This window comes from Equus asinus, chromosome 21 (genome assembly GCF_041296235.1).
Source record: "Equus asinus isolate D_3611 breed Donkey chromosome 21, EquAss-T2T_v2, whole genome shotgun sequence".
NCBI lineage: Eukaryota > Metazoa > Chordata > Mammalia > Perissodactyla > Equidae > Equus > Equus asinus.
The window spans coordinates 93,523,341-93,811,698 of NC_091810.1; the positions used below are offsets into that span (position 1 = coordinate 93,523,341).

General features: G+C 42.2%; 5 protein-coding genes and 3 long non-coding RNA genes across 20 annotated transcripts; 1 reads left to right on the top strand and 7 right to left on the bottom strand.

Annotated features, from left to right (window-relative positions):
* The first annotated feature begins 23,735 nt into the window (after positions 1 to 23,735).
* On the top strand, positions 23,736 to 62,377 carry HPS3 (HPS3 biogenesis of lysosomal organelles complex 2 subunit 1). 6 transcript variants are annotated; one of them, XR_011496669.1, is made up of 17 exons: positions 23,736 to 24,096; positions 30,380 to 30,871; positions 31,418 to 31,589; positions 31,698 to 31,783; positions 35,160 to 35,352; positions 39,088 to 39,169; positions 42,107 to 42,261; positions 44,013 to 44,121; positions 46,394 to 46,575; positions 47,792 to 47,972; positions 48,849 to 49,082; positions 50,575 to 50,760; positions 51,105 to 51,293; positions 52,763 to 52,870; positions 57,341 to 57,547; positions 58,213 to 58,307; positions 61,551 to 62,377. XR_011496669.1 is itself a non-coding variant. In XM_070493632.1 (17 exons), exons 1-17 carry the CDS (start codon positions 23,880 to 23,882, stop codon positions 61,676 to 61,678), a joined length of 3,012 nt encoding a protein of 1,003 aa, XP_070349733.1. In that variant the 5' UTR covers positions 23,737 to 23,879; the 3' UTR covers positions 61,679 to 62,377. The 6 variants fall into 6 exon arrangements, 2 of the variants coding, with proteins under 2 accessions (XP_070349733.1, XP_070349734.1); XR_011496671.1 differs by having other exon boundaries at positions 57,372 to 57,547; XR_011496670.1 differs by having other exon boundaries at positions 57,372 to 57,547; positions 58,217 to 58,307.
* On the bottom strand, positions 51,102 to 110,876 carry CP (ceruloplasmin). Of its 2 annotated transcripts, XM_044755317.2 has the most exons (20): positions 110,384 to 110,876; positions 102,095 to 102,342; positions 100,105 to 100,317; positions 98,396 to 98,569; positions 96,551 to 96,805; positions 95,066 to 95,237; positions 92,250 to 92,389; positions 90,423 to 90,575; positions 88,941 to 89,152; positions 77,817 to 77,967; positions 76,289 to 76,501; positions 74,987 to 75,197; positions 73,545 to 73,684; positions 72,337 to 72,465; positions 69,849 to 69,955; positions 68,208 to 68,424; positions 67,660 to 67,799; positions 66,428 to 66,590; positions 56,204 to 56,308; positions 51,102 to 51,290 (listed from the first exon to the last, which is right to left on the bottom strand). In XM_044755317.2, the coding sequence occupies exons 1-19, from the start codon at positions 110,524 to 110,526 to the stop codon at positions 56,205 to 56,207; spliced, it is 3,285 nt and encodes a 1,094-aa protein (XP_044611252.2). In that variant the 5' UTR covers positions 110,527 to 110,876; the 3' UTR covers positions 51,102 to 51,290; position 56,204. The 2 variants fall into 2 exon arrangements, with proteins under 2 accessions (XP_044611252.2, XP_070349730.1); XM_070493629.1 differs by lacking the exons at positions 51,102 to 51,290; positions 56,204 to 56,308 and adding an exon at positions 63,054 to 63,194.
* A 152-nt stretch (positions 110,877 to 111,028) lies between these two features.
* LOC106829443 (ceruloplasmin-like) lies at positions 111,029 to 154,936 on the bottom strand. Of its 2 annotated transcripts, XM_044754771.2 has the most exons (21): positions 154,334 to 154,924; positions 153,237 to 153,487; positions 151,871 to 152,083; positions 151,217 to 151,387; positions 150,321 to 150,563; positions 147,554 to 147,719; positions 145,782 to 145,912; positions 145,270 to 145,410; positions 144,827 to 145,038; positions 143,042 to 143,192; positions 142,256 to 142,468; positions 139,757 to 139,964; positions 138,871 to 139,010; positions 137,154 to 137,282; positions 135,805 to 135,911; positions 134,664 to 134,865; positions 132,452 to 132,591; positions 128,522 to 128,684; positions 121,484 to 126,699; positions 121,321 to 121,408; positions 111,029 to 119,426 (listed from the first exon to the last, which is right to left on the bottom strand). In XM_044754771.2, the coding sequence occupies exons 1-18, from the start codon at positions 154,486 to 154,488 to the stop codon at positions 128,526 to 128,528; spliced, it is 3,132 nt and encodes a 1,043-aa protein (XP_044610706.2). In that variant the 5' UTR covers positions 154,489 to 154,924; the 3' UTR covers positions 111,029 to 119,426; positions 121,321 to 121,408; positions 121,484 to 126,699; positions 128,522 to 128,525. The 2 variants fall into 2 exon arrangements, with proteins under 2 accessions (XP_044610706.2, XP_070349732.1); XM_070493631.1 differs by lacking the exons at positions 111,029 to 119,426; positions 121,321 to 121,408; positions 121,484 to 126,699; positions 128,522 to 128,684 and having other exon boundaries at positions 132,453 to 132,591; positions 134,664 to 134,821; positions 154,334 to 154,936.
* Positions 154,937 to 172,434: 17,498 nt separating this feature from the next.
* TM4SF18 (transmembrane 4 L six family member 18) lies at positions 172,435 to 187,762 on the bottom strand. 2 transcript variants are annotated; one of them, XM_014838554.3, is made up of 6 exons: positions 187,382 to 187,762; positions 187,103 to 187,296; positions 183,260 to 183,349; positions 177,899 to 178,041; positions 173,952 to 174,132; positions 172,435 to 173,187 (listed from the first exon to the last, which is right to left on the bottom strand). In XM_014838554.3, exons 2-6 carry the CDS (start codon positions 187,277 to 187,279, stop codon positions 173,173 to 173,175), a joined length of 606 nt encoding a protein of 201 aa, XP_014694040.2. In that variant the 5' UTR covers positions 187,280 to 187,296; positions 187,382 to 187,762; the 3' UTR covers positions 172,435 to 173,172. The 2 variants fall into 2 exon arrangements, with proteins under 2 accessions (XP_014694040.2, XP_044610832.1); XM_044754897.2 differs by lacking the exon at positions 183,260 to 183,349 and having other exon boundaries at positions 187,382 to 187,590.
* A 19,345-nt stretch (positions 187,763 to 207,107) lies between these two features.
* Positions 207,108 to 215,781, bottom strand: LOC139041382 (uncharacterized). Its single transcript, XR_011496416.1, has 3 exons — positions 213,770 to 215,781; positions 211,561 to 211,649; positions 207,108 to 209,884 (listed from the first exon to the last, which is right to left on the bottom strand). It is a non-coding gene; the product is annotated as an uncharacterized lncRNA (long non-coding RNA).
* A 2,634-nt stretch (positions 215,782 to 218,415) lies between these two features.
* TM4SF1 (transmembrane 4 L six family member 1) lies at positions 218,416 to 226,192 on the bottom strand. Its single transcript, XM_070493634.1, has 5 exons — positions 225,473 to 226,192; positions 223,950 to 224,039; positions 223,714 to 223,859; positions 221,123 to 221,303; positions 218,416 to 219,269 (listed from the first exon to the last, which is right to left on the bottom strand). Exons 1-5 carry the CDS (start codon positions 225,647 to 225,649, stop codon positions 219,255 to 219,257), a joined length of 609 nt encoding a protein of 202 aa, XP_070349735.1. The 5' UTR covers positions 225,650 to 226,192; the 3' UTR covers positions 218,416 to 219,254.
* Positions 226,193 to 232,469: 6,277 nt separating this feature from the next.
* Positions 232,470 to 251,122, bottom strand: LOC106829466 (uncharacterized). 5 transcript variants are annotated; one of them, XR_011496674.1, is made up of 4 exons: positions 250,454 to 251,122; positions 249,359 to 249,620; positions 248,569 to 248,736; positions 232,470 to 241,642 (listed from the first exon to the last, which is right to left on the bottom strand). It is a non-coding gene; the product is annotated as an uncharacterized lncRNA (long non-coding RNA). The 5 variants fall into 5 exon arrangements; XR_011496677.1 differs by lacking the exon at positions 250,454 to 251,122 and having other exon boundaries at positions 232,470 to 233,135; positions 233,312 to 241,642; positions 249,359 to 249,998; XR_011496676.1 differs by lacking the exon at positions 250,454 to 251,122 and having other exon boundaries at positions 248,569 to 248,707; positions 249,359 to 249,994.
* A 12,630-nt stretch (positions 251,123 to 263,752) lies between these two features.
* On the bottom strand, positions 263,753 to 268,941 carry LOC139041476 (uncharacterized). The gene is made up of 3 exons (XR_011496678.1): positions 268,692 to 268,941; positions 264,429 to 264,600; positions 263,753 to 263,906 (listed from the first exon to the last, which is right to left on the bottom strand). It is a non-coding gene; the product is annotated as an uncharacterized lncRNA (long non-coding RNA).
* Positions 268,942 to 288,358: the final 19,417 nt, after the last annotated feature.

A 288,358-nucleotide genomic window follows, 5' to 3' on the forward strand; every position in this document is an offset into this window, starting at 1 on the left:
AGCCCTCAGCCAGCAGCGAGTTGGTGGCCCTCATTGCCCGTGGTGAAGCCCGGGAAGATGGCGTCAAAAGACTCATTTCGCTAGCGGATCCCTGAGCCACGCCGAGTTCAGAAGAGCTGACTTGGCGTTTAGACTGATGGACTCCCCGCTCCCTCTCTTTTTTTGAAGGAAATTTTTCATTTCTAGTAAAGCTATAAAGTAAAAGCAAAGCCGGACTGCGCCCAGGGCTCGGGAAACCGTCCAGAGAGAATGGCGGGATGGAGGACAGGCGGCTGCGGCTACTCGCGACGGTGACGCTGGCCGCAGAGAGGCGGCCGTGAAGGGTTTCCAGGAGACATTTATTCATTGTCTTCGACCGTCACGATCTGTGCACGTGAACCCGCAGTGGAATGAGAAGCCGAATTTGCAGCCATTTATTACTTCATGGCGCTAAGCAGCGGGAAAACGATGAGGAAGATGAAGATAGTGGCATTTCAAATTATTTTAATTATTTGACTTACGGAAGTATTATGAGGCAAATGGCAATGTAGTTCAATTTTTGGTGTGCCAGATTCTAAATAAGTTCTCGGAAAATATGCCAGAAAATGCCCAGATTGAAAATGTTTCGTGTAAAAAATTAATGAGCAAGCTATGCTCCTTGCACTGAAAGATAAAATTCCAAATGTGAAATTACAGATACACCTGACTCTTTCAAGACTTAACACCTATGACTAATGACTGTCCCTTGGTTAAAAATTGCAGATTGAATGAAGTAAAAATTTGCTATTTAGGGGCGGGCCTGGTGGCGCAGCGGTTAGGTGCTCCGCTGGCCTGGGGTTCACCGGATCCCGGGTGCCTACACGGCACCGCTTGGCAAGCCATGCTGTGGGAGGCGTCCCACATATAAAGTAGAGGAAGATGGGCACGATGTTAGCTCAGGGCCAGTCTTCCACAGCAAAAAGAGGAGGATTGGCAGTAGTTAGCTCAGGGCTAATCTTCCTCAAAAAAAAAAAAACTTGCTATTTCAAGTCAACATTTTTGTCCATGTTGTCACTATTTTACATCTCAGAACCAGCAGTTGACTTTGAAAGCATTCACTTAATCATTATTTTTATTTTAAAAAATGAACTGCAACTTGCACTACTGTGATTCAAATGTTACAAGTTACAAATTCATAACTATCACACTAGATAATGTTTTCTGAGAAATGAACATTTTTAACTGAAAAAGAGAATGGGAACTGTACAGTGGCTTGTGTCTTGGACCCAAGTATAAGGAGGACAGTGGCGCAAAGAGGACAGTGAGGAAGATAAGGGCCAGATTACATAGAAATTTATGGTCTATGGTAGAGTTTGTATTTCATTTTAAATGCACTAGAAAGCTATTAAATGTTTCAAGCAGGAGAACGACAATCCAAATTAGGCTTTGAAAAATTCACTCTGGCAGCACTGTGGAGGATGGATTATAGAGAAGAACAGAAGCAGAGAGACTGATTAGCTGATAGTTAGGATGACCGTGTCCAGCTAAGAGGTGATAGTCACTTAAAATGGGGAGGTGATGAAGCCTAGAGGACCAACAGGGTGTACTGATGGATGTGGATGTGGGTGCTGACGGAGAGTAGGGAATAAAAAATTCCTCAGCCACCCACTTCCCAGTTACAAATACACTTTCTCATCCCCCCTTTATGCAAATTAATCAAGCGGATCCCCTGTTTGATGCTTTGAACAAGAAATCAAAGGATGGCAATTGTGGCTCTATAATCTGTCCCCTACCTCCCACTCTTGTCACCTCCCAACCCACCTTGCCTATAATGGCCTTCACTAACTTCCCCAAAAGTTATGAATATTTTTATACATAACTATAAAGCCATTCTAACACCCAACAAAATTAATAATAAATCAATCCTGGGTGTCTTCTAATAACTAGTTCATAATAGAATTTTCACAATTGTCTCAAAAAATGATCTTTTATTTGTTAACAAAATAGAATTTTGAAGCCCTTGGTAAAGAAAATAACTTTAAGAATCTAAATTTCCAAAAGTCTGGCTTCAACACAAAAAACTTCCAAGTTTGTGCCATGACTAGTAGATTCTGGAAGACTATTTGATGTTGTAAAAGCTTGTTTGTGTGCTTCATTCCTCCAAAATGAGGTAGAGACAAAGTTTAGTGGAAGAGGAGAATTTTCAGGAATGACACAGGATAGTTCACAGAGTAAATCTCTAAGTGGATCTTAGGGAAAGGGCCCGGAATGCCATCACCCTAGGCCAAGCACCACAGGGGGAGGGATGATACATAGCCTAGCAAAGTTTCTGGAGATCTCATAAGAAAGCTATGCCTCATTTTCCAGAGAGAAGCCTGAAGATTCTGCAGATCTTAGAGCCTCAGAGACCAGAAACGTTCCAGGGGAGTACGAGTTAAGGCTAGCAAAGTGGCTCTGTTATGGGGCCCGAGGGCAAACTTTTGATATCCTACGAGAGTACCCAGCAAGTCTCCAGCACTCTGAAGACTGGAGGCCTTTGCAAGATGATGGTTCTAGCAAGCATAAGTAGGAGGCTGGTGCCGAAAGAAGAGGTGGGACGAGTTATGTCAGCAGTGGGCGCCTGCAGAAGAGGGAGTCCAAACATAAGCCTCCTAAAGGGTAAGAGAAAGGGGACTGAATTTGAAACATGCGTTTAATTGACTTCAAATCTATTTCAACCTTTTTTTTTTTAAGATTGGCACCTGAGCTAACATCTGTTGCCAATCCTTTTTTTTCTTCTTCTTCTCCCCAAAGCCCCCCAGTAAATAGTTGTATATTCTAGTTGTGCTACGTGGGACCGCCTGAGCATGGCTTGATGAGCAGTGCTGGGTCTACACGCAGGATCCAAACCGGTGAAACCCTGGGCTGGCAAAGCAGAGCGTGTAAACTTCACCACCCGGCCACAGGGCCAGCCCTGACTTTAAATATTAAAATAACTGGGGGCTGGCCCTGTGGCCAAGTGGTTAAGTTTGTGTGCTCCACTTCGGCAGCCCAGGGTTTCACTGGTTCAAATCCTGGGCACGGACATGGCAGTGCTCATCCAGCCATGCTGAGGCATCATCCCACATGCCACAACTATAAGGACCCACAACTAAAAATACACAACTATGTACTGGGTGGTTTGGGAAAGAAAAAGGAAAAAGTAAAATCTTAAAAAAATAATAAATAAATAAAATGACTGAACTACCTGGAAGTGACTAAATTACTTCCCATTAGGCAAACTGAAGGCTTAAGACAAATTAAGTTCAATAAAAAAAAAATAAAGATTTATCTTTGCAAATGGAGTTAGTGATTGAAATTAATACCCCCTATACATCCATATACACACACCTGTCAATGAATTTACGCCTAGATTTTTATAACAGATATCTCTAGCTGGTTGAATTAGGGGATTTTCATTTTCTTCTTTTTGTTTATATGCATGTAAAATGTTCCTGTATTGAACATATATTGCTTTTCCATTATAAGAAAATAACAAAAGCTATAAACTAAATTGTAGTAAAGAAATTTTGAAGTTTTTCAACTTTCTGGGTTTTTTGGGGTTTTTAAAGATTTTATTTTTCCTTTTTCTCTCCAAAACCCCCCAATTCATAGTTGTATATTTTTAGTTGTGGGCCTTTCTAGTTGTGGCATGTGGGATGCCACCCCAGCATGGCCTGATGAGTGGTGAGGATGCGAACCGGAGAAACCCCTGGCCGCCGACACGGAGCACACGAACCCAACCACTCAGCCATGATGCCGGCCCCCAACTTTCTGTTTTTAATTAATTTTAGACTTACCCAAAAGTTGCAAAATTATTACAAAAAGTTCCCTCATATCTCTTACCCCATTTACTTTAACAACATATATAATCATGGTACAATTATCAAAATCAGGAAATTGACATTGATCCAATGCTACTTTTGAACCATTTTTTAAAATAAAGACAAGGCAGAGGAAATGATAGAAAATAAAATCTTTTGTGACTTAGTTATTTACAACTGAATTTTCTTACACTTAATCAGGGCCCCTACAGATTCCGGGGCAGATTGCTGGGTACAACAACAGCTGATAGGGCAGAGGAAGTTTTATGTAAAATGAACATCAAGTAAAATTCTTAAGTAATATAATGAAATCAAGAGCTTGCCTTGAAGTAAGCACTCAATAAACAGTCTTATTCTCAAGACTATTATTGTTGTAATAGGGTGATCATCTAATGAGTCCTCTAGCACTTAACAAGGATTACAGTTGATTAAGGCTGTTTTCCTGGTGCTCATCAGCAAGGTTAGTCCCAAATACCAGAGTAAAACTGTTTCCAGAAGCCAGTCGTTTTCCCAGTTGCATGTCCTTGAAACAGACTGAATTGTTTTATCAAGAGCCAGGAGACACTCCCATCCTAACTCCCACTCTGAGAAATCCGTGGTGTTCTGGATTACAGAGGCCTTTCCCAGGAGATAACTGTTTCCTCCTCCTTTAGGCCTCAGCTCACTAAGTGCTCCTACGTGGCAGAACACCAGAGTTGCTGAAGCATCAGGCCTGCCGGGGATCTGTCCCCTCCTTCACTGCCTGCCCAGGATCCTGTTCCCAGCTTCAGGAAAACTCCACTCTGGGCTATGGAATTATTTAAGGTTCTTGTCATGGCCATGGCCAAAGTTCTTCTTATTTTAATGAATACTGCAAAGATTGGTGAATATTTTTCTGCCTCCTTTATGGCTAGGAAATTAAAATACCAAAACTTCAACTCTAAATGCAATTTTGATGTTATCAAAAACGTCATTTCTTTTAATGTGGGAAAGTATATTGTATTAGCAAATCAGTTTCCAGTCATCACAATTCACCAAACTATTGCATCTTACATCTAGACCTATTTAACCATAAAATTAATATTTAACTTGTCATTTCAAATAGTCCTTTAGAAAGTCTAAAAGAACTCTGCAAAAAATCAAACACGTTTCTCAAATTGAAAAAAAAAAGAAAGCATTCGAAGAGATTTTTAGAGGAATTTAATCTTCTAATCTAATAGAATTAGAAATTCCAAGAAACTCAAGTTCATAAACAGATGAGGATTCAGGGTCAGAAGATAATAATATTCTGCTTGAATTGCTAATTTTGTACTATTTACAAATAAAATTTTCATTTTTCAAATATTTTTAAGCAAGGTGTAGGGTCAAAGAGAAATAAGGTAAGATGAACATTAAAGTATTGATGACCTAGGTTATACTAAAGTCAACACAGCTGCCTCCAAATATTCAGAAAGTTGAGCACATCAGGAAACATCAATAGTTGGCTACATTATAAATTTGTGAAAAAGAAAGACAAAGTCAAGACATACATTTTTACCCATAAAATTAATATAGATTTTTTTAAAAGAATGAGAAACACAGCTAGCCTAGTATTTTAAGAGGGACTCTTTCAGATATTTCTGGTAAGAGATAAATCACTATACACTTGTTTAAAAATGACTATTTATTTGAAAGAAAACTTGAATTTAGGAAAGAAGTGGCAATAACTGGTACTTTTTTGAAGAAGAAGAAGAAGATTAGTCCTGATCTAACTACTGCAATTCTCCTCTTTTTTTGCTGAGGAAGATTGGCCCTGAGCTAACATCCATGCCCATCTTCCTCTACTTTATACATGGGATGCCTACCACAGTATGGCGTGCCAAGTGGTGCCATGTCTGCACCCAGGATCCGAACTGGCGAACCCCAGGCCAACGAGAAGCGGAACGTGCAAACTTAACCGATGTGCCACTGGGCCGGCCCCTGGTACATATATTTAAACATTTTTTTTACAAAATACCAAAGAGAATAGTTCTCAATCTTTTCCTAAGAATCCCTTTATTTTTGAAAGATTGTTTAAAACCTAATTAGCTTATTCAAGTTTTTTTTTTTTAAGATTTTATTTTTTTCCTTTTTCTCCCCAAAGCCCCCCAGTACACAGTTGTATATTCTTCATTGTGGGTCCTTCTAGTTGTGGCATGTGGGACGCTGCCTCAGCGTGGTTTGATGAGCAGTGCCATGTCCGCGCCCAGGATTCGAACTAACGAAACACTGGGCCGCCTGCAGCGGAGCGCGCGAACTTAACCACTCGGCCACGGGGCCAGCCCCCTTATTCAAGTTTTTAATCAAGACTTTCTAATTACCTTTAACAAACTTGAAGTTATATATTTTGAGTCAATATAATTTTTAAAGGCTTTGTCAAACCTATATATTTTGATTAAGGGGATATGTTTAATTTTTTTTTTATGCTGAAAATATGTATATAAATATTTTTACCTTTGCCAGGAGTTCCTGGCCTCAGGCTGGGAATTACAGAGGTTTATGTGCCAGGCACTGTATCTACACATACAAACAAAAAACAAATAGTACATGGCCACTAAGTATGTATAAAAGATAAGTAATAGACAATCTCTAAATATACAAAAGAAAATAATGCATGTCTTACATGGGCTTATAAATCAGCAAGGTACACAAAAAGAGATACAAGTCACTAAACTGCAAGAGAGATTAACAAAATTGGGTAACAGATAAAATATTGTGCTCTGGGCTAGGGAAATGGTGTTCAGAGGCTTGATGGACTAGTTAGCAGCTAAGCCAAAGGGGAATGATGAGTGGATTTCAAGGGGTATATTGTAAGGGGATCTTCAAAGCCGGAGAAAAAGGCACCAAGTCACAGAGAAGCAGCCCATTCAAAAGATGATGGAGTGTTTGAGTAAAAGAATGTCTAATATGAGACTGTATAAAACAGAGAAATGAAAATCTCATCCAACTAACGCTAGAAAAAATGCAGTTATGGGGCGGCCCCGTGGCCAAGTGGTTAAGTTTGCGCGCTCTGCTTCGGCAGCCCAGGGTTTTGCCAGTTCGGATCCCGGGCGTGGACATGACAGTGCTGATCAAGCCATGTTGAGGCGACGTCCCACATGCCACAACTAGAAGGACTCACAACTAAAAATACACAACTATGTACTGGGGGGCTTTGGGGAGAAAAAGGAAAAAAAATAAAATCTTTAAGTTATGTATTTCTCAATATCAATTCAGTATAGAATCTGAAGTGGCCTATGAAAATAACAAGAGGGTAAATATTTTCCTAAACACTGAGGCTTGACATGCTTTTTGTTGAGGTTAATAAGCCAAGGGGTTGCCCTGCTATCTTCCACTCACCCCAGGAGTCCTTTGCAATCAATGCCACACTTAGCAAGTGCAATATTATGATTTATAAGAAATATATATGACAAGTATATATTTGGTCTTCCTTCACAATTCCTGGCTCAGAGCTCCCAAAACCCATGGAATTTCCTAAGTATTGAGGGTGATAAATGTGTTTTTTGTTATGTTAGTGAAGGTGACTTTAGGACCACACTGAAGGGTGGGGGCTGGTTGCTAAGAAAACCAGCAAATATGTTCAGAGGATTGGAACTTTCAGTCCCACCCCCTGATTTCTTGGGGTGGGGGGGGTGGCGGGGGTGGCACTTGAGGTTGAATTAATTGCCAATAGCCAATGACTTAGTCAATCATGAGTATGTAATGAACCCTCCGTAAAACCCCAAAAGGACAGCTTGGATTGCCCTTTTTTTCCCAGAGGGCTTCCACGAGCCACCGTTCCTGGCCCCAAGCTCCACAAGGACAGAAGCTCCTTTGTTCAGGACCTTGCCCTATGTATCTCTTCATCTGGCTGTTGATCCTTTAATATCCTTTGTAATAAACTAGTAATCTAATGAGTAAACAGGTTTTCTTGAGTTCTGTGAGCCATTCTAGTAAATCAATCAAACCCAAGAAGGGGGTCATGGGAACCTCTGATTTATAGCCAGTCAGTCAGAAGTACAGATAACAATCTGGACTTGCGACTGGCATCGTGGCGGTCCTGCAACCTCCAGTTTGTAGCTGGTTGGTCAGAAGTACAGACAACAACCTGGGTTTTTGACTGGCATCTGAAGTGGGTGACAGTGTTGTGGGATGGAGCCCTTTACCTGTGGAATCTGATTCATCTCTGAGTAGACAGAGTCAGAATTGAGTTGAATTCTCAGATACCCTGCTGGCATCTGAGAATGCTTGTTGGTGGAGGGGGTGGGGGGGAAGCCTTCATATGCACATTAGGATTAGGTACAAGAACCCTTTGCAGCAAGAATCTTCCTTAATGGATGTTGTCTCTGCCCAAAACAAACTAAAACTAAAACAATAGAAAACAAAACAAACAAAAAACCCAAAACAGAACTAAAAGAGACCATCATAGCAAGCTGTAACCCCTCATAACTGACCTGGGCCCCAACATATTTCCTCTCCTATCCCCCAGCCCGCACATTAAACACCACACAAACAATAAAATAAAAGTCCACACTAACCTAAAAATCCTACTGTAATAATGCTGAGGATCAAGGCTGCCCCAGGGAGAGAAGCTCAAGATGTCTTGCCCTACATCCTGATCTATATCGTCCTGGGGGTGGGGGGGGGGTGTAGGTAAAGCATACATGGCCTGACTTAATCCAATCTGATTTCTATCTAAAGTTATATGCCCACCCAATAACCAGACCCCACCTGCACTGATACCATTTTAACAATTTTTTTCATGAGCTTTCCTCTGTCTTGTAAAGAAATAACTCACATACCTCTGCTTTATAAATTTAGCTCTAACCCTCAACCCATTGCAGCTCTCCCTGCCCACATGGATCCTGTCCCCATGCCTGAAGCTCTTTACTGCCCATGGGTCCTGTCCCCATGCTACTCCATGCTATCCTCTGAATAAAAGAGCACTATTGCCAGACCTTGAGAGTCCAAGAAATCTTTCTTTCGACTCCTAGACTAACCAAGCCCGCATCAATACTACCGCATAACTAGAGTGTTGTTATCCTCCTCTATCTACTTACAAGCTATCCTTATTCAGAGAGCCAGGGAAGCATTACAAATACCACTGCTCTAGATTTCTATCCTGAGGTAGTTGAAAGTCCCAAAACAAACACAACAAAATTACATGTTTTTCTTCATCATCACTGAGGATTAATTATTCCAAAAGGTCTACAGTGTAAATCCTCATTTCCTGATTCTCAGAGTAATGTTCTCCCTCAGATCATACAATTTAATCTAACTGAAAATATACACCAAGATTAAAAGACACAAAAATCAAAAGAAAGAAATGCAAAAAGAAAAGGAATTTATAAGTGGTGTCACACTAAGGGACTAAGCTAAAAACACAAAAATTTACTTGTTTTACTAAAACTATAGGCATTTTATTTATTTATTTAATTTTTTTTTTTTTTTTTTTGGTGAGGAAGATTGGCCCTGAGCTAACATATGTGCCAATCTTCCTCTATTTTGTATGTGGGATGCTGCCCACATACTTGATGAGCATGGCTTGATGAGCAATGCGTAGGTCCACACCAGAGATCTGAACCCACGAACCCTGGACCACCAAAGCAGAGCACACAAACTTAACCACTACACCACTGGGCCAGCCCCATAAAACTATAGGCATTTTAGAAAATACCTGAGAAATTAACAGCTTATAAAAATAGGGCAGAAATTTTAGGCAGGAGTAGAAAACTAAAATCATGTCATATTTTGCCAATATCTTACAAAATGTCACGTCCTCAAAAATAATCTCTCATGCAACTGCTCTTACACTGAATCATACACAACATAATTTTCAAGCCAACTCACTTTGCTTTTTTCCTCATGCTTGCTTCAAAGTTGTCCCTGGAGGACAAAATCATTCTCAGTTAAGAACCATCACCAGGCTGGCCCGGTGGCACAGCGGTTAAGTTTGGACGTTCTGCTTCTCGGCGGCCTGGGGTTCACCAGTTCGGATCCCAGGTGCGGACATGGCACCGCTTGGCAAGCCATGCTGCGGTAGGCGTCCCACATATAAAGTAAAGGAAGATGGCATGGATGTTAGCTCAGGGCCAGTCTTCCTCAGCGAAAAGAGGAGGATTGGCAACAGTTAGCTCAGGGCTAATCTTCCACAGGAAAAAAAAAAAGAACCATCACCTAACAGTTGCACCTACACATGACTTTAAGTACTGTACATATGCTGATCGCTTCCAGGTACGTATCTCTAATCCTGACTGCTTCTGCGGGCTCCAGACTCAGGTAATAGATATCTTAACCTTACAAATCTAAAACAGGACTCTTAATTCCCACCTCTCCCCTTCCTCAATGTACGTATTCTTCTGGTTTCCCCCATTTCAGTAAGCAGCATGCCAAAAAACTTGTAGTCATCCTTGAGTCTCTCTCACATCACACATCTTATCCCTCCTACTAGCTCTACCTCCAAAAGATACCACAAATACCTAATTCTCTCCATCTTTACTGTTATCACCCTGTCCAGCCACCACCATTTCTTTTTTTTTTTTGAGGAAGATTAGCCCTGAGCTAACATCTGCTGCCAATCCTCCTCTTTTTGCTGAGGAAGACTGGCCCTGAGGTAACATCCATGCCCATCTTCCTCTACCTTATGTGTGGGATGCCTACCACAGCATGGCATGCCAAGCGGTGCCATGTCCGCACCCAGGATCCGAACCAGCAAACCCCAGGCCACTGAGACGCGGAACATGCGAACTTAACCACTGTGCCATCGGGCCAGCCCCACCACCACCATTTCTCACCTGAACTTTAATATTGCAATAGTCTGACTGTACTGCTTCCTTCTGTTTTCCTCATCCAACCCTACTCCTAGTTCCACTCTTCAGCAGCTAGAAGAGATCTTTTCACTTATGTATTTATTTACTTATTTATGTATTTATTTGTGAGGAAGATTGGCCCTGAGCTAACATCTGTGCCAATCTTCCTCTATTTTGTATGTGGGATGCCGCCACAGCATGGCTTGACAAGCAGTGCTAGGTCCATGCCTGGGATCCGAACCTGTGAACCACAAGACACCAAAGCAGAGTGCAGGAACTTAACCACTACACCACTGAGCCAGCCCTGTATTTTTTCTTCTGAAGATGGAGGCAGGAAAACCTGAGAATACCAGGCTAAAAGAAGAAGTAAGAAGAACACTTAGCCTATCCAAAAAATATTAAATCAGAGGCATAGTGGATGGTTAATGTGTAACTCTTCTAGGATTTATCAAAATTAAGGAGGTCTTTTCTCTCCAGGCAAGACCATACTTTAATTTCCCCCTCAGGCCTCTTTATTTTACTGCATTTGCTAAGATAGCACTGAATACTGTTTGTATTCAATTTTTCATTCAGTTTTTTGAAAATTATTTATTGGTTACCTATGTGACAGAGCCTTCTACTAGACACTGAAGGTGTCAAGTAGCTGACAATCAAGCTTATACGTGTAGGTCACAGTACTGTCAGACTGATTCAACTCCCGTCTGCTTGTTAAAGGAATATACATTGGGCTGCCCTATTGATCAGTCACTAGGAAGAAGGCCACTTCAGAAGAATAAGCTGCTAGGGCTATAAGGGCCTCTCAAGCGTTAGCTATATAGGAGGTTCTGCTGAATGATAGCCCCCCTCTCTCCACTGCCCAATACAGACTCTGTCTGTCCTGATTCTCATAAGGAAGCAGCTTGGACCCCTAGGATAGGTCTGAGAAATTAACAGTAACAAACACTTTGTCTATTTGGGAAGATTTTCTCCAGGTGTGGAAGTCCCTCAGGCTACTTAAACCCTCATACAATCCCCAGGGAAAGACCATCCATCTACCAGCCTCTCCTCCAAGCCCTGCTGCAGGCCCCCTTCTGTTACCCCACACATGGGAGCCAGTCCAGAGGGAGTATGTTACTGGAGACTTAGGGCTTCTTCTGAAATGGACGTCTCCTCTTCTCTGCTCAACTTGAGGTCTCCTCTGTACTTTTCTCTAATTTTGATTGGAATACAACCATTAGTCTAGTTCTCAGTTCTCTCTCCCTATGGGCAAACTAGCTCCCATTTATCTTCATCCTGCCAAGGACACGTGCTACAAGCCCTGTGGAGCCTCTCCTCAGCCTGGCCAAGAATCCACCTAACAGGGAAGGCCCTTACCTGCAGGCTCAGCCTGGCACTGGCTGTGGCCCCATCCTGCCTCTGGCAGAGCCCCAGAAGAAGAGTTTTTTTGTTTCCCTGCCACTTCTCAGTCTGCTCCTCAACAACACAGTATGTATGCTGACAGTTCAGTGGTTAGATGGGGGCCCTGAATGTTTGTTAATTTCTCCACCATAATCTCCATCTGATTAAATCAACACAAGTGAACCCTGATTATAGCCCCACCCAATTCCATATTTGCATTTTCAAAGCCTGAAAGATGTTATTTCAACCATTCTCTCTACTGTTTAACCTGTCATGCTGGGTTCCTCTCTTCTAGGAAGGAATCTCTTATCTCCAGGTGCTATCATCCATGGACAGATACACTAGAAATCCTTCATTATTTCAGGGTCATGCTTAAAGTGTCACAACCTCATTACAAGATCCCTCCGTAGGCAGCTGCCTTTTGGAAACTAAACCAAAAGAGGTTAAATTACTTATTCAAGCGCATAGAGTGAAAAGGAACAGACCTAGCGGTGTGTAAGGAGAAGGGTAAGGAGCTTAGATCCCAGGTCAGGGACCTAGCTAATTCTGTGCCCACACATGAGCAGTTGTGTCGATGTTTGTGTCTGTTTATCAGTACATTGCAAATTATGAGTCCACATGCACATGTTGTATAAATGGCTAGGAAATCTTCGGTTTATTTTTAGAGTGAGATAATTCACAAATAGGGCCATCATTGTTTAAGAGTGTTCGAGTACACGTCTGAATTTCCCTATGTGCGAATGGCGGCCCAAAGTAATCCATCATCCCCCATAAAACCAATAACCACTCTTTTTCTAGCCTAGCTCCGAAATATATCTCATTGCCATAATATCATCTCCTATCCGTCTCCACTGATTCTAGTCCAGACCACCATCATTTCTTACCCCGAATTCCTGACTCCAACTTCAACCCCTCCTCCAATCGGCTTCACAATGGAGTCGAGTTTTGGCAAAATCCGCTTCAGAGCAGGTAAGGCCTCTCCTTAGAGCTCTAAAGTCTCCACATTCCCCTAGCGACAACGTCCGCGTTCTAAGCTTGCTTTGTGATCCTTCTCCCCATCCCCACCTTGCTCCCCCTCCCCACAAAATGGCGAAGTCCTACTGATTAATTCCGCTCTGCTCTTTGGCCCTGCGTGCGAGCCCTCCGCCAGCGACCTCCTGCCCATGGATCCCCCAGGTTTCCCCTCAAAACTCAGTCGCTCTGGGAAACCTTCCCACTCGCGCGCTTTCGCCCAACGCAGCAATTAAAACACGTGCCGTTCCACCCATGCTCTTCTGTCAGTTTGCTTGTTAGCCCCTTCCAGACGGTGAGCTCTGGAAGGAAGAAACCCTATCCTGCAGGAAAGTCACATAGAGCCTCGACTAAGAGGCAGACGGAAAAGCAACAGCCGCGCCCGCCCGCGCGCCCTCAGGCTGCACCGACCCAAGCCTCCGGGGCCGGCCGAGACCACTTCGCGCCAGATCAGGCACCGGCTTCCGAGGGCCGGCGCGCGCGCAGGGTTGGGCGTCCGTATCCGGGGCCCGAAAACTACTCTTCCCGGAATCCTCTGGGAACACGTCCTCCCCGTTCGGGACTGCATTTCCCCGAAAGCCCCGCAGGGCTTCTCTCAGGATTTGGGAGGTTTTCTTTCACCGGGAACGCAGAAGGCGGGGTTATCCCGCACGTCCCTGTGCCGCGGGAACCGAGGCAGTCCCTAGCTTCCGCGGGATGGCGTCTGCGAAGCCTCGTTTAGACTGGTCACAGGTTACGGTGTCAGAAGTTCGGAGAAATGGAGATTTTGGAGGGAGTGGAAGGCGCGGGGATCCCACAGCTGCACCCGACCCCGCCCTGTGCCGAGCAGAGGCAGGTGACCAGGTGGCCTGGGGCTCCTCAGCCCCCAGGTCTTCTCCAACTCACGTTGGCCGGGCAGGTTCCTTGGTCCCGAGAGGTCCCAGTGTCCTGGGAGTCACGCCGTGGTGGCCACCGGGCATCTGCTGCGGAAGGCGAGGTAGCGGCCCTGGAGCCGCTGGCCGTTCTCCGTCTTGGTCTCCAGGAAGGCTGCCTAAATGGGGCCCCAGACTCCCCTTCTCCCTTGTTCCTGATCTTTAGTCCTCAAATTTCGCTCCATCTCTGCTTCAGGGACTCAACTCCGCCAGTCTGTGTTCAAGGATCCACCCCACCCCCTAATCCCCAAATCTTCAGCCTCTACCGTCCAACACTGATATCCTAGCTGCTTCTTTCAGACCCTACAATCCCATACTTCTCCCTTGTAGGCCGGCATCATCCATTGTTACGTCATATTGAGAGTCACACTTCTAGTGCCCCGTTACTGCTGAGGCTACAGGGTAGCCGGGGGCTTTCAGAAGCCTGCGTGGAGAGGACAGTTCTGTACTTGGGCCCCAGTTTCCTCTCTTGATATGAAGCACCTTGGATTCAGGACAGAGAGAAGAGGTGTGTCTAGATGAATGGTCTAGGCAACACCTTTCATTGGACCTTATTCTCTTCATTTGCAAAATGGAGACAGTTGTCTTTAACCAGAAGGCCCAGTCAGTCAGATTTCTGTAGCCAGCAGAGTAACTCTTGCCTTCTACCCCACAGGAGAAATCAAAACTGAAGGGCATAGAGGAGAGAGACCACCACTCCTCTCTAGATCCTTCTGGCTAGGGTCAGTTACCATGACTGTGTTTGGCAGTTGCAGGAATTAAGGTCATGTTTAAGAGGCAGAAATAGAACCCAGAAACTATGGATGCACACTGGTGTTGCTCATAATGGGAAGTGAAGATACGGCCACTCTGGGGGAGGAAGCCCTTGCAAAGAAGGGGAGCTTGGGGGACTAGGCAAGTTTCAGTTCCACTGCTATCAGGGATTCCTATGTGATCCTGGTCGACTTAGTCTCCAGGCCTTAGTTTCCCTTTCTAGATAATATGTGTGTATGGTGGAGGGGCATAGGGCTGGGCCAGAGTCGTCATTGACATCTTTTCCTGTGTTAAGAGCACTCCTGCACCAAGAAAATTAGACCATTTTAGGTTCTAATAACACCACCAGAGGTCACTATTGACTAACTATTTGTCTTAAGAGCAATTTAGGTAGCGTACAACTTGAGAACAACCCTGTTACTCTCATGGTTTTTATACACATTACTTAGAAAAGTCAAACAATGTCCCAGGTAAAGGCTCTGATTTATTCAGCACCCTAAACACAGAAGGAGGAGTCTGTTAAGCCAGTGGTTCCCAAACTTTGTTGCATATGGGAAACTTTGAAAGGTACTGATGCCTGGCCCGTCTCCAGACATTCTGAGTAAGGGGTGCAATGTGGGCATCGGTACTTTTAAGTGCTCCCCAGTGATTCTAATGTGCTGCAAAATTTGGGAACCGCAGTCTTAAGCCCTCCTTTCAGTTTTAAGACAGGATTGTGCACTTGATCTAAACTTTATGTGTATCAACTTCATGGGAGAAAAGCAGGAGTCCTCAGGGAAGCATTTCTAGGAACGAGCTTGATGCAGCTCCGACTGGAGACAATAATGCCCCTCTGTGCCATTTAAAGATTTTATTTTTTTCTCCCAAAGCCCCCCAGTACATAGTTGTGTATTTCTAGTTGTGGGTCCTTCTAGTTGTAGGCATGTGGGATGCCGCCTCAGCACGGCTTGATGAGTGGCACCATGTCTGCACCCAGGACTTGAACCGGTGAAACCCCGGGCCACCGAAGCAGAGCATTTCCATCTGTCTTACCAGGGTCCCAGTAAGTATTTATCAAAAAGGAAAAGAAAGGAAGAAAGAAGGAAAGAAGGAAAAGGGGGAAAAGGTTTCTTCTGTTAAATGTATTATTTTATTTTTTGTGAGGAAGATTAGCCCTGAGCTAACATCTGCTGCCAATCCTCCTCTTTTTGCTGAGGAAGATTGGCCCTGAGCTAATATCCCTGCCTATCATCCTCTATTTTTTATATGCGGGACCCCTGCCACAGCATGGCTTGATAAGCCGTGCGTAGGTCTGCACCCAGGATCTGAACCGGCAAACCCGGGGCTGCTGAACCGGACCGCACCAACTTAACCGCTACACCACAGGGCAGGCCCCTAAAGATATTATTACTATTGTGGAACAGGTCCAAATTTCCTTAGTCTGGGACTGAGTGAAGAGGTGCTTTTCTGAACATCATACCTCCAGGGTGGAATTCTGAAGCACTATGATTTGGGCTTTCCCTTTGGCTTGGGCTGGTATCCTTTTCTAAGGGGCAAGCTCTCCATTTCACACCCGTTGCTTCACTAGCACACTGGCTTGTATGTAGTAGTATCAAAGATTCATCAGGTGCTTTTAGAGATGGATGACACCTTCGAGGTCATCTTGCTCACTCCCTTCAGCCTGCAGAAGTGGAAGATCACAGTGAGTTGTGAAGCTGGGATGAGAATGCGGGTCACCTTGGCTATCAGCTCAGTGCTCTTGGCACTCTTCCAAATTCAATGAATGTTTGTTAATTTGTGCACTGATTTAATGTCAAAATGACCCATATTGTCGTTGGTATATTATACATATGGAAGCTTAAAACTATTTCATGAGATAGTTACCATTGTAAATAATTTTTGGCTTTAATAAGGTTTCAGATTCATCCAGCCAAAGAGTTTAGTGAATGGGTCTCAAAGTTTCGTTTGCAGATCAGCAGCATTAACAAAACCTAGGAATTTGTTATAAATACAGTTTCTCTGACTCCACCCTAGAATTATTGTATCGGAAACTATGGGGGTGAGGCACAGCAAAATGTGTTTTAATAAGCCCTCCAGGAGATTCTGATGCTCACTCAGGTTTTTGAAGTGTGGTTTAGTGTGAAGTGTCTGTTTATTTCTTTGGTTTAAGAAATATATAACTACAGGGGGCCGGCCCCGTGGCTGAGTGGTTAAGTTTGTGTGCTCCGCTTCGGTGGCCCAGGGTTTGGATCCTGGGTGCGGACATGGCACCAATCATTAGGCCATGTTGACGCAGCGTCCCACATGCCACAACTAGAAGGACCTACAACTGAAATATACAACTATGTACTGGGGGGGTTTGGGGAGAAAAAAAGCAGGAAAAAAAAAGAAGATTGGCAACAGTTGTTAGCTCAGGTGCCAATCTTTAAAAAAAAAAGAAATATATAACTATAGTCATGCATCACTTAACGATGGGGACATGTTCTGAGAAATATGTCATTAGGCGATTCTGTCACTGTGCGAACATGATAGAGCGTACTTACACAAATCTAGATGGTATCAGCTACTACACACCTAGGCTACATGGTACTAATCTTGTGGGACCACTGTCATATATGCAGTACGTCGTTGACCAAAATGTCATTATGTGGCACATAGCTGTATAATAAAAAGATTCATTTGAAAGATTTTCTATAACAGGATTTAAAAAAAATCAGATATCCTATTTATATATTATCTTGACTAGGACTTGTCTGGCCTGGAAACAAGGAAGTGTCACTTAAATTACTTAAAATGCTTAAAGTATTTTGTCAACAATCCAGTTTTTACCATACAATTATTCTCTAGAATAAATCCTTTCTTAAAAGATTTAAGATTAAGGGGCCAGCCGGGTGGCGCAGCAGTTAAGTGCGAACGTTCTGCTTCTTGCCAGCCCGGGGTTCACCAGTTCCGATTCCAGGTGCGGACATGGCACCACTTGGCACACCATGCTGTGGTAGGTGTCCCACATATAAACTAGAGGAAGATGGGCATAACACAGATATTAGCTCAGGGCCAGGCTTCCTCAGCAAAAACAGGAGGACTGGCAGTAGTTAGCTCAGGGCTAATCTTCCTCAAAAGAAAAAAAAATTTAGGATTAGACGTCATGACAAAAGCAGTACAAAGCCAGTAATTCCAAGTATGTGTGTTTAACAGGCACATTCTTATTTCTAAAAAATTAATATAGGTAGTTCACATCTCATAGAAAAATAATGTTAATTCATGAAATAGATATATTTATACTAGGTATAGTTAATTTATATATGGTTGCCTTTGTGAGAAAAGAAGCAGTATGTGCTTAGAATGTTTGAATCTGAGAGCTCTGTGTTAGGCACAGTTATACAGTTTCAGCAATAACTTAGCCCAGTAGAGGATGCTACCAGCTCTTTGAAGGTAGCAGTCATTCTATATAAGGAAATTCCAGAAGGAGCTATTCTTGAATAAGACAGAAACTGAGTGAACTAGGCATAACCCGGTCTGAAGTTCACCAGAAATGTAAATTGTCCCTTTGCACAAAGGAGGCATCTATTCCATTAGCTCTGCTTTACTGGGTCAAAACGTAGGGATAGAAATAACGTGTGTGTGTGTGTGTGTGTGTGTGCATGTGTGTGTGTGTGTGTGTGTGTGTGTGTGTGTGGCATTTGGGGTAGGGAGAAATTTACTTTCTCAAAGAAAATGGGAATTAGCCCAGGGGATTACTCTGAGAACTTTGTGAGGATCTGGAACCTTTGGAGTCTACCCATATTTGTTATTTCCTGTTACTCCCTGTTTATTTTGTTTTCCTATTAGTAATTAGGAACAAATACATTCAAAACTAGAGTGCCAGAAGATTGGTTTTAGGAGTAGTCTTGTGCGGGAAGGAATCCCAAGGCAAAGAGTGGGTAGAGATGGGAGCTGCCGAAGGGAAGAAAAGGCAAACAACACTCTCCAGACTGGGCTCAGGGAGGCCCTGGGGGGAGAAATAGAAGGGCCCGTATGGATGGCCTCTGGTGACCATGGATGGGAGTCAGGGCTAGAGGGCAGCTTTGGTGGCAACTCGGGCATAGGTGCAGTTGCTACCTGGCTCTAAACTAAGTATCATTCACCCCTTCTTTAAAGCCCAGGACACGTTCTGGACGCCAAGATACTTTTGGTTGCTGTAGTAATCCACAAGGTCCACCTTAATAACATTTGGTATTTGAAACTTCTAGAGTGGTTTGTCCACCTTGCCTTTTGCCGTAATGAGCTGGTCTCCTTAAGTAGAAAACTGTGAAAAGACGTGGGCGATGTATTGGTAAGAAATTCTGAGCTGGGATATTTCCTTCCTTTAGACAAGCGTTTCCTGAGTGGAGATTCCCAAAGGTAGTCTGGACAATTGTGTTTTTAAAACACAAACCGTATGTTTTGATTTCTATATTTTTAAATTAATAAAATAACTATTGAAATAAAATGTCCCATTAAAGCAAACTGATGGGACATCCCCTAAAAGTTTTTTCAGTGAGGAATTGGAAGCTAGAGGAGATCAGATGAGCATTTGCCATGGTTATCCAGGGATGCATTGCACACTCAACCCTGTGGTCAGTGGGTGTGGGAATGTTACCAGAAAAAGGAGGAAAGACATGGACAGCAAAGATGGAGACAAACTCTCTGCTATAGCAGAGAATTCAGAGGATTGGACATTATGTGGAAGGCGCCCTGCTCCGTACCCCTCCTGATCTCTGGATGATGTGCTGCTGTCTGTGTCCGGGCTTGTTAGATTCACTGATCAATGTTGCAAATGCAGCTACCAACCCCAAACTTTCCTGTGGGCTGAAGGACAGCCACTCCAACTTCCCTGCCCCTTCTCAGTCTGTTAACAAGTGATGGGGTACAGGCAATGGAGGGGCACTCATAGCACAAGTGTGGGTTCATCATGAATCAAGAGCATGTGCGATTTTGAGAGCAACGCTCCATTTCTATAGAAGCCACCAAACTGATCCAAACACTAAAAGTAGTAAGATTCGCTTGAGTAAGAGATTATGATCTTTGTGTCACTTTATTGTCAGAGTGCCAGCCTCTGAGTGCCCTAGCTTAGCACGTTCTGGGCTCTATGTGCCAGACCATCGGTGGAGATGAGGGGTGCTCACCAAGGCCCTGGCTGTCTTCTGAGACCTCCACAGCTGGAACCCACTTCTGCTTGAGGCCTCTAAAATTCCTATTAATAACAAGGGTTCTATTAAAGTAATATGTCTTCTAGAGTTTCAATTATGATTATTACTCTTGCTTTCAGCAGACCCACAGAGAAGAAAAGTGAGTCCACATGGTCTGCCGTCTCTCCAGGCTGGCATCTGCTGGGCTGTTTGTATTCTCCACTGATTTTCCATAGTCAGTCCCTACAGACTGCTGCTGCATTCTCCTGGTGACTGCAAAGCTTTTCCCTCCCTTCTTCCTTCCCCTTCAGTCCAGGAATGAGTATGCCCCCCACCTCCACATTATTCCTGGCTGCCATGCCCTGGGTTACACAGGGAGCCTGTGAGGCTGCTCAGGCGCCACTGTCTATCCTCACCTCAGAGCCACTTCTGCAGGGCCTTTGGCATTGCTGTGGGCCAGCTCTTTGTCTTGTTGTTGTTTTCTAGTCCTTAGCTCTTGGATTCTTTAACTCTAAGGGCGATTTCTGTCACTTCGTCCTCCCAGGGCCTGTTTTGTGTGATCGTGGGGAGCCTGGGTTTGGGTGGAGCCAGGGCCCCTTCTCAGGAACACACACCTGCCTTTAACTCCTTTGCTGTCCTCAGACCTTCCCTCTCTCACCTCAATTTAGCACACTTTGTCTAGTCAGTGATTTGGGAGGCAACCGGTCCCTCTTGATGGCATCATTTTTCAAATCTTTTTGTCCTATGAATCCATCTAAATTTTTAAAACTTAAGAGACAAGAATTAGATTCTCTGGTTCTGCTATGTCATCCTTTCCCTGAGGGCATTGAGTATATAAATCCCCTGGCTCCTGCTGCCTAAATTAGGGGGAAGGGTCACAGGTGACAGAAAAATGGCAGAAATGACAGTTAATATATCAACAACAAAAGAATAAAAGAATGTGTGAGCCACCTGCCATGTGCCAAGCACTGTCTAACTGCTTTAAAGCGTTATTGCATTTAATCCTCTTCACAACCCTTTAGGGTAGGAAATGAGGAAACCAAGGCTGTGAGAGATTGAATAACTTTTTTTTTATGCTTTTTCTCCCCAAATCCCCCATGTATATAGTTGTATATTTTAGTTGTGGGTCCTTCCAGCTGTGGCATGTGGGACACGGCCTCAATGTGGCCTAATGAGCAGTGCCACGTCCGTATCCAGGATCCAAACCCGCGAAACCCTGGGCCGCCGAAGCAGAGCGCGCGAACTTAACCACTCGGCCACCGGGCCAGCCCCAAGATTAAATAACTTTGACCGTATGACTAAAAGGGGCCCATTCGACTGGTTCCAAGCTCGTTCATTCAGCAAATGCTTATCAAGCACCTGCTACATGTCAGGGAAGATTCTGGTATGGGGGATACAATTGAAAAGAAGACAAAGTCTCTACTCTTAATTTGCTTCTTTTCCAGGGGAGGAAAAGGACAAAAAACAAACAATATATAATATGGTATATAATATGGTATATAATATGATGTCAGATAATGATCAAAGCTGAGTAAGAAAGAGAAATTACGGTAGGGTGAGATGATAGAAAATACCCAGAGTCTGGGATGGAGGGTATGTTACATGGATGTCAGGGAAGTAATATTAGAAAAGACCTGAAAACAAGCAAGGCAGTTAGTCATGGGATGATCTGGGAATGAGTTCTAGGCTGAGGGAAAGCAAGTGCTAAGATCCTGAGGAGAGAATGAGCCGGGGATGGTCAGGGACCAGAGAGAGGGCTTCTGTGTCTAGGGTGTAATGAAGAGAGTGGTAGGAAATGAGGGAGATAATGAGGTTGGCCAGATAATGTAGGCCCTTTCAGGCCAAGCTAAAAAATTTTAGTTTTAATCTGAATATCACGGAAAGCCACTGGAATGCTTTGAATTGGGAAGTGACAATAGCTCTTTCTCCCTCTCTCTCTTATTTAAATTTTTGAACAAATATTTATGAAGTATGTAACTGAGGTTCATACAAGGAGCTTTACTGCCCTCTAAGTAGCAATATGATTTGGGGTAAGTTTCTTAGCCATTGTTTGTCTTGTGGTCTTTAAAAAAAATTCCACGTATTTAAAGTATACAACCTATTAAGTTATGACATATGTATATACCCATAAACCCATGACCAAAATCAAGATAATGAGCATACCCACCACTCCCAAAAGTTTACCCATGCTCCTTTGTAATCTCTCCCTCACAGCCCTCCCTCCCTCAGACCTAGGCAACCACTGCTGTCTGTTACTATAGATTAGTTTGTATATTCTAGAATTTTTTATAAATAGAATCATTTATATAAATAATACTACTACTATTTCTGTCTGGCTCTTTCAGTCAGCATAATGATTCTGAGATCTATCCATGTTGCTGTGTGTATCAGTAGTTCTTTCCTTTTTATTGCTGAGTAGTATTTCATTCTATATAATAAAGCAAAATTTGTTTATCCATTCATCTGTTAATGCATATTTGGGCTGTTTACAGTTTTTGACTCTTACACCTAAAGCTGCTATGAAAATGTGTATACAATCTTTTTAGGGATACGTGCCTTCAGTTCTCCTGGGGAATCACCTAGGAGTAGAACAGTTGATCACATTATAGGCATATGTTAACTTTCTAAGAGACTGCCAATCTGTTTCAAAGGTTGTATCATTTGACATCCACATCAGTTGCTCCATATCCTCACCAACACTTGTTATGATCAATCTTTTTAGTCATTAAAATAAATGTGTAATAGTTTCTAATGGTGTGTTGTTGTTTTGGCTTTTGTGTGTGTGTGTGTGTGAGGAAGATTCTCTCTGAGCTAACATCTGTGCCAATCTTCCTCTACTTTGTATGTGGGATGCCTCCACAGCATAGCTGATGAGCGGAGTAGGTCCACATCCGGGATCCGGGCCTGTGAACTCTGGGACACCAAAGCAGAGTGAGTGGAACTTTAACCACTCGGCCAGGAGCCAGCCCCTCTAATGGTGGTTTTGACTTGCATTTCCCTAATGACTTATGATGCTGAGCACATATTGGAATCCTAATGCCCAATGTAATGGTGTTAGAAGGTGGGGCCTTTGGGAGGTGATTAGGTCATAAGGGTGGAGCCCTGGTGATTGGAATTAATACTCTTATAAAAGAGATCTCACAGAGCTCCCTAGCATGCCAAAAATTAGATAGCACCCCTCAATCCATACTTACATAAATATTTTCTGGATGAGTTGGAAAGATTAGCCACAACAACCATTTCATCTAAATCTGCATTAAAAAAATTGGAATTGCAACCACAAACTCCACGTTGAGATGTCAAGAATAGATACAGGGTACAGATTACAGGATCGTTTTGGGACTGAGAGCCAGTGGATTTCACTCCAGAGCCTTCTCTAGGGCTCAGACTAATCTTTGTCAAATACCTAGAGCACTAGATGATGTTCTCAGATTCTTTCATTCAGCACATATGCATATATTTTTTGCCCAGCACGTTCTAGGCGTTGCTCTTTCCAACTAAACCATTCGAGAATTTCCAGTATTTCTGAGCAACCCTTCGATGTGGTTAGCCCCGAGTTGAGCCAAGTGCCCCACACTTCAATTTTCTGCAGCCCTATCCTCCAGAAGCTCACGGGCTATTGGGGAGACAGGAGTAAAGTCCCTGAAGCAAATACGAAATGCTACAAGAGAGCAGACGGGCAGGTGTTAAAACGTCCTCCAGGGCCTAAACATCGCACCTGGCCCAAAGCGGTAACGTGAAAAGACCACGGAAAGGACACAGCGGTCCCTGCGGCCGCCAACCGCTGAGCACAGCGCAATCGCCAGTATTGGGCGGCCTGGTCCCAGGCGTTGGGATCGAGGGGCTCCCGGGCACAGGCGGGGCCGAGCGGGGCGGGGGGCGGGGGCGGGGCGGGGCGGGGCGGGGCCACCGCTTCCCAGCGTCTGTCTCGCCCCGGAGCGGCCTCTTTAAGAAGCCGGGCGGCGGGCTGGCCGGCTGGCGCTCACGTGACCCGCCCGGCGCAGTCGCTCGCGGAAGTGGCCCAGCCTCCGCAGCCGGCGCGGGGGCTCCGGGCGCCCCGCGGGGCGGGCAGGCTGGGGCGGGCAGCGCCGGGCAGGCCCGCAGCCGCTCGCCGAGATGGTGCACCTGTACAACCTGCACCCGTTCGGGTCGCAGCAGGTGGTGCCCTGCAAGCTGGAGCCCGAGCGGTTCTGCGGCGGGGGGCGCGACGCGCTGTTCGTGGCGGCGGGCTGCAAGGTGGAGGCGTTCGCCGTGTCCGGCCAGGAGCTGTGCCAGCCGAGGTGCGCCTTCTCCACCCTGGGCCGGGTGCTGCGCCTGGCCTACAGCGAGGCCGGTGAGTAGCGGCGGGGCCCGGGGCCTCCTTCTAGAGGACCGAGCCCCTTGGGTGGCCGCTCGGGGTGGGAAGGGACCTCGTTCCTCCCAGAACGCCTCGGTTGGTCGCGCGGAGTCGGGCGGCGGATCGCCGCGGGAGCGCTGAGCTCTGCAGTTGTCGTGGCAACGCGGGTGTGCGCCTGCCTCTGGGGGCGGGGGACGCTGCCGGCACCCCCTGGGCTGGCGTCCCCGCCAGAGAGGCCCGGGCTTGGGTGGCTGGATTTCGCTCAACTCAGACACTGAAAGAAACAAACCTTTACTCTAGAAAACTTCAAACACCTACAGAAGTACAGAGAATAGGGCTCTGAACCCCCAGGTACTCCAGGCTTCTACAGTTGTCCCAAATCATGGCCAGGCTTTTTCCATCTATACCTTTATTCACTTCTTGTTGATTTTTGAAAGCTTGCATTATTTGCTGATTTTTAAATCTATGTAAGCAGAACTCAGGTCTTGGACCTCACTCACTCACCCGGCGTAGCAGCATCCACTACTTTTCCCCCAGAAATGCGAAGCAGTACCAAGAGGGTATTGTGTAGGTGTATCCGCATTTTAGAAAAATCCAACATTTAAAAATAGGTACTTAAGAGTACAGAAGGATCCACCATAGGAGTCTTTTAACTGCCTAAGGATACACTTAAAGTTCGATTCCAGCTTTTTAAGACGGGTGTAAAGGTGTAACTTGCGGTATTTACGGTGGAACCGCCGGTGCCTGAGGTACTGATGAAGTGGAGAGCAGGAACCGGGAGGATGGGGGATCACCGGCTAACCCCTCCTCTGTCCGTAGCTGGATGGGTGTGAGTTTATCGAAAGTTTTGGGTCTCAGTTTCTATTAAAAAAAAGTAAGTTAAATTACAAGATCAGTGATTTCCAGACATTGGGATTTTGTGGATCAGTGAATAACTGTGGGGCTGCCATACAGAGTACCTGACTGTATTTTGTCAAGTAAAGAGCTATAGATATATATATGTATATTTTTAAAGATTAGCACCTGAGCTAACATCTGTTGCTAATCTTTGTTTTTCTTCTTCTTCTCCCTGAAGTCCCCCAGTACATAATTGTATATTCTAGTTCTAGGTCCTTCTGGTTGTGCTGTGTGGGACTCCACCTCAGCATGGCTTGATGAGTGGTGCCACATCCGCACCCAGGATCCAAACCAGTGAAACCCCAGGCTGCTGAAGCAGAGCATGTGAACTTAACCAGTCAGCCATGGGCCAGCCCCAAGATATATATTTTTAAAAATGAAAAGCCTGGCTACTTGCTATCACCATTACTTAGAAAAGAAAAAACAGCCCCAAACATTGGATGTCTTGGCTTTATGAGCAGCTTACTATGCTCTTGTTATTTTTTCTTTCTGACTAGTGAAGACATCAACAGGAGCCTGCACTGGTCCACAGACTTGTTTGAAAACCAGTTATTAGATATGTGAATTCTCTTTCAGCAGAAGATTCTGATTTTCTGGTATTTCTTATGAAATCCTTCGCAGTGATTTCACAATATCTGTACTTCCCCTATCCCACCCCCATTTTAGGCACGGGAGTTCTCACCTTCAAGAGCTCTACTGAGTGGCAAACTCACTGGTTTCAGTTTCAGTGTGTGTATGTGTGTGAGAGAGAAACAGACCTTATGTTTACATGATTTGCCCCATTCTTCCAAGTGGGCATTTATTCCAGAATTGGAAGTGGCAGGCATCTGTAAAAACGTCTAGCTTTCTTGCCTGTTGAGTGATGGTTCTGGGGACCCTTGGATGCCCCTGCTTGTGCATAAGAAGCACTTGGAGGAGCTTTAAAGTATATCAACACCTGGACCACATCCGCAGAGAAACTGTCAGTTTCCTGGGGTGTGGCCCAGCGTTGGGGTGAGTCTAAGGTTCACTCAGGGTTGAGAACCGCTGGCCTAGAGCCATACTGGCTGCTGCAGGCGGTGAATAGCATGGTAACCTCATTAACGAGGCCTTGAAAAACAAAGATGTTTTTATAATCCAGCTAGCGATCTTAAAGTTCAGGAGTCATGGGGTATGGCATTAGCATGGGTCGTATAGCTGAAGGGTAACTTTCAGTCCTCGGCTTGAACTTCAGCCCCTGGGTGCAGCTTCTCTTAGTTTGCATGTAGGACTTCTCGCTATTCAATATCCAGATAAGTTGTCTTCACTTCTCAGCTTCTTCGTATTGGTGTCTTTCCTCCCACTCACGGTAACTTGGACCTGGGATTCCAGCTCGAAGCGCCCAGTGTCTTCCTCTGTAGCAAATCTCCCCCTGCCAGAAACAGAATGAGTGTGACAGCCACCATTTATATTTACCGTAAATGTTTTGCAGGTCTCTTACCCAAGCAGAAAACATGGCCCTCATCCCCCGTCCTTTAGCACAAGTGTATTAAACCAGCACTAGTTTGTCTGTCACCTCTCCACCAAGCCCTACCCTCCCTCAGTTTTTCTAAAGTCATAAAACATATTTTAATGTATCATGTGTTTTGTCTGCCTTCTGATGTCAAGTTTGTCATAGGAGTGCAGCCTTTTCCTTTATTTAGTGTTAGTGTTAACCAAGTTTATGGTCTTGCTACATAAAAGGAGTCTCAGCTTCAGAGTAAATATGAGAATGATTTTTTAATTTACTTAATGAAGATAGAGCTGTTGTAAATAAAATAAGTAAAGTAAAGCCCTGGGCACACAGTGCTTTGAAAAGTTTAGTTCCTTTCTCTTATACAGGGCTGTAAGATCCATGCAATCCTCTAGATTCATATCTCCTTTGTAACATTTTGAGAGACAGCGTTATTGGGGAATAGGCATTGGCTTTTGAACTGAGATCCAGGTTTAAGTCCCAGCTCCATTATTTGTTGGCTGTGTTGCGTTAGGCAAGTTACTTAGCTTGTCTGAGCATCAGATTCCTGATCTAGAAAATGGAGAAGGAGATGATATCTTGTAGGTGTGTCCTGAGAATTACGTGAGAGAACTCTAGAGCACTGATCATAAGGCTTGTCAGGTAGACACACTTAGCACGTTCTAGTACATCTTTATAAAATGTTATTAATTTGAAAATGTACAAGACAGTATGGGCACAATCTACAGTTTGCAGATTATATATAAACAGTTGATATATAGACTTTATAAGTGAAATAGGCCTATATTTATAAATTCATGAATAAAAAGCTTTTCTTATAACTAAACAAATGTTCGTAGTTTTAAAATTCATTTACTAACTTGAATGTGACACCGAAGCACAGGCAACAAAAGAAAAAAATAAATAAATTGGACGTCTTCAAAAAAAACTTGTGTGCGTCAAAGGACACTATTGATACATTGAAAAGGCAAGCTGTAGAGTGGGAGAAAATATTTGCAAAGTGTGTATCTGTTAAGGGATTGATGTCCAGAATATATAAAGGACTCCTATAACTGAACAACGAAGAAAACAAGCCCGTTCAAAAATGAGCAGAGGGTTTGAATAGACGTTTCTCCAAATGGTCAAGAAGCATATGAAAAGATGATCAACATCACTGATCATCAGGGAAATGCAAGTCAAAACCAAAATTAGATACCACTTCATACCTGTTAGGATGGCTGTTATAAAAAAAGAAAATAAGCGTTGCTGAGATATGTGGAGAAATTGGAACCCTTGTGCACTGCTGGTGGGAATGTAAAATGGTCAAGCTGCTGTGGAAAACACAATGGCAGTTCCTCAAAAAATTAAAAATAGAATCACCATAAGCAATTTTCGCTTCTGGGTATATACACAAAAGAATGGAAAGCAGGGGCTTGTGCAGATATTCATGACACCAATGTTCGCTGCAGCGTGACTTCCAATAGACGAGACGTGAACACAACCCGAGTGTCCATCGACAGATGAACAGACAAACAAAATGTGGGCTATACATACAGTGGAATATTATTCAGCCTTAAAAGGAAATGAAGTTCTGACACATGCTACAACACAGTGAACCTTGAAGACATTATGCCAGGTGAAAATAAGCTGGACAGAAAAGGACAAATATTGTATGATTCAATTTATGTGAGGTACTGTAGTGATCAAATTCATGGAGACAGCAGAATGGCGGTGGTTAGATTCTCGGGAGAAGGGGTGAGAAGTTATTGTTTAATGGATACAGAGTTTTGGGGAAGATGAAGTTCTGGAGAGGGGTGGTGGTGAGGTTCCACAACAATCTGAATGTCATTAATGCCATTGAATTAATTGCATGCTTAAAAATGGTGAATTTTATGTATATTTTCCATAATAGAAAAACTGAAAAAAAAATTCATTTATCAAGGGAATTCTAGGAAAATAGAGGCCACAAGGCATCTTTTGACCCCAGCTCCATCCAGACTGCTTCTCTGGAACATAGTGAGCAAACGCATGGAGCCTGAGGGTGTATTTAGGCATTCTACCAAGCTCTCAGGGAGAGAACCGGTGCAGGCTCCATCTCTGTGGCATCAGAGGGACCAGCATCACGAGATGCCTTTCTTGAAGTCTGGCTTGTTTTGGAGGAGGAGGGGACCTGGCCAGCCCAGTGAGTGTCTGCAGAAAGGAGCTGCACCTGCCTCCTTGCTCTGTCTGTATGTGGCAAGTCGGTGTGTTGACAGCAGTGTTTTCAATTTCAGTTCACTGGAAAAGGGCTTGTTTATCTAATAATGTTAGTAGGTAGTAGGTTCTATGTTTGGAAGACCTGTGACTTATCTCCCCTCCAGCTCACTCACAAAGTTGTAAAAATTAAAAATTTAAGTAAAAACCCCCACTAAACTAGAATATGTAAGAGTATGTTTATATAATTTGGAGGATGTAGGAAACTGTTTAAGGAAGTTAGGAAACTCAGAAGCCAAGAAGGAAAAGATTCATCTCTGACTGTGTAAAAATTGTATGGTAAAAGATGCCATAAGCAAAGTCAAAACTCAGATAATAGACTACCAAAAACAATTTGCTATTTATGGCCAACAAAAGATTAATAGCACTTTTGCCCAGAGAGCTGCTATTCCTTGATAAGAAAAACAAATCAAACAGCCTAATAAAAAGTGGGTAACTTGCAGAAGAGAAATTATACATAGCTGATAAACATACGAGAAAATATAAGCTCTAATAACTGTGAGAGTCCGTGTTTCCCCCATCACATCGGGTCAGTGCCAGTGAGGATGTGGGGAAGCAGGCGTGTTCAAACAGTGCTGCTGGCAGCATGAGTTTTTCTTACGTAACTGTGATGGTAATCTGGCACTATCAGAATTTTCAAGGTACCTGCCCTTTGGCCCAACGTTCTCACTTTTGGTAATTTGTGCCATTGAAACAAACTCCCAGTAAATAAATACATAGATATAGGTCTATTTATTACAGCATTGAAGTATAGTGGCAAAAAGACCTGGAACTACGTGAACGTATATCAGTAGGGGAATTGTTGAATAAATTTGGCACCTGTATATCCAAGATATTATGCAGATATTGAAAAGGATGTTAGATATCCATATATTGACCTGGAGGGAAAGATTTATTCGTATTCTTAAAAGTTGCAGATTGTGGAATATATTTAGTGTGATTCTATTTTGGTAAAAAAAAAAACAGACAAAATACCACTCTGATCTCTGTTTATGTTTATATGAGAGAAAGGTGTAGAAGGACGCATCAGGCTGTGTGTTAACGTTGGCTCCCAGGGTCGGACTACAGGAGAGAGATCAGTATGCTTTTCATTTTGCAGCTCTTTACCACTTTAACTTCTCATAACAGAAAGTAATTACAAAATTACTTTGTAATTTAAAAAATCTAATAAAAGCAACAATTAAGGGAAAATTAACCTGGATTTAAATTTCATTTACTATGTCCAGCTTTGTCCTATTTCTCAGAGTTTACATGAAGATGTGACTTGTGGGACCGGGAGGGGTCATAGGGTGAGTTGTGCTAACTTCCTCAGTTCCTTAATTTACACCTAATTTTAACCTCACACGAAGACTGCTGATGTCAGGAGAGCTTTGTTGGAGCTGTAGATTCAGAGCTACAGTAAACACTGAGCTAATGTAAGAAGTAAAATGTAAAACTTCTCTATCAGCTAATGAATAATCCTTCTTAAGACATTCAAATAGGCGGAAACTGTATTTCTTGGACCTAAATGCCTAATGTCAGTTAAAAATACACCCGAGATCCTGTTATGTAGGATTTTATTCTAAGCAATCTTTAATTCAGCCATTCACATTAGGATTCATTAATAGTTCCTTTTCATGGCATAAGGTAAGTGATTATTTCTAATTACAAATTCTAAGTATAATCTTATTTCCTTCTCAGGGGACTATTTGGTAGCGATTGAAGAGAAAAACAAAGCTACGTTTCTGCGTGCGTATGTGAACTGGAGGAGTAAGAGGACTGAGAGCTCTCGAGTGTGCATCCGCCTGGTGGGGCACAAGGTGGAGGCGCCCTTCAGCCAGACCCTCAGAGACCAGATGTCTATTGTGGAAATGCCGCTTTCCGAGGCCCCCCTGTGCATTTCCTGTTGCCCTGCGAAAGGAGACCTTCTTGTTGGCTGCACAAATAAGTTAGTCTTGTTTAGTCTGAAGTATCAGATCATTAATGAGGACTTCTCAATAGTGGACTTTGAACGCTCTTTAATCATCCACATAGATAATATCACTCCTATTGAAATTTCTTTTTGTGTTGGATATGTTGCTGTCATGTCAGACTTAGAAGTCTTAATCGTAAAACTGGAGTCAGACCCTAAAAATGGAGAGAGCATTAGTCACTACTCACATGAGACCAACAAGCCAGTGAAACAGGCAGAAGGTAAATAATGAATTTAGCTTGCTTTCTTGTTTTAGGTGTAAAGAAACCCCTTACTTCTGGCAATGTCTGAAGGGCTCTAGCATACATGTTGCCAAACCACATTATTTATAGATTTAGTCATTCCTAATACATGGGATTTGGGTTTATGGTCTGGCTGGCCGAGGCTTATTCTGTAGCATGTAAATGTATTTCAGTGTATATTTATTATAGAAACGATGGAACAGCTGCAGCTAGATGAGGAGTTTTTAGTCCCAGTTTTCGTATTTACTAGTTGAATGACCTTGAGTTGGGAATACCATCTCTGAGCTTCAATTTCCTCATGTGTGGAATGGGAATGATAATAATATTCTGTTGCACTTTATCAGTTGTTTTGAGGAATAAATGAGTAAGTGCTAAGACTTTTCAAAACCATGGTGCCTTCTAAATATATGAGTGGTAAATAAAATTACTGCCTGTTTAATTGGTGGGGGGATGTTATGAAATCTAATTTTCATTCAAGTAGTACTTGGAGTTGTTAGACTCTTTTCTTAAATTTTATTTTTTAAGTCACCAGGAATGAAACTTTGCAGCTTGAGTCAGATGATTTTGTTATCTGCCAAAAGCCCATGGAACTCCTTGGGGAAAAAAGTGAACAGTCTGGAGTATCGGTTACGCTGGAGTCAACAGGATTAGCTGATGAAAAAATAAAATATTTCCACGTTCAGCACCTGCTCTATAGGTATTAGAAAGCTTTTTATTCACCAGCATTTAATATGTATTTACTTGGTTAAAGCGCATGGAAATTAGATCTCTCACTCTCTCTCTCTCTGTCTCTCTAAACTCATAGACGTTTTGCTCCTGATATCTCATCCTACGTCTTGTCTGATGACATCAAGTTGCATTCACTTCAGCTGCTACCCATTTATCAAACTGGTAAGTATGACAGTGCTACAGTGCAGTGAGGTGAACAGGCTCTGGGCTGGGAGGGGAGACCGATATGGGTGATGGGTGAGGTTCCTCCTCTGAGTTTCCCTGTGGCCTTGGACAAGCTCCTTAGCAAATACCTGTGAGCACTAGAAAGGGAAGTCGTGTCTGCTAGGAGAAGCCATGGAGAGGAAGTGACAGACGAAACTCATTGCCCTTCTTGAAACGGTCACTAGGCCCAAAAAGGGAAATTGGAGCCCTGTTGTAGCTAGGGTTTATCTGGGTTCCAGCTGGGTACTGGGCAGAGCTGCTTGTGATGGCCTTGTGAGGAAGGTGGGAACATGTGGACTGAAGGGAAAGTCATTGAGAGCAGTGGTTTTCCACCGTGCCGCACAGTGGGCTTACTTGGATGCTTTAAAAATGCTGATGCCCAGGCTCTGCATGCTGGAGACTCGGACTTAATTGGTCAACTATGGAGCCTGGGCATCAGTATTTTCTGAATGCTCCCCAGGAATCTAATGGGCAGCCAAGATTGAGAATCACCGTTGGGTTCTGTGCCTAGTCCTGGCCTGCTTAACATCTTTAGATGTTGCCTAGAGAAAGATAGAAACATTATTCGGATTAAGTGTGTTTATAACCTTTCTTTATTTTTTCTTTCTTTTAGTAAACATTTGTTGAGTACCTGCTGTGTTGGGTGCTGGGCTGAATACCAGGGAGCCAATAATGAGCAGAAGCAGGCAGAGTTGTTATACTCATGGGGCTTATTGTCTGGTGGGGGAGGCAGACATTAGTCAAATAATCACCAGCGGGAGTATACAGTTACATACTGACATGAGTGCTCTGTGAGAAAAGATCCTGCCTTGAGAGCCTATAAGAAATCTCCTGACCTCATCCGGGGGCAGGGAAGGCTTCCTGAGAAAGAGGATCTGAAGAGTGCATGGGGCTGATTCGAGGATGGGGCTGGTGCAGAGGAAGCAGCAAAGGCGCTGTGGTGGAGGGAGAAGCTTCTGTTTGAGGAACTGAGAGAAGCCAGACTGAGGAGAGTGGAGCAAGGGAGGGGGTGTGAGACGAGGCTGGAGACCAGACAGCCCCACAGCCAGGTGAGGGGTTAACTGTATCCAGTGGCTTCCCCTAGCACTTGGAATAAAATCCCAGAGCCTTCCCGTGGCCTCCATACCCCTAATTCTGAGCTCATCTTGTCCCACTCACTCTGCTTACTGTTCTCCATGCATATGTCCTTTCTCTGTCCCTCGGACATGCCCTGTGCACTCATATCGAAGACCTGCTCAGATGCACTTTCCTCAGATCTTGCGTGACTGGTGTCTTCAAGTCATTCAACTCACAGCTCAGATGTCCCCTCACCACAAAGGAGTTCCCTGACCTCTCAATTTAACTGTCCCTTCTCCACACACTGCAGAGTTTGTTTATTCACCACCCCAGTCCCCAACACAGAATGAATGCAGGTACCTTGTCTTGTGCACTGTTGTGTCCCCAGAACCTAGAACAGTGGCTCTTGGTAGGTACCTGACAAATATTTACTTAGAGATAGATGAATGGGTAGGCAGTGCATTATGTGAGCTAGACCCTAATGGAGGAGTAGAATTTTTAGAAGATGGAGGTTTTGGTAAGATCTTACATAAGGGGAACCAACATGTGCCAGGTGTAAAATCATCATGTGTGTTTGGAGATTAGTGAGCAGTTCTGTCTGACCAGAGCACAGGGGTGTAGGGGAAAGAAGACGGAGAAGAAACTGGGCGGGTTGCTTTGTGCCAGTTGTGGAGAGTGCAGAATTGGACCTTCTGTTATTAATGGGTGTCCTTGAAGGTGTCAATCAGAGCTATACATTTTTTAAAAACTTTGATTATGAGACATTTCAAGCACATAGATGTGGAGAAAATAATAGTACAGCGAACCCCATGTAGCCGTCACACAGCTTCCGCAGTGTTCCTTGTGGCCACTCCCTGCCCCATACCAAATTATTTTGATGCGGATGCCGGAGTTTATACCATTTCATCCATAAATATTTCAGCATGTGTTTCTCAAAGAAAAGGATTCTTTTATTTAAACAAACCCCAAATATCATTTTACATTTTAAAAAATTTCCTTGATATCATCAAACATCCAATCAGTGTTCAAATTTCCCTGATTGTCTAAAAATTTTTTTCTATAATTTGTTAGAATCACATTTCAAGTAAGGTTCATTCATTGCAATTGGTTGCTGTGTCTTTTGAGTCACTTTTAACATGTAGCTCTCCCTTCCTGTCTCTTTCTCTTTTCTTTGCAATTTAGTTAGCAAGAAACTGGACTATTACTATAGAATTTCCCACACTCTAAGACTTGCTGATTGACTCCCTACGGGGTCATTTGTCATGTTCCTGTGCCCTCTGTGTCTCCCTCTGGTTTGGTAGTTAGATCTAAAGCTGCCCTGTTCACCGTGGTAGCTGTTAGCCACGTGTTGCTGTTGAACACTTGAATTGTGACTAGTCTGAATTGAGACAGGCAGTAAGTGCAAAATTCACACGCGATCTGGAAGACTTGGTACAGCAAAAAAGAATATAAATTATCTCAATATTTTTATTGATTGCTTGTTGAAATGGTAATCTTTTGGATATGTTGGGTTAATACAATAAATTATTAAAATTTTGGCTGTTTTTACTTTTTAAAAAGTGGTTACTAGGGAGCCAGCCCTGACGGCCTAGTGGTTAAAGTTTGGTGTGCTCTGCTTCGGCAGCCCAGGTTTGGTTCCCGGGTGTGGAACCACACCGTTTGTCTGTCAGTAGCCATGCTGTGGCAGTGGCTCACATAGAAGAACTAGAAGGACCTACAACTAGAATATACAATTATGTACTTGGGCTTTGGGGAGCAGAAAGGAAAAAAAAAGAGGAATATTGGCAACAGATGTTAGCTCAGGGCAAATCTTTCCCAGCAAAAAACAAATATGTATGCATATATAAAATGTTTAAAAAGTCATTACTAGAAGAACTTTAAATTACATCTGTGGCTCCCATTATATTTCTGTTGACAGTGCTGGTCTAGACAGGCTTGACCAGATGATGGTGGTGATGATGATGATTTTTTTAGTAACACAGCTAGCTTTGAGTTCTCTTGGAAGGTACACAGTATCTGGTTTACTCATTTTGTGATGTTAACAACCATTGATGATTATTATCTAGATCTGTTAATTTATTAGGGCTGCAAAATGGTGATATTCTAATTATATCACTCCTTTTTCATTTCTTACTGGCATTCGTCTATAAAGAGCAGCTTCATCTCAGCAGCTCCTTGGTTATCCACCAATAGACATTTTTTACATAGAAAAGTCAAGATACTGATTCTCTTTATTTACTGGTTTTGTGGTATTTATTTTTTTCACTTTCTCATACAGGTTTTCTTACTTCTGATAGAAAAAATTCATCTCAGGAAAAAGAGTTGCTGAGTCTCTTTTGTTTTTTCTCCTTGCCTCATGTGGGCTATCTCTACATGGTTGTCAAATCTGTTGAATTAATGTCAGTCTACCAGTATCCCGAGAAGTCCCAGCAGGCAGTGCTCACGCCACAGTTCTTGCATGTCATCACAAGGTATGTTGCAGTGTCACCTGCTGGCCTCTGAGTCACTTATTTTTCTGTAAATTCTTGAGCTGCTCCCTAGATCTTTGAATGAGAGTTGTGTGAACCAGTATATAGCACTGTTACTGAATGATATACATCTGTTATTTTGTTTTTATGGTCTGTACCTGCCTTTTCAATGTGGAAGATTTAGATTCTGGTTCTGCCTTTGTTTTATTTTCTTAGACTGGATGGGGATCTTTGTAAGGAAGTGTAAGGTTCTTGAGGGGGGATTTTCATAAGGAATTCTAATAAAAAGTCAGTGGGGCCAACCAGGGCATTTGTTTAGATTTCTTTTTAGATTTCCTAATTTGTTTTCATTGCTGTTGTATCCTTTCTGAATGAGTTGAGATATTTCATAATGGTTTAGAACTGTGATGGGGCCAGAAAGGCTATCTGATTCTACCTTCTGATTAGCATTGATGGGGGAATAATCCAAAGGTTGGGCTTGGTCCAGGTCATGTGGCTAGTTGGTGGCAGATGTCTTCCGAGCTGTCTTCCTCTAGTATGCTGACATGTCAACTGGGTTCCTGAGCAGGACTTTAATCTCATTTCCTTTCATCTCAGTAGTAAGTGATGCTTTTGGTTCTGTTTCCTGTTTTTTGAGCTTAGATTATGTGCAAGGCCCTGCCCTGGGCCCTCTGGCCAAGCAACCGTAAATAAGATAGACCATCCACTTTCTAAAGCAACAACATAAGAGAGGGCCGGAGACACACGCAGGGGACACAGACACGGGGAGATTTGTGAAAAATGTCTTAAGACTTTGTGAAAGTAGAGTAGGCTGTGGTTGGAGGGAAATTACTTCTGGCTGAGTCACACAGGAAAAGTTTTTTGTGTTTGAAATGAGTCCTGAAAGCTGGTTAGCATTGGACAGATGGAGATTGGAAGGGAAGGGCGTTATAGATAGAGGGAAGACTGCCAACAAAGGCTAGGTCCAGTTTTGCAGGAGCGTCCAATAATTAGTTGGATGGGACGGTGATTGGTTTTTTTGGCTGAGTGGTCGTATCAGAATCTCCAGCAGTTGCTGGAATATGTTTGAAACAGCGCAGGACCCACCTGGAGATTCTGAAACCCTCTCCTAATAGGGATGCTCTCTTCTCTTCCTGCTCTCAAATGCTATTGTGTGTTTCTTAAGTGAACAGTATGGAGGTAGCTAGTCTTTTCAATTTCCAAAGTGTTGTGTAGTGATGTTCTTTAAAAATAAAGAAGTTGAAACGTAGAGAAATGGTGCAAATAATGCTTGAGAGATAGCTCAGGGCTTTGGAAATTAAACTAAGGTATTTTTTTAAGGTTTTGACCAAAGAAAGTGAGATGATCAGAGCATTGCTTTGGGAAAGTTAATGATGGCCATTGTGGAGGATGGATTGAACATAGGTGAATAAGCTGTTGACATGGTTCGGGGAAGGATAATGGGGTCTGTATTTGGGCAGAGCAGTTGCAGTGAGAGGAGAAGGAAGAATGCATGGGAGAGGCTTCAAGGAGACCACTACAACACTTGGTATCTGACGGGATAATGGGAATGGAGGAGGCATGAAAAACCCCACCAGAGTTTTGAGCCTGCTTTTATGAAAGAGTGGAGGCTGGTGCAGTGTGGGGCAAAAGAGAAGTTTTGTTTAGACATTTGGGTTTGAGGTGCTTAGAGAATATTGAAAGGAAATCTTAAGTAGGCTTTAGACACATAGGACTGAAGATTAGGGAAGAGAGGGAAGCTTAGACATTTTATTACCGCCAAAAGAGAGCTGATTATCAAAGTAGTGAGCCTGGCCCCAAGAGAATAGAGACAGAGAAGAGTAGATGGGGAACTAACTTGTGGGGAAGGTCATATTTAGGAAGCAGAGGGGGGAAGAGAAGGATCTTCAAGGATGCGGAAGAACCTAGGAAACTACAGCATCTCAGAAACCAAGGAAAAATGAGAGGGAGAAAGGTGTAAAATGTGAATTTCTGTCCCCAAATTTTGATGCAAAAGGCTACCTTTTCTCCCTGTGATTGCGTAGATGTTCAGGACACTGAGAATTCAGTGAGTGGACCCTCTAAACTTATTCCTCCTTCTCTCAAGTATCAGTCATGAACCAGTTTGAAATGTAGAATCCTGAAAACCATAGCATTATGAGGATTTGAAGAGACTTAAAATGTGTGGGTTTTGCCTGCTTCCAGGTAGGACATTATTGAAGCTTTTCTAAATACCAGCACCAAAAGATACTCCGACATCATTAACTTGACTAGGGAAGTGTTAGAAGTTAGAATAGCAGTAGTTATATAACAGAGGTGGGTCGTATGCTGTGCACTGTTCAGCAGCATACTGCTTCCCTAGCAGCATATCCTGGACATCTTTCCATGCCAATGCTTTCGGCTCCCTTCAGTCTTCTCTTACACTGCCGCTATATTCCAACACTAGCCAATGGCTGGATTACTGCTGGTGGAGGTGAGAATGAGTACTTGGGCTTTTTACCTCTAGAACTTGAAGGTCATTTCCCTTTGTGGTCATAGCTACTCTCACTTGTCATTCTGGCCCCACTGCAGGTGCCCTGCTGTCTCCAAGTCCCTTCCGTTCAGTTTTCTTCCTGAGGGCACTCACTCTTTCCTCCAGAGTAGTGGTGCTGCTGCTCTCCCAGCTGTTGCCATGACTCCAGAAGTTGTGTCCTAGAGCACTGTGGAAATGGACAGAGGTGGCAGTGGGCGGGGGCTGAAGTGGAAGCCCCAGCAAACAGACGGCGAGTCCCGACCGATAGCTCTTGCCTCCATTGTGCAGTCTCGCGGCTGTGAAAATGTCAGCATGCCTTTCTTGTTAAAGAAGTATTTCTTCTATTTTAAGGTCATTGTTAGGTTTGCTTTATTTTTTTATTTCAACAGAGTTCATTTTTACTTCTCCCACTTTCTAATTTGTTTTTAAAAATTGTTTCTATGAACCCACTATGAGATGGATTTTGTAGTAATTTCTAAGTTAACTGCTGCTTTTCATGTCAGTATTGGAGTGCTGACTTATCCGCCAGTCACCAGGCTTCTATTGTGTACTTACTGGGGTCCTACGTTGTTTTACTGTATAGAGGCAGCCTAGGGTTGTGGAAAGAGCTGGAGGAATAAGGAGACCCAGATCTGATTTGGCTCCATTCTCCAGGGAGGCCTTGGACCAGTCCTGAACCTTCCATGCCCTAGTCTTTAAAACGAGCTGCTTAGTGCTGAACTAGTTAATGCTGAAGATGCCCTCAGACAGTCTCTGGCTGGATTTGTGTTTGCATAACGCAAGTGTGCTGCCCAGTATAACCCAGGCTCGGTGGATAGAATAACAGTCAGGGAACGCACATGCTCATCTTGGCTTTGATAGTCACCTCTCTCTACTTTGGGCAGATCCTAGGGGTGCCATTTTGTCTATAAATTGAGGGTATTGACCCAGGTCTATGGTTCTTAACTAGGAGTATATGTCAGGGCCACATGTGGAGCTTTGTAGACATAGACCTGTCTAGATTCAGCCCCTAGAGATGACATTCAGCAGAGTGAGGTGTGACCAGTTATTTATTTTAAAAAACAGTCCCTGGGGATTCTGAGGTACTCTTCTTGTTAAGAGGAAGTCTGACTTGTCAGCATTTGACAGATACTTGCGTCTTCTCCCACCCCCCGCCATTGCTCTGCTCACCTGTGAAATCCTTCTAGCTGTGGGCATGTGGGTCATGGGCCTCGGCTCTGCTCAGCGGCCTCTCTCCTCTCCCTCAGTAACAACCTGCAGTGTTTCACCGTGCGGTGCAGCGCGGCGGCAGCCCGGGAGGAGGACCCATACGTGGACACCACCCTGAAGGTTAGAACTGGCTGTGATGACAGCGAAACCTTAAGAGCAAAGGGGAACAAATGAGTGCTTGCAAATTTGCCCTTGGGTCTGAGCTTGGCAAACGTTGACGGTCTTAAGATCTTGTTTATTGAAGTAGAACTTTGGGATGGAAAATAAGCACTTTGCAATTCATGGTTTAGGTGACAGTTTTTAAGATTACTTTGAAAACATTTCACTTAGAATTTAGGTATAGTGAATAGTTTTTAAAGTTTAATAAAGAATACGTATAGTCTACCTTCAGAGAGAGCACTTCACCACTGTAGATAACTACAGTTTTATTCTTTTATTTTTTTAATTTATTTTTTTTATTGGCAGCAATTGTGTAGAGCAGTTAACAAAACAGTACAGAAATCAGTATATTCAGGAGCACAAAACTGAACACAGGGGCTGGCCCCGTGGCTGAGTGGTTGGGTTTGCACGCTCCGCTTCAGCGGCCCAGGCTTTCGCTGGTTTGCATCCTGGGCGCGGACATGGCACCACTCATCAGGCCATGCTGGGGCGGCGTCCCACATGCCGCAACTAGAGAGACCCACAACTAAAACATACAGCTATGTACTGGGGGGATTTGGGGAGAAAAAGCAGAAAAAAAAAGGAAACAAAAAAACTGAATACAGTGCACTAAACTGATTTTTTATACTGTTAATATACTGATTATTTATACTGTTCTCAGATATGCCTATAATTCTTCTGTCATTTTACAAGCCTTCGACCACCTTCTGTATTTCCATAGTCTTAATCTGAGAGTTAATGGATATGCTGGATCAATAGCCTCGTTTTTAGTGAGGAGTCATATGCTTAGTCTCTGGAAAGCTCCTGACCACAAAATGAACATAGACAATTTTATGATGAAATTCTATATTTTCTGACCTTGAATTTCTGTTCTCAGAAATATACTGGTCGTTTTCATAATACGCATCCTATGCTTTTTACCTCTGAAGTGTAAGCTGTTGGGATGGATGTTTGTTGTCAACGTACACCCTGCAGGGCACCCCAGCTTACGATGGCCTCTATTTCACAAATCAGTTTATGTCCATCTGGCACCTGGGACACCTTTTTCTGGAAAAAATAAGTGTTCAGTAATGATGGTTACGTCAACAGGCCGGCTGCCTGTGTGGTGCCTGATGTGTCTGAGGCACTCTGCCACCGTCCCCGTTGCCCCAGTTGCGCTCTGTGAGAGCATTTTACAGGAATTGCAGACTGAGCTCTCGGTGCCTCCTTTGCTTTGGCCTGCCTTCCCAGGCTGCCCGCCCGCCTTCAGCCTCTTGGGAAAGCAGATCGCAGGTTTCCCAGGCCTTTGCTGCCTGCGTTTAAGATGCACACAGAGCTTTTTCCAGAGATTATTTTAAAAAGAAAGTTATGTCCCTTGTAAAAGTAGGAAGCTGACAGAGTCTTTGAACTTCACTTCTCCCCGCACTTTGCTTGTTTTTTGTTTTAAACCTCGGAATGACTTAGGCTTATGTCCGTGGTGATGGTGGAGTGAGGGGTGCATAGTAGATTGAGATGGAATCACCCTACATTTGAAAAAAAAATCATAATTCCAGGTCTTCTCAGAGGGAAGAATCAAGGCAGAGAAGGGGGAGGAAAAAAGAGGCACGGCAGGGGCTGGCCCCGTGGCCGAGTGGTTAAGTTCGCATGCTCCGCTGCAGGCGGCCCAGTGTTTCGTTAGTTCGAATCCTGGGCGCGGACATGGCACTGCTCATCAGACCACGCTGAGGCAGCGTCCCACATGCCACAACTAGAAGAACCCACAACGAAGAATACACAACTATGTACCGGGGGGCTTTGAGGAGAAAAAGGAAAAAATAAAATCTTTAAAAAAAAAAAAAAAAAAGGCACGGCAGCTGGGGGAGGGCCTGCTGCCCTGAGGCCAGTCCTCCCGAGGGTGGCGGGGGAAGGGCAGGGATGGTCACGCCTGTGGCTCCCCCTGTTCTGTGGTTCCCCTATTCTGAAATCCGAGATGCCACCCGGACAAGCATGCAGTCATGGAGCCCGCTTGCTGACTCAGGCTTCAGGAGCTGTGGTGTGTGCAAAAGATTCCCCAACCTTGGAGCCTGGTCGAGGGCGCACGTGGTCTTTTTCTCCCTTTCCTCTGAGATTCCGACTCCTCAGCACTAGCCAAGGCCATCTTAACCATTCTTAGGAATGAAACATAGACGGAGGTGTTTCCCCGAGCACTTTGTGCAAAGGGGTGGTGAAGATGAGCTCAGAATTGCTGGAGAATTACTGGAGGAGAGGGAAGACGCCTGGCAGCATTTTGTGAGCTCCCACAAAGAGCTCTTCCATTATCTTCCTTATCCATTCTACTTGAGTTAATGGTCCTGTATAAGGAAAGGAGCCTGGCTCCTGGTCCAGGGCTTCCTTCAGCTTACCTGACACACCCCAGCCTGTGAGCCATTCCAGGCAGTGTTCCCACCTGAGGAGCCATCTGAGTGTGCAAGCACTTCTCTCGTACACCCACACACTCAGAAACCATTTATGTGCTCAACGTGCAGTAGAATGTCCTCTTACAGTGTCTGGTTTTGCCTAGAACCCACATTTGGGCTTACGCCCGAGCCAGCCCACAAGTGGGGAGTCCCCGGGTGGCAGGTTACAAGCCCATGGCTGCGCTCCAGGAGCCGCTCTGGGCCGCGTCCGGGAGTTCCCGCAGCTGTGAGGGCCTCAGGTGTCCCTGCTTCCTGCCTTCATTAAGTCCCCAAGCACTGAGTAGCCCTTTGGCGGGCAGGTATGAAATAGATATGGGGTACATAAGTTTGGCTAGGATAACCTCCTCGCTCTGATAAGAATGAGAATTTGGATTATTTTGGGGACGGGAGGAGAAGGAGAGATTTTTATCCAGTAGATTGATTTTTGAAGATTAAAGTTCATGTACTTTATTCCTTGGCTAATTTGTGCTTTTTCCTTTGCTAGGCTTGCCCACCTGTCAGTATGGATGTCTGTGCTTTAAGGATACAGCTTTTCATAGGCTTGAAAGCCATCTGTCACTTTAAAAACCACGTGGTACTTTTGACCAAGGCCAGCCCTGAGGCCGCGCCAGAGAGAAGAGAGTCACCCAAGAGGCTTCTGTAAGCACCCCACACTGCCAGATAGTCCTGCCAGTGTTTCTGGAATGAATCGGTCCTGGGATATTGTGTGTGTCTTAGTGTATCTTTTTTTAAATCAAAACTTTGAATGATCAGATGGTTTTCTATGGTGTTCTTTTTCCAGAGTAAGAAAAGAAGGTTCTAATGACCTCTATAATATTCTTCATAACTGACCTTGAACTTTTAGAAGAAAATGAGTGGTAAAATAGTTTCAATAAAAATCTGTGGTATTTCAAAGAAGACGTTGAAGGACATGCTTTTCTGTATAATTAACATGTGAGAAGAGCCTAGATGTTAATCTGAACTAGAAGGCTCTTTACTCTTTTTCTTCTTTTACCTTCCAGTGGTTACATTTTTATCCAAAGATTATTTTCTGGTATTTCAATTCAAAACAAGTTAACGATGCGTTTTTTACCTTAAAGCACATTCATGATGTATAGATATGTGCTGATCTACCTTAAAATAAAATAGCATTTTGATAACACTAACTCTGATTCCAGACTAGTTGTGCTTCTGTTTGAGTTTTCTATACTGTGAACTGTAAGGCATGCAGTCTAATTTGAACATTCCTCTATGTGAAATTTAATCAGAAGAAATCTGGGGGAAGAAACATACAGTGTATTTCAAGTTAACCATCAGTGTATTTCAAGTTAACCATCAGTTTTTATTTTTTTATTTATTTTTATTTATTTATTTATTTGTTTGTTTGTTTATTTATTTTTAAAGTTTTATTTTTCCTTTTTCTCCCCAAAGCCCCCTGGTAAATAGTTGCGTATTTTTAGTTGTAGGTCCTTCTAGTTGTAGCATGTGGGACGCCACCTCAGCGTGGCCTGATGAGTGGTGCCATGTCTGCGCCCAGGATTCGAACTGACGAAACCCTGGGCCACTGAAGCGGAGCGTGAGAACTTAACCACTCGGCCACGGGGCCGGCGCCCCAGTTTCTCTTTTTAACCCGAGTTTTTGCTTTTTCAAATTATTTGAGCCTGTGCTTTGTCCCATCAGCAGGAGTAATCGGTTGGCTTGGGTAACTGGTCGCTTAGTGTAGGCACAGAGTGGCCTGAACTCATTCTAAAAGCTGGTGGCGAGAGGAAAAACAACTTGTAATCTTACACGTTTGACATTTAAAAGGTATCGAATGTTTAAATGATTTTAAAAAATCCTTATTTATTTTAAAATTCATTTGGTCAAAGGTCTACAGTTTAAAAAGATTATATGCTACAGAAAATGCATCACGTAGTGAAAGCAAGAGATAGGTTAGTGCTTTAAGCAGGCCTCCAGTTAAATGTGTCTTCTGCATTTTCCCTCAGCCGTGCATGTTTTGCCTGTTGCTCTGTTGGAGCTTCTGCTCAGACTTGTGGTGTGGGGCGTGCTGGACTCAGGGAGGCCACGTGCAGGAGAGCCTGGACATAGGGAGTCTCACAGCCAGGTCCCTCTTCCTTTTGAGGAGTCTTGCCCATTCTTTGAGCTTATTGCCCATTTAAGAATGCTTCTGGAATGAATTGGAAGTGATTGGTTTATCAGTACGTGAGAGTTGTAGAACATTAAACGTTGCAGGTCTGTGTAGCATTGTGAACTAATAAAAATGTACTGTGCAGTTAATCACTGAAGAAAATGCTAAATGAAAATGATTTCAAAGTTACATTATTTTAGGTATCCACTATTTACCATTTAAAATTGCCATTTATTAATAATATGTCTTGTTTTACAATTCTTGTCCTTTGTTTTGCTTTCAGTTCTAGAACAGGTACCAGTGTTAAGCTCAAAGCACCTCCTGCAGCTGAGGCTGGGTGGAATTTGTACATTGTGAATACCATCTCGCCAGTGCAGCTGTACAAAGAAATGGTACTCCTTTCAGACTTCTGTTGCTTATTTGTAGAAATGTAGAGTGGAATTGATGACCAGAGATTGATTCTGACTGTCAGACATTCGGAATGCCACAGCCAACCAGCTTCCAGGTTCTGTCTGACGGTGGAGTGTGTATCTTCTTTCCCTTTCTCGTTTTCACAGCTCCTGACATTTGAGGAGCCAGTAGAAAGAAATTCCCTTCATGAAATTAGACTCCGTTACTCATACCCACCCTACAAAGATCCATTAGCCAGTCTAAACAGAAACAGCCTTTGGCTTTTACTTTGAACCCTAGCAAAGAGAACCGTGACGTGGAGCTGAAAGAAATCTTCGATCATTGATCCCTGTCTTGCTCTTATTTGAAATATTAGCAGATTGTTCCAGGGCACTGCAGATTGCAGTATTGTCCTGTGGGCAGGGGCCCAGAGTGGGCATCCTTGTTTCCTTTCTTTCTTTCTTTTTTGGTGAGGAAGATTGGCCCTTAGCTAACATCTGTGCCAGTCTGCCTCTGTTTTGTGTGTGGGACACCACCACAGTGTGGCTTGATGAGCAGTGTGTAGGTTCACACCCAGGATCCAAACCCATGAACCCCGGGCTGCTGAAGTGGAGTGTGTGAACTTAACCACTGCGATACGGGGCCGGCCCCCTTATTCCTTTTCTAAGAGTGGCAGCTGCCTACTCATCCCTGACAATTTTTTTAACTCTTTATTTTGAAATAATTTCAAACTTACAGAAAAGTTGGAAGAATAAGAATAGTATAAATGAAACCTGAATATTCTCCACACAGTTCACCCAGAGTCAACACCATACCTCTTTCACTTCTCTGTCTCTTTGTTTATTTGCTCTTCCCCTTTTTTTGGGGCGGGGGTGGCGTGATTAGCCCTGAGCTAACATCTGCTGCCAAGCCTCCTCTTTTTGCTGAGGAAGACTGGCCCAGAGCTAACATCCATGCCCATCTTCCTCTACTTTATATGTGGGACGCCTACCACAGCATGGCATGCCAAGTGGTGCCGTGTCTGCACCTAGGATCTCAACCAGTGAACTCTAGGCCGCCGAAGCGGAAGGTGCACACTTAACCGCTATGGCACTGGGCCGGCCCCATGCTCTTGACCTTTTTAAACACACGTACGTGTGTTTTTTTCTGATCCACTGGAAGGTACATTGCATACGTCATAGCCTAATGCCCCTGCATACTTCAGTGTGCGTGTCCTAAGAATCGGGCTCTTTGACTTCATGACCACAGTGTGGTCATTTGCTTCAGGAACTTTAATGTGGACACAATACTTTATCTAGTCTGTGGTTCACATTCCAGTTTTGTCACTTGACTCAGTAATGGCCTAATAGCATCCTCCCCAGTCCGGGATCCAGACTAGCGTCGGGTAGTGTATTTAATTGTCATGTTTCTTTAGCCTTCTTTAATCTGGAATATGTTCATAGCCTACCTTTGTTTTTTATGACGTAGATATTTTTGAGAAATGTATTTTCTCTCCTCCACCTTTTTTTTTTCATGATTTGATTCAGGTTATATATTCTCTTCGGCCAGGATATCGTGTCAGTGATACGGTGTCTTTCTCAGGTATCACGTTGGGAGGCGCATGATGTCCATTTCCGCCTCACTGGAGATGGTAATTTTATCATCAGGTCAAGATTTTGCCTCATCTGTCCGTGGCATTTTAATGCTGATAATTACATCAGCTTGGCCCTGCCTTTTTAGTCTTGCTGAGTTGAAAGTCTTAGATCTCTTCTCGATAATTTGCCTCCTGGAGCCTAAAAATTCTGATTGACTTACATTAGCTAGTGATAATTTTTGAAAGCCCATTGCGAGTTCCAGAAATGGATGTGGTAGGACCTAAATTCACCAACTGAAACTGAAGTAAAGGAAGGATACTCAGTCTGAATTTGAGAAAGATTCAAATCACAGAACTTAAAAAAAACTTAGCTATTTCAGATATGTTCTTAGCAACTCGTGACCAAGTTATTGCTAAGTTAGCGGTATTATTAGTATGGTAGTACTGTTTGTACCTTCTCTAATGCCTCGTGCTGTTTAACAAGGAGCGTTTACAATCATGTATGTATGAAACTGGCTCGTAGGTTGTAGGGGAGAAAAACACTTCAGCTAGGCCCTGTTAGAATGATAAATAACCGCTTTTTTTTTTTATGATTTGATGTGTCCAAATATTAACTTTACTTACAAAATATGTAGATAGAACCGGGAGACTCTGGGGAGTCTTTGTGCAGTGACACGCGCTGTTTGCTGTCTTTGTTGTAGGTGGACTACAGTAATACCTACAAGACTGCAAAGACCCAGGGCTGCATCCACCTTCTGAGCGAGGCTCATCTGCTAGTGCGAGCTGCCCTGATGGATGCCGGCCAGCTGGAGCCTGGAGAGAAAGCGGAGCTTTTAGAAGCTTTCAAAGACAGCTGTGGGCACCTGGGAGACTGCTACAGCAGGTTGGTGATGCTCCTAGGAAGCTCGTCAGAGAAGCCATCTTGAGCTTCAGACGACTTTTCCTTCTCTGGTAGTTACCTGATAAATGGGGGAATGCGCGAGGGGAGGTGGTTCATTTATTCATTTATTCCATAAGCATTTGTTGAGCACCTACTATGTGCCAGGTACTGTGCTAAGCTCAGAAGTACAAGGATGAACACAACCTGTTCCCTGCCTTCAAGGAGTTACGGTTTGTTAGATGAGCAGTGAATCTCAAGTTCATGAGTCTCCCACCACTTAACTTGGGATTTGAAGTTTCTTTTTAGGCCTTTGTGGGGGCCCATGAGCAGTGAAATTCCCTGAGACAGCCATACGACTTGTTTATTGCCTGTTACCTTGAAGGGAGAGAGATACGAGTTGGACAGTCTGTGATTTTACTCTTAGTAGTCAATGCTTTTGTGATGTCAGAAAAGGACACTAGGATCCTAGAATAGTGATTTATACTTTTGAGAATGATGTTTATAATTTTTTTTTTTTTTTTTTTTTAAATGTGGGATGCCTGCCACAGCATGGCTTGCCAAGTGGTGCCATGTCTGCACCTGGGCTCCGTACTGCTGAACCCCAGGCCGCTGAAGTGGAATGTGTGAACCTAACTGCTGTGCCACCAGGCTGGCCCCTATAAATTTTTTTTTTTTTTTTTGCTGAGGAGGATTGGCCCTGAGCTAACATCTGTGCCAGTCTTCCTCTATTTTGTATGTGGGATGCTGCCACAGCATGGCTTGATGAATAGTGTGTAGGTCTGTGCCTGGGATCTGAACCCCTGAACCCCAGGCTGCCGAAGCAGAGCATGCAAACTGAGCCACTATGCCACTGGGCCAGCCCCTATAAATTTTTTTGTGTATGATTGTTTCAAAGGATTACTTGACCCATGGGAATGATTATAAATTATTCAAACAGACTTTTCCTTCCTATAAACACCATTATTTTAGAGCCACATTATGAATGTTAAAATCCACTTAATGAATTGTTTTTCTATTTTTATTATGAGCAGGCAAAAAGAAACTGCATTAATTAGAGTGAATGCAGAATGAAACTTAGGAGCTTGTTCCAACCACTAAGCGGTAGAAAAGTATTTTGAGATTTCTGTCTTCTGGAAAACATCTGTTTTATTATCAAATGTGATAGACGTCCAGGCTTAAAAATGACCAATTTGAGGGTCTTTTGCTTCCTTCTCTTTAGGCTTGACAGCCAGCATTCGCACCTCGCCCTGCCGTACTATAAGATGTCTGGTTTGTCTATGGCTGAAGTTTTGGCCCGAGTGGACTGGACAGTCGAGGATGCATTGCAGAAATACGAGAGGGGATTAATCTTTTACATTAATCATTCACTTTATGAAAACCTGGATGAAGAATTAAGTGAAGTGAATATAGTTTTCTATTTAGTTATATCTAATATTTTTAACTTTTCATTTTAGCGATTTATTTTATGTAATACCATTTAGAAGTCAAATTCCAAATATTTTTCTTTGATATTCTTCTTTTCCTAAAAAGGTAATTAATGTGCCCTTTTCTTCATTAGTAGTCATAGAATTATAGCTTGGAAACATACTTTCTCATTAGATAGATGGGGGAATGGGGTCCTTGTGGTTGAGCGACCTGCCCAGTGTGGCGGTGGCATGCATGCCTTTGGAAGGACGACACAGAGCATGGGTCTCGCCTTCCTCTTCTTGTCTGCAGGCCTCACCCCAGCCCTAGTCACCCCACCCTCCACGTGGCCACGGCTTGCACTTATGAAATCTTGGCCCAGAGGCCTTAGACATTATTAAAGATTATTTTTAGCCCTGCATGTATTTTTAAAAAGAGTTGAATGCAAATATGCAAAGTTGGATATTGTGACACCAAATGTTTTAAGGTTTTGAGAGAAATTAAATTTTCTTGTGTAAATTACCTCAAATGGATTTTGTACTAAGCTGTAAATTTATATAATGAACTTCTGAGTGTAATTTAATCCAATATTTATTGTATTCTTCTGAACTCTTGTTAAAATTAGAAATGCTGGCCACAACTTGGTATATTTTTCGTTGCTTTTTCTTCATTATAACTCAGCACAGGGATCACTTCAAGTTATCTCGGGTGTTTATGTTATCACCATCAACTCTGTCTTTTTTCATCAAAACCTAATACCATAATTTTATCTTAGGTGGAATGTTTATCTCTTGGCTTTGTATCTTTTTGGGCTGATTTTGTTGCTTTCTCTTGCTGACTGACCTTTTCTTTCTTGTTCCTGCTCACCGAAGGAGTTGGCAGCAAAAGTGGTTCACATGTTTCATGTGGCTGAGCCGAAGCAGCTGCCCCACATTCTCTGTAGTCCTTCTCTGAAGAATATTAATCCTTTAACCGCCGTGAGCTATCTCAGGAAACTGGACACTTCTGGGTCTTCATCCATCTTAGTGACGTTGACCAAGGCAGCAATGGCTCTGAGAATGGGGGACCTGGACACGTACAGAAATGAAATGGAAATCCATTCAGAGGTACGGAGCCCGGCCTGGTGTTAACAGCAGGCTGAAACGGGACGTGGCAGTCCTGAGGTGTGTGGCTTTCTACTGGCTTCTGTCCAGCTCGTTTTCCCATAGTGGTAAAGGAAGACAGACTTAATATTAGAAAGGAGCTGGCCCAAGTGAGAGTGCCTGGGCTTTGCATCCGGCAAATCAAAAGCAATAAGAATGGTGAATGGTAGCAGTGGGTCTCCAAAGCCCTCTTAACTTAGTGCCATGTGTGGTCAGAGTACAGAGCCTGGTACTGAAGAACGTACAGGCTGTGCCCCGAGTCCACAGCCTGATCTGGCATGAGGGATATGCTGTGTCCACTGAAAACAACAGAGTGATCTGTGTTCAAGTACAGCACGTGGGGTATTAACTGTGAGCCTCACCAGTAGTTGCAGAAATAGCTGCGCTTGGGAAATCACAAATGGCTTTATGGAGGGTTGGGCATGTGAATGGTGTGTCAACGCAAAGGGAGCGTTCCCTTTGAAGAGAGGCCATTTAGCGACGTGAGCAAAGATGTAAATCCTTAGGGGAAGAAATGAGGAAGGGACCTTAAGTGAGTACTTATTCCATCCCAGGTCTGTTCTGAGTCCCTTGTATGTGTTATCTTATTTAATTCTTGGAGCAATGCTATGAGGTCGATGCTGTGACTATACCTGTCATACAGGAGAGGGAACTAAGAAAAAGAGAGGTTAGCTCGTCCAGGGTCACACAGCTGTGAGCAGCAGAACCGGGATTTGAAGCCGGCAGTCTGGCTTGACACCCTGCACTCCCATGTCATCCTTTCGTTGCCTGACTGTGGTCAAATGCCCACAGTATGACGTTAGTTTCTTTTTTTTTTAAAGATTTTATTTTTTCTTTTTCTCCCCAAAGCCCCCCGGTACATAGTTGTGTATTTTTAGTTGTGGGTCCCTTTAGTTGTGGCACGCGGAATGCCACCTCAGCACGGCTTGATGAGTGGTGCCATGTCTGCACCCAGGATCCGAACTGGCGAAACCCTGGGCCTCCAAAGTGGAGCGTGCGAACTTAACCACTCGGCCATGGGGCCGGCCCTTGACTTTAGTTTCTAAAGCAAGAAGAGAAGTCCTTTATCACTGTATAAATGACACATTTTTGTCATGACGAGGAAAACAAGTCAACACTGAAGTGGCCTCTGCTTTGAAGAATAGGATTCTAGAAAGATGAATTTTCTTTCCACAATTTTGAAAAAACTTAAAGTATATTATTTTTAAATCGAGTAGATCTAAATATAAAGCTCTCTACAAAAATAGGACATCTCAATGCTTAATTAAATATTAATAACTTTTATAAGGATAGCTAACAATCATGTCCTTCTTAGAGGGAGAACTAGTCTTTGTAGTTACAGAAAAAATTGAGATTAAACTATTACAGTTTAACCACGAATCTGGAATGCACTGGCTTATATTTCCAAGATGAATGCAATGTACATTTTGTTCCTAAATGTCTTTTTTCTCTGAAGATGAAGTTGGTAAGTGGCTTCATTCTGGAGCCTCGGCTGTTGATCCAACAGAGGAAAGGACAGATTGTTCCAGCTGAGCTTGCAGCACACTTGAAGGACACTCAGCCTGCATTGCTTGTGGCTTCAGTCCTGGGCTTACAGAAGAACAACAAAATTGGAATTGAAGAAGCAGATTCCTTCTTTAAGGTTTGTCACTTTGAAAATGTGATTTTCTGAATGGCCTGATAAAATTGCTGGGAGGCAGGGAGCAGAATAAGAGAAGAGAGTTTTCATTTTTTATTGAAAAAACAGACTTACACATAACCAATTTATTAAAAGTACAGGTTAAAAGAATGGATCTATAAAAATTCCTTCCATGCAACCTAGAATCTGTTTCCTGTTAAAATGTCTAAATTTGCTTTGCTATGACACTGATAGTAGTGATAAATTATTAAATGCGTGGCCCACATGATGGAGTGTATTCAGACCAGCTGTAACTCGCCCAATGCTGTATTTATGTGGGACACGGCGCTTGTTTCACTGTTCTCAAGGTGCTCTGTGGTAAGGATGAAGATAAGATTCCTCAGCTCTTGGTAGACTTTTGGGAAGCTCAGCTAGTAGCGTGTCTCCCAGATGTGGTACTTCAGGAACTCTTCTTCAAGCTCACATCACAGTACATCTGGAGATTATCTACAAGGCAGCCCCCTGACACCATACCATTGCGAACATCAAAGGATCTGGTAAGATAATGGAAAAATATATTAAACTTGTATGTTACACTTTACAATAATGTACCTTCTTCTTTTCTTTTTTTTGAGTAAGATTAGCCCTGAACTGACATCTGCCGCCAATCCTTCTCTTTTTGCTGAGGAAGACTGGCCCTGAGCTAACATCCGTGCCCATCTTCCTCTACTTTATGTGTGGAACACCTACCACAGCATGGCTTGCCAGGCGGTGCCATGTCTGCACCTGGGATCCGAACCAGCAAACCCTGGGCCACCAAAGTGGAATGTTTGCACTTAACTGCTGTGCCACCAGGCCAGCCCCTACCTTCTTTTAATGGCTTAGAATCAAACCTAATTTATATTACCAGATATCTTTTTTAAAGCAGGAGTTAAAAATACACTTAAAACTTGTCCTTGGGGCTGGCCTGGTGGTATAGTGCTTAAGTTTGCATGCTCCACTTTGGCGGCCCAGGGTTCATGGGTTCGGATCCTGGGCACAGACCTACACACCACTCATGAAGCCCTGCTGTGGTGGCATCCCACATATAAAAAATAGAGGAAGGTTGGCACAGATGTTAGCTCAGGAGGAATCTTCCTCAAGCTAGCAGAGGAAGATTGACAACAGATGTTAGCTCACAGCCCGTCTTCCTCACCAAAAACCCGCCCCCCAAAAACAAACAAACTTGTCCATGAGTGAAGTTGACCACATTTTCAATAATTTTATGATGTAAAGAATTCCCCTCCTGCTCCTGTATTGTTTACTTGCTGCCTCAGTAGCAAGGCAGTGGGGCGGGGCCTTCCCCAGAACGTGTCTGTGCTCCCTCAGGGCATGATCCCCAGGCAGGACATGAGGGAAGAGACCTCCCTGATGGGAGAGGAACTGCGAAGGCTTGTGGGGGAGACTTCCTTCCTGGGCCCCATTTCCTGACAGCTGCACACACAGCTGCTCTGCCGCCCTCGCGGCAGCCTGACTGCTCTGCTCTTCCCCTTCCTGCTCGCCACCCGCTCCCGGCCCCTGGGCCTCCGTGGACACCATGGCTCATGTGGGGTCGCTGGAAGAGGCACCAACTTCTTGAATAAAGAGACTTTCTGGGACTTGCCCGGAGAATTTATGGAAGAGCTTTTCCTACCAAGAAAAGTAGAAGAAATAAAAATTACTTCCACCATTACTGTTAACTTTTTTTCAGTATAATATATAGCTTAAAAGCAGTATTGCTCTTTTTGCTAGAAAGTGCCTCTTAGGAATATTTTAAAATTTAAAATATAGGGAAATATTTAGTGCAGATTTATTCAGTGAGAAGCAGCAAGGCGGAAACTTTGCCCAGGGGAATGTGTTCTGAAAGACTTCCCTTCCACTCCCGGGAGAGTGTGTTCCTGCCTCTGTGACGTGGCAGATGGTGAGCGATGGCTTGTCTTTGCGGGATGGGTGAAGAGAGTCTTGTTTTGTTGTATTTTGTTGACAATAAATTTCTTTTACGTTTTAGATAAATGCCTGTGGTCATTATGGCTTAATCTATCCATGGGTTAATATCTTACTATCATCTGATTCCTTAGCTGATAAAAATTATACAGAAGACCTTTCAAAATTACAGGTAAATAAAAATGCCTCTTTTTCTTATGAATGTGCATATTATAGTATAAGATTTAAATTGGATAAGACCTCACGTGTCCTGTTAATCTGGAGTGTGTAGTTTGTGGGGACCGTCCGTCGTCAGGCGTATTCAGGAGCTCGGGAGGGAGTTCCTGCTCTGCCTGGAGCTGCCAGCAGGAGGGCTGGAGGCTCCGGGAAGGCTGATTTTGTGGCTGGTAGATGAGTGAGTGTCACCGAGTCCCATGACCGTCTTGCCTCATTTTCAGGATGTGCTTGAAAACATTTTGTGAAATGGAAGTATGGCAAGTGTTTGGCAGTGTTTTTATTGATGTGATTTTTTTTCGTGTTCACTCACATGTTTTAGGCCTCCAGCCCAAGCCAACCACTGCCGTCTGTCTTATAGGAAATAGGTCAAAGCAGCCAGTTATCTGGCTCCTGAAAAGAATTTTTTTAAAAGTAAGTAGTGTGATCAGACAATGTAGATCATTCTACAAGGATCTGACCATGAGCGTGTTCGTCAGGCACATGACCATCTACGGGTGGCCAGGCCAGGGGCGGCTTTCTCCTGGGTGCCAGGGCCTAGGCTTGGCCTCCCATGGAGCTCATGGTGCCCAGTTCCCAATGCCTATGAGCCAACCAACACCACTTCTTATGCTGCCTGGCCTTGTTCGGGGTGCCCCATGGCAGAAGGCCCCTCCAGGCCCAGTTACTGCCAGCCTCTGGAACCGCCTTATTCTGCGCCCGCTTCTACTGCAGGCTCTGCGTGGAGACCCAGCGCCCAGACTTTGGCCCCTGTGGGAGGGAGCCTGCTGCTCGGGGGCTGGCTTCACTGGGCTCTTGAGCTTGCTTGTGTTTAATTTCTGGGTACTTTTTTGAGAGTTGGAGTAGGGAGGGGATTAAAAGAGAAAGGCAAATAAAAAAAAGAATTCTGAGCAGACAGTGTTTGACCGGAAGTGGGAAATGAAGCGCACATTTGACTTGGGGGCTCAGGCTGCGCTAGACGTGGGTGTGAGCTTATTTCATGTAGTCCAGTGGCCCAAGGACCATTGAGTACAACCCCACGTCTGTTTTGTTTGCTTTGCCCAATATGATGCCAACATATAAAAACTGAGATTTCAAATTGAGAATTCTCAGTTACGATTCTTTGGAAAATCCAGCAGAACTGGTCATCCTGGGCCCTCACTACCTCTGAGACCTGACAGTTGGAGCCAGCTGGTGGCCCCCTCCTCAGGCAGTGCTCATGCTGTCCTGCCGGCCACACTTGTCATCTCCGTGCCTTCCTGGTCCAGACAGTGAGTGACTGATGTCCGTTTTCCTCATGCCCAGCCACCTTCCTGCCCTTCCATCATCTGGCCTCTTGGGGCTTTAGGGTTTGCCACCCTGGTTCGCCCGGGGCACTGGAGGAAGCATGGCATTGCTGATAGACGCCAGCGAGTCAGACTGGGGTGCGGTCAGGGAGGGATGCTCAGGAGACCACTGTACTTAGACTCAGCCTCAGACAGCCTGTCTTGTCTCCAGGCATTCTTAAAAAATTGCAAAAGAAGATTCTTCCTGGTTCTTATCTCTGGTGCCCTTACAGAGGCCTTTGAGGGCCTAACCACAGTTTGGTCATCGCACGGACGCTCCGCGAGCGTGTGCTGTGGGCGTGCCGTACAGTCGGACGGGGCAGCAAGGGCCTCGCCCTCCCGGGACGCGTCTGCTAATGACATATCTAAAATCCTGACTGTAGTAAGTGCTACCAGATCTCTCCTGATAAAGCTTCAAAGCATGTTTGTAATCACAGCTTGAAAAAGAGTAATTCAGGGGCCGGCCCAGTGGCACAGTGGTTAAGTGTGCACGTTCTGCTTCAGCGGCCTGGGGTTGGCTGGTTCGGATCCCAGGTGCAGACATGGCACCGCTTGGCAAGCCATCTGTGGTAGGAGTCCCACATATAAAGCAGAGGAAGATGGACACGGATGTTAGCTCAGGGCCAGTCTTCCTCAGCAATAAGAGGAGGATTGGCAGATGTTAGCTCAGGGCTGATCTTCCTCAAAAAAACAAAAAAGAAAGAAAAAGAGTAATTCAGTGATTTTTTAAAAGCTGCTTTAAAGTATTTAAAAAGGGTCCATTCTTTCTGAGAATCTTTGTGTTAAAGGATAGAAATGTAGTTGGCCTAAACTTTTCTGAGTCCTTTTCCTAATTCTGCTGCTTTCTAGATTATTTGTGGGTTGATTAGTCTTAGTCATTAAGAAGAAAGTAAACATCAAGAAACAAAAAGATCTCACTTGTTTGCACCTAGAGGAATGGGGAGGTTCAGAATCACCTGGAGAGCTTTCTCAAAATTGTATGAGTGCTCTCCCCGCACCCCACAGATTTGAGAGGAGTCTCTGTCTCTTGTCCTCAATCTCTGGAATAGTGTATTTGTGCAAAACCTAACAACAATCTATAAATCATCCACACATCAAAAAGTCTCTATTTGGGAGCTGGCCCCGTGGCCGAGTGGTTAAGTGGTTAAGTTCGGCGCTCCACTGCAGGCAGCCCAGTGTTTCGTTGGTTTGAATCCTGGGCACGGACATGGCACTGCTCATCAAACCACGCTGAGGCAGCGTCCCACATGCCACAACTAGAAGGACCCACAACGAAGAATATACAACTATGTACCAGGGGGCTTTGGGGAGAAAAAGGGGAAAAAAAAAAATCTTAAAAAAAAAAAGTCTCTATTTGGAGTGACATGGGAACTAGTAGGTGTGGTGCCCTTTGCCACAATAGTCCTGGTCCCCTCCCCCACCTTGCCAACCAGCTCTCCTTGGAGCAGCAGGTGTGATCGGGTAGGTAGAGAGGTCAGAGGAATCTCTGGATTCCAGGCCTGCAGAGTGGGCTGAGGGTGAGGGATCCAGATCAGAGAAGGGAACCAATAGTGCATGCGTTTGGGGTGGAGAGGAATCTGTTTCCAGTACTGAAAGAAATGCTGTGCTAAGAAGCAGACAACATGAAGAGTGTTTTAAAGAGTACTAGTAACCTTTGGACTATTTTTTTATCCAGCGATATAGCTGTTTCTTATTTTTAAACTTCTTAATGATATGAGGAAAACCAAGTGAAAGTTATGGGTCATCCATTTTGCACTTTGGCTGGCTTCGTTTTAATCATGGTTTGGGTTCCCAGGTCTTGCTCCTTCCTGCCCTGCCCTTTATCCCGATTAATCAAGAGTCGAATACAGAAATAATCTGTGTTTTCTTTCATGTGGGGAGAGCCTCTGAGCGGCAGGTGATCACCTGATCTCATGTTTGCTGTTTGTTGTCAGGAAATTATTCAGATGAAGGTGATTATTAAACCTGCAGGAAGGAAAGGGACCAACCTTATTCTCCTAGCCACTCCTTGGTAGATGCTTGGAGTAAAATAATCACGCTGACTGAAAATGGGTAGTTCACATTCCATATCCTCCTGTGAGTCTGAGAAGACGCTGTAGGAAAAGGGATACAGGAAGAAGAAAATCAGGATGTCACCCTCTCATCTTTATCCAGAGGAAACGGAAAGCAGAGATTATTTTGGTGGTAGAATCAAAAGTAGTAGTTATTTAAATGCTTAGAAGTGAAATATTGGTAAAGTTCTGAATACTGAAATAGTACCTGCTCTGTGTCATTCAGCTTGCAGCAAATAGTATTGGTACAAATTATTAGGGTCTTCACAGTTGCTGTAGTTTTCTTCAATGTTAAAGTTTATTTTGGGTTGCACATGTAGTACATGCTTCTTATAGAAAATTTGAAAAATACAAGAAAGTGTGGAAAAGAAAACAAAAAGTGAGCTTTGTCCTCCCATCCAGTGAGCTGACCTCTGTTTCAAATTTCAGTGCTCTTCCAAAGGCATTTCTACATGTACATGTGTCTATGGAGATTTTGCAAAACGGATCATGATCTGAATATAATTTTGTACTGAGATTTTTTTACTGATCATTTTATCATGAGCATTTTGTCATTAATTTCAAAATAAGCCTTTGAAAACAGTTTTGATGGCTGTATAATATTCCATGATACGAATGTACCATGATTTATTTGCTCATCCATTCTTTTTAATATTTAGGTTACTTCTGTTTTTTTAATATTACAAATACTCTTGTGGTGAATATCATTGGACATAAATCTTTGACCACAATGTTGATTATTTCCTTAGAATGGCGTCCTAAGGCATCCCCATTAGTTTTAATTTGCAGTCTTTCCAAAGCAAATAAAATCATGTTATTTTAAAAATGATTGTTTCTAAATTAAACCAATTTTTATTCTTTAAACTAGAGGTCGTTTTAAGATTATTTAGTAGTCGAGTCCACTTGGACTTATAAAATAAGTGTCATATGCATGTGCTTTAAGATTGCATTCTTCTTTTCCTGTCTTTTTTTTTTTGGCAAGTGAGATTTAGTCTTTTTAAAAAATTGTGTTCTATATGTTGTGCTTAGTTTTTTGATGCCTCCTTCCATAACATTTCACTTTTCTGTTCATAGTCTCTTATGTGTGGTCCTTCATTTGACATAGCTTCCATTGTCCCATTCTTGGAGCCGCTCTCGGAAGACACTTTGTCTGGCCTCAGTGTCCATGTTCTGTGTCGTACGCGTTTGAAAGAGTATGAGCAGTGCATAGACACGCTGTTAGAGAGATGCCCGGAGGCTGTCATTCCATATGCTAATCACGAGCTGAAAGAAGACAACCGGGTATGCTATTCAGATTATGTTTTCTAGGCTTGCTCAGTGATAATCAGATTTGATAATCTTGTTGCCTTATCTGCAAAATGGGGACAAATTATGCCAGACCAACCTTCCAGGGCTGTGCAGGTCCAGTGGGCACTTATGTTTAATGTGTTAGGTGTTTTGAGTACTGTTAGAGGCTATTAAAACGTATGGTTATCTTCTTTAAAAATCTCTTCTTTGGAGGTGAAGTAGGCCTAACCTGAAGATTTGGAAAATGTAATGAATTATGGGAAAATATTTTCTGGGCTATATGGTCTCTACTTTACAAATTAGAAGAGTTTTAGCCTTTAGGACTTTTTCCTTCCTTCCTTCCTTGCTTCCTTCTATCCGTCCGTCCATCCTCCTCCCCGCCCCACCCCACTTCGAGATGATAGTAGGACATGTCTATGTTTCTCCAGGAAAATAGCCATGTACATACGTGCTATAGACATATTATTAGGTTTTCAAGTTATAAACCTGACATGTTACAGTGTAAGCAGAAGACTGGCTGCTGACGTAACTTCTCTTATAACAAAGTTTGGCGCCTTAGCCAAAATGATGTGTTTTGCCCTCTGCACAATCTTCTTAGTCTTATTGGAAATCTGAAAGTAAAATGCATCAAACTAAAAATTTATTCATTTTTTTCTAAGATAGACTTTGTGGTGGAAAAAACTACTGCCTGAACTTTGTCAGAGAATAAAATGTGGTGGAGAGAAAAATCAACTTTACCTGTCGTCCTTAAAAGGTAAAATGACCTTTTTTTGCTTGATTAGAAATTAAGAGTCTTAGTTTTAGTTTCCATAATTATCTGAAGCCTTGCTTTTTCTAGTTTTTTCATGTCATTCTCACCTGAGGTGAAGGGCGCCTTAGTGAATCATCTGGAGAGCTTGTTTTCAGATTCATCTGCTCCCCTACCCTCCACATCTGGTGTTCGTGTATCTCTTCCATCTACAGAGCTGGTGCTTTTTAGTTTAACCTTTTCAAACACTTAAGAAATTATCATAGTCATAGAAACTCAGAACCTCGGTATTTTAAAAATTCGAATAGACATTAAGGGAATTACATATTTTATTAATGATCTTGGTGCTTAATTTACTTCATGTAGGAAATTAAGATTATTTTTGTTAATTATAAGCAAGTATTAGGAATGACAAGGTTCTTAAGGATTTAAAAGTTAAATGTCTCTAAATTATGTAGTATTTTTACAGCATAGGTAGTTATTTGAATTTTCATAATTCATAGTCATTTATAAACTTTGATAGATGGTTATCAGTTTCTCTACTTCTGTGTGTTAACGTTACTAGTTAATTGTTGGTCTGATGACAAAGGGTATGGTTGTATTGATTTCAGTGTGCATAAAATATTAGATTGACAGCATTGGAACTGTATTTTCCAGTTGAGGTCATTGATTTTTCAAGAGTTAGACAGAGCCAGTGGCCATTAGAGGGTGTTTTTCTGAAGCTGCCCATTTAAGTCAAATTGTGTGTTTGTGGTTGGGAAGGCAAGGAGGTGATTTCATGCTACCTTGTCCTGCCCACCTTGCCTCCCTGGGTGATTGGTTTTCAGAAGGTGCACATGTTGGGTTTGAGTGCCCTGCCCTCTCTGTACTGATGATTTGTGTTGGTGGATCACTTTGCAGGACAGAGGTCCGCCATCTTCACACCTCACTAACATCATTATCTTAGTCAAAAGCCTCTTTCTTCATCCTTTTCTGATCCACACGCGCAAACTGTCTGCCCCTAACTTACCCATAATCATTCCTCCAAATGTCCCATTTTTCTGTATCTTCACAATCTGTGTGTGTGCACACATGTGGGTATGTGTGTGTGTGTGGCTCCTGGGACTGTGCTGTGTGTGATTGCCGTTGCTAGACTGTAAAACCTCGAGGGCTGGAGTAGAGTTTTATTCATTTTTCTTCTTGCACCCTCCTCACCGGCAATATGCCTGTCCATAGGAAGCACGTTCCGTAACTGTTTATTGATTTGAAGGGGAGACACCTGAACAACTTCATGTCCATTTTCAAGGGGGTCTTCCTGTCGGCAGCCGTAATGCACCGAGAACAGACCACGATTGGAGTCTGGAGAATCGGAACTGAGTTCTGGGTCTGCTGCTTACCAATTTTTAAATATCCTGGGACTAATAAGAAGTTCAGAGTTGACTCTAGAATAAAGTGTGAGACCAAATTGCAAGATGATAAGGCTGGAGATGGAGTCAGGGACTTGTATGCTTCGGATCTTGGGTTTCTTGTCTCTCTAATGCACTGTTTCTCAACCTTGGCACTAGTGACATTTTAGACTGGGTAATTTAGACTGTGTGTGTAGGTGTCCCCTGTGCATTTCAGGATGTTTAGCAGCATCCCTCGCCTCTACCCACCACATACCAGCAGTACTGCCCTAGTTACGACAAACGAAAGTCTCCAGACTTTACAGACATCCCCTGGGCTTGCAAAATTGTACTGGTTGAGAGTCATTGCACTAATGCAGAGCCGTTGGAACTGGGGTCAGTGGTTGACTTGTTTCCAGGAAATAATTGTTACTGTTTTTGTCATAATGAACTCTGCTGATTCCTATAACTTCTCGTAGTATGATAAATCACAAAAATACAGCTTAAAAAGTCATTTAAAATCTCACCAGCCAGATATAACTATTTTCAACATTTGACACATTTCCTAGACATGCAGGAGGATTTAAAGTACTGTAGAGATTTAAGATATTGACCTTGTTCTTGGAGTTGTGACCTGTCTTCGCCCTTCCCTGGTTGGCAGAAGAGAAGTGGGCAGCGGCAGGATTTCTGTTGGCTCTGTAACCTCGCTACACTGGCCCCTGACTGAGTTTTTTTTATCTAGGAAACTACTCACAGGTTCCACATTTAGGCTAAATAAACTGATTTGATAGAAAAGCATTGATAATTCCTGTTTTTCATGTGAGTTTTCAAACCAGCTAGGAGTTACTGTTTATTAAGTTTCTATTATATGTCAGATGTGCATCATTTCATTTTAATTTAATTCTCAAAGGACTCTGGAAGCTAGCAGATGGCACCACAACATCATAGGTGAGGAAACTGGGACTCAGGAGATTGCAACTTTGTTACAGTCACCCAGAGTGTAGGTAGGCAAGTCCAGTTGCTGCCCAAGTCTGCCTGATTCCAGAGCTGGGCATCTTTCCCATGTTCCACTGCTGCTCCATTCATTAACTTTTTAGCACCAAGGGCACGTCATTCCTTTCTGTAAAGGATGATTTCGGTTCCTGGATATTGGACAGATGACTTTGGATGGATGCACACACACCTGAGCAGGAAATTTTCTATTTGCATCACTGCAAATGGAGTAAGTGGTGGGTGTCCCAGATCACACAGGGAATGGTGCTGAAGTAGGTTTCTTGGGAACATTGTTCTTATGTGTCACCCCCTCTCTTTCCAGCAGAGGGCAGCATGTACATGTCAAGAAGTAATAGAATCATAAAATTTCATAGTTATCTTTACAAAAATGTTCACTAAGTTCCTTAATATTGAAGACATACGCTAGAGCACATTATTTTGCAGTATGGGAAAAAAAGGTAATAGTTACGAAAACAGGTTTGTGTCTATTAATAACATGAAATTCTCAGCAAGGACATTTCCTGTCCTAGGAAACAGTCTTTATAAATGAGCTGCAGTATAGTCCTAATGCTAAAACCAGTATTCTAATGATTGTATTTTTCTTTAGAGGATAATAGAAATATATTGAAAAATAATGTAATAATCCAGCAATGAAATAGTAAATCCAAATTACGAGGAACTGATGTAAAATAAACTTCGAAGCCTTCTAGAAAGAATTAGTAAGAAGTTGTTAAAACCATAAAGTAGTCTATGGATTTAGGAGACTAATTTTTTTTTCTTCTGTATTTATAACATTTTGTTACCTGAACTAGCTAATTGATTGAGTTTGATAAGAAGATCGAATGAAAGACAGACTTTGAGTTCTGACTCAGATATTCTCTCCTGCTAACAGAGACACTGTCTGTTGTTGCCGTGGAACTAGAACTGAGGGATTTTGTGAACGTCCTCCCGGAAGATGGCACCGCAGCGTTTTTCTTGCCGTATCTTCTTTACTGCAGCCAAAAGAAATCATTGACTTGAAGGGATCATTTGAAAAACACTACAGTGGCTATGAGACTGAATTTGAAAAAACTGAATGCCAGGTGAAAATATAAATAAAGGATTTTCATATTGAATATGGACATATATTGCAAATGCTTTCCAGCTGCTTACCTTACCATTTAATGGTATTATTAGTTTCTTAATTTATGACCCAAATCCATTTAATTGTCCGGTATATAAAAAAGCTACAAGACATAATTTCCTCAAAGAAGGCATATATTTTTAAAGAGAGAGTCTGACTTTTATTCCAGGGAACATCAATTCACGGTTTTTGGAGACGTGACAATCTTTTTCATCCAAGAAACATTTTGTAATTATGCTTGAAAGAATATCACCCCAAGTGGTCCAGAATTTAATCTTGATTTTTCCAGATTTCTCTGTGGGGTCACTTTTGAAAAGAAATAATTTGCTTTGAGAAAGACTTTAATGTTTTCCCATGGTAAAGTAGTTCAGACTTTATTTCCTTGTTACTTTTAAAACTCATGCCATGTTTCTCTCTGAAACAAATGAAGTAGACCTTTACAGAGCTAACTTTCTTCCTGTCTGGCTGTTCACACGATCTGTTGAATGCGTGTTCTTCAGCCAGAGCCTTGTTTCCATCTCTGGTTGATGTGTATCTACTCTTGCTCTCCTAACTACAGCATATGTGAAAATAAAGGCATATATCGTGTGTCCACAGCTGTGTCTTCTTTTTTAACCTCTTATTAAACTATTTCAAGTCCGAGTTCAGCGCACTGATAGTGTGCTTTGCCTTAGTTAAGGCTGGGCAGAAGTGCTACTCACCCGGCGTCTGCCACAGCTGTATTTTGAAACTTTTCTCCTGATGGCACTGTTCATCTTTACCAGGATTTAATCTGTAGAATTGTTTGTCAGCTCTGCCTTTCTCCAGGTACAGATTAACATACTTTTGACCATCTCTTCAAGGGTTCACAAAACTCAGATTGGCATCTTTTTATTTTATTATTATATTTTTAAAACTTATTTTTAATTTTATTCATTTTATCTATTTTGTTATTTTTATTTTTAATTTTAATTTAATTTAATTTTTAATTTTACTTCCTCTACATCTGTGCCCCTAGTCCATTGGTTCATTAGGAATGATGTCAGCAGCATGTTAGAGGGAGCGATGGGAATCCAGTGGTTGGGAAACACTTCAATGACTCCTGCTAGCGATCCTTTGAGGACCGTCCAGGACAACTCTGGTCATGGATTTTTCTGTTTTCTTTTCGGAGTACAGTTTTGTAAAGCCCTGGTGGTGGTGACATGAGTGGCCCATGTGAGTTGATTATACAGTCTGCTGACCTTTTCATATGAAACAAGGTAACACAGTTCCCCCCACAAATGCACAGAAGTGTGTGTTTTCAGTCTTGTTTTAATGCTTCTAGCCATTCCAAAGTCAACGTTCTATTCACTTTCACACACACTGTTATGAATCATTGTTTTTTCTTTTTGTTCCACTTATCACCAATTTATTTCTTTCGGCCAGACTTGGTCTCTACAGAAAGAGAAATTTTAAGACCATTACTAAAAATAGTATAAATCATATGGTTAAAAAATTAGTATGTGATGCTTTAAATGTATTCTGATTTTTTAAATGTTAGTTATTTTAATTATTCTTGATTCATTTATACTTTTCTGCTTTTTATATGTTTAAAAACAGATCTCTCATTTCAGTACTGCTTTATTTAAAGAAAAATTACTTTCCTCCCCACAAGATCTTTATTAATTAAAAAGGGAAAAATCGTAACGTTACAGTGGAGAAACCTGGCGGACACCTCCTTAATCAAATGCTCAAAGTTAACCACTGAGGGAACAAATCCACGTCTTGTGTCTTCACATGTGGACTGAGAAAACCACAGTATCATTTCTGTGAGAGTCTTGCCAAAAAATGCATAACCTGAATCTAATCATGAGGAAACATTAGACCAACCCAAATTGAAGGACATTTTACAAAATGACTGCCCTGTATTCTCTAAAAATGTCAAAGTTGTGAAAGACAAAAAAAGACCGAGGAACTGTTCCAGACCAGGGGAGACTGAAGGTGTGCCAGCCGAACACAACGTGTGAGCGGGTCCTTTGTCTGCTATGCAGAACATGATTAGAATAATTGGTGAAATTTGAAAAGGGTTGGTAGTATTGAATCACTTTTAATTTCCTGATTTTGATAGGTGCATTGTGTTTACATATGAAAATATCCTTTTTAAGAAATGTGGGTATCTATATTTACCATAGCGTGTGGAGAGGGAGAGAGCAGGAGTAAGCACGTGTGGCCGTGCAGAATGCTCGCATTTGGGGAATCTGGGTGAAGGGGATACGGGAATTTTTTGTATTGCTCTTGCAACTTTTCTGTAAGTCTGCTGTTATGTCCAAAACATTTAAAAAATTCCTTTTGATTCAATTAATATGTGGTTAGATATTTACCAACAGAGTATTGTACTGGGTTTGGGTACTTACTAGAAATACAGAATGTACAGTCCCTGCCTATTAGGAACTTAAAGCTCAGCAAGCTGTTTTCCTACAGACTGCTCTAGGGGTTATCTGACTGTTGTAGAAATGTCCCAGTCTAAAAAAAGGACATTTTATATTTGTCCTAGGAGCTCTTTATTATGCTTCCGCTGGTAGAGGAAATGAAGCATTACATTAAGTAGGACAGGACGTCCACATTCTTTTCTAATGACTTTTTTTCTTTGCAGAGGAAATTGTCTCCTGCTGCGTGATGTTGAGAGGTTTCTCTAACCTCATGTGCTCTCTTGCTGTGTCATGGTAGGCAGACATTTTCCTAAGATTCGGAATTAATGTCGGCTTGCCCAAAGCTTTATCTGCTTTTTTAAAAAGATAATTCAGACTGATAAACATGGCTCCCCATTTTTCTGTGTACAGTTCAAACCATCCTTTGTGTTCATTACTGCTTCTTTCAATCCCACACGATACTTTTTCTCTTTGTAAAAGCTAAATTTCTCTTCAATCTCTGTTCTAATGTGTGTTTTCCCTTCACGTCTGCTATTTGTTCTACACTTTTCTCTGGGGCTCTTAAGAAAGTGTCCCCTTTTTGGACTAAGCGGTCCTCTCCCTCTTCTCCTTCCAGGCTGATGATCCAGGAGGGACCTGTCAGTGTCTGTGTGTAGGATCAGCCTGTGGCAGTGTCCCCTACACGTCAGGCATTTGCACACATGAATTTCCAGAATGTCTGCCTCTGTGTTCCCTCACTCTTGGTTGTTCTCTGAGCAGGACCATCCTTTCGTGTGGTTTACGTGTGTGCTAATGTTCTCTGCGTGACTCAAAGTTTTCTTTCTCATCTTTGACACTTCATCTTGTTCAGCAGGAACGGTGTTAAACCCGGTGGTCTCTGCCCGTTCGATCCTTGCTGTGCTGGTGCCCTCAGTACTGCCTTTTGTAATTAAGGGTTTTAATGGAAGTCGTTGTTCAGGCTATGAGGTATTGGTTTAAGACCTAGAAGCAGAAATTAAAATTTTTCTTTTGCACTAATGGTTGACCTTTCAGGATTTTTAATTTTTGAAATAATATTTACTTCTGTATTTTCTTCTGTTTATTTTGTCCCCTTTTATGCCAGTTTTGGGGAGAAAACACAAGGAATTGTTTTCTCTACATCGTTTCTGCCTGTTAGATTTGCCATTACCAATTCCAGCTATTCTGAACTCAGCAGACCCAGGAAACACCACAGCCTGCACCCACAGAGCAGGAATTTCACTCTCTATACAACATGGTTCCTTAGTGCTTATCCATAAAAGGGCTGTCTGTTTTCCTGTGTTTTTATTGTGTGTGTGTGTGCATGTGCCTACCTGGGGAGGGAGTGTTGTTGCTGGGGTGGGGGGAGCAGGGAATTTAGATTCTGTTTTTTTCCTAGATTTTTGCTATGGACTTGAATGTTTGTGTCCCCCCAAAGTTCATGTATTGATAACCTAACGCCCAAGGTGATAGTATTAGGTGCTGGGGCCTTTGGGAAGTGATTAGATCGTGAGAGTGGAGCCCTCATGAATGGGAACGCCCTTATAAAGAGGCCCCAGAGGGCCGGCCTGTCCTTTCCACCGTGCTCAGGTACAATAATAAGTCTGCAACCTCAAAAGGGCTCTCACCCGACCGTGCCGGCACCCTGACCCCAGCCTGACAGCCTCCAGAACTGTGAAAATACATCTGTTGTTTATAAGCTACCCGGTCTGGTATCTTATGTCTTATCGTAGCAGCCCGAACAGACTGAGACAGTCTTTGACGAACAGTAATCAGTAATGCCTTCCCTCTCCTGAGAAGCACAGACAGACACTGTTCTGCCAGGTTGACTATTATAGTGATTATTTGGGGGATAGGGGTGGGAAGTCCTTTATGTGTACCAGGTACTCCCTAGAAAAGAAGTTAATGTTTTCTATTAAGAAAGAAATTAAATTCTAGATATGTCTTTTGTAAGTCATGGTTGGTTTCTTTGTAAAGACGACTACTCCCTTATATCAGTTTTGGAAAAAATTACACTGCGTCAAGCGGGTGTCAATTTGTATTCGCTTAGAGGCTATTGGTGCTGTTATCGGTACCAGCTGTCAGAAGAAAAGCAGTATCCCACACCATTTAGCAGTAAGAAAATTCCTGTGTGCAGGCAGAGAAGGAAGAAATCAGGGCAGCAAATTCACAAATGCTTCATATTGGGGAAGTATTCAGGCAAAGCGGTGCATCTTAATTATATCTGTGATGTGTGACTAGACTTACTAATGGGATATTCACCTGCGTTTGGTAGGACGGTGTAAGTAGTTTCCATTCCAGCATGAATGTGGTCGGTCACATGGCAGTGGAGTAACCAGATTCCAGGTGTTGCTGGAAACATTTCCAGGGTTTGGTATGTCCCAGGGAAAATGTCAAAGACGTCAGAACTATAAGCGCCCTTGAGCTTAATTAGAAAAATGACAAATGTTATATCATGTTTATTGCAAGTGAGAATTCATTCAAATAATCTTTCACTGGCCAGCTCAGGGATTTTAGAAAAATGGATAAATCTGTTAAAAAAAAAATGAAACCCTGCATATTTCTGTATTTAATACAAACAGTGAGATATGTGCTTCTTGTATTCCTGCTAACCCCTTGGCCATGAAGCGGGTGTGAAGGAAAGGTGTGGGCGAGCGACTTCCTCAATCAGGACCACCTGTTGCCTTTTTATCAGAGCACTTGAGTCACACAGGGGACTCAACTGTGGCCCCATTTCACCCCTAATCGCGGTTTTGCTGAACCTATCCTAGATTAGTTTGTGAAACTTTGGGACAAGGAGGATAACGAAGGGAGCAGAAGAGGAGGCCAACGGAGGAGCCAGAACCCGAGGCAGTTCGGGTAGAGTCTCGACTGGACAGAGTACGTGGGGGGTGTTTCTGCAGGGGTGTTGAAAGGCCCATAAGAATATATAACATCTATGTAAACCAAAGCAGATAGTAAAATGGCCTTTTCTGCAGTGTGCTTTCTGGTAGCTTCTGAATTTGCTACATTAACTCAAAGGTAAGAAAAAAGCATTTCCAAAAGGGCTGTTGACTCCTGGTGAAATGAGCCCTGGGTGGGAAGTAGAAGCAGCATGGAGACTGAGGACCTGCCGGTTGCTTGACACCAAACGGACGATCATGTTCCCTTCAGGCCATTTAAGACCCAGAACTTAGAACAGGCAAAGGTTAGAAGACACCTTTGATCTATCATTATGGGAACATTCCTACCCTCTCTGCTAACAGTTCCATTCAAATGCCTTGCCCAGGAACGTATGAGCAGAACTCCATGAAAGTCTAGTAAAAACTGTTAATCCAGGGAAGAGTGCAAGGTGTAACACAAGTTGGTAATGGCAACTGAAATTGCTGTGTGCCACACTCTGAAAATAATTCAGTTGTCTCTTGAAACTTAAGTCTCTGTGAGGAAATATTTTCTTCATTTGTATTAAAACATTTTCAAAGAGAGCAAATGTAACGACCGTGGGTGGCTCTTACCTTGTACTGGAAGCTGTGGCCGTGGAAGTGTACCGAGTGCAAGTCTATTTCGTTGCCCATTCCCATCAGATACCAATTGACTTCATCTCCCACGTGCATTGTGAGGCCTTGTAGGTTCCCGAACATTCTTCCATTAATAGCTGGGGAAAGCACATGATCCTTTATTACCTTCCAGGATATTTTAAACCAACAGCTATTTCACCAAAAAAGCTGATTATTAGGTTAATGAATGGGATCTTTCTAAGGGAATAGAACTTATTTCACTACAGATGAGGGAAATGGATACTTTAAGGCCACATTGCTTTTCTCGTCACTTAGCACCAAAAGCCTTAGTCCTAATTGTGGATTTATGTAAAAGGGAATGAGATGTTGGGTTTGGGAGAGGTGATTTTGAATATAGTGCCCTTTTTGCTTTGAACAGAATTCTGCCTCACAAAGTGAGGCAGAAAAGTGGTTTACTATGAAATGAAACATAAGAATAGTCTCCAGAGTAGTTGTATTTGAAAGAAGAAAAGGGAAAAAATACGTTTTAGAATAATGTATCATACCATGCATTTTGTTGCTTTCTATGAATTCCTCGTCATCTTTCTTTACTTTCTCAGGGTGATCAGAGTATGTTTTGATGTTGTCATCTAAGTACCAAGATTCATTCTCATCAAAAACAAAAAACAGGAGGGAAAATTCCGGTTTCTTTATGGGATTGAATACTTGGATGTAATGTTTCCGACAAACAATCAGTGGGCCAATTAATCCACTATAGAGATCCTGAAAACAAGCAAAAACTTCAGTCAGCCTTGTAACATAGGTCAGGATTTCAGAGACCCAGGACCTTATCACCCACGACCTCAGGAATTTTAGAGGGACTGGTGTAGGTAGTAGACATTGCCCCGTGTGGTGCTGTCAAGTCAGTAACTTTCCACTGGAAGTAGTTGAATTGGAACAATGGTGAGTAGTAGGTAGGTCCTGTGGGTGATGCTGAAGTAACAGAAATGTGTGCAGAGGCCGAATATTGGCTCAGCTAATGAGCAGCAATTTAAAAGAACCCCCAAATGAACAGTGCTGGCTTGCCTGTTCCATAAGCCAAGCACCATGCCAGTCGCTAAAGATCCAGAGATGAATCAAACAAAGCCCTTGCCCTCCAGGAACTCAGTGTAGGAGGGAAAATAGAGGAATAGAGGAAATGAACCACTTGCCATGGAGGTATGCGAAGTACTAATGGGCACAGAGGAGGAAGGCCACAATTGACTGAAATCTGCGAGGAGTTTGGTTTAGCTGGGCATGGGGAATGGCGGATTAGGTCTTGAAGGGCCTTTGAGCTGTATCATGCTCAGGAATTTTAGATTGTCTGGTGGGTCACAGGTAACCGTATTTGCATTTTAAACCAACGATCCTGGTGGTCGAGGGGAGGAAGGCTTGGAGGGGCCATTGCAGTAGTGAAGGCAAATGGCAAGGACCTGACCTGTGGAGATGGAGAGAGGGAACGGACTGAGCTCTGTGCAGGTGGGTGAACTGCCAGGGGGAAGAAGATTCTTCATATCCAGGGTTCTAGCTTGAACAGCTGAGTAGATGGGTACTTGTGGTGCTGTGTTACCATAGGAAATACAGATAGAGATGGAGGAGGATCTCAGTGTCCATTTTAGAGGTGCTGGGCTTCCCCTGCCTGTGCAGCATGCTGGTGGAGAGGTTCAGTAGGCAGGTGTATAGACAGGTCTGGAACTCAGGAGGGAGATTTAGACTGGAGATTTAATTCCACGAAAGAATCTTGGTACACATGCTGATTTGTAGTTGTTGAGTGCTTTGCTGGCTTTGAAATATTTAATCAAACAGCAGCTTTAGCTGTGCTGTGACTGCTGAGATCATCATTTTATTATCACGTAATAAGAGAGCTCTGAAATCAGGTACCTCAATTCTTTGAGTGTAATGTCTTTTCACATCAAAAGGGAAATAAAATACTGTATTGGTTAAGATTTAATTCTGTGTTTCCCATAATCAGCAGTCACAGAGTTGATATAGTTATAACTGTATCTTTAAACAAAACAAAAAAGTGAAACAAAAGTGAATTGTAGATCAGCTTACTTTCCTGGGATTTTAACATAGAATTGGACCACAGGAAATCTCTAACCTCATCTTCCTTCAATTGTGTGTCTATTTTGGGACTTTTCACAAAACACAAATGATTTAAAGTTTACCTTAACTTGATCCACAGTGGAATAGTAAGCCCATGGAATACAAGCAGAATCCTCCCTTCCAGCTCCAGATCTTTCTGGGATTTTCCATATGTAAGTGCGAGTTTCACCTAAATTAGTTAAGTGTTAACATATCTGGTTATATTTACTATATATTTGATATACATACCAGGTCTTGATAACCAGTGACCCAGAAACCGAAAATACCAAGGTAATTAGGTTTAAAAAGTAGTGGAACTCAAAATTGTCTTCAGAATTTAGTTTTAAGACAAACTGTAAGACATCCTTTTCTCTCTTCTTGGTCAGTTAGGAATTAACTAGCCTTGACGCACATGCAATACCACGAAACCTGGAGGTGGCAGTTTCAGTATCACGGTTTAAAGAAACTTTGCAACAGATCTTTTCTCAGCTGGAAGTATGTTTCTCTAATACACATTTTTCTTTTCCACTGTCCAGTGATTTCCCCAGTGCTAGCACCTTCCCCATGTCCTCTCTGTGTCTGTGTGTCTGGCCCATCCTATGTAATCTCTCGGCCTCACCATCGTTCTTGGTGATTCCACAGTTCCTGGCGAGGAGCCATTAGACCTCTTGATCTCATGGGTCACTGACCTGTCGCAGTGACCTCCTCTCTAGTCCGCCCCACTCTGTCGTGCCATACACTGTTCTGTCACAACTCTGTCACTTACAGGACATGACCACACCTTGGACCTTGACACTTTGAAGATGGCTGGTTGTTGCACCCTCCCTTTGCCAAGGCCTTTACCGTCTTCCGTTTGCTCTGGGCTCTTGTCCAGACTGATCTGTTTCCAGTCACCTCAGGGCTTCCCGCACAGCTGCTCACAAGGCCTTGACTTTCAGCCATGGCCACTCGCTGCCCACTCCGTTATGTAACCTCCCCGTTACATATTCATGCTGTCAGACTTCAATTAGCCAGAGCCCGAGAAACCGTCCCTGGGTTTGTCAAGCAGGACGCGAGGGACGGTCTCAAGGCTGTGGTAGACTTTTCCTTTCTCCTCAAGACCCCCATCGGACCCCCCCGTGTCCTCACTCTTTTTCTAAGCAGAACATTTCAGTGAGAATATAAGGCGTAGATTCACCACTGAGCATATTGTCTCTTCATCTATACTCACATTCTCATAGGCTGAAAAGTAGCATTTCCTCTCCCCCCATTCCCTCCCGAAACTGCTCTGCCACCCGTGGTCGATGCCCAAAACCCTGGGGCTGTCCTTGACTCCTCCTCCCCTGGCATTCCCTAACGCCCACTCTTTGAGCAGGTCCTTCTAGCACCACCTTTAGAACAGAGCCAGAATAGGACAGCCCACTCTTCAGCCGCTTCTACCCTGGTCCAAGCCTGGTTATTGTTTTACCCAGATCATTGCAACAGTCCCCTGCCTGATCCTTGATTCTGCCCTTGTGCCCTACAGTAACTTTTCCACACGTCAGCCAGAGCAGTTCTTTGAAAAGAATTCATCGGATCATCACTCTCCAGCTTAGACCCTCACAACGGATTTTAGAATCAAATCCAAGGTCCTAACCATGCCCTCAGGTCCCCCTCCCTCTTACTGCGTCAGGCCCCTGCCCCCCCTGGATCTCAGCTCCTCACACTCTGCCCCTTTTGGCTCACCTCTGCCCTCCAGCCTCCTTGCTGTTCCTCAGACACACCAAGCCTGCTCCCATCTCGGGACCTAGGATGCTCTCCCCCCACCACTCCCTGTGGCTCACTACTTCTCACCAGCAGCACCTCCTCAAAGAAGCCCCCTGACCACCCTACCGAATATAGCACCCTTGTCACTTCCTCTCTCTCACCCATCTTAACCTTTCTCCTGGCACTTTTCACACCTTGATATTATGTATATGTTTATTGGGTACCTCCCTTGAAAGAATGTGAGGGTCACGAGGGCAGGCTTTTTGTTTCTATCCCCCGAGTTGACACGAGCGACTCCATAGAGTAGTTTGTTTTTTCTCACTTGATATATCTGGGAACTGCTAAATTACTGAGAAGTGGTCCCTTCCGACAAGCCAGTTTACAACTAATGGAAGAAAAGTACAGTTTTTATTAAAGAAATACACACTGTATTTGATCCACCTCAGCTTTTACTCCATGTTAATTAAAGAAGCATTTGTTGAGCTCCCAGTACACGCGGGATACTGGACTAGATACGGGGATGGGAAGTCCCCTCTGCCCTTAGGAGCCTGTCTGTCCGGGTGGTTCTAGCTGAGCCTGAGAGCGTCTCTGCCGACTCAGCCGTGGCTATCTGTAGCTGTCCAATCCCCTGGACGTTTTCCTGACAGTCCTGTGGATTTTTTGGTACATGCACGTGTCCTACATACACACGGACACGCCTCCCTGCCTCCCCTCTCTGCCACCTCCTCCTGCACTTCCTCAGCACGCGCACCATACCTCTCTGGAAAAGTGGTTTATGGAAAGGCTGTAAAGTCTATTAAAATGCCCCCCCCCCCCCGCTCCCCCCTCCCCGGCCCCCATGAGTACCTGGTGAGGTGGGTGTAACTGTGGAACTCTCTGTTTTCACCCCGTGGGCATGTATGGAGTAGGGCCTTGAGGCCATGTTTTTAAAGATAATTGCAACTTTGTCTCCAACATCCGCGTGGAGTTGTGGACCTGGCAAAAGCGAAAAGGAAGAGTGACTTATATATTTGTCAGATTGGAAGTTCCCATCAGTAATAAAAGCAAAGATCCGGTAGTTTTCTTAGCATTAAGGTTGGAGTCTGTTTTCCCTGTGGCTTCATGCTGTGGTCCTCTTGGATTTATGCCCCGTCCCAGAGGATTCGGGATAAAAACGCTGGTAACAGCTGCCTCCACAGTTGGAGACCGCAGGGCATCCGGCATCTGGAGGCCGAGGGGAGGTGAGTCAGCCGGCCCGCCCTGGCCAGGCGTCACTCTGCAGCCCTTGCTCGCAACTCTCAGCACTGGGTCTTCCAGACCCTCCTGAGTGTGAATTCAGGGCAGGACTGCATTTGACAGGCGCGTGCTTCTCCCATTTCTACCTGTGTTCCCCTGCCTGGAGAACTTCTGTGACCCAGCAGCACAGGCACCCTCCCTAGCATCTCGCTCCAGGGCTGAGGATAACCAGGCCGCAGGGGACGCTGACCATGTAGGAACACAGAGGGTTTGAGAGTAGGGACCTTGATGACTTTCAAGAAAATTCCCAAGACCAGTGTTGGTCAAGCTCTTAGACTTCCTGTCTTAAAATGAAAAATTGAAGGCAACTTTTCCCCTGCATTGTGCACAGTAACAGTTTTTTCTTTCCTTAGTTCCTTGTCTATGTGTACATTTCTTCTTGGAGTTAGTCATTTACATCTTAATTTTAAAAGTAAATAGCTATATATATAGTTTTAGAGGGGTGGGATAACAGGGAGAATTTGGTTAAGAATTTCATTAGAAAGGAATTTCTAGGAATTTCACCAAAACTATGGCATCAATTTGATAAACACCCAATCTATACTATTTCGTTAGTCTATGGGATGACACACTGTTTCTGACAGAAATAAGTAACATTTTATTATGCCATATTCTTTAGTAAATATAAGCTTCTCATTTTTACTGAATAACATGTTTTTTATTTTTTTTGAATAGCTTTGTTATATGAACTGAGAAAATCAAACCCATATACCTGGCCTGTCGCTGTGCATAGCAGCCCGTGGCTAACCACACCCGATGGGGGAGCCCCGAGGACGTACCCAGAACTCCCAGGTGCTCCTCCTCTGCCTTTCTCTCCACCTGGACTCTGAACGTGCTGTCAGTGAATTGCCGATACACAACCTTCTTGTACTTTGAGCCTATGTAAAATTCTCCCTTATCTAAAAATGCATTCGAGACACTTAAAAACACACACAGACACACACACAGAAAGCCAAGGTTAGTATTTGTCTTCATGAAAGTGGAAGTTGAGTTTTAAATTTTGAATAAAAATATAGTTTTTATTTAAGTCATTATGCTAGTTTTTAATATCACTCTTCTGTTCAGCAAGAGAGAATAAGACTTTAAAAGTAGACAGATGTGGTAGAAAGTGCGGCTGGCCAGGCGTGAGCCAGCTGAGTGCTGCCCTGACTCTGCCACACTTGGAAGGACCCCCAGCCGGCCACTGCCTGTTGGAGCCTCGGTCTCTTCTCCCCTAAAAGGGGGGATTGGATGAGGCCATCTCTAAGGTTTCTCAGTGGCTCTAGAATTTTATGGGTCCAGATTTCACCAATGAAGGGTTCTCTGGTTACCGCAATATTTCTGGTCTATAAGAACTGCAATGGCCCTGACTTTCCGGCCACTTGCTTTACCTGAATTTTCCACTGACTCCTAATGGATCCTGGAGCCTTTTGACTATTTTACCCCAGTCACTGAAATAACTTTTACTCCTTTTCGCCACAAATCATACTCACCATCGCAGTCAAAACAACCAGCTAACCATTACTCAGCTACAGGGCACCAGTTGTGCACCGCAGATCTGAGCACACGCGTATCCCCATCTCTCCAGCCACATCCGCAAAGAGCTAGTGCTTCATGTGAGCTGACCAAGGGGAAAAGTCTAAAAGGACTAACTAGAAGGGTCGGGGACACTGCTCTAAATGCAGTTCTCAAGCTCCAATGAGCATCCTTTACTGACACTTATTCATAACACGTATTCATTACATTTCCGTAATGTGCACGTTATTGGTGGCTTTGAACCGTGTTTTCCTGTAAGTTCCTAGGGGGCCGAGACTATATCTGCTGTACTGCCCTCGAGAATGGGAAATATTCTTCCGTACATAATAGTTTTAAGAATGTGAAATCACTGATTACTAGACTAATAAGGAAATCTTTGGAGGAAAGATAGGCAGCAAACAGTTGGTAAGGAAGATAATATTTTAGCTCTGAATTTACGCATTAATTTTGGTTTAAGTTTGAAAATCAGGGGCAAGATAAGGGTGCACGGATATGAGCAGGCAGCCCAACAGAAGAGAAAGTACCATGAGGGCTACCGAGAAAGTTGAGAGAAGCAGAAGTGAAGGAGGAAGGGTCCTGGGAGCGTTTTGTTATAGTTTCTATTGTTATTGTTTGCTGCAGCTGTTTGTTTTCCTGAGACTTAGCATAGTTCTTACTTCTCTGAAAGAGAAAAGAAAACACGGGGAGCCCCGGGCCGGAGAGTTACTTTTGTTCTTGGAGGTGGTGCAGCTCCTCCTCCCACCGCCTGCTGGGCGAGTAATCCCACTCCAGCTCCAGCGCTCCGATGTAGTAGGTCCTCTCTCCCCGGTAGTAGGAGTTCAAACTCTCAGGCAGCTGCTTGCACTGGTTCACAGTGTATGTTTGCTTCATGCCGCCTGTGTAGTGATCGGTTGTGAGGCACTCGACATCAAAAGTCCCTGGAATGGTAAATAAGAAAGCATGTCACTCCTTTGCTCAGCGCCTTCTGTGCCTCCTTACCTCACTCAGAATCAACACCAGAGTCCTTAACACTGGCCCACACCTCGGATCACATCACATACCACTTCTCTGCTCCAGTCACATAGCCCCTTTTGCTGTTCTTAGAACAGGTTAAGTGTGTGCCTGCCTCAGGGCCTTTGCACTGGCTGTTTTCTCTGCCCAGAATACGTCTCCCCAAAATATCCACATGGCTCATGTCCTCACTTCATTCAGACTTCTCCTTAATTGTCACCTCCTCAGAGAATTTTTACCTCCCTTCCCTCGTCAGTCACCAGCCCCTTCCCCTGCCCTGTTTTTCCTCCTGTAACTATAACCACATGATATAAATTTGTTTAATATAGTTGCTTGTCTGCCTCCCTGCATTAGGATTTTGGCTCCATGAGGGCCGACACTTCATCTCTTTGTTCACCGTTGTATTTACATTTGTCTAATGAATAAAGGAAGAGCTGACACTCGACCTGTCTTACATTTTTGTGACAAATAACCAAATAAAGCTTGAAGCAAGTTGGCACATTTTTACTTTTTGGCTAAAATTCCTTCTTTTTTGCTTTAGTTTGTTTTACTCATTGAGAGCCAGGCCGGGAGTGTCTCTGAATTTGCATGGCCATCGTTCTAGGACAGGATAATCAAACACCCAACAAGTCAACGTTACATCGAGGCTACAGAGAGACAACAGAAGGTTCAGATGCGAGTCTTCACAGCAGTCATTCCCTTTCTAGTCTGATTTACCAGCTATCTTTAAAGGGACCATAACTTAAAAGGAGAACGTCCCGAGGGTTCTACAATGTGGAAATGGAAGCAACCAGAGTCCAGCCTTTCTTGTCCTTCCCTCCCCTTCCCCCAACAGACAGGAAGGGGACCTGTCTGGCGTATCCTTAGCTGGTGGTGGCCCAGACAGACTTGCTCTTCCCAGGGAAGGAAGGGCACTTGGGAGGCCTGGGGAAAGGATGAGCTTGTCACCCAACAGGATTTTAGACAGAAAGCACAGGAATTGATCTAGCAGGGACTGGTCTTGACTACGGAAATACACCTTCAGTGTCAGGCTGCATGGAGAGTGTGAGCGTTGTCTGAGGGAAGAGGTTTGCCGTGTCTCTCGTTTCTCCTCTTGACAGGTACGTGTTTCCTGAGAAGTAAATCCCATGTATGTCGGCCTCATTTCCAGCGCTGAATAAGTACCACACGACCGAATCTCCTTGGCACATGTTGAGACCAGGCTGATTCCCGTACATGAATCCGTTCATGGCTGTGAAAGTTGGAACATAACATCTTGAAAGTGGATTATCTTGGATCCTACTACATGACAACCTCCCAGATGTTCCAGAGCCAACTGTGTTTATTTAATTGTTAAAAGACCCGTTCAGGCCCACCCCGCCCCTCCGTGTGTCAGGAGTGTCCCTGCCATTCCTTGCTGTCCCCAGCATGTCCAGAGCGGCCCAGCTGGGAGCCGCAGAGCTGAAAGCTGGGTTGGTGCAGTGCTGCAGCCTGGGGGGCTCACGCTGCTTCCCGTCAGCCACTTCTCAGCTCCCTCAGAGGGCACGTGTGGACACCCACATGTAGAATTAATAAGAGCTTTTTCTGGGCGCTTTAGACGGGGGATGTGTGTGTCGCTCTAGCTGGGAAATTCTGATTCATCTTGAATCACAGGTAAGACTCTACACAGAAAGTTTTCTGTCACTGCTATTTCCAACAGATAATATCCTTGACTCCTCCAAAATGCAAAAAGGCAGGATCAAAAGGAATATTTTAAGGAGTGTGGGTAGTGCAACTCGTATCAATCCAACTAAAAAAGCAACATCAGTTTGTAACACAACTTTACATTTTTTTCTTCTGGCCACAATGGTTTTCATACGTTGTCCATTAGTGGTGTGGGCGTTTTGAACAATTAGCTCACTGTCTCTAAACCCTGACTGCGTCTAGAATGACACTGGGAGCTCAAAAGTATATCTGATGCTAGGTTCCAATTAAATAAAACTCTCTGGAGGTTGTCCTGAGCATTTTAAAAATAGTTGGAATAGTTTTCCAGGGGATTCTGAAGGGTAGTCAAGGGTGGAAGTCATTGAAGTTCACTGACAGCAGAGATCAGATCTTTCTTCCTAATGAAGAATGAAACGAGCCTGTCATTGTTAAGCCACAGATGAGAGAAGCATCCGACCCAGTAGTTCTCAGACTGAAGCATGTGTCAGAATGACCTGGAGGGTGTGTTAAATGGCAGTGGCTGGCTCCAACCCAATGTTTCTGATCCAGCAGGTCAGGGTCCGGGCCCAAAAATGTGCATTTCTAACAAGGCCCTGGGTGATTCTGAGGCTGCTCATCCAGGGACCACATTTTAAGGACCATGCATCTAATTGACATATTTTGTATGTTTTATTATTCTGAATTAAGTGAAATGAGGAGTAATTGATACATTAGATAATCAATGATATTACCCTCAGAGCACTATTGTATTTAATCATTTGTTGAAAGTTGATGGGCAAAGCTATTAGCATTTTGGTTTAATTAGAAGCATTACGAGTGCAGCACTGAAATGACCCGCTGTTGGTGGATGATGCAGTACTTACAGTGCATCTTATTAGATTCCTGAAAGTCCGCGTCTTCCTTGTCCACCTGGTCAGGTGCGGTTGTAAACATTCGAATATTATCATCCAGAAGTAAACTCTCGTTCTCATCAAACACTGTGGGGAACAAATAGAACTCCTTGTCTACATCTTTCTGGAAAGCAAACAAGAACAATGAGGTGAAGACAGAATAAATAAATACAGCAGAAAGACTTACATGCACACAATACTACTTGTGCACAAACACACTCAAGGGAGGATAAGAACATAAATTCCATTTCTCTTTACGAACTGGGCTCACGAAATACTCCAGTTGACCACCAGAGTTGTCATCAGTATCTGTGTAGTGGATTTTCAGTTCAACACAATAATCTAAGCCTCTCTCTGCATTTAACAGTTCTGACTCTCCTCTCTCTACCTTTCTGCAGCTCCGCCCGTACTGACTGAACCCACCAAAATCAATTGTTAAAATAGGGGGGAATGTGTGCCTGTGCACGAAATCAGGGAAAGAGCTGTCTACAGTCGTGAGAACTCAAAGAATGCCTGGAAGGCAGAGCAAGTGGATGCAGACAGAGGGAGGAGTCATCTTAACTAAAGAAACAGCCTGCCAAGTGAACCAGGACAGGCATTCACAGTCGCCAGCCGTTTGGGCAAACATTCTCACTCCTCCTCTCCCTGCCGCTGGTGAAAAACAGGGAAGCAGAAATGTGGTCTGTGAGATGTGGTCTGTGAGATGATTCAGGAATCCAGACGAAGGCAATCAGTCCAAGGAATCAACGCATATGAGCCGCTGAGAACAAGTTACTCTCTCAAAGAAGAGAACGCTTTAGAGGTTACCGCATGTCTTTTTCCTGAGATCAATTTTTCAGATGAAAAGCATGATTATCAAATTTTAAAAATCCAACTAAAACAGAGACCTGAAGGTTAGATCCTGCAGAAAATGGAATCAATGATGGAGATGATCTTAAGAAAGCTCCCATAAGTCAGAAGAAAAGATTCAAGATTAAAAAACTGTTTGTAGAGGGCCGGCCCAGTGGCATAGTGGTTACGTTTGCATGCTCCACTTCGGCAGCCCAGGGTTTGTGGGTTTGGATCCTGGGTGTAGACCTACACGCTGCTTGTCAAGCCGTACAGTGGCAGCATCTCACGTGAAAAATAGAGGAAGATTGGCACAGAAGTTAGCTCAGGGACAATCTTCCTCACTAAAGCAAAACAAACAAAACAAAAACACACAAACAAAAAGTAGACACATAATAAGGATTTTAGAGAAGTTATAAAAGAGGAAGACATAGTGATAATCAATAATAGTGGAAATGTTCACCATAAAGGGAAAAGACTGGAATATTCAGATTCGAAAGCTTCACTGAAAACCAAGCAAAATTAGTAATAGAGACCTATATCTAAAAATGCTCTGGAAAAAATTGGAATTTGAGAGAGACAAATTTCTGCAATAATCCATTTTAAAACCACAAATTGGACTTCTCTAGTACAATAACTGTCAGAGGAAGATGGAGTAGCATTAACGGTTTTGAGGGGAAAAGATTATGCTATAAAAATTCTATTCCAGGCAAAGAACAACAAAAAAGACATGTTCAGATCTGTATGCATTCCAGCAAGGGACTGCTACAATCACTTATATGCTGATCTACAGAGAAAACTTCAGTGAAAAGTTTACAGGTCACATTTTCTGATCATAATGCAACAAAACTAAAAATTACTAATAAAAGGACAAAAATTTAGCGAAATTAAAAAGATCATATTTGATCCAGATAACTTTTAGATCAAAGAGGAAACAAATGAATTACTAAGTATTTAGTAAGTAATATCCACCAGAACACTACAAGTCATAGTATGGAATGTAACTAAATTTATAAACTGAGAGTCTGAAATGGGTTTTATTTTAAGCAAAACCAAGTAAAAATTAGTCTTGTAAATATCTGAAAATTTTAGAAAAATAAAATGAAGAAAGGAGAAAGGAATTAAAAAAGACAAAAACGGAAGTGTTTAATAAATTAGAATACAAATTAAGAAGGCTAAACCTAAAAATGTATTCTTTGAAAAGATCAATGAAATACACAAACCTCTAGCAAATCTAATTAAGAAACTGAGCGAGGGGCCGGCCCCCTGGTCGAGTAGTTAAGTTTGTGCGCTCCGCTTTGGTGGCCAGTTTGGATCCTGGGCGCAGACATGGCACCCCTCATCAGACCATGCTGAAGCGGCATTCCACATGCCACAACTAGAAGGACCCACAACTAAAAATATACAACTATGTACTTGGAGTCTTGGGGGAGAAGAAGAAGAAAAAAAAAAAGATTGTTAGCTCAGATGTTAGCTCAGATTGTTAGCAACAGATGTTAGCTCAGGTGCCAGTCTTTAAAAAAAAAATTGAGTGAGAACCCAAATATGTCATATTAAGAATGAGAAAGGAAATAACCAGATATATGAGAGAGAAAAAAAATTAAGGCCATTATGTACAATAAATGTGATCAGTTGACTAAGAAGGAGTCACCAGAATAGACCAATATCCATGGGTGAAATAAAACTAATGATTAAAACATAAACAACAAAACTGACCACTTCTTTTTAAAAGCCACGCAGTCAAAATAACTTTATAGGCAAGTTCTTTCAAATCTCTAAGGAGCAGATGATTCCTATCTATTTAAACTGTTCCAAAGTATTAAAAACTTGTAAATCTTCCCAATTCATTTAATGAAGATAGTATAACCATAATATAATACCTGAAAAACACACAAAATCTAAACGAATATCACTTATAGCTTAGATGAGAAATTCTAAATAAAATACTATCAAATTCAACACAGAAATATATTGAAAAAACCCCAAGGATCATTCAATATTAGGAAATCCTTAATGTGGTTTTGGATAATAAAGTCACGCTTATAGTCAAAGGAGAAAAGCTATATAATAATTTCAATGAAATCTAAAAAGAAATTTTTATAAAATTTGACATTCTGGCACTAGCTGATGCCTTTGTTTTCCCCCCACGTCTTTGACGGCTCCTTCCTTGAAATTTAGATCTCACCTCAAATATTACCTCCGCCTTACCTAAACTAGGGTTTCTCTTCACTCTCACGTTACCCTGTTTTGTTTGTTTAAACCACTTGTCACTTTCTGAAGTTACTTATTTTCGTTTATTGTGTTCGCTCAGCCCTTCTCCTTGCCTCCCCCATGCCCCCTGCCCCTTCGTCACCCTACGCTCTAGACTGTAACCCCGTTAGAGCAGAGAGCTGACCTGTCCTATTTATCAACGAATTTTGTGCCTAGCACACAATGCTTTTTAAGCAGCTCAAGTAATTTGTTTTTCAAATGGAAAAACATTCTCAGTAAACTAGAAATAGAATAAAAAATACCAACTAGTAGCCAATGTCTCACTTAGTGGTAAAATAATAGAGATGTTCTCATTAAGATCAGACACAAAACAAGGCACTATTTGACACTATTCTGAACATTCTGCCCAATCTGAAGCCACGTGGCTATAAGTGAAAAAGCCAGGATGAGGACTTTTAATGCCTTCTGTAGAACTTCCTGTGTTGTGATTCCTTCATTTGCAAAATAGAGACAATGAAATATGTGGAGGATAAAACACATTTTAAATCTCAACTCACTGATTATCAGTTCCTCCTTTGCAAAAATGGGGAAAACAATACTTAGCCTTTTGGGTCGCTGTGGAGATTAAGTGAAGTAATATGTGTGAGAGTGCCTGGAGGGAGTTCAGTAAACATTGGTCTCCTTTTACTTCTTCCCAAGGTAAGCACAAGATCAAAGAATGGGAACCCAAAGGCAGAAGACCATTTTTTCTCAGTTATGTATTTAAAATTTTTAATTGATGGCCTTACCACTTACAATAGCCAAATAAAAATAAAGTATCTAGGCATAAACTTGACAAAAAATATCCCAAACCTATATAAGGGAGACTATAAAATACTCTTGAAAAACACAGAAGTAGACTTGAACAAAGGAAAGATAGATGTTATTGTGTAGGGAGACTCAACTTTATACTGTTGTTTGTTCTTCCTAAGTTAATTTGTATATTTGAGCAATCCCAATAAAACACTAACAGGCTTTTTTTCTGGAGCCAGATAAGTTTTTATAAGGTTCATTAGAAAGAATAAGGAAGCAAAAATAGCCATTAAAATGATTTAAAAATGTAAAATGAGGTATGGCTACTAGTCATTAAAACATATTATAAAGGTTTTATCATTAAAATAGAATGGTATTGGTGCCTGAACAGAGACCAATGGAATATGATAGAAAATCAAGAAATAGACCCAATTATGTATGAAAATTTTAGCATAGGATAAAGGCAGCATTTAAATCAATGGGTAAAATTTTGACTTTTTAATAAATGGTGTTGAGTTAAGTAGACAGCCATATAGAAAAAGATAAATGTGATCCATTCCTCAACTGTACACCAGGAACAGAGGTGTACATGGAACTGTACATGGAACAGAGATGTAAGTGTGAAAAATAAAACCATCCAAGTACTAGAAGGCAGTATGGGTGAATTCCTTTATAACCTGGCATTGGGAAAACTGTCTTAACTACGACTCAAAATCTATAAACAATAAAGAAAAGATAACAAAAATCAAAATTTTACCTGGCAAGCAACAACATCTATAAGCAAAGTATAAAGGCAAATTACAAACTAGGAAGAAAAATTTACAACTATTATCTAAGACAAAGGATTTCTACCTCTAATACATAAAGAGCTTCTTAATCGGTGAAGAAAAATAACCTTATAGAAAAATGGGCTACAGAATGAACATTTCACATAAAAGAAGTGAAAATGGTTATTAACCACTTGAAAAGTGGCTCAACTATTAATAGTAAGAGAAATACAAATCAAAATTACAGAGATACTGTTTGTGTCCTATCAGATTGGTAAAAAAAATCTCCAAATTTAACAATATACTTTGTACTGAGGCTGTGGAAAAACAGATAATCTCACAAATACCTGGTGGGAATACAAAACAGCACAATTCCTGTGCAAAGGAATTTGGAAATATCTAGCAAAATTACATACGTATTTATCCTTTTCCCAGTCACACCACTTCTAGGAATGTATCCCAAAGGTATGTGGCAAAAATACAGAGACATATGAACAAGGCTACCTATTGTATTTTGTTCGTAAAAGCAAAGACTGGAAACAAGCCAAACACTCGTCAAGCAGTGGATTGGTTGTATAAACTGTAGTATGTCGACATAATGGGTTAATGTCTACAAGATGGGGTAAAATCTACTGTAAAAAGGAATGAGGAATATCTCCATATATTACCATGGAGGGACTTACAGATTATTATTGTGTGAAAAAATCACGAAGATGTGAATACACACACATGCATATTTGTTTATTTAAAAAACAAAAGAATAAGAATTAGAGCAGAAATCAATGACATTGAAAACACAAAATCAATAGAATAAAAAGGAATAAAACCAAAAGCTGATTCTTTGAAAAGATTAATAAAATCAAGAAGCCTCTAGCCAGGCTAAGAAAAAAAGAGAGAACACAAATTACTAACATCAGAAATGAAAGTTGGGTCATCACTACAGATCCTATGGGCATAAAAAGAATAATAAAGGACTACTATGAACAACTCTATGGCCATAACTTTGATAACCTGGATAAAATGGATCAATTCCTTGAAAGACACGCTTTCCCAAAACTCACACAAGAAGAGACAATCTACCTGAATAGGCCTATATCTACTAAAGAAAGTGAATCGATAACTAATAACCTTCTAAAACAGAACACACCAGGCTCAGGTGGGTTCATTGGTGAATTCAATCAAACAGTTAAGGAAGAAATTACACCAATTCTCTGCAATCTCCTTCAGAGGATAGAAGCAGAGGAAATGCTTAACTCACTCTATGAGGCCAGTATTACTCTAATACCAAAACCAGACAAAGACATTACGAGAAAAGAAAACTACAGATCAATATCTCTAATGAACATAGATGTAAAATACCCAACAAAATATGAGCAAGTCAAATCCAACAATGTATAAAAATAATTGTGCACCATGATCAAGTGGGATTTATCCCAGGTATGCAAGGCTGGTTCAACATTTGAAAATCAGTTAATGTAACCCATCAGATCAATAGACTAAGGAAGAAAAATCACTTGCTCATATCAATGGATGCAGAAAAAGCATTTGATAAAATCCAACATTCATTCATGATAAAACTCTCAGTAAACTAGGAATAGTGGGAACTTCTTCAACTCGTTAAAGAATACCTACAAAAAGCTATGACGAACATACTTAATGGTGAGAAACCAGAACTTTCCCACTAAAATTAGGTACATGACAAGGGTGTCCCTTTTCACCACACCTTTTCAGCATCATACTGGAAGTTCTAGCTAATGCAATAAGACAACAACAGAAAGTAAAAGACATAACAGGTTGAGAAGAAAGAAACAAAACTGTCTTTGTTCACAGATGACATGATCATCTATGCAGAAAATCTGAAAGGATTAACAAAGAAACTCTTGGAACTAATAAGCAATTATAGCAAGATTGCAGGATACAATATGCAAAAGTCAATCACTTTTCTATATACCAGCAATGAACAAGTGGAATTTGAAATTTAAAACAATACCATAGGGGCCAGCCCGGTGGGGCAGCGGTTAAGTGTGCACATTCTGCTTCGGTGGCCTGGGGTTCACTGGTTTGGATCCCGGGTGCAGACATGGCACCTCTTGGCAATCCATGCTGTAGCAGGCGTCCCACATATAAAGTGGATATACTTTTATATACACATATAAAGTGGAGGAAGATGGGCATGGATGTTAGCTCAGGGCCAGTCTTCCTCAGCAAAAGAGGAGGATTGGCAGCAGATGTTAGCTCAGGGCTAATCTTCCTCAAAAAAAAACAAACCAAAACAAACAAAAAACCATACCATTTGCATTAGCATCCCCCCAAATGAAATGCTTAGGTATAAATCTAACAAAATATGTACAATATCTACATGAGGAAAAATACAAAACTCTGGGGAATAAAATCAAAGAAGAATTAACTAAATAAAAAGATGTTCCATGTTCATGGCTAAGAACACTCAATATGGCTAAGCTGTCAGTTCTTCCCAACTTGATCTATAGGTTCCATCCAATCCCAACCAAACTTGCAGCAAATTATTTGTGGATATCAACAAACTGATTCTAACGTTTATGTGGAGAGGCAAAAGACCCAGAATAGCCAAGACAAGATTGAAGGAGAATAAAGTTGGAGTACTGACACTTCCCAATTTCAAAATTTGCAATAAAGCTACAGTAATCGAGACAATGTGATATTGGTGAAAGAATAGACCAATAGATCAATGGAAAGAATAGAGAGCCCAGAAATAGACTTATGTACACAGAGTCAACTAATTTCTGACAAAGGAGCAAAGGCAATACAATGAAGCAAAGATAGTCTTTTCAACAAACGGTGCTGTAACAACTAGACATCCACCTGCAGAAAATGAATCTAGACATAGACCTTATGCTCTTCACAAAAATTAACTCAAAATGCATTACAGACCTAAATGTAAAATGCAAAATCATAAAACTCCAAGAAGATAACATAGGAGAAAATCTAGATGACCTTGGATATGGCAGTAACTTATTAGATACAACACCAAAGGCATGATCCGTGAAAGAAATAGTTGATAAGCTGGACTTCATTAAAATTAAACCTTCTGCTCTGTGAAAGATAATGTCAAGACAATGACAAGCCACATACTAGGAGAAAATATTTGCAAAAGACATCTGATAAAAACTGTTATCCAAAATACACAAAGAACTCTTTAAAGCTCAACATTAAGAAAACAAACAACCTAATTAAGAAAGGGACAAAAGACCTTAACAGACACCTCACCAAAGAAGATATACAGATGGCAAACAAGCATATGAAAAGATGCTCCACATCACATGTCACTAGGGAGATGCAAATTAAAACAACAATGAGATATCGGTATACACCTATTAAAATAGGCAAAATCTGAAACACTGACATCACCAAATGTTGGTGCAGATGTGGAACAACGGGACTCTCATTCATTGCTTGTGGGAATGCGAAATGGTATAGCCACTTACAAAGACAGTTTGGTGGTCTCTTACAAAACTGAACATACTCTTATCATAAAATCCAGCAATTGGGCTCCTTAAAATCTACCCAACGGAGATGAAACGAATGTGTACACAAAAACAACGCTGCACGTGGATATTTATAGCAGCTTTGTTCATAATTGATAAAACTCGGAAGCAATCAATATGTTCTTCAGTAGGTGAACGGATAAATAAACTGTAGTCCATCCAGACAATGGAATGTTATTCAGCACTAAAAAGAAATGAGCTATCAAGCCATGAAAAGACTTGGAAGAAACTTAAATGTGTATTACTAAGTAAAAGAAGCCAATCTGGGAAAAAAAAAAAAAAGCCAATGTGATTCCAACTATATGACATTCTGGAGAAGGCAAAACTAGGGAGGGAGTGAAAAGACCAGCGGTTGCCAGGAGTTGGGGGAAGGGAGCAACAGGTGAAGCACAGAGCGTTTATCAGGGCAGTGAAAATACTTTGTATGACCCATAATGATGGATACATGTCATTATACGCTTGTCCACACCATAGAATGTAAAAACCCTAAGCGTGAACCCTAATGTAAACTATGGGCTTTGGGTGATTATGTTGTGTCAATGTAGGTTCATCAATTGTAACAAATGTACCACTCTGTCCAGGATGTTGATATTGTGGGAGGCTGTGCGTGTTGGGGGCAGGGGGTATATGGGAAATCTCTGTACCTTATCCTCAATTTTGCTGTCAACCTTAAAGTGCTCTAAAAGAGTAAATTCAATAAAAATAATAATAAAAAAGCAAAAAAAATAAACTATGAAGTAAGAAAAAGAGTTACCTGTAGCAAGGGAACAGTGAGAGGGGAGAGAGGATGGAAACTAGACTTCTTTGAATATATCTCTTATTGTAGAGTTGATGTTGGAACCAGGTAAATATTTTACACAATAATAAAATAATATTACAGTTTTAAAAGCAATCCCTAAAAATATATAGAAGTAAAATGAACTAAATAAACCAGTGCATCTGGTGGGTGGCAAGAGCAAACAGATAGGAACTCTTCCAAATAACTTCAACTCCGTAATTTGACTGAACATCCCTCATGGGATTGACCTAAAGGTCAACAAAAAGGGCTACAAACAAACTTTGACCTGTTGTCAGTCATTATATCATCAGCTGTCGTGTTGTAACAGTGATTCTGAGACATGTGTGTATAGTGTGGGATGAATTGAGTAAACATTTATGTTGGCATCATTGAGAACTAAGATTTTTCACTGCAGTTGAAGGGAGAGAAAGGTGTAAAATTAATGAGGTTAAGTAAAAAACAAACAAACAAAATCCGTAGACCTGAATTTGAATAGAAAGTATCAGTATGAACTCACGATGAATTTTATCTTAAAATAATTTTTTTCCAGTTCTGCCCTCTGAAAAGGCCTAGAAACAATGATTAATCCAATAGTCATGACACTCCTAGTGCCCAGATTGTGGTTATAAAAATAATTTCTCACTGAAAAGACCAGGGCTTTTTGGGAGAAATGGCTGAACACAGGTCAGGCTCAGAAAATGTGCAATAGGAACCTAAGAAGTTTCAGACTACTAAATTCATGTAAAAATGAAGGAGGCAATCTGAACAAGTCCCCCAGGGGCAAAAAAATAGGATACTCTGAGCATCAGTAAGAAAGATGGCAATGAATTGAAATACACCAAATAGGCTTAAATCCATGAGTTCACGATAGGACTTACAAAGAAATTATTAAGAATCTTTGAAGTATGCTCGAGAACTATTAACTTGAAAACTTGTAAAGAAAGGGAAAGAATCAAGCATTCGTCATTCCCTTCTTATATAATATGAATCTCAGGGTAACCAAACAGTGCATTAAAGGAAGGTTCTGTTTATAGAAATAGACTAGCTAATAAACAAAGAAGGAATGATGGAATCAGAATGCTACTATTATGCAGCCCCCAGTTAGTTTAAGAATTGAGGAAATGCTTACCAATGGCCAACAACATCCTCAACTGAGACACGATTACACATTACACACTCTCTGCTAGAAGCAGCAGCACCACTCATGAAGTAGTCTCACCAAAAAGAAAAGTCTAACCCGAGCCTGGTGCAGACCGAATATCTAAGCACTGGTTTATAAGAAACAGAGGGAGAGAGAGAAACATGCTAAATGACACCACAGGAAGGCAAACATTCCAGGCCAGGCATGGGAAATTTCCACAGGATAAATGACTAGCAGCAGAAAAAATGCAAGAGAATAATCCTGAGAAACATATCTACTGACTGTAATGTGTGTAAATAATTGGGTGCTGATTCAAACAACAAACTTGAAACAACTGAAAGGCAATTGGTGAAATGTGAACATTGATTGATGTTAAGGAATTATTATGATGATTATTTTAAGGGATGATAATTGTATTGAGGTATTTTTAGAAAGATTCCTTATATTTTAAAGATTCATATTAAAATATATATTTTAGAGATAAAAATAATGATGGGGTTAGGTATTTTTATTTCTAGTCAAAGGATCATTTTCACAGATCCCCCCCCCCCCAAATTTCTTTCTTTCTTTTTTTTTTTTTTGCTGAGGAAGATTTTCCCTGAGCTAATATCCTGTGCCAATCTTCCTGTATTTTTTAGTGTGTGGGTCCCCAGCACAGTATGGCAGGTAACAGTGGGAACCAAACCCGGGCTGCGAGTGTGCCAAACTTAACCACTAGGCCACCAGGACTGGCCCCCCAAAATATTTTAAGCAATATTTTCCTCAGTGAATACTGAGTAACATTTATCATTAACAGGTGATTTTTAAAATATGTGTGTTGAAGTCTAATTGTATTACAAAAACCTTGGATTCCAAGGGAACCTGTTTTCAACTTATCTTGGAACAATCACCTTAGCCAGGGAAACTCTGCACAATAAGATCTAATAAATCAGAGAAAAATTTACAAAAAACATTATGTGTAGAATCCTTACAGCCTCAAAATCGAGAATTTCCCTTAAGATAATGATAATTCAGAGAGATTGGGAAATCATTTCCATTTTCCCTGATTGGCCTTACCTGTTTCCCATTTGCTTGTAAACTTCCTTCTTTGCATATTTTCATTGGCCCGATAAGCCCAGTGAATATATCTTTGGTGGGATCCACAGCAGAATAATACATCTTAGATAGACAGACAGGGTCTTTGTAAGTGGGTCCCACTTCTTTGGGGACAGTCCATTCATAGGTGAATGTTTCTTTGGGTTCCACACGGGCTGAAGGAGGAGGCACACCTGTGAGAAAGGTCATATTGGAGAGATTAGTATGCTTTCTAACGTGGCCATTGAGCCACAAAGCAGACTGGGTTTAGTCTAGGTAACCCACTCCTGAGTTCTTTGTAATGAACTAGGATGTAATCCTACTTGTGCTCTTGTCTTAGGTCACAGACTATGAGGGCGCAACAACAAATCTGAGACCCAGAGAGGGCCGTCACCCAGCCATGCCGACACTCTGATCTTGGACTTCCAGCCTCCAGAACTGTGAGAAATAAATTTCTACTGTTTATAAGCCACCCAGTCTGTGGTATTTAGTTATAGCAGCCCGAATGGACTAAGACAGTGCCCCTCTTTGTGCCCTCACAGCCCCTGAGAATGTCTCCAGCACCGTTCACTTTACATTGTGCATATTTCCTCCTCAAACAGAACTTAACCTTATCGAAAGTGAGCATTGTTTCTATATTTCCACCAGCTGGAATAACACTTGGAAATAGGGGGTAATCAATAAATTTTCTATTGAATAAAACTGAACTGAAAATAATTTTAGAACTGAAAGGAACCTAGCAGATGATCCTGTTCAAATCTCCCAATATTATACTTGAGGAAACTGAAGCCAGAAAGATTGACTAACTTGCCCACAGTTATACTGGAAGGGTGGCAAAGCCACTAGTCTTCACTGGTCAGCCTTGACTTATAAAAATATCTAAATACGTCCACATAATGGAATATATTTTGTGTCATTAAAATTATATTTATAAAATGCTTATAGTGCTAAGAAAACAACCTCTGGGTACAAAATTGTAACTAAAATTACATTTATACACTACTATCTCAACCACATATAAATGTGCACAGATGAAAGAGTGAAGGAATTATATAAAAATATAATAGTGGTTGTCTATAGAACTATGGATAATATTTTCGGCTATACTTTTTAATATTTTTTGAATATTCTAAAATAAGCATCTAATCTTCTTATAACTGTGAGAACATTTTTCAAATTTAAAAATCACCCAAATAATACTCTAGAAATGTATAATTGATAAAATCCAAATAAGTTACCACTAACGTTGTCAATCATCATCCAACAAAAGCAGGACAAAATTCCATAAATCGGTTGGAAATGGTAGGAGAAGAGGTTTGCTTGCTTCCTGGTGATGCCCGAGAATGATACACAAGCGGGTTCCTCGGAAGTTCCTGCCCTCAGTTTCGCAGGACAGTTTTCCCGGGGGTACCAGCACAGAGGGTCATTAGACACAGGTGTTTGGTTTCAGAGTGCTGTACTCACTTCCTCTCGGATGCTTGTACTGTGACTCATAGTATGTGCCCTCGTTGCTCTTGTTGAACCTCACTCCGATCGGCTCAATACTGAGGGGATGTGTTCCTTTGTTATGGAAGGTGACTCTGATGGTGTCTCCCACCTCTGCCCAAATGACAGGACCTAGGGACAAAGAGACAATTATTATTCTCCTGTAGAAGAGGAAGACATTTTCTCTACCTGTTCTGGGTCCTTCTGGCCGGACATCAAATTAAATTCACGTAAGACAGAATAACAGGAGAAAATTAAACAAAGCTTTATAACATGTATACATGGGAGAGGCTCAGGAAAACTGAGAAACTCGCCAAAATGGAGGAAGCTCTCCCCTTAAATACCACCCTCAGCTAAGGCAAAGGAGGATGTTGGGGGTGGGGGGAGTCATTTATGGGAGATTACCAGAAAAGCACAGTAAACAGGGTAAGGTTATTATGCAGCAATGATAAGAGTTTCTAGAGATAAGTTCATCCCCTCTTCCTCTGGGTACAGAGGTTGAGACACCTTTACAGATGGATATCTCCTTTGCAAATGTAAATGTCTCTTATCAAAGGGTAAGTAAATTCTACTTTTCAGAGTTTCTTTCCTGTCTGCAGTTTTTAAAAGTAACCAGCCCAAAATAATCCTCATGCCAAAGAGACATATCTTGGGGGGGCCAATTCCAGTCCCCCACATTCCCTTGGTATGTAGCATGCAGAATTCACAAGACACTTGTTTCTTTGGCTTGTCCTTTGGCAAGAACCACTGGGAGCAACATGCTTATGTGTGGCAGTTGGAAAGCTTGACTTTTTAAAAAGTCATTATCAGTTTGACATGGCGAGGCTGGAAGAGATGAGCAGGGCTTTTGATTCAGCTTCAGGTTAATGAAATTTACCATTTGTACCCAAGTCAGTTCACAAGCTTTCTACATCTACAAAGAACTATTTCGGGGGTCTACAACACTCTCCTCACCTAGCCTTCTGTTGGCTACTCAATGTTATTTGTCCCAAGAGTCAGGGGGTGCTATGAACCTTGACCACCCAAAGGGGATAGGTAAACTAAATTGTCTTGGATGTGAAGAGTAACACTGCTGTGGATTTTTCATCACCAAAATTAATATTATTACCAAATATAGAATAAAAACATAGATATATAGTACATAGATATTTTCTACAATACATAAAATGGTGTTTATTGAGAGCTTCCTACGTGTTCTTCTGAGTGTTTATGTGTATTAACTCATTTAATCCTTACAACTGTATGAAGCAAGGACTGTTTTATCGTTCCCATTTTATAGAAAGGGAATAGGCGCAGAAAGTGGAGCCCTTTCGAAGGTCACACAGTTAACAGGCGAAGAGCGAGGACGGTCTGTACCCACCCACGTGCTATTCTGCCCAAGTCCCTGAGCAAGAAGGGGTCTCCGGGCTTTGCCTGAGGGCAGTCTGCAAAAGGCTCCCAGACGGACCCTGCCTGTCTCCGGAGTGGCCTGGACTTTATTTCTAAGGGAACGTAACTTCAGCTAAGAGCAGAGGCTAACAGCTTCGTTGTCTGTCTAAACAAAGTCACATAAACACACAATTCCCCTTATCTCTTTGAGGGAAAAAAAATCATCCTTTGAAGTCAGCATGGCCTTTAACGATGAAGGCTTACTATCAGTAATTTACATTCGGAAAAGTAATCAGCTGCTGTACTTTGTTGATTGATCTTCCCCGACCCTGGTTTATATGTAGGAATCACACTGCGGGTTCGGGAGTTTCTGTTCTTTCTGAGGTTGGTGTACCCCAGCGGGAGTACAGTAGTCATATATATTCTACACGGACTCACCCAGGATGCCAAGATGTTCCTCCTCAGGGCCTCTCTCCTTTCGATTCCTGAAGGAGGCATCTGTGTACTCACGATAAACCAGCTTTTTGTAAGAGCCTCCAATTCTTGTAGCACCTTGTTCAAAAAACACCTCTGAATCACTGCCAAAAGAAGAGGTGGCAGTGAAAGCAGGTATTCACGTAGGATGCCAATCGAAGAGAGCGATTCTGGCCAGTGCTCACAGAATTCTACCCATGATTTACCAGTCCTCACACAGAAGCAGGAAGTACGGGCCCTTCACTTTCCAGCATGATGGTCGGGGAAGGAGCAGAGAATTCTGAGGAGAGGTTGCACTTTTTCAAGAGAAGTGAAAAAATTTCAAGAGGGCCTGTGTCAACCCAACAGTTAGTAAATTGTTCCCCAATAGAATCTTTTTAACAAACTGTGAACTATTTAAAAATACAGCGGCTACTGTTTATTGTGTATTAGCACCAGCCAGTTGCTCAGGAACTTTCGTTTATTATTCAAAACTCACGTGACAATGCAACAAAGTTGGTATTATTCTCCCCATTTGACAAATGAAGAAATAAAATCTCAGAAAGGCATTCGACTTGCCAAGCCCACCCCATTCACTTCTTCTTCCATTTGACAAGTGTATTGAACACCTGGTCTTTGCCAGGAACCCTGCTTTGTGCTGATGACATAACCATAAGCAAGCTGGAGCTGTCCCTGTCCACAGGAACTTTACATCAGTCAGAGAAGACAGACTACGAACCGATCAAAATAATAACCTGTAATAAGCACAGGGTGTTATGGAGCATTTCTCCTGGGGTTCGGGGAAGATTTAAGCTTTCAGGATTAGTGTTTTCTCAGGATCTCTCAGGCGGCTGCCCGGAGAATGTTTTGGACTCTGCAAGACTGCAGTAGGGAGCCCAGTCAGGAGGCTGCTTTTAAAATCTCAGGGAGAGGCGGTGATGACTTCGGAATTGGGAAAGAGGATGGAGAGAAGTAAACAACTTTCAGAGATATTTAGGACACAATGAGGCAGAACTTGAGGAGAGAAGGAGGGACTGGTGAAGGAGGAAGGGAAGAAGGGAGTCAGGGATGGTGCTCAGGCTTTGGGCTTGATCGATGGGTGGATGGTGATCCATTCACAGAGAGGAGGAAACTCAGATCTGTGGGGAAGACAATGGGTTCAGATTTGGACACATTGTTTTGGAGGGGCCTCATCCAAGTGTGATGTCCATTAAGCAGTCTGAAGTGCAAATCAGCAATTTATAAGAGCCTTCTGGGCTGGAGATATAGCTTTGGGTGTCATTGCATCCAGATGTCAGTGTAGCGTGGGACTTAAATCTCTGCTTCAGGAGTCACAGATGGGGTAGAGCCAGGCTCAGCTATTGACCTGTTGTGCGTCGTTGAGTAAATTACTTAACCTTTCCAAGTAGATAGGTGGCAAACAAGGCTTCTCTGAGGAGGTGATGTTTGAGCAGTGACTTGGAGCAGGAGTGTGGCATAATTTCACTGACACTTGGGAGTGGGAGATCATTTTAGCTGCTTTACGGAGAGCGGAGAGTAGGAAAGGGAAATTGAGGAGGGAAGAAGAGCTGGGAGGCTGTGGAAGTCATCAGACATGTACAAAGTGTAGTTTGTGTGCATCAGAGGACACTATCAAGAGGGTGAAAAGAAAACCCACAAAATGGGAGAAAATATTTGCAAAGAAGCAAATATCTGACAAGGGATTAATATCCAGAATATATAAAGAACTCCTATAACTTAACAAAAAAAGAAACAACCCAATTCAAAAATGGCAAAGAATTTGAGTGGAGATTTCTCCAAATGGCCAACAAGCAAGTGAAAAGATGCTCAACATCACTAATCACCCGGGAAATGCAAATCACAACCACAATGAGATACCACTTCACATCTATTAAGATGACTATTATCAAAAAAATTGAAAATAAATGTGGGCAAGAAATCCACCTTGTGCATTGCTGGTGGGAATGTAAAATGGTGTGGCTGATGTGGAAAACAGTATGGAGGTCGCTCAAAAAGTTAAAAGTGTAATTATCGTATGACTGAGCAATTCATCTCCTAGGTGTATACCCAAAAGAATTGAAAGCAGGGACCTAAACAGATGCTCATACTCCAATGTTCATGGCAGCATTATTCGCAACAGCCAAAAGGTAGAAACAACCCAATGTTCATCAACAGATAGATGGATAAATAAAATGTGGTGTATGTGTACAATGGAATATTATTCAGCCTTAAAGAAGAATGAAATTCTGATACATGCTACAACATGGATAAAGCTTAAAAACATTATACTAGGTGAAATAAGTCAGACAAAAAAGAACAAATATTGCATGATTCCATTTGTATGAGGTGCCTAGAAGAGGCAAAGTCACAGAGACAGAAAATCAAGGAATTGGAAGTTATTATTTAATGGATACAGAGATTTTATTTGGAATGATGGAAAAGTCCTGGAAGTGGACAGTGTTGATGATTGTACAACCTTGTGAACGTACTTAAAGCTGCTGGATTGTATAACGCTATGTTTTCAGAAATGGAAGGCAAATGACTTGATCTGTCTTATTATATTGAGTGTTTTCTGAGGACTTTGTTGAGCATTTGATCACTTTTAAACCCATCCTTTTTCATGGACTCAAAGGTCATATTTCTCAAACTCAGACTCATACCAAACACCTTAATAAATATTTAACAGTCTAGTTACTTAATTTCAGCTACCAATTAAAATTGTAATTTCTGAATGAGCCTTTTATGAGTCCTTTTTTTAGGGGGAGGCATATTTTGAAACAATAGTCTTTTTTCTGAATTACCTTCCAGGTGCCGTTAAGTTTTCCTTGGTGAAGGTGTCTATGCCAGAGGGTGCGTAGTCCCAGATAATCTCCTCAGCAGCAATGTAGTAGTGTCTAACATGTTTCCCACGGATATCGTCCTCTGATGAAGGCTTGTTACAGTCTTGCACCTGGAAAAAGGCCTGTAAACCAGCTGAAAAACACACAGAAGGAGACATTGGTTAATGGAGCCAATGTTTCTCCTCTCCTATTGCCTTGTAAACACTACTGGTGAAATGACAGATGGAAACTGAAGAAATAGAAAGCTAGAAACAACATTACAAACTGGAATAGACAGTTGTAAATAAATTATTGATGGAAAATTCAAGCAGTTTAAAAAAAGAACTTCTCGGGCCCACCCCATGGCCAGGTGGTTAAAGTTCCTCACGCTCTGCTTGGGTGGCCTGAGTTCACGGGTTGGGATCCAAGTGTGGACATACTCCACTCATCAGCCATGCTGTGGAGGCATCCCACATACAAAACAGAGGAAGATTGGCACAGATGTTGGCTCAGGGCTAATCTTCCTCAAGCAGAAAAGAAAAAGAGAGAGAGAAAGATTGGTAACGGATATTAGCTCAGGGCAAATCTTCCTCACCAAAAAAACAAGAAAATGTCTCTATATGGCACAGAGAAGAGATATTGAATACTAGGGTTTTCAAAAATATGGGACCCCTTTCTATGGGGTTTCATTTGGAAGTCTTTTGATGAGAAAAAAAGGACACACTAATAGACCAGTGATGAACCAAGGCTCTGCCATGTTTTAAAGGACAGGGTGGGCAGAGGAGGAGTAGAATGAGCAGGTGGGACGGTTGCTCTCTCAGACAAAGTGGGTGTGCACCCGCTGTGCTGGGCCTTCTGTGGCCGAGGTCACATTCAATAGGCGCGATTATGTTTGAGGATCAAAGTAAAACACCCTAAGATCCAGACTAGACCTAATTTCTTCAGGAGACCAATATTGCAAACTAATATTTTTGAAGAACTAGAAATGTTTTATTGCCTTATAGTAAAGAGACTTGGAGAGATTTAGCAAGTTAAACCGTGGAATAGCTGGACTCAAATAAACAACAAAGTTGGCTACATTTGATGGAACCAAGTCAAAAAACAAGGTACTTTTCAGCACAATATACAAATCATCTGGTGTTCACAATATTGTGTGTTTTACAAAGCTGACAAATTGTATATAGTACTATACTTTTAGAGCAGGACTATACATTCAGGGCCAATTGTTCTTTTTCCAAAAATTAATGTATTTTCATGTTTCATTACTTTATTAATGTTCCAGTCTTCTTTATTACATTATGATGCATCCCATCATAGGAATAAAATTAAATTACCAGTTTAAAGCTCAGATCATTCCAAAGACATTGAGCTTTAGATTCTGATTCCCAATATTCACCTCATTGACAGAGTCACTGAGACATGCCTCTTTTTTCAGCAGACACCTAATTCCAGGTAAAGATGCCTTACCTTTCAGATGGTTCAGATTCTGACAGCTAAGCATCCACTCTCCAGGGTTCTGGGCCACCATAAAAGCCTCAAAGAGGGTAGCAGGAAAGAGGTTGATTGTATCAATACGGTAGTTCTTATTAGTCAACGTTTGCCCGTGGAAGAAAGCTGCATGCACGTCAACTTCGTTACCCATACCAAAAAGATACCATTTCACTCTGTCCTCTGCACACATGGAGAGTCCTGGGAGACTTCCAAAAGCGTGTCCATTCACAGCTGTGGATCAAGAGCAGAGCTTGTGACTAGCAGGCATTGGTGCCTGGGATAGTGATAGTTACCTCTACAGAAATAGGATCAATTGGGATGGAAAATACCTGGCACACATGCTGCCATTCCTCCCTCCTGTACCCACATCAGACATTGCTAATCAATCACAGCACTCTTTCATTTTGGACCTGAATTTAGCCTTGAGATTAACAGATGAACACAATACTGAGGATAAAACCTATTTTTTCTCTTTGTTGTAAACTATACACATTGGTGTGTGTGTATTTGGAAACACAAGTGTGTGCATATATACATATGTGTATACAAAATGTACACACATATAATGAATTGAAAAAAGACTGACGTTAATTTAGAAATCAAATTAATCATGTTGGCAGTGGTAGTATGATGATTTCAATGTTTTATTTTTGCTTATCAGAACTTTTCCAATTTTCTACGATGAATATGAATTGCTTTTGTAATAAGAACACAAAGAAAGTTTTGTTTTGTTTTTTTAAAGACTGGAAGACAAAATCGGAAGAGATATGAAGGAGGAAAGAAGAGACGCAGGGGAAGGGAAGAACCAGTGACCAGATCCACAAAGACCTAAATGTTCAAAAGCAGGGTGGCCTGAGACCCTTCAAAGGAACTTGGGGTCACTGTTCAAACTGGGTGGTCCTAGAGGGGAGGTGGAAATCTCTTCCGGAAGGCGCCAGGAATGCACCAGACGCAACAGAGGTACCAAAGCAGACCTATCCGGACTAGAAGTGTGAGTGTCTTTTTCTAACATCTGTTTTTGTTAGCACATCGCAAAGGCGGGATGAAAGTATGGAAAGAGGACCTTCCAGCCAGAAATAAGCAAAAGTTGGAAATAAAAATCTGCATTTGTTAATTAGTTTATCTGCTTGGGTAGTACAGTTATTTTTGTATTCTCAGTTTCTGAGTAAAGATTATTTTTAAGAAGTGGAACACAAACAAACAAAAATCTATATTTATTGATCTAGTTGGTGTTAAGGGATTTGATTTCTTATGCAAATTTTGAGTGATAGAAAATTTTACTAAGCTCATTATTTTGTGTCTGAGAATTAAGGAGAAGCCCAGGCAGTGGAGAAAGCATTTCTAGAACAAATAAAGTGAACTAAAATATAGAAAAAAATGATGCAGAGCGGAGAGGGACAATGTACATGAAAAAGAAACACCTTTTCAGACTAGAGGTTTGAATCAATTTCCTAAATACAGTTCGATGCTCTACCATAGTATAAATTTAAGCATTTAGTTTAATAATTTTAGGCTGCCTCAAATAATTTTTAGAATGACCTTGGAGGATAATTAAATATATAAATGTAACATGCATATGCATTAAGCCATAATTGATGTTTTGTCGTTATCAGTTTGGAAACAATTTGGTGTATCTGGCTTTACCCGGCTGAGAGTTTCGATTTGGCTTGTTTAGCTGAGTATGAAGTTGCATGTCCAATATGCTTTGTTATAAGGACCACAGATTAGAAACACACCATTTACTCATGTGAGGGAATAAACCCAGCAGAATTAATGGGTCAAGAAAATAAGATAAAGTTAACACATCTTCTGTAATCTTACAATACATTCGATTGCTCTCCAGAAAGTCTTCGTTCTCTTTGTCAACTTTCTCTGGTTGCGAGCAGTAGGTGTTAATGTTGTCATCTAGGTACCAGCTGAGATTTTCATCCACCACAGAAAACATCACCACAAATTCTTGGTCAATATTTTTTTCTTTTTCTTTATCCAGAGAATCTGAAATGAAAATGACTATTTTAGTAGAACTTAATCTTTTTTTAGAAGCTTTTTTTTTTAAGATTGGCACCTGTGCTAACATCTGTTGCCAATCTTTCTTCTTCTCCCCAAAGCCCCCCCTGTCCATAGTTGTGTATTCTAGTTGTGAGTGCCTCTGCTGTGCTATGTGGGACGCCACCTCAGCATGGCCTGACAAGCGGTGCCATGTCTGCACCCAGGATCTGAACTGGTGAAGCCCTGGGCTGCCAAAGTGGAGTACACGAGCTTAACCAGTGGGCCACAGGGCCGGCCCCAGTACTTAACCTTTAGCAGGTATTTTAGCATGTGATTTATAGTTTTTAAAACTTTTAGTATTTATTTTCCTAACAAACCACAAATCTGGACTAGTCACTCCTGTTTTACAGATGTGGAAACACTTAAGAAATTTTATGTTCAGTATCCAGGGCTTGGAGGACACTCATATATATGCTGATGTCCACTGATCACATAACTATTAAATGCTTTTTAAAAAATATTGGCTCCTGGGGCCAGTCCCCTGGTGGAGTGGTTAAGTTCGCGCGTTCTGCTTCGGCAGCCCAGGGTTTCGCCAGTTTGAATCCTGGGCGCGGACATGGCACCACTCATCAAGCCGTGCTGAGGCGACGTCCCACATGCCACAACTAGAATGACCGACAAGTAAAAGAAAATTCACAACTATGTACTGGGGGGATTTGGGGAGAGAAAGGAAAAATAAAATCTCTAAAAAAACAAAAAAACAAAAAAAAATAAAAATATTGGCTCCCGATCTAACACCTGTTGCCAATCTTCCTTTCTTTTCTTCTTCTTCTCCCCAATGCCCCCCAGTGTATAGCTGCATATTCTAGTTGTAGGTCCTTCTAGTTCTGCTATGTGGGATGCGGCTTCAGCATGGCTTGATGAGCGGTGCCATGTCCACGCCCAGGATCCAAACCTGCAAAACCCTGGGCTGCCAAAGTGCAGTGCGCAAACTTAATCACTCACCCACGGGGCTGGCCCCACATTAAATGCTTTTTGGCAAATGAGAAGGTTAGAATTCAAAGTTGTGTATACATCTTCTGGTGTAAGCCACGAGCTGAGACAATATGTCTTTGCAGGTAACTAATTACTGTTCGAGTAAGAATTAGATTTCAAGCTCCTGACCTATGTTGTCTTTTTCATGATGTTAGAAATAGATATTATATATCCCAACACAAAACAAATAACTACAGATCTATCACCCTGGTGGCCACAAAGGAGGTCACACTTCTCTTCAACGCCACTCTTGGAAGTTAGATACAGCGAGCCTGTCCCCAAGGAGAGCGTATTTCTTGCAGTTTAGTGATGTATATAAATACTTGTTCCATTTGTTCCTTCTTCTCCTTATCCTGTGCTGCTCTTCTTTTCTTTTTTCCTTGTCCCACCACCTCCCTACCTTACCTACTTAATCATAACACGGAAGACTTGACATATTTAAAAAACAAACTGCCCTGTATCTTGTCTTTTGGTTATACATTGTGAGTAACAATGAGAAAATGTACCTTTTTTACAGACTATTAAAGGTCCGATGAGTCCTGAGGCAATATCTTTTGGAGCATCAATGTGGGAGTGGTAAATCCTGGTCACACAGTTGGCATCTTCCACACCAGGACTTTGTTCTTGGCTGGCATGCATTACATATGTATACTGCTCACCTGGATACACTTTGTCATCTGCTTTTTGAAAATCTGTGGTGTTATCAGGGTAGATGGCCCCTAGGAGGCAACATGCAATGAAATTACAAATTGGATATTTTGAACTTAAATGGGAGAATAGATGGTTCATTTATTCAGCAAACATTTATTCAACATCTAGTATGTGCCATCTTGGGGATGCAGTGATTTCCTATTTGAACACAAAGGCTAATGGGTGGGGGTCTGGAAGCTTCACAGGAGATTTTGTTATTATTTTTTATATTTGACTGAGTCTTCAGGGAGCAGTAATAGATAGGTCAGGAGAATAGCAACTTTCGGTTTGCAATTTAGAACACCACTTTTGCCCTAGGGGCATGATATGGAAGCATGAGCAAAATGGCCAACCTCTCCCATAATTTGAAATTTCTTATATCAGATTTTTGCCCAGGAAGTAATCATGGACTTTTAAAATTTTTTACTTTTAATTTTGGAAATTTCCAAACATATGCAAAAGTTGAGAGACTAATATGATGAACCTCCATGTACCCATCAACCCAGCATTAACAATGATCAACTCAAGGCCAATCTTGTTTCATTGACACCCACTCTCACCCACTCCCGTCCCCATCGACTTATTCTAAAGCAAATCACAGACAACATATCAGGTATTCACAAATACTTGAGTATGTATCTCTGAAAGATAAGAACTCTGTTTTTCTTTTAACATAACCACGATACAGTTATCATTAGATAATTAAAAATGATTAATATCCTAATATATCATGAAATTGTAAAAAAGAAATGAGATGGACATCAGCCTTTATGCTATGAATGTAATTGTTTGGTTCAGAAAAACAATCTAAAAATATATGGTCAAAACATTCACCTTCTAAAGCAATACTTTGTTAAAAAAGAAGACTAATAATTAATCGAGTCTAATTTTATCTTAATTTCCAGAGTTGATCCTTATGATTTCAATGAACTATAGCATGGCCCCAGCATTTTTGCTTATGATAATAGCTGACATTTATTGAGCTATTACTATGTACTCTCATTGTCCCTATTTTATAAACGAGGAGACTGAAGTGCAGAGAATTTAAATAACTTGCCCAAGGTCATTCTGCTAGTAAAAGGCAAGGCTGTCCTTGAACCTTGGTCTGTTAATTTCGAAGCCCTTGCTCTTAACCACAACAGAACCCCACCTCTTTTCATTATCATCCTGAAATCCTAAGAATGAGACCACAGGCAGCAAACCTGCTCTTCGTTCTTCTTGTACCATCTTTAAGGCTTCCAACTCCTACATTCAAATGACCCTTTTAGTTAACTGTCTTAGATGAATTGACTCCGGGGTCATGTGCACCTTTTGGCTGATGTATGAGACTACAAAGCTGCTCAGCTGGGACAGTTCATCCAAAGCTAGGGTGGGAGGTGACAGTGGCCACAGTATGTTCACATGTAGGAACTTCAGAGATAAGACAATCCCTGTCTTGAATCCTTTCTTTTCCCTTTGAATTTTTCCTCTTCTAGGCCTTAATGCACGTTGCCTATTTCTCTTATTCTGACTATTTGGCTGGAAAGGAGTTGGGCCCTGGGAGGGAAGTCCCAGCTCTCACTGACTCTCTCTATGCGAGTCCACCCAGAAATCCCAGAAACCCCATTCACACTGCACACAAGCGAGCAGAACAAAGAGAAACACGGCATTATTACGATGAACCAAAACACCTATTAATAAAATAGTGTAGAGCTAAACAGCATAGTTACAGGTCTTCTCCAGGAGGGGAGACCATAATCTTAGAGGTTAAAGAGTGCTCTCACTGAAAAGTACGGAAACTCCAGCTAGAGTATGAGCTGAACTTACCCTCATGCTCCTTGTAGTAAGTTACTCCATGTGGATGGAAAGTGTAGGGCCTAGAGGCAAAGTTCTTTAAGTGGACGTGAACTTCATCTCCAATTTCAGCTTTGATAATGGGGCCTAAAAACCCCAGCCAGACAGGCTTTTCTAGAATTGTTGTAAAGCTTCCATCTGTGTACTGATGATAAAGGGCCTTCTTGTATAACCTTCCAATTCTATCGGGGCCATTTTGAAGATAGATGTCAGAATGTTCCCTGAAAAGCAAAAAAGACAACTCTATCAGAAGCCATCATTCTAGGAATAACATTATAATTAAAGAAAAATTAATGACCATATCACGTTAAATGTTTGCCTATTGTTACAGGATGCCTCCAAAAAATGAAGATGAGAACTGGCACTAACCCTGCTATTTTAATTAAGGGAGATGTCCCACATCAGGTATGTGGCAGAGAACCATCTGTGAATGTGCCATAAAAATATGATGTATCTTACCAGAGTATTTCCTACATGATTTTCCTATTAAAATAGAGAGGCGTTATAGGATAGAATATAAAATAAAAGGGAAATATTACGTAAAGCAGTTGAGACATTACTCACTTATGATGTCATTCTTTCAGCTACCGTAAAAATTTGAATTTATAAACAATCTGGATATTTGAAACTTCAAACCATGTGTGTATATATATTTCCTAAATAAAGTAAAATTAATGATGCTAAATTAATTCTATCATTTTTATTTTTTCAGCAGCGTTAAATCAAGGTTGGAAGTTAGGCATGCAATGTGTGTGGGTTTTAAAATTACCTTTGAATTCAAATTACCCCCGTGTTCTTTTAATCCCTTTCTGCCAAAAATACTTGAACATTGAATGTTTATATTCTGGTTAGTGGCTGATTAATAGTTGCTCAAAACTTTTCTAAAAATATCAGCAAATTGTAGCCAGAAAGAAAAAGGAAAGAAAGAGAGTTTGGTATTCAAACTTCTGAACTGATTCTTATGTTATTGTCCTTAACAGAAGGCTCTGGAGAGCTCGTGGGATCCATCTGGGGGCAATGCCATCCAGCCATTTAGGAGGACCCACCTAAAACCTGGACTTTGCCAAACCTGCACAGCCGAGGTCTCTTTCACCTAGACGAAAGACTGCTAACACTCAGGCTGATGATCTGGGGGTGTGTGTGTGTGTGTGTGTTGCCCACTTTCATCTCAGTGACCTTTGATGCTTTACCATTTTCCACTCACCCCTGTGGGGCCGGCTAATCTGATGGAGGAATACACTTTCTCTTTTTGCCTCAGCTGTGAGCCCATCGGAAAGAGTGAGAGAGATTTTCCCTTCCTTTCTGCAAGACAAGAGTAGGTCTCGTCTGCAGCTCTGGATTGATTTTCACTGCTGCAGAGTTTAAGGGCCTGGTTTTTAAAAGATTTGGGGCTCGAGCCTAATGCTTCTTAAGCTCCAATGTACATGGGAATCTACTGAGGACCTTGATGAAATGCAAGTTCCTGGGCCCCTGCCCCACTGATTCTGATTCTGTGCATCTGGGGTGGGGCCCAGGCACCTGCATTTACTAACAAACACCCCTCCGCTCTGGGCTCGTGGGTAACCTGAGTGGGGTAGGCTCTGAGGTGAAGGAGAGGAGAGCTGCCCAATCCCAGAGGCAGTGGGAGTCCTTGAGTCCGTGAAACAGAAAGGTGGCAGTTTCTGTTTCCAGGCCATGCCCTGGTAGTAACCAGACTTCTGCTGGTGTGGTTGCATGGGGACATCAGAGTAACCTGAGCGCTGGGACCAGTGGGTATGGCCGCTTGGCAGTGGTCCTGGTGGCTGTGTTTGGGCAGTGGGAGCAGGTGTTGGAGATAACAGAGCCTCCATGTTCTGGACTGACGAAGGGGCATGGACAATGAGCATCTCATAGTTGTCACCCTATTCCGAGGGCCTTGATTTTCCCAGATTGTGTAAACCCCAAGATTGTCAAATTGTTCACTGACAAATGAATGAGCTGGGGTCCCCACCCCCTATCCTGGTGTGAAGAGAGTCAAACTGGAAGTTAGAAGAATAAAGAAAAGGCATCTTGTATAACCGGAGTGGAGTGGCAAATCTATGCTTATGCCTTCATTGCTCCTATTTGTCTTCATTTCCTAATTGTTGCAGTTTCCATTTTGTTAGAACAAAACAGAAAGAAGAAATTCAGGAAGGCTCCAAGAGACTTCAAGGACATCAAAATGCACGGACAAAACAGCCGGACAGGGGTATGAATACTTCCCCCGAAACCTCAGCATTCTCATGGACAGGAGTAGTCTTAGACGTTTTATGAACAGCAAAATCCCAAGGCACTGAAGCCGCTGAGATTAAAGGTAGAATCCTCCAGTCCACACAGTGAGAGGAGGTCAGCGAGAGCACAGCTTCAGTCAGAGCACACTGAGGGGGCGCAAAGCTCCGTGTGCAGCGATGGACTCCTCTCCGCTGCCACCAGGGGAGCCCGGACCACTGAATCGCCCACATGCCCGGCTAAGCCCGGGGGTAAACTTTCTCCAGGGTCTGCATGCACTCCTGTTGCGAGGAGCCTGGTCCCCATGATATTTAAATAGAGACTCTAATCTGTGTTCTATCATGCCCTGATGCACATCTTACATAAGGCCAAAGTTTAAAAATAGCCCTCAAATTCTTAAGGCCTCATTTAAATACAGTGTGTATTTATGTTTTCTGAATGTGACTCTAAGGCACTTAGGAATATGTCATATCCCGTTTCAATAAACCTCGGTGGGCTTTGTCCAAATGCTTTCATTGCGTTGACATTCTCCTGAATTAATCATTTCCTGGAATAGGAGGAGCCTGGCCTAAGCTTTGGGATTCATTTTTTATATACAAAGATGTTTAGGGGGGTGAAAATTACTTTTAAAATAATTGATCTGAAGTTATAATATATTCAGGGTTTTTAACATTTGAAATTCCTATTATATACATAGCAATATACAAATATGTTTCCCGTCTTCTCTTTTTTTTGGGAAACAAAACTGTCTTCACCAAATTGGGAAATATTTCACACCATGTGATCCCTGTGGGGGAGTCTATTTGCTCATGTTCTGTCTTCAGAGGAACATCAAAGGGTCATTAGGGGATGTTTATTTAATTTCAGGAGCACAGCTTGGGGACAAAGGGTCAGTTACTGAAAGCATGCAGGAAGCTTGCCAGACACATATTCAGTCTAAAGAATCTATTATAGTTGTTCTTTGAACCAAACAAATAATTCATATTAATTGTAGTTCTTCCTGTTGACAACTGTAACGTGCTCTTTTCTGCTCGTTAAAATAGATATATCCCCTTCTTAGTAATCACATCCCTCTTTTTTAGCCCCCCAATTCCTATAATCCTATAGCCAATTCCTAGAATTTCTGGTAGATTCAGACCCAGAAGTGAGTTTTCAATGGTAGGGAAATTTTAAAAAATTTTATACTGACTTAGTAAGGTAATAATAACGCTACTCTCGCCCATAAATTCAGAATGCACTCAAGTGGTCTTGGTTTCTGTTTAAAAATGGTTACTAAAATGTGGGTAATATACATGGAAAGTGTCCGGATTCTTGGCTTCATTAATTGAGACAGTATCTTAGTTTACTATGGCAGCATAACAAATTATCACATAGCAGCTTAAAATAACACCCATTTATTATTTCACAGTTCTACGGGTCGGAAGTCTGGCACAGCAAGACAGGGTTCTCTCCTCAGGTTATCACAAGGCTGCCATCAAGGTGTTGACGGATCTGAGTACCTGTCTGCAGGCTCAGTGGAAAAATCCACTTCCAAGTTTACTCAGGTTATGGGCAGAATCCAGTTCCCTGTGGTTGTAGGATTGAAATCCCTGTTTCCTGCTGGCTGTCAGCCGAGGGCCTCTCCCAGTTCCTTCAGGCCACCCGTACTCCTTCTCAAGAGGCCCCTTCCATCTTCAAGTCAGCAACAGTTTTTAACTCCCCATGAGATCTCTGAATCTCTCTGACCTCCTCTTCTTCCACTAGAGAACTCTCTGCTCATCGTCTCCCTGTTTTAAAATCAACTGTGCCATCGACGAGAACCTAAATCGTGAGAGTGATGGCTCATTATATTCACAGATTCTGGCGATTTAGTGCAGGACATCTTTGGGGACTATTTAGAGAATTCTGCCTACTACACATCGGAACCACAGGGAAAACAGTCAAAAACTAACTGGTAGACAAAGACTCAGCCTAGGTGTACATAGCACAAACTGAAGTGAATTATAGGTGCTAACTAGCCTCACTTCACCAGCACAGCAAGAAAACAACATCTAGTTGTCAACTTCCTTCTGGATAAGTTCTGAGAGAAAATAGCGACTGCGATAATAAATTGCAGAGCTTGAAAACAGTGAGATGTTACGGTCTCCTAATGAGCTCCTTCATAACAGGCCGTCGTGCATGAAGTGTCTGTCCCACACTAGCTGTTGCTTACAAGGTTTTATTTGGCGACCCTGAAGTATGAGTCATTATAAGTGACTTTTCCCGATAATTTTAGCTAATAACTGTACCTCTTTAAGAATCATTTAAAAAAATTTAAGACCATTTTTGAAGGGGTAAAATGAATGCCTTCAGTGCAAGTTTTTCTTTAAGAATATTTAGTTTCCTTTCCTGTTTTCTTAAACAGGGGATTCTGGAAAAACATTTCAACTTTTTCTCTGATGATAACTGTAAATATTAAAATTTATTGAGTATTTTTGGCATCCTGATCATCATTATATCCATATCATAATTATAATACTTATCGTTATACCGGCGGGGGTGACGTTCTTAGTTTGTTCTCTATTTCTTTGGCAGAATTTGAGCCGTTATTTCATTTTGGTGATTGCTTCTGCTTATAATGACATCTTCAGTATACCATTTCTGATTTATTTCTCAAACAATGGTCTGGAAAACTAGGTAACAAAGTTTGTAAGAACTGTGTGTTAACTGACAGTCACCAAGCCTGAGTGAGCGCCTACAAAGCCGATGTAAAAGGGTTTTGCAATGGCTGTTCTTGTGCTTAAATAATTTTTCACTTACTTTTAGCTTCCTGTATGTCACCAGAAAAATACGTAACTTGCCAATAACAGGAGTATTATTTATTGCTATTAGATAGCCAATAAACTCAATAAATATTTAATTAATGCCTATTATGGTCTCAGAACACATCATTGTGTTTACTAATTGCTTTTTAGATGTATGTCTTTCATTCTTATTTAAATATAAGTAACAGGAGCAGGAGTTATATTTTATAGAATCTTTAACTATAATTGATTTGTTAATGTGACAGATAAGGCACAGACCTAAGTAAATAGCAGTACTGAATATAAGGAAATTACTTTCCAGCTCATCTCATCAGAAATAAATATTATTGGTATTAATACAAGAGAGGTAAATTCTATTTTACTAGTAAAAACCAAAAATCCATACATTTTTCTCCTTTAATAGCTGTCATTGTTTTCAGTTTTACTAACCCTATACGTAACTCTATAAACTGATTTTTCCTGTTTTGTTTCGTTGTCTGAGTTACTCTGCCATGTGAATCTGTCCACATTAGGAGTACGTGAAGTTTTTACAACACAGCCTATAATTTCTTCTAATTTCCTGTATACCTTGTATTCATTCATTTTCATTTACGCACAGATGTTTGTTTAGTGTCTCCTGTGTTCTAGGTACTAGTGACCAAGCAGTAAACATCACAGAGTTCCTGCCGTCTCCATACACATATTCCTCTGCATTGTCCCAGATCTTCAGGGTCAACCTCAGCTTAAATTTAATCCTCTGCCTGGCACCCATCTTGCATTCTCTCAGCCTAGTTTCTCAGCCTGTTTGTCTCCACTCCTTTTCAGCTGTCACGCAACAAGGAAGCCAGTCGTATCTGGTGATAGCCTATCATCCTTTGCTGACTGGATGGGCGCCAGGCCTGAATGTTTTATGTCCTCCCCAAAATTCACTTGTTGAAATCCTAACCTCTGATGTGGTGGTACTCGGAGACGGGGCTTGGGGAGGTGCTTGGGTCATGAGGGTGGAGCTCTCCTGAGTGGGATAAGTGCCTTATAAAAGAGACTCCAGAGAGCTCCTCAGCCCCTTCCGCGATGTGAGGACACAGTGAAAAGGCTATGAACCAGGAAGAGAGCTCCCACTAGAACGTGACCGTGAGGTGCCTTGATCATGGATTTCCCACCACCAGAACTGTGAGAAACAAATTTCTGTTGTTGATAAGCTCTCCAGTCTGTGGTATTTTGTTATAGCAGCCAGAACGGACCAAGACAGCTGGTCATGCTGGTAATCGGAGACAAACAAGGGAGCGAGAAGATGCCACCTAAACTCATCTCTATGAAACATTTAGCATAGTGTTGGCAAAAGTGCTGAAGCTCTATCCAATATTCACTGTTCAGATGTATAAAAAAATCACAGGCAGTGAGCAGTGCCGTCTAGACTTTGCACGACTCCAGGCTGTTTTGCAGCCGCAGGAGATTACCAAGCCAATGGTGCATGACGTGCCCAGCTCAGACAGGACACAAGAGTGCTTAAAAACAAGGAATTCTCTCCCTGCCACCCCGCAAAAAAATGCTTAAGAAGCTCCCGCTCTCTTCTATTCTCTGATTTCTAGAATTAGAACCTTCTTTATTGAAGCGTGCTCATGACAATGTCTTGTGCTTAGTTTATGCCTAGTAAAGCTGACTCAAGTTTTGATCATGAATAATGGTAGAGGGATAGTAGGAGGGGCCTGGAGTAGGACAGTATTTTGTTTAAATGTGTCTGGTTTTCCTATAAAAATTGCCTATAATTTACACTATATTTAATCAGGGAAAATACTGAATCCACACAAAATAATGCTTCTGGTGAAGCCATGAAAATATGTCATATTCCTAAGAAGAGAATCCCACCTCAAAACCAGTTAAAAAAAATTTCAAGAGTACTAGTTTGATTTATAATCAGTTACCCTTAGGTCAGAAACTTTCCTGACTGTATATTACTAAATTACTAACTTAACAATTAGATACTATTATCAGCTTTGCATTTATTTTTTGCTGTGAAAAATTTCAAAGATACATACAGTTAATGAGAAAAGTATATACCCACCAACAGAATCAACAATCACGAAATTTGGCATACCTGTTTAGCTATTTTTTAAAGACACAGTCTTAGCAGCTGGTGGTCATTGGGCTCATTTATCACAATTAACATGTGTTTTTACGTGTCGCCACTAAAATACATTTATCACCATTAAAATACATTTTTAAATGCAATGAATATTGGTTTTAAGTGCCAAATTTCAATTTGGTGGTAAATGTTTAATTAACATTATTAAAAATGATGATCTCTTAGAAGGACTAGAAGGATTTACGACTAGAATATACAACTATGTACTAGGGCTTTGGTGAGGGAAAAAAAAGAGAGAGAGAGGAAGATTGGCAACAGATGTTGGCTCAGGGCAAATCTTTCCCAGCAAACCCCCCCCCCCAAAAAAAACCAGGGGCGGTGATGTCAGCAGGGGTAGAGGCAAAGAAAAGAGCAAAAAAATGATGACGTCAGTATAGATAAACTTCCATCACAAAAAACTTGAAGGAGAAATGTACTCTGTTTTTCTGTATGACAAATATTACTTGAAATAAGGGGGCTTTCGACTGAAACATGAAAACCTTTAAGTTACATCCACTTTTGGGGGGGGGCCATCATAATAGATACCTCACATTTTTGCACATATATGACGTGCCGAGCACTGTACTAAGAGCTTTCCATGCACCCGCTCTTCAGACAGTCGGATGAGGCTTTTCTGTTACCTCCGTTTTACAGATTAGCACACTGAGGCTGGGAGAGAGGAACACAGTGAACTGTCCAGAGTCATCCAACAAGCATTAGGCAGAGGCGTATCTGTTAAAGTTATATTTGCTTTCTATAAAAGATGTGTCAAAGGATTAAAAAACTTTTTATCCTTACCACTATTAATCAGTAAATGGTAGAATAAATGCAACATTTTATACATTCTTTAAATTTAAAAACTTCTGCATAAACAGACAGAAAGACTGAACCCTGGTGGGAGATGCAATAGCAAGAGGAGAGGTAATCGAAGGCGGCACAGCTCCCAGGAGCTCGGGGAAAGGAGCAGGGCAGCCTCTCCGAGACACAAACAAAACCCGGGAATTTGGGGGAGGTTTACTAAAGTGTCTTGGGTTTCAAGTCCACGTTTTGCAGTTTTTCTATACAACAAAGAAACATTTTATCTTATAGGCTTTATTTTTTAAATTGATAATTTATAAAGTTGGTCTATAAACAAGAAAAATAGTGACTTACGTGTCAACTGAAATGAGTTTCTTTTCCCCATTGTCAGAGGCATAGTTCCAAGTTGTTTCAATAATTCCAATGTAATAGTGCTTATTTTTCGCCCAGGCTGAGTTACAACATAAAAGAAAAATACCAAGCAAAAAAGTCTTCATTTTTTTTTTCCTCTTGGAGCCTTAGAAGCAATGGAATGAAATCAGAAGCAGGCAATTTTATAAATAAGGCTTTCTTCCTTTATTTGCTTGATTGACAAATTTAATGTTTCGCAAGAATAAATTGTTTCCTTGAAGTAAATAACATTTTCCACTCCGGTTCTGTTCTCGTAAACCCAGAAAAAGACTAGTTTTCGCTTGCCAGGCTTCTCCGATTACAAATAAAAAGTCAACAGTTATTGTTGGAGGCTCTAGAGTGTGCATAACTCTGTGCCTTCGTCCATTCATTGTACAAATTCCAGGAGGGCAGAGATCAGCCCTAAATGCTTTCTTTGTTTCTCCAACAATATGCCACAGCAGAGTGCCCTGCACACAGTGAACTGTAATAAATCAGAATGAAGATTATGCAAAATGAATAAAAACTTGTAGCTCTTTACTTTTGAAAAGCCTAAAAATACTTAATTGCAACTTTAAGATGCAACATGTGATATTTAGCATGCCAAACACAAGTACACCAAAATAAAAATTTTATTTTGAAGGATTTATCTATTTTGTAAGCTCTGAACATATCTGCATAGAAAATTTACCAGATTATTCTGGATTGCTGTATGTAAATAACTAGCAGAGCATAATAGGGGTTGATAATTCTGTTTTATTTTTATTCTTATTGAGGTAACATTGGTTTATAAAATCATAGAGATTTCAGGTGTACATCATTATAATTCATCATCTGGATACATTACATTGTATTCACCACCCACTCTAGTTTCCATGCATCACTTACCAATACCCCTTTACCCATTTTGCCTTCTGTCACCCACCCCACTTCTCCTGGTAATCACCAATCTGTTATATGTGTTTATATGTGTGCTCGTTCTTGTTGTTTTTGATCTTCCACATCTGAGTGAAATCATACAGCATTTTTCTTTCTCCATCTAAATTACTTCACTTAGCATAATACCCTCGTGTTCCATCCATGTTGTCATGAATGGCAATATTTCATCTTTTTTATAGTTGTGTAGTATTCCGTTGTAAATACATGCCACATCTTCCTCATCCATACATCCATTGATGGTAACTTAGGTTGATTCCATGTCTTAGCTATTGTAAATAATGCTGAAATGAACATAGAGGTGCATATGTCTTTTCAAATTAATGTTTTTGTATTCTTTGGATAAGTACCCAGAATAGCTAAATCATATGGTAGCTCTATTTTTAATTATTTTAGGAACCTCCATACTGTTTTCCATAGCAGCTGTATCAATTTGCATTCCCACCAGCAGTGTACAAGGGTCCCCTTTTCTCCACAGCCTCTCCATTACTTATTTCTCGTTTTTTTAAAATAATATCCATTCTGACAGGCATGAGGTGATATCTCATTGTAGTTTTGGTTTGCATTTCCCTAATAATTAGTGATGTTGAACATCTTATCATGTGCCTGTTGGCCACTTGTAAATTTTCTTTGGAAAAATGTCTGTTCAGATTCTTTGTCCCTCTTTTACTTGAGTTTTTTTTGTCATTGTCGTTAGTTTATGAATTCTTTATGTATTTTGGATATTAACCTTGTATTGAATGTGTAACCATACATGCAAATATCTTCTCCCATTCATTAAATTGTCTTTTCATTTTGTTGATGGTTTCTTTTGCTGTGCAGAAGGTTTTTAGTTTGATGTAGTCCCATTTGTTTATTTTTGCGTTTGTGTCCCTTGCCTGAGGAGACGTGTTCAAAAAGATACTGCTGGGGCCGGCCCATGGTGCAGTGGTTAAGTTTGGTGCACTCCGCTTTGGCAGCCCAGGTCCACAGGTTCGGATCCTGGGCATGGACCTACACCACTTCTCAGCCATGCTGTGGTGGTGACCTACATATAAAAAAAAAGTAGAGGAAGATGGGCACAGGTGTTAGCTCAGGGCTAATCTTCCTCAAGCAAAGAAAAAAAAGAGGAAGATTAACAACGGACGTTAGTTCAGGGCGAATCTTCCTCAGCAAAATAAGAAAAAGAAAAAAAAGATGCTGCTAAGACTGCTGTCAAAGAGCATACTGCGTATGTTTTCTTCTTGGAGTTTTATGGTTTCAGGTCTTATATTCAAGTTTTAATCCATTTTGAGTTAATTTTTATTTATGGTATAAGATAATGGTTTAGTTTCATTCTTGTGCGTGTAGCTGTCCAATTTTCCCAACACCATTTATTGAAGAGACTTTCCTTTCTCGATAATTATGTTTTAATCATCAAAGAAATCGGACATAAATAAAACTGTCTTCAAAGGCAAAGGTTGGTCTTAGTGAACAGAAAGTGCCCTAGTTGTTGACCTGGGATTTCTCTCTTTGATGTGGATGTGAATTTTAGGGTAAAATGTTATTATTAAAACCTTGTCTTTAGTCACGACGTAGCTTTTTAGAGCGGAAGAAAACCTGATGATAATGGTGGACGTTTTGTGCTAATGTAACCTTTTTCTCTAGAATACCTGAACACATTCTGTAAGTATTTGCCGAAAGTAGTGTATGGAAATAGACTGGTCCAGGAGCAGGCGCCCTGCCCTTGAACAGCCCATTCACTCAGTGAGCACTGCTGAGAAAGCCCAAGCGTGCCAGCCCCTGTTCTTGCACTTGGGGACGCAGCAGTGGACAAAGCAGACAGGAAGCCTTCCTTCCTCAGCTCCCAGGCCACGGGGGAGAGACCAACGACAGACGACGAAGCGCGAAGTACGCAGTGTTAGCAGTGTGCCGCAGGGAAACGTCAGCCGGGAAGGACACTAATGAGTCCCCCGGAAACTGCATCAGGAAGATCTGAACCTGATGGCGCCACGACCTAACCCCTGCCTCAGTTTCCTCATCCGTAAAATCTCAGTCTCAGAGGGCTGCTGTCCAGCCTAATGAAATGGTCCATGTTAAGGCACATAGGGGAGACGCTCTTCTCACCAGCTGGTAATGATCTTTACTAATTGTCCTGCTACAGAAAATTGACAGCTACAGCCCCCAGGACGTCCCAAGAACTTCTCGAACCTTCTTAAATGACTGTGCCCTCACGCCCACTGAGAGGACCTGTGTGGGGCTAATATCTTGCCCAGACTCCATGGGCCAAACACTGTGCCAGGGCAAGGTGCTGCTCCTTTTAAAAATTGGTGTCCAGAGGGCTCCTTTTCCCAAATGGTCCCCACAGAGGAGCATCTTTGAGCAGCCCGTTCTCCCAGAGGGGAGCTTTTGTTCAAACTGGCAGGAAGCCACTATGCGAGCCAGTAGCTTTCCTGGCATTTCCTTCTTTCTCATTCCCTACTCCACGCTCCTACTGAGCCCTGTGGGGTGGAAGGACAGTGATCAGAGCACAGGACCATTCCCTGGAGTCACTTCTTCCAGCAAATTCTATCCCAAAACACTGCTCAGAGAGTTACTGAGCTGAGGGCTCCAGGACGTACTTGTAGCGCCCCTCCCTCTGGCGGCGAAATGAAATGGTTAAACGGGAACACCCCCGACCAGCACGTGGGAATGCTTTGTGGTGTAACGCAGACAGGGTCAAGAGGTCCATATTTCTGTGCTGTTTGGTGAGAGTCAGTCCTCCCATGAAAGGGCATGTAGCTGCTGAGCGGCAGGAAGTCGGGAGAAGGCTCTGAGCCTCAGGACAGTCTAAACAAGAGGGAGAAGCCACTGGGGGCTAATAAGTGGCCAGCCGTTGACAGAGTTGTTTAACACTGGGAATTTCACTACAGTGACTCCAGAGTTGGTTTATAAAAGTGGACTTTGAATAATGTTGCAACTGAGAATTTCCACACTCGAGAAATGCATTATGACAGCATAGACGGGTGTCATATGTCATGCGAAGCAGCGGGCCCACCAGCAAAGGCTCAGCAGACTTAGAGCATTGCAAGAAAGAGGAGAAGAGAGGACTCTAGACAGGAACAAGCAGGCTGTCCTCCAGCTGTGCCTGTCAGAAGGTTTTTATCTCAGAACCTTAGGCTATGCTTTTGCAGTTCGTTATAAATAATTACCGTATCCCTACGTTTGCTGTTTAGTAGCCTGAGTAGAGTTACGTGGCACAAGTTTTAATAATTTTCCTCAATTTCTTTTCTTGTCATCTTAAAGATTTCTGGACGAGATGAGTCTCGCCTGCATTTAGCAGTCAAGATTCTGGGGCTGCCGATGGCTAAAATCAAGGAAGCAGTCTTCACAGAACATCACTTCGGCTTATATTCTGTCTGGCAAGATGCAGTCTCTTCTTGCTCTACCACTCCTGCTTCTACCCTCTAGTTTCTTTCTCCTCGATCTTGTCTAGAACTGGCTCTTACCTTCTACTCCATGACATCACAATTACTAAGAAACGAACCACCAAGGACAGCCCCTCACCTTGCAACAGCAGGAGACGCTAACTATAAAATAGCAGGTCATTTCTGTCCATGACCAGTCTGACTGCCCTGTGCTGTGTTTTTTACAGGAAATTGTGTAACTCTGGAATTTCGTCAGCGAGTGTGGTCACGTACAGCGCGTTGATGCTGAGCGCCCTGCCTGGAGCCAGCGCCCTATGAGTCTGGCTGACCCTCTTCTCCTCTGTTGGTCAGCCTGTGGCTGTTCAGGGGATGATTGTGCGGATAGCTCTTTGGTCACTCCATCCTCTTTGGCTGCCCATCAGTGGGTCAGGGCCCTGTTCATCCTCTCCTGGAGTGTGGAGGGGTCACAGGCAGGGAAAGAGAGAAAGCCCAGCCTCTAATCCAGCGAAAGCCGTGATGGTGTCGGTGTCTACAGTACTATGGGAAAGGGGAATTTTTTTTTAATGGCATAAGGATTTCAATTACTCCTTCATTCTCGTTCTCTACTACCTTGAATAATGTAGAAATCAAAGCATATGATTTAACAGTGAAAGAGGACCACAACACTAGAATTATTTTTATGAAAGATTAAGGAATAGGTTATTCACAAGGCTTGACTATATTTGAACTTCAATGGGTGACTTTCTTGAAATGTCGTCCTCCCTTGCTGTACCCTATCTCATTCCTTCTTGCCTCTATTCTGTGCTGGGGGAATACACTCTGCATGACGCTTAAAACATTGCTTTGTGCCCGGGTCTTAATTTATAAAAGGTGACTGAGTGATGGCATAAAGAGGCCAATGCCATTGAAGGAAAAGTTTATTGCTACTCACAGTTACCCTAGAAATGAGAGGCACACGTCATGCAGGGCCACATGGGGAGGTCCCCGAGTTCTTCGGCAGGCAGAACCAGGGGGAAGCAGAGCCACAGGCTTTGTTGGGGTTTCTGTGGGAAAGGGAAGGCAAGGCTGAGTAAGCAGCTCAGAACTGACTAGTTTGAATAATTCCAGCGGCCTTGGGGGCCTGGGGACTGTCTCCAGCTGTCTGGTGCTTGGCTCTGGTGGATGTAGGGCATGGGAAACATCGGCTTGACGCGTGAGGGTTAGATAAAGGAGCTTGTTGGGAACATGGACTTGGGATTGGTTGGTTTGAATATGGAAGTCTGGCTCACTAGCAAGTTGTTCACTATTTCTAGGAATTGACTAGCTCTGGAAGAGGCATTCTCTCCCCAGCTAGCAGGGCCCCCCAAAGATGTCAAAGCATCATTAAATATTGAAAATTAAAAATATGATTAATGCATATTTTATATCAGAATTATCTGTTTCTGTGACCATCTCATCAATTTGACTGGGCCTCCTTGGGGCCAATGACTCTGCCTTATTTTATATTGAATCCCAAGCGCTAAGCATAATGCTTGGCACCTGGCTTAATAAACACTGAAACACGCATACATCTTAACTGCAATCAGTCACTAACATTTATCAGATGATTGCTACATGCCAGCAGAGTGCCAAGGGCTTTAAGAATTCCGTTTCTTTTTTATGGCTGAGTAGTATTCCATTACTGAATATTATAAACCATTATGGTCTTAACAAAATTATTTGGGGAAAAAAAGAGTTCTGTTTCTTTTAATCCTCACAACAACCAATTAGATAGATGTATTAGTTTTTTATTGTTGCTGTAATAAATTGCCACAAACTTAGTGGGTTAAAACAACAGAAATTGATTATCTTATAGTTCTGTATGTCAGACATCTGACACGTGTGTCACTGGGCTAAAATCAAGGCGTCAGTGGGGCTGTGTCCCTTTTCGGAGGCCCTAGGGGAGTACCCATTTCCTGACCCGTTCCAGTTTGTAGGGGCTGCCCACAGTTGTTGGCTCATGACCCCCTCCCCTCTTCAAAGCCAGGATGGCAGGTTGAGTCCTTCTCACGTTGCATCACTCTGACCTGTTCTTCTGCTTCCTTTTCTACTATTAAGGACCCACCATGAGAATCCTGGATAATCTCCCTATTTTAAGATTAGCTGATTAGCAACCTTAATTCCATCTGCAACCTTAATTCCCCTTTGCCATGTAAGATAAAGTACTCACAGGTGCCCAGGAGGAGGATGTGGACATCTTTGTGGGCCATTATTTTGCCTACAGAATACCACTGTTAAAAAACAAAACTTAACTGAGTAAATTTTGAAGATCTTATCAGCTTTAATTAATGATTCATGAATCAGATAGCATCCTATCTAGCAGGTAGAAAGGAGCTGCAAAGAACTGTACAAAATGAAAGACTTTTATAAGAAGAAGGGAGCAGGACAAGGTGGTTATGCTGGCAAATAATGGATTGGTTGTGGCAAGGTCAGCTTCCTTTAGGGGACGGCAGGGGTCTATTGGCAGATTACATCATTAGTGCTGACTGGGTAATTCCAGATTGACTGTTAGTTTCCATTGCTGGGAGAGGCCAAAACTATAATTAAGCATTAGGTTTTGGTTTGGTGATGTGGAGCTTAGCACAAGTGACTCCATTTTGGGCCTATGCCTTTTTTTTCTCTTTTAAACAGTTTTCCCCCTTTTGATCACATCTTAACTGAGAGACGTGATCAAAATTTAAGGCATTAGTGTCATTTCCAGCTATTGCTCTGAAGTTCTTGCAGTTTTTGCTGATCCTCTTTGTGCTATTTACAGGTCATGGTGTCTTTTTGCCAAATCTCTGTAGAATTCTCAGGTCACAACCTCAGGTTCACATTTTTTAAGTCAGTCATTTTCTTTATTCCCTTTCTGATGTTTCGGTCTTAGGGAGATTATTTGCTTGTGGTTAGCAGCTGTGAGCATGCATTTAAAGCTTTTGAGAGAATACGGTGCACTGGGGAGACTGCAATGATTATTATGAGCAGGATAATTCCCAATGTTGGGAGTGCACTTTGGAGCCATGTTCCCAGGACCCAAGCCAATCAAAGTCAAATAAGTCAAAGAAAGATTCTGTTGGAGGAGTCACTTTCTTACGCCAAGTTCAGTGATCTTACATAGCTGACTTTCAACTTCCCCAGAAGTGTTAATCCAGGTACAGTAGGTGGTGTTGGCCATAGTGCAGACACCTCCTCGATCAGCTTAAGGATAATCAAGGACTATCTTATTAACAAGAATAACCTTGGCCAGAGAGTCTGAAGATTTTTGTTGACCAGCTATTGATTTAGAGCAGATTCTGTGGCATCTTCAAGAGTTAAGGAGGGGTTCCTGATTGTAGCCTCATTCACACTTATTCCTAGCCAGGGAAGTAGGGACCTGCCAAAGGAAGCAAATCCTAAATCATGACTGCCTCCTGGCAGGTCCCTTTTAACTCAATGTAACTTCAGGGGAGGTGACCAGTGAGGTATCTCATGCTTGTGGACAGTTAGATAACTAAGAGGCATTGCACAGTTTTGTGCTAGCCATCTAGGCGCTCATAGGCCCAAGGAGAATGACCACCACAGACAAAGATGAATCCTGTCAGGGCAAAAACCACTCCTGTTAAGGTGGCACTGTTAATGGATTCATTCCCAGAGATTGTTGAATTTGCTCATTCAAACCAGGGGTCAGATTTTTCAGCCCATTCCAGAAGTATCTCTTCTAGTCTGAAATAAAAAGTTGTACTAAATTCCTTGCAAAGATGTATGGTGTTGTGAGATCTTTTCACGATTGGGGCAAATCTGATTTAGATAATCATAAGAACATGCAGGTGCGAGCCGGCCCCATGGCCGAGTGGTTAAGTTCGCCCCTGTTTTGGTGACCCAGAGTTTCACCAGTTTGTATCCTGGGAGTGGACCTAGCACCACTCATCAAGCCATGCTGAGGTGGCGTCTCACACAGCAGAGCCAGAAGGATCTACAACTAGATTAAACAACTATGTACTGGGGGGCTTTGGGGAGAAGGAGGAGAAAAAAAAGATAAGATTTGCAACAGATGTTAGCTCAGTGCCAATATTTAAAAAGAAGAACGTGGGGGTGCAAATGTACTACAAGTGGTGTAGGTATTTGTGTCTAATTAGGCAAGTACAGTTACAATCAGAGAAAAGTCAAAACAAGGCACTGGATGTTCTGCCCATAAAAGTCAGATTCTGTAAGTGACTTCTAAGGGAGGTCAGCTGTAGTTTATGGTGACATTGGGAATAGAAGAAAATTGGTCTTAGGGAGGACCAGAGGTTTTCTAGCATCAGGAGTAGGTCAGAGTTTTTGATGACAAATCCAGCCTCTCGAAAGTTAACCTCCCACCCCCACCCCATTAGCAATGGCCTGGGAGATACAGGTGATGGTGTTATCTTTCCAGACCAATGCCAGAGTGAAGGAGAGAATGAGAAAAAGAAAGTGTTTCATGTTTAGTTAAAGTATGAAGTCTTGATCCAGTGTCATGGGTAGAAGCAATCTACCTCGATATCAACTACTTCTCTTTCTAGTCAATTTGATTTGGAGGTCTCCAGCATTTGCACAGGATCAGATATCAGGTAGAGCCTTCTTCCACGGTAAAATACGCAGCTGTTTCCACATCTTGTAATTTGACAGCACTGTTAGTGATCAGGTGTTCTTGGTAGGGTCCTTTCTACAAGTCTCACTTTTGCAAAGCATCGGAGTAAAACAATAACTGCCTGTAAATGACAAAAGACTTAAAAATTCCCATTGGTAAGATCTGATGAGAGTTCATTATAATGGACTTGACAAGGAAATTTGGTTATTTCTGTAACGTACATTTTGAGATAACAACTAGAATTATAACTGATAACAGTATATCAAGACATATCAGACTTTAGAAATTTCACACAATTTCTGGAACACTTATAACATATACCTGTACAAGTACGACATAAAGAAGGTTTATTTGACAATGCTTCCTATGTAATTTAACACGCCAAATAAACCTCATTTTTTTTTTTAACATCTCATCATCTTTAAAAAAGAAGAGAGAACAAATCTTTTGAGATGTTCTAAGGGCCCTCTGGGAAATCTCAGTTAGTTTGAGGTCAAAAAGATTTCATTTAGAGTTTGACTTTTGGGAAGTTTGTCAAAAATAGCCATTTAATCAAAGTGATGATGGAAGATGTTAAAGACAAATACAAAAGGCTACATAGTTGTGAGCAAAACTTAGCTCTTTTAACATTGAAAAGATTGGGTTTTCCTAAGTAATCAAAGACCTGATAAAGACAACATGAAGCGCAGTAAATTATTTTGGTAAGACACAATATTTTACTGTCCAGGCAGATTACTTAAAAGGTAAAGAAACTTTCACAATCTGTTACCAGAAGCAGACAAAAAGGACAAGAAAACTTTGCCCTTTTAACAGGGAGAAAATAAAATTCTGTTTTTGTACCAGTGTACTTTTGATATGAAAGCTCTTTTTCTTAAACTTAAATAAATTCATTCCAATCTTAGCCAGCTTGACCACACATAAAACTTATTTCCCAAAATTCCTTTTCCACAAACCTTCTACAGTTTTTTCCTATGTTTTTTCCTCTTTCTTAATCTAGAACAACCAATTATTCTGCTTTCCATACACAGTTGTTTCTCGTCATCCTATTATTTCTAAGTAATTTTCATTACATATACGGATTCAAATTCTTAACCCTTAGAATCCTTAATTCCTTGGGAAAACTAAAAAGTAAACAATTATGGACTCTTATACTAGCATCCCATGGATTGCAGACTTACAAATACATTTTATAATTTCTCAAAGTACGTTCTTCCTCATAGTCAATTTTCAGTGTGGCACGAAATGTGTTTACTAATAGACCCAAATATCTTAAGTTTCTCAGTAATAAGAAGGCAAAACTAGATAAATCTATGTTCAGTAATTAATATTTCATTATTTTATCTTATTTGGATACTCAGTGGATTCCATCATTTAACCTAGTAAACCTCAAAGGTGGAAGTTTCCAAAAGGTTTTGGAAGTTATTTTTAAGTACACATACCATAAAACATAATTATTGCTGAAAAGTTTACCTATAAACTTGTATCCCAATTATATTTATTTAATTCAGTTGTTTTTAACAATTCTGTTTAGATTACTCATGAAAATTTCATCATACCAAGTTATTTTTCTTGCTGACAAATTTTGTAACAGAGATAACATGAACTTACTTGACGAGTTAAACCAAGGTAGAAAAAAAGTCGTATGCCTGCAGTATTTTCAGCGCTGACAACTCTAAGGACATATCTGTTTTAATTGAACCAACAAACTTAAACTAGCTTTCATTTACCAAAGATTACATCAGATCATGTGAACTTGAAAAATACTTGGGTTAGTTTCTATATTTCCTACCATTTTAAGAGTCCATAATTCATATATGTGCTTCCTTGTTTTTAAGCTAATTAGAGCTCTTTTACAAATGAATTTTAGCAACACCTTCTGGAGGCAGAAAAATATCACACATCTCAAACGTACATACACAGACATACACAAGCTTTCAGACAAACACAAACAGAGATCTTGTAGCTTTCACTTTAAAGTTTTAGCCAAAAGACAGGTATGATAATGCAAAACTTACTAGTTTATAAAAGAGTAGTTGGATCCAAATTGTGTTTCTGGAAGATGGGATAAGTTCAGGTTACATGGCTAAAGCTTTTTATTCATATCTGTGGAGAGGACAAAAGTATTTTTATTCACCTAATTTCTAAAATAGCCTTTCCTTTTTTTAAAATGAGAATTACCTCATTGAAGTTTTCACTTCAAAGAGATGGCCTGGATAAGAGTTCCTGGAGACCAGGTAGAACACTTACACCTTAAAGGCACAGGGAGAGAATGCAAGTTCCTTTAAGAACTCTTGTTTCCTAAGGCAAGAATTTTTACAAATTACCGAGCCTTTTGAGATAAATAGGTGAGGTTTTGGGATTGGTGAAAAGGTTAGGTGAACTTTGAGCTGTTTCTAGAGCTGCATTTCTGATTTTGCAAAGATTTGTAAGATAAGGACAGCTGCTTTCAATTCTTCAAAGAGTTGGGTTGCAGCCTAACTGATATCAAGAGGCTGAACCTCCATTCAACTACAGTATCCTCAATTTGCTTCTTTACGTCAAGGAGAAGATCTTCAACTAAGATGAAAGTCAAAAGGATTCCTATGTTCTAGATTTAGAGCTCTGGCTTTGGAATGTTTTTCTTTCCATCTGGGTACCTTTAACTAAGAGAAGGCCTAAAAATAAGGATCCCGTCAGACTGTGAATGTCAGCTTCCAATTTGGCCAACTTCTGACCATAGAGCTACTTAAAAAATCTATTCAAATCTCTTGTCAGGTTTCAAACAAACGGTAAATATTCCTCGAGTATTAGACAACCCCATGGACTCCAGAAGAACTCCAAAGGGGGTGCAAGAGACATTATCCTCCGAAGGTCCAGAGCTACTCCCAAACGTAGCCAAAGGAAAGAAAGACTCAGACAATTCCTCTGGGGGCTGGCAATAGACTCTAGCCACAACTGGAGTTCAACTCACGTTTCTGTCCAGCCATATCTAGCTGCAAATGGGGTGCAAACCAAATTTCTGTTGGACTGTATTTTGTGGTCTCCAGCCTGACAGTTACCAAGCCAAGTTCTTAGAACACAAAACAAGATGAACAAGAAGGTAACAGCTGTTCCTGGGAGAGAAAGGATCAATAATTAATGGGTATGGATTTGGGAAAGGCAGGGAACATGTGAAATTTTATTTTCCTGTCTTGACTGGGCCCTACAGACAGAGATTTGGGAGAGCTGACTCTGGCGGGAATTCTCGCCCTTCACTGGCTTCTACCAGTTTCTCCAGGATCCTATCTGAAGGCTCTGGTGTCTACCAGAATTTGGCAAGGTTTTCCATTAATTTTAGCTTTGGTCTCCTCTTGGCTGTTTAAGGGAATAACCTAGCAATCTAACACAAAATCCCTCAGAGTCCCATCAACCCTGGGAGGGGCCCATATGGGGGCCCTCATTTGACGGTAGGTATGGGGGTGCCTGTAAGGCCACTAACTCAGCAGACTTCTGTTTGTGGTTATGTAGTTTCTTCCGAGTGGAAAGACATTTCAGAAGATTAGGAAAATGAGGACTGAAGTCAAGGAAAACAGAGGGGAGCAGTCGGAGTCACGTTAGTTTAGCAGCTTCCGTGTCAGGTACCTCTTGTGTCTTTAATTTTTCATTAGCCTGTTGCACTGAATCTTTCAATGAAGCTATTTTGGAATTTCGAAGTCATTTGGAGGCTTCTGCATGCCAGTTGAAATAGGTGTCCCATTCTGTTAGTTTGATTTGGGACCCTTTGCTTGCAAGTGCACTTCTTTAATTGATCTTATCTAATTGGAACATTCCTCATGATGACCATTGTAATTTTAGGTTATCTTGGTAAGATTTTGCCATTTTCCTAGACATCTACAGTCAGTCCAGGACCACAGCTCTTAGACATGAAGTAAGCAGGTGTGCTGGCAGATGGTGTGCTCAACTCTTTGGAAATTAAAGATCCCATTTCTTTAGCTGAGCCTTGGGTCTCTTAGAAACAGATTAACACCTAAGAGGGATGTGCCACTGGTTGGGGATTTTGTGGTGTTTTACAGTGTACTTTGTTGCATAGAAATTTTCTTGAGATCAGTGGGTGACATAGTGTCAATCTACCCCATTCTGTGACCAACTTATCCTAACACAGGAGTCTTAGAGGTAGGTGCTAAGTGCTCTGACAGCTTTTAGTGCTCCACCTGTGCCCACCAGTTTTGTGGCTTTTGGCTTCCGAGATTCCCCTTGCAATAGCCTTGACCTCACGTGCATATTAACACACCAGCAGTAACCAAAGACATGTTACAGGGGACTGGCCACAAGAAGGCTTTGTGTGCACCACCAGCAATTGCCAATGTGGAACTAGGGATGGGGAATGGACTGAACCCGTAGACCCCAACAAATGGGGACTGCAGAGTGGGATTCCAGTCAAACGGGGAACTGCAGACTGAGCCACCTGCAGTTCCCAACATGGAATCTGGGGACTAACCCAAGGGAGGGGATTCCAGTCAAATGGGGAATTGCAGGCTGAACCAAGGGCTAGGGGCTTGGGTTCCAGGTGGAACTGTCTGCTAGCTCAAGCTGACTTGCCCTGGACTGGAAAACCAATCAGGAGCTCTATGCAAAGAGAGGGAAGCTCAGAACCAAGAGGAACTTATCCACGACCCTTGGAAACAGTGGAAAGACAGAGAACTCAAAGGGTTCTTGAGTACCAGCGCCTGTGTTTCTTGTTGTCCCCAAAGCAGTCAGAAGTTTCCTTCAAATCCCATCACTGCTACCAAAACTGTTAGAAAAGAAAACTCAACTGAGTAACTTTTGAAGATCTTATTGGCTTTATTCAATGATTCACGCACCAGGCAGCACCCCATCTAGCAGACAGAAAGGAGCTCTGAGGAGCTATACAGAGCTAAAAACTTTTATAGGCAGAAGGGAGAGGAGCAAGGAGGTTATATTAGCAAAGAAGGGATTGTTTGTGGCAAGGTCATCTTCCTTTAGGAGACAGGAGGGGTCTGTCAGGCAGATGACCTCACTAGTACTGACCAGGTTAACTGACTGTTTTAAGATTTCATTCCTGAGAGAGGCTGAAACTGTAATTAAATTCAGTATTAAGCCTCAGTTTGGTGACGTGGGTCTTAGCATAAGTGACTCCATTTTGAGCCTGGTTGTTTTTTTTTAAACACCACAAATAGGTATTATTATTATTTTCATTTTACAAATGAGGACACTAAGGATCAGAGGGATTTACACCTTGTCTGAGACCCCACAGCTAGTAAGCGGAGTAGCTGAGATTCAAGTCCAGGCCTGCCTGACGCAGAGAGGCGGTGTGGTCCCGAGGCTGTGAGAGGGGGCTCCAGACTGTGCTGGGCTGGGCCTCCAAGTCTCTCTGCACTTTAGAAGGATGCTGTCCAGCATGTGGCTGTCAGCTGGCAAATTCAGAACTTTCATTTTATCTGTTTACATAGAGATGACCAGGTTTAGAGGGCTGATTGACCGCCAGCAAACTTGGAGAGTAAATCAATATAATTTATTCATTTAAAAGTAAAGGAAGATGGGCGTATATTATCGGTCATTTAAAAAAAATGTATTTATAGATCTACTCAGAAAATCATATTATGGAAACAAAGTTTTCTTGGCAAGTATAGAATTGGAGTGAAAGAGTATATATTCCTAAAGCATATTCCTTTGGTTTCTTTGTAGAAACGAGATTTCTGTTTAAACGATGGATACTCATCATTAGAATAAGACCACCGTCCAGTAGCTGTGCAGGAGACACTCCCACTGGGGCGTTCCCAGCCTGGGACTCTCCCCTGTTAGGAATGCGTGGCCACCTCTCCGTTCAACTCCATTCACAAATCACACTTCACAGACCCACTAAATCAAGGTTTATTTTAATAGACTGTGACTCTTGTCTATCTCTGAATCGCATCCTCTAGGATTGTGTTCTTAAACAAATGATTAAGTAGACGAATTAAGCATTATTCTTGGTGAGATTTGAGCAATGTGTCTCTCAGCTTCTTAAAGAATATTCTAGTTTTATCAGCAACACCTTTAAAACTCGCAGGTTTGGATGCTTCTCTGTGGGGGTGGGGATCTATTTGCATCCATATTTCATAGGTTCTTATTAATTTCAGTGTCAAAGAGTGAAACAGTATTGTTAATTTTGTCTGATGTTATAAGAGTATTTTTAGTCTATTAATTTTTAAAAGTCCTCTTCTGGAAACACATATTTGAGTATCTTGGATGAAATGATATGTCAGGGATTTCCATGAATACCAGGTATTCGTGTATTGACAAATTCATGTATTCATATTCATGCTTATGAAATTAAGAAGTTAAAAGGTAAAAAGAATGAAAAGTCTTACTGGTTTCAATTCTTACATTGGATCCTTTTGTTTAAGCAGTTCCTGATTTCAAATATTACCTCTTGTCCAAGGCAGAGACTGTTAGCCAACCCATGGGATGTCTCTAAGCCCTTTTCTCTGTTATTTCCACTATAGAGGCTACAAAGCCTCCTTTCCAGCCTTCCTTGCAGTTAGGACTAGCCAGATAATAGGGGTTTGACCAATGAGACATACGCAGAAGTTGGCTGGGGCTCCTCAGAAGACTTTTTGCTTTTCTGATAAAAGGAGAAGATGTGGTTAGTGCTATTCCTTTTTCCTTCTTCTCTGTCTTCAACCTGGATGTAATATTTGGAGCTGTGGCAACCACTTTGCAACCATGAGGCAACAGTCATGAGGGAAAGGCCAATGGCATTAAAGACACTGGCCCTCACATCATCAGGCTGCTGAGCCAACTCTAGCAGCCACCTACCTCCTAACTTTTTTTAAGATTGGAGACAAACACCATTGATAATCTCCTCTTAGCTGGGTTTTCTGTTACTTGCAGCAGTACATATCCCAAGTGTTAATATTGCTAGATACAAAGTCAGAACATGAGTCTTTATTTTTGGTTCCAGAAAACTGGCACCTATACCTTCTCTAACCTGCAGTCTTCCAAGCCTAATGCACAGGATAGTATGTGGATTTGCATTTTAAGGATTTATTCATGTATTTACTCATGTTATGGGCAGTGCATCTTTTTAATCTTTGCAAATGTGGCAGCTTAGGGTAAAGTCCCGGATTGTATGTATTCTTTTCCTAACTGGGCTGGGCTTCAGTTTGCACCTGCTGTCTTTGTCCCTTTTGCCCACCTCCACTGCCATTTGTGAAAAGCCCTGTCACACCACTCCAGGCTCTACTCCAGTGACAGTTTACAGAAAGAGGAGGCAGCTCACACAAAAAATTTACCAAGGAAACTTTTATTTCAAGCTGGTTTTCCTGGCCCATTGCAGTGAAAGTCTTTAACCAGCCCCTCCTAGGTTCCTGCATGAGTTTTTCTTGTTCAGCAGCTTCAGCTCACGGACTTGTCAACGTTCATGTCAGGGAGACCTGTATGTTGTAGGAAAGAAAATTTCATGGCGCTCGAAGTTGAAATGTTAAACCTAAATGATTATATACCTTTAAGGAAAAAAGATAAAGTTTACACAAGTCTTAAGAACCTCTTTAAAATGGCTATAATTGCTTTTCAACAAAAAGTTTCCTTATTAAACAGCAACATCGCTGTCACTCTCCCAAATGGACAGATGACACTGTGGACTCAACAAAATGTGGTTCTATGTTCTTTGGGAAAGAAATGCTATAAATGAGGGATTTATTTCTTGGACACCACACCAAAGTCTCTTTTACTAAGAATGAATGTGAAACATTATAGAAATAAGAGTAATAATTACTATAATTGCGTTAGTAATAACATTATAATTGGTATTAATAGGGCGTTGTAGGTAAAAATTATATTTTGGGCTAATAATTTTTTGTTTTGTGAGGAACGTAGTCTTTATATTTGGAGCAGATCGTGAGGCACCATCCACAGCGACCCTCCTTCCCCGCCCAGCTGCTCTGCCCCTTCAGCACGGAGCCCACGGAGAACGCGTCCACAGAGCTCGAGAGCTGCACAGCACATGCTAAAACAGCACAGGATACACACGTTCCATAGTTTTCCTGATTTTAAAAGTAATTTAAACTTTACAGTAACCTCGGAAGAAGCGGAAAAGTATAAGAAGAAAACAAACCTCGCTTATAATTTCACTATCTAGAGGGAGTCACCATTAACATTGCAGTAAATTTCTGTTCAGTCTCTCTCTCTCTATGCACACATACATATAACATTTGGATAATATTTCAAATACTATTTCGTAAACTGCTTTTTTATCACTCAATATTATATTATAAGCATTTTCCCATTAAAATTTTAACGGATAATTTTTTTTTTTTTTTTTGGAGGAAGATTAGCCCTCAGCTAACTACTGCCAGTCCTCCTCTTTTTTTTTGCTGAGGAAGCCTGGCTCTGAGCTGACATCCGTGCCCATCTTCCTCTAGTTTATACGTGGGGTGCCTACCACAGCATGGCTGCCAAACAGTGCCATGTCCGCACCTGGGATCCGAACCAGCGAACCCCGGGCCGCCGAGAAGCGGAACGTGCGAACTTAACCGCTGCGCCACCGGGCCGGCCCCTTAACGGATAATTTTTAAAGTTGAGTAATACTTTAGATGATAAGTGTGGTAAGACTTATAGATCATTTGCTTGTTTTCAGTTTTCTACTAGCATAAAATAACGTGGTGATAAATATTTTTTGGCATTGTTGAAGATTTTCTGAGATCAACTTCCAGGTAGAATTCCTGAATCAAAATATTAGAATCACAATTTAATTTCTTTCAAGAGCTTTGGAAATAGGTTATAGTTCCCCCAAAGCATATGCAAGGCCCCCGTCTCCTCACACTGTTATTGACGCCATCATTGAAAAAAGAAATCTTTGCCAAATTAATAGCTTCCTCACTCAAAATGTTATCTTACTGTTGTTGAAATGCAATTTTTAAGTGATCTGATTATTGGCAAGGTTAGATATCTTTATAGGTTCAATGGTCATTTGTATTTCATCTTCTATGAATTGTCTGTTCAAATCCTTGTGCACATATTATATGAATATGGAAATTACATTTAATTCTAGAGTATCTTTTATCTGATCAGAAACAGCTACCTAAGTGTGATAAAGAAATAAAACAAAAGTTTCTTGGTCACCTCAAAACAGTAAACTTTGCATGAATGAGTGGTGTGTCGTATCATGTAAATGTTCAGTGGATCAGATACCCTTATATACACATTGAGTTTATTTAAATACGATCACTTCTAATTAATTTGACTAATAGCTCTTACCTTTTCATTCGATCACAGTGTAAGTGCTTTCCATTCCACCCTCAATGTGAAGGCCAACATGGCAATGAAATAACCAGGTTCCAACATCTCTTGGATACATTTTTACAGTTTTATAGACCCCAGGAGGAAGGTCATAAACGTCAGAGCGGTATATTCCGGAATCCTCGACAGGGAGACAAAACACCATTAGATAGCTTATAAAAGGTATCAGTCACATACACATCTTCCCATCTGCTATAACTCCCCAATTCTAATGGACTTTGTTAGACAACAATTAGAAAGCATTCGGTGCTGTTGCACCTCTTCTCTGAGTACAACTGAGGGCTCGGAGGAGGAGCAAGTCCCAGGACATTTCAGTGATAGGCCACAGGGAAACACCTCGCTCTAAAAGGATACCTGTGTCAGCATCGGTGTCAGATGCCTTGTCAGCATGTCATACAAAAGAAGGCTCTAGATTTCAGAGAAGATTTGGCTTCCCAAATCTCAAAGATTTTAGCTGCAACATTCCTGACTAGAGATGTTGGTGATGTGAAGATGCTCACTTCTTGAGATGTAACTAATCAGGAAACCGCGTGGTTACAGGAAGGAGAGGAGCGCGTCTGCCTCCTGCAGCCATGTCTGCCTTCTTGGGACTGGGGCTGAGGACGGAGGGCCGTAATGGCTGGTTTCTCTCTGAAGCAGAGAACCTGATGTTTAGGAGACTACTTCCTCTCTAGGGTGGTTTGATCCTGAAAGGTGCAGGTCCAGGGCCTGGCCTGGATGAATTAGGAAGAGAGTAAGTGGAAGATGAATCGCTGTGCATAATAAAATGGGAGGGATCCGGAGGATGGGGGATGGTCGGAGAGTGCAGCTCAAGGTGGGGTCCAGAATCCTTTGAGGAGAGAAGAGATATCAAGAGAGACTGGAGAGGAAGGAAGCGGAGAAAGAAGTCCTGAGGCTGAGAGTAAAAACCAGGTGAGCCTGAGGTTCCCAGTGACACATGGTGGAGTGGTAATTGAAGACAGAGCTGTCTCATGTCAAATGGTCAGTGCTTTCCCTGTATAGTTTTGATTTTTAGAAAACCCTTGTTTACCACTAAACTTTCACTTAAGTTCTGTGACTGCAACGGTCTTGGTTTTGTGGTTGTCTAGGGGAATCATAGAAAGTGGGGGCGTGTTCCATTTGGGAACTGCACAGAGAAGAGAAAATACCAGCCACAGGAGGTGAGAGGCAAGGCAGACGCGGAGACGCAGGAAAAGAGAGTTGGAGGTGATGAGGAGGAATTCAGGCTCTCGAGACCCCCTGGAGATACTGGGAGGCAGAGAGGAGGAAGGCCGGGCCATTTCCCAGCAGAGGCAGCGGGGGCTCGTCACTGTTATGTGGGCAGATTAACTTTGCATCTAAGGTGATCATAATACAGGTGACATAGATACACTTCTGGGATGGCAGAAAATGTAGAGAACAACATGAAACAATTTTAACTAAGAATTGACAATGTCTGAGGCACAAGCAAATGTACAATATATACCCAGAGCCCTGGCACCGAGGGAGATCGTAGCCTGAGGGAACAGGAGGTGACTGGCTGGCTTGTCCCAGGACCAAGTTGGTAACCTGAGGACTGCTCTCCTGCCAAGAGTTCCAGGAGGTAAAGCCCAGAGGTGACGTCAGTGCTGGCATAATTAAATTCCACCGAGGGACAGCGAGACTACTTGTGATCATCGGTGACGGTTCAGGGGGTTGACGGCTAGAGCTGAGAGCTGGTGGGACAGGCTCTGGGGGGTAAATAGGGCATTCGTAAGGCAGGCAGTGCTGTGAAGAGGCTTAGGGTGAGGTGCTGTGTGAGAGGCTGGTTCAGTTCCTACTTCTACTTCCTGCTTGTAGGAAGGTTCTTGATCTTGTCAATCCTTCGTTTCATTCCCCCACAAAATCGTGAGAAAATAGTGCCCATCTGATGGGGAAGTTGTGAGGGTTCAATGAGAAATTCCAGCACAGTACTCAGCATAGTATCTGGCACATAAGAAGTACTTAATAAAGGTTAGCTATCACTATCATTATGGAAAGGTTACCACGAATTCCACTTAATTTGACACCTTGTAATATAATCATTTATTAGCTGTAGCCTCTAGGGATAATTCATTTCCTTTCATCTCCACACAACACTCGGCCTGGTTCTAGGACTATCAGAGGCACCTGCTGAACTGAACTGAACATCAAACGTACCGTAAAAAACTGTAACCAGATTTTAAGTCTCTCCCTTTTGTTCTAATTTTTCAAGTCTAATATAAACAGTAGGAGCTTCACAACAATTCTAATATCTAGGGTGTTCCTTCAAAAATATGAGCTGTGTAGATGGAAGTATAGAAAGATCTTGATGGGCCTGGGTGAAGGGTAAAGCGGTTCATTATGTTATTCTTTATTCTATGTGTTATTCTATATGTCCGCTTTATTATATAAATTCTCTATAATAAAAGTAGTTTTTAAGCCAAAAAGAGATATGAGTAACAAATTTGTTCATTAAAGGATAGGAAAGAAAGCAACAAAAGTTTGTGCAGATCAAATCATGCACAGTCATTTCATGTATTTCTCTGACAGGCCCTGTGCTTAAAGGAGCTTTGAACGTAATGCATCTAGAATTCAGGAAAGCTCTGTGTGAAACTCGTATCAATGTGGAGATGGGCTGTATTCTGTCAAGTGGTTAGACTAAACGTTGAGATGCCAGATACATAAAATATAATTGGTCCTCAATGGTACACTAATGTTTATACAAGGGATTAGGATGAGGAAATAAAGAAAATGCTCTGTAAGTAAATAAATGACATTAACTTGGAGACTGAAAAGGGGAAGGATAAAAACGAAACTACTTATAATAAATTAGAGAGATGGCCAGTCAAAAACGGTCATTAAAAAAAATTTGTGAAGAAGTATGACTGGTGGGGTGAGGGAAAGCAATTCAGACAGAAGATACAAAGAGCCTCAGAATGCATAAAACAGAAAAAGTGACAACAATAATAAAAAAGGTACCATAAAGCCAGCTGTCACCCAATTCCACAATTTAATTCTCTAACAAATGTTAAAGGAATGACAGAATTAGAAACCCACCATCTATAACCCCCATTACAAAAATTGATTCAGGCTAGGATCATCAATGGATCTTTTTTAAAACTACAATGTGAAAAATTGTTGGAGAATAAAATATGTAAAAAAAGATCACTTCACAGATTACTTGTTAATTGCAAGAGGAAGATGATGCTTTTAAAATGGGGAGAATGGTACACGTCACCTTAATAGTTATCAGACTTAGCCTCACCAGTGTCAGCACCTGTTGACATCATGTACGTCTTGATGTGATGTGTGAGAAGGACACAATATCACCTATGCAGTGTTCTTGCCAAAAATGTTTGACAGAGATCTAATCGTGAGGAAACTATCAAACCAACACAGATCATGGAACATTCTACAACACAACTGCCTAGACTCTTCAAAAATGAAATGTTATGAAAGATTAAGAAAAAAAAACAGGTCTCTTCTGATTTTAGGAAAGATATGACAATGACAACCAAATGTTATAGAGAGAAAGCAAATGTGGTAAAATGTTTGCGAGTGTTCAAGGTGTTTTTCTGTTATGTTACTGAGGACTTGAAAATTTTCAAACGAAACTTGGGATAGAAAGGGTGAAACTAAAGATGATAATAGATGTCTTATTTTCTTATTGAGTGACATCAGATTAGAGTGAGAAATGCACTTCATGTATTCACAAGCATTTATCAAATGTCCATGGGATATGGCTAATGTATAACTATTTACTTGCACCCGATATGGTATAGATTGTCCATACTGAACCCCAGTCATGGCTCGGTCATTTCCTTTCCAGCCTTGCTATCTTGCCATGCTGCCCCACAGCTGGTTGACAAGGCACCACAGTCACTCAACGGAGCTGCTCAGGGTACTTACCGTGTAGTCAAAGCTGTGGCCATGGAAGTGAACTGTGTGCAGGTCAAATCCACTCCCCATGCCGATCAGATACCAGTTCACTTCATCCCCAACGTGCAACGTCAGGCCCTGGTTATTTCCAAACAGTCTTCCGTTAATTGCTGTGGGGGGACACAATTTATTATGAATATAGTAATTTGTTGAATAGTGTTGAATAACAAGGATCTGAAATAAACCGGGTTTTTTAAAACACCTTGTAGAAAGTATCATGGATGTTTTCAGAGGCCATGAGGATTTTAAAGCCAGCCCAAGGAAGCTGTTAGACATGACCCAGCCATCCGTTCATGGATGTGTCTGATGCTAGAGAGTTGTTCTTGCCCGAGGAAACACAGCACTGACTTCGTCTTGACACAACGGGGCTGGACTAGAATATTTTACATCTAAGGATATTTAAATTGGTGGACACTTAAATATGTCTCTGGTCAACAAGCTCGCATGGGGTGCTGGTGCCTTTGGTCCACAGAGCATTCTTGGAGCGCAGATAGCTAGCTGACTGCCAGAGTTGTGCCTAAAATACACATCGATTCCTATGGTTCCCCAGCTCACTGCCCGTGGTGCCTTTAGCACAGTGGTTCTCAGAAGGATTTTGTCCTCTGGGGGACATTTGGCAATGCCTGGAGACATTTTTGGTTGTCACAACATGGGGAAGGTGCTACTGGCATGTAGGGAGTAGGGGCCCAGGATGCTGCTAAACATCCTACAATGCACAAGACGGCCCCCACAAGAGTTACCTGACCCAAAATATCAATAGTGGCAGGCTTGAGAAACCCTGGTTTAGATCAAGTTTAAATTCTTAGCAACGTATTCGAGGTCTTCCACAATTCTGTTGGCTTTTTCCTTCCAGGTGCTGTGTAACTTTGCTCACATTCTTCCAGCTGCCTGGAATGTCATTCCTGTCCTTTTCTACTAGACAGACTCCTCTGCATCCTTACATACTCAGCTCAAATGTCTCCTCCTCTTCATGAAGCCTTTCTCGACCTTCCAAACAAGAATTTAAACCCAGCACTGTGCTTATATTTCTGTTACAGCATCCCCTCAAGTCAGCCTTGTATTGTAGCGATGCACCAGGCTGCCGCCCCTGCACTGGACACAGCTTGAGAGAAGATGCCCGGTCTAGGGGCCTTTGTGTCTCCTTAGGGCCCAGCACGGTGCTTTGTGCCCTCTGTGAGGCTTATTAAAGGACTATGGGTAGAATGGATGTAGTCCTTAAATTAATTTTAAATTTACATGTATTTCTTGGGGGAAAAGAAACAAGTTGAAAAGGATCATGGTTGGCTGTGCCTTAGTTAAGCACCGCTTACCCATAATCTCCCTGAGCTTCCTCCAGTGAAAGGACTGGGGCCAGAAGCTTGACTGAGAGAGACTGATTCAGTGAGAGTGTCTACGAGCTTCTTACTCGAATAATTGTCTCATTATGGTAATTCGAGATAAGGGGAGGTCATAAACGGGATGTGTCTAGTCACAGTCCACCTATAAAAGAATTTGGATTGACTGGCATGGGGCTTTTAAAAGTTCTGCCTTTGGTAACAGGGTGAGGAAGAGTGGGTGGGGCCAGGTGCTGTCCAGTTTGCCCCAGCCCACCTCTCCCTGCGTTCATCTAGGTGAAACACTTAGAAAGGGGTGTGGTGCGGCCCCCCAGAAATGACAGCTGTTCTTGGTTTCGCGGGGCCCGCATGGCTCCAGGGGCATTCGAATTTGCCAGGCTGCTGTCAGTGATGTACAGCCCGCAGGCCAGGTCCAGCCCACTCACTGCCCGTTTCCCTATGGCCCACGAGCAAAGAATGGTCTTTACATTTCTAAATGGTTGAAAAGAAATCAAAGAAAGAAAACTATTTCCTGACGTGAAAATTACATGAAACACAAATCACAGTCTCCATAAATGAAGGTTCAGAGGCTCGCAGCCACCTCTGTTTGTTGACAGCCTGTCTGTGGGTGCTTTTGCCCTCCAATGGTGGAGGAGAATACGGTTTATGGCGGAGACAGGATGGCCTACAAGCCTCAATTCTTCACTATCCGGCCCTCTGTGGAGAAAGTTTGCTGCCCCTGGTCCACACGGGGTGCACCACAGCGCTACGTGCTCGCGTTCTCGAAACTGCGCAGTTTGACAAACGTGAACCTGTAACTGCTCCTTTTGTGCGAAACCACCGTCGGCGAGTCGGTTAGTGGTCATTACCGTGCATGAGGTTGCTGAAGAAAAAACTGTCATCATTCCTGTCTACTTGGCTCGGGTCTAGAGCATAGGTATTGATATTTTCTTCAAAGTACCAGGATTCGTTCTCATCAAAGGTCTTGAAGTGGAGAACACGGTGCACTATGCTGGCTTTGGCGTCTCTGCGACATACGATCAAAGGGCCAATCAGTCCGCTGTTAAGATCCTGAGGACGCAGAGCAAGCTTGTTAACTGCGCCCACAGCCAAAGGCGTCCCCCAGCAACAGAAAAAGTAGAATCTAGTTTTAGTTTTAGTGAGGTCATATCCTGTGTTTTTAATTATTAGGATTCTAAGTCTGAGAGTGAGGAACAAAATGTTTGACATGTTAAATACTCGATTGAAGAAAAATGATCTTCTCACTACTGGAGCTGAAGTCAAGAGGACGACAAACTCCTGGAAGGGTTTTAGACACATTCCTCAGTGGATTTAGCCCTATTTTTGAAATTTTAATAAAAAAATGGAACTATGGTCTTAATTGGAATTCCTGGCAGCGGAGTCGGCTGGCAGAGTCGCGGAGAGGTCTGGATCCTCCCCCGCCTCTGCCCTGCGGCAGCTTCCGCTGGGAGCCCTGGCTTGTTTATACCTATTTTGGTTTTGAATTGAACGTCTCTGTAGATTGTTGTTCCAAGCAGAGAGTGGGCCAAAATACCTATACATTCCACGATGGAAATTTGTTGTTGTTGTTGTTGAATGCAAATCCACTGGAACTCCAGAGTCGACAGTTTTAAAAACTATATAATTATGTGTGCATTTATTTCTCATTAATTACAGAATTTTGAAACTCTATACTTTGTTTTCCGTAACCCAAATCTTATTCAACGAAAGAAAGAAGAGGATATTATTATATAATTATATATATATTTTCCAATTTACACTGACATTTTGGAAAATATCATAAATCTAAGCAATCATAATATAATAATGTATTTTGCTATTGAAAAATGCAACCCTGCGTGGGATTAAAAGCTGAGCAGTATTTAGGTTACTTAATAGAAAATTTACATAGAACCAAGATTTTTTAAAACAAAAATAAACTCCTTCTTCTTTCCATTATAATTTCTAGGATGAGATAGGATAAAAACCGTGATTTGATTTAAGGCTTACCTTAACCACATCCACAGTTGAATAGTAAAACCAAGGTATGCACTCAAAGTCCTTTGAGGTGGGACCAGTTCTTTCAGGAACCTGCCAAACGTATGTTTGGATCTCTCCTAAAATAGGCCAATATAGAGTATTTAAGTCAAATCTTTTAAATCACACTTCTTTGTGGAGAACTGGATAACAAGCAAATGCTAAAGCTATATAAATATTAGGCAGCCCGGTCCTGGTTCCACCCCCGGCTCTCTTGCTCCCAGCTCTGTGATCCTAGTCAATGTGTTTGCGCTTCCTGAGCCTCTGTTCCTCCTGCATGTTAAATGGGGTGCAGGGATTAGAGGAGATGGGACAGATGAAGCCCTGGGTGTTGCATCACCTGGGCCACAGGCCTGTCTGTTTTTAAAATCAAAAAAGAATATTTAAACCACCATCAAAGTCTACCTTCATTCCCTCTGCCCCACAAATCTTCCCTTTCTGAATTTGGCTATTTCCTTGATATCCTTAATTCCCATAACTGCTTGTCTTGTTGGGCAACCATGGTGGACATTCTGGATGCCCCTCTCAGATTCCCCTTTAAGAAGGAAGGACTCATTCTTCCACCAGAAGTCAGCCCCCTTCAGAGAGCCTCGGCTGGAGAGGCTTGCATCCACTGACTGATGCAGGGGCATAAAGGCCCAGCTCTCTCGCCCCAGCTCAGGACAGCTGAGGGCCACCCATCTTCAGAACTTCTCGTAAGAATGGCTGAGACTTTTACTGAGGCTGCTGCTCTGCTCAATCTTTCCCCCTGCCCAATTCTGCTTCTTTCTCCTTCTTTGCACAGCTGTGGAACCCAAGAGCAGTACCTGCACACAGATCTTCATTTCAGAGTCTGCTTCCTGGGCAATGATATTGAAAAGGACTCATTTTCTTCTGAGTTGAGAATGCTGAATGGCATGTTGTATAGTTGGGATGCCACAGAAATGTTAATATGTAAGGTTTACCACTTCCTCTTAGTGGCTCAACCCTCTCCCTTGTCCCCTCCCTCATACAGTGTCTTATACTCAACTCCTACTTTAGCACTTGAGTTGGAGAGATTGAACGTAGCATCAGAATGACTGGCAGCTGGACAGGAGGAGAGGCGGGAGGGAGGGTGGCCCCGGAGAAGAAACCGTATACACTGAGGAGTTTTGCCCATGATGCCCCATCCTGGAAGCAAACTCCGACTTGCAAAAGGACCTCCTCTCCCAGACTCCTTCTTCAGGCCCTTTTTACTAGTCCACTGGCCCCTCATCTAGACCTAACCTGTATTCAGGAAAGAACATTAGCCCCACGGTCCTGCATGAAAGCTCTGGGACTTTTCTTTCTCCCAAAGCAGTTACCTGACTGTGTTGGAGCAACGGTGGAAGAGTTGGTTTTCACTCCATGAGCATGAATAGAATATGGTCTTGAGGCGTTATTTTTAAAGATAATTTGGAGTTTTTGACCAGGGTTGAGAAATATTAAAGGACCTAGGGAATATAAAAAGGATAATTGTTTTTTATTTTGAATGATGAGTCACCTGTCCTCGTAAGTATTTATACAGTGACTTATTCTTGTCCTTTTCCTAACATGCAGCCAAATGAAACACAAACACATTTAACAAGGGGACCATTGCTGATTTACAAAACATGGTTTTTGCCTGGAAAATTTAAGCCGTCTAGAATTTCTATAAGCTCCCGCTCTAGAAAATGTACATTGATGAGCATTCGTGAACGCCTATGAAAGCACGCAACTCAGAAACACTTACTTCCCCTCTGACCAACCTCATCATTTGAGCCTTCTGCTCTTCCTCCTTCACCCTGGAAGAGGACGGGGAGAGGCTGCTACACTTTTTATGGGCCCAGGGTGTTTTCTCTCTCGTGGACTAAAGATTCCTTCATTTTACTCTTTTTTCCCCCCATCCCAGGCCGAGAACTAGAGGGATAAAATTTGTTATAAATCTTCTTTCTATTTGGAAGATTGAATTGGTGGCTATAAAAATTCTGAAACAGAGATGGTTTTGAGATGAACTAAGCAGTAAGAACTCTCCTCACACTCGTGCTTTGGTACCACCATCAGAGCCGTGAACGGGCCCGCTGGACACTAGACACCAGCTAAAGACAGCGCCTCTGCGCCCTACGGCAAGCCTGCCTTCCCAAACACTGCGCTCGCTTTTCCTTTTCCATAAAGTGTTTTCCTTTTTTGTATAAGTAATAATGAAATCTAGAGGGTCATATTGTGTTTTTTATTTTGGTGCATTTGACCAGAATCCTACAGAAAACAAACATCTTGCTGTTAATTACATATAGGGGCCCACGCAATAGCAGTGGGATCTAGATAGCACAGACCCCTCCTGGGGTCACAAAGGGACAAGCTCAAGAGGCCACTGAGGAGCCAAGAAGAATAAAAGTTCTTCCTCCTCAGCATGTAAATCCATGTCCTCAGAGTCCCACTCCAGAGAATGGCCTCCGATAGACACACAGATCATCAGGACCCGAACAGGATGTAAGCTTATGGAAATGCCATGTGACTTTTGGAAATACTGTGCAACATACAGAAATGCCATATGACATAGGAAAACATCATGTGACCTATGGACCTGCCATGTGACTCCTGGAAATTCCTTGTGACTTATGGCAATGTTACATGTGAGTGCTTGGGGGTGAAGAAACGGCTGTAATTTCCCTCACTCTTGCACAGAAGATGAAACTAAATCTTAGACAAAGAAGTCCCCCTCTTCACTATAGTAGTGCTCCTGGGCTTTGTTTTAATTTCAGTGTAATTATCTCGGAATGCTACTTCTAAGGTCCCTCTGGAATTCTTGGATTCTGCGCACAAGAAGCCAGGTCATCTAAAACTGACCAGATTAATTTTCTGTGGTCTCTTTATTTTCCATGAAACAATACTTGAATCATTTTCTTTTCCCAGTAAAAGTGCCTATCAGCAGACAAATTAGAGTTAGAATTACAGGCACTTTCCCCGTCCAGGTGGAGGTTGACAAAATCCTCAATGTGTGCGACAATCTCTAGAGGCTGAGGACAAGAAAAACCCCAAAACCAATGTACAGTATATCAATACCTAGCATATCCAGATGTTTTTCATCTTCATTTCTTTTTGTTTGATTTGTGAATGTGATGTCATCATATTGACGGTATACGACTTTCTTGTATTTGGACCCGAGAAACATCCCAATTCTATCCAAATATATGTTTGTTTTGCTTTAAGAAAACAAAAACAAAACCCCACAAATTAGTTAACTGAACCATTAAATTAGACAAATTCCCATATGGAAGAAATTCTTCTTGAAAGAATGCAATTTATTACTGTCTAGAGGCTATTTTACTTTGGAAAGTAATTCTTTTTCAAAAAATACATTAATTCTGGTAAGATTGTTGGATATTCATTCTGTACTTTAAAATTTGTTTTCAGGATAAAATTTTAGTTTTGATAAATGAATAAATAGTAAGAAAATCAGAGAAAGAAATAAAATTTTACAAAAGGAGAAAAATCAGAGTCTTCAATTTGAGGGTCCCAGAAGAACAGAGAGAGACAGAAATAAGCGAAGACAGAAGGAAAATCTGACTGATTCCACATATTAACTGCAGCTGAAGTGATGTTCATTGTGTCACAAGAGTGGTGAGACTGGATGCTAACACACACGGGAAGACAGGAGGCAAGAGAAGAGATGCACAGGAAGAATAGCACAGCAGAAGTCAGTGACCCAGATATTTAGGCAGATTTGAAGTCATTCATAATTGAAGATATCGCATACACACATTTTGAAGTTATTTGTAATTGAATGCATCCTAAACACACACACGCATAGCGCACACACATATCATTCCACACACAAATAAACACGTGCGCGCATGCGCACACACCCCCACACACAAGAGGCGGAGAGGAAGGGCGGAGGACGACAGAACAAACTCTTCCCTATTAGAGATTGAAGTACTCGCCGTACTTCTCTCCTTGTAAACGATGCAGTTCCTTCTCCCACTTCCTGCTCGGAGAATAATCCCACACAATTTCCTCGGCCGCAATGTAAATAGTCTTCTCTTCCTGGTACTGTGTTTGATCAGGGCTGGGCTCCAAACACTCCCTCACTCGGTATTTATCCTTCATGCCTCCTGTATAGTGCTCTGCTGTCATACAAACCACATCAAAAATCCCTAGGGGTGAATAAGAAAACAATGCTTAATGCTTTGCATTCAGATTTATTTGTGTGTGACGTCATCTATAAGATATAAACCCCCCAAAGAAATATAGGAAGATAGTTCATTCCTTCTTTCATTAATTTGACAAATGTTTATTGGGTATCTTCTTTATGCTGGGTATATTTCTAGGCACTTGGGAAACATCAGCAAACAAAACAATTAAAAACCCTTCTCCTTAGAGTTTCTGTTGCAAGGTGTTGTAGAGACAGACAGTAACCAGAGTGAGTAACTTTTCTGTGTGTTGGAAGGTGATAAGTGCTATGGATTTAAGAAAAAAGTAGAAGAGTGTGAGGGGGATTGAGAATTCTGGGTGTGCCGGGGGCTCAAGGGAGCAATGAGCACTAGCTCATAGGATGATCAGGGTAGGCCTCGGTGGGAGAGTGACATTTGGCAGAAGACTCACGAGAGGTGAGGTGGATCTTGGAGAAGAGCCAGGCAGAGGAAACAGGTGGCAAAACCTGCCCGCCGGGGCCTGCGTGATGTGTCTAGAGACGATCTAAGAGGCCTGCGTGTCTGGAGTAGGGTGGCTGAGAGGACTGGCGGACAAGCGTAAGGGTGGAGGGCTGGGTCATGGGGTTCTTGTGGGCGACTGAAAGTCTGCGCCTTTCACTCGGTGAAACGGGGAGCCACTGTGGGATGCGAGTCGAGGAGGATGATAAGGACACTCCGGCAGCTGGGGTAAGAAGAGGCTGGAATGGCAAGGGTGGAAGGAGGGACACTGTTAGGAGCCTATGCAATAATCGATGAACATGATGGTGGCCGGGATCAGGAGGTAGCAGCGGAGGAAGTGCAAGGAGTTGAAGGGAATCAGACCAATATGTCAAAACTCCAAAGCAAGGACCACAACAAAAACTCCAGCACGGTTCAGACCAGTGAATTCCACCGGAATTCCAGTCATCTTTCTTTTATTTTGGTAACTTTGTGCTCATCACGTTCTGACACTGCCTCTTAATGTTACCCTTCATCAGCACTAACACTCCTTCAACTCTGTACATGTTTCTGTTGTTGCTGTTACTTTCTGGGAGGATTGAAGAAGACTAACAAGGAAGCCAACTTTCAGATTCAGAGGGTTTGGGAAAGAGAGTTTGTTTAAAATGAAATGACTCCTGTGTAGCCCAGCGCTTGCCACGGAGAGGCGTCTCCCCACATTCCCAGCAAGTGATACTGGTTAGGAAAGAGAATGAGGAGCAGGAAATTTCTCTTTAAGCCCAGGAAAACATCCGCAGGGGAAAGGGGAGGAAGAAGTGGGGTGGGGGCTGGGACTGACTTGTCACTGAGCAAGTACGCAGAGCAGAGAAAGAGGGTGCAGAAAGAGCTCTTTCTTTTTTTCCTCCAATTGCTCTCAGTCTCAGGTTTTGTTTGTCTGAAAGTGAAATAAATGTTGAAATGTAGGAAATGTAGTCGGATGAGTCTGTGGTAAAGAGCTAAGGTACCAACCCATGGTATTTATAGAGTAGCTGGTTGACTGCATGTGACTGTGTAGCCAGGCTTCGATTGGTGCCAGGAGCTTTTGACCAAGATGAATGGATTTTTTAATAATAATAATAATTATTATTATTATTATTTTTGGTGAAAGTGGATCTGCAGGATAAAAGAAGGAGCTAACATTTTATTGGAAGTCTAACATGCTCCATCTATCTCATCTGATTGTTGTCTATTCCTTTTTGTGGATTACAAATCATTACAATCTATTTTACAAATGAAGCAATTAGCTTCAGGGGGGTGCTTGGCTCCTATGATCCCCCTAACAATTCTCTGATGTAAAGTGCGTTTTCAAAAAAATGTTGTCAGCAACAATCAGCCTCCTTGAAGTCAAAACATTTTCCTAGAGAGCAAAGCCGGCAAGGAGCGGAGTAGAGAGAGGCAGGCAGAGGGAGTAGGCAGGGTAAGGTGGAAGCCGGAGGAAGGTCTGGAACAAACAGACAGGAGAGTAAGAAATGCAGCAGATAACAGGATGAAAACAAGCTACAAAGCTGCAAAGCCTCTTCATCGCTTTTGAGGAGCGTGGGTTGGTTCAGAGCCTGGAGACCAGGAGGAGAAACCCGGGGGAGTCAAGGGGATTTTTCTGTACAGGAAAATGATATACTAATGCTCCTATAAACTGAATGAAGCAGGACAAAGGTTTTCCAAGCACTGTTTGCATAAGTTCCATTTTTTTCCATACAAATAGAATATTCAGTGCATATAAAGACGCTGCCTTTTCATACCTTGGACATGCTTTAGGCTGAAGAAGATCCACTACTGACCTGTGGAATCAGGTGTCATAAGAAGCGTCTGGGAGGTGTGGGGAAACACAGCTAACGTGTCCTCCCTTGCTCCTAAGGAAGTGAAGGTATTTCCTGAGAAATAGATCCCATGTAGGTCACTCACTGATCCCACGCTGAGGACGTGCCATGAAACGTTGTCCCCTAAGCACATGTCCAGTCCGGGCAGATTTCCATACATGTATCCATTTAGGGCTGCACATTTGTAACAAAGAAATGAGAATTTACTTTACTGGTACCTGACATCTTTTGAAACTCAGAGAAGGCCTATTCATAAGCAGTTCATTCAGGTAAGAATCTCGAGACTCTCCGAGACAACTTTTCCTTTTGGATTTCAGGGAACTTGTCTGCTGTCATTAAGCTAATGAACGGAACTACTAAGACTAGAGTTCGAGTCTCCAGATTCTAGACCAATCCTTTTCCCACAACCAACCAACTAACCAACCAACTCGACAAACACCCCTCCCACCCACTCCACTCATTTGGCAATAGAGAAATACATGACTTTTCGGTCTCACATTTAGCAATAGCTAAAACACTGCATGCACCAAAAAGGCATTGATAAATATTTGGTAAATTGAATTTAACATAAGCAGCTTAGTAGACAATATTTTTACTGGGAAGTCATATTTAAAGGAAACATAAAACGTATTAGCCCACCACAGAGGGAAAGTGTAAGTCTTTCTTAAGCAATCTGTAATTCTTTAGGCAAAATGAAATTAAGCAATTGTTCAATGCATTTATCTTGTAACTGAAATGTTCCCTTACTGTACATCATGTTAGAGTTTTGGAAGCCTGGATCCTCTTTATCCACATTTTCAGGCTCTGTGGTAAATGCTCTGATATTCTTATCCAAGAGGAAACTTTCATTTTCATCAAATATTGTGGCCAACAGGTAAAACTCTTTGTCTATTCCTTTCTGCGGATGACAATAGACAAAGGAACAGACATGAAGGACAGCGGTCTATTTTCAAAGTCTAGTCAAATGGCTGATCTGCACACAGGATTTCCCTTAGAAGGGGATTTGTATACTCCTGAAAAATCTGATCAATTGATTTCCCCTCTTATGGACATTTTATATAAAGGCGTGAATCCTAGTGAACTAAAAAGTTGGGAGAAATCTCTATGGCTGTTTTTATACAAAGCTATCACCCAGGGACCCCCACATCTGAACTCCATAAAACTAAACTGTGTAATCACAGATGTTTACAGTGGCCTTTCATAGGATGCTTTTTGGAAAGTGAGTCAAATAAAATGTTTTCAACTCTAGAAAGCCTGCATTTTTAAGGGTTTATGAAGAAATTAAATGTGTATACATACTTACATTTTTGGATAAAATGTAAAAATTATATATACTATAAGACTTATGAGACTATTTCATATGAGTTTCATTATATGGATGAATATAAATATATAGTGACAATTTTAAGTAAAATATACATTCGATTACATAATACTTATATTTGGGGATTTATAAGGCTTTCTTACATATGAATTATAAACGCAGAAAAGAACTTGGGTATTAGTTCACTTGTGAATGAAGAACAAGGGAAATTCATCCATTAGGCATTTACTGAGCACCTATTATATGCTAGAGAACGGCCGTGGTTGTTACAAAACATTAATAATTAATATGCTTTCGAGGAACTTTTAGTCTGGTGGGAGAGACCAGCCAGTGAAAATAATTGCATGGTTGAGCGCTCTAAAAGAAATCTCCACAAGGATTCATGGTGACCCACGGGAACATCAACGAACGTTGCAGAATATTGTCTGAAGGGAAAGGAGGGACCCTCCATCTGAATTTTAAAAATGTCTCCCGTTTTATCCGGTAAAACGGTGAGGAAGGCCATTCTAGAGAGAAGAAGGGCAAGGTCAAAGAGATATGAATGAGCCTTCTTCACTCAGAGACTAACAAGCTAGTCCTGCAGTAAAGCCAGAATAGCGTGTGCAAGGTCAGGGGTGGGGGTGGGGTGCAAGGTGGGGGGTTGGGTGGTGAATCAGGAGGGTCTGATGCGGTGGCTCCTGAGCCAAGAAATCGTAGGGTGATTTACAGTGTGGAGAGTGCTATAATCAGATTCGAAAGGGAGGGATGTGGCGCTATACTGAAGGATGAGAGTGGGGACAGGAGTTAGCGGGTTAAAGGAATTCAGAAGGAGATGATGGTGCCTAACATAAGGCAGTGGTATTGGAGATTTAGTGACTAATGTTGGAGATGAGAAAGAAGGGGTTGCTGATAGAAGTCCCAGGCTTGGTGGTGTCATTAACTAAGAGACAGAGTACAGGAAGAAATGCTGGCTTAGAAGAGGGAGAGATGGGTGGTCGCCGTCCAGAGGGAGATGGAGATTGAAATAGTCAAGTGGAATGAGAGATGACTGTGGAACATTCCAGGATGGGTGTACATTGGGCAGAGGAAGACACAGGTCTGAGGTTGAGGAAAGAATGGAGTCACACAGAAGAAGCTGAAGCTGCTGCCTGGCACGTTGCCTCCCCCTGCAGTCCGGTCTCAGGCAACCTCTCACCACGGCAGCCCTGCGCGTGGGTCCCATGACTCGCCTGTTTGCCCTTGTCTCCAAGACTTCCATTTCTGCACACGAGGAGAGGCCCCACAAGGCCGCTGTGGGTGTCTCTTGTCCCATTTACTGAGGAGTAGTATAACCAGGTCAGGCAGTTGGGATCCGTGGAGGTAGGACCCACATCTCTTGGAACTTCCCAGGTGTAGACAAAGGTTGTACCAGGATTTACATGTGAGGAGGGTGGAGGGGCACCTAGTAAGAAATAAACATTTGTAAACTAGGACCCAGGACCAAAAGTACTCTCGTCTGGGCTGTGAGATCTCTGGGAGCACCCTGGGTGACAGTTGAGAGGGGCTGAAGGACTCACTGCCACAGTAAGTACACAGAGCTGTTACGACGTGGAAGGTGGGCTGCACAATAATTTTTCTTGCCGATGCTACGTTGCAGCGTGGCTGTCTCGGGCCCCCCTGGAGCCCCACTTACCCCCTCCAGGTGTTCTGTAGAATGAGCCCTCGTTGCTCTTGTTGTAACGCAGGCCGTGAGGATGAATGCTGAGCGGCAGGGAAGCGTTGTTATAGAAAGTGACCTCGATGATCTGTCCCACCTCTGCCTTAATGACAGGCCCTGAAACCAACAGAGTTAGCAGTCCTTGGTTTCCATAAACGTGGTTACCAGGTTGTTTTACTTGGGTAAGGTTCTTCTAGGAACAAATGAGAGGGATGATGCTCTGAAACAGAAATGTGTCCCACTGCAAGAGGCCTAGATGGTTCAGGGTCTTAGAAAGTCACTTTGGATCACATGAATATAGTAATCTTAGTGGTTTTACAGGGACAAAAGAATGTAGGTTAAAATTGGGTGAATCAGAATGTATTGTTTCATAACATTATAAGACGACAGCTAAAATCTCTAAAACTGAGTTGGTTAATACTATTTTGATTGCACCAAATTTGTATACGTAGTGTTTATAACCCCGCAAGCCATGAATAGAATTTTACCAAGAATTCCCAGGTGCTCTGCTCTTGCCTTCTGTGTTCGGAAGGAAGCATCTGTGTATTCACGGTAAACTAGTTTTTTGTAAGTTCCTCCAATTCTGGTTGGGCTTTGTTCAAAATATGGCTGGGATTCACTGTGCAGAGAAAGCAGATACAAAAAGAACTTTAAATTTACAGTGATCATGTGAAGAAAAAGCAAGACTCCACATTCATCTGTTTTAAAGTACTTGTAATTTATTTATAAAAGCAATGCATCCTCATTGCAGGAAATTTGGAAAATAAGGAAAAGTATAACAAAGAAAATTAAAATCTCCATAACCCCATCATCTATATATAACCATTATCAATATTTCCATGGATATCCTTTCAGTCTTTTGTCTATGCCTATGTATCTGCTGCCAATCCTCCTCTTTTTTGCTGAGGAAGACTGGCCCTGAGCTAACATCCATGCCCATCTTCCTCTGCTTTCTATGAGGGACACCTGCCACAGCATGGCTTGAAGAGCAGTGCATAGGTCCGCACCAGGGATCCGAACCCACAAACCCTGGACCACTGAAGCGGAACATGCAAACTTAAGCCCTGTGCCACTGGGCCAGCCTCTACAAATTTTCTTTTGGAATAAAAATTAAAAAGACATTATGTTTGATTTTTTTCAGGCAGGTAGTAACAAACACTGCTTTTAAAACAATTATGTGCAGAGATGCTGGAATATTAAGATGAGAGGTGTTGTTCTTTTTTCATTCTATTATAATAAAATAAAATAGAACCCCCTGAGAAAAAGTGTTCCCTAGCAGGGAAGGGTGACTTGTGGTGCTAAGACATCACAGATTTCATCGCCAGGAGAGCCAAGCAAGCCGAAAGAATCTCTTGATTCGTACTGATTTTAGCCAATATAAAATGAGAGTTGGACCCAACTCTGAATCAAATTTTTGCACTAAGCCCAGATAGCTTTCTCACAATTAATACAAAATGTCCATTACCGAGACTGAATAATTTATTGATGAGCTTAAAATATAAGAAGAGAAAATATTCGCTTGATATAACATTCTTAGTTTTCTCAAATTTTCTGTGAATGAATTAGAGAAAAATCAATACTATGGGAAACATTATTTTTTGGTGATTTTAGAACTCGATATTTTCTGACACATAACTTTCATTCAATAAACCAGAAGGATTAAAACTCCTGTAATCTTCAAATTGGTAAATATATTTAGCAGTTGGACTATTAGAAAAACTTTTGTGCACTTTCAAAGCCTGATGCCACAGTCATGTATGTTAGTTTTAGTTTTTGGTCACTAAAGTAGCAATTGGTATACATTCTTAGGTGTTATTGAATAAAAAATATTTACATAATATGATTTAAGGATGTCACAGGAAATGACTTAATTATCCTTTCAGATCTTAGCAGGAAAGTATAAATTACACATGAGGAATGCTTTCAAATATTTGTAAAATTGATGTTGGTAACATTGCCCAGTATGTTGTTGAATGTCCCAAAATAATAAAATAAATTCATTTAAAAATTTAGTGCTGGGAGAAAGATGAGCAGTAAGGTCTCCTTTGCCTTGGCTGCCAAGGCGTTTAAAGAAAAACTTCGTGTGGCAACGATCCTTAGGATCAATATTTTGCAACTATTGACAACATTATTTTCCTCTCTTTATTTTCTCAGTATCTTTTTACGATAAGATGCCTCACCCCTTTTTAGGAGTAGCTGGTTACGAAAAAGTTCAGTTATCCTTATTTAACCATAAATATTGTAATCTCTGAAGCATTACCTTCCAGCAGCAGTTAAATTTTTTTTAGTGAAGAAATCTATGCCAGACGGAGCATAGTTCCAAGAAATTTCTTCAGCAGCAATATAGTAACGGACAACACGCGTCCCAGTAAGATCTGTCGAAGGTTTTTGGCAATTTCTTACACTGAAAAAGGCCTGCATAGCCTCTGAAAAATAGCCCACCCGAGTAGAGAACGTTATTAAACATTTTTCTTAGTCCACATATATTTTTAATCTTAGCCAACAATATGGAAACTTCCCCTTTCTTTGAGAAATTTGAGGTATTTTATATATGGAATCTGCGTAAAAATCTAAAATGTATGAAGCAAGTATAAAGACCGGGGTGCAAGATGGACATTAGAGGAACACATATGACCTGAGCATAATAACCAGTGTTGGACCAACTCCTGCATGAAGACGGCACCTTCCTACCAAGACGAATTTGAGTTTATTTGGCCAAAAACATCTTCCCTCTTGGGTATGAAATTGCTACGATTAGTCACCAACAAGTTAGTTATTTTACTAGACGAACTAGTTGGCAGACAGCAGGGAAAACAAGGAGGTCCATTTCCATGAGGGCATCGGTCCCGTGTCTGGATTTCAGAGCATATTGGTGGCAGTGTAAACTAGCATAGATGTTTTGGAATGCAGTCTGGCAGCATTTGTTAAAATTAAAAACCCTCCCATTATATAACTTCACTTCTTGGTAATTAGCCAAGAGAAATAGTTGTGCATAACATAAAAAGAAACAAATAAAAAGGTGTTAGCTATAATATTGTCAATAAGGCAAAAAAGTAGAAGCAATTGAAATGTCTATCAGTAGGCAAATGGTTAAATAAATTAGGATACATCTCAAATACGGAAAACGATACAGCAGGTTAAAAGAATATGTTAGACATATGGGGAATGTCATGGAAAAGGTTTCAAGACATACTGATGAGTGAAGAAAGCAAGCATCTGAATATTATATGCAATGTGATCTACTTACATAAAACAAAACAGAAAACATTAGCTATGTATTTCATTCCTTTTTTTTTTTTTTTTGAGGAAGATTGGCTCTGAGCTAACATCTGTGCCCATTTTCCTCCACTTTATATATGGGACGCCTACCACAGCATGGCTTGACAAGTGGTGCATAGGTCCATGCCCAGGATCCAAACTGGTGAACGCCGCGCCACTGAAACGGGGCACATGAACTTAACTGCTACACCACCAGGCCAGCCCCACTATGTATTTCTGTTTTCACATATTCATATATATCAGGTGAAAACGCATAGTAAACAGGTTTGCAAGTATTCACACCTAAGTTATTACAGCGACTACTCTTTGGGGAAGGAAGGGGGATGGTGGTGGGGTCAGGTCGGACTAATGGTGTGTCCTTAAACCAGCGCTCTCAAGACAAACACAAAATCTGATTTATTTGCTAATTTTTGTGGTGTAAACACTCCCACTGTGGCCCATTTGAAGCCACCAAGAGTTTACTAGCTGGCTTATTTAACTCTCAGCTCCCTTGAGCTGGTACGAGCTGGCGCCCACATACTGTGCCACTTCAGACTTCCGCTTTTTCTGCCTGCTGCCCACCCCCCACCTAATTCTCCCTCTCTCCCTCCTTCCTTCCTTTCCTTCCAGCAAAAGTCTGTTCACGTATTCTTATAATTACATTTAAAAAAAAAGGCTGCAAGTAAATTAAAACAAACAAACAAATAACCGTAGAACACAGAAAGAGAAGAAACACAGGAGAAAATTCTGGAGTCAATCAGCCAAGGAGCTTTCAGAAGCCTTCTCCATTGTGCCTGGGGCTGACCCCAGGCTTCCTGCAGAGCTGAGGGGAACAGACTCGTCCTGAAGGCACCATCTGCCAAGGAGGTAAATAGGAGGAGTGGGGCTGAGGGCACATTTTAATCCCCAAAACGACATGCCTTTCTAAGTGGGAACAGTTTCATCACGAAATTCAGTCCTTGAGTTACAATAGCTGTGTGTGGTTCTCTTTTCCCCCACAGCCCTGGGAGGGACACAGCACATAGGAAATCCTGATAAACACTTGCTGTTCAGTTGCTCAAATAATTAGCTGAAGCATGATGTCAACCCAAGTATGGGACTTAGAAAAAAGAAAGGTTTTGATGAGAGAAGTAAATCTCATTTTTGAACAAAGAAACAAAAGTTGAGTTCTTCAGTTCTAAGAACAATCATGTTTTTCTGACTGAAAAATGAAACAAAATATTTACATGATTATATGTAGAGTTTGGGTCATATTTGAGAGTAGAAAAGATCGATAACTTTATAACCGGCCATCCTGACATTCAATGGGGAGTGTGATTGAAAGGGAAATCAGCTAAAATAAGGAGGTTTCCTGAGTACTGGATGAGAATGATCTGGCCCTTCGTAATTCCTGGCTCTGCTTCTTAGAGGGTTTGGGGCAAGTGTTTTAACCTCTTGGAACTTGTTTCCTCAATTAAAAAAAACTAATAATACCTGCTCTCTCTGACACTCAGGTTCTTGTGAGGCTCACAGGCCAATGAATATAAAAGGGTTTTTTTGATAAAAACAATAACAAAAAACTCCTATATCCCTAAAAGGGTTTATTATCATAGAGTTAAGAGTGTCAGAGACCCGGGTTCCAGTCCTAACCTTGTCACTGACTTTCCAGAAGGCAATCCTGTCACCTCCTTGGCTGTCAGTTTCTCCATTTGGAAGATGAGGCATTTGTAACGGGTTGTACCCTTAGAAGTTCTCTGACCTTGTAGTGTGTAAAAGTAATAAATCCTTACCATGTACCTGGCAGTCCAGCATCCACTCTCCAGGACCCTTGGCCACCATGAAGGCATCTACCAGTGAGGCGGGGAAGACAGTAATGGTGTCCTTCCTGTGATTCCGAGAGATGAGCGTTTGTCCGTGGAGATAGATGGGGTGCATGTCAGACCCATCGCCCATGCCAACAAAATACCACTTGACCTTGTCCTCTGCACACATGGTGAGATTCGGCAGATTTCCATACATGTATCCGTTTATCGCTGGAAACAAACAGATGGTAACCTATTGAGCACGGTAGGTCAGGGCTGCTTCCTCACTATGTAAACCTCGTTGTGTCGACATTGTGCTCACGCATAATCTACGACAGGATCTGATTTGTGTTTCACAAAAAAGGAGGCCATAAACATCGTATGTGATTAGAAGTGATGGGGCATGAAGGTTTAGAGGCAAGAGGATGGAAAGTCAGCTGACAGGCAGGAAGCAGTGAAGAGGGGAAGAGAACAGAAAGAACCCAAGACTGTGAAAAAAGAGACAGGATAAAGGCGACGAGAGAACGAGAGCACCTTTTCTGAAAAATTCTACACAGAAGCACGTTTTCATAAAATAGTCAGTCACGTCTTTGTTCTTCCATAATATTTTGCTACCTTAAAATCGCATCTTTTCTATGTTCTTACCATCTACTTTTTATCAATATCAGGCTTCAGAGAACATTTGCATCTGCCTGACCTTGCTTGCTATGAAACTTTGGAAACCGGCAGGATTTACTAGATGTCTTGCCTATCAACCAACAGACCCTGAAAGACTGAAAAATCTCAGCTCGACTAAACAACTTGATCAAGGGAAGTCACTAAACAGCATCACAGAAGTCAGAATTACAGGACACTGTGAATGAGAAAGTTCTTTTTAGTCTTACAGCTCATGCGATTGCTCTCCTGGAAGCCAGGATCACTGCTGTTAACTTGGCCAGATTCAGTATACGTTTTAATGTTGTCATCGATATACCAGCTACTGTTTTCATCAGTTGTAGAAAACAGCAGAACGTAAGACCGGTCGATATTTTTTTCGACGTCTCCATCCAGCGTGCCTGAAACAAAAAAGAAGAGCAAAACTTCCTCTTTGCAATGATTATTTTTGCTATAAAATAAACTGACGGTTGTAACTGATCAGACCTACACACACGGAGCCCTAGGGAACCAAGCAGGCAAAAAACAGCAGACAGCCTCTCGTCTTCCTACTTCCTCCCACCCTGCTGATTCAACATTTCTCCGTAGTAGAGACAAAGCTGGCAGCAATTTTGTGCTAAGGGGGCTAAGGTGAGGTTTACTGGGTTTGACTGCCATCTAGTGACCAACGTGCATTATTGGACTGGAACTGGGCTGTTGGACTCACGATCGCCATCTAGTGCTCGGAGCCCAAGATGGCAACTTGACTTTCTGGACCCGGAGCCTGAAGGTCCAGGCAGGAAACGGGCGCTCATTGGATAGCAAAATTCCTCTGGGACAGGAAGGGACAGCCCACATACTCCGGTTGACTCTATTGCTACAAAAAGATTTGAAAAATATGTTACCTCTTTTACAAGTCAGAATTGGTCCAATAAGTCCCGAAGCCACATCTTTTGGAGTGACTATATGGGAGTGGTAAATCCTCGTCACACAGTTACTGTCATTGGGGCCGGGGCCCTGATTTTCTTCCACATGCCATTTGTAAGTATACTGTTTCCCTGGCTCCAGACGGTCGTCTTTCTTTTGCAGGGCGGTAGTATTATCAGGATACAGAGCACCTAGAAATCGTAACCTGCACTGCAGTCACAGTAACCATCAGACAACACTCTTTTGAACATGACTTATGCTTCCACCGTTAAGCCACAAATGTATGTGAATTTGTGCTTTTAGAATAAGGTGTGCATTTCCCCCCTCCCCTCTCCTGTCTTCTGTCTCCCTAGATCCCCCGAAGTTGGTTTCCACATAAATGCCCAGCTTGGCCAGTTTCTAGACTAAATTGGAACACGGCAGGCAGTGTATTAGCAAACTATCGTCACCTTTATTGGCAGACCCCACAAATATCTATTGTGCACCTTCTGTGTGCCTAGATCTTGGATATTGAGATCCAGCCTCCTGAGTTGCCCTCCATATTTTCTTCACTGCAAGTCAGACTTGGGACCCAGGGCATCAAGACGCATCCACATTGCCTCCAAATAGCCATTGGGGTCCCAAGTGGCCCTCTGCACGGCTTACATTACCCTGAGCTATTACCTTGGTTCTGAATCTTGGGCCTTGTTCTCCTTTCTTTCTTCTTCTCTTAGACTTTCACCTCAGATCTCCACCTCTGAGGCTGCAACCCTGACAACTATGGGTAAAATTCCTTCACTCAGGAGAAGACTTTGAAGCATGGCAGACCTCTCATCCTTTACTCATCTTTTGGGACGCTTCTGCTCCATGTTGAACACAAAGCCCTATTTGCTGACTTTCTCTTCCCTTTCTTTTCCGCACACCTTCAGGCAGTGGTGACTGTTGATGTCTCGGAGAGAAGATACTGTCTCGAGAATAGGCACTTCTCTTGATACTGATGTTTTCCAAGAGGCTAATCCTCCTCTACTAGGAAATGGAAATGAAAACAGTATTTCTGCCAACCTAACATGTAGCTTGTGGGTGTCTCCTATACACTACTATTATTATTCGTGTGTGCGTGAGTGAGAAGCATGTGTTCTTTTCCAGGAATTGCACACGGCTGGTCACTCGTTTAAGATGAGAAATTGGAAGGGGACTGTCTTGGATATAAACATTAAAGACATCAGAAGTAAGTCTACACTGACCTCAAACTACTCCCGGTTCAGAATGATGACCAGTCCACCACCACCTTGCTTTTCCTAAGGCGTTGGGCTCACACTCTCCATAAGCAAAAGCTGAGAAATGTGAAAAAAGAGGATCACTCACCTTCGTTTTCTTTAGTGTAGGAGACTCCGTGAGGATGGAAGCCATAGATTCTTGAAGCAAAATTTTTTACATGTACGTAAATGAAGTCTCCCGTCTCTGCCTTAATTATTGGTCCTAAAAACCCCAGCCAGGATGGTTTTTCAATGATTGCTTGAAATGTGTCATCGGCATACTGAAAGTACAAAGCCTTTTTATAGACAGGCCCTATCCTATCTCGGCCTTGCCGTAGATATGTTTGGGATTGATAGTCTCTGTAGAAAATAAACATAAAAAGGGAGAACCTTAACAAATTTTGACTGGAAAGAAAACAGTGTTCAATCAACTGAAACTAGAAGTCAGAAGCTTTTTAGCCCAATTTTGATAAAGAAAACTCAGACACTGAGAAGATCTGAAGGAAGGCAATAAAACTGTTGTAGGCAAGGAGAATGTTGGCGTGGCTGAGGAAGAGATCAAGTACAAGTGTAGCAAGAATATGTATGGCATTTTGGTTTAAAAGACTTACCAAATTCTTTGTAATCAACCACAGAAATGTCTCTCACTCCACTTTGAGGTTACGTTAGCTCTCAAGTGTGGGTTAAGCAAGCCTTATGACTTAAGATTGTTTACACATTTAAATGGATTTGTGGATTTGTTGGTAGAATTGAGGGCATTTAGGCCCACAGATGTAATAAATCAGAATCCCACTACCACCTCTAGATTTCCCCCTCCCGATTGTCTGAAGAGAGAAAGCGAGAAGATGCTACAATATTGCAGCTCTCTGCCATACTCTCCATATCAGAAGGAAAGGTATGGTTTTACAGCTTGAGCACCCCTCAAACAAAATGGACGATAAACACAGAATTAGAGATGAGCCCTGAAATAATGTGTCGCGAGGGCAAGAATGGCGATAATCTCAGGAAGGAGCAATTTCTGATTTATGTTAATATCTGTCTTCCATGCCATGTTTACACTAAAAGAACAAAGAAAGTGTTTCCAACATCAAATGTGCCCTTAAAGGGCCAGTCATGGATAATTCCTCATCAGCATTTTATCAATGAGTTACAATTACCAACTTCTGCTTCTGATAGTGACTTTTTCAATGCAAAGGTATTACTTACTGATCTTCTAAAATAGGCTTCCCATTGAGCATATTTTTACCAGTTGGAGCATAGTTCCAAGTGGTTTCTCTGATTCCTATGTAGTAGTGCCTATCTTTTGCCAAACCTAGAGAACTAATAGAAAACAGAAAGGTCAGTGGCAAAAGCACCTTCATTTTCAAAGCCTGAGCCTGGAGAGGCTAACTGGGTGACCTGTGCCTTCCTTTTATAATCCAAGCTTTCTTCCTTTATTTGTGTCCATTTACATAAATCAGGGCTGGGTAAGAGCCCGTCGTCAGCTTCATCTACATGTATGTCATTGCTGTTCTGAATGCATTTGGTTTCTATTAGTCAGGCCAGGTGAAATGTTACATAACCATAGAGAATGCCGGTACCTGACCCAGTCCGTGTACACTGCCAGTTTAGAGTGTGCTTGAATTACTGGATGGATGGGCTACCCAGATCATCTATCATCCCCTGTCGATTATTGTCTGTTCCTGGATTATAGGTGTCCCCTCCAGTATAATCTCCAGCCTCCATTTTCTCACTGTTCCAGTTCATCCTACAAACCATTCCCGGATTCTTCTTTAAATGTTACTTTTAATGACTTACTCCCCTAGAGGATAATTTAAATTCCTTCTCATTTATGGCTTTCTTTAAGTTTTTCTCAAATTTCTTGACATTTAAGACTACCCATATTCTAGCCCCTAATCTAGTATTCCAAGTTTGTCTCCACAATTCCCTTCGGGGTCCCTCCCCTCTGGGAAGTTGTCTTATTAGGGACACAGTGTGGAGTCGGGGAGAATGCATGAGCACCGGAATCAGACAGCTCTGGGCTCAGATCTTAAATCTGCCACTTACAAGTTGTGTGACCTGTGTGATTGTGGAACTCAATTTCTTCATTTATAAAATGATAATAATGTTACTTACCCAAAGAAGAAGTCGTGAAAATTAAACAAGACAGCACATGTTGTAGAGGAGCTTGGGGCGCCTGGTACACAGTCAATATTCAACAAGCGTCATTTGCCTGCCTTTCCCTATTGTTACAATGGACTTTCTGAACGCATCTCCTTGCATGCACACCTGTTCCCCAGCCTGGTATTCCCTCCCTCCTCATCTTCCTTCCTTAGTTTATTCAGATTTTTCCCATTCGTCAAGCCTTGACTGATGCTTCCCCTCCTCGGTGAAGCCATCCCTGACCATTTCGGCCGACAGACATCCCTGCTTTCTGAATTCACCAGCCAAGTCAAGAGCTGGCAATTAACCACATGCTGGTTTAAACAATACTTTCGTCTTGTTCAAATGTTCATGCGGTATTTTCTCTACCCTCAGTAGATGATAGCTCCTGTAGATTAGGGACTACTTCTTTTTATTCTGTATATCTCCCAGAGATATCAAGAAATAAATGTTAACTCTTTTGGAACCAGTCAATAGAGTGCCTTGGCCACGGTTCCAGTAAGTGGGGAAAGGAGCAGGGTCTTTATTTGCCATTGATCTGTGTATCGGCATGTATTGGGATGTCTATTACTGTCAGGTAGCGTCGAGACTTTACAATTTGAAAGTCACCGTGCTCTCAGCAGGCAGAGTGACGCAGTGGTACTTTGACTTAGGTTTGGAAACTCACGGAACTATGAAGGCAGTGCGATCCTATGGCGCGTGTTGCTCTGCAGTGCGCTTTTATTCCTCAACTCCGTGTGTTAGAGACTCTACATACCACTAATTGGGAGTCCACTTCTTTCATTTTAATTGCATAGTTTTTTTTCTATTATGAACATACTTCATTTGCTTTTTAAAACATACAAAATCAAAGTATATTTTTCCTCGGCATACATACAGATATCAATACACACTTAAGGAAACGCCCCATGGTGTACATATCAAACTGAATACAGCTCTGAGAGGAAGAGAGAGGGTTATTATATTTAAATTTTTTATAAAGAGAATGAATTTCTATATTATTTGGTGTAAAAAATCAACAAAATGTTTGGGGGGGTTTGCATTAAAAAATAATGAGGCTATAATCTACCTTATGAGCAACTGTTGCTAAGTTCTACACAGGTCAAAAGTTCCAGGCTCTCATATCACAAAGTTTTTCACATTTGTGAAATTTTGGTGAGTTTTAAGAGGAAGTTGGGTAAACAGGCCGCTGTTTTGGTAGAATTTAATGTCACCAGCAGATGTTGGAAGGAATTCAGAAAAGCGATACCTGGAGGGACTGAGGTGGGTGGAGAAACGAAAGGAGAGCCAAGAGGAAGGGACTCACCTCTGGCACCTTCTGGGAAAGAGTTGAAAGGGTTGGAGAGAAGACCCAAGTCAGACGTGGCAGGTCTCCCGAGGGAGGGGTTAGGGATGAGCTCTCTGACCTCAAGGGGGAGATCCAGTGGTGTTGGGATAGTTGGAAGCTGTGGTCTCACAGATTCCGCTCCATATGTGGAGGAACCTCATAACCATCCCTGTTAGTGAGGCCTGACCAGCTGCTGTAGAAGGACCCGCTCATCAGGCAGGCGGGCTGGGTTCCTTAAATGGGCTTTCAAATGTCCCTTTATCCGGAAATTCTATGACTTCCTTCCTCATCCTCCCAGGAACATGGATTTTGCTCTGGAATGTGGATAATAGAAGACCATTCAGCTGGCATTTTTTGTCTGTGGTAGGTACCCGATAAGGTCAAAGAAGTCTAGTGCGTTCAAATCAAACACCTCTACCTCCAGGTCCTCCTCCACCATTTATTATTCGTGTATTTTGGGACAAGTTGCAGAATCATTCTGATCCTGAGTCCCCTTATCTGTAACTCAAGGGTAATAATAACTAAATCTCAAGGCTCCTGAAGGACTAGCTTCCACCTAACACAGAGCAGGCATTCAAAGACAGTGAGCAGGGCCGGCCCCGTGGCTGAATGGTTAAGTTTGTGCCCTCCGCTTCAGTGGCCCAGGGTTTCGCTGGTTCAGATCCTGGGTGTGAATTTGGCACCGCTCACCAGGCCATGTTGAGGTGGCGCCCACATAGCACAACCAGAAGGACCGCAAATAAAATATACAACTATGTACTGAGGTGAAATATACAACTATGCTTTGGGGAGAAAAAAAGAAGAAGATTGGCAACAGTTGCCAATCTTTAAAAAAAAAAAAGACAGCTAGCAACCTCCCCCAGTAAACGAAAATGGTGTTGTGAAGTATTTGTTGTCTTCTCAACAAAAGATGGGAAAACTGGCTTCTACTTTTTTTAGGGAAGGGAGGAGCGGAAGGAAGCACTTTTTCTTAGGTAGTGTTATAATTTATGGCTTGTCAAGACAGAAATAACTTTTGCAGTCCTATCCTTCCCTGCCTGCATGGCCCTCAGCAGATCAGTCTTTTGGAGGTGCAGCAGTATTTGAAGTCACCATTATATGACTATATTCTTGGTTTGTAGCCCAAGAGCATAAGGCGACTTACTTAGCTCAGCTTTGTTGAATTTGGACCAAAGACGTGAGCTCAAACACCTTGGAGGAAAATTTGGATTCCTTCCTGGTTTTTCCGTTCAACCACTGAAATAATAGAGTGCATGAAAATATGCATAAGGATCTAGTGATAACAGCATCTTATGTTTGTAAAAAGCCTTACAATATGTAAAATACCTTACAAAAGAAAAATCTTACCCTACGTAATCTTCACAACACTCTCCTCTAACCCCCACCCCTTATACCTGTTTAATAGATGAGGTCTCCAGAGCTCTAAGGTCAAGTAAGCTGCTGCAGGATGCACACTGTCAAGTTACAGCACCAGGAGTCCAATAGAAATCATTGGATTTAAGTTAAATGTTTCTTCCATGTGACCTTATAACCTGGCTTCAATAGTTTAAGTGTGTACACTTCTATGTTATCAACAAATGCTAAGTTTTGCTCAGAATGTATGAGTCTAATCGTATCTTCCGATGAGGTAGACCAATGGAATTTAAATGATTTGGGGGCAAGATGGGGAGCTTAAGGATAACTTTTACATCCATTTCTGCTCTTTTTACTACTTCTATCAATAACCACCATTTATTGCAAATCAGATCTTCCTTAGCCACTTTGCAAACATTAGCTCTAATTGCATCAGCAAATCCTGAAAGGGAGGTTTATTAAGGTCTTTTTATCTGGGACTTGGGGGTTTTAAACAACTAGCTAATCTAGCTACTCTGTGGAAAACTGTCAACCAGATTGCGGTGGTGTTAGTGCTGTCAGTAGACGCCTCAAACTCAACTTGCCCAAATATGAACCCCTACAAATTCTAGTTTTAGTTCCAACATGTAAAAAGCTTGGAAGTCATGACTGCCATCCTTACAACAAGAAACACCAGACAAAATGGAAATTAACAACTTTTTCTTGAACCCATCAGAGAAAAGAGTTTGTAGGGCAAACCACCATTCCCAAATCTGGAGAGTCAGGCACATCTAGAGAGTCATAGGAGAGATCTGCTTTCCTGGAGCCATAAACTGGTAGGAACACTGAAATGGTAATTTCAGTGAATTGCTGGAAACTGAGTACAGACTAGCATGAGAGTGAGAAACTCCTGGGGGCTACAGCCTTAGTGGGGTCCCCCAACACTTTCATGGGCCTTATTTCCAGGAACGCTACCAGGTTCTCCAGGTGGAGATCTGAGAAAGGTCCCCACATGGCTCTGACGGGGGAAAGAGAAGTGTCAACCTTGTGAAATAGACTGAGAGACTTCTCCATAACAAAGGCTTGTTCTCCATGGGGAAGACTTTATCAGAGGCTTGTCCCAGAGCCATGGGAGAGGGTCTCTCTCAGTCCAGCCCCCTGTAGGCTTCCTGTTCACCTAAGGGGGCTAGGGGCTGGTTTACAGGAAGAAACACTTGACAAGGTCACAGGCAAGAAATAGAGGTTGACTAAAAGACTGAGATTTATTTGGAAGATTGTAGAATGTTCTCCCTCCATTACACCTTATTAGGATACAAACAGGGCTCCAGTATAATAACAGTGAATGACAGCTGAAAAAGCTATAAGACACAGACTGTCCCTAAGAAGAAATACTTAGGGAAGCCCAAAGTCAAGAGAGAAGTTAAAAAAACAAACAAAAAGAACACCAGAGGAGTTTGAAGCCTCTGGCACTTATAGTTATAGCAAACAGTGAACAAAGCCCAGCCTTTAGCTGGATTATGATAAATCGTCACACCAAAGGCCTACTTACCTCAATTCCTGTTACCCAATATGACATTTTTAAGTAAAAAATTACAAGGCACACCAAAAAGCGAGAAAAAACAACCTGAAGAGATAAAGCAAGTATCAGAACCAGACTCAAATAGGAACCAAATGTTGGAATTGTCAGACATGGAATTTAAAATGACTATGGTTAACAATGTTAAGGGCTACAATGGAAAAAGTAGACAACACAAAAGAACAGATAGGTAATGTAAGTAGAGAGATGAAAATTCTAAGAAAGAATCAAAGCAAAATGCTAGAAATCAAAAACATTGTAATAGAAATGAAGGATGATTTGATGCTTCATTAGACTGGACACAGCCAGAGAGAGAATCAGTGAACTTGAAGATCAGTCAATAGAAACTTCCAAAACTTTTTACAAAGAGAAAAAAAAATGCAAACCAAAACAAACAAACAAAACACATTATGTTGTATACCTAAAACTAATATAATGTTATGTGTCAACTATACCTCAATAAAACAAACAAAACAGAACATCCAAAAACTATGGGATAATTTCAAAACATGCCACACGTGCAATAGTGGAATAGCAAAAGAGGAAGAAAGAAAGTGTAAAATAAATATTTGAAGTAACAACAACCAAGAACTTTCCAAAACTAATGACAGACACCAAACTACAGATCCAAGATCCAAGAAGTCAGAGAGGACCAAATGTCAGAATAAATACCAAACAAAATAAAACAAAACAACCCTATACCTAAGCCTATCCTATTCAAACTACAGAAAACCAAAGGTGAAGAGAAAATCTTGAAAGAAGTCAGAAGAGGGAAAATATCTTATCCATATAGAAACAAAGAATTATAAAACTGAACCGATTTTGTTCATGCTTGAAAGTCGTTCCATTCACTGCCTGCATTTCAGTTAATGGTACCGCCAGCCTTCTCATATCCCAGGCCAAAAATCTTGGATTCATCCTTAGCTCATCTTTTTTTCACCTTTCACCTCCAGTCTGTCACCTGTTGAAAATATATTTAAAACCAGCCACTTCTCACCGCCTCTACTGATACTTGCTGGTTCAAGCCACCATGGCGTCCCTCTGGAGTACCGGAAAAGCCTCCCAAATAGTATCCCTTCTTCCAGCTTTGAAGAAGGCAAGCCTCTCTTCAGTCTGTTCTTAACATAGCAGCCTGAGTGACCCTTTAAAAATATAAATTCTATCAGGTCATTCCTCTGCTCAATGCCTTGCAAGGACTCCTATTTCTTGCAGAACAAAATCCACTGTCCTTTCTATGGCTTTCAACACTCCCTTCTCATCTTACCTCCCATTACCTCTTTTCTCTCATCTCCACTCTTCTCTCCTTTGCTCATTCTGCTCCAGGCAGGCTTGTCTCCTTGCTGTTCCTTTAACGTACTAGCCACACTTGCTACATAAGGCCCTTGCACTAACTCTTCCCTCTGCCTGAACACTCTTCCCTCAGGTATCCTGAAGGCTCCCTCCTTGGCCCCCTTCAAGTCTGAAATGTGACACACTCAGTGAGGTCTCCGCTGACCACTTGATTCACTGTCACTGCCTGCTCCAGCTCCCTTCTCCCCAGTGCTCTGGAGCATCTGGCTTTTTCTTTCGTCCATAGCACATATTCTAATTTACTATAAACATTTTCTTATTTATCAGGTTTGTAGTTCATGGTCTGTCTCTTCTTTGAAAATGTAAGCTCCATAAGGGCAGGAGTTTTTGTTGATTTTGTTTGTTGATGTCTCTGGTACCTAGAGCAGTGTTTGGTATAAACTATGTGCCTAATAAAGTTGTGTTTCATGAATACATTGTGGGATACCCTGAAACTGGCTATGCGGCCTGGGAAAACAAGAGTAGCAACAATAGTGATAGTAATAATCATTCCGGAGGTGCTTTCTATGTGTTAAGCGCTTTATGAGTTTAATTCATTTAATCCTGACAACCTCAAGAGTGAGGCAATGGAAGCAAAAGGAAGGTAGGACTCCTGCCCACCAAGGTCATAGAGCTGGTTAGACTCAGAACCAGGATTGGGACTTCCAGGCATTCTGGCTCCAGAGCCCACGTTCTTGGCCAATGTGCTGTACTGAGAAATCGGATTCTCTCTCTGTACCTCAGGCTTTTTCCTCTTTATTCCATGTTGTTGTGCTGGATTATTTTTAAGGATCCTTCTAGGTCCACAAAATCATATGTCACTCTGCTTCACTACTTTACCTACTTTGCTGAAGATTTCCCGACTAAGCTATCCGATAATGACTTGATGGAACCAGGAACCAGTGGCCCTGTGGACATCACATTGCAGATCCTTCCTAATGTCCATGCTTCCTCTTTTCAGATGCAAATATGACACAACCGTGCCTGAGTAAACTTGTTTTTCCCCACGACGATACAATGCCGGTTAGTCCTGCTTGTCCAGGTTCTCCTCTTACCTTAAGGATGAACAAAAAGTGATTAGGTAAATCAACGTCCTTCAAAGAGAGCAGAACAATTGTAAACAGCCCGATGAATCAGAACTAGCCCAGCATCATCTCCTGCTGTTTGGGAGAACTCTTGCGGGAGACAGACTGGGGAAGCTCGGTACAGCTGGAGATATTCAACTGGCCAGAAATACCGGGATAGAAAACGGCAAGATCAATAAAGAAAATTTTATTGGAAAAAAAGAGTTTTTAGCGTTCTTTGTTTGCCAGTTATGAGCCATTTCTACTTCACTGTATATGTGAATGACTCTCAACTATAGGAAGTCCTGTCTTCATTCACGTATTCAGCATTCAACAAGTGCTTATGGAGAGTCTCTATGTGTCTAGCCTTGTTCCAATTGCTAAGGGAGTAACGACATTTATCGAATTGGGCAGTACAATGAGTGAAGAGGGCCTGTGGGTGATGGTGCAGCCACAAGCAAAATATGGCCAGATAGAGAACACAACCTCATTTCTTGTCTGTGCCTCAAATATATTGCCCAGTTTGTTTACTTCTTGCATTACTAAAACCAACCCATCTTCAGTGGATGAATATTTGACATCTTGAAAGACTGTAAAAAGAATTATTGTCACAGAATGTCAGGGCAATTCCGGAGAAGAATACCTGACAACTGTTTGGAACCATGACTTGGAGAGTCTCTACATTCACGTGGATATGCACGTTGGAATGCACATAATGCATTCATTCTGTGTTTCTTATTAAAACACTTACAGTATGTCCCATTCACAACTCTTCAGCATGCTATCAGCTAAAAAACAAATGTGTTGATTGCAAAAATTCATTTGTAATTCATCTTTTGGACCTCTGAATGACTTTTCTCCCATTGAAGGATTGTTCGAGTGGTGGGTGGATGCCACCTCCGCCCTCCAAATGCCATTATAACCCCAAATTTAGATGAAATATCTAAAGATAGTTGCTACCAGAAAACGGCCACTTAAAGAGAATCCCTTTGAAACTGGAAACAAAATATTTGATTAGAACTTTATTGTTAGAAAGACAACCAATTAAGAAAATAAGCTTATTTTGTCTTAAATTAGTTTAAATCCTACTTTTTTTGATTTTTGAAAAGACAGTGCCACGTGGTTCAATCTGATACTTACCACATTTTGATTAGATTTATGAGTCTGCACCAAATCTTAGAATGAACCAGAAATAAATCAAGTCTTGTTTGGGTTTAATTTTATAATTTTTGTTGACAAAGATTTATGGGAACATAATATCAAGTCCTTCATTTCATTCTCGATTCTTGCAGCACCTTCACAAATAGGGGTAATTTGCCTAAATATTAGAGGGCATGCTAAGGGCGTCTTTTAATCTATAAGACTCAAATCCTTCTTTTGACACACAGAACCTGTCATCATCCTTTTTAACTTCGTTTTCTTTGAATGTTTACTAGTCCAGCTCTGCCAGATCCTTATTTGTCACAACTTTGTGTGTGATGTGAGTAGTTCCCCATTACTTTCAAATCCTGCATTATGTACATTTAATCAGCATTCTATTTGCAACACCAGAGGAACAAGCATATTGACGCAATAAAGAGGGAAAGATATTTGTGTCACATGGGAAGAAATGTTTAATCGGAACTAACATCATAAGTGTCACTTTAAACAAACAATCATTGGGTTCCTGTGTATTTATATTTATAATAAACCAGGTAGAAGACCACTCAGATGCAAATCTAACAACTAAAGAAAAATTTTAAAACATGTATGTAATAGTGTAAAAAATTTTGTTTTGAATGTTGGTTCTTCAAAAAAGAAGCTTTAATTAGAGAAACAGGAATGATGGTTCATCTTACATACTTTACATACAAGCTGGTATTTGACTTCAGAGGTTAATAAAATCAATTTTTATTTAGATGAATCATTTGACAAACACGATTTTTTTCTCCTTGGAATTAGTCTTTCAATATCATGATGCTTAAAACACATCACACCATATTAAGAGCTGTTTTGTACTTTCATAAAAGCACTTTTAACAGTCACATTTTCAGACTTTTTGATTCACATGTATTCCAGTCACTTTTGTGTTTTAAAGATTCCTCATTTGTCCCCACACTTTTTAGCTTAAAATTTCAAACTACAGAAAAATTTAAAGAATAATACAATGAACACTTGTATTCCCTTTCCTGGATTCATCAATAATTGACATTTGCCACATGTGTTTTATCTCTTTATATATAGTGACTTTTTCTCTGAATCGTTTAAAAGTCATTTGTAGATATGTCACTCCTAATGTTTAGCATACATCTCTTAAGAGTAAGGATGTTCTCAGCCATCATCACAATATCATTATCACACCCAACCTAACACTGATATTCAAAACTTGACTAATAGTCCATAATCAAAGTTCCCCAATTATCTCATTAATGTCCTTTATAGCTTTTTTTCTTCCTTTTTTCTGACCCAGAATCTAATCATGGAACATATTTGCATTTGGTTGTCATGTCTCTTAAGTATCTTTTATCATAGAAAAATTTCCTGACTTTTTTTGATCCTTTATTTTTTTATTTAAAGTTTTCTTGTTTATTTCTTTTTTTAATTGAGATTCATAATAGTTTACATCATTGTGAAATTTTAGTTGTACATTATTTCTTGTCTGTCACCACACAGGTGCTCCCCTTCACCCCCTGTGCCCACCCTCCACCCCCCTTCCCCTGGTAACCACTGAACTGTTTTCTTTGTCCCTGTGTTTGTTTATATTCCACATATGAGTGAAATAATATGGTGTTTGTCTTTCTCAATCTGGCTTATTTCGCTTAGCATAAAACCCTCCAGGTCCATCCATGTTGTTGCAAATGGGACAATTCTTTTATTCAAATGGGACTTTTTTATGGCTGAGTAGTATTCCATTTATATACATATACCACATCTTCTTTATCCAATCATTAGTTGATGGGCACTTGGATCGTTTCCATGTCTTGGCTATTGTGAAGAGTGCTGCAATGAACATAGGGGTGCATATGTTACTTTGGATTTTGTTGATTTCAAGTTGTTTGGGAAGATACTCAGTAGTTGGATGGCTGGGTCATATGGAAGTTCTATTTTTAGTTTTTTGAGGAATCTCCGTACTGTTTTCCATAGTGTCTGCACCAGTTTGCATTCCCACCAGCAGTGTATGAGGGTTCCCTTTTCTCCTCATCCTCTCTAACATTTGCTGTTTTTGGTCTTGGTAATTACAGCCATTCTGACTGGTGTAAGGTGATAGTTCATTGTAGTTTTGATTTGCATTTCCCTAATTATAAATGATGTTGAGCATCTTTTCATGTGCCTATTGGCCATCTGTATAACTTCCTTTGAAAAATGTCTGTTCATATCCTCTGCCCATTTTTTGATCAGGCCGTTTGGGTTTTTTTGTTGAGTTGTGTGAGTTCTTTATATACTTTGGGTATCAACCACTTGTCTGATAAATGATTTGCAAATACTTTCTCCCAATTTGTGGGTTGCCCTTCCATTTTGTTGACAGTTTCCTTTGCTTTGTAGAAGCTTTTTAGTCTGATGTAGTCCATTTGTTAACTTTTTCTTTTGTTTCCCTTACCCAATTAGACATGGTATTTGAAAAGATGTGGCTAAGACCAATGTCAAAAAGTGTACTGATTATATTTTCTTCTAGGATTTTTATGGTTTCAGTTCTTACGTTCAAATCTTTAATCCATTTGGCGTAAATTTTTGTGTATGGAGTAAGATAATGGCCCACTTTCATTCTTTTGCATGTGGCTGTCCAGTTTTCCCAACATCATTTATTGAAGAGACTTTCCTTTCTCCACTGTATGTTCTTGGCTCCTTTGTTAAAGATTAACTGTCCATAAATGTGTGGTTTTATTTCTGGGCTTTCAATTCTGATCCATTGATGTGTTTGTCAGTTTTTGTGCCAGTATTTTGGTCCTTTATTATATTTACATTTTTGAAGAGCACAGTTTTGCAGAATGTTGCATAATTTGGATTTATGTGATTGCTTCCTCCTTATTAAATTCAGGCTAAACATTTTTTGACAGGAACATCACATGGGTAATATCGTGTACTTCCCATCACATCAGGAAGCACATGACACCAGTGCTCACCATCGCTGGTAACGTTACACACCTTAGTTTGAGTTTTCCTAAAAGCAAACCGTGAGACGAGGGCTTAGGTACAAGTAGTTTATTTGGGATGTGACCCCAGGACGTACAATGAGAGAGTGAGGGAATGAGACAGGGAAGGGAGAAAAGCCAATAAGTGAGTAAATTAATGCTGTGGGCAAGGGGGGCTCAGTCCAGCTGGGGATTCTTTGAGAAACTGAATGCCCTCCTCAGAATTATCCTATTGAAGGGCAAGGAAGTTATGGAATTTATCCACCAACTCTCATTGGTTGAAGGTCATTGCTGGGTGTCAACTCTCAGACACTTGTGACCTGCCCAGTGTGCTGTGCAAGCATGCTCCTGCCCCCAGAGAGGATCTTCAGGTAGAGAGATGCAGAAAGCCATTTTACCTGGATATCTATTCCTAAACAATATATTGTTTATTTTTGAAGAAAAAAATAAGGGCCAGCCCCATGACCGATTGGTTGAGTTTGTGTGTTCCGCTTCAGTGGCCTGGGGTTCGTGGGCTCAGATCTGGGGTGCGGACCTACACACCGCTCATCAAGCCATGCTGTGGTAGTGTCTCACATACAAAGAGAGGAAGGTTAGCACAGAAGTTAGCTCAGGGACAATCTTCCTCAAGAAAAAACAGGAAGATTGGCAACAGATGTTAACTCAGGGCCAATTGTCCTCACCAAAAAAAAAAAAAAGAAGAAAAAAATAATAGCAAGCATAAACTTGTTTGTGTTAGAAAAGGGACAACTGTGACACCGTTGGATGAAAGTTCTGGGAGAAGGCAAGCTGAACAGGTTCCAGCCTGCCTCCTACGGCCCAGCAGCTCTCAGGAGTGGGCTGAGGGGCACATCTGGGGAGGGAGGGACTCCAGTGCCCTTAGCTCACCTACACCGAGGAAGACAGAAGGGAGAGCAGGCACATCACCAGGCAAACCAAACACTGATAAAAATCTCACCCTGGCTACTGCCCTCAAGTTAAAAGGATGGGACGTTGGCAGGGGGCTCTTGGTGATGCCTACTCAGCCCACCCCGGCCTCTCAGTTCCCACGGCCCCAATGCGCTGGGTGCTCCACACCCGGCCAACAGGTGTTACTGTGTCCCTTCTCTCTGGGAATTCCCCCTGCTCTCTCCTGATTCCTGAATCCTGAAGGGAAGAAGAAGAGGAAGAAATCTTTTGTTTCGGTGGCGTCTGTTCTCCAGGAACTCTTGAAAGGGGAACTTTTTGAGAACTTACTCGTCAGGAAATGTCAGGTATCATGGAAATAATTTACTTTAGGATTTAAAAGGCCTTGCTCCACAATCTTCGCCCGATTTAACCGCTCAGAAGTTTAAAGCCGATATAATTTCCTCTACTTCCTACATGACCTGTTCTTTTTTCTCTGGAAGCATGTAAAATATCCTTTTCTAGTCGAGGCTGATTAAACTTCATTTGGCGCGTCCTTCCTGTCTGTACCCATGCTCCTCAGTTTCACGGAATTTTCTTGAATTATAATGACTTCTGCCCTCCACTTTCTCTGTTCTTTCTTTCTAGGTATTCCTATTACTTGGTGTTGGTTATTACTACTTTGACTGACCGGTTCTCTAATTTTCTTAGTTTTTGGTCTATTAAAAAAAAAACCTCTCATTCTTTTTTCTCTGCTCTGAGTGATACCTCAACTTCATTTTTCAAACTTCTACTGAGTTTTTTGTTTATGCCGTCTTGTTTTTACCTCCCAAGAGTTCTTTTGTTCTATTTTTTTTATAACTTTCTCATCTTTTTTTTATGAACATAGAATCTTCTCTTATCTTTTTGAGGAATGAATGATATTTGTTTTATTTTTTTAAGATTTCTTCTCTCCAAATTTGTTTCCTCCAAATTGGTCTTTATTTAAATTTGTTTTAGTCTCTCTCTTCCATTTAAGAGGCTTTCATCAGACGTCTGGGGATCCCTGTCTGTCTGCTCATGATAATGAATGGAGGAAAGAGCTGAATGGAAACTGAGTGTGTGTGTGTGTGTGTGTGTGTGTGTGGCTTACTGATTCTGAACTTCACTGATGGGTGAACTGGATGACCCGTTAATTAGGAATTCTGAATATCACTGTGTTAGTTTCCTATTGTTACTGTGACAAATAACCACAAACTTAGTGACATAAAACAACACAAATTTATTATCTTATAGCTCTGGAGAGCAGAAGTCCAAAATCAGTTTCCCTGGACTAAAACTGAGATTTCGGCAGGCCTGAGTTCCGTCCGGAGGCTGCAGGCCAGAATCCACTTCCCTGAGTTCTCCAGCTTCTGCAGGCTGCCTGCACGCCCGCCTTGATCCCCTTCCTCCACCTTCGAAGCCGGCAGTGTAGCACCTTCCGTCTGATTCCTGTTTCTGTTCTTCCATCTTCTCTCTGAATCTGATGCTTTTGTCTCCCTGTTGCTGCATGATCCAGGATAAGCCCCCGTTTTAAGATCCTTGGTTTAACCACATCTGCAAAGTCCATTTCCAGGTGACGTATTCACAGGCTCCGGGGACTAGGACGTGGACATTTGGAAGGGGAAGCTCTCACTCAGCCTACCACAGTGAGTGCAGGAGTCTTTCCTCTTGCTCTGGCCAGACTCCCTAGAAAGAGGCTCCAGCGTGGAAGGTAAAGTTCTGGCTGCCAGCATTCTGAGATCTGCGTGGGTTAAGCGGGCTGGGGGAAGAGCGGGCCTTACCGTTCATCATTCAGGACACGCCAGTCACTCAGTCTCTCTGGTTTTGATGTAGTGTCCACATCCTTGGTGACTCTAGTTCCCTACCATTCAGAGACCCTCTATTTTACCCTTCCAGAAAATAGACTTTCAGATGTCTGCCGCTTCCCACTGGCATAGAGACAGGGGACACAGGGACTCCCCCCACTCCCTCTCGTCTTGATGGTCTGCCCTTATTTACTTTAGGTTCCAGAGGTATCTGGCGCTATCCATTTGAGAGTCTTGAGGATTCTGAGGTAAGAATCTGGTTGGCTCTCAGCTCCCCCCACCCCCACCCCGGATAGCTTGGGATTTTCCTGTTTCTTGAGTTGTTTTTGTCAGTTATATCTCATTAGTACGCTTTGTAGCTTCCAAAACTTTATTGCTGTTGTCTCCTCCCCTAACCTCCTCATATTTGTTGGTTTATGTTTTAAAGAAACCCCTTTATTGTAAATTCAGTGTAACTTTAGCCACGAGTGTGTATGTGCGTGTGTGGGTTTTCATACTAACCAGAAAAAGCATTTGATTTGAGTTGGCTATGCTCCTTGGGTCAGGCACATGTTGTCTCTGGCCTGGGTAGCCAGGCAGGACATGTAGTAAAAAGATTTTAGTGGTCAGCTTTGTGCATCCCGCCCTACCTGCCCAAGTACACACCCTCAAGCTTGACTCCCAGCCTCAGTTTCCTGCCAGGTCTCTCAGTTCCTCCAGAACTGGAATCTCATCCCTGGCTCCCAGCTTCATCTCACCAAGAAGGAGGCAGAACTGGCAAGAGTCTTTCTGAATTTAAGTAGTTGTGGTTTCATAATAGTGACCTTGAATTGCACTACTGCTCATGGCCTTCCAGTGGGGTGGAAGCGTATAGGCCAGAGGCTGGGGTTTTAGGAACCTGAGTCTGATGGCCATTATGTTCACATGTGGCGAGAGGAAGTGCTGGCCTCTCTCCAGTTTTGTCTAGCCTAGCAATGCCTACCTTTACCTTTACCTTCTTTTTCTCCCCAAACTTCTGACCTATGCTGTCCCTATGAGCTTCCTCCATCCCTTTCTCCTTCTCTTGTGTTGGTGGCATTTCAGGCTTCAGCCATCCCAAATCTGCTCCAACTGAACCTAGGTTCAGATTTAAGTCAACCTGGTTCTAAGAGCTTCATGTGTGCCAACTCACTTAATCTTCACAACAACTCTATTATTCCTATTTTACAGATTTTGAAACTGAGGCACAGAGAGGTTAAGTAAACTTGACCCGGGTCACACAGCTATTAAGGCAGAGTCTAAATTTGAATCTGAGCAATCTGTCTCCAGATTACATCTTTAAACCACTATGTTATAGGGCACTCATGAAGCACATCCATGTGCCAAACACTGTTTTCTGAGCTATCTACATACAAACATGTGTAAATTAGTATACACATATACACCCATGTAATCCTCACAGAAACCCTAGATCAAGCAAACAAGCAGAAAGGAGTATATTGATGATCTGAACAACAAAATGGACAACTTGATCTGGGGGTGCATGTGGAATGCTGCACCCAATGTTCGGAGAAACATACCTTTTAGTACTGGGAATGTTTACAAACATTAGCCATAAAACGAGTCTTAACAATGTTCAAAAGTTTCAGAATCATACAGACCACATTCTATGATCACAATATAATTAAGTTGGAAATCAATAAAAAAATAACAAAAACTCACATATTTAGGAATTTAAAGGCACGTTTAAAAACTTATCAATCGAAAAATAAATCATAAATAAAGGTGGAAAATATTTATAACTGAATAACAAGGAAAATACAATATTTCAAAACATGTGAGAGTCAGCCAAAGTGATACTTAGAGAAAAAACTGCAGTCTTAAATGCTTATTTTATGAAAAGAAGAAAGTTTGAAAATTAATAAGCTTGGCATTTGATTTAAGTCAGGAAAAGCAATATAAGATAGAAGCAAGGAAAATAAGAGAGAAATAATATGTAGAAGAGCAGAAATGTGTAAAGCAGAAATCACTCTCAATTCGGAGCAGCTCGCAACACTCAGTCTCTCTGAGGATTAGAAGACGGAAAGGGGGCCTTCTGAAACGAGTGAGCACAGGGCTGGCACACACACCTTCACATCCACCTCTTTCCTATTTTAAGCTTATGTGGATTTCACAGAAAGGATTAGAGGATACTTGCGTTTTAAAAGACATTTATTTTTTCTACTTATTGAAAATATTCAAGGAAAATTTTCAAAGGAAAATTTGGAAATATAGAACAATGTAAAGAAAAGAAATATAACTTATAATCCCATCATTAGGAGATAATTATTAACCATTAATATTTGAGCATTATTCCAGTCTTTTTTTCTATGTATCTGAAGGTTTGTACATGTCTACATGTAATTATATGGTTATTTAAACCTTTGGGCTCAAACTGCACAGATAGATTTTTAGCCAGCTTTTTACTTAAAATTGCATCATCAGCATATTCACTTTAAACACAAAATTTGGGGAGGTGTATAAATGTTTAGTTTCCTGATAGATAGACTCTACTGTATTTGACCGTGCCCCTGTTTTTAGAAAATGTTTCCAGTTCTGTGGTGGAGTCATTCAGCCGACATCTATTCATGGTCCCTCAATGTATGGTACCATATTGAATCTAGACATGGTGGAGACAGTCCTAATGTGTTTGGCAGACTGGTGGGGTTGACCTGCCAGAATTTGTTTACAAAGGGTCTGAGGAGTCTTTGGGAGAACTAAAAAAAGAGGGTGCTGGATATGACACGCTTGCGGGCTTGAAGGAGTAATCACATACTCTCTGCATGTTGGCTTCCTTCCTCTTCCTCTGATTATTTTCCTGACAGCAATGCCTAGGTTGTTTCATTCTTGGTTTCCTGGCTCAAATTCTCAAGGAAGAGTGACCACCAAGCTCGTTTGGGCAGTAATTCACTCTCAGCTATTCAGAGGCCACTAGGGTGACAAAAGGCTGCCCACGGCTTCGGTGCCTGTTCCAGTTGTGTCGGCCAGGTCCAGGGCATGGGGGTCGTGTGGTACACAACATGGCTTGCTTTCAAGATGCTTGCTTGTAGACAGGGCAATTCCCCTTAAAGGAGGCCGTAAGCTGAGCAGGCACAAAGGAGGGAGGAATTTTCCAGACTACTGGCTCCTGCTGCCCAGCTTTGGCACAGAGTAGGTGTTGGCAGGGCATTGTTGACAGTGTCCACAGAGAAAAGCAATGGGGAAGGGGCAGAAATGTTAAGGCCCAGTGACTCTACAACGGAGACAGGTGCTCAGCAGAGCGATCACGGAGAGCAGAAGGGCCTGGCATGAATATCCAAAATTGTCTACTATGTCTACTTTGTGCTAGGCCCTATGGATGATGGGAAAATAGAAGACATGGTTGCTATCCTCAAGGATGTCGTGGTAAGTATAGGAAGAAAATTGATAAATGTTTTACTTAAAATTTTTTTATAAATACAAGTAGTGGTAACTCCACATGACACAGCTATCAACTGGTCAATGGTCACTTTCTCTCACCTATTGAGCATGTCCTCAACTGTTCATTTATTTCACGGCTACCTCTTGTAGGTGACCACACTCGTTAACAAGAGTGACAAAATAATGCCAAGAGCTCAGCTAAATTACATAAGTTTATATAAAACATTGTTTGGCTTATCTGTCTCACTGCTTCCTTCATTGAACATTGAAAGAAGTGTTATTTTGTGGCATTTATAGATACTCAAGACTGGAAAACATAGAAGAAACATATGCCTTTAGAGGTTGGAAAAACAGCAAAATTTTTTACTAGTAAAAATATGGGTTTTTAAAAAGTGTTTTAACAGTGAAACATAATAAAGAAAATTTGGAAAATATAAAAAAGTGGGAAGAAGGGTCACCTGTGGCTCAAATCAACGGCAGCTGACATTTTTGTGTAAATCCTTCTAGATTTAGTTTTTGTCCTATATTTTGATTATTTGGTGTTTCATTTGTTAGTTTTAGTTAAGCTTATACTGTAAACATAAATTTGTATTTTTTTCACACAGCAGTATTCATAATCTTTAAAACATCGTTTGCAATGACTGTATAATATTACCAGTAATGAACCAGTCTTTATTTAATCCTTCCACTAAAGTTAGACTTTTGAGGTATTTCTAATTTTCCAGAATATTAACTAATGTTGAAATATATGTATTTGTCTAAAGTTTTATCTTGTGTTCTTATTTCTTTCCATGGTTTAGATTATTGGCGATGAATTTGTCTGATCAAAGGGTATTAAGATTTTCTGAAGATCCTGACACATTACTTAGAAAAAAAATCTAAATGGAAGGGTGGGATAATTGGCATTTCCAGTGAGGACTGTAAATTTCACAAGTGGGAACAATAAACACCAAGAGGAGAAAGCACAGTAATTTGAATATTTCCCTCAAGTCTAGACAGTTGACATGAGACTTGGATAGATGGCCAAATCCTGATGATGGCAAACATTCCTGTCCTTATTCAAATGATTCCAGGCTATAAAAAAAGGAAAAACAAAGTGAGTAAAGTAGTACATTTGGATAGGTTAATGATCCGTAATCCAGGTAGCAACTTAAAGTTGTAGTTCACATTCAAAATATGATAGAATAGAAAAATATCTACTTGAAACTATGAAGAAAGGTATCATGCATTGTACGCTGTGAATAAGACACAAGATATCTTGTTCATGGTTTCTCTTCACTCTGGACTTGTTGGATAGGTTCAGGAATTTCAACCGTAACTAAAGTAACATCAGTATTTTAGATGAAGCAGAAGTAGTTTCAATAGGATAAGACCTATTTCCCTTCTTCAGAACCACTCATTAATGACTCAGTATAAAGAAGGATTATTAGTTGAATATAGCAGTATTCAAAAGAGAAATTATTTCAATGGGATAAGGTTGTGAGCCTTCAACTATTTTATTAATGGGGAAATTCTCAATAAATGCTAAGACTTCTTTTGCTTTGGGTTAATTCTACATAGAACACTGAAGTGGTGCTCATTCAAAACACTTGTGCTGCTTTCACCATTCAACACAGAATGCAGGTTTTACAATTATTCCATTGATTCAATCCACATAGACAAACCAACAGACACATTGGAATACGGAAAAAATTGAGATGTGAGAGCTTGAGTAAACATGAGGGCAATAGAAATGGCAAGAAATGATGGAGCTTGAAAAACCTTCCAACAAGATTCATTGAATCCTGGGCAGCAGAGGTAGAACGGAAGAGGTCTGGGCGCCAGTGGGGGTCTGTTACCTGGATGATGACTGAATAGGTTCCACACAGTATCTTGGATAACTGAATGACCACTCTGATGAGGCAGACGATCACTTGAAGCCCACTGAGAGCTATGAGAATGGAAAACAAAATGATATTCCACTCCACAACGTGTGCAGGTTCAAGGCACTGAATCCATAGGCTGGAATCTGTAAGGAAACTGAGAGAGGGAAACGGTCAACAAGACCTATGACCAAGCCTAAATACTTGGTCCAAGGAAGAAGGCTGCAGATATTTATATGTTTGGGAAATTACTGTATATGGTTAAAATACATATTATTAAATATGAATTAACATATTTTAAAAAATCATTCAGATACGTATATTGAACACGTAGTATGCGTAATACTGAGCTATGCTTATTATAAACATGGTGCCTGCCTCAGAGACAATTCTAATTCAGTTAGAAGGCAAGACACATACTGAAGACTTCAGTAGCAATGAAGGGCAGCACATGCCAATACCAAGAGAGGTAAGGATTGCCCATTCCCCAGGAGTCCAGAAGTCAGCCTGGGCTGTTGGGGACGAGGCTGAGTTTGCACTGGACATAAAACCATACAGGTGGCAAAACAGCAAGCAGAAAGGCTGCTAGATATTCCTAGCCTCCATCCCAAAGCTCTTTAGATCAGTGGTTCCCAAACTTGAGCACGCATCAGGATTATCTGGAGGGCTTGTGAAAATGCAGATTGCTGGGCACCACCCCAGAGTTTCTGACTCAGCAGGTCTAGACAGGACTCAGACTTTGCATTTCTCACTTCCCAGCTGATGGGTTTGCTGGTCTGGGGTGCACAGTGGGAGGACCCCTGCAGTAGAACGTTGCTGTTCTGCAGCTCTTTAGGAGATTCAGATTATGAGGTGGAAAAGTAAACAACGGAACAGTTCCATCAGTCTAGCAGAGAATGGCAAGAATCAAACCACTTCCCAGAAAATCGTAAAACCAACTGGATCCACCTGACTGACTTTTGCTTACTTCCAGGTCTGCCACGGCCATTAGCACTTCTCCTAAAGGTGACAGACAATCTGTTCAACGAAGTGGAAATGGAAAACTGGTCTCCTCAAAAAAAAAAAAAAAAAAAAATCCCCCAAACGAAAACAATCAAACCCATTTACAGGGCAGAGCTGTTTATAAATATCTTGTCAATAGCAAGATGCTTTTTCTCAAACAGCAATCCGGGCACCCGGCGTACCAGCCAAGAGCCCTGGGCATTGGCACCTGTGGCAGAAAGGGGTGAATTCTGCATTTTGGTGACCATCACCAGACCTCTTTCTTCTCTTTGTTTTTCTTTCCCTCCCCTCCATTTCTCTCCTATTACTTTCCATCCTCAACTCTCTCTTTTCTCCTTTTCTTTATTTCCTACTCTCTCTGCTTCAGGACACTCAGAGGCATTCTGAGAATTTCTTGATATTGCTAATGGCCCTTAGGTCTCAAGTGTTTCCCACTTGAACATGCAGTCATAACTCCTGGACGTGTAGGATCTTGGGCAAGAGACTTTACATCTCTGAGCTCAAGTCTTATCTGGACACGGGCCCTAGGGTTATTGTGAATAGTCAGTGAGAGGTATGTAAAAATGCCTTGGAAGCTGTTAAGCACAGTACGGTAATTTCCTGTTACCATTGCCCCAGACCTGCTTCCTACACCCTCATCCTCCTAACTCAGTCCCAGTCACCACGGAAGCTAATCCCTTCAAGATCCTCACTCTAGACTCTTCCCAGGACATGCTCTGCACAGATCATCCAACACTGTAAAGCAAGATGACTTGCAGGGTTTCTATTTTTCTCAAAGACTGTGGTACTATTCATTCTTCCTGTGGACCATAATTGCACTGGTGGGGTCTGGGAGGAATAGAGCAGCTTGCCCTGATGCCCACGCCCTCCACAACCTCCACAGACAGCTCTATCACAGAACTGACTTCACTGTGTTGTAATTCTATCTATATCTGTATCTGTGTCTATTTCCTCACCAAATTGTGTGCTCTGAGAGCATAGATTGTGATTTATTCGTCTCTGCATAACCAGGTCTAAGGACTAAGGCAGTGCCTGGCATGCTGCAAAGATCAACTAATGCTTGTTGAATGCAACTGATTCAGAGTCCTCACTGGCCACTATGCCAGCGACTGGACCTGCTGGCCACCTGGCAGATGGAAGACATGATGTGGCATAAAACATTATGAAGGTAATGAGATTAATAATAAAACCTAGCTTGTCTTGAGAATTGATTAAATCTAATTTGTGCATCACTTCCATTTAATCCTCAGTTCTCTGAGGCAGAAATGATTATTATCTCCATTCACAGAGGCTCAGAGATCCCCAGGGATCTGTCTAAGGTCACACAGTTTGCAAGTAGGAGACAGGTGACTTAAACCTGGATCTATAGGGCCTGTGCTCCAAGGTCATGTTTGCCCTGAGGCTTCCATCTCAGCAGAATGTTCCGTCAGGTCTGTGTGCACTCCTAGATGGAAGTGAGCCTGTGTAATATATCTGTGATTCTCTAGCACCTAGTCCAAGACTAGGACAGAGGAGGTACTCAGTAAACGTTGATTGAATAAATGTACAAATGAATAGCTGACCGTACAAGTTTAATATTAACACCTGCTGCGCCCAGAATTTGCCAAGCCTTGGAGACTTTTCTAGGAGAGCCGAGACAGCTTCCCTCCAAACAATGTTTCACCTCCAAACATTTTAATGAAGCTGGAAACAGGTGAATTCAAATATTAAGGGCAGCTTAAAGGAGGGATGGAGAGGCAGGTGGGCAGTCTGAGATTCTTGCACTGAAAGGGGGGGCCTCTTTGGTTTGGAGTGGGGAAAATTCCAGGGACTGATGGCATAAAAAAGGATTTCTATATTAGGTCCCCTTTCCAGAGCCCCTTCAATCCCACAGGAGTGTCTCCCCTAAGTGCTCAGAAAGACCTGGGGTTATTTTCTAGGTTCTCCTAACAGGAGGGAGAGCTCTGCTCACAGCAAGCGGCACCTTGTGGGAGTTTCAGAATAAAGGCAACAGTGGTCACAGAAGTAGCTCTGCATGCAGGCCTAGGTGAGCGTGTAAGGCCTCAAATAGATGAGGGCCTTGAACAATAAAATCCGTCATGGGGAGTTGAGGAGAAAATGCAGCTTCCCCAGGGAATGGTACAGACACCCCTCATTTTGTCCCATTAGAATTCTGAGCACAGGCCAGGTTCGGGGGAGAGTCGGTGGCTCTCTCCTGTGTCCCTATCTGGGCCCTGCTGCCTCTGCAGGTGCTGGTAGGCCAACAAGCCTGGCCCAGGGCCAGCGTGAGACGCTCTGTGATCCAGGATTGGGTCCTGCAACGTCTGACTGAACTACCAGGCTTCTGAGCAAGGCCCCTCCCCAGACTCTTCTTCCACATGCTGGATACGCTCCTTGCTCCTTCCACAAACTCCTGCACCTGGTCATGTCCCTGGACCTCAGGCTGCACTGTGCGGCTCACCCTGTGCCTCCTTCTCTCTCTGTAACCCCTGCTGGTATATCCCTGGGGGGCACCACCCAAGGGCGCTGTGATTCTTTCCCAACCACACCCTTTCACATCTATAAGAGACCACATGTCCAACTTGGCCACAAAGCAAGACTGACTTCCCAGAACCACTCAAGTCCCAGGCTCCAGCAGTTGCCAGACCACAACCACCATGAAGCTCTGCTCTAAAGTATGGGAGAAACACGTCTTTCATTTGGATAGCTCCATGACAGCCTCAAAATAATGAATGCACATGTCATTAAAAGACTGGAGAAAAAAACACCTAAACAAAGATCTGTGCCACCGCATACTGGTCTGGATATTAGCAAAGTAATAGGAAAATTCTGCACTAAGGTAGCCACATGGCAGCCCAGAGCGATGATGGAAAATGAGCAAGACCATGAAGCCAGGTGTTTCTGACTGTCCTGCCTCCTCGATCTGGGGAATTAGTTCTTACCGTCCCGCAGTGCCTTCAAAGGCGTACTCCCAGCCATGGAGGGTGCGGCAGTATGGGCCCTGGACCAGGCCCAGAGCAGATATGACCAGGCAGTATCCAGAGCAAGCAATTCCAAGGGCAGAGAAGATAATCGACAGCAGTGTCTAAATTAAACACGGAAGAAGTAGGTTAGTGCCGTAGAATGAGACAGGAGATTTTGTGGATAAATGATCAGACAGGTGCCTTCTCTACTCATCTGAGCCAGCTGTCCATCTAACTAATACCGAATGTCCGTGTAGAAATGGAAGCATTTAATCCAAACCCACCTGATCTCAAAAATAAGTTTTTAAATGACTTTTTGCTTGATATTCCACAGTGGAAACTAGTTAATTTACTAAATTTGTATTTTTCTGGAATTTTGATATCAAAATAATGATCACCTCTTACATAAGTGCAGTGAAGGGATCTGATCAATCAATCTATACTTATTGTTGAAGACTTTATTTTCTAGGTAGGGCGGGTTTGCTAAGAATCACAGCTATGCTCCCTGCTTTTCTCTTATGAAGACGATGTTTGGAGAGCTTCACAGACAGGAATGTGCAGGGAAATAGCAGGCGTTAGCCCAGATGGTCATATTTATATTCAAGTGAGGATGGGATTGATGGGGAAGAGGCTGTTTTCATTTGATGAGAGAGAACGAGCAATGTTCACTGGCAGATCCGTAGGAGCCGAGTTCTGAGAGTAAGTAGATCAGTTTGATGTAAGAGGGGTTCCTGCAGAGGAGCAGCAGAAGGAAAGTCCGCGAAGACCAGACTGACCCAGTGCTGCTGCTGGGAAAACAGGGCCGACAGGACACAATCCAGCCCTTGAGTTGCCTACAGTGAGCGCAGCTCGGCAGATCTGGGCGGAAGACGGCCTTGAATGCTGGGTCAAGGAGGCTGGACTCCATCCTGCAGGGCAAGTGGCTTCCCCCCATAACCCTCTATTAAAATTTTTTCAAATCTACAAAAAAGTTGCAAGTGTAGTACAATGAACCCCTAAACCTTTTGCCTAGACTCATCGTTCGTGACTATTTTCCCATTTTTGCTCTCTCTCTCTCCCTCTCTCTGTATGTATATGTATGTATGTGTGTGTGTGTATATATATATATTTACACATTTTTGTGGCTGAACCATTTGAAGTAGGCTGCAGACATTGTGATTTCTCACCCCTAGACACATCAGCACGTATCTCCCAAGAATAAAGACGTCCTATTATTCTCGAGCTGTTTTTCACTTTTTGGTACAGGATCCGAGGAAGGTTTATGCACAAGGTTATTCTGTAGATAATCTCTTTAGCTTCCTTTAATCTACACTAATCTCACTGCCTTTTTGTTTTTCAGGATATTAAGTTGTGTTTGAAGAATCCTAGCCAGCTGTCTTCTAGAATGTCCCACTTTCCAGCCTCTTCTGGTTGTTTCCTCCCCATTGGACTTGGGTTAAACATTTTGGCAAGAACACTTGCTTGGTGTGTGTACGCAGTGGGCCTCTCACTGATTTTGGTGACGTAGAGTTTGATCTCTTGGTTAAGGCGGTTTCCTTCAGATCTATAAACGTGTTTTCCACTTTACAACTAATAAGTAATTAGTGAGGTAATTCTTTGAGACTGTGTCGTATCCTGCTCCCTAAAGACATTCCACGTGGTGGATTTATCAGCCGGTGATGATCCTCATATCTGTTGATCACCAGTTCTCACAATAACGGTTGCATTGCACCACTTTTCCAATTCTATCATTTCTCCTGCCTTTATAAGTTATCATTTTTCTGCACAGAGCAACTTCCATTTCCCGTTTCTCTCTCCTCTGCCTCTCTCTTTCTGTATGACTGTAGACTCATGGATTTTCTAATTCAATGTGTTATAATTCATCATTATTATTATTCTTTTGAATGCTCAGATGGCCCAAATATGGCCAAGGGGAACATCCTTTCAAGTCAATTCCTGTGTCCTTTGACATATCCTTATCATTCTTTGAACACTTCCTTGCTTCCTGGCCCAAGATGTCCCAAGTTCATTTTGAATTTATGCTGCCTTAGACCTAGAATAAACTATTTTTCCCCCAAACCATGCAATTGGTTTTTGAACAAGGAAGGGATATGACCAATAATTGATTTTGGAAGATTGCTCTGGCAGTGGCGGCATACCAGCTGGAAGTGAGAGAACCCAAAAATAAGGATTCCAAGTGGAGACAACTTCAAGTTGAGAGGACAAAGAGTTGGAGGAAAGGACATTAAGGAGGAAATGAACGCCTGGAAATGGACTGAAAGAAAAATTCTGGAGTTTGGGACTTGGATGTAAAGGAGACAGAATAGGGATGTCAAGAAGGGTAGTTGAGTTTGGGAGAAAAGTTGTTAGTTTTAGAAATGTTGATTTCAAGTGAGAGTAGCACGGCCACACAGAAACATACAATAGCCAGTTGATGATAAATTCAAAAGCTGAGACCAGAAAAAAGAACAACAAACTTGTGATTTTAGGGATAAAAGATACCTGAAATTATATTTCTCATACTGATTTTAATGGTTTTGCCCCATCACAAGGTGAGATAAACAGAGCTACTTTTTTTTTTTTTTACAGTGGATTACTGTTAGTTATACTTTATAAAGAAAATTTACCTATTCACCAATGCCATCTTTGCAAAAGGAGGAAGGATATTTTGAAAAGATTAAGCTCATTCTTCACCAAATTTACTCTTAAGCAGTTCACTGGAAATATCAGTGAAGAATTCATTCATTTCGGGAAATTGGCAATCATGGCGCAACATACACATATGTGCACAGACACAAATTAACGTGCAGCGTGTGATAGAGATCATTGCACAAGCCAGGGAAGTCTCAAAAGAAAATGGGAATGAGAATCTCTCTGAGTCACAGTTTCAACTCTTACTTCCCCTAGCTCAAAGCCCTCAGTTTTGCCAATTCCTCACGAATTTACTGTTTCTTTATCTAAAAGGTGTAGAAGCTTGCTGCTCTGGTCACTTCCTCAGGTCTTCATTCTTACGCGAACTCTCCCAAGTACGTATAAAAATTCAATAAAATTTTTATGCTTTTTTTCCTAATTGTTTTACGTCACTTTAATTTTCAGACCCAGCCAGGGACCCTAAGAAGGTCAAACTTTCCCCCGACTAAAAAGTGAATCTTGGGGCCAGCCCCGTGGCGTGGTGGCTAAATTCTGTGTGTTCTGCTTCCGTGGCCCGGGTTTGCAGGTTTGGATCCCAGCGTGCACCTATACCACTTGTCAGCCATGGTGTGGCGCTGACCCAGGTATAAAGTGGAGGATGATTGGCAGGGATGTTAGCTCAGGGCTAATCTTCCTCAGGAAAAAAAAAGTGAATCTTGGGTGACCTCAATTTCCGTTTCAAAGCTTCAGAAGTTACAAACTGGTGCAGACTCAAATTTGGCCTGAAAGATGTGCTTTATTTAGTTTAAATGTGAATTAATTGCCAATATTTTATAGTTGAGAAGTTTTACACAAAAATCTGTATTTCTACTTTTTATTGAAAACTGAGAATTCTTGCTCAATTTCATTATGGTGACAAATGCCTGGTCTTGGGTAACAGCTCCCTCCCTTCCTTAAATGGAAATTTTGCTCTGATGCCTACCCTACTCACTTTTTTCATTTCCATCAGGCATTTGGCTTCTGGGAGCACATGAGTAGTGACCCCTATTCCAGAGCCTACTTTGAAAGAGCCAAGCAGGAAATCCAAGTAATCCTCTTTCCCTTCCTCCTGTTCTTCCCATTGAGATGTCAGTCATCTCATTCAATATTGACTCCTGTTCAGACTCTAGACTATTTCTAGCATCCATTTGCACTGGAGATGCTAATAGTGAGTTAAGGCAAAATTGAACATGCTGAATTTTATTGGCACATACATTTGTTTTCTAGAAATTCCCGGAGTTTCATAGCTTAAAGTTTACCTGAATCCATTGTAATTTACCTAGGCAATTTTGAAAGCAGCTACTGGGGGATGTCTGAGTTGATTGGTTAAGAAAACACACATATACACCCACACACACAGTGTATTTCAATTTTTCAATTCTTCTCCACTGGGGCATAGTGCTAAATTAAGCAACTAATTTAGTCTGCCAAAGGTATCAGTCCAAGGAAGCTAGCCATGACATCTTGGCTGCACATGAAAATCTGGCTGCACCAAGACCAACGATGTCAGAGCATCTGGGGGTGGGATTCCAGCTCCCAGCTCCCAGATGCCTGCACTGTGCAGCAGAGTTCCGAACGCCTACCAACCGCGGGCAAAGCTCCTCCTAGTTAATAAATCACATGATCTCTTTGAGCTACGGTTGACCCTCATATGAAAGAAGAGTAACAATGATCTAATTCACCCGGTAAATGTGGAAGAACTGTAAAGCGCTATGCAGGTGCGAATAAACAATGATGACAAGGAGGAGAACGGTGGTAATGTGGCACCGGGCGCCTGCCTGTTGAGCACTGACTTAGAAAATCTGGTTCTGTTATTCTCTCTTGACTCTATTTTAACCATCTTTAAAGTTCCAATTTGAAAAATGTACATCACATATACCCAGTGACATGGATGAATCTAAAAACCATTACGCTGGGGCAGGCCCCGTGGCCAAGTGGTTAGGTTCACATGCTCCACTTCAGCAGCCCAGGATTTCCCTCGTTCAGATCCTGGGTGTGGACATGCCACCACTCATCAGGCCATGCTGAGGCGGTGTCCCACATAGCACAACCAGAAGGACCTACAAGTAGAATATACAACTATGTACTAGAGGGCTTTGGGGAGGAGAAGAAGATTCGCAATAGATGTTAGATCGGGTGCCAATCTTTAAAAAAATAAAAACCACTTTGCTGTGTGAAAGAAGCCAGATACAAAAAACAAATCCTCTATGATTATGTTGATATAAAATACAAACTAATCTATAACGACAGACACAGATCAAAGATTAACCTTTTGGCAGCGATGGGAATGTTCTGTACCTTGATTGTGATGATGATTTCATGGGTGTATTCAACAGTCAAAACTCATGGAATTGTAGACTTTTAATGAATGCCATTTTTTGTACATAAATTAGTCCTCAATATGGTAGATAACGGAAAAAAATAGACTCACAGTCCCCCAGTTAGGAAAAGGCGGTGTTATTTTCTAATTTCCTGTATCCTTAAATCCTGAATTTCCGGAAGAACGTCAGCAGAACAAAGATGGAGGAGAGACTGTAAACAAAGTGGGAGATAGTTTTTGGAGTAAATTCTTGGGCTCTGAACGAAAGGATCGTGATGAGGCTATGAGAGTATCAATATTTTTGTGTTTCTGGGTGACAGAGAAGAAAGCTAGAGCCCACTCAACCATCCTCACAAAACTCTCTCTCTTACCATGTATTTTTTGCTGCAGTTTTCACTCTGGCAACACTTACAGTTGTTATTATTCTCCAGTACAAGAAGAACTGCGGCTACTATAAGCATCTATAGCAGGGAAGAGAGAAAATATCAGAAATGGAATACCAGTTTACATTCATGCTCACAATCGGACCACAGGATTTGGTGCACAGGCTCAGGGTCAAGTAGACCTGGGTTCGAACCCCAGCGCTGCCATTTTTTAGCTGCATGAAATTGAGAGTCTTTCCTGTAAAATGGTGTTGAGAGCTCACCTCAATGGGTCCTTATGAGCTTTGCATGTAAAAATTTGAACACAGTGTTTGATTCCTAGTAAGTGATTGATAAATGTTGGCTATTATTATCGTGGCTGTCAGTCATCAAAAGCTAATGATCAATGAAGAGTAAATGGTATGGACATGGGAACCACCCTGCAGCCAGCTGCCATTTCTCGCTGACTCCACTGTGGACAGCAAAGGAAAGTCATTCACCAGACTATGCGGTTTGCCAGCCGCTCTCCATTGACTGCCATCTGGGAATGGAGGCAACAGGCACAGTTAAGGTGAAACTACATCTCTTAATTCAAAGCAAAGTAAGTCCAATTTCCCCATGCATTCAAGCCATCTCAGGTTCAAAATTTTGAGTGTTTTTTCTGTATCAAGCCAACAAACTGGGAGAATTCACCGTATTCTACTTCCCTTTCTTGGTATCCTAGGCAAAGGGCTCAAGTTCTGGAAAGAACATGGATTTGTTGAATATTATAATTCCTGGTTGGGGCAGGTATGGACTATGAATTGCTTCTGGCAAATTCTCCACCTGTCCTTTACTCCCACTGTTCAGTGCTGAATCTTGAAGCTGAGTTCATTGTTATTTTACTGTTTATAGTTAATAGTCCCAGTTTCCAAATTCCTTCGGCCTTCATTTATTTATTTATCCATTTAATTATTTATCTACATTCCTCTCCTTTCTTCCAAAAGGATTTGATGCAGTAACAATAATGTTTTTCAAGAATCCTAGGGGCCAGCCTTATGGCGTAGTAGTTAAGTTTGCACGCCCTGCTTCAGCAGCCCAGGGTTCGTGGGTTCAGATTCCAGGCACAGACCTACACACTGTTCATCAAGCCATGCTGTGGCAACATCCCACATACAAAATAGAGGAAGATGGGCACAGATGTTAGCTCAGGGACAATCTTCCTCACAAAGAAAAATAAATAAATAAAAAATTTAAAAAAGAATCCTAGACAATGAAAAATAGAGAACAGATTCTCTCCTGAATGTTTTATTTTACATGGAATTTAAACTCAAGAATCCTATATTCCCCTCCTTTCAACACAATTGATTATTATGGATTTTAATAGATTCTGGTTTAACCTTACTAATGCTTTGCACTCCTCCATATTAACATGTGTCCAGTATTTTCTCCATAAGCATCTTTGCGGTAGGCATCTTTGTCACAAGCATTTTTGATGCATAATTAATTGACAATGAAGCAATTTTGCCATAAAAGTTTAAATAACAAAAAAATAAAAGAGAGACATTAAGAAAGACATAATGAATCATGAAAAAGCAATAACAAAATTAAAAAGACTTGCTTGTAAAATACAAAATATTCGAATACATTTAAAATGTGTGTAGATTCATAATACTGCACAAATAACTCATTTTATTTTGTGGGTTGTACCTAAGCAGTTGTCTTCGAAGTCTTGTCCATAGTATTATACATTATATTTTTTGTGGATTTGTCTCCTCGTTTGGCATCCACTGTGCTTTTTCTTTTTTGCTAAAATTTCTTCCTTTACTACGAGAGGTATCATTCTCCAAATGCTAGGATGCGTATTTGTAACTGAGTTTTGCATTACACTGTGAAAGCCGTCTACGCTTTTGTTTGTTCTTGGCATATTTTCACATATTTGTCATAAAAATTAGGATACCATATAAAAATGGAGTCAAACCCAACTGATAACCAGTTATATTATCTTTTATGGCAAAATTGACTTATGGACAATCGGTTATGCGGCAAAAATGTTTGTGGCAAAAATGCTTGGAACAAAGATGTCTGTGGCAATGATGCTTACGGTGAAGGTACCTGGAACCTGTTCCAATCGCACATTGAGGGAACGATGGCAAGGCACAGGAAAGCAGGTGCAGTAACTGGCTTCATTATAATACTGGTAGAAATACTTAGATGTAGACCCTGGAGGCCAGTGTCAAAAGAGAAACACAGGCATAGCCTGAGTTGAAAGAGAAATTCCTTTCTTCTTTTTTGTCAAATTTAACTGCAATACAAAGGGCCCACGAATAATGGAGGAAAATTGCCATAATTCCACCACACTCACATATTTTCTGTATTTGTCCCTGGTGCTGTCCCACATGTGTATATTTTGCATAGTTAAAATCACAGTTTATTCACAGTTTTCTTGTATCTCTTTTAATGTAACACAAAATATTCATTTTCCACGTTGTTACATCTTCATAATTATACTTTTCATCACTGTATGAAGGGAATGTGCCATAATTTATTTGGCCACCTCTGAGCTAGAGCGCTTCCAGTTGTTTACTACTATAAATGGTGCTGCCACAAACACCTGGGCATACGTCTCCGTCCTTATTTTGGATTATTTTCTCAGAATGAACACTCAGATTTAGGATTACAGAGTCAAAAGACATAAACATTTTCATGGATTTTAATATATCATTTCAGAATCTTCTCCAAAAAGCTTGCATTTGTTTATAGAACTGCCACCAACATTCATTATGTACCTATCACATAGCAGCTTCAATAGCGTTGAGTATTAACATTTTAAAGTTTGCTAAAATATATGCAAAATGGAAACTGCTTTCCAACATAACTTTTCAAATATTATAATAATTAAACACCCACAAAGATATAAAGATTTACTAAAACGGATTTTCTTTTGCATTGTTGGTGGCGTAGTGAGCTTACAGCGCACAATGTGCTGTTTTTAGAAATGCTCAGATCAGGAAAAGTGTCTTTTCCTCTGAACTGCTGACATGATTCATTATCTGTTTGTCTTTAAAGAGCACAAATTCATTAGGAAAACATTCATGCATTCTTATTGTGGATAATTTGATTTAGTTTTCAAAAACATCCTCCTTTACTCGGGGTGTGATGTCAAACTATTTAATGACGATACGGCCCATCCTTCAACAAGTATTTGTAATCACAGTAGTCACTGGCTGCCTGCTACGTGTTGGTCTCTGTCCTGGGCACTTCACACATGAGATTTTATTTAATCCCCACAATTACCCTGAAAAGTTATTGTCATTATTTCCATCTTTCACATGAGGACGCTGAGGCTCAAAGACCGAGTAACTTGCTCAAGGTCTCATGGCACAAATGACAGAGCTTAGATCTGAACTCAAGGCTGTCTGAATCTCCAAGTCTCTGCTTTTTCCACGCTATCTTAACACCCCTCTGAGCTAGAGAAATGGGGAGCGCAGACCGAAAATCGGTTCTAGAAAAGACCAATGCCTCTGGAGATTACATAGCTTAAACTGACACACAGCCTTCCTGAGGACATGATACTTCTACAGGCCAGTGTCCTGTACACTGAAACGGAAGTCTGTACAGTGAAAATACAAACTTTGACTAGAATAAATTTTCCGCATCGCTGAAGCCGCATAAATGAGCAGCTCACCGAAAACGAAGCTACTCTCCAAGTCCTAGCGGACACCAGCTCCTCTACCCCGACCCGTCTTCCAAACCTCAGACCCAGGGTTAGTAGAATGCTTTTTCCATTATTCATCATTTGTAGTAGGAACAAGGCAGTTCTTTCTAAAAACTCCCCCTTCTACGATCCCAAGTCTCTGAAGTCACACTTACCATGACACCTGAGAAACAGATTCCTTCAAAGTACCACACGTAGTTGGTGAGCTTATTGCTGGATGCATAGGAAGTTTGCCCATTGGGGAAATACAGTAATATGTTCACAGTTATACTCCAGAGAGCGAGCGGAATCAGCAGACCACTCAGGCAACCTCCACATTTCCGAGACCCCATTCCACCTCGCTCAGAACCTGCAGGAGATTTCAAGAGCGCAGAATTACGCGAAGCTTGGTTTTCTTCCTACCTGCCCTTTTTTTTTTTTTTGAGATTACCTACCACTTTCTGGGTCAGAGCCCTTTACTTCATATTCATGAGGAGCCAGGACTCGGACAGAACTGCCGCCCACAATCTCTCAGTGTGGAAGAGTGGTTTACTGTTTGGAGAACAATAGACGATGATCGACAGCTGAAGAGCTGAGCTGGTCTTCATCCTGTGCCAAAGGAATGCGGTGTTTTTAAAATAAGTCATTTTCCTCTGGATTGGAGCACTAAAGACTTAACCCTGAGCGTGTTTTAAGAAGGAAGTTGGGGTGGGGGTTGGAATTAAGTCTGGCAAATTTCATCCAACAGCGGGTAGGAAGCTAAAGAGAAAACTACCAAGAGAGTCTATACCAGACGTGGCGTGCGGCATGTTGGCTCAGATATCCTGACTTTATCTGTCTTTTATTCAGTGGTCTTTATTGTGTGCTCACTGTTCACCAAGCATTGTTCAAACTGCAGGGGGCACAAGAAGGACAAGAAAAGGGACAGACTGGTGGGTGAGAAAAAGGGGACATCACAGTTGGTGAGTTTATTGTGACAAGACTAGTACAGCTTTCCTTCCAAGAGTTCAAATCTGTTATCTCCACCTCTTCGAAAAATAATAACAGCAATAAACTCATATCTTTCTAACTGCTTAGGAAAAGGAGGTAAGAGAAGTTGGGTAATTTGATTCACCCTAAATTTAAAGAGCCACGGATCCCTTCTAAATATGATGACATGAGGAGAGGGTTATGGGAGGGAATCTTGGCACTGACATGTTAAAGATGATGTAGACAGTGATGGTAAAGATTCAGGCTGCCTGACCTCATTGCCACTCCTTTCTACGGGTAACCTCAGAACCCTGCTTGACTGTCTTGGGTCTCAACTTCCTCAGCTGTGAAATGGGAATTAAAAAATGGTACCCTCCCCAGAAGGATAATGTGAGGGTTCAACAAGATAATGCACACAAAGCACGGTGTCAGTGATATAGAAGGAGTCGGCAATAAACGGGAGCCATCAGTAAAAACAGAAAGGGCAATTACAAGAACATAATTGTCAAAATAGTGCAGAGGTCAGGAGTTAAGTCTGCTTGTTTACTCCTCTTGGTACCCTGTATCATGAACTCTTAAAATGTTTATCCTAGAAGTATTTATATTTAATTTGTTGTTGTCCTCCAGAAAGTATTAATACTCCATGACATATACACTTTTAACACAAGAGAATAAAAACATATTTTTAGAGGGGCCGGCCCAGTGGCGCAGCAGTTAAGTTCACACTTTCTGCTTCAGTAGGCCAGGGTTCGCCGGTTTGGATCTTGGGTGCGGGCATGACACCGCTTGGCAAGCCATGCTGTGTTAGGCGTCCCACATATAAAGTAGAGGAAGATGGGCACGGATGTTAGCTCAGGGCCAGTCTTTCTCAGCAAAAAGAGGAGGATTGGCAGCAGTTAGCTTAGGGCTAATCTTCCTTAAAAAAATAAATAAATAAATAAAAATGTATTTTTACATAAATAATTTTAAATTGTGTTACTCTTATACTTTTTTTTAAATTGAGATGCTTGGAGATGTTTTTGGATCTAACCTAAACAAACTTGGAAACTAGCAGTCTTGTACTATGATGGGTTCCAAAGAGGCTTCCTGGCATCCCCTGGTGGAGGTGTTTTTTTTTTTTCTCTAGTGTTTTTAAGCAAAATACATCAACTGAGTCTGGTCATTAGATTTTTTTTCCATGGACATAGAAGCAAACTAAAATCATCTTTACCGGAGCACTTGGAATGATGGGGAGAACAACAACATTTTTGGTTGAGTATTTATTGAGCACCTCCTGTGTGCCTGACACTATCCTAAGAGCTGAGGAGAGAGCAGTGAACAAGACAGTCCGAAGCTCTTGCCCTCACAGAACTTACATTCTACCATAGAGGGGACTCCCAGTAAAAAGATACTTCAGGAAAACAGAGAACTCCTCAGGCAGTGATACATGTGGCTGGGAACGCCAGAGAATGGGGGTGGGGATGTCACTTCAAACACGGTGGTCAGGGAAGACCTTACTGTAAGGTGACATTGGAGCAAAGATCTGACAGAAGTAGAGGGGGTGAGCCAAGCAGAGGACTTGGGGGAAAGCATTCTAGGCAGGGAGAACAGCAAGTGTGCAAAAGCCCTGGGGTAGAAGCAAAGCCCAGCGAGGAGACCACTGTGGCTGGAGCCAAGCGAGGGAGGGGAAGAGTAGGAATAGCCAAGATTAGTTTTGAGTAGAAAAATGACTTGATATGTTCAAAGGCTCACTCTGGCTGTTGTGTTGTGAATAGATTGTAAAGGGTCAAAGAGAGGAGATGAGTTCTGAAGCCATTTCAACAATCCAGTCTTACCACGGATGATAAGGGCTCAGACAGTAACGGCACAGATGGTGAGAAAGGCTGGATTCTGTATATATTTTGAACATAGATCCAGTAGTGCTTGGTGACAGATTGACTTGGGTGTAAGAGACAGAGAGGAGTCAAAGATGACTGCACGGCTTGGGGCCGGAGCAACTGGAAGACTGATGCGTCAGTAACTGAAATGAGCAAAACAGCAAGTTGAGCAGGTTTGGGAGCGGGAAGAGGAGGTGGTCGGTTTCAGGCATCCCAAGTCTTGAGAGACCTATTAGAAATCCAACAGGAAGCACCACTTAGGCAGCGTGTGTACAAATATGAATTTCGGGGAAGAGGTCTGGGGTGGAGTATCTGAGAGCTGTCATAATGTTATGAATGGTATTTAAATCCATGAAACACTATAGCAATGAGTGTAGATAGAAAAGTTACCCAAGGACTAAATCCCAGGCAGTTCAATGAATTAAATTTGGGGACATGATGGGGAGCCAGCAAAGGAGACTGAGAAGTGGCCAGTGAGTTAGGAGAAAAAGCAGCAGCTCATCTTGGAAGTCAAGTTTCTAGTTGCGGAGGAAGCGATCAACTGAGTCAAATGCTGCCTATAGAGCAAGTGATATGGGAGGACTGAGAATTGATGATCGGGTTTAGCATTGTGGAGTCCACTAATAACCTTGATAAGAGGATCTTTAGTGGTGGGATAGACATGAGAGTCCAACTGGAGTGGGTTCATGAGAAGAACGGGAAGAGAGGAACTGGAAGCAGAAGAGGTAACTCTTCTGGAGAATTTTGCTGGGAAGGAGAGCAGGGAAATGGGGCAGTAGCTGGAAGGAAAGTGGGAGTCAAGGGAAAAAATTCAATGGGAAAAATTATAGCATGTTTGTATACTGATGGGAATGGTCTTGTTGGAGGATGAGTCAGAGGAGGTGGGGATTGACAATGTAAGACGGAGAGGGAAGAATTGCTGAAGCTGCAGAGTCCTTGAGTAACTGAGAAGGGATGGAAGTAGGTTCACAGGTGGAGGAGCTGGCTTAGCAGCATGGGCAGTTCAGTCCTAGTAACAGAAAGGAAGACAAAGCGTATGGAATTGGAGGCAGTGGGGAACTTCTAGTTGCCTCTGTTTTCTCAGTGAAACAGCTGGCAGGTTTATCAGCTGAGAATGAGGATAGGGAGAGGATGTTTAGAGGTTTGGAAGGAGAGGAGAAAGGATGTAACAGTTGCCTAGGAAAGTAGGGTGGCGAATGGTCTAGAGAAACATGGCAGAATTACTAGCAGGCACTGAAGGTCCTCTTGAGGTCATGGATTTATAGTAAGACTAGGCAGCACGGTTGAATGTTTTTCCTAGTGTCGTTCAACTGCAGAGGTGTGGGCAGAGAGCAGTGAGAAAGCTGGACTCAACCAGGATTGGGACTTTGTCAGGCAAGTACCATAAAGAGACTGGCAAAGGAATCAAGAACTTAGGTAAGAGACTGATTATAATGGTGGACTGTGGAACTTAACCTGAGTAAGAACACAAGAGAACGTGAGGAACAGTTAAAAAGGGCTGGATCTGTAGATTGTGTGTCCCAGTGTGGCTGAAGAATTGTTGGCTTTGGATAGCAGAGAGAGAGAGCTGGAAAGATCAGAGGTAGTGATTGAGAAGTGGGCTGCTGGAATTTGAGATTAAGATGTTTCAGGAATTGGTGACGACAAAGTCTAGAGGTGTGTTATGGGTTGAATTGTCTCCTCAAAAATCCATATGTTGAAGCCCAGATCCCCACAACCTCAGGCTGTGACTGTATTTGCAGATAGGGCCTTTAAAGAGGTGATTAAGTTAAAGTGAGGCTGGTAGGGTAGGCCCTGACCCAATCTGACCGGTGTCCTTATAAAGAAGAGGGAATTGGAAGACACAGAGAGATACCAGGGGTGCCTGTACACAGAGAAAAGACCCTAGGAAGACACCACAAGAAAGCAGCCATCTGCAAGCCAAGGAGAGAGGTCTCAGGAGAAACCAAACCTGCTGACACCTTGATGTTGGAGTTCTAGCTTCTGTTACTGTGAGAGCATAAACGCCTGTTGTCTAAGCCACCTACTGTGTGGTATTTTGTTTGGCAGCCCTGGCCAACTAGTGCAAGGTGTGACTATGGGAGTGAGTGGCTGGAGTCGGGTGAAAGGCCAGAGGAGTAGGAGAAAGGAACTGAGAGGGCGGGAATGTGAATGACTCCATACAACAAATGTTCAAGTCAGCAATCCTGACGATGGTGGTTTTGGAGAGAATGGCTCCGGTCAGAGAGCCAGGTTCTAAACTCTTGAAGGAACAAAAGGAAGCAACCTTGAGGTGGCATGAACGGGGGTGGGAGACTGCCCCAACGTCGCCCAGCACCGAAATCCACAATCTCTTAGCCAAGACTCAACTGCCCCATCTCCCATCAGCTTTGGAGTAGAGGTGTTTAAAAAACTGAAAATGCTTGATTTGGCTTTCGGTTTTTCTCCCCTTGAAACTTCCTGTCATAGAGATTCTAACTGGTGCTGAAATGAGGAAAAAGGAGAAAGAAAGAGAACAGGATAATCTCTGAAGAGGATACTCGGCTACCGAGAAACCCAGAAGCAGCTGTGTGTAACCGGACACACTTGCAAGGTTCTAAGAGGGTTTAGTTGAGATTTCGTAAGTGTTTATTGCCAATATTTTGTACTTTGGAGAGAAGTGGCTAAGGTTACCTTTGTTAATGTTTACGGAGCGTGGAATCGTGGAGCATTTTCCACTGTATATTAATGCTGTGCTTTCCAGGAATTCTCAGTGTTGGTGAGGTGAGCTGTCAGTCTCAGTCAGGGCCCCTCAAAATAATCGTAAATTAACATCTATTGACTATCTTCCTTGTGCTAGGCTCAGTGCTAGAAGCTTTCACATACATTAAAAACAAGCAAACCAAAAATTGGATTCTCACAATGACGCTAAGGCGAAGGCTCTTAACTCCATTTTGCGTGTGAAAGAAAAACTGATCTAAGCAAAAATTTTAAAACTAGCTAGGAGCTAGAAGTTAAGCCCAGGACTTTCATAGTCACTGGATTCTTCCACTAGGTTCACCCTTGCCGGACAGACTTTCATGCATCAGCCTCCTCTCCTTCATTGCAAATTGGTTGCAGGTTTGGATACTCTGATTCCTCGGTAGTGGCTGCCTACACTGCTATTTTGAAGTCACACTGGTTTCGGTAGGAGAGATGTACAGGTCAGATAGTTTAGCTCGACAGATACTGATGTCTGCTGTGGAGACCGGGTCAGGGAAGGCCAACATGCACCTCTAGTATTCCCCATTGTTTTGTGTCAAGCCCAAAAAGATGTCTCTAGTTATGCTGTCACGTCACGGGTAGTTATGAAGACTTGCGGGGAGGGACGGGACCAATGGTCATTTGGAAGACTGCTCAGTAAGGGTGACAGAAGTGAACGAAGAGGATGTGACCGGCTGGAAAACTTGATAAAACTGTGAAAAGGAGAATTGAGCAGCTTACTTGTCTTTGGTTATCCCATTAACGAAAACGTCTAATGAAGTCTTCCTGGACAATGAAAAAATTTACTTAATTTCATTCCTAGGAACACTCTTTTTTTAAGCTGCCTCCTGAAAAAATTATGTGTAGTCATAAAAAACATTCCTGAAGCCATTTGTCTCCAGTAAACTCCCAATTTTCTTGCCAAGGAATTCTTACTAAATCAGGATTTTCTTGCTGGTCCTCCAGGAACCAGCAAGAGTCATCGGGCTGCTGTGCCCATTGGCTGCTTCTGGCCTTGGCTTCCTGTTCCCAACAGCAGAGCTGAGGAAATCCGCAGGATGCCGCGACCGGGCAACGAGGTGACTCAGGAGGAAACACTCCACCTAAAATTGTCTTGGTGTGCAGTCCCTGAGTCACTCGGGAGTCAGAGTTGATATGTGAGCCTGGAACTAATCCCACAGGTGATGGGAAGTGGAGAAGAAGGAAGTATCTCAAAGAATTCTACCAAAAAGAAAAGTGTGCACAGAGATAAAAGTTTAACTGCAGAGGGGCTGGCCCCGTGGCCGAGTGGTTAAGTTCGCGCGCTCCGCTGCAGGCAGCCCAGTGTTTCGTTGGTTCGAATCCTGGGCGTGGACATGGCACTGCTCATCAGACCACGCTGAGGCAGCGTCCCACATGCCACAACTAGAAGAACCCACAACGAAGAATACACAACTATGTACCGGGGGGCTTTGGGGAGAAAAAGGAGAAAAATAAAATCTTTAAAAAAAAAAAAAAAAGTTTAACTGCAGAAAAGGCGAATCTTCAGAGAGAAATTTCATCCTGGGAGCTGGGAGTGGATGAGCTGTGATTTCCTCCACATAAAGTGCTGGTCGTGGGCCAGTCTAAGGACCCACCGGGAGTGGACATTTCCTTACAAACACATGAGGAAGGCGGCAGTAGAACAGCTGTGTAAACAGAAACGGACCGTTAGAATGGACGCAGCGTCCGTTTTTTTGTGTTTATAAATCTTTCTCTAGAAGTTTCTGACCAAAAATGCCTATAGCACTGCTAGACTTTAGGGTCATCTCCAACCAATGGTAAACATCTAGCTTTTTGCCTCCGGAGAGAGGGGAAGGAAAATACCATTCACATTCAGCGCTCCCCAACAATACTCTGTGTTGGGAGTGGCCTCAGACCCTTGTCTTATCTGCCCTTTACTCCCTCCTCTCTGGCTGCAAGCCCTCCAGAGTCCACTTATGTATTCCTGCTCTTTGCAGTAAGGGACGGAGGAACTGTCTTCCATCATTTATTCTTTAAATGTGTATTGAGCATGATTACTACCTAGGGAGGAGGTGAAGAACACCCATTCCTGGCCCTCAAGACGCTCCGCTCAGAGTCTAGTTGGGGAAATAGAAAAGTTCAACAAAAGGTTTGTAACACAAAATGTTGAATCCCCAATAGATTTAAGCTTAGCCTTCTTGAAAGTACACAAAGCACAGGAAACTTGAATGGAGCTGAGAGTTCACGGGAGATTCCTTGCAAGGGAGGGGAGTGAACTGAGTCATCCAGGTTAACAGAGAGTGGGTAGCTGGGGAAACAGACTCAAATAAAATGAACTGTTCGCTGGTAGATAAACATAACGTACGAAGCTTGCTCGGATCTTGTTTTGGAAAACCACATGGTGAAACACATTTTGGGGACAATTGGAAAAATATGAATACAGATAGTATTAGCCAATATTAGAAAGTTGTTTTAACTTATTTTGGGAGCAGTAACAGCGTAGTTACAAAGAAGACTGTTCTAATTTTTTAGGAGATACAAATATCTGAAGTGTATTTAGCAAATGGTTTAGCAAAAATCTGAAATCTGAAATGGTTTAGCAAGAGACGGAGGAGAAAGAAGAGCAGGAGGAGAAGGGAAAAGGAAAGGAGGAGGATAGGGAGAAGAATGAGTGTGTGGTAGACAGACAAATGGGACAAATGGGACAAAATGTTAACAACTGTTGAATTGAATCTGGATGTTCATTGCGGTAGTTTTTCAATTTTCCTGAATTTTTGAAACTTTTATAAAAAATAGTTGGAAAAAAGTCCCCTGATAGACATTCTGTTGCATAAATGCCAACATTACCTAAAATTCAGAGGGGGCTTTCATCTTGGGAATACAAAGTAGTAAATAAATGCTCTGCTCAGACCACTGCATTAGGCTACACAGAAGCACAGAGCCAGGAGAGAGCAGCCACTCTGCAGCTTGGAGCCAGCCGGCTTGGCTGTGTCTGTTGCCCAAGCGGGATCCAAGGGATGAGGTTGGGAGCGGGGAAGGAGGAGCTCAGAGCTGAAAGGTCTTGTTACGTCAGGCTGAAGAGTTTGGACTTTATCCTGAGGGAGTCAGAGCCACTTAAGAGTGGACGGCATTTTAGAGGCTCTTTCTGGTTTCAGTTTGAAGGATGGATCAGAGTTTGAACGGTATGGAACTAAGAGATTGTTCCAGAGACAATTGCAGTAATTCCATCAGAAATAAAGAGGGCCAAATGATGGTGAGGATGCGGAGCAACAGAAATTCTCATTTGTTGCTGAAGGGAACGCAAAATGGTACAGCCACTTTGGAAAACACCTTGGCAGTCTTTTTTTTTTTTTTAAAGCACAAGGCCCAGGCTTTCTTGAGTTCTTTTTTTGTTCTTTTTTTTGGTGAGGAGATTGGTTCTGAGGTAACATCTGTTGCCAATCTTTCTCTTTTTTTCCCTTCCCAAAGCCCCAGTATATAGTTGTATATCCTAGTTGTAGGTGATTCTAGCTCCTCTCTATGGGACGCCTGCACACCGTGGCTTGATGAGTGGTGTGTGGGTCCAAGCCCAGGATCTGAACTGGTGAACCCCAGGCTGCTGAAGCGGAGTGTGCGAATTCAGCCACTCAGCCGTGGGGCCAGCCCCTAGCAGTCTTTTACAAAGTTAAATACACACATAGCACACGACCCAACAGTCCCACTCCCAGGTATTCACTTGAGAAAAGTGAAAACCTAAGTCCACACAAAGACCTTTAGAAGAATGTTTAAAGGAGCTTTATTCATAACCACCAAAAACTGGAAGCATCGACTGGTAAATGGATAAATAAATTGTACATTCACACATGGAATACTATGCCATAAGAAAGGAATATGCAATATGGATAAACCTCAAAATCCTTATGCCAAGTGAAGGACGCCAGACCACATGCCCTGTGATTCCGTTGATATGACATTCTGGAAAAGATAAAGCTGTTGCATAGAAATCAGGTCAGTTGTTACCAGGGGCTGGGGTAGGGGAGGGGTGGACTACAAAGGGGCACACAGAACTTTCCGGGGTGATGGAAATACTTGGTACAGTGTGTTTATTGTGGCGGGGGTTACACAGCTGTATGTATTTATCAAAGCAGTACCTACAAGGTGTGAATTTCACCGTACAGAAACTTTGTCTCAGTATACCTCACTTCAAAAAAAAGGGAAAGAAAAAGAATAATAGGACTTGAGTCCAGACTGGATAGAGACTAGGAGAAGGAAGAGTGGAAGACGTTCTGGTGACCAAGAAAACAGACACACTAATAAGAAAAGTGGGGACGTCAGAAGATAGCAGCTGAAAGGGCCGGTTAACTGCTGCAGGAATGAAGCGCTGAAGGAGGTCTCGTTTGGGAGGAACTCGGAATGTTCTAAAATATTCTCATCTGTGTTTATGTTATTACTTTAGCAGCCAATTTGGTGCAAGTATGAGGAAAACGCGTAACTTTTAAAAGTATATACTGGATTCTCAAGAAGAAATTTATATTCTGTGAACACACAGAGAAAGTTTCCGTGTGTATGTACGCATGGGCATGCCTGTCTCCAAGCATCTGATGATACTCTTCCTTGAGATTTTTTTTTCATTGATTTTACCCGTTCTTTACATAATTAAAATGTATGCAAAATGCTTTCTTAATTCTAATTAATAAAAAATACTAAATAATAATTTTTTAAAGGAAAAATGCCTATAATATGGTGGCAGCAGAGGGCGTAGAGGTACTTTGAGAGGGTTTGAGGAGGTGGAATCATTTCCATGAAGTGATTTTTCAGATAAGATAGGCTTGCACATGGGCTTATGGGCTGATCAAATGGGAGAGGAAAGACTGGAAATAATCTAACTCCTCATAAATAGGAAACCAGTTAAATAAATCATGGCATATCTATATAATGGAATACCATGCAACTGTCAAAAATGAGATAAACCTACGTGTGCTGATGTGCACTGATGGCTGAGTTAAAAGCCACTGCAGAGAGTATTACTATTTAGATAACAAAAGAGGGGTGAGATATAGGTACACACACATTGTACAGGCATAGAATCTCTCTGGAAGACTATGAAAAGCAGCTGTTCTATGTGTCAGGGTTCATTTAGGAGACACAGATTCCACGACAATTTGAATAGTGAAGCTTAATATAAAGAATGATTAATGATTTACTAAGCAGGAGTAAGAGAACTCTGATGAATACCCCAGGGCTGAGAAAGAGAGCCCAAGGAACGAATCAACTTGGAAGGCAGAGCTCCTCAAGGCTGCCCCCAGACCTCCTTGGAGAGGAACATGGTGCAGCATCTTGCTGGGTCGCCTCAGGTCAGAGCTGGTTCTCAGTTGACAGGCGGGGAGTCACAGGCCAGGGCTGACAAGATGGAAATTCCTCCGCTGGGGACGTAGTCTGAGGCTGGTGGGTGCTGATAGATTCACCAGGAAACTGCCGGTGGAGAGTGCTGTCAGAGGTGATGGGAAGCTGGCTGGGCCACCAAAGGGACTCACTGGAAGTCTGCCAGCAAGCTGCTCACAGGAGTGTCGCTGAGCTGGCCCTGGGGAAGCCGGGGGGGCTCTCATGGAACTTGCTGGGGTGAGCTCCACTGTCGAGTCTCCGACACACTGGCCCAGCACTACAGGAGCAGGGAGGACAGAAAGCTCCCGAAACCAGAAGCCCATTTTTCCTTCTGAGTCCCTCCAGCGTCCTCTACTGGCAAAACTTAACGTCGTGTCAGCTGGCAAAGAGGTTTCATTATCACAAGCAGAAAAATGAAAGGGGGATTTGAAGCTGAAAGGCAGTAAATTCCTAAATGTCACCGCTGGCAACAATTGTATCGGGAGAGAAAAACTGGTTAATGAGGCTCAGAAGTGAGAGGGCAGCTTCCTTTTCACTGTAAATCTTTGTGCTGCTTGATTTGGGGAAGGGGCATTGAGAAATTTCTTTAATTCATTATAGTGAATTTTATACTATAAAACAACAATGCTGTTGAGGATAGTAATACGCCAGCCATTGTTCTAAATGCTTTAATTATATTTAATGATCTACCCTTTCCCCAAACATTTACTATTATTAGATCCAGTTTTTACACTGGAAGAAACTGAGGCACAAAGATTAAGCACTTTGCCCAAGAGTAGCTAAGTGATTGAGCTGTAACTGATAACCTGGCTGCAGAATCTGTGCTCTTAACCCTCACACTATATTAACTTCCCACATCTATCCATGTTTACCACAGCATAAAACATCACGCAGGGGGTGATGGTCATTCATGCTGCTCATCAGCTGTTTGCCGACCTCTAACTCCCCCTAGGGGTGAGTTGGGTCATGTGATCAGCGAGCGGCGTGTGTCACTTCTCACCAATTGTGAGAGACCCTCCTGAGCCCTCTTTCTCCCCTTGCACAGCCTCCGAGTTGACTGTGACGGGCAGACAGCATGAGCAAGAAACAAACATTTGATTTCCTGAGCCCTTGACATTTTGACGCTGCTCCTCACTGAAGCAAAATCTAGCTTATTTTTACTGATGTAAATGATGTGTTTCTGATTACAGTTAAATAGCAAAATATGCATTTTGTAAAATGCCAACTAAGATATATTATTATTATAAAGCTTTTTATCTTGAAAAATTTTGAACTTATAAAAATTGAAAAAATAGAATTATACAATGATCAGTTTCCTTCAACTAGATTCATCAATTGCTCGTATTTCGCTCCCTTCACTTTCTGTTTCACACATGCTTTTTTTGGATAAATCATTTAAAAGAAATTTGCAGATATCATGAAACTTCACTGCAAAAACTTCAATAGGCATCTTCTAAGACCAAGAACATTCTGTGACCACAGTGAAAATCTTGGTTCCTAACAGCATTAGCATATTAACTTTTTTGCTTTATTCTACAATATACATAAAATAGCCTTAGAATTACAGTTCTCATATTATAACCAATCATAACTCCGTGAAGTAGAGTTTAGATTTTTTGCAGTTCTTTTTTTCTTTAGAATATAGGGACACCAAGGATGCGCAGTCAGGGTACTGTGGTTAGTACAGCACAGAGGAATTCAAGCAGCTCTGAACTTGGAATTCAAGCAGCTCTGAACATCCTTAGTGGGATACATTCTAAGGATAAAAGGGGCTGCAAAGAAATCTTGATAATAATTTGATACAGAGATTCATGTACTTCTTTTTATATTCAATTTTGGGGTTTGCTTTTAAAGATCTTTTTATTACATTTTATTATTTTTTTTATGGATCACTTTTACTTGGTTCAAAAGTCAGAACAGTATAGAAAGATATATTTAAGGACGGCCACTCATCCCTTCCCTCCACTCTGTCCCACCATCTCCATAAGCAGATATTTTCCTTAGTCTCTGTTTTATCCTTCCTGTGTTCCTTTTTTTGCAAAAATAAGCAAATATATATATATGTATAGTTTTATGCTTCCTTATTTTTTACATGATAATATACCATAGGTGCCTCATTTTTTCTCTTAATAATAAATATATCCTGGAAATCATTCTGTATCGGTTTGTAGAACTCTTTCACATTCTTTCCTGATGACTGCACAATACTTCATCATGTGGCTGGACCACACAGTTTGATTTCTTCGTGGCTGTTTGGATCGTTTCCAATATCTTACTATTACAATAATATTATGCTGAAGAACATTGCACATGCATTCCTTCAAATTTGTGGAGGTTTACTTTCAAGGTAGTTTCCTAGAAGTAGTTTTCCTGGGTACAGACATAATTACTATTGTTAGATATTGCCCAATTCCTTTCGCCAGGGGTTGTATCATTTTTCATTCCCATGGGCATTGCATGATACTGATTGTTTCCATAGAGCCTTACAAACAGAGTGTGTTGCCAAGCTTTTAAATTATTGTCAATATAAGAGATGAGAAATGATATTTCCGTAAAGTTTTTATTTGCATTTATCTTATTATGAGTAAATTTCAACATCTTTTTATACATTTAACAGTCATCTGTATCTCTTTCTGTGGACCATTTATGATTTTGTCCATTTTTCTCTCAGGTTTTGTATTTTACTCTTTTTGATTTTTAGACGCTATTTCTATATTAAAGAGATTAGTCCTTTGTCTGCAATATAAGTTGCAAATATTTTCTACTAATTTGTCATTTGTCTTTTACTTTGTTTATTATGTTTTATACCTTGCAAAAAAAAAAACCTTTATTTCTATGTAGTTAAATTTATCAAGATTTTTTGTCATCACTTTGGCATCTTGTTTTATAGCTTTGAGGAGTTCTTTCCAAACCCAATTACATACTGGGTGTGGGTGTGTGTGTGTGTGTGTGTGTGTGTAAGGAAGATTGGCCCTGAGCTACCATCTGTTGCCAATCTTCCTCCACCTTATATGTGGGACGCTGCCACAGCGTGGCCCAACAAGCAGTGTGCAGGTCTGCACCTGGGATCCGAACCTGTAAACCCCAGGTCGCCAAAGCAGAGCACGCAAACCTAACCACTACAACACTGGGCCGGTCCCTCTTCTAGCATTCTCATGCCTTACTTTTTTTACATTTAGATTACTAATCCATTTGTTGTGTTTGTTGAATGAATGAATGAATGTATTTTTAAGTAAATGACATTGTACAAAGCAAATTGCTTTTTTATTGTTGTCATTATTCACTATTTTTTACTTCTTAAAAATAAATCAAATAGCTTACCTTCTGGTACTTTCTAGTACCTTCTAGTACTGATTTACCTAGTGATGTTCAAAGCTCTGCTCTAACCACCCTTGAACTATGGACTCTTAAATTGGGTATTTCATTGTTAATTTCCTACCACTAAGATATGGATTAAAGTTAATTTACACTCCTGTATTCTGTCTATATTGATGTATCTTAAAATAAGTTACAGATGATATAACATTGGGTTAAAAGTATATTTTATTTAACACTTACATGGTGCTTACTATGTTTCAGCAACTATTTTAAGCATTTTACGAATACCAACTCATTTAATCCTCATAGCAACCTAATGACATGGGTAATATTATTATCTCCATTTGATGAAGACGAAACTGAGGCACAGAGAGGTTAAATTACTTGAAGTTACACAGCTGGTAAGAATCGAAGCTGGGATTCAAACTAGGCAACACGACTCTCCGTGGAGTCTGTGCTCTAGGCTGCCTCTCAACACGCCTTTAACTCTTCCTTCGATGGACACTTGTCTCTGTCATAGAACCTTTTTCTGTGTGAGGTGAAGAGATCAGCTGCAGGTTTCTCCCGTGGCCCCTACCTACAAACAAACCCCACATCTGCATCTAGCTGTTCACAACACTGCACCCATAACTTGGTAAGAACACACACACGCTAGGCAGTCCCAATCAGACTTAGGAAAGTGTTACAGTAACCAGATTGGGCCCAAGCTGGAGTCGCTCATGCTAAGCTCCACGTCAGCCAACCGAAACGTTTCACTGTCTGTGCTCGGCTCTCCCAGAAAAGGAAGCCCGGTCAACCAGTCAGTCAGCGCTCGCCTGCTCAGCACAGTTAACTGACCGGCTCCAGACCCCGCTTTGCTCCACAGAAGGCAAGTCACTCTGCAGTAACCAATCCGCTATTGCCCAGTATAACTTCCTTGCTCCTGCTCACTTTGGTCTAGAAAACCCTCTCCAATTGTACAACCATTTGGAGCTCCTTTTTAATCTGCTAGATGGGATGCTGCCAGATTCATGAATCGCTGAATAAAGCTGATGAGAACTTTAACATTTACTCAGATGAATTTTGTTCTTTAATGAGAGAAATGTTCTCTAAAGTAACCAGGAAGGAAATAATTCCGCTAAAAAAAGTAAAAACCAAAAACCAAAACAAAACAAAAAACCTGCTGACTTTACATAACTAACTAGAATCTTTAATTTGAATACTGGTTACTTTCTATTCTCGATAAAATTGCATGGACCCTTGTGCTTTATATTTGCATAACAAATACTCATTAAAGTAATTATTTTTGTATAAAAAAGGAGACCTTTAATGGTGCAGCCCACACCCTAGACGATGTTTTGCAAAATGATGTTATCATGATACGTTACTGGTTAGGACAGAACACAGTACCCTGGAGTCTCCTTCTGTGAAGCCTTGTATAGAGAATTGCTACATAAAGTGCTCTCAGCGTGGCCGCTTTGCTACAGGTGATGGGAACCTCAGCTCTGGACAGCAGAGAATACCATTTACAAAATAGCAGTTTTTACAGTTTCAAAGAACACAATGTCTAACCTCTACTGGAAATTTGATTTCATTCATATGGTGCTCTGCAGACACAATCTCATTGACCTAGGACCAGCTCTGTGAGGTACGCAGGAGGAACATTTTCATCTCCATAAACACACACACGTGACAAAACCAAGACAGGACACGCAGACTGACTTGCTTAGTCTCTTGGCTGGGCTGTGGCGGGGCTGCCCCTGGAATCCATTTTTCTAACTCCAACTGTTCCAGGCACCCCACAGCTGTTGGCCTAGTAGAATAAGGACTCACAAATGCCTCTGGGGTTAGAATTTTAGGTGCCTCAGTCAATTTTTAGCACCAGTTGGTGGAGGTGTCTCCCTATTCCATTGGTTGTTTCCAAGACAACTTCTGGCTCAGAACGTGGATATACAAAGAAAAAGTCATCGACACTGCCCTGATTGCCTCTGACCCAAGGACAGATCTGCTCACTCTCCACATTCAGTTAGACCAGTGAGTCCCGGCCCTGGCTGTACATTAATTTGTAATTAAAAATCCTGAAGTCCAAGGCACACGCCAGACCAACTGCATGACTCTCTGGGGTTGGAATCTGAGCAGCAGGATTTTTAAACTCCCCAGTTGATACTAATATAGAGCCAACATCAAGATCCAGAGAGTTAGAGAAATATGGTGAATCTAATCTGGCCTAAACCAGCAAATCTTTACTATATGCGTCAACTCTTGATTTGAACACAACAAAAACACATCGATGATTTGATCTGTCTACAAAGTTTTGACTCATTACCATTATTGCAATAAAGCTCAGTTTATCGAGCAAGGCTGCTTGCTCAGCATTACTCTTTGCCAGTATTAACTAATTTAAACCTGCCTTGAGGTAGGCATTCTCTCCGAACCACAGGTGAGGAAGCTGAGGCACGCGGGGCTTAGTGACATGCTGGAGATGACACAGCTGCTAAGTGGCAGGACTGGGATTCAAGCTCAAGTAGTCTTGACTCCAACACCGGGCACACTGAACCTCTGAGCTGCACCGCCTCCGTGAATTATTGATTTCATGGGTAGGCTCTCTGTTTGGGTGTTGGCATTTGTCAATGCCTTTGTGCCTCTCCAAATCAGTGGTGGCAACTGAGACTGGCTCCGAATTTCCTCCTCTCCGCTCTTGTATTTCCTGTGATTCTCCCCAGCCGAGCGGGCTCCTTGAGGAAGGGGCTATGTTCTGCTCTATGCCAATCTATCTTCCATACCGGGACAATCCCTGACACATAGTGGGGCCACCACCTATTGTTTGAATGTATGAGGACACTCAAAGTCACATGAATTACACCCATTTGACTAGTTTACATAGTCCTATGTCTAATAAATCTATAATGCTTTGAGCAACTGAAACTGTGGTATTCAGCTGGAAATAAAATGAAATATTTCATCAACCAGAAACCCATAATGAGTAGCATGAATAACTTTCCCAGGAGATTCTTAAAACATTAAATAGTTTCATATAAAATTGAGACATTTGAGTTGAAAGTTACCTTAGAGGAAAATGTAATGGCCCCAGTGTAGTCTCATTTGAAATTCAAAAATCGAGTCCTCCCACTCTTCTCTCTTTCTCCTTTTCAACAAACAAGTTGGCACCCCATGCAGTGAAAGAGGAAGCGAAACAGAGCTTGAGTGCACTGGCCTGGAGCGCGATGCTCAGGGGCTCCAGCTAGACCTGCCAAAGTCAAAACGACCTAGCCATAGATTTTCAGCAATGTAAGAAAAGTCCATTTATAACATTTATTTTAGAATATATTTAACCTGTATGAACTGCTCCAACAGCTCGAAGTACCAACACTGATCAAATCGCTGTAGCACCACCCAGCCTAGAACAAGAAGGTCGGCGTCTCCCTCTTGAAGTGCACCCTCTCAAATGATTCAAGTTTGGGCCGAGGCTGGCCAGTCATCCTCCACCCCACACAAGAGGCAACTGCTCCAGTGCTGTCTTTACTTCTCTCAGCCACACAGTGTCACTGTTGCAGACTGGTTGATTCCCCTGAAAATGCTTCCTCTGCTCCATGAGGAGCCCTCAGGATGCCAGTCCCCGCAGGCGCCACGAGGTCTCTTCACGGAGGACAGTGCCCTCGCTCAGCTCTTGGCACTGAGCTCTGCCGGGAGCCCCAGCGGACACCTAGACTGCAGCGTCCTGAGCAACTCTAAGCTAGAGCCTGAGTTAAACTGCTCCATGATTCCTGGCCCCCAGAAACAGTAAGAAAAAAAAAATGCTTATTGAATAAACTGCTAAGTTTTGGAGTAATTTGCTATGCAGCAGTAATTAGTTGGTGAATGCAGGCATTTTCCCAATGTTACTCATTTAGGCCTCAAACAACCCTGAGGAAGAATTACTGTCATATTTCACTGATTCTAAGACACCATCACTTTCAAGATGCCCCATTTATTCTATGAACCATTGAGAAAGGGGAAAATGCTGTTAATTAAACTATAACACACCCTCAGCTGTGACGTGCACTCATTTCAGGTATGTTAGAGTATGACAAAAATGTGCTTCTTAGGATTGGTGGAACGTGTCATCTGCCTTTTGTAGCAGGGCTTTCATCTCATGCGCTGGGGAAATAAAGCTTCCTTTTCATCCTCATTATTCAGCGTGGCGTGGAGCAGCCACATGGTGTATGTCTGTTGAGAGATTTTGTTCTGATTAGAGAGGTCAGCTGTGTGAAAGGACAGAACAGGACTTTAGAGCAAAGCTGGACTCAGGATAGAGCTTGTGTTTGACTATAGATCAATATGGGAAAGTTTTTAGAGACATAAGTTCTCCTGATTCTCATGTTAGTCAAAGGAAGGCCCCTTTCTGCATTCTTAATCAGCACACGTCCTCTTTGTGAAGTGGAAACTTATGGCATATGTGACCCTTTACCGTGAGCCCAAGGTGGGTCCCAGCTCCTCAGAGAAGCTGACGCTGAGCGTCTGCTCCGCACCCGCGTTCTCACATACAGTATCTGAGCCAGGCATGATCCTTCCCACCGGACATATGAGGGAAGAGAGGCCGAGAGACATTAAGAAATGTGCTTAAGATAACAAAACTAGAAAGTGACAAAGGCTGGAGTCCTGACAGGCTGTTCTCCCCACCCCCACCCCCACCCCACCCCGCCCGCATCACTGCGCCCCCTCTGAAGACAGGCTGTGGCCTCTCTCCTGGCCTTAAACCATATTCACAGCAAAGCGAAAAAGGCAGCTGACTCCTGCGAGAGTTTTCAGTGGCCTCTAAATGAGCCTTTTACATGAATAGCATGCTGTCTTTCATCTTGGGAACACAGAGTGTTTCGTAAACATTATCTCATTAGTCCTCATAGCACCAGACATCTTCAAACAAATGAGTTAATGTTTGTGGGAAGTCCTGGAGATTTGCAGACTAAAGGCACAGTACGAAGGTCCAGCATTCATTGTCCTGAAGCCTGAATAACTGTCACAGAGTCACAGGCTTGGTGAGCTCTCCTACGAAAATGTCAGACCTTCCAAGTCATGGACACAGAGGCGGGGATGGGGCACGAGGGTCCAACTAAGCCATCCCTGGTCTGGAGATTGAGTAAATCTGTAAAGCAGAGATGCCAAAGGGGCTTCCACTGACAACTCTGATCAATTGTTGACGCCTGCCTGACAGGCTGAGTAGAGAAGAATCCTAAGGCCATTTCTGTGTTCACTGGGAAAGAGTTCTGGGAATGATTAATGATGTCTGCCATGGGCGCAGGACTGGACAGTTGGAGCATATTTTCCAAGAATTTGCCCTTCTTGCTACAGATCAGTGATTCCCAACCCTGACTGCATATAAGAATCATCTGAAGAGCTTGTAAAAAGTACTAGTGCCCAGGCCTCATCTTAGACCAATTGAATCAAAACTCCAGGAAGTGGTGCCTGGAAGTCTAGATATTTTTTAAGTGTCAGGTGATTCTAATTGTCATCCACGTCTGAGATCCACTGCTGTAAGATTATTACTTTCTAGGGCAGTAGTTCTCAGCCTTGACTGTGCATTGGAATTACATGGGTTGTATTAAAAATTTACTGATGTCGGGGCTGGCCCCGTGGCCAAGTGGTTAAGTTTGCGCTCCGCTGCAGGCGGCCCACTGTTTCGTTGGTTCGAATCCTGGGCGCGGACATAGCACCGCTCATCAAACCACGCTGAGGCAGCGTCCCACATGCCACAACTAGAAGGACCCACAACGAAGAATATACAACTATGTATCGGGGGGCTTTGGGGAGAAAAAGGAAAAAATAAAATCTTTAAAAAAAAAAATTTACTGATGTCTAGGTTGCGTCCACATATGTCCTGATTTATTTGATCTGGGGAGTGGCCTGGGCATTGGGAATTTCAAAACCTACCAGGTCATTTTTTTTCTTTACAGATTTTATTTTTCAGAGCAGTTTTAGGTTCACAGCAAAATTGAACAGAAAGTAGAGTTCACTTTCCATATACCCTCAGTACTCCCCACCCACAGCCTTCCCCGTTATCAACATCCCCCACCAGAGTGGTACATTTGTTACACATGGTGACCCTGCATTGACATATCACAATTACTCAAAGTCCATAGCTTACATAAGGGTTCCCTCTTGGTGTTGTACATTTTATGGGTTCAGACAAATGTATAATGACATGTATCCATCATTATAATATCATACAGAATAGTTTCACTGCCCTAAAAATCCTCTGTGCTCCACTTAATCAACCCTCCCTTCCTCCACCCCTAGAAACCACTAATCTTTTTACTATCTCCATAGTTTTGCCTTTTCAGGAATGTCATATGGTTGGAATCATACAGTCTATAGCCTTTTCGGATTGGCTTCTTTCACTTACTAATATGCATTTAAGGTTCCTCCATGTCTTATCATGGCTTGATAACTCATTTCTTTTTAGGGCTGAATAATATTGCATTGTCTGGATGGGCCAGTTTATCTACTCACATACTGAAGGATATCTTAGTTGCCTCCAAGTTTTGACAATTATGCATAAAGCTACTATACACCTCTATATATAGGTGTTGGTGAGAATATAAGTTTTCAACTCATTTGGGGAAATATCAAGGAGTGCAATTGCTGGACGGCATGGTAAGAGTATGTTTAGTTTTCTAAGAAATTGACAAACTGTCATTCCTACCAGCAATGAGTGAGAGTTCCTGTTGCAAACTCGTCGGTATTTGGTGTTGTCAGTATTCTGGACTTTGGACATTCTAGTAGGTTTGTAGTGTTATCTCATTGTTTGGGGGTTTTTTTTTTTGAGGAAGATGAGCCCTGAGCTAACATCTGCTGCCAATCCTCCCATGTTTGCTGAGGAAGACTGGCCCTGAGCTAACATCTGTGCCCATCTTCCTCTACTTTATGTGTGGGAACCTGCCACGGCATGGCTTGACAAGTGGTGCATAGGTCCACACCCAGGATCCAAACCAGCAAACCCCAGGCTGCCAAAGTGGAACATGTGAACTTAACAGCTGCACCACCTGGCCAGCCCCTGATATCTCATAGTTTTAATTTGCAATTCTCTAATGATATCTGACGTTAAGCATCTTTTCATATGCTTGTTTGCCATCTGTATACCTTTTTTGGTGAGGTGTCTGATCAGGTTTCTCACCCATTTTAAATCAGGTTGTTTTCTTATTGTTGAGATTTAAGAGTTCTTTATGCATTTTGGATAACAGTCCCTTATCAGATGTGTGTTTTGCAAATATTTTCTCCCAGTCTGTAGCTTGTCTTCTCATTCTCTTGACAGTGTTTTTTGCAGAGCAGACATTGTTCATTTTAATTAAGTCCAGCTTGTCAATTATTTCTCTCATAGATTATGCCTTTAGTGTTGCATCTAAAAAGTCATTGCCATATTCAAGGTCATCTAGGCTTTCTTCTACATTACTTCTAGTGGTTTTATAGTTTTGCATTTTAGATTTAGTTTGCAATCCATTTTGAGTTAATTTCTGTGAAGGGTATAAGGTCTATGTCTGGACTGATTTTTTTTGCTTGTGGATACTCACTTGTTTCAGTGCTGTTGAAAAGATTATCCTTGCTCCATTGTATTGCCTTTGCTCCTTTGTCAGGGATCAGTTGACTATATTTATGTGGGTCTCTTCTGGGCTCTGTTCTCTTCCACTGATCTATCGGTCCGTTCTTTCACCAGTACCACACTGTCTTGATTACTGTAGCTTCGTAGTGAGTCTTCAAGTCAGGTGGCTTCAGTCCTCCAATTTGTTTTCCTCTTCAATGTTGTGTTGGCTATTCTGGGTCTTTTGCTCTCCATATAAACTATAGAATCAGTTTGTTGATATGTACAAAATAACTGGCTATGATTTTCGTTGGGATTTGATTGCATCTATAGATCAAGTTGGAAGAAATTGACGTCTTGACACTATTGAGTCTTCCCATTCATAAACATGAAATACGTCTCCATTTATTGAGTTTTGCTTTGATTTCTTTCACCAGCATTTTATAGTTTTCCTCATGTAGATCTTACATATATTTTGTGGGATTTATACCTAAGTATTTCATTTATTTAGGTGCTAATGTCAATGATATTGTGTTTTTTATTTCAAATTCCACTGTTCATTGCTGGTATACAGGAAAGCAATTGACTTTTGTATATTAACCTCGTATCCTGCAACCTTATTATAATCACTTATTAGTTCTAGGAGTTTTTTTGTTGATTCTTTTGGATTTTCTACAGAGACAATCATATCATCTGTGAACAAAGATATTTTATTCTTCCTTCCCAATCTGTATATCTTTTATACCTTTTCTTGTCTTGTTGTAGTAGCTAGGACTTCTAGCATGATCTTGAAAAGGAGTGGTGAGAGGAGACTTGCTTGCCGTGTTCTTAATCTTGACAGAAAAGCTTCTAGTTACTCACCATTAAGTATGATGCTAGTTGTAGATTTTTGCAGATTTTCTTCATCAAATGGAGGAAATTTCTTCTATTCCTAGTTGATGAGAAGCTTTTGTCCTAAATGAGTGTAGGATTTTGTCCATCTATTGAATGATCATGTGATTTTTTTTCTCTCTTATAGTCTGTTGATGTGATAGATTACATTAATTGATTTTTAAATGTTGAACCAGCCTTGCATACATGGGATAAATCCCACTTGGTTGTGATGTATAATTCTTTTTATACATTGTTGAAGTTGATTTGCTGACATATTGTTGAGGATTTCTGCATCTATCTTCATGAGAGATATTGGTCTATAGTTACCAGGTGATTCTAATGTGCAGCCAGTGTTAAGAGCCTCTGTTCTAAGGGTTGAAAGGAAGGAGAAAGTATGTGAGAAGTTCTTTGCATGTTAGGTGGCTACAAATCCCAGAGTTCATGACCTGGGTGAGGAAGAGGAAGATGAGGCAAGAATTTATGAGAGTGATAATATAACAGAACTGCTGTTCTAATCTTTTAATTCATGGTCAAAATAATAATATATCTGACACAAAACTTTAAAGTTTACAATAAAGTTTCATATAAGATCTAATTCAATCATCCCCATCATGGTAGGCGGTTAGAGATAACATTATTATCTCCACTTTACGCGTTAGGAAATTGAGGCTCAGAGAGAAAGAATGACTTGTCCAAGATCAACAACCATAACCCAGATCCAGGGTTCCTGAGTGAAACCCAGCATCCTGTCTATGATTCTTCAATTATTCAAATTTCTATGGTTCTTTAGTTACTCAAATGTGCTCATCAAATAAGAATCCAGCAGTCATTTAATTCCCTGTGACGTTAAAGGGGAAATGACTTCCAAAGAAAAAATCTTCAAAAAGGCAAGGAGAGAACCATCTACCTCTACTCTATGGAAACCATTTAGTTTGCTTTACCCTCAGAAGCAGAGCTGATGGGAGGGTTTAAGGCGTGGAGCCATAAAAAGTGTGGTGCTCAGGGAGGGTCAAGGGGCCACTGCAGTCCCCTTCATTCTTTCTCTGTATACCTGAGCCCCATTCTCCCATCCTGCACATCTCCACAAACCATCAGACCCTGATGTCCTCACCTGCATAGGGGCCAAAGAAACACCCAATCGCTCATAGGTTACCCAACTCACAGGACACCCTGGCCCTCTAGCCAGAGACCTTGAAGACTGAATCACCCAGCTTGCCTTTGCAGAGATTGGTTACTAGCACGTCATTTCGTTTCTGTCTCTTTGCATACTCAGGCTTTGCCTGCCCCACATTCAGGGCATGTCCTTGCCCCTCATACCTCTATACCCATACACAAGAGGATATACGGGAAAATGCAGATGGAAGTTGCTTCTCAATCTTTGCAGGGGTTTGTAGGTTACCTATATACTGCCCACACTTACATATAAGCACACTCCATAATAAATACATTGGGACTCAAAAATGGAGTTGGGGAGAGAACCAGCTTGACCATAAATTATGGAAGGATGAAAAGTCTTATAATTGGGTTATTTGTATCTCTGAAATTCTGTTGTCTCTCCTGCTAAGCGAGGTCTCCCACTTGGAGACCAAGATAGCTATAGTAGAAACTTTTTCTCCAAAATCATGACGTTGGAAATCAAGACTCCCTTCAAAACCTAGGGAGCTGGACTGCTTAAAGGGAACATAATAATCTCCTTGAGAATTGGAGCAAGATTCACAAGGGCGGTAACCCTGCACAGCTATTCGAGAACAGAAGATATGGACAAAGCACTTTGGAGTGTTTTGGGAGTTCCTGTCTATCGAACAGGCAACAGCTAATTATACCAAGAATTTTCTCCTTTCATCCTAAGTCCCTGGTCATCACTGAAGGACTCCTCTACTCTCTAGGTGTCGTCATTTAATGAGTTTACCATGTTTCCAGACTGTGCTTTTCTTCTCATCTGCTGTTCACTGTTTTTCCACAACTGCAGCCCTAGGGACTGATAGTTAAATAATCTGTGAAGTTTTGAGTTAAACAAGTTTTTACAAGACTTCTCAGAGCTTACGGAATGTCAATGTTTGTGGCGAATCTTCAGGGAGATTTGTATCCTGTGCAGTGCTTCCCAGACTTTTCCAAGGGCATCCCATAGGCCATCTGTTTGGAAGATGTTGACAAAGTCTCAGACAGAGATTGCTATCTTTTCCTCTGTTATGGATTGAATTGTGTCCCCTCAAAAAAGATAGTTTCAACTCCTAATACCCACTACCTCAGAATGCAACCTTATTTGGAAATATGGTCTCTACAGATGTAATCAAGTTAAAATGAGGTCATTAGGGCAGGCCCCAATGCAATATGACTGTTGTCTTTATGAAAAAGGGAAATATGGACCCAGAGACAAACATGCACAGAGGGAAGACGATGTGAAGAGATGCAGGGCGAAAGCAGTCTGCTACAAGCCAAGGAATGCCTGGAGCTACTAGAAGCTAAGAGAGAGCCTGGACCAGGTCCTGCCCTAGCACCCTCAGAGGGAGCACTGGACTTCCGGTCTCCAGAACTGTGAAACAACATGTTTCTGTTGTTCTAAGCTCCCCAGTTTGTGGCACGTTGTTACAACAGCCCTGGGGAACTAAGACACCCCCTGTATCCGTTCTTCTAGCTGGTGGTAGGTAATCAGGTTTATTTTCCTCCCTCTACTTCTTTAAAAAAATACACTTGAAAATTTCTATAATAAGCTTAAAAGTAACAAAAGTACCCATTCTTCTCCTCTACCACTGTAATAGAAGTATCAATTTTTAGCTAGGCAAATGGCCAGCTAGACTAGAGGTCAGCAAACTCTTTCTGTAAAGGTCCAGATAGTAAATATTTTAGGCCTTGTGGGACGTGTGCCACAGCTACTCGATTCTGCCATTGTGGCAAGAAAGCGACCATAGACAGTAGGTAAACAAATGAGCCTGGCTATGTTTCCACAAAATTTTATTTACAAAAACAGGCAGTAGACCAGACTTGCTGACCCCTGCTCCTTGAGCACCTGCTGCATGCCATGAACTGTTCTAGGAGCTGGGGCTCCATGGTGAGCAACATAGTCAAGGACTCTGTCTCATGGGGCGTGGAGCTTGTTCAACAGCTGTGTTCACCTTGTGCAGCATCTTGTTTAGGTGCACAGTGAGCAATCCAGAAATACCAAACCAGCAAATGATTGATGGTCTCGCAGGTGGGAAGAAATGAGCCAAGCCTTGGGGGTGCTAGGCCAGGGGGAATCTCTGGGCCCCCTGGGACGCTAACTAAAGTACAACAAAGGAATCTCCGCTGGCAGTTTGATTCCTTAACTAGGAAACAAACAAACCAACACCAGTGAGCTCTTACATGCCCCCAAAACCTGTGCAAGAATGATCATAGCAATATATTTCCTAAGGTGCAAAAACTGGAAAAAAATCAAATATCCATTAATAGAATAATGGGTAAATAACCTGTAGTATATTCAAACAATGGAGCTCTACAAGCAAAGGAAAAGAGCAAACAACTGCTACATGAGACAGCACAGAAGAATCTCAAAAATTTGCAAACTGAAGCCCCCTCTCCCCTACCCCCAGCTAGGACACTGAGGACTGAAACCATAAACCACTCCACAGATTGCTGTTGTCAGTGCCCTCGAGTCAATTCTGACTCATAGTGACCCTGTGGACAGCAGAGCAGAACCCTGTCCAGTCTTTCTGTGCCATCCTCGCACCTTCCAAGGCTGTATGGGACGATGCTCTGCTGTTACTCGGAGGGTCGCCGGGTCCCTCTTCCTAGTCTGCATTAATCCGGAAGCTCCACGGAAACCTGTCCACCACGGGTGACCCTGCCAGCATTTGAAATGCCGGTGGCATAGATTCCAGCATCACAGCAACACACAGCTGCCACAGTGTGACAACTGACAGATGGGTGGTGTGGTTCCCTGAGTGGGACATGAGCTCAGGCCACGGTGCTGTGGGATCTTGACCACTAGACCATCAGGCTCCACAGCTCACTGTCTATGTTGGCACGATTTTATTATTATATAGTCTTCATTAGCATAGCTTTACTATTCCAGGATGCTCCTGCCCAGGCAAATAACTTTATTGTTCATTAAAGGAACTTCCTGAAAGACCTATCTTTAGCAGACAACATCGAGAGTCTCCATCTTGAGTCTCTGAACCTCTCCCCTCAAAATCCTTGCCTTGCTGTTCCTACCAATCCCGATGATATCATACCCCTTACCAAGCCTATTCAAGCCTTCACATCAAAAAACTCACCTTAAACCAGTATCAAGATCTCAAAGTCAACTTTTCCCTTCTCCCTCCAAGACGCTACCAAAGGTCTTTCAAGGTGAGGTTCTTCCTGATGGCAGCTCTGTCTTATGAACAGAGTGTTCTGGTGATAACTCAGGAGCCAGGATTCAACCACAGAATGTTTAGTGAGAAAAAACAGTCACAAAAGAGAACAGGCTTTAGGAATCAATTTATATTAAGTTCAAGAGCAGGCAAAACTAAACTACAGTGACAGAAATCAGAGCCCTGGTCGTGCCAGCGTGCATAGTGGTGTCGGGTGCATACTGCCTGGAAGAGGACATGAGAGTTTTCTGGTGCTGGAAAGGGGCTTTATCTTTCTTTTTTTCTTTTTCTGTTGAGGAAGTTTCACCCTGAGCTAACGTCTGTTGCCAATCTTCCTCTTTTTGCTTGAAGAAGATTTGCCCTGAGCTAACTAACACCTGGTCAGTCTTCTTGTATTTTATATGTAGGTTGCCACCGCATCATGGCTGAAGAGTGGTGCAGGTCAGAGCCCGGCATCCTAACTCATGAACCCCGGGCCACCAAAGTGGAGTGTGTGGAACTTAACCACTACACCACTGGGTCAGCTCCATAGAAATGTTCTATATCTTGATCTAGATGGTGGTTACATGGGTATGAACATGCGTAAAAATTCATTGAGTGGTACATTTTTGTGTGCATTTTACTGTATGTAAAAAAGTGATTTAAAAAAATGTTAAACAAAGTTTTTTTTAATGTTAAAAATTTAATAGGTGTCTGAGATTGCTGGGAGAGCCAACTGTGGTTTCAGAACCACTGCTTTAGTAAAGAGGTTGCATTAAACCACATGGAGTGAGGTCTTCAGAGAGACCTCAACCTAGGTACCTTGGTATTGTTTTCCAACCCTTCTAGACATCGTCTACGTCTGAGACGCGAGCAGCCTTTGCAGTTGGCCCTCAGCCCTGCACGTGAATCGGTGGCGGTGGTACACGTGTAACAGAGAAGGGCGTGGTGAGAATCAGCAAGTGGAAGACTTCAGAGTCTCCCGATTGCAGAATGCAACCTGGGAATATGGACCTCTTGAAACAGACCCTCTTGGGTGACATAGTGTTGCTCCTGCAAAAACCTAGTGTATGAAATGTTGCCTAAGAAGACTCACCATTCATTTCCCTGGGTTTTTTTCAGGGTGTTTTTTGGTAAGGAAGATTGGTCCTGAACTAACATTCATGCCAATCTTCCCTCTATTTTGTATATGGGATGCCACCATACCACGGCTTGATGAGAGGTGCATAGATTCACACCTGGGATCTGAACCTGCAAACCCCCAGTTGCCAAAGCAGAGCGCACAAAATAAACCACAACCCCACCAGGCTGGCCCCATTTCTCTAAGGATTTAGCTACATTAGTTGAGATTGCATCCAGAATTGTGTCACCAAAATTGGGGGAGGGGAAAGTGTAGATGGTTTCTATTCTCATTATTTGTGACATTCCTCGATGTGTCTCCTGTAGCAGTAGTCTGTTCTTTTTAATTGCTGTATGGTAGGAAAATGTGTGTATACATGGTGTGCGGTGTGTGGGGTGTGTGTGTGCACGAAAGAGAGGGGGATTGATTGATCGACTGATCGATTCCAGGAATCAACATGAAATCCAGCTCCAGAAAGGCCTTGCAGGCTTCTTTAACTGCAGTAATTAAAATAAATATTTAAACTCACAGAGACGAGCATACACAAAAATATTTCATGTTCAAAGGCAGGGAGGAAGCACTTGTACTCGCCTGGGCTGGGTGACTCAGTTTCTCTGCCTGTTGCCGCACGTCGGGGTCACTTCCACACGCCAGGCTGGGCCCATCCTGCAGATCCATGCCGTTGTGAGCTCTCCTCTCGCCTCCGAAAAGTAAAATGAGGTGCGTTCAGGCTGGTCTAAAGGAAGCCCTGACAAAAGGCCAATGCTCAGAGTACAGGTATTTCATTACTTCCATTTTTAAGATGGAAAAACAAGTACACAGTTGACATTTACAAAAATCTTATCTAGTGGCAAAACTAAGTAGACGCTATGTGCTTGTATTTCCCAAACACCGAGTGGGAATTAGGGCCTCCCCATAGCATCTTTAGCCTGTGGGTACCGCCTGCCTCACCTGGCTGGTCCCTCCGCCTAATCACTGGCACCATTATTCTCCTGTGTTTACTCACAGCGACTCCTCTGCTGCCCTCAAGAACAATGGTTTTCTCACACACTTGGGAGTTTCCTTTAAAGACTATGGGCCGCTCCCTGAATGATTTTAGAACTGGATCTCTCTTTTCCGACTTTTGTTTTCTTTCCAAAAGTAATACTTGTTTATTATAGAAAGTTTAATAAACATAGATAAGTGAAATGAATCAAGGCAAAAATCACCCAGAATCTGATCCAAATTACTTTTTAGTGTGTATATATGTTATAAATACAAATATGCATAATATTTTACTGTGCTGACAACTTTTTATCAAACCAGTTCCTTGTTGCCAGGCGTCTAAGCTCTTGCCATTTTTCTTGGTGTAAACAATACTCCCAAAATTATCCCTGGAAACTGAACATCTTTGATGATTCTCTTAAAATAAATTTCTAAAAGTAAAAATATTGGGTTAAAAGGATCTGTAGACTTTACAGGTTGTTGCTTTTCTAAAAACAGCACCAAATCCCACATCTGTTGCCACCATGGGTGAGTGTCAGAGGAAACGTAATCAGAGAGATCTCAGGCACGTACAACAAACTGGAGTGAAGGTAGCATTCCATGAGCTGTTTGAGATTTCAGTTCAAGAGCTTTCCTTTATGCAGACGGTTATCTGTAAATTCGGTGACTGCGGTCAATCGATACTCAGAGGGAGCTATCTAGCCTTGAGGCCACCCTGGTGATTCAGATTCGACAGTAATTTTTATTGTTTTTACGTTGCCAGGAGATAATGAGCTGTTTCATTTGGCACAATCCCTGAGGGAATTTCCAGCCAAATTGAGGGGTTTAGACTATTACAGACCTAGAGGTGAGCTATAAATAGAAACGAACTAGGGCAGAAGGTAACTTTTGTCAGCTATTTTCTCGGTGCAATGGCAATGTCTGCTATTAAAGAATTTCCAAACTAGGGGAAACTGTGAGTCACTCAAATTTTGGCTCCGGGTTGGGGAGGACTGAGGGTCACAGGGGTCTGTCCAAGCCCCCGTTAGCGGGTGGAGAGGCTGAGTCAGGGTTGGAGGAGACGAGGCCCCAGCGCCTGGGCAGGGATGGCAGAGGAGGAGGGGAGGGCCCAGGAGAGAAGTGGGAGAAGCATGGCTTTCCGTGTGAGGCTGGCTGGATTCGAATCATAGGTTTTTCACTTGCTGAAGATGTGTTCTTGGGCAGATGGCTTAACCTCTCTGAGCTTTGACTCTATAAAATGGAGACAAGCAGCACAGTATAGGGCTGTTGTGAGATTTCAGTGACATCACGTGAGTAAGAGCTCGGTACAGTAACTGACACATTGAAGGAATTCAATAAAGGGCTGCTGTGATCACTGCCATGGCTAGGAATGATTATTGCCATTTCCTTTGAGGATAGATTTAGGGGAAAAAAAGGTGCTAGTGACTGAGCATTACACCTCTTTTCGATGCTCTCCTGCAGGGGTTCTTAACCTGACATCCAAGAACTTCCAAGAGGCCCTGGGTAGGTGTTAAACTTGGATGAGAAACAAAAAATGTCATTGTTTATATTAACCTGTAGCGAAAATTTAGCATTTTCTTTCTTACGCCTGCATACAAGTCACAGTAGTATCAGCAGTATTGATCATACTTCCATCGACTATACAAAATTACGTATCTTTTCACGTCACATTAAAATTGTTGCGGGTATCTCAAAATATCATTTCAGTTGGAGTCATACTTCAGAGGCACAGTGTTCTAGACCCACGAGTTAAACCCGTGTGAGATCCCACGGGGCGGCTGCCTCCTGTCTGCAGATGTGGGTGTGATGGAGTGAGCTATCAAAACAACTATGTCATAATTTTCAAAAGTATTTTGATAAAATATTCCAATATATTGATTTACGTTATACTTATTTTACGCATTTTTTTAAACAGTATTCTTCAAAGGAGTCTGTCGGCTTCGCCAGACTACCAGAGGGACAGAGACACAAAAACGGTCTCAAGCCTTCCATCAGGAAACCCCTGTCAGGCGCCTTGCACATGGGAGGAGATCGGCCAGCTGACAGCCAGGGAGCTTCTTTGTTAACTTGCTTGTCTGTTGCGGAGGCTAATAAACACCAAAAGCAGACCATTTCTGTAGACATTTTCCAGCAGGCCAGGGGACCCTGTCACTTGAAACAGCCTAACTCTGTGAAACAGATATAAAATATCAAGGGAGAAAATGTTTGTTACCCTCCCCAGGAGCCTGGCGTCTGGAGCACCCAGCAGAAAGGAGAGTTACCTAACTAGGGTGATGACCCCAAGGGATGGCACGGCACCAGCGATGCTGGGTGGCAGAGGGAGGTTGAAGAGAAGGGAGAAGATGGGGGGGAGAACGGGGAATAAAGAAACCAGAAGACACAAAGCCCCTAGCCACGTGGGCTGCACACCCTGCAGGCTGGACGAAAAGCAGGGAGAAAAGAGGCGGAACTTCAAACAAAGGACAACGAAACAAAACAAGGAAGAAATGGTAGTGAATACTTTATTTTGTTCTATTTAAACAAGCAAGTTTTGGGGGTGTTTCCTTGTGGTGCTGCTGCCCCCTCCCCCTCCCCCATTTCCCGATGATGCTGATCAACTGCTTTATTCCGTTTCCCATCTTTCTTCTTGTCCAATTATCCAGGCCTTTCTCTTTTTAAATACATGGTCCTTAGTGCTTGTCTTTGAAGGAAAAAAGATTTAGGACCTGCTAGTACTCGCACCAAAGAGCAGCACTGCGTGTTTTGACTCCTTCTTTTGTCTTGGAGCATTCTCAGTCGGCCCTCCCACTTGAGGCAAGTGTCTGTCTCTTACAGAACACCAGGCAGTTCCAAAAGGCCTCTTGTAGCCATGCACAGGCATACAGATGGGAAACACCATATAAACAGTGAAGAAACACATCTTTTCAGGTTGTCAGATTTTTCTCCTTCATGGTTTTAAAAAAAGCAACTAGAAATCTTTCTTTCATTTAACAAACACGTGCAAATATATATACAATAGTAATTGGAATGTGACATTTATCCTTGCAATGTTTCTCGAAAGCGTTACTTCAGGCCACAGCTCATCTCAGATACGCTGAGAACCGTCATTCAGTCTGTAAATTACCTCCAGAGCGCGGTTTATTTTCTCATCCCTAAAAAAAATGTTTATTCGCTAAGTTCCAACACTGACCTCATGTGAAGCTGCTAGACTTTATACACATTTATAAAAGTAGAATATGCAGAGTATGATACATTAGTACAAAGTTTTACAAATTAATACAAGAAAAAATATATAAATTACAGTGAAATAGAGGAAGATGGTGGTCCCGTCTTGGGATGGTTCTTTTAGCAGTCATATCGCTGTAAAGAAAATGAAATACGCGTTAGGCTACGGTCAGGCTAAACAAACAGCGGTGACATTTCGGTCCCTTAAATTCCTGTTTTAAGCAAACAGAGCAGACTGATCTCATCTTCAGGAGAGCTTCAGCCAACAACACTGAGAGCTTGGACAATGCTCATGAAATGTTTCCTAAACAACCCAGATCTGTTGTCCGTCCCAAGTAAAAGCTGCAGAAAGGGGCCATGGAAACTGCAGCTTGGTTGGCTTTGAATGCGTTTAGGTGGGGTTTTAATCTAAGGGATTTAAGAGACAATGCCTGGGAGTTTCACACAGGAGCGGGTGCAATGTGGGTAATCTTTCCGATTAAGTGCTACCGAGTTACAGCCTTGACTCATCCCTACTAAAAACCTTACCCTTTGAAAGGGTCTTTTGTCTCGTACACAAAGGTAACAGCTCTGCACTGTGGTGTCTGGAGAGAAGCCATCCCTGCTGTGGCTCAGAGGGGAAACCCAGTGGGACAATTTGCTCCCCCCACCCAGGGGAGCGTCACTCTGCAAACCACTACAGCGATTTTGGTCATGGACATATTTCTGTCCCCAAGATGCACGAGCACTGGAGTCCAGGGGGCTCTCACCTCATTTAAACTCTGCCTTGTATGAAATTCAAGGCTAAAAGATGGGTTACATTATAGCAATCCCGAGAGGATTCTTCTCTGCCTCTCCCCAAATAGATTGCCTGGAAACAAGTCCATATTGAAGGTTTCCCACTCTATTCTTTTCTTGGAAATTTGGCAGTTTCCCAAGGAAATTCTTAATCTTGCTGTACTTGCCTGATAAGGGAAACTAGATTTTTAATTTAACTTCCCCTCAAAAATTGTAGAAAGTTCCCATGTATTTACAGCAAAGTTTTTCACAGTAGCGATGGGCTTTTAGTTTTCATTAAGTTTTGTCTTATTTAAAAAAAAAGTTAAAAGACCTTGAACCAGAGGAGTAAATGGTTAGGAAAATATAATCCAGTAAGTTTCTGCTTACCTAATCCTGTTTTACAGAATAAGATGTAAAAACAAACCCCTCAAAATTGGACCAAAGCTGGACTTCCATCAATTCAATAATATAGGTTTTTTCGGAGGATATAGAAACAGAAACTTTCCCTGCCACTAACAAATGCATATTTCTCTCTGAAATCATATCCCCAGGAAACGAGGGCTTCCTGGTTTTCTTTCGCAGCGAAAGGCTTTTCATGAGCTGCTATTCAAAGGCTACTAGTGATTCTTAATTCTTAGCTTTTTGGGCACCTTTGTGACTCCTTATTAGGAAGGAACTGTAGAAAACCCAGCAGAACAACAAGCGTTGCCTAAAGGTTAGGAGCAGGAGTCGAGGCAAGAAATGGGCCAGGGCTGAAGCCTGTTACCGCCTGACGAGGTGATGACACATCGCTTAATCTCTGAGGCATGGCCTCATCTGAAACGCGTGTTGAGCGCAGTGCCCAGTGCAATGAATGTTAGCTGTTATTTGTGTATACCAGTCGGGAACATGAGAGAAGCAAAGAGGGGACATTTCTTTTGTGTCTCTGCAGTGAAAGCAGGGGTAGTGAAAGGGGCAGTGGATTCAACCCTGAAGGGGCGTTTTCCTAAGTACATAGAGCCAAGAACAACCACCGAGACAACCCAGCCACTGCGACCCTCAAGGAAGCTTCCTGTTAAGAGCAAAACTGAATGCTGTAAACGCTTTGCCACAAAAACAAAGTAGAAATAACTGCTGGGAGGTTGGGCAGTGTTTGATTCTGCCTCTTTTCTCCATGATGAAAACAACAGCACATTATCGTAACTGAACACACTAGGGCCAGGTGATGACATTTTCACACAGGCTCTTACCTGTTGGCGACTGTTGCAAAAGCCACATATGCCTCCAATTATCCCATTTATTACTTGAACAACACACAAGATGAATTCAATTCCACCAAAGGCCAAGAGAATAGAGAACAGCGTGACATTCCATTCCACAACGTGCTTGGGTTCGGTGCACTGGGACCATGTGGACCTATTCAGAAGGTATCTGTGGATAAAAAGAGGAAGTTCTGATACATGACCACACCTAAGGGGATGTCCCACCAGCTGCTTTTTTAAAGTGTGGTGTTTTTTCATTCAGAAAAAAAGACATGAATTAATTCAATGGCCTATATCAAATTCTTCCAACCCAAGTCATTCCACAAAACAAGGAGTTTAGCCCAGATCTTGTTGCAATGATAAACTTAAAATTCAGCAAAGATTATTGAGCACTCAGAGTGAGTTAAACATGGAGCTGGGACTGGGGATAGAATAGTGAGCCCTTCATGGGCTCTGTCCTGGAAAGTGCAGCTTAAGGGAGAGACAGTCGGCAATCTCAAGGCAACAAGCTCACTAAGCGGGTAAACGAAGTGTGAAGGGGCCGCAGAGGCGGGACACCCAGCCCAGGCCAGGGAGGACACTGGGTGTGTATCTAGTCCACAAGTCTGAGCTCTAGGAAGGTGGGGCCTGGACCACTTCATAGCTGCATATCCAGCCTCTAGACCAGAATCCGACACACAGCAGGTACTCAAGACATTTTAAAAGTAACTGAATGGTAAATAACAATCTGAAGCCACTTTGTGAAATGTTAGCAAGCCATGCTGAGGTCCTATCTGAATATATATATATATATACACACACATACATATATATATATGTCTTAGGAGATTTTCTAAACACCTAGATATTCTCACAGTCTGAAAAATTCTCTCTCTAATCACTGTCCTAGAATTTCAGCCTTTGCTGTATCATAGAGTATTTGAATCCTTAATGAAATAGGATTTGATTATGCGGGAAAATCAAGGATTGAGCATGCCACAAAGAGATCTAGTGCAGTTCTTTCCTTATCAGTTCTTCCTACCACAACAGAACAAGGGGCTGGGAAGTAGAGACCTAATTTTGGAACAGTTCATTGAGCCAACCAGAAATTCAATGTGTTGATCACAAAAACTTCTGTCCTTCTGGCCCCGTCTTTCTGCATGTCAGTGGAACAAAAGTCCATAATTTCAGGACACAGTGTAAGAAAATTCTTCGTCTCCACTTGCCTATCGAGCCACTAATCACTGGCTTGTGACCATTAGTTATTCTCCATGTTGAAACCCCTGGACAAGTTGAAATGAGGAATGACGTAGAGGTGGAAGCTTTCTTTGGAAGCTGAGGTGGATCATGGGAGGGGCATACAGATCAAACAGCTATGAAAAATAAGTAGTGATATTCCCGCCTCTCCCTGCATTCTAGCTGCATGAATCACGACGTTTTACAGAGGTAGGCTTCTGCAGGAGTTGGTATGCTTGTGCATACACGAATAGCCAGTCTGCATAGTACATTCAGTATGTTCTGAACAAAGATGAATCACGATCCCTAACAATTTTGAGCACCCAAACTCCAAACTCCTGCAAGTGCTAATTTTCCTTCAGAGGCTGCCACTGGGCTGTATTCACTGTAAGCTAGGAGATAATATCAACCCCTCCCAGTGGCAGTGCTCACAGGGCGTCAGCTCCTGCAACAAATGTCTCCATAGAGCATCTCATTGATCCTCCTGGCAACTGCCATTGGTTTTCTTTTACAGGTGACAGAACTGAGATTCACAGAACTCAGTTCACTTTTTCCTGGTTACTCAGAGAGTAAGCAGAGCTGAGATGGAACCCAGCTTCTCCTAATTCCATATTCATGATCTTATGACCTCACTACATGTTACACAATTCATGAGGGACAAACATTCTTGAAAATATAGGACAATTCAAATTCATTACTCATATTATTTTCAGTCATGAATCTCATTATTAAATCATTCAAAATGTCATTCATTTATCATCATGTACATCAGTTGCTATCAGCTACTTCTGTTCTTTTCTCAATAGTGGATGAGAAGTAAATATCAGCATAAAACAATGGAGCCTCTTAAATTATCCCAATGTTCAAGTTGTGAATAAGACCTGTTGTAGATAGCCTGATCACTTTAAAGAAAGGGTGCGTGGTGCATGTTATTGTGTTGTATGTGAGTGGGCATGTATGGGAGTAGTATGACTTACCCTGAGCTTTGGTTAAACTCATTTGGTTTCCATTCATATTATATAAGGACTCTATAATATTTTAAAATATAATATTTTCTTATAAAAATCTCTCTATTCCTCCATTTCCTCATCTATAAAATGGGAGCAATGGTGGAAGTCATCTCACAGGGTTACCATGAGGACTGAATCAGCGAACCCATTACAAAGCACCAAGAGCTTCTCCAGGTGAGGGACTGGGCATCCGTCCTCTGATACCATTGCCTAAATTATGCCTGTGTCAGGGCCCATAAACCTGGCTCGGTGGATGGACAAGTGGATGGTTGATGCCTTTTTAGTTTGATGAGTTTGCCATTATACACATGTGGTGGGTAAGAACGTGTGGCCTGATAGGAAACAACCACTTACTCTCCATTAGTGCTGGCAAAGGTGTAGTTCCACTGGCCGGAGGAATCAAGACACAGCGGTCCTTCTGCTAAGCCCAGGGCTGCCACAATGACACAGTAGCCAGATCCTGCAAGTCCGATGACAGCGGCCAGGATAGAAGAAAGCATCTTGGGAGAGGAGAAACACAGGAAGTGAGCCACCGGGTGTCAGGGCTGCCTCTTAGGACCCGTTTCCCCCAGCCTCGCGGGAGGACCTACCGCACATCTCTTGCCACACTTTTCGTGGCCACAGCATCCACAGCAGTCCTCGTCTTCCAGCCCCATGAAGACTAACGCTGGCAGGAAAATCTGGTAGAAAGCAAACAAATTAAAGTCATTGCCTTTCCCCAGGTCCGTAAGAGTCAGGCTAAGCAGCTTTTGGTAAGATATGTTTCTTTCTAATGGTGTTGAATGGCTTTGGGTTAGATTGACCAAGTAGCTCCGAGATTGTAAAACTATGAGGAGAAAAAAGCTTCTAAGTGTACTGTCTGCGTGTTTTCATGTAACGTGTGCAAGCGCTTTTCAGGATGAGGGTGTGTTGGGGGGCAGGGGGCGTAAAGTAATTACCTACAACTGTGTTTATTCCACAAGAGTTCGTAGCATAGTCCCAGAGGCAAACTCTGTTTTGGAATTATTAAACCCTGTCTTTAAATCTGATATCTTCCCCGAGTAAAACATAGAAGATACCAACAAATCTTTAAGAGAATAACTAAAACTTTTTTGTAAATGGGAACAATGAAAGCTCTGTGTAATAAGTATGAACTGCTTCTTTGAAGATACGATGGTTGTAGCTTTACAACAAAGCCTTTTAAATAAAGTAAGTATGAAATGCTTTGAGTTTGAGATCCAAAGAAGCTTATATAAGTGCAATGTTATGTTAAGGATAAATGATTATGTTAACATGATAGTAATGCTTAAATTCAAAGCAGATTTACCATACCATAATTAGTGTATTAAGATTTAAATGTTTTAATATCCTTTACTTCACTAAGAAAAATGTTTTGTATGACATTAGCAATTCCATAAACCTTCTGTTTAAACTTCTCAACCCCAGCATTCTAAAGTAGCAAACTTAAATTTGTCCACATTTTTTCTATGCTGTGGTTGAAGCTAATACTTCCAGCTCCCAGGTTGGCAAGCAAATTCCTGTCACTTCAATTAAAAGCAAACCTTGGAAAAACAACACATTCCACTATTGGCTTCAGACGCTGATGTGCTGCTAACTGTAGGATTTTCCCCAGACACCACAGCCCAGGGTTACACAAGGGAGAAAAATTATAATTCTTTCTAAATAGCAATGCACTCACAATTCATTATTTTTTCTGTCACAGATGCTTCAGAATAAACAGCAGACAATCTGGATGCAAAACTCTGTTGATTTAGACAGAGAACCAGCTGACCCCTCCCAGCTCCCCAGAGCAACTGTTCAATGACTATCTGCCCCAGTACTAGAAACTGGATAGTCTCTCAAATCTGATTTGAAAGCTAATCTCTGCTTTCTAGCTGTAAAGCAAGAGTTTAGCAAAAAAGTAGCTCACTTTTAGTTGAAAGAAGATTTTGTAAAACAACACCTAATAAAATTAATACACTAGACCTGTCTCAACTTGTGTGTAATCTGCTTTCAAAAGGAGAATGAACAAAAATAACCGGACTTGGAAATAGGCATTAGAGGAAACTTTCCAGGAAAACATCTCATTAACAGGAGAGGGTTTTTAGGGCTGTAATGATTCCGGACAACTTACCAGCAAGCCCCCTCCCCCGATGCCGGAGAACAACCACACGAAGCGGCTGAGGTGGTTTTCCGAGGCATACTTCGTTTCCCCGTTGGGAAAGTAAAGCAGAATATTAGCGACGATGGAGAGGATGGAGAAGAGCAGGAGGGACCACCCGATGCATCGTGCGCACTGGCCGTAGCACATGGTGGCGAGGGGTCTGGGAGACCTCTTTCCCGGCACTGCAGCTCAGCGAGGCCCCGGGTCGGATGAGAGAGTGCCCGTCTGCGGAGAAAGCAAAAGCAATTTTCAGCCCATTCCTGCAACCTCTTAAATACTCTGAGTTCTTAGTCACCGGGAGGATGAGGTCCTTTGCTTTCATTGGTCCTGATCGCAGGCTGCAGTTGGGCTTGCGGGAGGTGAGAGAGTGTCCCGCCCTCAAATGAAATCGTTGGGACAAGCGAAACTAAGGGCAGGACGTCAGAAACAGCTTCAGTCACAGGCAAGAGAGAGAATCCTCCACAAGGAACGCACTGTGCAACTCCTTCACGGGAGAAAGGAAAGTCTAGTACAACTTTCCAGTAACTGCCAAGTGTCCTCAGTGGGACGGGCCGGGTGGAGGTCTGAGAGGCGGCACGCTGTGATCCCCCTCTGTGCAGCTGTTGGCCAGCTTCCAGTCTGAGGGCTCTGTGCTCGCTTCCACCTCTGCCCTGATTTAATTCCAGACCTGGGGCAAGTCTCCTGAGCTCTGAGCTCACTTCCTGGTCTCTTAAAGGCAAGGTGTCCGGCCGTCACCCACGGGTTTGAGGAGGCTGTTGGGAAAATGACAGAGCAGCCTTCTTTCCTCTGCCTGGGTCATGCTCTGTGGGACTGAGCCTACGATCCAGCCTTCCTGGACATCTGGCTCCAAAACACATGGCATTAGTCAACACAAGGGGTTCAGGCACCTTTTCCTTCCTGAGTATTGCTGTCAGCAAGCAACACCACGGGGGGGGGGGGGGGGGGGGGGGGGAGGGGCACAGGAGGCCTCCAGCATGGGAGAAGGATAAAAAGAAGACGAGGAAAGGAAAAGAAAAAGAAAGGAGGAGAAGAGAAAGGGAGCTGGCAAGCAGAGGGGGAAACAAGACTGAGAGGACGTGGAATGACATGAGAGTCCCAAGGCACTGATCAGGGCACAGGGTGACGTGTGGTCCACCCAGTGAGATCCTGAGTCGAGCTGTGCCAGGCTCGCCCCGCAAAGGTGGAGAAAGGATGTTAGACTAATTTTCTCATGTGGTTATCTGGCAGAAGGAGAGATCAGACTCAAAATAAGTACAGCCCTGAATAGCAGGTGGCACTTGTCGGCTGGGTGGGAGGAGGACAGGGTGGCCAGGACTGAAGGGGTGCTGTCACCAGGACAGAAGAGCTCGTGCAGAACAGAGGCCGAGATGGGGAGCTGTTGGTTCAGAGGAGGAAGGTAAGCAGGGCTGGTGAATCCAGAAGCTCAGGCTGAGGCCAGAGTCTGAAGGACTCGGGCCCAAACGAGAGGGCAGGACACGTCCTGAATAAGAGCAGCCAGCTGTGGTTAGCGATGCGGGATCCAGACAGGGAGGGGGACCCCAGAGGCAGCGTGGCCTGAGCATACTAACGGCTGAGTCACCATCCAGAAGGGCCTGAGGAAAGAGATGGACGGGAACTGAGTGCAGGCAGGGCAGCCTGGAACGGGCCACCTGCTCAGGTGTAGGGAGGCAGGTCTCCTCCTGCCCGTCACTCTGTCACAGCCAGGCATCCAACAACGGGGCGCGTGTGCCCTCTGTCCTGGCTTCGAGTCCTACTGGAGACAAGACTGCACAGTATCAGGGCCTGCGGGGCTGTATTGACAAGCCTTTGTCAAGGGGTCATCATCCCAACCCTCCCCTCTGACGGTCTGTCCCATCTGGGGCCAAAATGGGGGCCTTTGCCCAGAGCGCTCAGTCTCCTTCCTCCTTCTCCCTCAACCCTGCAGTCAGCAAGGCAGGGAGAAGACAGCGAGGGGCCTGGAAAGAGAGAGTCTGGAGGGACAGCCCGACTCTGCGGTCTTCTAGCTTCGTGGACCTGGCAAGTCACTTCCGTCCCTGGGACTCTGTTTCCTGGGCTCAAAGACAAGGAGCAGGACTAGCTCAGTGGTTCTTAAGTTTCTGAGAGTTTTGCAATGATAGGAACCCTCTCTCCTGAAAAAGAAATGTACATTTATGCAGACACAGACATTGTTCACTCCGTTTCTGGGCATCCAGGGACCCCCCCGAAGCCCTTTTCCACATTTCTGAAGGTGCAGCCTGTCTGGAGCCAGCTTGCAGCACAGATGCGGAGTTCTGCCCCCGCCCTGGACAAAATGAGGGGGGATTTCTGAGGCTGAGGCCCAGGCATCTGCATTTTTTATAAACACTCCAACTGAGTCTTGCATTCACTCAGGTCTGGGGAGCACCAGCCCGGTGCGCAGCCCAGGTAAGTACCGTTTGTGTTAGGTGATCTCTAAAGGCACGCTCACCGCCAATGGCTCGCCAGCTCAGGCCAGACGCTCCGGGCCCGCACGAATGGGGGGACACATTGCCATTTGGTGTGGGGCAATTTCAGGCTTGAGCTGACAAAATTCTCTTGTAATATGGACTCCCTCCCCCTTGCTCACCCTCCTGTCATTCCACATGGCACCCTCTGCTTCAAGCCCCCCCCGGTAACCTAAAGTAGGGTCTTTTCTGGCTTGGGCTCCTGGTTTAAGATCAGATGTGCTTTTCTGGACAATTCCTTTAACCACTTGACTCTGGTCCTGCCAGAATTTGCCCAACAGATGGCCTGTCCTTTCTCATGGCCGAGAACTTGCAGTTACCTATGCAGAGCTGCCATCTCACAGACTCTTTCTGGGTTTCGTTCCGCTCTCCAACCCCCAGCCCTGCTCTCTTCCCATGTCTGCCGCCCGTCCTCCTGGTTCTGAGCCTTGTTTACTCCTGGAGCTTCGTGGGGCAGGATTCTGCTCACACATCCCTAAAAGCAGCCTTCTCCCAGGGCCCATCAAGTGATGCCGTGCGCCCTCTGCCATCACATCACCCTGTTCTGTTATCATCCCAGAATTTATCATCCCCGAACTTGTTCTGTGTATTCACTTGTTTCCTTTCCTATGGTCTATCCCTGCTCCCCTTCTCTCTGAGCACGGCATCCTTTCTGCCTTGTCCACGTTGTTCCCCGGCACCTGGAACAAGGCCTGGTACACAGTAGGTGCTCACTGAACATTTGCTGAATAGTTGAATGAATACGTATGTGAATCAAGGAATTTTTCAGCCTATTCTTACCAGGCTGGAGCTCTAGTCCCCCTCCCCTCAATTCCATCGTGCCTCACTGTGAGCCCACCATCTCGCTGAAAAGCCCTCTCGGCTGTTCACACCATTGCTCCTGGTCCCACCACTGCCTGGCTGTTTGGTTTGGGCAGGTTATTCATCATCCTGCACCTCAGCTGCTCTCACTCACTCGTCACCAGTATCTATTGAGCTCCTACTGTGTTTTCCAAGGTGTGAGGATCCAGCAATAAACAATAAAAATCCCTGCCCTTGAGGAGAGTCCATTCTGTCAGGAGAGAGACATACTAAGTAAACAAAACCCATTGTGCATTAGATGGTGTGAGTGCAGGAAAGGGATCAGGTGAGGGAGGGAGAGGCCTCCTGAGGCAGGAGCATAATAAAACCTCCATCACAGAGCTGTGACGTGCGAAGTGAGTCAGACTGTGTGCAGCACAAGCACCGGCATTTGGCAATCTCTCCGTGAATGGTACTCACCACTGCTGACTGTTTTCTCCAGCCCATGCTTCCAGGTGAGGTGTCTTTACCCCATTCATGACTCACTATGTCTACCTCTCTGGGATTCCTTCACTCCGATATACATAGGACCTCTTTATTATCTTTTGTGACTAATTTTTACACACAGGAGTTCCCACAGTTATACCAACAGCTCACTTTCCTCTCCCTCATTCCCTCTGGAATCAGCCTCAATCCACAAATACCTTTGGAAGGAGGGTTTTCACTTCACCACAGACCTGCATGTCCCTGAGCACTGGACGCCCCACACGTCAGCCCCACGTGTTGGATATGCTGTCCCACTGTTTGGCTCACCTTTCCTTCCTTCCCGCCCTGCTCCACCCCAACCGGCTTCATTCCTTTGGCTGAACTCATCAGTTTTTCCACGACCTTCCATCACAGCCCTGCCTGCCTCCCAGACCTGCTCCTCACTCCCATTTTGTCTTTGAACACACCCCCATCCCGCCCTAATCAGACCACGATGTGGTGATGTGTGTCCTCGTCAGCCTCCCCAGCTCTGCTGAGGTCCCAGAGCAGATTTTCTTTTCTTCTTTGAGAGCACAACAGCTAGTCTAGAGTCGGGCATTTAGTTGGCTCTCAATAATTATTTGCTAAATTTTATTTAGACAAATGGGGGAGTTGAGTATGTTCAGTTCTAAGGTTATTTTCTTTTTTCTTTTTTTTTTTTTTTTGAGGAAGACTGGCCCTGAGCTAATATCCGTGCTCATCTTCCTCTACTTTATATGAGGGACACCTGCCACAGCATGGCTTCACAAGTGGTGGGTAGGTCCGCACCAGTGAGCCCTGGGCCACTGAAGTGGAATGTGTGAACTTAACCACTGAGCCACGAGGCTGGCCCCAGTTATTTGCTTATAAGCAAAGCCAAAGTGTCTTAGGAAAAGTTAGACAAAATTGGCATTTGTGATATTTAAATTTGAAAATTTTCCATTTTACCTATCACTCACCTGAGCAGCTGGTGTGTGCTCTCTTGGTCAGCTCTCCCAGCCATTTGATGTGCAGAGGTGGCTTTGAGAACAATTCCAGGGGAAATTCCTTTCGATAATATCAAGTGCCCTATGAGCTTAGGTTTTAATGTCAGAAGAAGATTCAGCAGAATGAATGGTTCAGCTCCCACCCCTTCACAGAATCTTTATGGCCGTTTCATAGTTAAACTCACGAGAGTTGAAAACTCTTCCCAATACCACCTAGCTAGTGGGCAGTGAAAATGAGCTACCTTTAAGAACTAATGTCGATAGGCTCTGATTCTGTGTGGTTGTGGGATTCTAAGAGGAAGATTTGAACTCAGGTCTCCTGCCTCCTGGTTGCTTTCTTCCATGTATATTTTACCTTCCTTGTTGGGAAAGCACTAGTTTCTCATTCATTTGGACAAGAAAAATGTAATGATTCATACATAGTAACTATACTCAGAGTTTTTTTGATCTTAAGTAATGGAAACCAGTCCCATGAATTATGGACTCCAAAGGCAGGGGTGCAGGCAGGACGATCAGACTCATGGACAAAGGGAACTGAGCTCTGCAGGAAATCCAGAATGTTCTCCTCATTCTCCAACTTGCATCTTTGACTCTTCCTCCACAACTTCACTCTTAATGGAGGCTCGTTTTCTCTCTTTCACAGTCTGTGCAAAAGAATATGGCTACTGACAGTTCCCAAGTTTACATTTTTCTCTGTTCAAAAGACCCATTCCAACCCCAGATTCTGAGGGAAGTGCATTGCCTTGGGCAAGACTGGGCCCTGTGCCCATGCACGTGGGGCCTGAGAAATCACCACTGCGACGTGTCAATGGAGCAGCCGTCATTCTCAGGAAAAGGCAAGCACAGGACCAGGCTGAGAAGCCAAGATCTATCCTTTATGCAGAACCGCCATCAGGGCAGACTGCCCCGCACCAGGAGGCAGAGGGAAGAGGCAGTGCTCTGCCATCTTACCCACAGTGTCCTGGCTCTTCCCCCGCTGTAGATTGTAACCCCGTCAGTTCTCTGGTTAAAAATAAGCTTCTTGGCCCAAGATTAAACCAGAGTTCATCTTCCCCCTCAGCCTCTCGCTCCTCGATTTCCCCATCCTCAGCTGGCACTTTTAGGTCAACATCTCGCAGGGTCATCTTACCCCCTCATCAAGCCAGGGAACTTCCCAGGCCTCATTGCCATTTTCAGACAAGGCACCTCCTGGGACACCTGCTCTATCGTCCCAAGCTCAAGATGTGGGTTTGGCTCTCCTTCTCGGGGGCTGGCTGCTCAGAAGGGCTGGCCAGTGCCCTGAGGGAGGGGCGAGCTGAGGGCATCCAGAGCATGCCTGAGACGACACTGCACAAATACTATAAGGGAGTAGCATTCTTGTTTTCTGGTTTGAGTCTCATTTCCTTGGGTTTTGTAATAAAGCCTGGCATGTGGGACGGTGGAGGGTTTCAAAGACCATCTGAGTCTCAGCGGAGAATGGCCTGTGGGTTTCTAAAACCAACCCAACTGATTCAGCCCAAGGGAAACAGGGACACTATGAAGGTGGGGCCAGGGATCTGCCTTTTAAGAAAGCTTCCCAACTGATTCTAATGCTCAGCCAGAGTCGAAATCCACTGGTGCAGGCAGCCCAACTTTGTAGTTTTACAAAAGGGGCCACTGAGGTCCGGAGGGGTTCATTTCAGTTAGAAGAAAAGCCACAGATTAAATTGGAACAAAAACAAGCCCTAAAAAATTAAAACTGATAAGTGCATCTGTTTGTGTATTTTAAACCCCGTCAGGTGGTTCCCTTTCACTTCCCCAGATCCCAGCAGCCTTTGGGGAGGAGGACAGAAAGTGTTATCCAGTTTCTGTCCAGTTAGGGGAAGAAGGGAGGGACAATTAAAAAGTGTGCAGAGTAGACACGTGCCAGTCCCTGCGTGTCGTAACTCGATTGTGCATCCTCCTGTGTGGGCTACTTCCAGGTGAGGAAACAAGGCTCTTATGGGTTAAGCATGCAGGCAGAAGCCACCAGCCTGGGCAGTGACATGCTCCGGACTCCACCTTCTCAGGCATCCCAGCCTCAGACAGCCAGGCACTTCCGTGCAACGTCTGGCTTATTTACATCACTCACTCCATCCTCTTCAATGAAAAACGTGCACCAGATTCAAGGACTTTTTCTTTGGCACTTCTGAGTAACATAACTTCAACACATTAATCATTTGGATTCTACTTTCTTTACATAAATGATTTGAAGGTTAACCTGGTATTTTTCAAATAAGAAGACATTCCACCAATGTGAGTCAGAACTCGGTACCAAAGCACAACACTAAGGTTCTGGCCAGTATTCAATAAGTTTGATTTTATTGTAGCAAAAGAGAACTGCCAACAATCAAGGTATGTGCACAATTAAAAGTTAAAGAAAAACACACTTGAGCTAACATCTGTTGCCATTTTTTTCTTCTTCTCCCCAAAGCCCCCCAGTGCGTACTTGTATATTCCAGCCATAGGTCCTTCTAGTTGTGGCATGTGGGATGCTGCCTCAGCATGGCCTGATGAGCAGTGCCATGTCCGCACCCAGGATCCGAACCGGCGAAACCCCTGGGCTGCTGAAGTGGAGCACGTGAACTTAACCGCTGGCCACGGGGTCGGCTCCAAGAGTAACTTATTTTTTCGTAGGTTCAGTATAGGAGAGAAGTAACAAAGCCTGTGTTCATTTCCTTTGCTCTGGTCTAATATGTAAAAGGACTTCCCCCACTGGCCTTTGACCCTCGAACGGGGATGAGAAGCGAGGGTGGTGGCATCAGACCTGATTTTTCGACACCACTTCCCAGGGATCCCTGGTGACAGAGGAGCTTTCCTCGTGGTTGAATTGTGAATGAAAAATCTTCCTGCTGTCCATTTGCTTCAGCGTTTCCATGATTTCCGTGCTCTCAGAGACTCAGACTGAAGCATAAACAAGAGGCCGTGTGAGCCTTCTCCGAGCCGTCATTCCAAGGTAGTGAGTTAACCCACTGCCCCGACCTCCGGGCCTCACCACTCGCAGTCAAACTGATTCTGTGGCTGTCAGTCAAACTCCAAGGAGCAATTCCCCACTGATGCTAAACCAGCTGAAAACTCACCTGCTGTTGATTTAACCCTAGGGAACTGAACCAAGAAGGGCACGACAGCAGCGGAGCCAAGTCGAGACTTGCGGGGTGTGTGTGAGAGAGACAGACAGACAGACACTAAGGAAACAGGACAGATTTGGGTTGGCCACTGGGCTTGTTTCTGGCCAAGGCGGAGGGTTGACCTCACTTCCCACCTCCCTGTTCACAGCGTCTGCCCAGCATTGATGTGGGAGTATTGCAGTCCAAGTAAGCATTGCACCAGCACCAAATGCAAACACCACGCCTCACATTTCCTCCCCAGAAGGGGAGTTGAGATTCTAACTGGCTGAATCACCTAGTGGCAACTCCCTTCATTGTGTTAGGTTACAAAAACACAGCCGCATACTATGGGAACCCTGATGGGAAATCCGCTTCGTTTTCAAGTTAAACTGTTAGCCTGGCCTGTTTCAAATGACTAAAAGACTCTAAGGAGTCATGATTCTTCAAGAATGCCTTTACGTGATTTGGCAATCACTTTTTCAGACTTAGAAGGTGAGGAAGAAACTTGAGGAAGAATTACAAAGGGCCCAAAATACCAATTTGAAACATAAAAATTATCTGGGATATTTCTAACGTGCTTATTCCTTGCTCAATAGGAACCAAATAAGCGTCTTCGGTCAGATCTTTCAGGGGAGCTGTCCCCACGAGTAATTAACCAGGGTTCTGGGCTGGAGATGCCGGTTGGGGAGAAGACATCTCTAAGCAAGCTGGGGATGCTGAACCCCTGCTTTGCCTTGTGTCTTCTTTCGCAGATGCAGGTTCTGGCGGTTCCCGCTCCCCATCATGAGAACACCAGGGGAGAATGCTTGCAGGGCCTTGTCCTTCTCGACCTCCTCCTCCAGCTTCCTGACTGCCTTCTTGATGGACTGGGTGTCTTCTGTGATGACTTGGCGTTTTTAGGAATCAGAGACCCAGACACAAAGTCACGCCTAGATTTGGCACTAGGCTTGTGTGAGTGCCTTTCTGACTTTTTTCCAATGAAGAAAGAACATGAACGTAAACGAGTGGAAAGCATTTTCTCCTAGAATCACATATGTGACATTTCACAGGGATGTCTTCTAGCTTCTCACAACATATTAAAGACAATCTAAAAATTATCGTAGGGAATTCTTAAAGAAAAATATTCCCACGAGAGGATGGAGATCTCTGGCAAACTCACGTTTTATGTTCCGAAAAGGATGTAGACCAGGATTTCCCCCTCATTTTCATTCTTCCATCAGAGCTTCTGATCAAGAAGAGGATCATTCATTTAACAAATACTTACTGAGCAATTACTATGTGCCAGGCATGAATCTAAAAACTTTACACGCACCTCTCACTAACTTCTCACCACAACCTTTTGAGGCGGGTGCTGCCATACCCCATCACACAGGTGATCAAATTGTGAGAGTTTAAGTGACTCTCACAAGTCCTCACAACTGCCCGTGGCAGCCAGGATTTGAATTCAGGCAGTCTGGATCCAGAGTCCAGCCTCTTAACCACTACGCCACATTGCCTCCAACCCAGGGGCTTGGTCAGATGAGGACAAGTACGGCCATAGCGTGAATACCATTATAAGTAGCGCCCAGAGATTGGTTTCTAAACACCATTTTCCAGTAAAAAGAACCAAGACTCTTTGGAGAAGTGCAGCCTTTCCTTCCAGGGCTGAAGCAAGGAAAATACAAGTTAATTCTGGAGTATCTTGTGCCAGGTTCTGTGTTCTTTTATATGACGGTCAGTCAGGTGTGGCCACAGGGGGAGATACAGGTGAAGCTCGGGAAAACAAAATGAGCCACAGTCACAGTCCTCGAAACAGGAGTCACAGCATGCCACTTGGAGCCACATGGAAAAGAACCCAGGTGGTCAGGAGGCAGAAGGGGCAGGAGTGAGGGAAGGGCCTGGCCTACCTTTATTGGAATTTGCAGGGAAAGCCAAGGCAGGGCAGGGCGAACAATTTAGGATGGGCTAATTTGAATAATTTGGAGGGCTCTAAGCTGCAGGGATGGCCCCTAGCTGCCTGGCCCCTGGCCCTGGGATGACCAAGGTGGAGGAATATTGCCTCTTGGGGTCACGGGCCAGATAGAGGAGGCCTGGCTCTGGACCGATGGGTTCGCATATGAAAGGCATGCTCCCGGCTGGGCCTTTGCTGTCTCCAAGAATTGGCTGGCCCCAGGAGGGGTAGTATCTCCCCAGCCAGAAAGGTTTTTCAGACGTCAAAACATCACAATGTAAGGCAGGAGAGCAGAGGGCGAAAGGGGTAAGGGGCACACGTGTACCGCGATGGATGGTGATTAGACTCTGGGTGGTGAAGGTGACGTAGTTTACACAGAAGTCGAAGTATAGTGATGTACACCTGAAATTTACATGATATTATATATATATTATATGCCATATAGTATTGTTATAAACCAATGTTGCCACAATTTAAAAAAAATCACAACATACAGAAAATAAAAATATAAGTAATATAGCCAGAAAGTAAGGAAGTGCTTAGGAAATGATGGATCCCTGTTAAAAGGACACAGGGGCTGGCTTTAAAGGGCTTTCACAGGGCAGATCTGGAACAATTTGAGCACTAGTAACGGATTGTTATTTGTTGAATAAAATAGGAATTCATAAGTTCATAGAGATCTCAATTAATTAAAAGTGTGATGAAAATGCAATATTGACATTGTCTCAAAGTATCTCCCCACAAAACATTTACTATTTGTAAAGGAGAAAAGAGTGACTGGCGAAGCCTGCTGGCCACCGCCTTAACCAAGACATCCAGCTTATCATCGCCAGTAGGGAGACTAACGGATATTGTGACCCCCGATAGGAAGCAAGGAGAACACAGCATCACTGTGGTGCACTTAATGTGGCCCCAGTGATCCCCACCTCCTGGCATTCATGTCCTTGTATAACCCCCTCAACTTGAGTGTGTGACCTGCTTCTGTCAAAGAAGTCAGCAAAGGTGACGGGATGTCGTCCTGTGATCATCTTACACTGGGTAAGTCTCCGTCTTGCTAGCACTCCCTCTAGAGTCTTGCTCTCCTTGCTGACTTTGCAGAAGTGTGAGTTCTACAACCACAAGGAAAGAAATCCTGCCAACAACCCCAGTGAGTTTGGAAGCAGATCCTTCCCCAGGAGAGCCACGAGATGGGAACTCAGCCCTTGACTGCACCTTGATGACGGTCTCTTGGAGCACAAAAGTGTGCCCAAGAGTCTCTTGGAGCACTAAAGTGTGCCCGGAGTCTTGACCTGCAGAAACTGTGAGATGATAGATGTGTGTTGTTTTCCCCTGCTAAATTGTGGTGATTTATTGTAGAAAACTAATTTTTTAAAATAGAAAACTAATACAGTCACTTCTATAATATTCCAACCAAAGATGCCTGCGGTCTTCAAACGTCTCAAGGTGATGAAAGTAAGGAAAGACTGAGGAAACTGGCTGGATTGAAAGAGACTGAGGACACACGGCAACTAAGTGTAAGACCCAGTCTTGTATTGGATCCTGGGCCAGAGGGAAAAGCATTGCTCTTAGGGACATTATGGGGAGAGTTGGTGAAATTTGAGTATGGACTATGGATTGGATCACAGCATTGTATAAATACTGAATTTCCTGATTTTAATCATTGTATGGCATTTATACAAGAAAATGATGAAGTGAATATGGTAAAGTGTTCACAATTGGTGAATCTGGATAAACGATATATAGGAATATTTGGCACTTGCAACTTTTCAGCAAATTTGAAATTATTTCAAAATAAAAAGAATTTTAAAATTTTAATGTTATATTTCACCTTAAAATTGTACTAGGAATAGTTCAAAGGACCCTATCACCACTTTGGGAGCCCCAGGGGACTTGGGGACCACAGTCATATAAGGTACTATGTGTCACATAGATATAAAGAGTGTGGATGATACAAAACCTTTTATCACTTTGTATGGGTTTGGTGTGTTGTCAGGAATTTGATGTAAGGACTTGCCCTTTGGGAGTAATTCTTACGTGTTATTCACCCTGGAGCAATCATCTTCGGATCAGTAGGCAGTAAAGTTGACGTGGTGACATGTAGTGGACTCTGTGGGGCACTGCCCAGACCCCCTTCAGGCCTGAGGCCCTGGTTCCCGGTCTGCTGAGGGTGGGCTGGGGGGTTGGCCATCACAGCCGAGCCTCTCCCTGGGAATTGCTCTCAGCCTAAAGAATCTGCCTCACCAAGGGACGGCCCCTCCTGAGGGCAACCCACTTCTAAAGACCCACAAGGAGGAACAGACTAGCCTCCTTTCTTCAACTGGGACAACTCAGAAGGGCTACCCTACTCCAGAGCTCCCTGTGAGATGGGCCGAGGTCCCTGCTGCAACTGTATCAGTACAGCTTCTCCTGTTGCCCAATCCTGCCTCCCGCACTGCCCTCACCGCATGATGATGCCGAAAGCTCTCCCCAGGAGCGCCCTGCAGGCTGGTCTCCACCCTGAGGCTGTTTCCCAGGTCAGCTGATCTCCAGCACTTGCCTTCTCCGAACCCCCTGGCCAGGCTCCCCAACACAGGGCTGCCCGACCACAGGGCTGCCCCTTCCTTTGGATGCAGACGGAACGCTTCTGACCCACAGTGAGTGTGAATTTTAAAATTCTGATTCTTTTTTTAAACAATATGGCAACAGAATCTGATAGAAAGGAGATATTTCTCAGCCTCTCTCATGCCACCATTTCCTCATTCAGGAAAAACCGATCGCCAGTGATTTTGTTTACTTTAAAATTTTTAAACACGACCAAAATTATACAGAATAACACAATATAAGGCCACGGCAGATCCCCTCACCCAGCTCCAACCATCATCCAAGGGCAATCTCGCTATGTCAGTACCTCGACTGCTCCCTCTCTTCCATGTTCTTTGAAGCATATTCCAGATACCACACTATTTTACTGTAGGTTTTCAGGATGTACCTTTAAAAGAGAAGGACTTTTTAAAAACATAACCACCATAGCATTATGTAAAATATCACAGTTGGTAACAATAAGTCCTTACTATCATCAAATATGCTTCCAGCGTGCAAATTTCCATTTGTCTCATAAATGTTATAAAAGTTGTTTTGCTTCGTTTCTGCAGTTTATATGATAGAATCAAGATCCAGATAAGGTCTACAGACTGTTGTTGGTTGGCATGTTTCCAAAGGGCACCCTCCACCTCTTTTGTTTCCTCCCTTCCAGGTTCTTTGTTGAAGAAAGCTGTAGAGTACCCCACAATCGGGAAAGTATATTGTTTAACACGTTTGTCCGTATTTCCCGTAAATTTCCTGTAAATTGGCAGTCGGACCTGGAGGCCTTGTTAGACTCAAGTTCTTTTTTTGTCAAGACAACATTTTACGTGGGATTGCGTTGTTTCACGGGGAGGCAACTCAGGCCTGGCTGTTTCCTTTTCGGCCTTGCTCCCAGCCTTTGATGGTCAACGCCTAGACAAATAATTCCTTGGGAGCTACCAACAGTTACATTCTATCGTTGCATCTTCATTGATTAGCTGCATTACTTTTTAAGAAGTGAAACTTCCCCTTGTCTATTGTTTGGTGACCCAATAGCACAGTTTGAATAAGAAAGTTAGGGTAAATGTGAGATTCTTTTTCTTGGTTTACCAGTATCCAAAATAATGAGGTGGTTCCCCAGCATCCTCCCAGTATGACCAATTAATTTTTATTTCCTTTACTATCACTGTGAACACGGAGTTCATAATGCACTTCAGGGCATTGCGAGTGCTGTCCTTACAGATGCTCAGGATGATGCTCTCTGGTCGGTGGGAGCTTCCTCAGGCTGGAGCCTGAGTCCTGTTGCGTTGGCCCTCGTGGTCTCTGGCAACGTCCTTGCTACCCAAATAACAAGATGTAGCAGACTCATCTTGTACGTTTCCTGCCCTCTAGACCTGGAATCAGTTATTTCTCTAAGCAGCCCTGGATCTTTGTAATGAGAAAAGGTATTTCAAAACCACAATATGGGCTCAAGGAGGCATCCTCACTAATTAAAAAAAAAAATCCTATGTTAGGAGAAGGTTGGAAAAGGAATTCTTTCACTGTTCTTTTTATATCCCTCTGTATTACTTGAATTTTTATCATGTGTATTCATTCTTTTTATTCAATTATGGCATACAAATAATACACAGATTCAGAGCTGAAAAGAAGTCAAAGTAAAATTCTTTCACACCTTTCCTACGCCACTTCCCTGCCAGAGGTAACTACAGTTATCAAGTTACCAATTGGTCAGGAACTCTTCCAAACTTGGTCTTAGACAATAGTCACCTAAATAAGACTAGTCTCCTAAGGGTACCACATTCTGTTTTAATCTGTTTGGATGACTCAAAGAAACAGTAATCTGAGGTAAAAATACAATGGAGAGCAATTTCAACCTTCACTGGGACCCACAAGCAGGGCCCCTGAGTTGCCAGCTGCAGGGCATGCTGTTCCCATGGCAGACTCCAGATTGGTGCCCCTCGATGGTTGCAGCGCACAAGGAGCTGCCCACAGACCAACAGGACAACAAGCAAAGACACAAACATACAAAAAATGACTCTGACACTGTGAAATGATGCTGAACTTTGCTTCTAATGAGACAAATGCAAAATAAAACTACACCAAGATACTACTTTTCATCTCTTGGATTGGCAAAGATTACAGTGCTCCCTGACACACCCTCATTCAAAGCCGGTGGAATGACTATTTCTGGCAATTTGACAAAATGCATTCAGTTACAAATGTATTAGCACTTGCTAATGCAAAACACTTCCTGGAATTTACAAATATATACAAACATACTCGAATGTTTAAAAAATGAAGTATGTGTAAGGCAGGCTTCTTAATGAGGCTGCACAGAAACATTTCGGAGATTCATCAACTTGGATGAGAAAAAAATTGTGTTTTTGTTTTTACTAAATTCTAACTGAAATTGATCATTTCCTTTAATTAGTAGGCAGGAAACCACAATAGTATCAGCCTGTGCCTTTGTTACTGGTAAAAATCTGATCTTTTATGTCATCTTACAGTTGTTGCAGATATTCTAAAATATCATTTATGTTCGTGCATACTTTGAAATTACAGTAGTTATTAGACCCATGCCAGATCTTGTGATTTAATTCATTAATGAATAAGCACATATATTTCTTCTTCTTCTTTTTTTTTTATTTGAGGAAGATTAGCCCTGAGCTAACTGCTGCCAATCCTCCTCTTTTTACTGAGGAAGACTGGCCCTGAGCTAACATTCATGCCCATCTTCCTCTACTTTATATGTGGGACGCCTACCACAGCATGGCATGCCAAGTGGTGCCATGTCCGCACCCAGGATCCGAACTGGCGAACCCCAGGCCGCCGAAGCAGAACGAGCGAACTTAACTGCTGCACCACTGGGCCTGCACATATATTTCTAAATAAAAAATATTTTGATAACTATATTTCAGTATAATTGATTTCCTTTTAATCCTAAGGATTTTATTTTATACTCTTGAAAACATTATGGTGAGAAGAAATTCATAGGTTTTAGCGGACTGCCAAAGGTGTGCACCGTACCAAAGAAGTTAAGATTAGGGTAATTCATGGTGTCATGTATATAAAAGCGATTGGAAGCAGCCAAAAGGGTGGACTAGCTAAAAAATATTTGTACGTTGCTACGCTGGAATACTCTGCAGCTGCAAAAAAAGAATGGGGAATCATTTATCTAATCAAATGAAACAACATCACAGATATTGACAAGCCAGTAAAGCAGCGTGTAGAAGAATCTGTGTAGGATGATGCCACCTGTATAAAAAGTGAGGGGGGCAAATACGTAATACAAATGTCTATCTGCTTGTATGTGCATAAAACGCCTCCGGAAGATAGACAGGCAGCTGGTAATGTGGTGGCCTCCATGGATGAGAGGTGGGTGGCTGGGGCCTGGAGCGTTAGCGAGACTTTTTCCTGATAAACCTCTCGGTACATTTAAAGATTTGAACCATGTGAATGTATAATCTATTCAAAAATTAAATAAAATCTAACATTTAAAAGCTCCTTACTAGAGTCTGGCAAAGGAATCAGTACACAGCCTGTGGCAACACTTCTTGAAATCCAGTCTCCGCCTGGCCTTGGAACCACAGCCCGCCTTGCAGGGCCCTGAGGGTCTCACCTCTCACCTCTCCTCCGTCCACACCCCCAGCAAAACCCTCTCTCTGAGACTTCTTTGGCTCTTGCCTTTCCTTATACTTTTAGCTTTTCCTCTTCTGGAAGTGAAATTCAGCCTATTCCAGTAAGAGCAATCACACTCCTGTCTTGTCTCCACTTCTGTTGCATCACAAACGCTCACAAATTCAGTCGGCACTGGTGGAATCATTCTTCACGGGCTGTGAAGGGAAGTATGTGAATATTCACAAGTTAAGCATTTTTTGTCTTCAATATTAATTGTGCACATTTTCATCACAGATTTATTTTAAAATGAAGTCTCACTCATAGAATGGAGCAGATTTTAGTTTTGTTATTTACAAGTGGGGCCTAGTTACTACTATTTGTAAGAGAACATAAATATTATGGGATTAGTTTGCTAAAATATTTCTTCTTCCCAACACACCTCTCATGAATTCCCTACTGTTCCCAAAATGGAGCCAAGTTTCAGTATATTGATGACCACACTTGTCCAATTGGTCTTTGGCTATCTAGGGCCTGTTTGTAGGACCAAAGTAAAATATTTTGAAGAAAGCATTAATGCTGAGTTCCGAGTCACAATGGTCAGCATGAGTAATGATTGCCCAAATTATACCAGTTGCAAAACAATTGGGAGTGTTTATAAATATTTGTTTGGAGCTTTATGATAACAGATGCTGATTCTTCTTGAGATTTGGGTCAGCACAGGGAAGCCGGCTTTATTTTTGGAAAGTATTTTATTTAGAAGAAGACTCGCGGTTCTTTGTACAATAAACAAAACTATAGCATGTTCTGGCCTCAAGAACTCAAACAAGTCATCTAAAACTAAAACATAACATTATTTTTACGGTGCACTCTGGGAAAATATTTGAGATCTCAACAGAAACCTCTAGCTTGTTTTTGAGTTAGAAATGTGTTTTCTTTGGAGTCATGAACAGGAAGAAGAAAACTGGGACAACTGCCAAGGCTCTGTGCTTTGAGCTTTCCACGCTGCAGAGCCAAGCAGTGGCTGGAACTGTGGGGACGTTCAGGGCTGCCAGTGGGTAAGGGGGGAGAGGGGGGACTTTGGGAGGAGGGAGATAAAACTTCCTGTTACTTCTGAAGACCTGTGTAACAAAAGGAATTGTTAAGAAAGAAAAAACTGATATTTCCAGCTCTTTTTTCCACCCATGACACCCAGTACAAAAATCTCCCTAGCTTGCGTTCCCCCGAGGAGAGCATGGAGGTTAAGACTTTGGAGCTGCAGCCACAGAAGCTACCTAGTCGAGGAACGAGGTTAGCTTTCCTCAAGCCGGGGTTGGGCATGTGCACAGGAAGCAGGAAGGGTTTTGGAAGGACATGGCCTTGGGCTCCCTTGCATGTAAGTGCCTGGCAGGAATTATTTTTGGATGCCCGTTAGAGGCTCCCGCTCATAGGAGACCCCGAGGCCCTGCAGGTCTCTGTGGGCCTGTGTTGGGTGGAGGAGCAGACCACCTTCTGGGGCATCTCCACTGCGCCTGGAAAACGCTGCCCGAAGGGTGCCTTGGAGAACTGGTGAGCCACAGCAGACGGAGAAGGTCATAAGGACTCTGCAGGCTTAGGCATCCCAAATACTGGGAAATCCCTGAATGAGCCCCTGAGTGGAGGGTAAGAAAGCGCTCTCCGAACATGACTGAGGCTGAAGTTTCTGCCAGTCATGTGGGTGAATGCACAGAACCAATTTCTCCGATTTAGAGAAATGTAGCATTTATACAACAGAAAGTGGCAGAGTGACATTCATACTTGCTGCATTCGAAGGATTTATATACAGTCAGGTGTAAAACTCATCTTCCTTCACTACCAGGACTCTCTTGCTAACGCACGTGCACACACACACACACACACTTCCATCAACATCCTGGAAGAAACTGCTTGGGACCAGCTTGCCTCCCCGACCTTTCTTACATATCCTTCAGTCTTCACGTTACCTGTCCCATTAGTCTTCTTTCACTTGTTGGCTTCATTCACTTATTCATTTAATTAATTCTACAGAAAATCTTGAGGGCCTAAATTTTTCCTGTAATTCAAAGTCATAATTCCAGTCTCAAGATGTTCACAGTCTAGAGCATGGTGTTGAGTAGAGAGTGGGAGGGATGAGTTGGGGGGGAAGCAAGAAGCAAGAGCAGTTCATGACCCCAGAAGGAGGACAGAGGACTTTAGCAGTACAGAGCGACAGTTAACCCAGTCTGGAATGAGAGGAGGGGTCAGGCTAAGTTTTTGCAAGAAAATGATGATTTAGCAGATCTTGAGTTTGCAGAGAGTGAGTGGGAACAGGAAGAACAGTCCAGAAGACAGATCAGCCAGGGCATATGCTCGGGGACGTGAAGAATATGGTCTACTCGATGAACCACGGAGACTGGCGTTGTAAACATATAAGCTGTAAGAAGAACAACCACACATTCCTTCTGCCTACTGCTGTTTCTGAACAGTATGCTCTGCATACAGCCATGGACCCTCAGCTATTCCTCAACGATTCTGCCCAGTGTGGATGTGTGTAAGAGATAGCAAAGCAAGCAAAATGATTTCTAGCAGCAAAGTAGGAGACTAGATTATTGGGAGAGTTTATCAGACAAATCATACGGAAGTTCTGAAGTCCTCCTGATGTATACGAACAGTCAAAATATGTTAGTCAAATGCTTAGATCCTTGCATTTCTGTACCTAGAGTAAGACTTGTAATATAATGGTTTTCTGAAAATAGCACATATTAGCAGATATTACTGCAACAAATGTCTTCCCTTATGTGAATGGGTTTTACATATAATTTAGTGCTTGTCAGCCGAAAATAAAATTATTAAATTATTTCACGCATAATTTGGTTACCGATGGTTGAGAAGACACAGAAAGGTTAGCACAGGGCATGGTTTTCCACATAAAGATAAACGCTGTTTTCAGGCTCAATGCAGAACGTCTTCTTCGAAGTAAGATCTTGTCCTTGGCTAATTCTTCCATGCAGGCGTGCCTCCTTCCATTCACTCTCCATCTCAAGCCATCTCTCCTTTCAGGAAGTGTCCCAGGAACCAAACTCAGTATGTTTTTAGCAGCTTGCTCATTTTTTCCAAGAAGAAAAAGGAGCATCATTTCTATGGCTGTTTGTTGCACACATGCTGCTTGTCAGGAGTTAATGGACCAAGTAGAGAGATGGAAGAGATGATGAGATTAAGAAACTGTTGCCTCAACTTAGTTTCTCCCCTAAGAAAAAAGTTTTGAAAATTTTGTTCCTTGGGAATAATTTAAGATTTTCAGTCAATGTTCCTTTAAAGCAAGTTTTTGAAGCTTTTGTTTGTACCATGGGCCCCTGTGACAGCCTAGCATTACCTATACTCCTTCTCAGAGTAATGTTTTAAATGCATAAAATAAAACACATAGAATTACAGTTAAAGTAGATTATTTCATAGAAATACAATTACCAAAATCACTTTTAAGACTTCATGATAACAGAATATACTTTTTAAAATGTTTTTATTAACACGCTAAGTAATAAAATCTAGCCGCAAGTCTAGTAGCTGCCATATTTTGAAGTGGAGATGAATGTAAAGGATATTTTCAAGATGTCTACAACAATCATGACGTGATAGGAAAATGCCTTTTATTTCTCTCGGTGGCAGCCTCACAGGAACAGTTAATAATTCCTATGCTTGGGAATCTACACTCGTAATTGGGGGAAGCGCTAGAGGTTCAGGAAAATTAAAAAGAGGACTTTTTTCTTCATCTAGATCCATAGACCGCTGAGTTCTGTCTCGGAGCCCAGACAAAGAGCCTTTGTTTTACAGACGCCTGGGATGAGCACGGTGACTCCGTTTCTACTGTTCATAGGGAGGTCACCCTAATGAGACCGATACCCCCAGAATTTATCTTCATTCCCAGTTAGGAGATGTGAGAAGGAAGTTTACTGTTGCATAGTTCCTTTAAACTCTGTATACCTAAACTCTGTATTTACAAAGTGTAAAACACTGTAAACTCATTCCACACTCCTTCCTTAATCCTTCATAATTTCAGAGTTATTTTTTTTAAAAAAAGCTTTAGCCCAAAGACAGCGCAGAAAAACAGAGCCACCGTGAGCCTGCCAGAGGACCCTAGGTCAGCTTCATCTCCTGCGTGACCTTGGTGAGTCCCTTAACTCTGATCCTTGGCTTGCTCGCCATGAAACAGGCGCAGTGATATCCACCTGGCAGTGTTATGGCGAGGTTGAAAGGGGATAGCATCTATGAAATGCTTCACAAGCTATGACGAGCTGCGCAAAGTCCAAAATAAACTCATAGAGGACTGAGTCTCCTCTATGTCTTTTTCTCACTGTTGTACAAGACTGGGGGCCCACTGAAAGGCAAAGTCAAGGATAGCACACGGAGGAAGAAGTGTCCCTGACTTGAGACTGGTACAGAGCATGAGCAAAGTAGAGTGTCCTCTGCCACCGGGGGGTCTCAGAGCTTCTTTCCCTGCTAGTGTATGGCTGTATAACACCACCCTGCCCCACCAGCCCCCACAAGAAGAACAGGAAAACCTTTCCAGGTTTGCTCTGATCACCAGTGTAGCCATCCATCCACCCGCTAATAGTCACGGAAGAATGTTAGAAACGGCTTGCAGGTGCCAACCAACCAGAATTGTAGAGCCGTCAGGGAGTACAATGGCCTTCTGTTTTGAAATAAATATTTAAGCCTGTAAATATCTGTGGGCATTTTGTGAAGTCCCAGTGCACATTTCTCACTCTTCAGCCTATACTCTGCCAAACTCTGCTAACACTGAAACCATACCCCATTTTATGTGAATGGTTATTATTTTAAGATTTATGCATATCTTTTAGAGAAACATACTGAAGTGTTCTTGGATGAAATGATATGAGGTATAGATAAATTGAGTCTGTCCACCTGCTAACATTTGTTGAAGCTGCCTGATGGGTGCATGAGGTTTTATTATGCTATTCTTTCTACCTTTGTATATGTTCGAATTTTTCCATTATAAAAGTGTTTAAAAGTTTGACCTATAGAAAATAAAAAACAAAGACATTCTGCTTTTACGTTAAATTAGTAGAAATGAATGAATGAATGAATGAAAGTGAATTAGTGTATCAGAAGATTTAAACTCCATCAGGTTCATCCTTAGTTTGTCCTAAAATCTCTCTTATCAATATTGATGTTATTATGTTGCAGATGATAACAATAAACATTACGTTAGGCAGGGAAACACGTAAAGCATGATTTTTTTTTTTGCTGTCTGCACCTTTTTCAACTAGATGGATCTGACTGACAATGAGCATATCCTCCAGCTGTATCTGTTCAAATATTTGCCAGTCTTTTATAGTAAAAGACTAGAATAGCTTTTATTCTATGTTTATTCTGAAAATGCATAAAGGTGGTCAACAGGGTGATCAATCTAAGGGCCTTGTGTCAAAAATACATAGTATGTGCGGCTGGCCCAGTGGCTTAGTGCTTAAGTTCACGTGCCATGCTTCAGTGGCCCGAGGTTCTCAGGTTCACATCCCAGGCACAGACTTACACACTGCTCATCAAGCCATGTGTTGGCAGCGTCCCATATACAAAGTAGAGGGAGATTGGCACAGATGTTAGCTCAAGGCCAATCTTCCTCACCAAAATAGACATATATATGTATATATATGTTATGCATTGGATATAGAATTAAAATTCATAATGGAGACACTGTATTATTTCTTGAGTGTTGTATCTCCAATACATGAGCACGTATGGCAGTCTCAGTACTATAAGGATATCTTTTATCAGCAAGTTACAAATGAATCTATTTGAGATAAAATATCTTTACATAAATAATCCACTACTTTATCTCATAACTAATCCATAGATCCATTATAAAAAGGATTATCTCATAAGAACATGAAACTGGTGATTACAGCTTATTAAGGCAACACAGTAAAATGGCAATAACCAATTGACAGACAATCCTAGAAATGAAATTGGGAGAAGGTTAAAAAATGCTCCTCTGGAAGTTCTTCCATTTCTACCTTCCTCAGTACCATTACAATTTTATGTAAGGACAAATACATCACATTTAGGAGTGATTGCTAAAATCAAAAGGAAATGAATAAGTTTCTGCGTGTCATTATTTAAGCTATAAAAAAGGAATATTTATTCCTTCTGTCACTTTTATAATTATCTCTATGAATACATATTTATGAATCTTATTCCATATTTCCATGAAAACTGATCTTAAGATTATATTGTTATGCCATATAATAAAAACTAAAAAATGAATATGGTATTAACTCATATTCTCCCATTCTGTGTTAAAACACACAGCAATAGTGACATGCTACTATGAAGACCAGTTCCTGGTGTGATCAGTCTCTCTTCTCTGAGAACTGAGAAAAGTCTGTCTGTACCACCCAGCTGGCTGATTCATGACTGAAATCGGTAAGCCGCTGGACAGCATGTGCAGGGTCTTACTTGGGTAAATCAATTTAAGGATAGTTGCCCAAGTGTAACTCCTTTAAGGAAATCTAATGAACCAGAAAGAAATTACAACTTCTATATCTTTATCAAATGCCGACTTGATTCCATTTTGGTTTTCATTGCTTTGATCCAGTTTATCACATAGAAAATGTTCCAAAAGAACTAGTTGGTTTTGCCATGATCTCAATATTTCAATCATGTGTGCATAGCATTCAAGACTGTATTTGCTTGATTCCTTAGAGTGACATTTTGCTCAGCGCAAAAAAAAAAACATGAAGCAAAAACTCAAAAGGAATGTAGTGGGTATACTCCTTACTAAGAATATCTACACTTATGTAACCTTATGTCTTCATAGCCCTTCTAAATTCACAACCAAAACGTTGAGAAAAGGGCTATACGATTGTTACGTTTATTGACCAGAATTGGGCTATTTCATTTGATGCTCAAAACAGAGCAGGTCTTATTGTTACCTGTTCCCATCTTACAATTGGGAAAACCAAGACTCAGGAAGGTCAAATGCCCGGGATGACAGAAAAAGTGGGAGGACCAGAAGCAAACCTCCGTTCCCTGGATCCTAGCACTTTGCCCCTCCTGACACGCCATGCAGTTTCTAAGATGGTTATGAGTGATGATTGACCTTAAATCACTTGTTACCTTTGGAAAGCATTTTTCTCTTTGGATCCCCACCTACCTGGCACCAGCTCTCTGCCAGACTCTTGGAGTCACGATTAACAGGAGGTAACAGGCGGCAGCTTGGCCATCTGCCATGTAGAAAGACTGGATCACCTCCTTTCGGTAAAGGTTTTCCAGGCTCAGATTTGTCAGGCATTCTAAAACCGACAGAAAAACACAGCCACCTCTGAAGCAAATAGAAAAATAAACACCAAATTCAGCATTTTGTGTTCCAAACGAAAACATCATTCTGCAGATAATCAGTTGTTATTTTTAGAAAGAAAGAATAAAATTTCAGCTCTGTTACCAAAACTATGGCCTCATCCATCAGGGACACTGATGCAGAAGCAAGCAGAAACTACCCAAAGTCTGTAGTTCCTATATGACTGAGTAATGCTTGAATAAATACTCGGTTCCCATCACGCAGCTCAGCGTTTAGCTAAGTCCAAACGTACCGCTGCCAACATTTTTAAGTCAATACTGATATCTAAAATAAACACAGGCTGACTAACACACACTGGTACGTTAATGAAAATATATTGTGAAATCGCTCCTTCCCTAGAGAACTGCTTGGACATTTTCTCTGGGTAACTGTTGATTAGTCATAAGAATGATAAGCCCCCTAAACTTTTTAAAAATTCATTCATTCAACAAGCTTTTTTTCTTTCTGAGCACTTACTCTTAAGAACTGTGAAGGGTATGAGATTTTACCCTACTTTCGAGTTAACAAGTTAGCTTGCCGTAGTGCCATAGAAGCTGGCAGAAGTCATGAGCCTCCCAGGTCAGAGACCAAGGACTTGATTGCTTACCACAGTAGCAGCAGGCAGCGTCAGCATTTGAGAGGAACTCCGAGCTTATGGAATCTTTTATACTGGACAGTAAGCATGCCTGCTCATTGCTCCTGAGGGAGACACCTCCTCACTCTTCCAAAGCACTTTCTTATACAAACATCCTTGAAAAGTAGTCCAGAACAAAGGCAGTCAATGACGCTACTCGAAAGGTGTGGAGTGTGAGAAGCCCATGGAGAATTGTCTCCCAGCACTTGTTCTCTGCCAGACATTGTGAGAGATGCTAAAGATATGAAGATTAAAAGAGAGAGCATGACATCCAGTTCCTGATGAATCTAGTGTTGCTAATAAATTTAACCATGACCTTGAACTCTCAAATTCTGTCCACGGAAACATTGGGAAGTGCAGTTTGTTCAGTATCCCTCCTTAACGTCATTCTTACAACAAAAAAATATTGGTGGAGGATCCACAAGGCAGAGATCTTGTCCTTCAGTCCAACTGGGTTGCTCGTGAAGTGTTAAAGCAGTGAGTGCCAACGAAACAGAGCTAACGCATTGCATTTGCAGTGGAGCGAGATATTTCAGCATTTCCAAAGCAGCCAGTCTGTGGCATAATGAACCGAATGACATACAGGTAAAGGTCAGCAGCAGGGGAAGTAGATAACAGTGTTTAAAGACAGAGGTGAAAGCTGATAGAAAAATATTATGAGGGAAACCTCTCTTAATGGTACTGCTACAACTTTATTATAAAAGAAATGAGAGTGAAGCCACACCAAAATTCAGACCAAACCAGCTGGCTCTAGCAAATGAATCACTGACAAATAACCTTTAAAATATAATTTAGAGGTGAGTTTTTCCATGGGGACTTGAGCATTATCACCAGAATGCATTGAAAAGAGAAGTTTTAAAATTCTGCTGAGAATATGCAGTCTGAGCCTCCGAAAAAGACATAAACATTCTATCCAAATCATTTCAACTTCGGTTAGTTCTTTATAATGACACTTCTCATTAAGATGATCCAGTTCTCTTTATTCAGACTTTGTTTTTCCCAAGCAACTTTTCAATAATGATTCAGCTTCTCAGGCTGACTTTCCCATAAGTGAGAGAAAATACTGACCTGAGAAGATGAATGTTTCAGACTCCTTAATATCTCCATTTTTTTCCACTCCAAATTAGTTAACTGACAATCTGGTTGATCAACCAGGCTCTTGTGAATTTAGTTAGTGCAAGCCAGTTTCATCAGAGTCTGATTTCCCCTGAATAACATGAAAAAATTAATGGAGTTTTTGAAAATGCAGACATACCATCAAAAAATACTTATATTCATCACTGGGCTCATGCTGGGGCCCTCTGGTCAATATATGCATTCTACAAGACTGAATGATCAACCAACTGGCTTTTTTCCCTTTAACATCTTTTCAGTGTAAAAATGAGTCCATCTGCCCTTTTCCTTTGGCTTTTCCATAAAAGTTAAAGTTTAAGAACCTGTTGAAGTGCTACCTATGGTCCTTAGCACACAACACATTTCCTACCCTTGAGTGCTATCTATCAGCTAATATTTTCTTGGGCTACCAGTAACAACGACAATTTCCAAACCATTTGGTATACAGTCACGTCTGTTCGTCTTTGATCTATCAGAGGTATTTCCTCTAAGATTATATGTGTGTGAGTGTGTGTGTGTGTGTGTGTGTGTGTGTGTATAATGATTTTGGGACATAGTGGGATACAATTGGATAACAAAGGCCTGAATGCATGGAAGCACAACGTGTGTTTAGACAATTTAAATCCATTTAATTATGATGATGTGATTATCCCCAAATTAGTTTATCATTCCAAAATATTTGAATTACTTCACGCTTAGGAAATAAGTTCAGTTTCCCAGTGTCTCAGGCACTTTTCCTACCAATATTGCCTCCACTGTACTTTGACTGTGGGTAAAGGGCTGTGAGGGAGCCTTCACATCTCCCTATTTAGAGGCGTTCAGTGTTCTGAGGCCCTTAGGAAGAGCAGATGATGAAAGTCATGAAATTTAACCACTGTGAAAAAAAAAGTAGTAACATGCTATTTATAATATCTGCTGACTGTGTCTGAGGGAGTTACTCTGCTAAGTGCAATGCGGGAGAGAGGTGGGGTTCAGGAGGGAAGGTATGAGAAGACCTAGTGACCTCTCCATGAGAACCCACCCAGCCAACGCCTATGCTCACCCTTAGCAAGATTTTCAGAGCAAAACTTCCTTGGATGTGTAAGGAGGAAGGAAGGAAAACTATATTGGAGTCAAATTTGCTTCTCTATGCTTTTTTCTTGGGTCCCCATCAGCCGTCAGCAGGTGCTTGTCTTTTCCCCATTGTCAAAATACCCTCAGTAATGAGAGAAGTAGAAGGCGGACCGCCCGGATCGGCTGAAAAGCCATAAGCCAATCAGCTCAGGCGGGGAGAGTGTGGGCATTTTTTTTGCAGAGGGATTAGATGTGTGCGTGGAGGGCAGGGGTCCGGTGTCTACCCCTGAATGGAGTTTCCAAAAGTCACTCTGTATTAAAAACATATTTTTAACGCAAAAGTTGCACATCTTAAAAGGTTTAACATCTTTAAGGAATTACTTTGACGTGGCATTTGCAAAAGTCACGATACAAAGATGAGACAGGAAAGAGGGTGAAGAGGAGCCTAGGACTGTGGAGAAGGGTGACGTCTTGATTGAGCTCTACCTATTTTGCTCCCCAACCCTAGGCTCCGCCTCGCTTTCCAGCCGGGCCCTGCCCCCAGCGTGGCACCCCTCACGCTAGATTATTACTCTGAGCAAGAACTATCACAAGGGATAAAGAATAAAAGCGCATGTCTGCCTGAGCAGGACTCTCCCCTGCCATTCTCTCTCTCGACTCAGTTACTGAACTCTCAGTTTCCTCGCCTGTAAAATAGAGTTCTTAACACCAGCCTCCCAGAGCATTATGAAATTAAATAAGATAACGTTCCCAGAAGCAACTGGAAACAAGGACGCAGGTAGTTGATCTGAGAGGAGAATGGAACGCGCCAAGAGAAGGGGGAGCGGAGCCCGGGAGGACAGCAGCCGTGAGAGGTGATGAGCAAGCCCGCGGCTGCCAGGCCTTACTGGAGCTTAAAACACCTCTAACATCTCTGTGAAAAAAGAAGAAAGGTCAGCCCACCTGACCATGTGACACAGGGGGAGTCCTCCTGAGATTGGTGGCAGAGGAATTCTCTCTTTTAAATTGGTTGTCATGTGGAATGGCGTAGCTCGAGTTTTTGTCCCTTTATTTTATTTAGTTGTAAGCTATCTAAAACAAGTTTGGCAAACAGTGTAAGCTAACGTCCATTCTGATTGAGTGACAGCAACACCCTAGAATTGTGTTGAGAAGGATTCTGTGGATCCATCCATGCTCAGAAGCAAAACAAAACAGTGGATTACTGACATGCAGGGGCAGTAACAGTGCCGTGTTCTGTGTCTGTCACCCTAACCTCGCTGTCACCCATATCCTGCTGATGCATATACGCAGGCCCAACAGAACTTGATCCTGTAATACCCTCCCATACTGTGAGGACCTGAAAACATCATCTAGATACCTTTTAAAATATTACAGCTAGAATATTCTGGATGGTTCATAAGAGATATTAAACTAATTAAAACTACAGGACCACTTTTTTCCTACGCATTGGCAAATGCTAAGAAGCATGGGTGAGCTCGTGGAGAAAGAGGCCTCACACAGATTTTGGTGAGTGTGTAAAATGGTCCAATCCCTTAGAACCAAAATGAGCAGAGTGTAAGTGTCCATGCCCTTTGACTCGGTGATTCCATTCTAAGACTTTAACCCCCAAATATACTCACACACACACATACATGTGTCTGAGGTATGCTCATTGCAGAAATTTCAGTAGTAGCAAAGATTGGAAGCAACCTAAATACCCATCACTAGGGGAAAAGTTATATAAATTATAGTTCATTGGGACAATGGAACACTGAGCAATGCAAAGAGTACTGAAGATAGTCTGCGTAGGGATGTATATGGAAAAATCTTCTTGATAAGTTACTAATAAAGGTGCAAAATGATTTATTATGCTAACATTTGTGTAAAAAAGAGAAGGAAATATATACACACACAAATACACGTGTGTATTTGTTCATGCAAATTATATATTTAAATACAAAAAGGTTCTAACAGAGGTTGCCTCTGGGGAAGAAAACCAGAGGGCAGGCAGACAGGAGTGGAAGGGGTGTTTACTCTCCCCAACTCGCATCTCCTCTTGTACTTCTTCCATTTTTGAAGACCATGTTAACGTACATTTGTAAAGGGAGAAAATTAACTGTTTGCGAATTCTAATTGTTCTTGATCCCGCTTCCTTTTCTTCAATAATCTTAAGGAGAAAGGAAGGAAAGAAGGGTCACTCTTGTTCCCACCACTCGGGGAAAATCATCGTTAATATTTTGGGTTAATACTTTGGTATATTGATATTACTGCCCAGTCTTTTTTCTCTGCATAAATATTTCTCTGCCTTTTAAACTTAAAAAAAAGGGGGGGTATCATGTGCACATCTGCTTATATCTCTTGTTTTTTCACCTAAGATATCGCAGTTTTTCACATCATTAAATATTCTTCTACAGCGTGGTGTTGAGTGCCGCATTGTACTCCAGAGTTTGGATACACCATAATTTATCCACTTGATCCCTTACTGTTGGGTATTCTGGCACGCAGAGTTCTTGTTGAGAGTTAAAACATAAGGACCAGAACAATGACACTGGTTTTATGTGTGACTTGAGGTGCCAGTTTCTTTCTCTTAGAGTCACTCCTCATTTGTAGACAGTCAACACAGTCCTCTCTGCTCACTCACAACCTGAGGCCCCTCCCTGAGCCAAAATCATACATGGAGTATTTTATTTATAAAGAAGCCTTTTGTTACCAATGAGTAACTGAAAAAAATGCAGTGCATTCAAAGTATTTCACAAATCATTTGCTCATGATTATGACGTTAATTGGAACTAAAAGAATTAGCATACTTTAAAACCAAATTGAAGGGATTACCTTTTTGAATGTTAAACTATGAGGAGATGTTCATTTTATTTTACAGAAGGTAGAGTAGAGTTTGAGTAAACTTTTCCAGAAACCAGAAGATCTGCAGAGCAGAAAGGCAGAGAGAAATGGAGGGTGTTTATCAAATAATGCAAATAAAGTCATCAGTGGTTTGCAGCTTATGAGGACAACACGGTGAACAGTGGCATTTAACAAAGTCATTTCAACCATCTGTTCAGGAGCCACAGTTCCATGCAAGCCCGGTTCACAAAGGTACAAAGCTGAAAGGAAGTTCAGAGGCTTTGAGTCCCAGGTTCCTACCTGCTGGGAAAACCCTTCGTGCCTGGAGGGATGCAGATGGCGACAGCACCATCTCAGTTATGGGACCCGAGCAGCTCAGGCTCTGCCCTTTTGTTGGCAGTCTTGGAGGGGCTGGGAAGTTCTTCTGTCGTGAGCAGAGTGGAGCCCTTGGGGCTAACTTGCTAAATGAATAACAGAATTCATCATGAAAACAAGACATTTTTAGAAACTTGATATTACAATCAACATTTTCATATAAATTAAATTTGACCCAACCGTTTACAAATCTTTTGATATGTCTTTTGCACTTTAAGCACTATACTAATACATGTTATTTAGTCATTCATTTAACAAATATTTGTTCAGTGCTTGGTGCCAAACACGCTTTCATCTCTACAGATGCGAAGATGAAAAGGGGCGTCTCACATTCTCATGGTAGGGGCTGTCAATAAACTAATTGCAACGAAAAGCAACAAGTGCCATGAAGGAAACAAATATGAGCTGAGATTGAGAAAAACCAAAGGAGACTTCCTGCAGGTAGGCGCCAGGAGGAACTCTCTAAGGAGCGGAAGCTTAGGCTGAGCTCATCCCCAGGAAGAGACGCAGCCAAGCTTGGGAGGTGGGAGGAGGGACATTCCATGCAGAGGGCGCAGCCACCAAGGGCTCTGAAGACAGGTGAGACTTGGCCTCTCCGAACACCCAAGAGACCGCCAGCATGGCAGGGCGTGATGGTGGGGGAGCAGGGGAACCGGACGAGGCTGAAGAGATGGAGGCGGCCCTTCCGCAGGGCCTCGTGGGCCGTGTGGGAACCTGGATTTTTTTTTAGTGTGAGGCCAAGCATAATGTTTGTAATAACGTTTTACTAAAGGGCCTGTTCCAGAAGTAAAATAAACTCAAAAGTCAGTGCACAGTTTTGTTTTAAGAATAAAAACATAAGAGGGTCCGTTCAATGACAACTCAGGAAACTGACAGCATCATGTAGCCAAATCCAACCAGAAAAAATGGTCAGGGTTCAGATGATCATTGTCTCAGTTTGCCCAGAAGTCCCAGGTCACACCTTCATTCCCTCACTCGACAGAATCATAATGTAAAGAAGTTTTTGATGATTTTTGTCTTTTAAAAAATATTTGTCAAGCAAAGTTGCAAAACTGATAGTCATATGAGGCAAAAAAGACACTATCTAAGAAAATATTTGGATTTAAATATTTATTTACTTTTTTAATGCTAAAACATAAAGTCAGAATAGAAACTCCCTTTCACTTTGTTCTGAGCTTAGCACGTATCATGAAGACCCTAAAATTTTTAATTTTTCAATTTAGGATGTAGCGATCTACAGAAAAAAAGGTGCTAGCAATTTCTAATTAATTATGTAGAAATGCAAATTTGAAGGTGATTTCAGGAAGCTTTATGGAAAAATTAAAAGTAAAAAGACCCTATTGAAAAGAACACAGTCTTCATAAAGAAAAAAACCCTACAGTATGGTATTAGAGACAGATTATAGCTAAGAAACTTACTAGGGTATTTTACTATGTCCAAGAATACTTATTCTTCTTATGTTAATTTTTTCTTCCGTTGTGAGGAAGATTCACCCTGAGCTAACATCCATTGGCAATCTTCCTCTTTTTTTGCTTGAGGAAGATTAGCCCTGGGCTAATATCTGTGCCAGTGGTCTTCCTCTTTACGTGAGGGATGCCACCACAGTACGGCTGGTGAGTGCAGTAGCTTTGCACCCGGAATCTGAACCTGCAAACCCTGGGCCTCTGAAACGGAGTGTGCAGAACTTTAACTACTGGGCCATGGGGCCAGCCCTTTATCTTAATTTTTTATGCTCAAATAATCACTATAAAGAAGTTGGTTTTTTTAAATTTTACTTTAATGTGTATGGACATGTTATTTGTATTTTTGGAAGCAATTTTATTTTTGAAAATAGTTTTTGAATAAAACTACCTTATAAGTTCAATAATCTAATAAAACTAATATGTCATTCAAAAAATATTTTTAAAACTATACAGTTTCAATCTCTTTTATTCTCAAAAATGTCCTGGTCTGTGTGATAAACCATATGGTCACCCTAGATAGGGTAGTGTCACCCTGAGCAAATAAGTCAATGGCACAGGAACTGAAATTTCCGGGTGCCCAAGCCAGCTGCGAGCCCCTCCATGAAAGTCAGGCCTCAGGAGCACAAATGCTCGGCCCCGACGTGCTCTGAAGTCTTCTGCATTTAAAACATCCCCCAACTAAAGCTTCCCTCGGTACGTGGCTCTTTGACGAGAGGAGCTTGAGAAATGCTGGTCAGCCTTCGTCTCTCCAAGGCTGAACTCTCATTGATGGGCACCACTGAGTCCCTCGTTCCTGACAGAGCAGGTGGTGGGCAGGTCTGCCCATCCTGTGGGAGGCCTCCCGTGGAGAGTAAGGGGAATGGGAGCAAGGATGCCAGTGAAAAACACAAGAATCCCAGGAAAAGCCTGCTGTGAAAACACTGACAAAAAAATGTTCTGAAAGAAAGGCCAAATAAAGGAAAAAATTAATTGTGGGAGCTCGTTGTTGATCCTTGCTGAGGATTTCTAAGTTGAGTCTGAAAGCGAGTAAGGAGAGTAAGGAAAACAACTTCCCTCATAAACCATTTGATTTACTCAAAGGTCTTGCTCCACAAACCACATTTGACCCCCAAGTTTTCTCAATCACGCAAAGTCAGAAAGTATTCTTTCACAGAGCGGAATGGTACGTCCTGTCCCCCTGAAACAGCAGAGTTCAGAGGTTCTTAGACTTTCCATTTGTCACCATTTCTGTCTCTCAGAAGTGGAAACGCCAGGAAAAATGGGGTATGATTCCTGTTACGGAGAAGAAAAATTAGCTAAAGCTAAATATTCAAGAAAGTTAGATAAACCACATGTTTATGTAAAGTGTTTTCATTACAAAATTGACCATCATTTTGATCTTTTTTCACTTAATGTTACAGCGTTTTATCATGTCATTAAACATCACTTTCAAGTAAATCATTAGTACTTAATAATTCCTCATGTAGATGCTACATTTTTAGGGCTAGTGAAACATATTTCCAGATTACTTTCTAGAAAAATTGTATCCATTTCTTTCACATCAGGGACACGTCAGTCTCACTTCACCACACTCTCACAAGCTGTGATTTCAGCAATTTTTTTCATCACTGCCAATTTGATAGGGAAAATAGGGTGTAGATTTGATTTTAATTTGCATTTCTTTAATTATCTTCAAGGTTGGACATTTTTATAGGTTTATTAGTCATGTATATTTCCACTTTGAATATTCATGTCCTTTGTTCTTTTGTTTATTATGATAATCATGCTTTTATTAATTTGAAAAAAATTTTAAAATATCGAATACGTTAATATATACCTGCCATATTTATCACGTGTTTTTAATTAAAAAGTTTTTTCTGAGAATAGCTAAATCTCTAAATAGCATGTTGCAGGTATTGAAAAGTGCTGAACGACAATATTTGCAAATATTTATATTATGTTCTTTGCTGACCGTTTTAAATGCCAGCAGGCTTTATCATCACCATCATCATTATTTCATGCCTCTATATTTACTCCAGATATTCTTTTCCTTATTTTTCACTTAAGTTACACATTTCCGACCATTATTATTGTATGGCATTTTACTAAGGCCAATAAAAAGTGAATTTCTTCATTGAATGCCAAGAGTTGAAAAGTGGGCTGTGTTGCTTTTCTATGAAATGTCTAATTCTTTTAATGAATTAAAATGAGAGGAAAAGCAGCATTTCATAGGGATTAAGAGTGGCCTCAGGTTTTAGAGTCAGAAAACCCATGTTCCCTGACCACTAGCTGGCAGTGCATCCGTGGGCCATGCTTCCTCTCTGAGTTTCAGTTTCTTCCTCTGTAAAATGGGAATGCTCAGTCTTGCAGGGTTTTTGTGAGAGTTAAATGAAAGGATGTGTGCAGAGTGATTAGTTCCAGGCCCAACACATGGCAAGTGCCCCATAAATATTCCATTCTCGAGTTCATTGGATGCGATGCCGTTACACAGAGGACTTCCTGTTGCTTGATAGACTGTTTTAATGTGATTCTGCTTTTGAGGCATCTTCATAAAATCCTTACAACTATGAGCCCCCTTAAATTCTGTTCTGTGTAGACTTAACTTTGATCCTTTTATGGAACTGTGATAAAACGGTACAAGGAGAACCAGAAGGCAATTATTATTTTCTGGTCATCAGCCCAGTGACAGTTTTTCTGATAAGGGACCTGGATAAAGTGATTAGCTACCCATTTAACAACAAAACCAAAAGAAGGTATTACCGTGATCCAATAAGTTAGTGTTTGCATGATGAACTTCCAAATATTCAAAGATACCAAAGGAACTTAGGCATGGATGGGTATGGAGAAATAAAAATACAGCAGGACAGTTGCTTTCACCTGTCCACGAGGTAGGGAAGACAAAAATCTGGGATCCCCACAGCAATTGCTAATGGATAGAGAAGCACTTGTTCCTATGTAAAAGCCCAACTTTAGATGTCTCATGGCACATTGTGGTTGCTTAAAATAGAGAAGTTAGTAACCAGATTCTAATTAGTGGCTTGATCTGAATTATTTCAATGATTTAAAATGGTACTAATTAGAGTTTAAAACAATATTTATTCTTCCCTTTCTCAATTTTTCAAATTTTTAAAGTAAAAGAGATTACTTCCTGGCCAGCCCACTTTCAGAATCTAGAAGAATGGATATAGGAGGCAAAATCTGGATCTTTCTGAAGAGACAAAACTCGTCTCTAAACTGCACTGGGGCTCCTAGTGATTCAGGTACAAATGCTGGCTCAGTCTCACCCTCTAACTGCCACCTCGCCTGGACAGGCTCATCTCAGAAGCCTTCCTGACTGTTCTAATTAGATCCTTGCCCATCACTTTCTGTCATTTTCTGCTTGGTTCCAATATTTAATGCATTCTCCATCTTTTATTTGTGTTGTGCCTATAAATCGTCTTCCCCTTTCCTGGAATGGAAGGTCCATGGGGGCAGGGCATAGGACTCAGTACCATACACCCCAGCACCCAGCTCGGGGCCAGGCACAAGGCAGGTGCTCAGTGTACCTCCTTCAGACACACTGTTGACTGAGACACCTTCAAAGGTAAGGCAACAGTTCAAATCATTGATCTCCATATGACTCTCCCCTTGTTCACGCTGGGTCCCCTTTTGCATTTGAAGGGGACTCATACTTGAAATTTCCCTAGACATGCTCACCTCAGGTGCTTGTCAGCTCTCCTTTAATCCACCGACTTTCTCTCACGGGGTCCCCAGGAGGGTGAATGGAAGCCCACGGAGTAATGTGGTTGCATCCTCTCTCCTTACTCCATACTAGAATTTGCTGAGAAAATGAGTAAAGGCATAGCTAAACTAGCGTACCTTCACGCCTTTGGTTGTTCAACAAAGCTAAAGCTAAAGATAGTAGCTCACTGACAAATCGAAATGAAAATTTCAGTGGCACCTTTGCAGTACTTACCTAGCCTAGAGCCTGAGGATATTTATCCCTCTCTGCACCCCTCCTTATCTCTCCTCTCTCACGGGACCTCCAGAGACAGCCTTTGCTTCAGTGTCAGCCCTTGCTCCCACCACCCTATGAATCCTGGGTTTTCCTGTATTCCATACCACTCAGCCTCAGGCCAGGGCATCTGGGCTTTGGAGACCTTGCCTGGGGTGATGCTCTAGAGAGCAGGAATTTTCATTTTTCAGGTAAAAAAGCTAACACAAGTTCATGGTTACACAGAAACATAGTAGTGCATGGAAAACACAGAAAAATGCCAATCAGGCTCATACAAACACTGAAGCCACTGCCTTTCCACAGGGAACAAGACACCCAGCACCAACATTCTGGCATCTCTTTCCAAGAGAGCTGTTTCCTGTGTATTTATTTATGTCTATAAGCACAGGAATAGCAATGATGCATTTTCAAAAGGAAACATCTTCTAATCTGCCACAAACATTTACTTTTTAGAAGAGAGGCAAAATTCTTGTTAGGAAGGATGAGAAAGACGGTTTGTTGGTTTAGTTCATGGCTATGACCCAGCACGTAGAACAGTGTTTGGTGCAGTAATTGTTTGAATGAATGAAAGCAATGGCAAGGCTCTGTTCACAAGAAAGCTGCTCTATATTGAGAACGTCCATTTGTCTGCGTGTCTTTCCTTCCTCATCTAAGGTTTCCCTGTGTGCAAGCCTCGGGCAGTTCTTCCAAACAAATTATCAACTCCCTGTTTAGGGAAGTCTTTAAAAGTGACTTGGAGTCTTTATGGTGAGCATGTCCAGGGTCTTTAGCCAAAGTTTATGGGGTTTAATTGAAAAAGCTAGTCAACAGTAAACCCAGATCTTTGTTTATTCAGAAACAAACAAAGCCTTTGAGTGTCTGGCCTAGTCAGAATATAAAAGAATAAAAAGCCGTGTGTCTGAATTTCCAAAGGCTTAGCCTTCCAGGGTTGCTTGAGTGTGGTCTGTTTTTAAAGTGTGTGCGTAGTGGGCTGCCGGATGAAGTGGAGAAGAAAATGACATTAAATGTCTCATCCACAATAGAATTTCCAGCAAAAATTGTATCATCTGAATCTAATTGTGAGACACAATCAGACAAACCCAGCTCGAGGGGCGTTCTGGCCTGAACACTTCAGAAATGAGCCGGCGTGTCCATGTGCACCTGGGGGAACTGCAGTAGACTGTGGAGATGACATGTTCCTATTGCCTCCTGTTTCCGTTGTCGAGATCACGAAAGTGAGCTAGCCAGGAAGTAGACTCTTTTCCTCTGGAAATTAAACTAATTTAATATAGAGGATGGCAAAGTCTCATTCATCACCTAATTAACAGGAACATCTCTCCATGATTAAAATTTGTTGACCTCATTAGCTTAGACCAGAACCAAGGGAACGCAGCTGTCTCTAGAACATGTATCCCCCAGCTAATAAAACATATATCCGGAGTCACGCTGTGCCATTTGAAGTTCTCTCTTTTTTACTCCTAATCACCTTGTCCCTCTCAGGCACCCGTTACCTGACAAGATGCAAAGTGGTCCTAGCTACAGAAAGAAGGCCATTTTCATTTGGGAGAAGCTTGAGATGAGGTCAGATGGCACAAGAGCTTGCAGGCGGGTTCAAGTTTTGGCTTTAATCCCGACAGCAATCAGATGCCACTGAATGGTTACACAGGTGAGTGACGCTGCAGACTAGTGGGCCTGGGGATATTCAGAAATTATCTTTGTGCATAAAGCTTGGCATGCCATTCAGATGGCTTCATCAGGGTGTATTCCTAAATGGAGAATTATTCAGGTCAGAGGATGTGAAGTAGTTTTTTCGCTGTTATTTTTACTTTTATAACGGAAAGTTTTACACATGCAAAAAAATGGAGAGAATAGCAAAATGAATCCCCTTGGAATCACTTTCCAGCTTCAACAATGATCAAATATATAACCAGGTGCTTTTCGTCCACGCTCCTGTGCAGGCATGTCCAATCTCCAAAGACTAATTTTGAAGCAAATTCTAGACGTCAATATTTTATCTGTAAATACATCAATATGTACTCAAAAATATAAAAACACTTTTTGTTTTTTACCTTAACTACAAAACCATAATTACATCTGATAATAATAATTCTTTAATATGGCCAAATATCTATATAGAGCAGTTTAGACACTTTTCAAGCTTTGGATACACATTGTTAAACTGCTTTTTGGAAGGAAGATCTAAACAAATTTGTATTTTCACCAACCATGTTTGAGACTGACTCCTCTCTGCACCTTCATCAAAATTTGTATTATTTTTCTTACCTTCACCAATTCAATAAATCAAAAATGGTGTCTTATTGGCATTTGATTTTGCATTTCTTTTATTACCACTGGGATTGAGCATTTTTTCAGAAGCTTACAAATTATTTATATTTCCTCTCTTGTGCACTGCCTGTTCCTGGCCTTTGGACATTCACCAGTTGGAATCTTAGAGTTTTTTCTGGAAGATTTGAATGAATCTTTGTTAGAGCTGTGCTAAGTATTTTTCCCATTTGTTGCTTAGTAGAATCTTAGCACTGTCAGGAAACTTAGGATGTCATCAAAAGAAAAAAGAAGAAGAAATCTGGAGTCAACCCCCCTCGCAGAGTCGCCCTGTCCTGCGTCCACCCTGGACTTTAGTAGTTCAAATGAATCATTCCTGTCCCATCTCCGCCAAGCTGCTATCTGGCTTCTATTTAAACATTTCTAGTAAGAGAAACTTCACTATTTCAGGGGCATCAGCCGTGAATATGGCCTGTAAGTATTGGAAAAAGTCTTACACTGACCTGAAGTCTTTATATTAAATTTAGGAACTTCTACCCACTTCTATCAGATGGAGCTACCCAAAATGTCTTTCTCGGTGGATTACATCCCTTTAAATTTTTAAAGACAGTATGGTTCTCTAAATTCGCCAAGCTGACGTTCCAGTTCCTTCAACCACTCATTTACTGTAATTGCTAAGCTCCTCATTATCTTGACCATTCTCTGCTAGACATTCCCAAACGTAAGGCTTCTAGTGAAACATCTCTCTCTGGCTCCTTATTTCTCCGTCTACAAATTGGCTCACTGTACAGAAAGGATATTACTGTCATTCTCACCGTCCTCCTCTGTATAACTAATTATAATTTAGTATTTAAAAGAATTTTCTAAAATAGTCTCTAGATATAAGTCAAACTTTAACATGGAATCAAGCGTTTAGAATTAGAAAGAGACCATTATAAATTATCTTATTTCCTAACATATATTATTCTGATGTTTTATATCAAATTAAAGTAGCACAAATTACAAAGTTGTTCATGTGCTATACAAGCCCAAGACATCAGTTTACACCATGTGCACATTTTTGCATTAGAATGTGGTTGTCAATATATTTTTTTCTAACCTTAAGGATTCTGCAAAAATTAGATTATGAAATATTTTCCCCTTGTGCCTACTGACTTTTTAAAAATCATTGAATCTCAGCCATGGAAAGCTTGAGAGACCACCTAGTCCCACCCTTCTTCCCCAGTTTTCCAAAGAAACCAGCTGAAGTTCAGGGAGGCTGGGAGATTTTCCCCAGGACGCACAGGGAGTCAGGGGCAGAGTTCTTACCTAGAAGGCAGTCAGTCAGCCAGTCTTTTCTATGGAAGCTTGTAACCGTCTCAAAGAAATTGGTCACTGTGATATCAGGACACAGGACCCCTTTTGATTCTCAGAAGGTTTTCCTAGTTGAAGATATAACAGGTGGAGGGATCTGCCCAAAAACCTATGGTGAGACAACAGAGAAAGGGGTCATAAAAAATGCCACTTTGGGGTATTAATTGTGAGGAATCTAGACAAGACTTTGTGGCAGATCCTGTTTTCCAAAGATAACCACACAATGAATCCTTAAGGAATTCTTGACCCAGTAAATCCAGAGATCTGTGAGAAATAATATACTATTTCTTTAAGTCGTGAAATTTTGAGTGGTTTCTTATGCAGCAACAGGTAACTGGAGCAGGCTTTCTAAAGCACCCTCAATCTTTTGTCTTTTTTGCTTTAATTGCAGTAACATTGGATTAGAACATTATATAAACACCTGAGACAGGTGAATTTGTGTGTGGGCCCTTGAAGAGCTGGGTTTTCCTGGCTTTCGTCTGATAGATTTTCTGGGGGTATCCCCTGTTGCAGTTAATAGCCAGCAAAGCCAGACAGTAGGACACATCTCAGTTGTGCTGAGTCTGAAGGATGCTTATAGTGGTCATGCGCCCTCATTCGAGTCCCCACTCCTCCAGGGAGGTCTGTGTACCTTAGGGTGGCTCCCGCCTGGCCAGCTGTGAATCTCTGTGGCTCACAAAGGTGGCTTTTTTCTCTCCAGAAGAAATTTCTGCCTCAGTCAGGACTGTCCCTTCTTGTGGGGGTTCTTTTTATCCAGTTTTCTGTTTTCTCTCCAGGGTAATTTTTCCAAGAAGAGCTGTAACCTGGTTGTGTTCATGGGAGGAGGTGAGTTCAGAGTCTGCCTACACTGCCATCTCCACCTCCCCAATTTTTTGTCTTTTTTATAAACTATTTTCCAGGCCTGGCCCCATGGCCTAGTGGTTAAGTTTGCACACTCTGCTTCAGCAGCCCCGGGTTTCACTGACGTGGATCTTGGGCACAGACATGGAGCCACTCATCCGACCATGCTGAGGTGGCGTCCCACATAGCACAACCAGAGGGACCTGCAACTAGAACATACATCTATGTACTGGGGGACTTTGGGTAGAAGAAAGGGAAAAAAGACTATTTTCCAATGGATACGATTCATTAACAGCAATGCCTGTGAAATGCATATCAAAGTACTCTTGATTCCTTTATCCCAATTTTTAAAACCACTGGCCCTCTTTCCCAGCTGCATATATTTAGTTTATATGTTATATTTTAATCCTTGCCAGAACCCTTTAAGAAAGACACTACAGTTCTCACTTCACAGATGAAGTGTTCTAGACTGAGAGGTGAGAAACGCTCCTAGCAGATAATCACGCCGGACTCAGACCCACAGCTTGCTAACTAAATCTGGAGTTCTTCCGACTTGCAAAGTTGGCAAAAAGGGCAAAATATTATTTGGCCTGCGAGAAGCCCTGGCTTTGGTTGAGCAATAGGATTAGAGGCTTTAAGACTTAGAGGCAAGTAGTTGTCAAGTCTGGCACCACTAAGTGGCAAAGGAATAATTATCCGATAGGGTTGCTGTGAGGATTACATCAGATAACACATATGAAGCAACAAGCACAGTGTGGTAGACAGTCTGCAAATACGGCCTCCAGATAATTCCTCCCGTCCCTGTAACCGAAAACCTGTTCCTCACACCAAGCAGCACGGTCCATTTCCCTCCCCTTGAAAATGGGCCAACCTGCTGACTTTTTCCCCGTAGTTTCTAAAATTTGCATGAAGGCATTTTTTAAACTCTGATGGGATGCAAGTGGTATGTTTGGTTATTGCTGTGGAAATTATTGATTTAGCTGACAAGCTTATGAAGTACACTTCTAAATATTCTCCATAATTACTGAACTCAAAATGCTTTTTTCCTCTATTAAGAATGGGGAAAGATAGTACTGGAAGTCCTGGCCAGAGCAACTAGGCAAGAGAAAGGAATAAAAGGAATCCAAATAGGGAGGGAAGAAGTGAAACTCTCTCTGTTTGCAGATGACATGATTTTTTTTTAAAGATTTTATTTTTTCTTTTTCTCCCAAAGCCCCCCAGTGCATAGTTGTGTATTTTCAGTTGAGGGTCCTTCTAGTTGTGGCATGTGGGATGCTGCCTCAGCATGGCTTGATGAACGGTGCCATGTCAATCCTCAGAATTTGAACTGGTGAAACCCTGGCCTCCAAAGCAGAGTGCATGAACTTAACCACTTGGCCACGGGGCCAGCCCCCAACATGATCTTATATATAGAAAACCCCAAAGAATCCCTTGGAAAACTTTTCGAAGTAATCAACAACTACAGCAAAGTTGCAGGGTATAAAATCAACTTCCATAAATCAGAAGCATTTCTATACTGTAATAATGAACTAACAGAAAAAGAACTCAAGAACACAATATCAATCACAATCACAACAAAAGGAATAAAATACCTTGGGGTGAATTTAACTAAGGAAGTGAAAGACCTATACAATGAAAAGCACAAGACTTTTCTGAAAGAAATTGATGACAACATAAAGAGATGGAAAGACATTCCATGAACATCGACTGGAAGAATAAACATAGTTAAAATGTCCATACTACCTAAAGCAATCTACAGATTCAACGCAACCCTAATCAGAATCTCAATGACATTCTTTACAGAAATAGAGCAAAGAATCCTAAAATTCATACTGGGCAACCAAAGACCCCGAATTGCTAAAGCAATCCTGAGAAAAAAGAACCAAGCTGGAGGCATCACAATCCCTGGCTTCAAAACATACTACAAAGCTACAGTAATCAAAACAGCATGGTACTGGTACAAAAACAGGTGCACAGATCACTGGAACAGAATTGAAAGCCCAGAAATAAAACCACACATCTATCAACAGCTAATCTTTGACAAAGGAGCTGAGGGCGTACAATGGAGAAAAGAAAGTCTTTTCAACAAAAGGGAAAACTGGAAAGCCACATCTAAAAGAATGAAAATTGACCACTCTTTTTCACCAGTCACCAAAATAAACTCAAAATGGATCAAAGACCTAAAGGTAAGACCTGAAACCATAAGGCTTCTAGAAGAAAATATAGGCGGTACACTCTTTGACATCAGTATTAAAAGGATCTTTTTGGACACCATGTCTTCTCAGACAAGGGAAACAATAGAAAGCATAAACAAATGGGACTTCATCAGACTAAAGAGCTTCTTCAAGGCAAGGGAAAACAGGAGTGAAACAAAAAAACAACCAACTAGTTGGGAAAAATTATTTGCAAGTCATATATCCGACAAAGGGTTAATCTCCATAATATGTAAAGAACTCACACAACTCAACAACAAAAAATCAAATAACCCGATCAAAAAATGGGCAGGAGACATGAACAGACATTTCCAAAGAAGATATACAGATGGCCAATAGGCACATGAAAAGATGTTCATCATCACTGATCATCAGGGAAAAGGAAATCAAAATTACACTAAGATATCACCTTATACCCATTAGAATGGCAAAAATAACCAAAACAAGAAGTAACAAATGTTGGAGAGGTTGTGGAGAAAAAGGAACCCTCATACACTGCTGGTGGGAATGCAAACTGGTGCAGCCACTATGGAAAACAGTATGGAGATTCCTCAAAAAATTAAAAATAGAACCACCATATGACCCAGCCATCCCACTGCAGGTATCTATCCAAAGAACTTGAAATCAGCAATTCCGAAAGTCCCATGCACCCCTATGTTCATTACAGCATTATTTACAATAGCCAAGACGTGGAAGCAACCTAAGTGCCCATCAACGGATGAATGGATAAAGAAGATGTGGTACATATATACAATGGAATACTACTCAGCCATAAAAAAGAACAAAATCGTCCCATTCACAACAACATGGATGGATCTTGAGGGAATTATGTTAAATGAAATAAGCCAGATAGAGAAGGACAATCTCTGTATGACTCCACTCACATGTGGAAGTTAAACACGTGGACGAAGAGAACAGATTAGTGGCTACCTGGGGAAAGGGGGTTGGGGGGTGGGCACAAAGGGTGAAGTGGTGCACTTACAACACGACTGACAAACAATAATGTACAACTGAAATTTCACAAGGCTGTAAACTATCATAAACTCAATAAATTTTTTTTTAACTGCCAAACCAAAAAAAGAAAGATAAAAAAAAAGAATGGGGAAAGACAGAGAGACAAGAATTTGTCAAAGAATTTGACAAGACAAATGTTGATATATGAATTTATAGATGATGAATCTACTGAAATCTAATTACACAGATGACTTTCAGCAAGTATTGAGATCGACTGAGGAAATTTTAAGTGTGACTTATCTATGATGGACAGAATGCAGTGCAAATGACATTCTGGGATGTCTAAGCCCTTAAGCATTAAGAGGACTGAGTTTCTACTTCTTTGCTATTAAAAGGACCCCTCATGGGATGCTTGAGACTGCCATGCTCTGAGGAAGCCCAAGTTAGCCACATGGGAACTAAGATGCCCCGGCCAACAGCCTCAGCTGAGCCTGCTTCCCAGCTAATCTGCCAGCTGAATGCAGCCATGTGGGAAATTCCAGGCAGGACCGGCAAAATGGCTGCCCATCCAATATGCAGAATTGTGAGATGTAATAATTTGTGTTATTTTAAGCCACTAAGATTTGGAGTGGTTTTTTACTCAGCTGTACAAAACTGAAACATTGTCGCATATTAATGCTCAATAAATATAATCTTTTAGTATCACTTTACTATTATTCAAAAGACTGTATAAAGGATAATGGTATTTTTTTAGACAAAATTGCAAAAAAGACCTGATTGCTCCATGGGAAATGGGAACAAAGATGGGATGGTGAAGAAAATTCTCTTTAATCCTTCCTGGATTTCCATTTTTAATATGGAAAACAAGAACTTCAGTTAATTCTAACCTGGGAAATCCTTGTGGCTGTGATTGTTGAAATCCCCAAGATGAAATCTGAGCCGCTGGATTATTTGTTTCTTGTTCAACCTGGAACTTTGCCTCCATCAGAGGCTTTTAAATCCATGTCTTGTTACATTCTTGCGTTTCTTCCTGACTTGCAACTTTGTGTAACTGCTGTCTAAATACACATTGCGCCATCCCAGATCTCCTTCCTGGGTGATATGAGCATCTTCTCCAGGCAAAAACAGGAATGTTCCAGCTCCCTCTCACTTCCCTGGCACCCCATTGGTCTGGAGTTTTAACTTCCTGCTTCTATTTTAAGCAGGAGCAAGATGTGAGCGGAGAGTCGCTCCCCTGAAAATGATGTGCTTTTCTTCCTCCCAGTAGCACTTGGCCCGTTGGGAAAAAGTTTAATTTGTTTTCTCCACAAGGGCATCTTGTTTCTCTAAGGAAATGTTGAGGGGAAAGGAAAGAACTCGTCACAAATAAGAATTTTTAAAATCCAAAACTGGAGGGAAAAAAAGGCTTTTTACAATCCAGACTTCCAAGAAAGATGACAAGCGGAACACAAACAGCTAGTCTCATCCCTCCCAAATCCTCACTTACATGACAGGAAAGGGATTGGTTTTTGTTTGTTTGTTTTTTAAGGCGTATGCTCACAAAGATGTGGAGAACGGGAGAGGGAACAGCAGCAACAAAAACAGGAGAGCTCTAACTCAGGACAGCGGCAACTGAGCTGTAGAGAGGAGAAAACCGAACTCCGAGGTGCAGGTTCACCAGGGCTGCTGTGCAAAGTGCCACAGACCCAGGGGCTTACACAACAGAAATTTATCTTCACACAGTTCTGAGTCCAGAAGTCCAAGATCAAGATGTGGGCAGGGTTGGTTCTTTGTGAGGGCTGTGGAGGATAACGTGTGCCCCTCTCCTAGCTTCTGGTCATTGCTGGCAATCTTCAGCGTTCCTTGGCTTCTGGAAGCATCACCCACGGTCCGCCTTCATCTTCCCATGGTGTTCTCCCTGCGTGCATGTCTCTATGTACAAATATCCCCTTTTTAGAAGGATGCCAGTCATGTTGGATAAGGGCCCAACGTAATGACCTCATCTTAACTAATTACATCCACAAAGACCCTATTTCCAAATAAGATCACCTTCTGAGATACTGGAGGTAAGACTTCAGCATATGAAACTTGGGGGGACACAATTCAACCCAAAACACTGAGACTGCAGTGGGAAAGCTGAGATCCAAAGCAGTTTACACCACAGAATCTCCCAAACGCCCACCAACTATGTCAATAGCCGTCTCTGGAGGTGGGGTGAAGAGGCCAGACTCAAATAAGCAGGCTGCAATGAAAGCTGTGTAAGTGATAGGAAATTGAATGGACCCCATCCCACTGGAGGCTAATTCTCAGGAGCTGAGCTGTCCATTGGGTAGCCACTAGCCAAATGTGGATGACTAAATTTAAATTTTTAACTAGTTAAAATTAAATAATATTTAATTTTAGTGGGCAGCAGTTAAGTGTGCACGTTCCGCTTCCGCGGCCTGGGGTTTGCCTGCCCGGATCCCGGGTGCGGACATGGCACCACTTGTCACTCCATGCTGTGGTAGGTGCCCACATATAAAGTAGAGGAAGATGGGCATGGATGTTAGCTCAGGGCCAGCCTTCCTCAGCAAAAAGAGGAGGATTAGTGGCAGATGTTAGCTCAGGAGTAATCTTCCTCAAAAAAAAAAAAATCAAATTAAATTAAATTAAACATCCTCAGTGACACTAGCAACATTTCAGGTGCTCAAAAGCCTCACGTGGCTAGTGACTATCTTACTGGACAGCACAGATTTAGAACATTTCCATCATTGTCGAAAGTTCTATTGGACAGCACTGCTCTGGAGAAAATAAAACAGAAGGTGTCTGGACTGGGTGGAGGGCAGGTGCTGTTGAAGAGAGAGGCAGACACTGAAAGAAGAGGATGGAGTGAAGCTGTGCTACTGGATGCTGGGAAATTCCCACCCCACAGCCCTCTTCCTCTGCTTGCCCCACCAAATCATGTCCCATGGGCACAATGCAAAGCATACATTCACCCATCTGGCTACAAAAATAGAAAATCTGCCGCTTTAGCTCTCCTATAGGAGACAGGAGAAAGAGCAAGGGCACATAAACTGACCTTTTCTTCATTCACTACTGTGAACCGAGCACTTGCCACATATGATCTCATTTAATTCTCATAACAACTCAATGTGATGGATATGATTCTCATTTAAAGAAAGGAAAACTGAAACTCAAGAAGGCTGAGTAATTTGCTCAAGTTGCCTTGGTTACAAATGCAAACATAGAAATCAAACTCAGGGCAGTTTGAACGCAGAGCCCACGTATGGTTTTCACTGCTTGCCTAAATGTCTGGTTGCCTCACTAACTTGGTAAATATGGGCAAGTCCCTTCACTTCTGCAGGTCTACTTTTCCTGAATATGTCAAACAATATCCATTCTACGAGACTACCTAAAAGAGGCTTGAGACCCTTCAATGAGGGGACTTGTGAAAGTTTACTTAAAATTCTGCACCTCTGAGCAGACACAAAATATCCTTCTATCCGTAGAGGGAAGCCTAACCAACAAAAGACTGTGCATGCAGTTTTAGAAGGCTTTAGAGGGCCTCAAGATATATTTGGATTGCTTCATGCCATCTCATCACTGTTGAACGAATGAATGAAGCTTTGGCTGTCGCAAGTGGATGCGTCCCAGTCACATTAAGAACCAGAACTCCAAATATTTCCATGTCTTCCTAAAATATCGTTTTCCAACTGGATCTAGTACTTAGCCCCGGGCAATGTTCACAGATGGTGTTCAGTGACTGTTGAATGGTGAATGAGCCAATCATTCAACTGACGAATACATCAATCAATCAGTCCACTGTTAAATCAATTTGTAGACTCTTAGAAACTGTGAGACTCTCTAAGCAATGCATGAAGTCCTCCTTTTGTACATGCTACCTTGGTGCATTATTTTAAAATTCCAAACTATCTGGGACCATTAGAAGCTCCAGCATAGTCCTATATGTTCTGCAAAAGACTCATCAGCAGTGATGAGGCATCTGGTGGTTCATTTCCATTAGAGATGGTTTGGAATTGGGGCGGGCCCCACTGCGGACGTGGCCGCGTTTCTGCAGGGACTGATGAGTCTTCTCTCTCGTTGCCTTTGCCTCATAAAATGAAGATGGTCACGGGGTAGTTCACTGCAGTGCAAAGTTCTGTCATGACTCCAACAGTGACAATAGCGCAGAGATTACGCTGTTGGCTGCAAGAGCCCTGGGAATAGCCCTTGCTGACCAGGTTTATCCTTCATGAAGAGGCAGCTGTAATACTTCCCTGTAACAGACTTTACAAAGGGTGGTGACTTGAGTCAGTGCAAGTTCTATGCACAATTCTTTCTCCGTGGATGTGAATTTGTTTGGCCTGTCTTTGGTATTGTGGCATCTATTTGGTTAACTCCAACAGGCCTTGGTTTCTATATCAAGAAATTAAATGATAGCTAATGAAACATTGTGAAATGCTATTTAGAGGGAAAGTTTGTTTCCTATTTCTTCCTAGAGCAGGATGTGGTTTCTAGAAAATTTGATTTTCTTTAGCTTAAACATATCTTTTTTTTAATTGAAATATTCTTGAGAGAATTGTAGATTCATGTACGGTTATAAGAAATAATGGAGAAGCCCTGTGTAGTCATTACCCGGTTTAAACATATCTGTTCAAGTGTTTGGGGGTTGTTGTTCTTTTCAATTAGGTGATGGAATTATTTTCTTCTGACCCTGTACCATTGATGCTCTGTGTGTGCATGAAGAGTGCAGACAACTCTGTCAGCTGCTTACACCCTCTGGGCCTCGTTTTCTAATATTTAAAAGGAAGAATTTGTACTAATTCTTCATTCGTGAGGGCTCCTCCAGTTGTGGTATTCTATTCGAATGTGAGGTTAAGATCTCTGGCAAGCAGTGGCCACCGCCATCTCTGTTCAGCCCATGAGCTGAGTGGTTTTTACATTTTTAAGTGATTGAAAAAAAATCAAAAGAGACTAACTCTTTGTGACATGAAAATGACACAAAATTAAATTTCATTGTCCCTAATAAAGTCTGATTGGAACACAGGCATGCTCCTTCATTTACATATTGTTTATGGCTGCTTTCGTGTTGTGATGGCTCTGACAGAGTCCTTATGTCCCGGAAGGCCTAAAATATTTACCGGCCCTTTACAGAAAAAACTCACTGACTCCTCCTTTAAGCCATTCACACTCTTTAACCCACGAATGTCACTTCTAGGAATTTATCCTAAAGAAAAAGCAGAGATGTGTAACAGAGATGTGTAACAGGGGATGCGTTACATAAAATGTACTTCCTCTGGTGGAGAAGTATGCAGTCATTAAAGGTGATGTTTTATAAAAGTATTTAATGATATGGGAAATGCTCACAATACTTTGTTGAATTGAAAATATTGATTTAAAAAGAACATGCTCATGACACCAATTTTGTGAGGGGGAAAAAAACCCCACCTCTTCTTGTACTTATAGGCATAGAAAAACCCACCGCTTATCTTGGCTGGAGGGGTTATAAGTGATTTCCATTTTCCTCTTTATCTCATTCTGCATTTTCTAATATTTCTACAATGAACATATTTTACTTTATTTCATCTGAGAAAATTTTAAGTTTTATGCCAGATGGTTTACTGTTACTATTTCTAGCTGAATAGTCACTTACAGATGCTCTTAACAAAAAATTAATATATTTCCTTGTAGTTTGCAAAAGATCATTAGAGTATAAAGAATAGGAAGATCTGAGCAAGAGGGAATTGAAATTCTAGTCTCACAAAACTTTATAAATGTAATAGTGCTAATTTTGTAGTGGTTTTACATTCCCTTTAGAATGAAGTTAAGTTCAGAGATACCATTTTACATCCATCAGATTGACAAAATCTTAAAAATCTGAGTGTTGGTGGATAACCAAGAATTTTCATATACTTGTGATGGGAGGGTAAACTAGATAGCCACTCAGGAAAATAATTTGCCAATTTCTAGTAAGATTGAAAATGCACATATCTTATTCTTCAGCAGATCCATTTCTAGTCATATATTCTAGAAAAAAATCTCTGATGTGCATAAGGATAAAAAAAATCAGGGCAAAGATGTTTATAAATTCAATTTTTTAAAAAAGAGAGAAATTGGAAACATTCTATATAGTCATTGTTATGAATGCATTAATAAAAGGTATTTTATTGATGTGGTAATTTCATACAGTAGTTAAAACGAATGAACTCTATCAATGTCATCATGATCAGATCTTAAAAAGCAACATTGAATGAAAAAGTCAGGTGCAAAAAGATATGTATGATATAATGTTTGTGTAAAAGTGTTAAAAATCACAATAAAGAATATTTTATATATTGTTTGTTATCACGTATAAAAATAGAAAAATACATGAAAACATAGACCTTAAAAGATACACAGCGGATTTTTGACAGCATTCGCTCCGGAGAGGGAGGGAGGGAATTAGAGCTGCGGAAAGGTCAAAAGGGATTGCAACTTTATTCATAAAGTTTTATTTCATTCCCAAAACAAACAAGAAACTTAAACATATATGACACAATGTGAACTGTATTTTTGTTGGATATCTACTTATATTTCATATGGTTTGAATTTTTTCTTCAGTGCTGCTCGAACAGTACGGGAAAGTCAAGATGGGGAAAAGTCACAGACTATGAGAGTAGAGAAGTAAGAAGGATTTCTAAAAGCAGATGGTACTCAGCAATCTCACAGTTTATTATAATCATTTTGAGTTCCTATCTATAAGAATGTTCTTCTGAAGTCTTATCTCTAGACCTTATCATCCCAGAAGTCAAGTGTCTACTGTGGTTTTACATTGGAACAAGAGCCATCTCCACCAAGGCAGGAACACTTCAAAGTTCAATGACATTTACAATGATAGTCATTACCGCCCTTTAAAATAACTAGAGAAGAGGAGAGATGCTTCATTTCAAAACAGGAAGGCTATGTCTCACAAGTAAAACAAGAATCACAAAGGTTCTCAAAATAAAAAGGAAGTAGGTAATTATCGGTTATTAAGGAGATAATTCATGGATTCTACCCTCAGCAATTATTAATATCAGCTTTCAGAACAGTCATCTACAGTTCATCAACATTTTATCAAATTATGTATGAAAAGTTTTAAATGACTCTTTATCTATAGATAGAAAGACAGATTTTGTTTTTTTTTTTGTTTTGTTTTTAATTATACACAGTTGAGGGGTCAAGAGCACGAGTGTTCCATCTAGAATGCCTGGGTTTGAATCTACATTAGGCCATTTACTATTTATGTGACTTTAGGGAGGTAATTTAGCCTTTGTTTTAGTAATTTCGTTATTTTAGCTACTTAGCCTTTACAGTTTTCCATCTGTAAATTGGGAATAATGGTAGTAGCTACTTCGCAAGGCAACTACATTGACTAAATGGGTTAATATACATAAAGTGCAAAACAACAAAGATGCTCAATAAATGTTGACATTTTGTATATTCCTTCAAGACGTTCATGTAATGGCTGGCTAAATGACAATATGACATTGCCCAAATGCCACGCACTTAGTCAGTACCCAGAAATATCAATGATAACAAACATAAAACAACCCAAACTTAGGCATGAAATCCATTAGGTCACTACACAATCATTATCCAAGCTAGTAGATCTCTTTATATCTACTCTTACGTATTAAGGCTCCATCATTCTTGGTACTTGATGTCACAATACAGCACAGCTGTCACCATCTGCCACAGAGCAAGATGGTGGTTTCCTTGAGCCATGAATTTCAGGAGGCACAAAGTTCTGCGAAGATAAAGTGGCTGCCCTAATGTGGACAATGAAATGGCAGAGCCTTCCTAAAATTCAACTTCCTGTTTAGCCTTCTCATCTCGGAACCCAATCATCCCAGTTCCTTTTATCGAGTCTTATAGATGTTGTTACTGTTTAACTTTTCCTTTTGTTCTTCCCTAGTCCTTCCCGTGTACTTTAAAATGTAATGGACTTCCACACTGGATGGGAGGGCCAGCTACTTTTCAGTGCACGAGTCATACAGAGTCCCATCACTACAGACCAAACCATGGCTCTTCCAAATGAGAAAGCCACAGTAGCCACAAAGGCTCAGCCTCTGGAGCACCAGATTTTCAGCTCTAGAAATTGTGGTTTAATATTAGTTGGCATACTGGTGTACGATCAGCTCATAGCAAGTAGCCTCATGTTGCAGATAATTGAAATCTGCCATGCACAATAAATTTTCTGAAGATATTGAAAATATATGGTGGTCATTTCGTATGCCTATTTTGATGAGTGTAACCAGGTTTTCCACATTTTTAACTTCCTATGGATTCTTCTTTGGAAGTAACACAGAATAAATGTGACAAGAAGATTCCACTACCAAAATATAGAAAATAAAAAAAAATTCTTGTATCTTAACATTTTAATATGTCTACTTTGATTCTGTTGAACAGCACGTTCAGCTTCTCAAGCGGGAATAAGACAAACAAAGATTATTTAGAATTTTATTAAAAGCAGTAACATCTCCCCCCACAAAAAATGTAAAGAGTTTAGCTTTTATAACTGTGTTCACATCACTCAGCAATGAGCTAAAGTCTTAACTTATGTGATTCTTCAGGGTCAAAGGCTGCCAGTTGTTTCTCCCTCTGCTTTAGATGCATTTTTCTCTCAGGTCTTAATTTGAAAGGTTTTTCCATTCAAATTGTCTTATTTCATGTGGTGCATTCTGCCAGCCAAGCCCCATGACATTTTTACATCCAACCTTCAGTAATAAATGAAGACCACAAATAAATAAGCAATTAAAGAGAAGGAAGTCGTTAGCTTTTATTAGAAAACATTGAGATGATTAGACTCCATGGTTCTTAGTCATCTTGAGGTGCAGCTTGCTCTTATTTTTAGTAGCAATAAAACACACCTCTCCTCCTACTTTGCCATTGTCTATGTGTCCACAGGCCTCCCTGGTATCTGAAGTATTTTCCATGGTGGAGATTTGTGTAGGCAAGGAGCAGCAATGCACATGAGGAAAATGCAGTTTGTTTATTTGTTTGTTTGTTTTTCCTTCCAAAAGGCTGTGTGATGCAAATATAAGATGGAGTCTTAGATGAAGTCAGCTCCCCTAGCTATTTTCTCTAGTTTGGGGTCAGACGTCACTGTGCAAATAGAAGCACTGACCTGTGGTCCCTCTGGCCTTGTCTGACGCTCCATCCTTATAGGAAGACACTCCTTTGTGCTCCGAACTCAGTGACAATATGATCCTAAACTTCTAGTTGGGGTCACTAATCTCTAACTTCCAACTTTAAACACAGGTAGAAAACATTGTGACATTTTCCTACAATTAACAATTTTAAGGACTCAAAAGAGAGAAACTCTCTCTCTCCAAAGCCTCTCTCTTTTGAGTCCTTAAAATTAGTTTCCTGTGGATTGAGCTCTTATTTGATGGCATCATAAGCTCTTTTTCAAAACAGAACTTTACCTTACAAATACACATGTCATAGGTTCTTATCTGAGTTGAAGAGAGAAAGCGTGTTATAAATGTCAGGAATGGAACAAAGGTTACAGGAAACACAGCGTGATACGGACCCTTAATTACCATTCCAGGCCCCAAATGGCGGTGACTAACACCAGTGATGTCACATCCCTCCTCCAGGCAGTGTAGATCCCCTATCATCAAAAGGGGAAACTCCTAGTCATGACCAGCTCTCCTGTTCCAAGCTGGGGTGGCAGGGGCCTCCTTTTTCTGGTCATTAGGTCCTGAGGAGGGACGCTGCCTATAGGTTCAAGGCGGGTGGGGGTAGATGGGACCCAGAAACTGAGGTGGAGAAGGGCAGTGAGATGGCTGGTGCTCTGGACTGGGGGAACCACTCAGACCGTCATCCCCAAAAGGTGTCACAAAGCCAGGACTTTAGTTCCAGGAAGCCTCAGAAAAGATGGAGTTTATGGAGCGAGTGGGTAAGGCATTCAGTGGGGAGAGAAAGCCCTGCCTCAGCCACGGGAGAGACAGCAGTAATTTCCGATGGAGTGGCCAAAGGAGTCAGCCAGAATCGCAGTGGACTCTGGCGGGCCTGTTGGGGCCTTGGTGTGGGGAAGACACACACACACACAGGACCATCAATTCTATTAAAGGACTTATAATCAAAACGATCTAACTGAAGTTGACATACGGGAGCTGGCATCAATCAGAAAGGGTGGCAAAGAGAACAACCATTGCTAGCTCGTGTGGCTTCCCCTGTGACGTGTCCAGGCAAGGCCATATCTTGGTCCATTGGTGAGGAAGGTGAGCCTAGAGTTCCTAGAGGACCAGGTTAAACCTGTGCCACTAAGGCCAATAAATACCTTTACAGAAATGTAATGCTTTGCCCCATGGGGACACATGCTGACTCGGGGGGAGGGGGGGCATCTGAAACTGGAGTGAGAGGACCAGCATTCATCTTCATTCATGGCATGTGGTCACATCCTTTGGAGACAAGCAACAAGCATCCAGAGAGATGCTGAGGCACTGCTGGAGGGATGGAGGGGTGGGTACAGTAGCGTTATCTAAGGGACAAAGTGGCATCATTCGAATGAGAGACTTGAAGGGGAGAAGAGCTGTTACGTGGGCTTGAGGAAGAGACCACAGAGAGAAAGCAGATGGCAGGACAGGCAGGTTCCCAGGATGCCCAGCCTCTAAAGACTTTAAAGAGCCCAGGAGGGCTCATTTTTTATAAGGCACAAAAGATTTCTCAGTATGCGAGCACTCTGGTGTTTATTTTTCCTGTTCTGAAATGCCCTTTGGATACTTACCCGCCTCTTTAATAAAGATACAGCGGGGTAGGGCATGGAGGAAAGACGTAAAGACGGATGCGGATTGGAGGTGGGGAGGGGGAGACTGATTACTAACGTGAGCCCATTAGAAGAAAATTGCTTATGTTCCGTATTTACCTTGAAAATCACCTAAATCTGCCATAACACACAGGATATGAGGTTTCTGACAAATAAAGCAGTTCACGTCTTTGTTCGGGGTCATTTGCGTATTTTCTCCATGGACTGTGTTGGTCTTGACAGCATCCTTCGCCTGATTCCTATAATTAAGGCAATCAGTAGTTTAAAGGGCTTCCCATCTGCCACATGCAGGAGAACCCCTTTAGTAAAAGGCATTTATGCTGAGACTCCGCTGTGTGTGCATTCTAATGTGTGTGTGTGTGTGTGCGCGCCCTGCCTGAAGCTGACCGGGATAGGACTAGTGTGACCGCCATCGTTAATTTCAAGCCTTGACGGAGAAAGGCTTGAAAAAGTCGAGTACGTATTTGCTCCTTTGTGTGGGATCACATTTGGTTATGGCAAGAGGGGAGGGGAGGGTTAGGGGGGCGGAGCAAGGCCTGGGAATGGCTCACCACTCCAGGCTGGAAGAGAGGCCCCCTGCCACACAGGTTCCATTTCGTTCACCTCATAACACTTCTTGAGAACCCATTCCCCTCTGTTCTTCCTCACTGTTTGTGGGACTACTTGCGCTCCTCACCTCCTCAGGCACATGTTGATTGCCGGTCCCAGACCGTGAATAAGTATCTCTCCTTCGTGATACTTCCAATATACTTGCCCTTTAACATTTCACACTTCCTCAAATGATCACTTTCCTGGGGGAGAAAACAAATTGAAGAAGAAAAAAATGTGTCTGTTGTAGAGAGAATCCCATTTTGGTTCTAACAATTCTTTGGCGGGAGATGAGATCTGTGTAAAAGTTATGCCTTTTCTGCCGTTTGTTCCTTCTCTAAGAGGAGCGATTTCCTCCTTGAGACCCATGACCAAGTGAAATGTTTTCAAGGTGACTTTCTCATAGATATGGGGCAGACAGACAGTGGCTCTCTTCTACATGAGTGCAGTTTTCTTTAAGCATGACCATGATTAAACAAATCAAAACTAAAATATTGAGTCTTAGAGGGGTGTTAGAAAAGCTCCTTTCATCTCGTCCTCTTCAGAGGGTCCCACTGAAACAAGACTGCTGTTGAAATCTGAACTGTGAGTCTAGTTGACAAGTTGAAAACTGTGCCAGAGATGTGATGCGTAAAATACAAAACCTGCTAAATACTCACAAAGTCACTATCCTTGGAACTGACATCATATTTTGAACCTGGAGGACAATATGTTTTTCTTTTTCCATTCCATTTTTTTCTAGTAAATTTTTTTTAAATGCATAGCCCCTATAATTTTATTTTAAACTAAAGCAAATATTTTATTGCCCTTATAGTTTATGAAAAACACGTTACATATATCACCTCATTTAATCTTCACAACAACTTTTTGAAGCAAGTATAAATATTAGTCCTCTTTGACAGATAAGAAAATTGGGGCTCAACCAGCCTACGTTCCTCATCTGAGCACTCTAAGCTGCTAAGTGTCGTGGGTGGGACCTTAAGCCAATTTCGGCATCTAAACTCAGAGTTCTTTCCTCTATACCTGGCTTTTCTCATCTTTGGTCATTTTCCCGAATGTCTCATCTGCAGATATTTCCCTGAAATCATGGCCCAATCACCATAAGATGAAAATATACCGTGGTGATCAATGGCCTGCCTTCTTTTTCACAAATTCTCATTTAATTCAACTCCATAGATATGATTTTAACTCCGTCATGATGACACAGGGGCTCACTCTGCACTGGGAAGGCAGAATATCACAACGGACTGAAGATTCTGGAATGGGACTGCCTGGGCTGGAATCCCAGCCTACCGCTTCCCAAAAGTTGAGCTTGGGCAATTTCTGTGCCTAGGTTTCCCCATCCAGATAAAGGGTATAATAATACTTTCTAGTTCAAAGGGTTGTTAGTCACTAAATGACATAATTCATATCAAGCACTTAGAGCAATGAATGAGACTTACTAAGAACCAAATAAATCCTGGTTAACATTGTTGGGAAGGACAGAGAATGGTGGTGACCATAACTATGCAAATAGTGATTTGACGTGCGTAAATCTCTCTGCCCCCAGAGCAGGCTAAGTGCCGGAGGACGGGTGTTCCCTAGGTTACTGAGGTTCTAACTAGGGAGGCAGAGCCACAGGAGGAGGCTGTTTGAGAAGGCCTGCAGGTAGGGAGAGCATTCGAAAGGGTAGAACAGGCAGAGATGCTTAGTTTTCTGAGACGATGGAGACTAAAATTAGTATTTGATTACATGGTTGTTTAAAGCGCTGCAACCACCGGTGCCAAGCTTCAGGAGGGGGACCCGGGAAACGGAAGGGCCTCCAGAGCTCCCCATCAACCCAGTCCAAGGAGGCACGTGACTGGCAGAGCTGGACTTCTCCATCAGCTGCTGTGTGGCGATGCCACCAGGCTTCAGGAAGACGCGCGCAATATTCCCGCCAAGGAGACTCAAACTTCCAGGTCACAGGCTGCCCTCTCCTTCAGTTCTGACTGACCTATGACTTACTAAGTCACATAGCCGCTTAGGGACCTCTCCCCACTTCCTCCTTCCCCCTCTCCTGTCCTCTTCCTCTTTCCTCTCCATGTTATTCTACCTAATGATGTTTTTGTGAAGGATGACTAAGACACATAAAATCGTTTTATAGAAATACAAAAGGCCCTGTGTAAAAATGTCCCGGGGTGTAATGATGACAAAACAAGAAATAAAAAGCAAACCAACGCAGCATACTATTTTTTAATCTTCATGTGAACCAGCTTGCTCAATCTCAAAATTAATGACTTCAAACACATTAATTTAGTCATGCCTCAGACTCTCAGCCTGATACTGCTATTTCATAGAGGAGTCAGCTGTGACACAGGAGCGATTTGCCCGATAGGAGCCCATGAGTCAGCAGGAGTCAGTGAAAGGCCTTGAGGACTTGCCCTCGGGCTGCATCACTAGCCCAAAGATGACCTCCAACCAGCTTTAGACTGAGACCTCTGCTACGTGCTCCGGTGGCTCAGAGGGTGGCCCTCAGGGTTAGAGAGCTCAGCTACAGAAAAAGCCCTGTGACCACATGTTGATAGCCGGGAAAAGTTCTCCAACCTTGGGGGTGGTGACTTTGTCCTTTAACATTTTCCAAAGCAAACGCATATCTACCTATATGTGTGTGTGTGTGTGTATATGTGTGTGTGTGTGCATATACACACATACATATATGTACACACACAATACATATAAATATATATGACATAGACCTTGAATATATAGGAATTCTTGCAATTCAGTAATAAGAAGACGGTTGAATAGAACAAGGGCAAAACATTTGAACAGATACTTCACAAAAGAAGATATATACAAATGGCCAATAAGCACACAAAAAGATGCTCAACATCTTTAATCATCAGGGAAATGCAAATTAAAAACACAAGGATACACCACTTCACATCCATTAGAGTAGCTGAAATTTAAAAGACTCACAATACAGGGTGTCACCAAGCCCGTAGAGGCTTGAACTCTCATACGTTGCTGGTAGGAGTATAATATGACACAACAACTAGGGAAAATAATTTGACAATTTCTTACAAAGTGTTCATATGACCTAGCAATTCCACTCCTAGGTGTTTACCCAAACAAAATGAAAACTTGTCCACACAAAGACTTGTATACAAACGTTCACAGCTGTCGTATTCTGTCACAGGCAGCCTCTAACACGGGTCCCAGTGACCCCCACCTCCTAGAATTCATGCTTATGTGTAATACCCTTTCCTTGAGTGTGGGCCGAACTTAGCGACTTACCTCTAAAAAAGAGAACACGGCGAAAGGGATGAGATGTCACTTCTGAGACTGGCTACAAAGAGACTGGTTTTCATATTGTTTGCTCTCTCTTGCTCTCTTCCTTGCTCGCTCTGATGAAGCCAGTGGGCCCGTCAGGAGCTTCCCTATGGAGAGGCCCACGTGACAAGCAATTGAGGGAGGCCTCTGGTCAAACAGCCAGGGAGGAACTGAGGCTCTCAGTCCAACAGTCTGAAGGAACAGGATCCTGCCAAAAGCCATGAGCATGGGAAAGAGCATGCGGCCAACACCTTGACTGCAGCTCCGTGAGAGACCTGGAGGCAGAAGCACCCAGCGAAGACAGACCCCAACTCCCGACCACAGAAACTGTGATAGAACAAACATTTCCTATTTAAACCACTAAGTGCTGTGGTAATGTTATGCAGCAACAAATAACTAATACATATTCATAGTAGGCAAAAACTGAAAACAACAGGAGAATGACATATTGTGGTATATTCATACAATAGAATGCTACTTGGCAATCAAAAGTAACAAACTTCTGATACAGACAACAACACGATGAGTCTAAAACCATTAAACTCATCAAAACAGACTGTAAACAAAAGAGAACATGCAGCATGATTTCATTCACGTGAATCTACAAAAGACAAAATATTTTTACAGCAACGGAGAGCAGATCAGTGGTCGCCCAGGGCCAGGAGACAGGGGTTGAGTGCAAAGGAGCAAATGAAACTTCCAGGTTGAAGGAAACCTTCTCTATCCTGATTGACACATGGGTGTACCTTTGCTACAACTCATTGAACTACATACTTAAGTATATAGGCATATTTTATCATATGCAAATTATACCTAAATTAAATTGATTTGCAAAATTAAAAAAATAAATCCCAAAGCAAATACAAGGTATAAGTCTGTGGGAGCCAATTTTTTAAGTATGTAGGAAATGAACTGTTTCCTAGTAAATATAAGTAACTGAAATTGGCCCAAGAAGAAATAGAAAACCAAAATATACAGTGACCAGGAAAAGTTCAATATAATCAATATAATAGATTGAAAGATGACTAAAAAACTACCAAGGCTACTTAAAAATTCTTTAACTCTTGATCCTCAGTTTCTTAATCTGTAAAATGGAAATAAAGTAACACCTCACAGAATTTTGTGAGAACTGAACCAATATATTTAGTGTAATACTTGGGACTGGGCAGGTGCTCAGTGCTGGCTTCCCTGGTCCACAGGGGTGTTCTGAGTCCTGGTGACGACAGTTTTACCCCTCCTTCCAGATGGGCAACATCACGTTGCTTAATTCAGTCAACATACGTTGAGTTCCTCCTTTCAAGACTTTTCGCAAGGAGATTCCCCAGCTCCACAGGAAGGAGCAGGGTCTTTCTGTGTTTTTCTTTCCTGAACCTAATTGTGGAGAGAAAGGTAAAAAGACGACTAAAAGCAGGAAGCAGGAAGCTAAGCCCTCAGAAAGGAAAGAGACCAGAAAGCTGCCCAGCAAGGAAGGAGATGTCGGATGAATGTCTTGAGCATATTCAACACACTTGCCCTCTGCAAGCCCCAAAGTAGGACGATACGGGCAATTCTGGATGGAAAAACACAGAGGCGTCAGTAGTCTAAGACACAGAGTCGCATAACCGACCTCTTAGCATCTAAAGCTAAGGGGAAGATTGCTGGAACCAGAGCTGTTCACCTGGGGTGGCTCCATGCCCCAGCAGAAGACTCTGGGCTGAAGGTGGAGACCGTTCCACCCAGGAGGTTTGGGAGTGTCGTTCAGGGAAGAATCTCCTGTTAGGCTGGAGATCTGATCTGAAGGAATGTGGCAGGTCACTTCTCTGTTGGCCTCCTCCCTTCTCCATCCCACACGACTGTTTCTCTTGGCCTCCCCCAAGATCTGAGAATGTTCTATCTTTCAGGCAGTAGCCAGGGAGCATGTCTGTGGATAGAAAGGAGGAACCAGTACCAGGTTGTTATCCCAGGGAGCACAGGTGAATGTCAATACAGCCGTTATCATATGCCCTCCACTCTCAAATATATCTCTCCCCACACCCACACAAGAAGAGAGAACATCAGAGCCAGGTCAGGCTCAGAGGGACTGTTGCTAAGAATCTGCCACTGCGTCATAGGAACTTTTCAGTAACTTCTATCGGTGACTTCTGTGGACTTTCCTCCAGATTTAGGCACACATTCTAGGCAAGGTAACAGGCATTGAAATCAAACAGATTCATCACCTGGGCCCTGACATTCAGCAACTTTGTGGCCTCAGTTTTCTCATTTTTAAAAAGGGGGTGATTATATCACCTCCTCCAAATGGCTGTTTTGATAAGAAGGTGAGACAGCACATGTCAAGTGCGTGGTTCTCTCCCTGGCTCATAATAGAGCCTCGAAAAATATTAGTCTTCCCCTGATCACTGTCATTTCACACACACCCATTAGGAGCATGCAGGACATCTCACCCCATCCTGCTAACTTCCCCATTGGTCCTCACTGAAAGCCACGGTAAATTTGGGAGAGATCTGGTGTGTTCTACAAAGGACGGTTCAACTCTAACTCGGCTAAAGAAGTATTTGGGGAGCACAAGCTATGTTCCTCGTCGGTACTGGGAGTTAAAGATGATTTCAGGTACCTATTGCCAAAACCATCCCAAAATGTAGTATCTTAAAACAAGAATATTTTTTGGTTTTTTGTGAGGAAGCTTCGCCCTGAGCTAACAATCGTTTCCAATCTTCTTTTTTTCTTCTTCTTCTTCTCCCCAAAGACACCCAGTACATAGTTGTATTTTCTAGTCGTAGGTCCTCCTGGCTCTGCTAGGTAGAATGCTGCCTCAGCGTGACTTGATGAGTGGTGCTTTGTCCGTGCCCAGGATCCAAACCAGAGAAACCCTGGGCTGCCGAAGTGAAGCATGCAAACCCAACCACTCGGCCATGGTCGAGCCCCAAAATAGCAATGTTGTATTGACTCCCGTGCTTCTGTGGATCGACTCAGCCTACCTGGCTTGTTCTCGTGCAGTGGCCATAAGTTAGCAGCTGTCATCTGAAGGCTTGTCTGGCTGGGCATCCAAAATGCCTTCTTCACTGACTTACCTTGTGTCTCAGGGCTCCTCCACGTGACATCTTTCTCCAGCAGAGCTGTCTAGATTTCTTACATGGTGGTTTAAGGCTCAAAGAGAAAGGAAACAGGAACTACCAATGATCTTAAAGTCTGAGCCTAGAAATGGCCCAGAATGTCTTCCTCTGTATTCTGATGACAAAGCAACTACATGCCAGCCCAGAATCAAGGAAGAAGATGGACGGACTCTACCTCGCAATGAGGGAGTAGCACAGATTACACAAAGGGAAGGAATTGATCGCTGATGGACATCTTTGGAGACAAGCTGCCACCAACGAATACAATACATGAGTTCCAGGTGGATAGAAATACAAGATATTTACTCGTGTGATTTTTTGAGCTGATGATAGTTTTTCATCTAAGTGTGTGATAAGCACCATTCACCACATGCCTCAGTCTTCTGAGTTCCTACCGCTGAAAATGATTCCACAATGAAAGGTGAATTCAGTGAACGCCTCAGATCATGACATTTTCCTGTTGGCTAAGATGGCTTTGTCATCTTAGGACATTTTTTATCCCCAAAGTTCAACTTCCATGTGAGCACGTCACTTTGCAACTCATTGTTCTGTCTTCAGAGTAAAAACCAAGGCTTCTGACCAGTCAGACCAGCAACCTGCTTTTACTTCCATCTCCTGATGCTGCTTATATCTTTCCATTTTCCCAATAATCATGGCTTCCAATGAGTTCTAGTTACTCAGGTAATTCTTCCAACTAGAGTAAGTCCCATCCTTTACTAGCTCCTTATACTTCGAAGCACTTACCTTAGTTTGTAACATTTCTGAGATTGTTGGATTAATTTCTATCTTCCTCACCAGCTGTATCGGGTCAGGTACCATTTATTTCCAGAATATAGTTCTGTGCCTAGTATGTACTAGGTGTTCAATAATATTCTTTGAATTAATGAATAGTTCTTTCTTTCCAGAACTGTTTGATGCAGAAAGTCAAATCCATTAAAATGGAAAGAAAAAAAAAATTTTTTTCAAAGACATAGTATTTGATTTTTAAGTGTCAGACCTTAGAAACCTCGATATCCAACTTAAGAAAAGGGAGATTATTGGATTCTATGGCTCAAGCAGTGCAAACAAAGTAATCTTTAAGAACCCGTCCACAGCAGCGGAGTGACCTCAGGCTCTACCAAAGAAATGTTTCTAGGTTTCAACTCCCACTTTAGCATTCCAGATCCTTCTGCTATGTTCCTGTGTCTCAAATTCCTTCCCAGTTGCCTCATACCTGGTTACCCAATCTCATCTGATGGATGTTATAGCTGTAGTGTCCATTTGGCTTAAAATCCTCCTCAACTCTTGATCCCCTTAGACAACATCTTTCCAAGCCTGTCCTGTCTCACCTCCACACCCACACAGAACTCTGGTATCATCTGCTAAATTCCAATACCCTGATTCTCAGCATATTCAGACATAGCCCACTCGGCTTTGGGACTCCCCAAACTGGAAACTCAGATGAGCTACTGGACTCCAGGAATCATTTTATTCTTGCTTTTTATTATGGCAAATTTTAAGGGTAAAGAAAATACTATAATAAACTTTGGTATACTCATCACCCAGTTTTAATTATTACCACCTCATGACCAGTCTTTTTCCACCCCCACCCAGCCCACTTCCACTCTCTCCTGGATGGATTTCAGTATCCATCTCCAAAATATAAGTACTTTAAGGAACACGACTAAAATACATCATTACACCTAACAATACTCTGGACACTCTAAATTGTCAGTAACTACTGATTTTCAGTCTGAAAGATCCTGACACCATTAGTCTCTACAAAGTTAGCCCTTCTCTACCACTGTCCTCCCCAGCTCCTCCACAAATGAACACCAACATGCACTCTCTAAAGTCCAGAAGACACGCATCTCTGATGACATCCCTTATTGACGCTTGTAAGACATGGCACTAACAGACTACTGGCTTTGCTTTTATCAACGTTCTTCAGACAAAGATGGTCAGGAGCACCTGTGGTTGAACAGGCTGTGGTTCTGATGGGTTGCAGTGAGGGGGAACATACCCCATGGGGGAACCGTGGGGCATCTCAGTGAGAGACTGTCAGAAAGAAGCCAATAAAGGATTGGGGTTTTGGTTGGGGAGTTTGGGGGAAAGTCTAAGGACGGAGTAAGGGGCTGACCCTGGCTTGGGTATTGTGAGAAAGAGGAGGTGATTCTCTGATTGGTTACCTCAACAGGTCCTCTCTGTAGGGAGGACAGACTAGAGAGAGGTTAAAGCTGTCACTGGGGAAGAAGCCACAGTCACCCCCTCAGCAAGCGAGGGAAATGTTTGGTATTTTGTGTTGCGCAGTGACCTTGTTTTTGTCTCACTTTGTCATGGTCTGAGAGTGACCTCATTTGATGTAGATATCTGTACGATCATTTCTGTACCACAGGAGAACAAAATGACCCTGTGCGTGTCAGATCAGCACGTAATAATATTGACGTCTAGCTGTGAACGTCAAATCCATTCTGGGTATCAGGGGCTACTTTTTCCTTTCTCGTTATCCTACTACTTTCTAGGGCACCTGAGTCCATTGAATACTACTATCTTTAGTTTGGTTCTATTTCACTTTCTGAACCCACTTCTCCTTTTATCACTTATTCTTTTTATCACTCATTATTTATTAGCATGTGTTCTATTATATTATATTTAACTGTTTATAAATTTAAATCTTTTTCTGGAGAGGAAAAGTGAATTCTTGTTTGAATGAATATTTGAAAATGTAAAACTGGCCCTACTATCTATGAAACTCATTTTGGGTGGACATTCAGCATTTTACTTGCATAGGGCAGTAACCAGGCCTACATTACAATTAATTCACTCAGTTAACTAGGGCAATTTCCTCAAA

Bases quoted from the DNA above. Each gene is read 5' to 3' on its own strand.
- LOC106829443 (XM_044754771.2), bottom strand. From the start codon at position 154,488: ATGAAGGTGCTTTTGCCACTGACCTTTCTGTTTTCTATTAGTTCTCTA. The intron at 153,488-154,333 runs GTAAGTAATACC...TATTTTCTACAG, and splicing joins AAGCCTATTTTAGAAGATCA to AGACTATCAATCCCAAACAT. The intron at 128,685-132,451 runs GTAAGTACCCTG...CTCCCTGTCGAG, and splicing joins GCCACAGCTTTGACTACACG to GATTCCGGAATATACCGCTC.
- TM4SF1 (XM_070493634.1), bottom strand. From the start codon at position 225,649: ATGTGCTACGGCCAGTGCGCACGATGCATCGGGTGGTCCCTCCTGCTC. The intron at 224,040-225,472 runs GTAAGTTGTCCG...GCTTTCTACCAG, and splicing joins TCGGGGGAGGGGGCTTGCTG to ATTTTCCTGCCAGCGTTAGT. The intron at 221,304-223,713 runs GTAAGTGGTTGT...TTTTATCCACAG, and splicing joins TTTGCCAGCACTAATGGAGA to ATACCTTCTGAATAGGTCCA.
- TM4SF18 (XM_014838554.3), bottom strand. From the start codon at position 187,279: ATGGGGTCTCGGAAATGTGGAGGTTGCCTGAGTGGTCTGCTGATTCCG. The intron at 183,350-187,102 runs GTAAGTGTGACT...TCCCTGCTATAG, and splicing joins TCTGTTTCTCAGGTGTCATG to ATGCTTATAGTAGCCGCAGT. The intron at 178,042-183,259 runs GTAAGAGAGAGA...TGTTTAATTTAG, and splicing joins ACTGCAGCAAAAAATACATG to ACACTGCTGTCGATTATCTT.
- CP (XM_044755317.2), bottom strand. From the start codon at position 110,526: ATGAAGACTTTTTTGCTTGGTATTTTTCTTTTATGTTGTAACTCAGCC. The intron at 102,343-110,383 runs GTAAGTCACTAT...TTTGCTTTTCAG, and splicing joins AAACTCATTTCAGTTGACAC to GGAACATTCTGACATCTATC. The intron at 67,800-68,207 runs GTATGATACATT...TGCTTTCCCCAG, and splicing joins AGAAAGCAACAAAATGCATG to CTATTAATGGAAGAATGTTC.
- HPS3 (XM_070493632.1), top strand. From the start codon at position 23,880: ATGGTGCACCTGTACAACCTGCACCCGTTCGGGTCGCAGCAGGTGGTG. The intron at 52,871-57,340 runs GTAAATAAAAAT...TTCTGTTCATAG, and splicing joins AAGACCTTTCAAAATTACAG to TCTCTTATGTGTGGTCCTTC. The intron at 58,308-61,550 runs GTAAAATGACCT...TCCTGCTAACAG, and splicing joins TTACCTGTCGTCCTTAAAAG to AGACACTGTCTGTTGTTGCC.